Source organism: Tinamus guttatus, unplaced genomic scaffold, assembly GCF_059628265.1.
Source record: "Tinamus guttatus ecotype Peru unplaced genomic scaffold, ASM5962826v1 Tinamus_guttatus_pri_ptg000208l, whole genome shotgun sequence".
Lineage (NCBI taxonomy): Eukaryota > Metazoa > Chordata > Aves > Tinamiformes > Tinamidae > Tinamus > Tinamus guttatus.
The window spans coordinates 70,862-323,551 of record NW_028288742.1 but is presented as its reverse complement, the minus strand read 5'-3'; the positions used below and the strand labels follow the sequence as shown (position 1 = coordinate 323,551).

The window sequence follows — 252,690 nt, the reverse complement described above, 5'->3', positions numbered from 1 at the left end:
TACTAATTTGCATCAAGATAGCTTTTTTTGTGCCTTTCCTTCCTAACCTGTATTTTCATCTCTCCATAACATGGAAGTCATCGTTGCCTAAATACTCCATAGATGATCATAGTTTCTTGAATTATTGAACAAATAGCATTTGGAAACATATCATTTGCTCTTCATTGTATCTTGCTTGGCAATGCATATTGCTGTAGTGCATAAGGGATTTTAAAATTCAGGTACTTCCCGCTGTTCAGCTTATAAGCCTCAAGTCTCTGTATAACTTTGCAGCTGTGAAATACCATTTTGTTCTAAGGGCTGTAAAGAAAATCGCTCCCTTCTCCATCGCTCAGGCAGCACCACCAAGCAGAGGCGAGAAAGGCTCCTGCTGGGCCCGGTGCTGGCTGCACCTGAGGTCGGCGCGGAGCAAAGGGAGCCGCTGTGATTCGTGTAAACACGGCGTTTGCTCAGAACGTGTTTGTGTCTGGGAGCACAGGAGCTGATAGCGTGTGCCAGGGACAGACACAGCTCCCTCAGCTTACCTCACACTTGTGTCCTTGTCACCCAGACCTGTTATTCAGCCACCCAAGTACCAGGCTGTCTACCAGGCCTGTCCTTAGCTGAGAAAGAAAATTATGCCAATGAAAGTGATTATTATTTTTTTTTTTGATAGGGAGAAACGTCAGAAGGGGCTAGGATAAGATTAGCAAAACAATTTCCATTCCTGACCAAACACAAATTTAAACCTGGGTCACCAAAACGGCACTAGACCAAGCCATGTAGTTTTGAGTTTCCTGTTAATCCTTATTTCAAGGTAATGAAACTCAACTGTCAGCAAGAATACTGTGGCCAGCCCCAGTATCCACACCTTCAAAAGGATTTTGAGAAATTGGAAAGCATTCAGGAAACTGCTTGAGGAATGCTTTGAGAGCTCTTTAATCCAGCAGACAAAGGCATAACAAGATCCAGTACCACAAAGTTGTGTTTGAAATATTCAGAGTAGCAATAAGCGTTATGAGAATTACAAAGGCAGGGACATGTTAGCTTCTCCATTATCTCAAACTTTGGAATATAATTGTGTCATTTTGTAAAAAGATAAACCTCTGCTTAACCTAATTTATGGATTTAAGGCTGAAATTAGTAAAAATTCATCAGATTCCTTTTGGGCCTTTACAGTCTTTGAGTCAATGAAAGGGAAGTACTTAACTGTAAGCTTTATGTCTCATGTCTTCTCTTGTCCAATGTGCACACAACAGTTGGTACCATAATTTCATACCCAAAGGAAAACCTGAGTCAAGCTTTGGATGAATTATGAGAATTGTTTATTTCAAAATACATTTTGGGGTTCTTATCTATAGAAATCTATATTTTCTCATTTATTCTTGTAGTAGGAATATAATATATGATCAAAACTTTGTACTCATGACTTTGGAGTCATGAGATCAATATAATGTGCATTAGGAAGAAATTATGATGAGGGATTTTTTTTTTTTTTTGAGAAAGACACTCAAGAGTTTTTTTTTTCCTATGCTTATGTTGTATTCTTTTGCAGACCAGAAACTTATGGATTTTGTCTATATTTTGATTTGCTCAGCTATGTTTTCATTCAAGGACCTTATCATGAAGTACATTTGCAAATATTCCTTTTTTAATATATCTGATATTCTAATACAATGATTACACAACATTGTTTATGCTATCTGAGTGGATAAGTGGTCTGACATATTCGATGAAAAATCTTGCATGTTCAAATTCAGTGATGTTTGCTTGAGTAAAACATAATTGCTTAACAGGAAATGAATATGGAACAGTGCTTGAGCAAGAATGAAATTATTTAAAATCTTTAAAATATTTTCTCAGTATTTTGTAGCAATATAATGAATACACAGAGGATATGATACATCAGAGACTTCCAAAGTCCTATTATATGTAATTTTCCTGAAGGTATCTTGCCTATCTCCTATTTTTCCCTGTTGTTCCTGCTTCTGGTCTCTCAAATTAATCTTGTAATTGCCAAACCTTTCTATTACCTTTCCATTCCCAGAGCTTTCTTGGATTTTTCATGTGTCTCTTCATGCCTATTTCCCTCCCATGCTGACCACTACAGCTCCAGCTTATTTCATTCCAACAGACATTAGATTTATAAAAGCATATTTTTTGCGAAAAAGAAGAGGCATTGGTGCAAGTCACCTTGCTCTAGTTACGCTATGCAGTTCTGCTCATTGGCAGTACATTCCTCCAGAAAGCCAGGGCATCTGAATGGAGCAACAAAAAATTTGCTTCTTATACAATTTTAAGGAGGTAGAGATGGTATTGAAAACAGATCTGAAGATATGTTTATATACTCAGAAGATACACACACATACACACATATATATATATATATATACTGGTTTTTGTTGTTTATTTTTCTAATTATGTTATGTAGATCAATGCAAGTCAACAGTATGAATTATACCATTCCACTGCATACACTCATTTACAACAAGGAAGAGTCTCATATGATTGTTCAAGGAGAAAAATAGACCTAGGACTAGAAGAAGGGTAGCTATGGAGGTCTTGCCTTCGGACTATTAGCATGATTTTAGTGCTCTTCATTATCAAGAAAATTTCTCCCTATTGCTACCCAGGCTTATTTTCATATGGAAAGATGGATTGTTCAGATCCAGTATAGCATGGTATCAAAAGAAGAGAGAGTTGTGCACAGAAATGTTGCCATTTTTGATGTGCTAAATATCCCTGAATGTTTTGGAATTGAAAACCTTTGTGGTAAAAATACATGCACTGGAGAAAGGATGATGCTTTTCCACTTGTACTATAGAGCACTCATGACACCTGTAGACTCTGTAAAATAATAAATTATTCATCATAGAGCTGACTGCTTTGCTTCTGTATGGACAATTCCCTTCTTGTTCCCACATAATTTAAAATGGACTAAAATATATAGCATATTTTATGAATTATGGATATCGCAATGGACTTATTGCTGACTTAGGCTTGTGCATTCATTATGTCCTGATGAGCATCAGTTAGCCATACCATTATCTATAAATTCAGTATTTACTATCTGTTAGATATAGCTATGTGGAGCACGACAGCATCCCACCCTTTAATGTTTAATAGTCCGGCAATAATCCCATTCTGCCACTGATAAACTCTCTGCATAGTTTGCTTGAGAACTCATAAAGGTGACTTGCTCTTTGAAGGTAAATACATGTTTTCATTGATTCAGGTTCCAGTTCAGACTCATGAAGTGGCAAGTGGTGAGCAGTTCTCGTGGAAGCCAGGCCAGCTGAACCACTAACTACAGCTCATTGCAGCTCACTCCTGCAGTTCCATGTTCTTAGCATCTGTGACTTTAATCCAAAGTAAATAAGATTTTACCCCGCATGAAAGTGAAGTGACAGAGGAAGGGAAAGTGACAGAGCCCTTCAGGTGGAAGATTTTCTCTTAAGACTTATTTCATAGTTCTGCTCCCTTATCAATTTAAACTTTAAATTCAAACCGTTTGGGGAAAAGATATAATCAGATCAAAATCAAGAAACAGCTAGCTTCTCCGAAAAAGGAAAAGTCAAATCTCTATTTCTTCTTATTTGAAATCACGGTGTGTAAATATTCTCTCTATATATAGAAAGTAAATCATTGTCATTACGTACAATGCAGGATGTGGAATCATTTTGCTATGATTGACTAAACCAACTCATAGCTGGAAAAGATCTGTTATCTGAACTGAATAATAAAAAATAAAGAAGCTGAAAGAATGAAGAAAAAATGCATATAAATATATATATGTGTATATATATATATACACATCATATATGTATATATATCTTTCTAAAAGTTTAACTGGATAATTTAGTCAGAACTGGGCAGACATTATGTGACATCAGGAACAGAGTAAAGGCAAAAAATATCATCATATTCATGCAGTTGATGAATGATGTATTAACTGTGCACAAATTGTATAAAGCATGCCAGGCAGATTGACAAAATTTGGCAAAAATAATTCAATCCACAGAGTCAAATTATGCAATAAAAACAAACTAGTGCTACTCAAACTGGTACATTTCACTTAAAAATAAAGCGGAAATCTTCCTAGATTTCCAACCAATCATAGATTCCACTTGTTTTGGCCAAATTTTGGTCCCTTTCTAGCGCATGCAATACATGAGAATGTTTTCACAGTGATACAAATTTTGTTGTTATTCAGTTTTTCTGGGCACCCATCACATCCATTTATTTCCCAGGACTGTGATAAAAATATATTTTAAAAAAAATACCACAGAGGATGTAGACCAGCCATTATCTTTAAGATAAATAAATCTTTTTTTAAAAAAAAAAGATTTTCAATGATACTAACTTGTGTAGGAAACACATGATATTTTACAGGATATTGTGTGCACTGTCACCTCATTGCCTTCTTCAGTAGCAGTCTGATATTATTTCTCCATAACACTCAGCTGCTATGCTCATAATATGTTTGAAATATTGAAAGAGGACACTTCCTTTTTATTTAAACCAATGATTTCAGTGAAATGCTTGTGTATTTCCCAAAACATTCACTGTCAACTCTCAAAGTCCCCCAAAAGTCCCCAAACACTCATTATCAGTGAAATTATTCAAGTGTAATTCAAATATCTAATTCAGTTGCACCATGTGATGTTAATATACTTTTCCTTGTGTGCTGTATATATTAAATTGTTATCATATGTATTCCATACTAAACAAATCCCTCACAGAATTCTTGCCACTTAAAATCTGCTCTGTCATCAGATTGAACAGATTAGCATTATATTGATTTGTTTTGAGCATCTCTCACTTTTTTTTTTTTTGTTGTTGGGAGGAGTGTTTTTTTTTTTCAGTTTGCTTTGTGTTACTCATACATTTCCCACAGCCTGCTCACTCTAGTAGCAAACAGAAAATACCAGTTAGGTTTGAAGAAGATGTGGTCTCAATCATGGACAAATATGGGCTTCCTCAGCAGCAATAAGAACAGAAAACCCTAAACAGCACACACACAAAAAAACAGAACAAACAAAAAAAACCATAAAGCTTAGTTCATGAGATACACCAGCATGTTGTTTACTATATTTTTCTCTTCTTCATAGCTGTTATGACTTGAAGTCCACAAATGGGGTAAAAAAATATACATATTGATATGATATGATATTTTGGATGAGTATTTCCTCCTTTGGGACAGGTCGCAAGTAACTAGATTTCTTCCTCCTTCCATCCTAGGAAACTTCTGAACAATTTTGGAGATTTGAAACACCTCAAACTAAAGCAAGAAGTTGCAGCATAAGCTGTACGAGAATACAGTATGCTTAGCCAGGTTATAGAACAGGTTTTGAGAAAACCGCAAGGAACTGAAAAACTAAGGAGGGGCAAGGAAATGTTAGAACCGATGCAGCTGGGGAAAAAAAAATATTCCCAAGATTTTTAAACTTTGTGTTTTACTTTTTCAATTGCATAAATTTGTTTAGGAGTAGAGGGAGCCGTCGCACAAAGAACACCACTTGTAAGGATCTCACTCAACACATTTCGTGAAGGAAATTAAGCAGGGACCTAGCTAATTACTCACAGTTCTTGGAAGAAGCGATATTGGCTCACTTCCTGGCTCCACACATATTGCCTTTATTAGTCGTTATACAGCAAGTGAATCATACATGACAGAGCCGGTCTGGCTCTAATATTCTGAGGTTATCTGGTCCTATTTAGTGAAGTTCCCTAGAGATCCAGATGTCCCCACAGCCTCTGTGACAGTGAAAAAGAAGCAGAACTAGTCTCAAATGGACTTCTGTTCTCCGCCACGCATCTCTCCTCTCTGGTTAGGTTGCCCCAGCGCAAGGAGAGGAAATGGATCTAGGTGGACTTTGACAAGTCACCTCATTTGTTCACTTCCTCCTGGATTTAGGCATGATCATGTGCACTTAAATCATTACAGCATCCTCAAAACAGGGTTAAAAAAAGCAGCCTCTGAGGTTAATATGGAGAAGTGAAATGAGACACTTCGTATAACTTGAGATTTGTTTATTCTTTTCATTGTTCCAAGGAAAAATCCAGATCCTCCCAATGTCAGAGATTGCATCAAACAAAAAACACAGGCCTGGCCATGTGTAACGCTCTGGCACTTTAGATCACTACTCTCACTAGAGATAAGCAAGTTCCAAAGCATTCTAGATGTCCATCTATTTTTGAGAATTCAAAGATTTTGTTAAATGTTCATGACTTAAGAAATCACAGCTTTAAAACTGGTAGTGAGAGGCTCAGTTTGTTTTTTTTGTCATGCCTTACTACTGTCACTTGCCAGTGAATGTTTACAGACTCACTCTGTCTCTGAAGACAGTGTCAGCATTAACGTCTCATACCTCTCCTCCCCTCAGTTTCTTTCTGTTCTTTGCTAGCTATGCCAAAAGCAATATGGCAACCTGTATCATTAAGGCCAAGTGGAAATCATCCTTCAGCTAGGAAAATATTCCAGTTAGGAGAAGTTCTGTGGAAACTCATCTTTTTCAGTCTGGTAAGCTGAATTTGTGAGCTTTCTGGAGAGTTTTCAAAGACAGGTGTGTGAGGAGAAAAACTCTGCTCCAAAAAAGCATACAGAAAAGAGGAGAGGAGGCTTTTAGATGTATAAAGTCTAAGTTAACGGAATATGTAGATTGACTCTGGGGGTCTGGATAGAGCTTAGCTCAAGTGAAATTGCACTGGGAAAGAAGTGGCAGAAGGTAATGACAGAGAAAGAAGCTAGCCGCTTATTTTCCTTTTATCTGTTAGCTTAAAGAAATGAATGTGAGTACACAAAGTAATTAATAATTGAGGTCATAATCAGGCAAGATTGGGAAAGATTCATTCACATGTGCTGTGAAATACAAAAATAGTATTGCTGATGGGAATAGTTTTACTAATATTAAAGAAGTTCATTACTTAGGGTTGGATGAAGTATTTACTGATGTCCAGGCCAGGATGTTGCCCTGTCTCAGCTAGAGACATATTTTAGAGCTGCTTTCGACAGCAGAGGTAAAACAGTGAAGAAACAGAATGCAAATTGCTACTTTCTGGAGCACTTTTCTGGCTTGAATCCACAATGTTAGAAAGAAGTACAAATTAAAAAACAGGTGCAGTATGTCTAAAGGCATTTAGGTGCCTAACTGTCTCTACAAACAGTATGAGCTTCTGAGGAACTTGGCAAGTGCAATAAATCTTAAAAGGACATGACATTCTTATGCATACCAGCTCTTAAACCACCACCAAATATTAAAGGATATGGTTAAAATAGCTGCTCTGATCTATTCCAGAGGTGGCTGAATTATCATGCAGATAAGCTATATGCCAAACTCCCTGCGTCAGCAGTGTGAGATTACATATTATAACTCACATTTAGCAAGGTGGTTTTAAGGAGTGTTATTCAGGGACCCGCAGCTGGGAATGTTTACACACAGGGACGATAGCTGGGGTGGGGGCAGCCACCGAGACCGAGGAAACTCAAAGTCAGGAGCCAGTCAGTCAGTCAGTCGGTCAGTCACCAGAGTCAGACCAGCCAAAGGCTCCAGATGAGAGTGTGATCATGAAAAAGCTGAAATGAAGGCTACCCCAAACCAAAGGGCAAAGCAAGAAGAGCATCCAGAAATCCGTCTGTGCTACAAGGCAACGCCCTGGATAAAGACAAGCCAAGACTACTAAAAGATAAAGCAGGTTAGTCAAGAGGTAGGAGCAAGGTAAGGGATTTAGACCAAATGGGATGCAAGGCAATGAAAACAATTTGTGGAGTTGCTTCCTGTACCTGAAATCAGAAAAAAAAAGAGCAGCCTCAGCTAGCCCTCAGCTAGCCAGGCTTATCAGGACACAGGCCTCACGGGTAGCATTTCAGCTCAGTTCCTGTCGACAGTGCCTTGATAGCTTAGTCAGGATCTGAGAGAGGATGTGACGTGTCTAAATTGAAGCATGTGATCAGTTTTATTCATTTGGTGTATATATATATAATTATTTATTTATTATATTATATTTATATGATTTGCATGTTATATTTATATAAATTACATGAAGGAAAAATGTGCATAGTGGAATCAATAGACTCTCAAGTTTCTTTTACTCCATCTTATGAAATGTATGAGGTTCTGGGAGAGGAAAGTGGTCGGGGTATGTGATGAAGAAAGGCAGCATCTCACAGCACTCCTTGGCTGCAGCACTAGGTTACAGTCCTTGCTCTCCAAGCTCTCCTGCCAGATGTGCTCACAGATCCAGCCAATCTCTGTTCAGGGCCACAAAGCTTACTCTTTCTGTAAGAGCGGTGACAGAGAGCTAGACCTTGCTGTGAAGGAGATGGGCAGCAGTTGCTTGAGTTTCATCTCAGCATGAGACATAACAGGTCTGTAAATATGGATAACATTCATTCCTGAAATGTGGCCACATCAGAAGCAGACTGTAGCTATGAAACTGTGCACAGATTAAAAGTAGGTGTATGCTTCAACAGCTTGCTGATTTGCAGGCTTCGTAATTGTCAGGGGACGTTAGAAGGCTACGCCATTAGCTTAACTCAGGCATACAGTAGAAGTCAGGCAATCACACTGTAGGAATGTGTGGGAATATCAGTATAAATGTGCTTTACTCAGATGTCTCTAGTCCATTATAGGTGCAGGAGTAAGGAAGTCTGCTTCAGGACACTTTACACAAGCTGCTGCTATCCGCAGTGTGAAACGCTTTGCTTTTAAAAATCCAAACAAACTCCACACAGCTATGTAAAGTAATTATTATGGCTTAAAATCATGGTGTAGACCAGTGCAAAGAATAACAGGCTATATATTTTCAATGTCAGTTCAACATCTTTGGCAGTTCTCAGTAATTAAACTGTAAAGAAATAAAAGTGATTTTGGATCCAAAATGTTATAATTAGCCCAACTACTAGAAACGTGAGAGGAATACATGTGAACAAGAAGCATTGATAATTGATCAAATGCAAAATAAAAGTTTTCTCTTTTAAAAATAAGACATGTGATGAGAAAACAAAAAATATTTATGAAGTCAAACGACTTTTAAATCTTTAAATTCCCCACATACCTTCTAGGATTATAGTAACCTGTGGAAGGTCATTATAGTTATAAAAGAAAAGATTAAATAAGCACTTAAGCAGACATAAATAAAACAGACAGGTTAAAAGCTATTAAATTGAACAAGACTAGAGGGAAACCTAATCAGCGCTATAAAGGAATCCAAACTAAAGCAGAAGGAAGCCAACACAATGTTGGGAATGGATAAGAGGATGTAGCAGTTTTGGAAGTAAAATGTTGTGTGAAGTCCCAAGTCATTTTACTGCACTGAGAGTTCTTGGCTTCTGAGGAAAAGCGCACAAAATTCACTGCGGTAAAACTGTTATAGGAAGCTCAAAATTTTTCCCTCAATTCCTGCTCCCCTTTCCCCTCCCCCATCCCACACCCACACACAAAGCAGGGAATAAAAGTTGCGTGGAGCTGATAAGGTAGGGAGTATGGATGAAAACTAGTAACTTGAAGGACGCCTAAGGGAACAACCTGCCACCTGGCTTGATTCAACAACTGCTCAACTGAAGAGTGGGACACAGCGAGGGCATGGCTAGGCTCCGTGGATTACGAACGCGCAGAAAGAAATAGTGTCTGGAATGGAGTCAGGGAGGTCATGGAGATGCACTTGTTGTTGTGTCTGTGCTAGAAGTGCAGCTTGGTTTCCAAGCTTAAAGGTTCACTTCTCTGAGGGAAAAACAAGTAGACAGTATGTGAAGGAAAAATAAATAATAAAAGGAAACATGGTTATATTTTGTCAGTTTTGTGTTCCAGGGATGCAGCTCCTCTGAATTCACCAAGGGACAAAATCAGTGATAAAGCTGGTAAAATGAAGGATGGATTACACCCCAAGTGTGGATATTTCTAAATAACTCTGCTTTATCATTATTATTATTTAATTTTATTTCTCAATGAACAAAAAATAAACAGGAACATTTTGTTAAAGGGATCTCTATGCTCAAAAGACACGAAAAAGTACACATGCTTTCTACAAAATGAAAAAATACTGTCTGATTGTATGAACGAAAGTAAAATGTTATGGAGGTTAGCATTTAAAAATGTACATGCTGGTACCATGCAAAGGTATCTCAGCAACTCTATTCTCCGTGTTTCAAGTACTGCAACCTCCAAAATTTGTGTAAGTGTTGTCTTTTAATGACAACTGATGTACCTGCCATTAGGGAGGCATAGACAACACCTAATTCAACAGCATCAATCAAACGCAGGTCACCACATTCATTAAGGGTGCATCTGTCACAACCGATCATTTTGTTCTCCCCGATTTTAATATGCAATTTTGCCAACATGTTTACTGGAAGTATTATAACATCTTCCTGCACTGAGAAAACCCAAAAGGCCTATTTATCTGGTTCAACTGTATGCTTGTTCAAACACAGTGTTACATGAAAAGCAGAAGATTGACATTTCCCCCAGAAGACAGGTCTAGGATTTGACTTCTGAGTGGAGCAAATCCGTGGGTGAGGAAGAGTGCTTTTCTACAAGCCCCCTAAGTCATCCTGAGCAAAATGCCTTGCATCTGCAAGGATGCACCAAGGGGAACCATCAGTCACAATTGCTGTGCTTTAATAACACTAGACTCAGGAAAAGCAGGCTTAGCATCCTGATCTTATTTTCTGTGCACGCTGGGATTTGATGTGCGTTTAGGAAAAGTAGGCTAGGAACCCAAACAGCGCGAGGAAATCAAAGCAGCCTTGGGCAAAGAGCGCTTCGTCCAGCCCCAGACTGAGCCCTCAGGTGATCGGGCTCCGCGTGCATTCAGCATTAAAGAAACCGCCCGGGGGACGAGCGCACCCGGGGGACGAGCGCACCCGGGGGACGAGCGCACCCGCACGCCGGGCGCGCCAGGCTGCGGCTCCCGCGGCCGCGGCGGCTGCGCGGGGGGTGCGCGCGGCGCCCGGGCCAGGACGAGGAGGACGAGGACGAGGAGGACGAGGGTGCCCCGCGGGCGCCTCGGGATTGGCCGCGTGGCCGCGCGGGGGGCCGGGCCCACGCTGCCCCCCGGCCCGTACATCTGCGGCGGCGGCGGCGGGCGCGGGAGGCGGCCGGGGCGCCTCTCCGTGCAGCGGAGCCGCCCGCTCTGCCGCCCGCTGCCCGCGGCTGCTGCGCCGCTCTCGCCGCCGGGCCCGGCGCTGCCGCCGCCGCCGCCACCGCCGCCTATGGGCACCCGCCGGGCCGAGCACGGGCTCCGCGCGGCCGCCCCCAGCAGCCGCCCGCGGCCCCGCGCCGCCCCCGCGCAGCGCTGAGCGCACGGCCGGAGCGGGCTGAGGCTGCCCCGACTCGCAGGTACGCGGCGCGGCTCGGCTCGGGAAGGGACGGGAAGGGAAGGGAGCATCCCGCGGCACTGACAGCCCCGGCCGCCCCTCCACGTGCGGGCGGCGGCTCCCGGGCGGCTGCCCCGCGACGGGGGGACGGCAGGGGAAGGGGGGAAAAAGGGAAAGCGCACCCGCAAACGCCGTGTCTGGGAGCTGTGCCCCTTTGTACCTTTCTTTCTTTGCTTTGGGTTAATGATGGCTCGTGATTATGAAAGCGCGCGAGGGAGCCGCTCCAAGAGCAAAGAGCGTTGCTTTAAGTCACGAATTGGGGATGTGTGTATCTACATGTGCATATATATGTACACATACACTGTTCTCCCCCAGGTAAGGATTGTAGTGCTACAGACATGTCTTCCTCCAAGGCGCTCCCGCTTGGCTTTCCGCTGCAGCTAGCGTAATGTTGTTTGCACTTTCGCAGATCTTGCGGAATTGGAGTCACAGGTCTTCTGAAAAAAAAAAAAAAAAAAAAAAAACTGCAGTGGCATTTGTTGGCTGAGCAGATCTTATTTTTAGCATGCTATTGTGAAAGCGGTTATATAACTTTCGGTGGATTTTTGAGGGCAAAATTAGCAGCTCGTAACAAGTTAAACCTCTCATTTTCAGAGAGAGGAGGAATAAGGAAAGCCCAGTGAGAAGAGGCGGGTGAACTTCAGCCCTCAGAAATTCCTCTGGCAGGCATCCCCACAAGGGAAAGCTGCAGGTTAAGGATCCGCACGGTCCTCGTGAGAACCGTGTAGCAGCAGGTGCAGGAGCGAGCAGCGCCTGCCCAGAGCCCTAATTAGCAGGGTGTTTATCAGGCCGCTTCAAGGCTATTTCTTACTAAACCAACATCACTTTGGGCTTTTTGCTTCTCACCACTGCGGATACAATACAGGTACTGTGTTTCCTTAGGGGATTTATTTCTTGCTTCAACTCCAACAAGTACATACCATCTGAAAGATTTATTTAGAATACCTGTTTTATTTTACTGTTTTATCACTTGCTAAGCTTGGTGCATGGTTTTCAGCCTGGCTTTTCCTCATCTCTTTTCCAAATGTTAAAATTAAGGAGAAATAACAACGCTCTAAGATTGTAAAGCAGAGCTCGGAGAGAATGATTTAATAGCAGGAAGGTGCAGCAATCTGCTCATTACTGAGAGTTCGGGCATCAGGGTTCTCTCTCAGTGCTCAAGGCTTTAAGAAAGTGGCCTGCTTTTCTTGCATGACCCTCATGAAGCAAAGTGCCACTGTCCAAGAGGTGCAGTTAAATCCTAAATCCTAAAAGTCTGTGCATGGTGAGGCTGAAGCGAGTGGAGGTGTTTGTTAAACTTCTGTCAGTGAAATCCGCCTGCCCAGTTTCTCGCTCATCCCTGCATGTCTTGCAAAGCTTGGTCACCTGGAGAGAAGGTATGTTTGATAACAGTCTTCTGTTGCAGGATGCCAGGTATGTGACATGGGCTCGTACTCGCGTCTGTAGGATCTCTAAAAGGGTGGCACATTAAGATCCATTAACCTCGTTGTTTTAATGGATTCATTTAGTGATATGTTTGCCTTTCATTTGTCTTCTAAATAGACTATGGTCATGAAACTTTACTTTTAATGTGGAATAGAACAAAGGCATGTCATGCTGCAGATTTAAGTAGGGGGGATTTTTTTGTTGCTCTTTCCATGATGTCAGATGAAGGTAAACGTTAATCTGAAATGCTAGCTGTATCTATATAAAATCCATCCTTTTGAAACTGTTTGGTTTCTGTCACCATTTGCCAATGCCTATGACAGTATAAATCAGGTAGATCTAGATCATCTTCTTCTGTAATAAATAGTTTGTCCTATTTCGGTTTTATTTGATAGATTTATTAGTGGGCAAATTCCAATTTACCATTGTCTGATGCTCGAATTAGAATCATTCTGATGTAAATTAGTAGGTAATTGTATAGTACTATGAACTTGAGGAGTCACTGTAGATCTAAAGAGTTTCTTCAAGAACAACACAAAAAGCTCTTTCGCTTTACTGTCATAGATGCTCTTTGGACTGCTTATCCGTTTATATTAATGTTGTGATTCATATCGGTAGTGCATTTTTAAAGTCCCTGTTATTCCAGCTTATTGTCCATCTTGCATATATCTCATAGTGGTCCAGCTGGATTCCTTTAGGATGAATCTGACCTGGAAGATGTACTTGAGTCATTGCTAGAAATTCAATGGACTAGAACTAGTCTGAAGTAAAACCCTGTAAATTGCATTTAGCATTGACATAGTCTTCAGTACTTAATATTTTGCTCTATTTGCTTTGATTGGGTTCTGCTACTTTCTAGCATAGACATAGCCAATTTGCAGTTTGCCAATTTGCCCCGTGCAGTTTGAAGCTGATTCTTTTTGTCTTTTCAAGGGGTCATGGCAGTTCCCTGCTCCTTGCTCCATTGCTTCTATGTTTTCTGGTGAAGATGTATAAGCCTTCTGATTAAGATGTATAAGCTTCTAGCTCAGCAAGAGCACGGCTCTGCAGCAAACTGCAGCCGGGCTAGTTTTGCATGCACACCCTGAGCTCTCCCCAGTTCTAAAGATGACCTCCAATCATCAGTTTTTTATTTCCTTATTGCCTGGCATGATATGACAGACTACTTTTTGAGCAAGAACTTTGAGTAGCGGAGCCTGGTGCTTGACTGGTGAACGTGAGCACGGCAGCTGCGTTTAGAAACAGGCGACTGATGTTTCTCTGTTTCTGTTTGTGTGTCATTGGCTGCAGCCCTGGTGTGTAGAAGGTTCACAAGGCTCTGTTTATGCTCCTCATTTCATTTGGGAGTGGTGAAAAATGTTGGCTTGAGACGCAGAAGCTGTCATTTGGAAATGTGTATTCTGGCTGCCTACATTTCCCAGGCTGCACCGTTAGTCGCCCTTTGCGCAAGGTGCCGGGTGCTGCTGCTCCCTGGGTCCCAAAATGCCATGGGAAAGAGCCTGGCCAGAGTCCAGCTGCCACAGGCAAGTGGTCATGTGTGGTGTCCAAGCAGATGTTTGAAAACATCCACTCAAAATATATATAAAAAATGCCAAAACAATGCTCAATAGTTTTGGGTGGGTTTTCTTTTTCTCTGCTTTTTTTTTTTTTCTCCAGTTTTTACTGCAAGTTGGAAAATCTTCACTTCTATGAGTGTTTGGTGATTTCACTGATTTTCTGAGCTTTTTTCCCCCTTTGTTTGCTTTGTGACAATTATTTTAAATAGAAAAAGATTTTGTTATTTATAAACATTCTCTTTTGTATGAAAACATTTCCAACTAGAAAATGCATTTTTGGAGTAAACGTGGATCCAATTCTTCCTACTCAGTGACAGAAGATGGTTGTCATTGCTGCAAAAAAGAGACTATAGTGTCTGAAGTGTCAACATTTCAGTTTTACACACATGTCCCTAGGAAATATGATGGAAATCATAGAGTTGTTTGTGTGAATAATACAAAGGTACTCCGTGTTCTGGATCACCGGGAATGCTTCAAGGCTGCTTGGAGAATGTAGGAAAAAAATAGTACTGGTCAAAACAATAGGAACTGAATATAATGGAGCTTCTCCCTCACAGATGACTGTTTCTGTGACAAGAGATTGTCCGCTCCAAACTTCATTCCCGTGCGCAGCCACCTTGTGGCATGAAGTTTATCCACTTTATAAGATCATTTTTGCAGCTCAGTTAGGAAAGGAGATGAGACCATAAGAATCTGTCCTGCGCCAGGACTTCGAAGAGTAGAACCATCTATGTTGCAGTATCACATGTGATAAAATCATGGAAACTGCAGTTGTAAACTGCCTTTGTAAAAAAGCAGGGTTTTTTTTTCCCCCCTGGGCATAGCTATGATTTTTTTTTTTAATAGATTTTTTTTTCTTTTTTTTTTTCCCTGCTGTTGTTGCAGTCTACATAACGCCTGTCAGAGTGGCACATTTTAGGTTAGTTAGGAAACAAAGAGAGATTTACTCAGGTCAGTGTTTCATAGAGGCCACATACTTCTATATAGTATTAGTTACTCTGAATATACTTGTGCATAGGAATATGAATGTTACTGTCTTTACTACAAGCTTCTTCATAGAAACAAAAGAGTATTTTTTTTTCTCTCATTCCAGACATTTTTTGACGTCATTGTTGTACGGAAATAAGGATTTGAAGAACCTGTCATTTGCAATGAAAATAAGAGGAAATTAAAATCATGATACATCCAAGTACAAAAAGTCTCATAAATATTACATTTCTGCTTATGTTGTGTTAAGGGAGCAGGAGAACTGAAATGCACTATGAAAGGAAAATATGTTATTTACTCTCCAAATTTCACTTTGGAAACAATTTTTATTGAGTGCGATGGAGAATGCACAAATATAACATCAGACTATAGATTTAACAGCAGTAAATCCTAAAAATTGCTTACATTTTTAACTTTTTCTAAAACTTTAATATAGCTTTTGTACAAGTCATGCAGAATGGATCATTTACTCTGTCTTGTGCAAACACTTGTTAGAGTTGGAAAGGCACATTGAGCTGGTGCTACAAGTGGACTAGATGCCTTTCTTCATTTGTATGTAGCTGTATTACATATTACAGCAATGTGTAGTCTCTATTATTATGCTTAAGTGTTATTATGATAGCACTTAATAACCTGCTATTCTAAAATAATGCTAATAGAACAATAAACAGCATTGTTTTGTTTTGTTTTTTTTTTGAAAAAAGCATGATCATTTATGGCAAGAAACAGCATTTTTATCCTAGTGCAAATCCTTGGACCTAATCTCATTTTCAGCAAGACCAGGGCACTAGTCTGGTTTAGAGTCGAGCAAAATCCTGCCCATAAATCTGGCCATTCTCCAGACTGATAAAATCTGGGAAGTAGTCTTTTAAAGAATTGTGGGAATGATTGGAATAGAGGTGTTATTAGGCCTCCTATCCAAAGAGAAAACATCCCAGCTCTCAAGCATGAGACATCCTTGTTGTAAGCAAACCATCCATCTGTGGTTTGTTGTTTTCTGTTCCAACAGCATTTGGAGCAAGTTCCTCAGAGAAATAAGAGGTTGACAGGAAAGGAAATACATGAACTGGTGCTGTGTTGCTTTTGCACGTACTGGGTACATCAAGTAAAGTTCCCTGATGAAGGAGTGATGGCTACTGCTTATGTTTAGGTTTTAACTTGCACCCTGTCTTTCAGATTCCTACGCACAACAGCCTTATAGTAAGCACATTTCTTGATTTTGCTCTATATTCTTCATTAATAGAGTCAATAGAAATTTTCCCCAAGACTTCAGTAAGAACAGCTCTCGTTCAGATCAAGAGTGAACACTGAAAAGCAAAGCAAACTCTATGCACCTTAGATTCGGTGTAGGCAGGAAAAGCCTGTTATCTATGTCGCTGATGTTTCTGTTCCTTACTAATGCTGATCCTTGACTGAAGTCATAGTACAGAACTATGTGTAACTGAAGATGCAAATATCACTTAAACTGATTATTGGAAAAAATATTATTTTATTCAAAAATCATAGAAAAAAAGATCAGAATAGCAATGACATATGTTACTTTGCTGTATGTAATGATTCTTTCTCTGCAGGATCCCTGAAACAGCTATGTGCAATGCATAGAGGTGGAAGCTGAATTAGTTTCTGTGACCTTAAGCTTTGAGGTTTCCAAAGTCCCCTGTGCCAGTTATATGAAGTTATTCAACTAATAATGCACAATCTAGGTTATTAATTTGTGTAATAGCAAAATAAATCTCACCTTTGTAAACTAGAAATTCCTTCCAAGTGAAGAGAGGCTTTAAGTACAGATTGTACTACAATAAATCTAATTTGGTTTTCTTTATCTGCTTTTGTTTATTTTTTTCAAGTCCTCTGCACTTGATGTTCTTTCTTCTTGAAGGAGCTCTGAAAAAAAAAATATTGCAAGCCGCAGCCTATTGTTTTCAGAATATTATGTCCAAAATGCCAGTTACTTTATCCTTCAACTCAGGTAGACTGCTTCCAACTATAAAAAAAAATTAATATCAGTATTTCAATAGCTGCCTTTAAAAGTATAATGCATGCAAACACTATTTTGAGTACTTATCAGAAATTGCCAGTCTCTTCATAAAAATAACCTTTTTTTCCTTTAGTTTATACTCTAAAAAATTAAAGTTCCTTTGGAAACAAGTTTGTTGTGCCATTCCAACTTGAGCCTAGTTCTTTTCTGGACATCTCTAAGGTTTCCTTAAATGAAGAATATGATATTACATGAAGAATGTTATTTTTGTTAGCCAGAGAGCTGTACTATGTTTACTATAATAGGATTAAGGGAAATTTGAAAGTCAATGCTAGCTTAGTGGGAAATTGATAAATACATGTTGTACTTGCAGGAACATTCTGCCCAGTAGTATTAGGAAATTTATCACACTATTTATTTAGCAGTTCAGGCTTTATCTGACAAAAACAGATTTGTTGTCCATTTAAAACTATGCCAGACTTTTTAAAGGCTTTACAATATAGATGTGATTTGCAGAATCTGAACTATTATCCTGGCATAGACATCTTGTCCCATAGAATTGTGACTCTAATACCATAGATTCTCAAAATAATGGCTCTGCAGCTTATGGATCCTGTTGCTTTCCAAAGTCTGTGGTTTGATTCTTGGCACTTTTGGTTAGATAAAGTATTATAGCCACAGTCATAAAGAGTGATTTTTCAGAATCAGTGCAACCTAGACTAGGGTGTAGCTCCTTGGAAGACTTATTCTGGAAGAGGCTGAAACAGCAATATCTCTGGATCCATATCTGGTATTGGCAGGCTCTTCGTTAGAAGTGATGGCAGTCCAGTCTTGTAGTTACTAATGTTTGTTTATTTGTGCCACAGCCAATGTCTGAGCTAGAGAGTGAATGCTAGAGAAAGAAAAGGCCACAGGCATAATTTTCCATTCCTAAATGCATGTTAAAAGATCATCAGATATCTGCCTTTTTACATGGACAGAAATGCTGCACATGAGTAAAACGGACCAAAGTAACTTTCCGATGAGCTGTGTACAGGCAGTTATTTGGAAAATATTGGAGTACATAATTGCAGTGCACTATTGTAAATGTTTTCGCTGCCTTCACAATGGCAAACGTCCTGCAAAAGTGTGCAGCTTCTTGCAGCGTACTACTGAAAACCAGAAGAGGCCAGTAGCCAATTCCCAAAATGCAGGATGGAGCCACTACTGATTATAGAAACTACTACTGTGAGCTGTTCATGCTGGGTATACTAATAAAATTATCTGATGGAGACAATCAATCAGGCAAATTCGTTGACTTTCACCCTGCTAACCTACTCCTGATATCTAAATCTAAAGGAATCTTTCTAATCCCGTACAATAAATTTGTGCAGAGGAGGAGGACTAGTTTTAATAGTATCTTTCTTAATCTCTTAATAATATCTCTCCTGAGTTCCTTTTCTACCCAAACTAATGTTAAAATGTGTAGAATGTGTCACTGGAAATGACCTTTCTTGGGTACCTGAGTTGTCTTTTCATTATGGTCCATGACTCCCTATCACAATGGCCATAGTATGGTCCAGGGTGTGGTGGAGTTCTGGAACTACCAATCAGGATGGAAATTTTTGCTTAGGTTTTGCAGGTCTGCTCTGGTGATGACTGAACTGAAGGTGCATGGCTCAGAAGTCCTTAAAATATATATTTCTTTTCCTCAGGAGAGACTGTTGTGTACCCAACTACATCGGCAATCTGGACTTAAGGTCTCGGGAAACCTTAGTTCCACCAATCTGTGCTGGGCAACTTCATGTGCTCATTAAAGAAAGCTGTATCTCACCTTATCATTAGTTAAAACGGAATGCTGCCGATTTGAACTCTTCTGCTTAGCCTCATCCCCGAAGATAGGCTATAACCAAAGTGCTTGCGGTTTGTTCCCTTATATACAAATTGTAACTCAAGGCTGTGGCAAGTTGCCAGTTCATCTACTCTACTCGGATGCCAGCGTCATTTACTCATATAAATAACTGTATAGCAGTCAAACACGATTGACTTAAGCTGTTACTTTTTTGGAATGTGTAAAATATGGGCAGATTCTGAGGTGTTAATACAGTGGGTGATGCTTTTTTCCCCACGGTGAAATTTAGGTGTCTATGCTGAGAATATTAAAATGTATTTGTCACTACAGTTATCATGGATTTAGATTGATCTTTACTGTTTGTAGGAAAACACAAAATAATTCATAAAAAACCTAGCTTTTTAATTGTTATATTAGCATATGAATGACTAAATTTGTCGCAGTCAAAGGGAGACAATTTTTCAGTAAAAGTGAACTGTAATTTAGGATACTTGAGTTATTAAATTCCCAAAATCAGATTTTTTTCTCATTTTTTTCCTGAAAAATGCTACATTTGAAAAGAAGCTTGCTTTGCTATGTATCAGAGCATCAAAATCCACTGTAGCTTTTGAGCAAATAGATGCACAATATTAGTTGCTAACATATTGCTTCAGTCAAATAATAATGGTGGAATTTTGCGGTTGACAGTCATGTTTTGATTTTGCTTGTAAAAAAGACTTTGACTTCTGCCAAATTATAAGCTTTTCCTAAAGCTTCTGCAATGGCAGAATCATCTGATCACCAATTTCTCTAGCGTTTTAAAAGAACCATTCCAAACTCTTACAAGCAAGTGCTGCTCTTGAAAGTGAGTAGTGTTACTTGCTTGTGGTGCCGCTGGCTATGCCCACTGCTGACACCATGAAGATAAGTCTACACCTGCATTGAATGGATCATCCTGTGCTTGGCTCTCCTCATAGCGTACTAAGAGAAGACCAAGTTGCTTTCCTTGTGATAACGGGAAAGTCACCTGGCATGTCTAAAATTTTGCCCTCAAAACTGACTTGGACTGGCACAGACATTCCGTTGTGAATGTTGATATAAGTTTTCAAAACTCTGTTTGTTCTGTAATTGGCAATCCTTTCAAATACAGGACCTTGGTAAGGTATCTTGAAAACCCTGGTGTTGCTGGGTGGCATCTAGTAGTCTGGCTCATAAAATAGCCCAGTGTGGAATATGTTTGCATAAGATTGCTAGAGAAGAGACAGCTCAAAGTCTGGCATTCCCAAATTTCCTGACACTATAATTATTTAAATGCCACATTATGGGTTTTAAGACCTCTGCAGTTTGCAAATGCTGTTATTGCCATTTCATCTGTTAAGGGCTAAGGTGTTTCTATTGTATATAGACTTCTTATTAAATTGTGTTTTATATATATATATATATATTTATATTTATATGGATATATATGTTCTACATACTACTCATAGTTGTCCACAAACACATATACATATGAGTAGTATGTAAAATGATCCTACATATAGATGCAAAAAAAAAAGATGATTTATTTTACTCCAAAGCCTCTCAGCATGTGAATTCTATTGAAGATTTGCATGCACTGGATTAAATTAGTTCTTGTAGAGGGGAATACAACAGTGCATTACTTCAAGGCAGTGCATAAAATATTACGCTTTTTTAAAAGGGCACTGTTAATGGTGCCTACTACATAATACAGTCCTGCCCTTCATGTTTTGCCCTATTTTCATTATTACGTATTTCTGAACTAGTACATGCAAATCTCCTCCTTATGGTTTACATAAGGTCATGCTTATCTGTAAAGTGTATTTTTTTTTTATCTGAGTAAAAGAAGAGGACAACAGCTAATTGCATGTGCTCTTTTCTCAGTGCACTTTTCTCTTTTGAAGTAGCTTGTCTAACTCTCAGTACATGTATCCTGGGGAACTTTTGGTTGACATATGTTAATAGGTAACTTTCAAAACAGCTATGTAAATATTTAATACTTATAAATTACATGAGTTTTTAATTCTGTAATTATTCCATAGGGCTTCTAGGCTTTCTTGTAAATTTGTGTACGTAGAAAAATCAGATTTCATTGCAAGTTTAAGTGAAATAACCAGGGTACTTTGGGGTAGGGAGTTGCCCTATTAAAACTATCTTCACTAGAGATGGTTTAAAGAGTTGAAATTAACACTTCTGAACTTCATTCTTTAAGAGTCACCTTATTTATAGCAAGATAAATGCACTTTCAGCTTTAACTGCACAGAGCAGCAAAAACATTCTTTGGATAGCCTAAGTAATTTGAAATATATCCTCTCTTGAAAATCTCAGAGTATCTGTTCAAGAAGATTGGAAAATTAGGGGGTGTATACTTACAGCCTAAATTGCAGAATATACAACTACTACTTGCATATTTTTTCAGGACTCTTAATTCCCTTTAATTACATGGATTTTTGGAAACATTATAAACAATGTTTTCACAAAGTTTGTAGAAGAAATATCATGTCATACTAGAAATATATATGAGAACTTGGTAAGTGTATTCAATAGGAAATTTAAATCATTTAATGTTTTTACATAACAGGAAAAGAGGGAAATGCAAAAAGTGACAGATATGAAAAATCAGTTGAAATTTTCACTTAGCTTTACATACGGGGAAATATAAGTAAATACAAGTAATAAACAGTTTGGAATTTTACTTAAGCATGCTTTTTTTTTTAACTTGAGCATTTCTTTACCTTTTAAGAAACCTTTAGCTTTTAAAAGCTCTTTTTTTTTTTGTTATGTACTATTTACTTGCTCACTGGTTAAACATTTTTTTAAATGGAAAATGAACACACTTCCTAAGAAGCACTTACAAAATGTGTCTTTATAATGGGGTCTGTCTGTAAGCATAAAATCCCTAAGGACGTGACCCTTTTCTAGGGGCTTGCTACTGTTAGAACCATTCAGAAAATCAACTGGAATCTATTCCGAATCTATTCCTCCATCGGCGTGTGTGAGGGATCTTGCTTCTAACTGTTAATAGTTTTGAGTAACCTTTTCAAGTATTCCTTGCATGTCAGTTCTTGGCAGATAAACTTACTTACTTATTCCCTATTGGCTTATCTCTGAGGGATGATTTAGCTTTATCACTATTTAGTCATCTTCATCCTCACGCTATGTAGCCATGTCTGACCAAATCATTTTGTGGCATACAGCTATGTCTCCAGTGCAAAGTTGTAGCTGGAAATGTACACAGAAGGAATGTGCAACAGAAGACTGAGAGACAAAATTTGACGTATATTTTAGGCCATTTTCTTGTTCGCTGTGTTTGTTCATAGGATTAAGTTGTTTTGCACTACGCAAAAACTCACAAAGCAAACTCATCAAGAATCATTGCAAGACTGACGCTCTGTCTGGATCACTTTCTCGTATCAGCTTCTCAGTTACTTAAAATATGCCCATTAGTTCAATCATTAGTTCAATCTTGCATGTCTTTAACTTGAAGTAAAACCTTTACCATACATAACTTGACCAAAGTAGCCTTTTGCTTTTATTCTGGATATTGCAGCACCATCTCAGAGTAACTCATGAAGAATCTGAATGTATCTGGCACCTGGGGTGCTGCACAGGTTCGTTGAGGTATCCTTTGTGTTCTTTACTTCCACTGATTTTACTGTGAGGAAGATTGTTATATTCCTATATAAATAATCTAAATAATTCAATAGAGGTATTGCCATGGAGAATATTGATAATCCTAAAAGCGAAGTGACAAGTATAATGAATCCACAGAGGTGAGGCAAACATTTGCTGCCTTTGTGCTGTGAATGGAGAGAGTTTGGGAATTTTGTTTATGATGTATATTAATCAATATGCTGAGGTAAGGAATTATTAAACTTCAGAAAATATGGACAAAGTGTTTCTGCAATTCCACTTTTCATGAGTAGAAGCTGCCATAGAAGTGCTGAAAATAAAAAGACAGTTGAAAGTTTGAGAAGTGCTGCAGAATGCTTCTTAATACTCCCCTCTTCAGCACTGAGATATTCCTTCTGACAGGAAAAAAAGATGTGACTGATCATAGGGGATCACTAGTGGATGAGGGCTGAATGCATAGATTAAATTACTTTCTGGAACTAAAGGTGATAAAATCCTCAGAGCTATAAGAAGATGTAATTAGATCCAAAGTACAGCTAGACACATTTTACCCTCTCCCCACACCTGCTGCCAAATGGTCCCTGGTGCTGGTGGCCAGAATGTCACCGTTCGGAGCTGGTGAGCCTTTCAGGAGCCCTTGGGATTTCCCAGGTACTTCAAAGCTTTATACAAATTATAGTAAATCACTGAACCTGATTTTAGTACAAGATGGGAAACTACTGTATAGTGTCTTATTTTACAAGGCCAAAGTTTAATTGGGAACTGTGCACGCTAAGCAACACAGACACTGAGTTCTTCATTGATACTGCATTAGCATTGCATGAGGAGAGATTAGGATCAGACTGTCTTTGCTTAAATGATTTGTCTGGTACAGCCAACTGGCAGTAACTGGGTTCCTCCAGCCAAGGAATTATACCAAAAAAGACAGTGGTGTTATGAACCCTACAATTAATTCACACATTCTGGGAAAAATTCCATTAGCTTCAGAAAAACAGCTGCCAAAATTGCACCTACTGACTTCAGAAGGTCTGACATCTCTGAGCATAAATATTATAGGTCAGATCACAATTTTTTCAGACAAGTAGTATAAATCAATGGGGTATGTGGTGATTCTGATTACACTTCCATATTTTTGCTTTAGAAGATTTTGCAATCATGCAATAACAAAAATTACAGCATTTTAAGTTAGCTTCTTCCAATAACACTCATAGCCATTGAACTAATGACCAGTACAGAACATATCTGAGTTCTGGTGGGAGATTACAGTGAGAGAGATGTTAGTGCTGATGCTTTTAGCATAGTTTATTTTATATATATATAATATAAATTATATATATATATAATATGTCTTGAGGAATCCCAATTCTCATGTTCTAGTGTAGCACTGGGGTGGGGGAGGGAATGGAGTAGACCAAAAATGCCCAGCGCATATACATGTAGTTTTACAGAATCCATCTGAATTTCCTGAGTAATGAAGTGCTCAACTGATGATATTTTTGTGTATTTTTTTTTAAATAAGTGAAGCTTGTGATTTTATCAATGATATTTGTCTCAGAAGTAGCAAAGAGGAGGTAAAATGCCATGAACATTTTGGGGCACAGGGAATTTAGTGGTTGCAGATTATGTAGAGGGAAGTCCTTGTTTCTTTGCATCTTCTGTGCCCACAGAAAGTTTTATTACAAATCCTTCTTCCTCATAGCTCATTCTTCTACTCACAGTGGTCTTCAGTTAAGTTTTTATTACATCCAAATATCTAAGGTTTTTTGATAGCGCTGATGTCTAATTATTGAAGTCTCAGATTTCTTAGAAAGGCATGTAATAGGAGGTTCAACCAGTCTTGGATATAGGCTTGAGCCTGCTTAGCAGCTCTCCTAAATCACAAAACCAAGGCAGCAACAGAGACAGAGCAGTTGGGATTATGATTGGAACATATAACAGGACTCCCCAAAGTTTGCCCATGTTCAAAGGGGGACACTTGTTTGCTTCAGCGGCAGTTTTGGGGAGATACCTTCTAGTCACTGTTCAAGTATCTGCGCTGTTGGGATCTCAGGATTTCTGGAGCTCAGATTAGGACTAACTAGGCTTGATTTATTTTTCTTTATTTTCTATTTAGTTTTACATATTTTCTAACTGTTTGTGTATTTTTAATGACAGTACTTTTCTTGTCAACTTGACCGGTGCAAAATGTCAGTACCTCTGCCTGAAGACACATCCTGCATTGCGTGGTTTAAATTATTACACATTATTAAACTGCAAAGCTGTGTTCTAGGGAGTATCATGGAGTAAAATTGTTGGCTCCATTGAAGTAAAAGATTATTTTTGTGCTTACTTTAATGACCAGTATTTGTGAATATAAATACTTTGAAATCAAGTTTAATGAATATTAACCACAAAAGTCTTGTAGGTCTGCAGGACATTATACCATTTAAGGGAAGGTATACGCTTGAAGACCAAAAAAAGATATATAGAGAGATATATTTATATAGAGAGAGATATAATTCAGGAGAATATTTGCAGAAAGTCTACCCTCTCTCTCTTTTTTTTCTGTGTTACTGGACAGAAAAAGATGTCTGGGACAGAGCTATGCAGTACTGCCTGGTGCATAAAGCATTGCAGGTTCTTTTATCCATTAAAATCTTCACTGTGCTGAACTATTTCAGGATTATGTCTTGTCTTAAATGTTTCCTTTAGGTTTGATCCTGCTGTAATTTCTTGGTAATGAGTGACACAAATTTTTATTAAATCTGAACATATATATTGACTTGTTTGTTGCTTTGCCTTAGGTTACAAGAAAGCATAGCACAGCATTGCCTTAAAACATGACATACCAAAGCGATTGGCTTCTCACAGGAATAGGAGGAATTGCTTAGAGGAGTTATGTGATAGTTACCAAATAACAACTTTTACTGGCGCTGGAAGTTGCACGAAGATGAATGAGCTTTCTGGCTTTTAGGTAATCATGCAGTCCAGTATCACTCCACCTTTTAATGTAATCAGAATTATTAGGCTATATCTAGATAAAGGAGAAGTTCCTTGCAGGAAAAAAACATTAATATAGAGATGCCTTCAGTCTGTAGTTGTATTAAATTTTGAAAATTATCTCAATTTTGGGAGGGTAAAGGAGGCAGAAGGGAAACTTGGATTTGAATCCAGCATGTGTTTTGTTTCCATGCAAGGATATTTTCATTTATTTATTCGCTCGACTTCGTGGGAAAGGGAGGGCTGAACAGTGCCTGTATCTTCTAAGAGTATTGTATTTTGATTATAGGGCAAGTACCATCGCTTTGTGATGACGACTGTTGACAAACTATTCCACACCTGTTAATTAGGGGAGTTGCAAGGAAGGAGGAATTTGGGTGTTTGCTATCATGAGGGCAGCACGAGTGTTTCAGTGTGTGTTTGCCCCAGCCCTCTCCGGACGCGGTGGCTTGGAAGCTTGGGGCTGGCACCCAACTATCCATGCTGGCACGCCACAGTACCTACATGTGTCTCTCTCACTTGCCTTGAGGAGACGGGATAAATGAAATGCTGCTAAAACCCCTCGGACAGCGAGGAGGAGGAAAGTCCTCCTGCATCTCAATGGCTGGCTGATTTGTGCACGACTGCTTCTAACTCACATTACATACATTTCTATTGCTGTATTTCCCTTGCTTCTAGTAAGGCACCCAAACGCTTTAACAGGAACGAAACATCAGGGGAATTATTAGGTATTTTTAATTATTCTATATCAACCTGATAATATCTGCCTACACTGCAGCACTTCTCTTCTTGGGGATCAATCCTCCGAGAAACTTTACTTTGAGGTGCCTGAAGCAGTCTTATGTAGAAAAAAGTGTGTGTGCTTTAGAGGAATTTAAATATGCTTTAGGAACTAAACTCATTTTCTAATGACTTAATGTTTACTCTAAATAACATAGATTTTGGAAATCCCAAGGCTTTCTCCAGAATCCTGTGTCTTAGTGTTTTCTTGTCAACAGAGAAACATTGAACAAACATCATGTTTTCTGCCTATGGCAAAAGAAATCAGATTAAGTATGTAATCCTGAAGGCATCTGCTAAGATCTGCCCTATGGGTCTGGTAGGTTCACAATTAGAAGATGCAGCAGAAGTTCAGCTTTTAGAACGGTTTGGCAACCCTATTGCAAGTGTAGCTTATGCTGTACTACAGGAAAAAATGCTATGTTCCTCCTCTCATTGCTACCAAGAAAGCCTAGATAGATATGAGAACAGAAATGCTAGGAAACTGGGGGAAAAAAAATGCTTATTAAAACACTGGTTCTTTGGACCGCAGGAATTACTGTGTATAATGTGTGCTTGTTTGTGTTTGTTTGTGTATGATAGAATTCAGTGGACTTTGAGAAGTTATCTGTCTTTTCTCTTGCTTATGTTAGGATCCATTTTATCTTGTGTAATTCCTGGCAGAATTTCTCCTTTTTTTTTCCCTCTTTTTCCTCCTTTTTTTTTTTTAATAATGCTTTCTTCTTAATAATTCCAGTGATAAGATTCTGCAAGATTCTTAGGCAGATCTACTCAAGTTTCCATATCAGGAATTTTGTTAATAGATTTATTTTCTAAAAAAAAGTTGCTGATGTTATTACTTTTTCATCCATGAAAGAAGAAAAAAAAGGATTCTTCCACTGTTTCATGCACTTTTTTATGCATTTGAAAGCCGTTAACATCAGTCTTTTAGTCTTTGTTTCTTTGCATTAAAGATTCCCAGTTTCTACATTCTTTTCTCAAAGGCATAGCTTCTTTATAGTTAAGTGCTGTTCTTTCTCTTCCTTGGATGCCCTAGAAATCTTCAAGACTTTCCTGAAGCATAGTGCCCACAAATAGCACATAACCTGTTGCTTTCCATTCTGCACTTGTGCAGCCAGGTTTTTGTGTCTAAAAGTAGAACGTTGCATTTGCCCTTAGTACTCCAGTAATACTGTCATGGAAGTATGGTGGGCATATGTCTAACCCTCCCGCCCCCACCTTTTGTGAGATTTGCATATGCATCTGGTTTAAAGTCTGCATTCACATTTTAGATGTAAAAGGTATGTCCCACAAAATATAAATTGGAATATTGTAAAATAAATTCCAGCTTGAGCTAGAGTCTGATCTTGGAATTTCAGCAGTAGTATTACTCCTTTAGACCCATCTATGATGTCAATTATATAAGACACATAACTGAACCAAGTTGGAGTTCCCCGAGTTTGGAGGTGAGACTGTGTTCTAGCGCATTTAGGGCATAGGTTCTGACTAGCAACATTTAGAATATATATGTATATATATAGAAAATATATATGTGTGTGTATATATGTATGTATATGTAAGTATACACACACACAAACACCTATGTGTATGTATGTATATATACGTGTATATATATACACACACACATATATATATATAAGGCTGTTTACGAGTGCAAGAGCCTGTCCTAATATGAGGCATGGATAGACAGATTACTGATTGCTGGTATGACCCTTGTAGGAGAAATCAACGCACTTAGTAACAGTGTTCAATTTGTTTTGTGTATATGAAAGCAGACTTATTAATGTCACAACAAGCTGCCAGTGAAGTATAGAGCCCAAGGCTTCTTTTAAGAAGAGTAAGTATTTCTCGAGGCAAATGATTAATTTTCATGCTTGTTCTTCCATCTTTAACAATTACTTTTGCATTTCTGTTGCAGAACACATTTTCAAGATCCTCTTTTAAAGGAACCTTAGTATTGAAGAAAGCAAAATAAGTAGTGCTCTTTTGGAAATCAAGTCATAAGTAGGAGGCATTGCATTTAAGATAGGTGAAAAACCCAGCCACGTGGGAGGCCCTTGGAGCTTTATGGCAGGATGAGGTTCCATGTGACTTGGGTGTTTCAGCCAAGGAGTTAGTGCATTTCAATATCCCCTTTTCCTACCCGACTCCCAAGTACCACTCTGGAGGAGTGTGCATCTGACCTACGGTCCTATGTGTGGCATGGCAGCTCAGTGCAAACATCTTGGATATCCTTGGGCATCTAAAATGGCACTGGGCATCTCTCATAAGACAGCTGGAGCCTGTTCTGGCATAGAGGCGATGACGTGACCCTCACTTTCCGTGGTTATTTTTTATTCCCTCTCTGTGCTTTGGTACAGAGCGTAGTCCCAACAGGTACCTCTGAAGTGCCATGTAGCTCTGAGGCGGCCGTGCGCCGCGCAGATGCAGAGCAGCAGTCCTGTCAGTCAGCGCCACCTCTATCAGCCCGGCCCGCCCGTGACATTAGCCTCCTCCGCCCCGAAACGGGTAAACTGGGTGATGGCGGTTCCCAGGCCCGGCTGGGACAAGTATCAGGGTGGGGCTTGGTGAAGGTCCCTGCCCGCAGGCTGGTGCTGATGGTGCCGAGCGGCCCCGCTCCGGCCTCAGCAGCTCCGGACCCTGCAGGGGCCAGGCAGCCAGCCCACAAAACAAAACAAAACAAAAAGTGGTTTCGGCTGGATCAGTGAGCTCATCTTGCTGACCGTGTGGGGCACGGTTGCCCTCGGCACAGGGTGGCGATGGCATGAATGTGGGGCAAGATGGGGTGTAGGGAAAGGAGTGCACATCTGGGGCTAGGAACAGAGAGGCTACAGTTTGTAGCCCAACTGTACCCTCGCTGGACCAGATGACACCGTGAGAGGCCTTAAACTTTATCATGGAAGAATGTGGGTGACAATTAGGAATATATCTAGCTGACATTCATTGCTTTTTTCCCAGTTATTTCTCAATTATAGGGACTTTCCCCTGTGCCATTACTTTAAATGAAAGCGGAATATCAAATAGAGTTTTTATGGATCTGCTAACTCCTGCAGCAAGTGTGTGTTACTGGAATATGTGTTGGGGCCCACATGCTGCAGTTGGCTTATTAGAAGGAATAGTGAGAAAAGAATAGAAGGATTTGGGTTATTTTGGTCTGAGATTATTTCCATTTGGATTAAAACCTAGAGAAAATTATTATTTTTTTTTTATATTGGGGCTGATGATAAAAATCAGGGATCCTAGGGACCTCACATTCCATTTCATGGAGCCTAACTGGAGAAATAGTTAATATCTTATTCCCTTCACATCCACAAATTCTCAGCCCAATAATCCAGCATTAGCAACAAAGATGGGTAGCGCACTCTGTGTTCTCCTCTTTCCCTTTATCCTTAACAAATACCACTGTTAAGGTGTCTTTCTGCAATATGTGAGAATGTGAGCCATGGTAATGTAGGAACTGAAAACCTAGGTTTGTGTTCAAAAAACAAGGGGAAGTTGTCACAAGGCTGCTTATGAGAAAGGTAAGAAGCCATGTCCCATCTGGCAGGATTTTTGGGTGACTGATAGCTAGCACTATTGGCCTTCTATTCAGTGGTGTTGGCTGGGCATGTGTGAAATGTGCTCAGAAAGGCAGAACAATCTTGGAGCTTGAGAGTGTCTCCTCAGCTTTGTCTGCTTCCTATGTGATTCATAACAGACTGGGCTTTATGGCCTGCCTAGTTGTACAACTGTGCACCCTCTATACAGGTATGTTAGCAATGTCGTGGTCCAAAATGAAACTAGAGCCTTTGTAGGTGTGGGAACTGAAGACTTCTGGATTGCTTGTGTTGATTCAAGTGACATGTACGTCCCTGTCACCTATTTCTAAAGAGTCTCCAAATCTCATCTCTGGTTTCTGTTAGTGGCTATGCCATGGATTTGATAAACACCTTTAAACAATTTTTTTTGGAGGGGTTGGTGAATGTTCCTTTAGAGGACCTTGTGAAAGCCATGGTATCTAGAAGAACTCTTCATGACTTCTGTATACTTGCACTGTTAATTCACGTGGCAACTTGTCTTCTCAATCTTTTTTTCTGTTAACTAACATGTTGTCTTGCTTCCTTTCCTGTTGTAGTCTGTAGTGCCACTACATATCCTGCTTAAGCCATCCAGTATAATGAATTAATTCTCTCTCTTTTCTTCTTTTTAAATAAGACTATCCCTTCAGTCTATAGCAAGTATATAAATATGAAATCGTGTACTTGCTCTGATGTAACATTTCTTTATCACTCATATTGAAAAGCAAGAATTTGATTGATGAAGAGAGGTGGGGGGGAAGGGGTAAATGTTTGCTCTTGTTTTTAGTGAGCAGAGTTTTGCTAAGTGATAATTACTATTCCTCAGTCTCTTGTGCAGATTAGGAGCTTCTTAGGGTCCTCTAAGAAAAATGCTTTCGGCCTAGTTAGCAGATCTTCAGACAGGTGAGCATTATAATGTCTTTGGTAAGTGCATTCTTTTTGTAGTGTTTTTCCTTATTGTTACTCCCTTCTCTTTGGTACTCTGGCATTATCCATGTCTTACTAAAACATTTGTGTAATCTGTATGGAGCTTCTCTGCAATTCTGGGCTGCAGAAGAGTTACGGAAGCTGAAAAAATTACACAAAGCAAAAGCAGTTGATCTGAAATTATGGGAAAAGAAACAACATGGTCTTGTTTTGTTTAGCAAATTTATTTACTGAGCCTCCTTTCAAAACATAGGCATAAAAGATCCAGTGTGGCTAAGATTATTCTTGGCCCACTTGAGGACAGTCGTGCCATAGAAATCACGCTACCTGAAAGGGTTCAAAATTTAAACTTTTTCTCTCTTTATACTGTGGGATTGAAAGGCTTCAGGACAGAGATTTGTCAAAACTCTTTAGTTATGTATCTTCAAAAAATGTTTCAGGAAAAGATGCAAGTATCTTAAAACTGAAAACAACTGATTTGAAGGACCTAGTTTAATTGGTATGTATATTTAGGGCCTCACCATGATAGATATAAAAGGTGCTTCAAATTAATAACTTGAAACAGCTTTTTAATTTTTGAGTACATTAAAACAAACAAGTTATTGCTCAGTTCTCCTTCTTTAAAAGGAGAAATAGAAGGAACTTAGAATCTAGCAGTTCACCTGTTCTCACTGAAAAAGTGAATCAATTGTCAAGACATAACTTCTTCAATTTGGAGATACCATGAGAAAAGGGAATGTCAACATGTCTATTTCTATTAGTGTTAGAAAGCATTTTTCAGTCCACCCTATCTGTGGTTCCAATCTTTTTAATCTCACGTTGCATGTAGCTTGGTTAATAAATTGTTTGTTTAGCCAATATGTAGGAGAAAGTCTGGAAAGAGCTATATTCAGGTGTGAGAAAGTAATTTTGATATTAGTCTGTGATATAAATTGCTAGTTTTGGTGATGTAGATGATCACACAGTAGGAACCAAAGCAAGGTTCCTTTGGGTAGTTTTACTTGGTCTAGTCAACTAAAATGCATCTAAGCAAGTGGTGCAGACTGAATTCCCCGTTTCTTTCATTGGTATAAAAAGCCAAAGTCTTTACAATTTTATGAACATTTTTCAGACTCTGCCCTCTAGTAATGGCACTACCCTGCCCTCTAGTAACAGGCTGGCATGGCTTTGTGTTAGTAGTAGGAGAACATTTGTAAATAGTTTGCCAAACCCTTCAGCTCATAATTCTCTTACTGCTTCACTGAGAAACAGTGAAGCACGATGAGTAAAATGGTGTGAAATGTAGTGGACAGTGTGTTCTTTGACTGATTTGGAATAAGGAAAAACCACAAACCCTAAGTGATTAGGTTTTCTGATCACTTCCTTACAAGAGTATGATCCATCTTGCAATCACTTGTCACAGGTGGAAATGTTAGCTAGTATCATAACACTGTCAAAATGTCACATGGGACCTGTGTTGACTAGTTCTTTTAGACAACTCATTACACTCAATCAAATCAAGCGCTGACATGAAAAGGCGTCTTGATATCTTAGTCTTGCTGTAGTAGCGTCAGGTCATCAGAAATGATAAGAGGTGTCATCTCTCTCTTTTGGACTTGAAGTGCTGCCTAATTTAGCATCAGGGTAAAGGCCTTGTATAGGCAGGGAAGAGACATGAAGCTTGCCATCTTATTCTGAACTTTGTAACTATATGTGGGCTGACTGAGATATACCTACCTCACCTTGCTGAGAGTAACTTTCTAAAAGAAGTAAAGAAAAGAATCTTTAGATTTCCTTTTATTTATTTACTACTTATGTACTACTGAACATGAAGTGTGAGCAATGGAAAAAATGTTCAAACCTTAACTGACTGTGGTGTCACAATATAAGTGGGTTATGGCCAAACCCTGTTCAAAACAAGGTCACATTAAGTTAATAAAGAGCCCGTAGGTGCTGTTTATCTTTTGCTTGTGTCTATGTAAAGAGGGTCCTCTGTTACTATAAGCCAAAAAAAAAAAAAAAAATCCTGAGCCAGTAAATTATAGGGTTGAAATTCTTCTGCTCCGGTGCTGCAAAATGGTAATGCTACTGGGGTTGCAAGGGCAGAAATGACCTTGAAATACCTGTGAAAGTGGAGCTCTGACCTGCCCTGTGGGATTGTGAAAAAGCCATGATTGCCCCAATAGGCATCCTCCTCACCTCACCCCTCCCTGCCATTTTTACGCTTATGTGTACTTATTCTGCTCCACTTTATACCTCTATAATGTTATGTGATTTCCCTGGCAGTTTTCTTTCAGGGTATTAAAACTGGATCTGCCCACCTAACAAAGAAGACTGACCTTTTAAATACAAGCGGGTTCATCTGTTTGTCATAATTACCCCACTTTTGAAGTCTCGTATTTGACTGACAGATCAACTTTCAAACTCTTTTCTACTTCTAAGTTTCTCTCCTTCCAAAAATGGAATGCCAGCTCATTAATCTCTCAGTACTAGCTCTGCCTCTGCTTTACTTGTCCAACGGCATGCTGCTGAATACCCTTCCATTCTGCGAATGGAGTCTAAAGAAACCAACTTGTATATGTTTTTAATTATATGTTTGCTCAGCCTTCTGAGGATGTCGGGAGCTGTGAACTGTAGATGCCAAGTGATTGCCAGAAAGAAAGCTGCTGATTGCAGTACATAGTAGACAGAACGTTCTGTGGGACTGTCACTGCTTTGCCATGCACATACCGACAATATTTTAGCCTCTCCTCTGATGATAGTACTGTCTCAGGTTCTCCTGGAGACAAAGTCTTGGTCAAGGGAAAACATAAGCAGTGGTGTAGTCAAGGACAAAGTCAGTCTCCCCCAGATTCCAGTCAACTGACTATTCTTTTTTCCTCATTTGGAAGGAACTGATGAAAGGCTAACAATGTTTCTTAAAATGAGCATAACTTGCTGTATTATGTTAGTCTAGACAAAGAAAATCAAATTAATTAGCAGAAAGACTGCGAATGTGCTGTGTAGGAGGAGCTGTCATTAGAGTACCTCATCCAGGCTCCTGTGGCTTGGTATGTGTTCAGAATATCTCTGGTCTTCCTATCAACAGCAGAGGAGAAATAGAATAATAGTAGGCTTCAATTAGAGACAGAACTATAATTCAACCATGGGCAAAGAGAGGGGGAGGTGAGTAGGAAGATGGTTGCTCTGCAAAGCCTAGGTCATAAAACACAAAATCTCAGTTTATGCATGGCAACAGATCTTCCTATGATTGAATTACAGCCCTCGTATTCAATAATGGGCCAAGCCGGTAAACCAGGATACAGGCAGAACAAACATTTACATTCTTAGGGAAATGACGGCAGGAGAATCACTGAGCAGTGCATGAATCAAAGCCACGAGAGCATAGATGTAGGACAGCCAAGTGTTGCCATCAGTGTGAAGTGAGAGGGATGGAGTAAGTTTCCAGTACTGGGGATGTAAAATTTCCTGCAGTAGAGGTCATCCTGCAGTACTTCATCTTTTGGAAAATCATCTTTTGGTTAGTGGCACACACTGACAATAACAATGAATAAATTATAGTTTGTCCTTTCATTCTGTGTGGTGTGGCATTTACCATGATATCTAAAAATACTTGATATATTGAAAAATTTAGGTATTAGAAATGTTTAAATTAACACTGCATATCTAATTACATTTTTTTTTCCTATTTCTGGCTTTAAATTATAACACCTCATAACTTCTGTACACTTGACAGTTGTTGGACATCAGCTCATGTGATTTATTTTGGTCCAGCTGACAGCTATGACAGTAATAAACATTACTGTCAATTTGGAAATATCAACAGACATGCAGCAAAACAAATGAATATTCCTCTAGTTATCTTACAAAATAATTTGAAAATAAGGCTCAGAATGGTTCCAAACTGAAGAACTTGGACTGTACTAGGGTAGCCAAGAAGCTGTATAAGTCTGGAGGTTTTTAACTCCGAATTTCATCTTTATGCTTACAAAATGATTATCAGAGCTTGCTCCTGCTGTGCTTCTCATAGATTTGAACTGTATTTCAATCTTTTAGCTGAATTGGTGTGGTCATGTGGTATTTTCTCTCATGCAGAGGGAACAGGCTTTTTACTAGAACGAACACCTGTAGCTCAGTTAAACACTTGAAACAATAGTTAAGTAAGGATTCTGCTGAACCATTCATTAAACCCATGAAGAGCAACTGTGAAAGCCAAGCAGAGGTCTGGTGTTCTTAGGGAAACAAACAAAAATCTTGTAACTCTCCAAGTGAGTTTGTGAACAAGAGATTATGCAAAATAGAACAGGATCTACCCAAGGGTAATCCCAAGGACAGTGACCAGCAGCGTCTCGTTATTGCATAGTGCAAGTGGTTCGTTTATTTATTTCTTTTTATTTTAAATTATTAGGCCAGCTTGTGCTTTGCAGTAGAATATGTTAAAAGTTTTGAGGTGACCTACTGTTGTTTCCAGGTGTCTACACATGAAAAGCAGAGTTCATGGATTCTGATTTTCTGTTGATGTATTCAGTGTACCAGCAATCCTAGGCTTCTTTTCATCACTTATGCTTACGAGGATACCAAACCGTTACATCTTTGTCTTGCCTCTCTCTGCTTCCCTAAAATGCTCTTCACTCCTTTCTATATTCCCCAGCAGCACAGCATGAGGCAACCAAAGTTAATCGGCCGAGTAATGGAGAAAACACACTTAGTATAATGCAATAGGAGCTTAATGACTGCCCTGCTGTCAAAATTAGTTGAAATTGGTTAGTGGATTAAAAAAAAAAAAAAAAAAAAAAAAACGTAATTGTGAGGAGTAGTCAAATGCGTTACTGCATGTTCCTCATTAACCAAAGGAAAACAAGACTGAAGTAGGATGAGAGGTTTCTCTAGATTTAGCACCATTGAAGAGAAAAATGTTGACATGTAACACCAGTCCTTCCAGTAAGGCACTTGGTTGCATGTTTGGCTGGCACAGACCTGGTTACTGCTATCAAGTTGAATTAGTATATTAGTTTGTTTTATTTGTTAGCCTCCAGTGTAGAGAAGCAGCAGTCCTGCAAACTAAAATGTTTTAGTTTGCAGGACTGCTGCTTTCTTAATGGAGGTAACCAATAACTGTACACACTTCTGCTTTAAGCTGTGGATCTATGCCATTTTTAGGAGAATTTGATGAACATGCTGCTATAGTAGTTCTTGCAAGTGGCATAATGGAAAATAGTAGGATACATAGCTGAAATTTTGTGTGTAAGGGAAATTACATGCTACCTAATAGGAAGGCTAGCCTGTAGGATATTTAAGTAAAAAGCAATACTTATTGAACCATCTGTATCTGAGCTCTATAAATACTATATTGGGACCCTAAAATTTGTAATATAAATTCTAGACCATAAAAAATACTTGAGATTTTTCAAAATTCATTATATTAACCATGCCTATTTAATAGTCTTATAGAGATAACTCAGGATAATGCTTTGAATGGTGAGCCTGAAAGAATACAGGCATATGAAACTATCAGAAAATATGGTAAAATTAGAATTAATTAACTCCAGATTAATCTAGAGTTTGTCATGTACAAGATTACATGTCATTTTTCTTTTTTTTTTTCAGAAGGAATTGCATTTTCTGTCTATTTAGACAAGCAGGCAGTATGTTGTGTTTTGTTTTCTTTTGTTTTTGAGCAGTTTTTTTGATGCTTTAATATGCAAGACTGTTTCCTTCTAAAACAGATTGTATCCAAATGCCCTCCTCTGGAAATGATACAAGTGCAATAATGTGTGTGTATTGAAGATTCATGTTTTTCTTCCTTATCATGAACTAGAAAATGAGCTGCATACACTGGATGCAGGGCATTTTTTTGAAGTTGAAAAGTAGTAAAACATGTAACTCCATGTCTATTCCAGCAAAACTCAGGGAACCTGTACTGGACATTTTCACATAAAACCATTTCAATATGGATTCTTTTTTTAAAGGAAAGCTTGCCTAAGGATTATGAATCTGGATTGGTCGGCAAAAAGAAGAGTATTGGTGAAACGTAGTGAGCCTGAAGGACGTTAGAAACCTTCCATTTTGAGTGAATTTTTGATCTCTGGTAACTCGCTTCCATTCTGTGCTGTGCTCTGGCCCAGCCATATGTTGCTCACCAAGTCAGTCTACAAACATCTTGACGTTATGTCACTTAGTCAGACTCTGCTCTTGGATGAGATTTCTGTGTTCTGTTGTAATGCAAAGAACAAAAATGTAATGGAGACTACTCATTGCAAAATAGCCTTTTGTAGTATTGATTCTCCAGTGGGGAAGCAATGAAGCAAGCTATTGTATTTCAGTGCTGTACTTTCCCCATTTTTATGTTGACTGTCCTCCTTTACGACATGCTGAGGGATGATCACAAATGAAGACATTTGCTCAGGCAACTGTTTCCCTTCAGATTTAGTTTCCCAAGGGCAGAAGTCTGTTTTCCTCTGATGGGAGTGTACCAGCTGCCTTCTACACAGGAGAACAGTTCAATGATGTAGTCTGTTATTGTTTGCTGGACAAAATGTTCATTTGCAAACATAGCTTGCCTACTTGGGGCTCTTTTATTTCGTGCTGAAAAGCTGAGGAAAGCTAAAGAAAGAGAACAAGGTTGTTTTTGACCTGGTTCACTCTTGCAAAGACACATTTTTATATTCATAGGAGAAGCAGGTTCCAGTCCTTTCCAGAAAGCTATCCTCCATGTATCCTAGGAATCATCTTTTATTTATTCCTCCCACTCCCTCACTGTCACATTCTCCAAAACCAGGTTGGGAGAAAGCAAATCAACTCTCATGGACAGCAAACAGAAATCTGGTTTTATTTTGTGGGTTTTTTCCCTCCTCCTACTTACTCCCCCTTTCTTCCCCAGTACTGCTGCCAGTACTGATGACTACTCAGACACTTCTGAGTAGGACATCTCACTCTGCTTAGGACAATTCACATGTGTTCACCAGGCAGACATTTGTCTGTGGCTGACTCTAAAACCACAAGTTCCTAAAGCTGAGATTGCAACAAAATTTAGGAGTTTTAATCATAACAATATTCCAAAAAATCTTTGTACAATTACCTGATAATATTCAGTCTCAATGCTGTACACTCAATTTCCCCCACAAGTGACATTTCCGCATGCTCCTATAGGATAGCTTAGCTTTTACATTTCTTCCTCCTATTAATTTTACTTTTTCCCATCTAAAACTGACAAATGATGATGCAATTGCAGAATTGAGTAGTAAATCTTTATTGCTGTTAAATATAGGGCAGCATGATAGTCTTGTTTGGCTATAATATGACTTTGTAAACTTCTGGCTAAAAAAATAAAAAATAAAGGAAGAATATTTTCCTTCACTGTTTTCTTCTAGATTGCTTTAGTAATTGTGTTTAATATCTGTTTATATTTCTTTGATATTTGGAAGCACTGGTATTTATAGTGTTAGTGTATGTATCTCAAGGAATACCAGGACTGACTTCTCCAATACTTTTTTTTCACCTCTTTCTGCTCTACTGAAACTCTGATTCAGGCCATGGATATATTAGGCAGAACCAGAATTCTAAAAGCTTTCAACTGTTCTCCTCACAATTTTCCTGTCCCAGATTTGTAAAAAGAACTTCTCCAAGTTCCTCTGATACTACTTTGAAAAATAAAGTGAATCTCAGGTTTAGGAGCTATGCAAGATAAGAAGGATTCAGCCTGTGGAAAGCCTAATCCTCTAGATCAGAAATACAATGTTTAAATCAGTATACTTTTTGGCAGGATTTCAGTGCAAAGAGGAGCATAGGAGTAATGTGATCTCTTAATTAGGATGAACTCAGCAGCTGCATTCAAACCTGTTTCAAACGAGCTTGAGTTCCTTAAAGAAGGAAAACATGGTTATAAACATTATTTTCTAGTGGCAGTAGAGAGAGTCAGAGAGCAAACTGTGAAGAAATAACTAACATTCTAGCTAGTTGGGTTTGGTGCCAATGGAGAGTTTATCCGAAATTGTCTTCATAATTACTCCTGTCCTAAAAATAACATACCTGGCAAATTACACATTGCTGGATGGGATGGGAGCAATCAGTTGATTACTTGATTCTCATGCTTGTGCACATTGTCCAATGATTCTAAACTCCCAGCCCCTTTGGCTAAGAGACTATCTAAATCGAGATAAAGCTCTTGGTTGTAGAAAATTTATAGTGAGGTCTGAAATTTGCATGAAGTAACATCCTCTGAGTTGTTTTTAAGCTAGCTTTATCTTCAAATGGACTGACCCTATCAGTGTCTATGTACTCTTTTTTTCATAGTCTTCAATTCCGTGTCTCTCTCTTCAGGAGAACCTCCAAGTTATGGTGAAGTGATACTCTCTTCTGAGTGATACAGACTTGCATGGCTGAAATCTTTTCTCCATCTTCCCCTGTCAGAAAACAGAACAAGAGATTGGACAGAGGAGTAGATTTCCTGAAGTATCCAAATTGCAGCATACTTTAGTATTTTGTTCACTGCTTGCTGGCAAACTTTGTAAGTTTGAGCCTCTCTGGGGTAGAGGTGTCGCTGTGGCCTGAGGAAAAGAGAAGGATGGAGAAGTTAACTTTCTTTGCCCACTTTCATCTCCATGCAGGCCAGAATGCCAGAAGTTTTATTAAGTATGAAATAAATGTTTTCTCTGCATGCAACTTACTGCTAGAGCTGTGAAGCAGTAAAATGGCTTTCTCGCAAATCGCTACAGAAGGTTCTTTCTTAGAAGACAAGAGTGGAAAAAGTCTTTTGCTTATAATGGCAGTAAGTGTTGCTTTTTAGCAACATTCTCTTTGGTGTTTGCTGTGTACAGTAGTACATGATATCTCTAATGCTAAGATGGAGCAGTTTTGCATCTGAGTAAGACATTGTAGTTTCAGTACTGAATTTTCAGGTGTTTTACATTTTTCATTTTTTTTTATGCTGCCTCGTGCATGTTCTGTTGTTGTGGTTGGATTCTGTTGGCAATTTAATCATGAAAATCTGTTAATGGTGGAATAATTTGCTAAGAGGTCCATGCCTCTGTGCCATGAAAGATACAGCGCCGTGTTCAGTTATAGCTAGTGTTGAAACACAGGAGCAATAGTTTCCAGAGGATACTTAAAACTGAGAAGCTAATTCTGCATGCTTTCCTTGCATAAAGATGCCTGTTTTGTATAGTCTTCAGTTGAACATTGTACCATTAGAATCAAGCCTAACCATTAATAAATTAAATAAATAGCATTTTTGGCTTCTTGGTAGAGAATCTGATATTTCCTGGCTTCCCACATATGTTCTTCAAGCCAAGTTTTAGCTCTTTGAAAAGTTACTGCCTGGCTTGTCTTCAAGGAACACTTCTTGTGTCCCATCTTAAATACTGAGAACTGACCATGTACACCATGTCCTTACTTTACTATTCATAGGCCTTTTTTAATATAAATTATTTTTGACTTGTTTTAATATGAAAGGAAGCTGGGAATAGAAAGCATGTTGGTTGTCAGAGATGCCCATGGTCAGCTGATCCCAGAGGAAAGCGCCAGTGTCCGCAGTTTGCAGGATGAAAACTGAAAAGAACAATGCACATGGTCAAAGGTGATGGTGTGGATACCATGCCACAAAACTATATCTACTATATCTATTTTAATCCAGCCTCTAATGCATGTCTTTAATCAATAATTGAAGAGAAACCATAATTTTCCAAGGCAAACTCTTCCAATGGCAAATTTAATTCTTTTTTTTTTTAATTTTCATTTGTCTGACCTTGTGTTTTTCACATTCCCATCCAATGGCTCTTACTGACAGAAGACTTTTGATTGTCACACGACAGGTTGTAGTGCTAAATCTTCTTCTAGTATGTAGTAAACTAAAAAAGTAAGTTATTGAGTTCCACAGTAGGGCAGGTTTTGCATATTTTTTTTCTTTGAACCACTCTGCGGCATTTTCCTGACACCATTCGAGATCGTTTCAAAAACGAGAGATGTAAGTGTAAGATTATGTGTCAAAACTGTATCAGAAATTTAGATGTTTCCAGGAATGCAGATAATGCTGAGTGCTTTGTAGGTGTTAAATGCTAACATAAACAAATGGAGTTCATACTTGCTGATTTCCTGAGCAGCTAACATAATACCACTGCCATATTTCTTGTTCATTCCTCTGTTTTTCTGTCAACCTGTAATCCTAAAGTAGGTTGATCTATGAAACTGGCATTCATAGTCAGAAGTCAGAAACCACATCCTAAGTTTAAAAGCTTGTCATTTTTTTTTCTTCCTAAAAAGTAAAGAGTGAAACAGTCAGCATAGATGGATACTCCTGTTAACTCCTTCCCTGTTCTTCAGTTCTGTGTTGGAGGACTTCTCCAAAAATGATGGTCTTAATATCTGAAGTCAAATCCATTGCTCCCAAATCCCTAACCACAAAGCTATAGGCTATTTATGGGGTTACACTGCCTGTCCCGCTCTGGAGCTGGATTGCTTTCAGGAATGCATGAGTTATAGGGCCAGAAGGTCAGTATGTAAGAGGGAGCCTGACTTGGTAGATATTTTATGTTATACGGTAATTGGATACAAACAAGAAATAAAGCTAAGGGCAGATACAGCAGGCCTAGGTCTTCCCCCTCCTGGCTCAGTGCCCTGACCTCTCTGCATTAAAGAGCTGGATCTTGGCATGCCTGCTTCCTTGACCATGGATTTTACACTCCAGGATACCCAGTAGTCCAACCCGAATGTGACAAGTTTGATGAGTTTATGAAGTCATCCTTGATACTGGTTTCCTTATCTCAGAGATAAAAACTGAGCATGCAGAATGTCAGTGCAGCTAAGCCTTATGTGGTGCTTAGTGTAAGGGTGCTTCCTGCACCAGCCCACACACTGAAAAAAGGGATGCAGGGGAGCTCTCGGCAGCTGGCAGTAGCTCCTGGCGAGGCCGGTCACGGTTGCACAGGAGCGTCCATTGGATCTGCCCAGGGAGCCCCTCATCGAGTGGGAACACTGGGCAGAGGGAGGCTCCCTGGCACTGATGCAAGTTTGAGAGGTTTTTGTTTCTTGGGGCAGTTCTCACTTGTTTGGTCTCAGCCAAATGCTGGCTTATTCTGTGCTATCTAAGTAGGGCAGAACTGGCCTGTTCCTGCCAGAAGCCAGATTCTTCTCAAATACATTTTGAGTTTGTTCCCATGCTCTGTTTGCAGACAGACAGCATTCACCATGCTGCCTTGCAGTCAGGCTGAGTTTACCAAAATGGTCTGTGAGAATAGTAAAGTTCCTTTTCTGTTTGTATCTCATTACCCCAAGTACACGTTGTCCATGGCATGTTGCTGGCACCCAGTGACCTTGTTTGCACCCTTTACTTGCTTGTCTGTATGCCAGGGCTTGGAAGGGGGTGATTTGCAGGCTGCTGAGGGGCAACCCTGTCATTAGAAATTTCCTGATAGGATGCACAACATTTGACCTGCTAGTTTATAATAGAACAATATATTCTCTGTAAACATCTTTTGGTCCGTGTTTGATAGGGATATGTGGGAGAAAGAGGTGGCACATTCCTATCTGACTCCACAAGTACTTGCTAATATGTGCACGCACTGTTTGATTTATAACATTACAATAGTGGCTTTGATTAATAATGCTTTATTAATTATAAGCATAGACTTACTAAATAAATCCTACTTATTCTATCAAATGGCTCTCCATGCCTAGGTAAAACTATTTCAGTAATTATAAAGCTACTATAATATTTTTCTACATTACAGACACTGTGTTGTTAGCTCTGCCAGTTTCCCTCAAGTCCAGCATATGATCTCTACTTGACCCTATCTTCGACATGAAACAAGGCAAAGTTGAACTTCAAGCTATGCATTTTTTGGTGAGAAAGGGTGGTTGTGATAAGTCTCTCCCCCAAAAAAGAGAAAGGGGTAAAGGAAAGGGCATCTCCTCATGTGACTCTGAAGCTATATGCCTCTCTTTTCTGTCAAGATCAGAGAAATGAAAGCAGAGAGATGATGTCTGGGCTGAAAAGGGACAAGAGACAGCAGAGTTGTCACTCTCTTTTACACTGGTGGATTGCTCCAATTAAAGAGGAAAGGAGAAGAGTATGTGTGAGGAGGGCTGGTGCCAGGCATCTAGTGGGGAGCAATCCTCTTGCTGTTTCTAGCTGTAGACTGATAACTCAATTTTTTTTTCCTTCCCTTTTATATATAAAAGCACATGCATTTTGGGATCAGTTATTTTATCTACTACTGAAATGCAGCCATCAGTGCAGAATAATATGAGAACAATTTGAAGGGAAGCATGGAACACTATATTCAACTGAAACTAATTACCTGATTAGATTTTGGCCAGTCTGTGTGGGTTGACATCCAATGGTCTTGGCGATGATACCTGTGAACAAAGCCAAGTCTGGTCTTGCTTCGGTTAAAGACTCTAGACAAAACCTTTGGACTTGAGCACCGAATGCTAAGCACTGAGAAAATAGGCCACTGATTTAAAGTACCCATGGCTACAATGCTTGTCAGTGGGCTCCTGGGTTATCTGTGCTTGTATGGGTTTTAGAAACGCTGTTTATATCTAAAGGTGATTCTTTTTCAAGCCCAGAAGCCGGTGAATTTAAGTCTTCATCAGCCTTCTGCTCACAGCTTTAAGATTAGCATTTCCTTCAGTGCGTCCAACCTCTCCCCTTAGAAATCTAGTCCAAGCCTGACCTTGAGGTCTCATAGACTTACTTAAAGTTAACTTACTTAAAGAGTTGTTATCTCGCCTAGTCGGCTCGAGTACTCCTGTTTAGCTCCAAAGTGTTAAGTTATCTTTGTTAGATGAGAAGTATTTGTTACTGCCATTGCAGTTCTGTCTTGCACTGTCTCCATTTTTGATCTTTGGAAAACATTTGGCATTTTTCTTCAGCGCCAAGCATGCCATGGCATGTTTTCATTGGTATGTTGGGAGTACTTATGTTATAGTTATAGAGGTAGGGTACCAATGTTTATTGGTGTGACAGTGTTTTTTACCTTGGCATCACTCGAATGGAAGAAAGGCTTGAAGGAAACATTTGAAGCTTTCCTGGGAAGAAAGGGGCTCTTCACAGTATTACTAAAAATGCAGTCCTCAAAGTGAGTAGAGCACTTTTAGAAAGACTTGAAGGGTCCTTATCACTGGCCTGGAAGCTCTGGGGTGCATTTTCTTTCAACATCCTCGAGGGAGGCCTCTCTCCCTTCCCAGGAAGAACAAAATAACCTCTCATCTGAGTTATGACAGTTCATGGTGACCATTGTAAAATAAATCTAGTATTTCTGTGATGATCTCCTGGCAGTCTATTTTCATACATTACTAATATAAACTGGGTAAGTGGTTGATGAAAATCCAGGTAAGAGATGTTCCACAGGAGAAGGAATTCCACTAGACATCCACAGAAAAAAAGTATTTTTGCTAAAGGGCCGACTATTTTAGTTTAGGAGCTGAATTATGCTCTAACCGCTTCCTTAGCAAGAAAGCCACATCTAAACTAAATATTGAATTTTGTTCTGTTTAAAAAAATTCTTAAATTATTTGCCTAAGAGGCCATGTAGTAATGAAGTCTTTGAGGTTGTGTTTAAGCATTTCTTACTGCAAGAATAAATCTGTCGAAATTTCAGCCTCCCACAAAGACAACGAATGCAAAACTGCAAGTGTCATAAACCCTAAGAAACTTCAGAAGCAATTTATAATAATAAAAATACAGTTTTGGACACCTTCTGGTACTTACTTATGTGTGGAACTAGACTAGATAGGAGTTCCAAGGCCAAGCAGGGAAGTGAGGATTCACCCTATGTAACCTGCTATTCCCTTCCCTTCTCTCTAGCCATCCACAAATCAGCTGTCGCAGTGTGGGCAGGAGTTTTCTGAGACTTAGTTAGAGTTAGCCAGGAGTTTGCCCATCTGTTTGGCCCAGGATTTCACAAAAATAAAACAAAACCGGAAAACCTTTCTGACTGAAACTTCTGCAAAATAACTGGTTCAATCATGAAAGCAGCAGTTTCCCCATGTTGAGGAAAAGCATAGTTGGAAGGCTTGGATGGGAGGTGATGTGACTCTCAGTGGGGTCTGACTTTCTTTCTGATGAATTATCACTCTAGAAAATAGCTCTTCTCCTAGGAAAAGTGTTGGGATTACAAAGGTGGTGACATCTCCATTCTTCAAAAAGAAGGTGTGAAGTTAAACTTCAGTACAATTTTGTGGTTTAAATGCGTGTGCCTTCTAACAGCTCCTTCTTCTGCCATTGCAGGATGGTTGGGAAATTCGCCTTGTCCGTTTTCCTGATGGCAGCGGTGGTCAGAGTATCAGACAGCAGGAAAAACCGTCCAGCGGGAGCAATCCCATCCCCTTACAAAGAGGGCAACAGCAACAACTCGGAGCGGAGGCAGCACCTCAACAAGGAGGTGCTGGCCTCCAGCCAGGAGGCCCTCGTGGTCACCGAGAGGAAGTACCTGAAGAGTGACTGGTGCAAGACGCAGCCCCTGCGGCAGACTGTTAGCGAGGAGGGCTGCGTAAGCCGCACTATCATCAACCGCTTTTGCTATGGGCAGTGTAACTCCTTCTACATACCGCGGCATGTGAAAAAGGAGGAGGAATCCTTCCAGTCGTGTGCCTTCTGCAAGCCACATAAGGTCACCTCGTCGACCGTGCAGCTGGAGTGCCCGGAGCTGGACCCCCCTTTCCGACTCAAGAAGATCCAGAAGGTGAAGCAGTGCCGCTGCATGTCTGTGAACCTCAACAATTCAGGCAAACTGTGAGAGCAGCGGGTACCCACTGCGTGGTGTGGGCCTCATCACACTCACTGCTGCCTCTCCTTTCCCACTGAGCAGACTTGCTGTCTATCATGTTGGTTTGTTTTTTTCTTCCTTTCTTTCTTTTTTCTTTTTTCCTTTCTTTCTTTCAGGAGGCATCTCTCCACCAAGGAAAGGCTCCTTGTCACTTGCCTACTGGAATAAAGCTTTCTAATGGGCTATGTTAGGCACTTTGCCATAAAGCTTCATTGCATTTTCAGTTTCATCAGATGGTTGAATCTTCCGGAATGGAGCAGGCTCCCAGAAGTTGGGATTGATCATCCAAGTGACCAGTTGGCTGTATCCAGCATTAAATGTTTCCACTGTGTGGAGTAAAGCCCTCTGCCCTACACTCCAGTCCCCTCGACAAGAAGAGAAGGCCTTGCTGGTGATTCGGTCCGGGGCTCTCACGACCAAGTGCTGGGCGGCCTGCCCGGAGCGGGGCGGCGCGGACAGAGGAGGCCGGAGCAACACGCTGAAGGAGCGCGAGGCCCTGCTGAGCAAGAGGAGCCTCAGCAAGCCCCGGTTGTGCAACGACAAACTGTTCTGGGCTGCTGGTCTGAACCGCAGATAAGAACCGACGGGAAGAGGGGGAAGTGTTAGGTCAGCCACCAGGATCGCATCCGCAGACTGACGATGGATTCTTACGCTGTTGTGGTTAGAATATATCAAACACATGGTCTCTGCTGCAGTGTTTATTTTGTAACCTAGCTATAGTAAACAGCTGTTTAAAGTATTATAGGCCTAGCCATGTATATTTTTATTGTGGCGGAATATGCCAGAGATTAAAATGTGTTGAGTAAGAGACTTGCTAGCTAGGTCAGTCGCCTGGCTTAAAATGGATATGTTTTAACTTGGCTTACCAGTAGGTTTTGTGTGTTAGGTATGGTGTGTGTGTTTCTTATCCTAAAAAAAGGACAATGTGCATTTATTGCCTTGTATTTATGCCTGCTCAGACTGGGGTAAGTGAGAGAAGAGCTGAAAACACTTAAGGAAACCATGTTTCACTTAAGGTATTAAAGCACTGTAGCACGAGAAACAAAGTTTGGTCTTTGTGGGACTGAATGCAAAAGCTGCCTTATGCACGGATGTGTTGGGAGCGGCAGCTCTCCCGTGCAGTGGTTGGAAACCAGGTAATGTGTTAGTGGTAAAGGGCAAAACCGCCGGTACGCACTGCTGGAGTGGGTCACAGCTGGAGGTGCAGGGAGAGGCCAAGCTGCAGGTACCGGTGGTCTGCTGAAACTGTCAGTTCTGACTTACCAGTGATGGTGGATACTTGAAGTTCACTGAAACTCGTACTGAGTTTTTGCTCTCTTAGTGGAGTTTAGCACGTCTGCGTATGCCGTTTGTTCCAGCTCTGATCTGTATTAGTACCAGCTGTATTAAAGTCTTAGTTTAAAAACAAACCAGCTCCTTCCCACAGCCCAAAGCCCGCGCGTGCTACATTATCTGAGGCACACAAATGAAAAACGACGAGCTGACTCCCTGGTGCGCGCCTTACTCGGCGCCTGCATCCCGTGGAAGCAGCTGGCCCTGGGAGCCGCTCCGTGGCAGCCTCTGCCCACGGGGTTAATGCCCAACGGGTTAACGCGCTTGCCGGGCAGCCGCGCCGCGCCACACAGGCGCCTCTAAGAGGCTTTGCCCACCGAGCCCCCGTGGAGCCCCCCAAGCGGTTTACGGGGATTGGCATGGGCAGGATGAGGTCGGCCACGTTAGCCCTGGTGCGTGGGCGCCTGTGCCTGCGCTTTCTGCTGTGATCTTCGAGTCGGAAAGGACCGCTCGTCCAAGGCCGCTGCCACTCGATGGGCAATGGTCAGTCCCAGCTTGGGAGCCTGGGAAGGGTGGGAAGGTGGTGGTAGTTACAATCTGTTAAGATGCCAGGGATCTTGGTCTCCCTTTGAAAGAGAACTGAAAGCCGGCCCTACCAGCATTTTGGCCTAGAGAGGGAAAAAACACCTTAGTAAATTCAGTTAGGAATGATGTGCAAGAATCTTTAAGCTATGCCCTGCCTGGGTCTCTCACCAGTTTGCAATATGAATATGCTGCAGCTTAAAGCTCCTTCTAGGAGCTGTGTTTATGTAAAAACCGAGTTGAGCTTGTAATGGTTAAAACTGTATTTAATTCTTGTTTTATAAATGAAAACAAAAAATGAAGAAATGCTTTAAGTATAATGTAATTATTTTATAGGTCTACTATTAAATTATAGAATAAATAATAAAGCTACCCTAGGGTTATATGGTATCCAGGTGTATGGGCTTTGCTTCAACACCCAGTGTCCAACCAGTCTCAAATCAATGGTTTTTTTCAGCTTTCTTCTGGCTCTACAAGTCTCAGGTAAATGATGGCTCACTGCAACAGCTTGGAAAAGCCTAACAACTACCCTCCTCTGCCAAGCCCCAAGGTGGAGAAAAGGAAGAAATAAGCTGTGCTAACCATAGAATTTGGGCTTGACTCTCCACTACACACAAATCCTGGCTTTTTTTGGTTAACTGACAAGACAACAGTTGAAGCTCCAACAGCATCTAAACTGATGGCATCACTTGCAGTAAAAGAAATAGCCGTTATCCAGACTTAGGTGGTTTTCGTTTAAAATATAGCTAGATCGTTATGTGGCAGGGATCGGCCACCTCATGTAACAAATTTTTATATGTAGTTGAATTCCGACACTTCCTATCAGCTCTTGAGTAAGTTCTCTCTATGGCTCTCAAACCTTACAGTGGTTTGTTTTGTTTTGATTTCTTACCAAACCTGAGAAAAGATAGTTAAAAAGAAATTTTGAAGGTAAAGTTCAGTCTGGCATGTGAGTTCCCTCTCTGAGGTGTGACTCTCCATGCGACCAGAACAGATGCTTTTTCTGCAGCTTAAAAAGAGCGGGAGCATCCAGCCCACAGCTAGCGAGGGAGGCTTGTGTCTCCCTTGACACAGTGATCAATGACATTTGCAAGAAGCCCCTTTTTTAGTAGCCGTTTGGAGAATTACTGCTCTCCTGTGCATTATCTAGGTGTGCACCTTGTGAGTACATTTCTCGGTTGGCTCCAGAAGAGACCTGCTGCCCTCTCCAGTGGCCCTCTCTGATGTGCCCCCTCCGTGAGAGACTCTCCCGTGTTGCAGGTAGTGACATTGCCCGGCCTCGGCCTGGCCGTTTGTGCTACACACAGCCAGGACAGCAGCTCTGGCTTTCCCAGCCTCCTGACTGCCATCAGCACCAGAAGCATGTGATGTAATCCCATAAACTCCCCTTCGTGGAATCAATCCAAGAGCAAGGCAAGTCTCTGGGGAGATGAAATAGGCTTTACTCGGATGGATCCAGCATTTATTAGACTAGCTTGCAGCGTACTCTGTGATGCTGTGGGACACGGAAATGGAGGGAACACAGCAAATACTAATTTCTACCATGACAGAATAGCCAGATTGGCAGGCCCCTTCTCTCCCCACACTTTTTAACAGAATAAAATTGAACTCTAGCTGGGAATACGTGAGAAAATATTGCTGAACAATCTAATGCACACAGAAAAATGTTATGCTTTTGAGACAACGGGCTTGACTTTGGATGCTTCTGCAACTAGGCTGAATGAGTCCCTGGTACAGATGAGTCTGAGCAAGGAGCAGACTGGTTTGGAGCACCTATTCTGTAGCTTAAATCTCTTACCATTGAGGGTTAGTGGAAGTGGAGATGAATGTTAATCGAGAGTTTTTTTTTGTCTTCTGCCTTTGCTGATCAGTTCCCCTTATCTTCAGAAAAAATCAACTCTATGTTCTGTTTGCAGCACCTTGAAATTGCTTTAAGTAACTGATATATAGAACTTGGCATAAAAGTAGCTCTGCTTTTTTATTTAGAATAGGCAACAAAATAATTATAACGCTAAGACTTGCTTGCTGTATTTTCTGCTCAGTGAAATTAATAGCTATGTTGATCAGCAACTATAAGTTGATCACCAAAAAATTAGAGACAAAAAATCAGAGCAGACAGGGACAATGATGTTAGTAACTGCATTGCCACTCTTGGTTAATACTACACTGGCTTTTGGGAAGATCTTTGGCATGATGAAAAGTGCCCCAAAAAAAGCCAACATATGCCAAATATCATATAACCTGTGACAATTAAAATACCATGCTTCCCAAAAGCTTTAATTTGCAAAGCTGGACAACACAAATCATCTTTCTCTAGCTCTTTATAAGAGACTGATGCCTCAGAATTCTCAATGAGTCACACCTGCTGATCGGGTATAAAAATCCTCATGTAGCTGCTACAAGAAGTGATGAGCAAAACATGGTATTGATGGTCAACAAGAGCCCAACATTTTTGTCCACTACAGCTCTTGCAGGAGAAAGACCTGCCCTAAAAGCATAGCATGCTTGGTGCTGCAGGAGACTGGAGGAAGAGGGGACTTCAGTGGGTGTTCCATCCCTTAAAAAGCAACAAAACAAAAATAAATCCCCAAAATAAAAAATCGTCAATGAAACTCACACTGTGCTTCCTCTCTGGAAGCGAGGTGGGTTAACATCTGTGCGGCAAATAACCAACTGCGTAACTTTGCATAGAACTGAAAAGGCTGAAGAGCAGCTATTTAATGGAGGCTTTTTAAATGGATTGAGTCTGAGGAAAATGAAACAGGAAAGCGTGGAAGACAGACTGATAAAATCCTAACGGTGCCACCAGCCGCAGCCAACCTTTGACACTGTTCTTGGAGACACATTTGCGAATCACTAGTAGTATCCATTCTGCAGACCCAATAGAAAGTGTAGTGACCAAGTTGCTTGACAACCCAATGATTAAAAATCTCTAATTATATCATTATAATATGCAGATTATAAGTTCCATGCATATTTTTGTCTCAACAGCAATTTAATTAGAATTTATGTAGATAGTGTTAGAGTAGACACAGGTTGTGTAGCAAATCAGCTCCAAAGGTGCAAAGGAAGAGTCCAGCTCAAATTACTTAAGACATTAGCAACTGCCCTACTGGAAGGCTCGTCCAAGCTACAGAAATGAGTAACGTGCAGCCTGCTAGGGTAGAGAAGAACCCTAAAGTCCCCCCCTACCACCATCTGGGAAAGGAATACGTATCCACAGAGCTAGGACTTAAGTCTTCATTCTAAAGGGCAAGGTGAGAGAAGCCTCATTCTGATGGATCCCCTCACAGTGGTTTTACCTTGAGCACTAGAGGCTTAATGGGATGTGGTTTTTAGGCAGCAAATGGTAGCCAAACACAGCATAGCCTGACAGTGAAGAGAGAAAGCAACTATTTCATTTATTCCTTTTATTTTCATATAAATTAACATTCTAAAAAAATTGAAATAGAAACACTAAATACAATATTGCACATAGTGATCTTTGTTAGATGTCCTATTATTTCATTTAGTATGGTAATATACATACAGTAGGTACTGAAGGGAACAGGAAGGCTACAAACCAAAACATGCTACTGTATCCTTTCAATTAAGAGCAAAGTTAAAAGGAAAAGACTATTGTTTACATAAATACAAACATGGATTTGAATCAGTGCCATTAAAATAGCTTTATTTTTTTAAAGTTTTTTTTTTTTTCCATAAGTTAGTCTTAACAGCAAATAATCTCTTCTTTTCACTTCCCCAAACAGCAATGTTATTCCCCATCAACACAAATTTTTAGAACTCCTCTCTTGGTAATTTATATCCCTGTCAGAAATAATTATGAGTACAGAACTTCACAAAGGTCTGTCAAGCAACAGGAGACTTGCTTTTCACATAGTGAAAAACCCCCCATCTTTTCTAGTGCTTGGTATATGTGAATAACAACAGATTCCTGAGGTCATTTGCACTTCCCCTTACGACACCTTGTAGAGCATGTTAGCCTCTCGACATCCAGGAGCATCTTCTGATGTGCTAGATTAGAAAGAGAACTACCTAGCCCAGCAGGTTGATCTCATCTGCTTTATGCCAGTGTCTTCAAGGCTCCACAGGGGTGAGCACGTGCACCCAGTTCAGCTGACGCACTGACTGCTCTGGGGGAAGTGCACTTTGAAAGCAAAACGTTATCAATCGGGCGGGTAGCGCTGGGGCTTCTTAATCGGGACTGGAGGAAGGTGGTGCTACTGGTTGAGCAGATCAAGATTGATACAGTAAACCCTGGTTTGCAAATAGGAATTAAGCGTATGGTCTGAAGTGGAAGCCCTAAGTCCTAGATTTCTATCATTCGTTCTATCGTTAACCTCCTAGAACAGTGAAAGCCTGGAGGAAAAATCTGCAATTCTGTTAAGTGTGAAATAGATGCGGATTTCTTAGTAGTCTATGTTCTGTCACTAGAATTGGCTAGTGTTTTCCAGAAATGTCAACTGCCATGTGCATCTTTTAAATATATCTCTAAAGGAGTTTTAAATTAACAGTACAGCTAGCTCCAAAAGGGAAGTCATGTACATATGGCCAAAAGACTGTCTGATTTAAATAATCAGGAGTTAAAAACTGTACTATACCTTCTAAAGCTCATGTAAAAGTATTAACTGCTTTATATATTAACAAACTATAATAGCCAAACCTCTCTCATACTCTCTAGAATACTTCTGTGCTTTTCTGTATTTTCCTAGAATTTTTTTTTATGTTGGATTTCTGACCCCTATACCAGCTGGCATTCACTATCTGGCAAAAGATGAAGTAAAAGTATGCTGCCTTATCGATTTTAAAGATAGTTACGGTAAACATCTTGTTCCACAAATATTTAGTCATGGAGGGCAACCAAACAAGTTGGGAAAGCATTGATTATACTGTATAAACAGCACTTAACGATTCAAAATACAAACTACAAATGCCAACATGAAACGGATACAAACAATTCACTAGGAGTAACATTTCTTTCCCTAACCTAAGTGCAGTGCCATGAAGTATTTGTGTTAGACAGATGTTGCCAGTAGGAATGGAGATGTTTTACTGCATCAAGTAGCATTCTTATGAAGTTCAACTTAATGCAATTTTCAGCATGTTCAGAACTGATGCAGATGCTGAGTTTTACGCATGCTGATTTGGCCTATTTGTAATATACCATAAACTTTACAAAATGTTATTTTTGACTGGCAAAGGAGATACAGTACAGGGAAGGTGTTTCAAGTCCATACCTAGTCTATTGCTGGGCACTCCATTAAAGTGATTACATTCATTCATGAATGTTCAATAACACATCCATCGGTGGAAAACTCTAGCGAACAAAACAGAAATTCAGAAAGGTCAAGCGAGCAATGATGAGGATGATGCAGTTTCCTTCCCCCTCATCCCCCACCCAGGGACGTGTTGAGTTTTGGTAAGCAGGTTGCAACGGCTTTTGCTTTTCTTCTCTCAGATCTTCATACTTATCTTTGCTTTCTGAAAAAACAGAAGACATGCAGAGGATTGAGTATAGATAGAAGCACATCTGTAAGGCACAAATCCACAAATTTGTACAGCACAGAAATATGTAGGCCAGCATTCAATTATCCAGACTTAGGGCTGACTTCACAAATAAATTCCCTTTGAAACTAGAATTGAAATGGACTGCAGCTAAAAAATGTGCTTGTGAAATATTTTTGTTTACTTTCCCTTTTGTTTTATCAAGTATTTAGTAACACTAGGAATGCCTCCAGTGGTAAACAAACAGAGATCCTGATATTCAGCTCTACCTGGAAGTCCCAGTTTCAGTACAAGTGAAAATGGTAGTAATACACGAGTAATTATGTCTATAGGTATTAAAAAAAAAAAAATCCATCAGTGGCTTTATGTGTAGGGAGATAGAGGCAAGGGGAAAAAAAATCCAAATCAGCATTCTTTTTCTTAACATCATCTTGATCTGGCTACAAATTAAACTGATAAAATAAAATCTATCATTCCTAACCACATGGTTACCCTGTGTACAATTCGCGTGTCACTGACCATAGCCACTTCTCCCTAAACACTCAGAGTGAAGAACAACAAAAAACACTTCTCTCTCCTTGTGTTAGATTATGCGAGTTGAATTACTGACAGTGACAGCCTGCTTCCTTTCAAGGACGTGTCACATTAATTTAGCAAAGAATATAAAGCATAAAAGAAGTGAAGCATGCTTCTGGGGGAAAAAAATATGAAAAAATCTTCCATTTTCAGATGTGACAAAAATAATTGATGGTCAGTTGCTACAGATATAATTGTAATGTGAGGTGCCAGATTCATTTTCCACTAGAGGAAAATTCATCCATTGCAAAATACATCATGACTCTACTAGTGTTTAGGCAATCATACTGGAACATTTTTGTTGAAATGATTGGTATTAATCCTCTACTACCATTACACATATGTATCTGATTTCAGGAGAAAAGTTAGAGGAAAAACACCCAGATTGAGTGTCCTTATCACATAATATCTACTACATTTTGCAGCTTTTAGTAAACAGAACAGTTGCAGACTGAATAACCCTGAAGCCTGGAATAGGCTTTCTTCGGTTTAGGTGCATCCCATGCTAGGACCTGATACAGCAGATGTGCTCGTGGAATACCCTTCTCTTGCTCATGCACTTCTGTTTTGTCAGGTGACATTCACAAGCAGCATTTGAGTTTTAATTTAACTCCTCTCTTGAAAATGTCAAATATTTTTTTTAAGAAGAGTGTATCAGGAATAACCTACCTATAAAATGCAAAGAGAAAAAAGTAGAAAGACTAATGACAATAGGAGCATGATTATATTTTTTACTTACAATTCCAGAGTCATGTTTTGGTCTTATATTGTAAAGTGATTTCCCCTTTTTCTGCCTGCAGACTTCCTCTGCTTCTTTAACTCTGAAAAGAGACATAATTTATAAATATTTCCTTAGACCATTTGCAAAGGCAGCAGAGTACAGAACTTAAAAATTTAGGCTTGAGGATACAAGTGGGTAACCTTACCCCCACCATACGTTCATTAGCCTGCTCCATGAAATAACATCTGTACTAAGGCAGCTATTGCTGCCACACCGCCCAAATGTGGCACTTGCAAAGGCAGACATGATCAATGCTGGAATCAGTTGTAGTTACCAGAAGGAATCAGCAGTTATTTGTGGTTATTTGAAGATTCAAATGTATTTAATTTAAATTCATTTAAGTTAAAAATGTATTTTTTTTTAAATTTAAATTTAATATACACTGGTTGACATGAAGATTAGCCTCTGGAAAATTCAGCCAAACCCTGCTAAGCTCCCTTACTTGTTCCATCTTGTTACAACCTATTATTATTATTATTATTATTCCCTCTCCTCAAACATTCTTCAGCCATTCCTGAGCGGACTTTTAAAAAGGATCTAAGCAACCTATCTTTTCTTTCACTCATATTTGTTTGTATTTAAAACTGCAAAATGGCTTACCCTAAGTTCCGAGTCTTCGCTCTCTAAACTAAAACAAATTAATAGACTAGCTGTGAAAAACTCCAGAATGATTGTAAGGAATGAGGCGTTTGCGACCAGAATGGTGCGTGTTACCCTGCTTGTCCCTTTCTTTTGAAAAGGGAGGGTAAGCAGCAAGGTTTGCAATGTAATCTGGACATAAACACACTGGGGCTGCCTGGGTCTAAAGAGAGGAACAGGTTCCAGAACTAAAGTTCTCTCTTAATAACATTTCCTGACCAGAAAATGGTACCAAGTAAGGGCCTTGGGAAAGGATACCAGATGACACATTTTTTTGGACATCGACATAGGGAACAAACTCCCGGAATAAGAGGACTGTACTGAGACTGGGTTCTGTTGAAATCAGTCTGGTAGGTTTACTCATTTTGTAAATCAGTCTTAAACTCACATGGCTATTGAAACACTGGTATTGCAGATTTAAATCATTAAATCTCTGAGCTTTAGACTTTTATATAAGCTTTCCCTACAAGATGGCATTAAGTGGCATATGTGCTAGTTTTTTGATGAGGGATGACAGAATCATTTACAAATAAGAAAATAAAATAAAAATGTAAATCCTCTATTGGCTGTATTGCACACTCTTGCCAGCAATATAGACTTTGGATGCTGCTTGCTTTGCCCTTTCATCATTATCCAACAGTGAAAAAGACTAGTAAAATGATATTGAAGAAATGATATATCTTTGGCTGGTTCTTTGTGGTTTATCTCCAGACCACTTGCATGTCTGCTATTTCACTGAGGCTACACAGGGCAACATAAGAATCAGACTTTATGTTACTATTATTTTAAAATAATTCTTGTGTGTGTGGTCAGGGCCAGATTTTTGATAGTATGACTCCAGCTGAGTCTGCTAAGCACATTAGAAATTCATCTCTCTGTTATCCAGCTTCGCCAGACACACCTCATTCTTTTCATAAGTTTCAAATTTATACTTCTAAAAATTAATTTAAACTGGGGTTCTTTCCCAGCACTTCTAACAAGCTGCACTCTTAATTTGATAGCCTTGTATTTTATTAATATAGAAACACCTTTACTGGCACATCTGGGTGAATAAAGGCTTTGAAACCTGTTACTTTCAAGCTGTAATGCTTTCTTTTATCTGACTGCAAATCAAACAGATCGCTGCAGCATAACAGAGAACAAAGATGTCAAAGAGCCAAGTAATTCACCTCTAAAAATGTACGTAAATAGATTCAGCAAAAGTGACAGCCAAAATGCTGTGATAGCTTTGAACAGAAGCTTCTGGGAATGGTAGAGAATGCAGTAAAATTCTAAGACATTTTCCTTAAATGTCACCTTTTCCTCTGCTTAGCTTCTACTTATATTCGAAGGAAGAAAATTATCTGTGGCATTGATCTTCCCATGATTTCCTCCAAGCGGTCAGGCACATTCTAAAGCATCAAAAGCCACTCTTACAAAGGCAGTTATAAAATAGCGTATCTATCATATAATTTCCTCTTTAAAATACAACGATAGCTGGTAGACATAATTTAAATCAGAGAATGAAATGTTACTTGGGAGTAGATTAGCATCAGATCTGGGGGACTTTACAATAATCCTGAAGGTAGCAAGATGTCTGCTTTATAGAAGCAATTTAATATATGCAGGTATTCAGACTACTGATCATGCGAATGGCAGCGTATGTAACATTAGAAAATATTTTCTAAACCACTTCACACAGATCCAGATGTTTTTCTCAGGAAATGCCAGGGAATCTGTAGCTCTACTCTTTGTCCCATCTAAACATCCCCTCCAAGGACAGTTTGCCCACCGCTTGACTAACAGATTGGGTCATAAGAGAGCACAGCTTCCTGGTCATTCAAAACACAAACTCTCACACACAATGGAACATCGGATAAGAGTGATTCTCTAAACTACAGCTCCTGTTAAGTTATCATTGTCAGCGTAACATTTTCAACATTCTGCTTCTGTTAGAGAAATCACTGCATGAGGAAAAGCGGCCTTGACCTGATAGAGCACAAAACACGATCCACACCACTTGGTGAGGGAAAGAGTCAGAACTTCTGTGCTGCTTAAACTGCAATTGGAAACGCAATCCTCAGCTTCTGGACTGATGAACTGTCAGCCTTCAGCTTGTGCTATCCATTTCTCTGAGATTATGTAAGAGGTTCTGCTCTCACAAGCACAGCTACAGTCCTTGGGAGCTTTTGTGGAATTCTTTGGAGTTTGGGCCTGTTTATTCACGGCCCTGGGAACGGAGCCGATGAGAAGGGTCATTCTCTGATGCACGGAAGAAAAAGCTGAGAGCGAACAGCTCCTCCACTCTAATTCCAACCGTATCACTGACTCACTGTGTGGGTTTGGGACATTTCACCGTCTCCTGGCCCATATCCTGCTCTCCATGCAGGAAGATTCACGCAGTTATACAGAGTACCACTGAAGTCAATACAACCTATAATCATGCTTCTCCAAGGTTAAATCTCTTTTGTAATGTAAAGATAGCACACTGACTAGGAGACTTAGGTTATGACCCTGTAAAAAGGAGAAACACAGAAAACTATGAAAAACTACAGCTCCATCTGTAAAAAGTCTCTGTACCTGTGCAAATTGATAATAGCAGCCATCAGCCTTCTGCTGTGCTAAATCCCAAACCAGTTGAAATGCAGTTGAAATTCCTGCATGTATTTTCTGATGATTGACCTCTTCAAGTAAATAAGGATTTTAGTAATTTTAAAATTTAAATATCCTAACCTCTTTTTTTTAAAAAAAAAAAAAAAAAAAAAAAAAAAAAAGCTAAACTTCGTGTTTTGATAAGGTTGTCACTACCACTTAAACTGTAAAATCTAGAAGAACAGAAAGAGAGTACCCTTTGAGGTAAGGGCAATAGTCTCAAGTTAGTTGGCAAAAAACTTTTAATTACCACTGGCAACTTCTTCCCAACTTTCCCCCCAACTCGTTCTTGCCCTGGCTGTCTCTCTCAATGATTCCTCATCCTCCCATCCATGAAACCTACTTTTAGTATATCATAATGAGATATGCAAAGACACCTCATTACTGCTAGCGCATGCCTGGTTCAAGTCATATTCTTCACTCTGGCAAATTCCTGTACCACTTTGTCCCACTAACTTCAGTGGGATACAAAAGTTAATAACTTAAGACCAAAAAGATGTAAAAGTTACACGAAAACTGGTGGCTGTATCAGGGAGACTGCATTCAACAGTGGTCAGCTGTTAAAGAGTGCCATGAATATTCATGGATCTTATTCAATACTGGGAGGAGGGAAGGGGATGTCTGGGGAGAACACCACCACAGCACTGAACCCACGAGCCTCCTCGCAGGCCCAAGAGGAGAAGCAGTTGCAGACAATGACACACTTGCAGGCTCCAGGCCAACGTGACACTGCCGTTATGACAGTGCAGAGAACACAGAGCTCCAAAGAACACTAAACTGTTAAAAAGACATTCCTAGGAAAGGAGTGGGGACTCAATTGTCAAGGCCTGTGTGGAAAAACAGGCTGCCACCAAGGGAAGCAGTGGAAAAAGAGTCGGAAGATGATGGGCGTTTCCCAGCTACACAGAATTATGACCCTTAGGCAGAGGCAGGCGTGTGTATAGATTGATTTATTGTTTTTAAGATCTGTTTTTACTTAAGCTACTTACTTCTATGCAACTAATACTTTCTGTTATAAGGGGACCAAACAGCCTCTACTCTGTTACTCTTAAGTGCAGTACTCAGTTAAAGGTGTGACAGCAGCTCAAGGAATGATGTAAGAGCAGCATGAGGTGGGTGACAGGAGGACCTGCTAGGTCCTCTTGAAGAAGCTCTTGAAGAAACCAGTTGGTACAGTTAAGTTGCTAAGCCTGACACGAATTACTCATAAGCTTACAGTGTGCTAAGACACTTTGCTAGACTGATGCTCAAATTATCTCACTACATACACTTCAACTGCTTCTCAAATTCTTTCAGTTAACTTTGATTCACTTGCTTTCTACTCTTGTCCCATCCCATCCCATATAAATTTGGCCTCAAAACAGAGCAAATCAGTTGGTAGGAAAGACAGCATCACCTGCGTTATGTTTAATAACTTTTGCCTGTTACTTTTTAACCCAAGTAATTTTTTCCTTTTGTCTTAGGACATAATCCTACAAAAAATAGTTGTCTTCTGTAATCTGAAGAATAGAGGTATTCAGAGCAGTATATCCAGCAACAGGCCCAGGGTAGATTCTATAAATACTGAATCAGAGAGTTGAATCTGGATAAACACATGTCCTTAAATATTAATTAAACTTAGCTAAAGTAGCTTTTATTACTGTACAGAGAATATCCTTCCAAGCAGTCCTTATGATAGAAAACACTTAAGAAATATGTAACAGTATCCAAAACCTGGATCAGGTTAAAAATAAAATAAAATAAAAAAACCTCACAATCCTACAAGTCCTTAAACAGTTAATCACTCACAGGGCCCAAGAATTAGGGTTTCAAATGCTGGCGCTTCGGAGGGTCTAATAAACATTACCCTAAACTATCCAAAAGTAGTAGTTTCTTATTTCCATCATAATAAAAACACTTTTCTTCAGCACTTTCACCTCCTTTTACCTCCTATGTATTGAGACATGTATACAGTGTTCGTTACGATTAAGTTTAAAGACAGTCCGCAAGATCAATAAAAGAGTTACACTTTGTCACGCATACAGGAAAAAAAACCCGACATCCCTCCTAACCCAAAGACAGAGCAGCCTTATGTACCTTCTAGACCGAAAGCCAGCCTGGCCACAGCCTTATCAAGGCTTAGAGAATTTCTCTCATCATTCAAGCCACTGAGAAGGGCGGCCACTTTCCTGCCGCTGAACATTAATAATGTTGTCTGAAGTATCTGTGGCAGACAGATTCATTTCCTACTGGCTCCATCTAGGCTTGGTAGCCTTACACTTCACTAGAGAGCACTACGACATGACAAATGTAATCACAGTGAGAAGGCTGGAATGTTATATGCCCTAGATAGCTACAGCTGCTCACAGAAACAGCCACGATAAATTCAGACAGACATTACTTTTATACTTTGACATGAAACCCAAATAATTTTTTCTGCATGCATTCTGTATTTTGTAACATAAACCAAAGCTTAGACCAATACTCTTCAGAGGACTAAGCACTTATCATCAGATAAAATATTTTAGCATGCAACACCCTCTCTTCTATTTATATAAGTTAGTCTGGGCTGGAGATAAATTGTTTATAATAATAATAGTACCTTGAAAAATAAAAACAAACAAAAAGTCCTAAGCAAAATATCCAATGCTGAAAAGTTCCTACGACCTCAAGAGCAGAACATATTAAAATAGTTTCTTGAAAAACTGTTCCAGAGTAATGGGTCTAAATTTTATTTTTTGATCCAGTTATGAAAACTTAATTTTTTTTGCTAATAGGTTAAAAAAACAAACAAAAAAACAAAATTACAATTCCCCCACCCCCCACTCTTCCCCAGAAAAAAGTACAGTAAAAAATAGAGAGCTCTTACTTCCATGCCAACAGGCTCAAAGTGATGACACAGATATGATTCAGTATCTGACTGTACAAACTTTATACAGCTAAGCAGCACACTGCAATGTCCCGTCAAACTTACTGAGGAAAGCTAACCTCTGCCTACCAAGAGAAGTTGTGTATTGGAGTACCCTGACATCGCTGCCAGCTCCTTGCACGGCTGCTGTGAAGACCACGAAGCACGCAAGGGCTGGCTGAGACACAGCCACTAGTCATATTTCGGCCCATAGGATCAAGGACAGAAAGATTAAAACGCTTTAATCTGGCCACTTAACATAGGCACTAACCTGTAGCAGGACTCTGAATGCGACCTCTTTGTCAGCAGTGCAAAACAGACTGTGCTGAATATGTTTTAAATTTTCTTCAGAGTATGCACCAAACTGACATAAAAATGAAGCTTCCAGGCCAACTGAAATGAAAGTGAGACCTTCCAATTTTCAGAGCATTTCTGCAATCCACAAGACACCAAAATATTCTGAAATAATTTCTATTCACAATTATCAGTCTGTGCAACTGCAATCTTCATAATTTGGGTTAAGAGGGAGGGAAAAAAAAAGAAATGGAAAGTGTTAAAATATATTTCTCTTAATTTCTCTGTGGAAAAGAAATACCAGTTTTACCCAGTTTAGCGGTTTTTGATGGCCTGGGGATTCTTCTCTTACCTGCGTAAGGATATGCAGGTAAATGCACACACAAAATAATGTATTAAAATACATGTTTTAACATGGCCTTAGCTTATTAAAGAAAATTTTACCTTGTAAGTGTAAGAACATGAAATATTAAGCAGCTAAAGGTGGCTATCATTCTAGTAAAATGTATATGTCCACTTAAACATACTTCCTGACTTCTGCCATCAAATTTATAGATTTTATTGCTGTCAATGTGGCCAATATTTTGGATTATACATCATTACCTTCTGGTAAGATGGCAATCATTTTTCTACAGACTTTGCATATGAAAATTGAGGTGACCCTCGGAAAAGACAGTCATCACCTTCTACTGTTTTTCTTGGGACAGAAGCCAGCTTGCTCTCAAAGCAGTTGGCTGCCTTCTAGCCTTTTTGGCTAGGACATTCAACAGGAAATGATAAGGCAAAAGGAATAAGACTAGAGGTGAGGCAAAGCTGGTTACATAATGACTAAGGAAAAGAAAGAAAACTCAGGAGTGAACAGAATTGTGAAACTACATATGTGCTCTGAAACATTTTGAAGAAGCAAGTGGGATAAAGGAAGGAAAAAGTGCAATGTGTAAAAAAAGAATGAGAAAAGTCTTTAGTTAACAGATGAAGCATAGAAGGAGACTTAAGAGGGTATCTTAGGAAGGTATGAAGACACAGCTTGGGCAGATGGTAGCTAACATTTTGACAGCACAAGAGAACTGAATGAGGAGAGGAGAGCACTGGAAAGTAAAGAAACAAATTTAGAAGTCAGCTGAAGAGTCACAGAAGTAGAGGTAGCCAGTACAGGAAGTAGGAAAATAAGAGGTCCCAAACTTTGCATCATCAGGTGAGAACACACGTATCAGAAGCTGCCCATTTGTAGCCATGTTCTGATGTCAGAACGACCGCGAATACAGCAAGGCTCTCTCAAAACATACAAACCCCTAACATTTGATCTCCTGTACTCATGCCACACGGCATGTAAGGTGCCACACATCTGCATTTAAAGGATGTTGTTTGTCACTGGTAGGCTAACTCTATGCACTGGTATGGCATATTGCCTCAGAGATGAAGGAATACAACATCTTCAGGAACAGGCTGAGTTGCAGTAGGTTTTAAGTCTTTGTGAGAATTTCAAAATGTGAAGGGCTAACATTTTAATGACCAATAGTGTTCATCTGCAAAATATTATATTTTATTGAATCTCAAATGCCTCTCTGCCTGGGAATGAAAACATCTCGCAAGTAAAGAAAATGCAAAACCATAGTATAACAAAGCGTCACAGGCATGAAAACAGAAGGCAAATTTCACTGTGAAATTACGAAATCTGGAATCTGGCCTTGTGTAAGTCATAAAAGTCAGGAGAGGTCAGATTGGAATTTTTGTAACAGATTCTTCACTGTGTTCTTGTTTAGAATTCATACACAGCAGTTGCCTTACATTTGCATGCAGAAATACTTGTTCCTGTCTTATAAAACATAGTATTATTTATATAAAGCTAAACTAGATATTAAAATCTGAGGTCTAGACTGACTTACCTCCAAATATTTTTTATTTTTCACAAACTTTTCCCCAAAGAGTAATGCTACAAATGAAAGTCACTGCTCTCCTCCCTTAACCAAAACCCCTGGTGTTTTCATTGAAAAAAAGGACTAATTACAGAAAGTGCACAAGGAAGGAACAAAAGTACTGAAATATTGAGCAACTTCTCTCTCAGTTGGACAACAAATTGCCTCTTTGTTAGGCCCTGCCTCAAAAGACCATTCCTAGCTTCTGAATCTTTGGTGCAAGTATTCTTTCAATGTTTTTAATTAGCCCAGTATGTTCTGATCAGAAAGTTCTTTTATTTAAGATGAAATCTTGAAAAGCAATAAAAAAAAACCTTTTAATTATTCAATTCAAAGCCGCATCAGCTGCATTCTGATTTGAAATGTCACCATTATACCTGTGCCTTGTACATTTTAAAATGAAACCTATCAGCATCAAACTCAAATTCTTAGAGAGCAGTAAGCTTAACATACATAAGTAAATGCATCTATTGTAATAAATGGGTGACTATTAACATAATATTAGGGGCTTTTGGTCAACATACAATAACACACCAGCAGTTTCATGATCATTTGGGAATGTACCCCACTAAAAATACTCCACATTTTCATCATTTTCCTCACATGCTGCCATTCCCTATACATCCTTCTCTATTCTTCCACCTCAGCATATTCCCATGTCCCCAGATATCTCACTCTCAGGTCTGACTCACTGGTTTCCATTATGAGCGTTAACAAAATATCCCTTAAATTACTCTGAGAGGACATTGCTCGTGCTATGGGATTTAATGCCCTCCTCTGCAAGCAGAAGTGGCAGCTTACCAATATGCTCCTCACTGTGCAACGTACAGATATCCAATGCCAGACTTTAAATTGCTCAACAGCAAGTTTTAAATCATCCTGCCGAGCAGTCTGTAGGGAGACATACCAGTCTTTCTGCAGAGAGAGATCAATGAGCTGTGGAGACATGCTGGCCAGGAATCTCCCTTTCATCTAGATATACACAGTGTGACACACCAGGTGCCAGCTTAACTGCTATTCTTACGGGAATGGGCAACTTGTACATTTGAGAGACGAGTACATTTTTTTGAGTTTATAGATTATTTTTAATGTGTCAAAGATTTATCGTTAGAGTTGAAGGGTGAGTAAAGTCAGCCAAAAGAAATTCTCAAACTTAGTATGATGCAAGATATCAGAGACTTACAGAACTTTACCATAATGTTGATTCTGCTTATGAACTCTCCTCTCCTGGCATCCCTGAACTCAGTTATTTTCTGCTCAGTGACATGCCTTTTCTTAAAGGCAAGGGCCAGACAAATCCCATGAGAAATCTTTCTTATGCACAGAATTAGGGTATCTATTTCCTACTCCCCTTTTTCTTTTCTTTCTTTTTTTTTTTTCTTCCCACCTAGGAATATAACTCTCTCTCCCCTATTTAGTAAAACTTTTGCAAGGTTCGTAGCCTGTCTGGAACAGCAACTGCAACTGAAACACCCAGAAGAGAATTAGACAAAGGAGTGTCAATATCTCACTTGCACCCAGAGAAAGGGAAGGTTGAACTGTGGCCCTGCAAGAATGCTTCCCCCTGCTTATTGGCCTGTTTCTAGAAATATCTGAAGCTGTGCCTCAGGTCTAATGATAATCACCTTTGACATAAATTAAGATTTCCTTATTCCCTCTTCTTTTAAAATTCTGAAAATATTGACTTCTTCCTCGTTACTGTAGTAAGCCAGAGTGTATTTCACACCATTTAAGAAAGGATGAAGTTACAGACCATCTAAGTGCATCCTAAAGATTGATGTGCTTGCCAATATGAGATCTTCTGATAATGATTTGCATTTCTAGCACCAAGGATTTGCAAACCCTGTATTTGTCTTCCATAAACTGTAGCTGCTTAACTCCTTTTATTTTTTTCTCTCTAATTGGCAATAACTTTTCAAGATTTTCTTCTGAAAGGATTTAGTAAGTGTTGCCTCTCTAGCTCCTTTTTCTCTTCAGGTCCTAATACAGGAGATCTTTTCCTGGATCCTAGGAAAGCAGCAGTGCTCTGGGCAACTGTTCTGTAGCTCTCTCTGTAGAGCAGAAGTGAAACCACTCCTTCCTCTCAAAGAAGTGCTAGACCAGAAAAATGAATTTAATATTGAACATATCTACCTCAATGATTCAAAGAAACCAGAAAAGAAAAGATGCAGGGGGAAATATAGCCAGGGGTAAATACATTAACTCTTTTCCCGTAAATATATCGGTTTGCATGAGGCAACTGCTCTGTCTACAGGAGATATAAAAAGATACATTTGAAAATTTCTTGGGTGATCTTTTAGGGTAAAATTTTCCCCATAAGGTAAAACTTTTGTTCTAACAATCTGCAGTTGCAGTTGTGCATAATCTGACAATATATATTCAGAGGACAATTTGCATTTCAGAGCATGCAACTGGAATAAATCATGTAACGAGGCAGCTGAACTTGCTTGAACAGAGCTTGCAAGGTTCAAAACGTTATTCTTCTTGCAAACAATACTGAAATGAAATTGATGAAGATAATGCCAGCTTCGCTGGGCCTTCTTGCTGATCACATGTAAAGGACAACATACACGAGCAGATACCATTCCAGAGCTTTGATGGTATGAACACAATGTCTAACCCACTAATGACACATTAAAATACACAGATGTGAAACAACATGGTCCTGAAAATGCAGATATGCCTTGTTTAGGGTTTTATTATTATTAATTGCTTAATCAATAAGAAGTTATATTATTTTGAAGATTTTCACTTAAAAGTGAAAGCTTTAGGTTAGATCTTTAGGTTAAACATAGCATGAGAAATTTCAACCTAAACAAAACATTTGCGAGAATATTACAAATAACCCAGTTAACAATTTTGCTTGGAATGCTCCACTTAGCCTCAACTGCAGCATAACCACAAAAATAGCACTGTTAAGAAAACTGCAATAGACCTTTTGGCAGAACTACGCTTTCAGTTTAATTTTCAGGTGCCTTTTTCTTTTTATTGCTACTGTATTTAACAGTTTATCATGCATAATTCTCTCTACAGCTGGTATTTTCCACTTCTGCTTTATTTCATTTGACAGAACTGAGCAAAAGCAGTAGAAAAGTTGAGAAAAAATTAATTTGTTCTTAACCTTGTACCATTTTTCTTATTTTTTTTTTCCTCTCATCTTCTTATAAAAAAATACGTAGTGTGACACTTCAGTGTTTATCTTGTGCATATAAATGCCAGACAGACCAATAAACAAGTTGAAATGCTGACTGAGAAGTATTTAAAATAAAAGCTGTCTGACTGCTTTCTGTAAAACACATACATTTTAAATGTATCAGTAACAAAAAGTAATACCACCCTAGGAAATACCATCTATGAAAAGCCTTTGGGTAAATTATTGTAAAACAGTGTGACTCATATCTGCAGAGACTAAATAAGGAACAGCCACTATTAACAAGCAATTCCTTTTTCTACACAGTCCATATGGAACCTGGGATATAAAATAACCCAGAAATGTTGCCCATAGCATAAACATTTATTAAACAAAATACTAGAGTGGAGGGAGAAGAGAAAGGAAAGGGAGGGAAAGAAAGATGATCAAACTAAAGAAAGGAAAAGGGAATAAAGTTGTACGTTTTATAAATAATGATCAAAATTAAAGTGCTTTATGTCAGCTAACACCCTGGCAAATAATCCTCCAACAATGGTGGCATACTATAATATTTAAAGTCTCACCACATCTGTCACTTAAACATTTTACTGCCAATGAAAACCTACAGAAAGTTGTCTTGACCATTAACATGCTAGTCAACTTTAGCAGCAGAGAGTAACACAACTTATGCACCTTATGCACCTAGAAACATTAAAAACTGTTTGTTGACAAAACATACAACAGGAAATTCTAGAATTCCTTTGGGTTTCTGATAATTCTGTGACCAACTCCAATGGATTTGGAATTTTACCCCTCAACTATTACTGCTGAGACCTTCATAGAATCCAGGCGCTACTCACGTGGTAAAAATAACATCACTAGAATTTGGCGGACATAAATCATCACAAAGTAGATAGAAAGCACTCATTCAACAACATCACTAACATCAATGAGGATTATAAGTCAGTCTCTGGAACAAATAATTTTTATTTCAAAGGCGCAAGTGGTTGTCCATCATCTGTGGATCTGCCCATACAAGCTGAGATTTTGAAAAATATCATTGTGTGCATTCTTACACCTTTTTGCAGTACTTATTTTTCTGTCAAGATGCTTTGTCCTCTCTCAGTACTCAGGAGGGCCTCGCATCAAAGCATCCTTTCTTTCACAAAGAACGCTTAAAATGGCAAGTCCAGCGAACAGCCTAAAGAACAAATTTAGGCATCAAGTTGAACTACGATGGCAGTCGAAATATTTTTCATGGAAAGGCTTTGATAAAACAGCCACTTTAGTAATGAAGATTCTTTGCTTCTGGGTAAAAAAAACATAAAAATAATAATAAAAAGCTTTCCTTGAAAAATTTTTATTCTTACTGCTAATTCTGCCAAAATATTTGAATTCCTAAAAGGCAACAAAGAGACCTTGAGTTGGCCAGTCCTGAAATGGCACCATGCCAGACTTTTTTGAGAGGTGAGTACAAGCCAAGACATCAAAGGTTTCCAAACTCTAAACTCAGCCTCATTGGAACAAATGAAATCTATAAAGAGTAAGATTTAAACTGGATAAGACAAGCCAAAATTACAATTCTATGCAAAAAAAAAAAAGGGGGGCAAAACGAAAAAAAAAAAACAAAAAAAACCCACTATCTATAATTTTTAGACTTTCAGTGACTTCTGAGATTTCAGCTAATTCCAGATAGTCCATTTTGGCCCGCTGAGGATTTTTTCTCCTTCCCATCACCTCCAAGCTTCACCTTGGCTCGACTTGCTGCTTCCCAGGAACCTCTCAGCTTTCTTGCCCACTGCAGGCTTCTTGATTTGAATCCCTCTCCCTCCTTCCCTATCTCATCTTGTCTCTGAAGCCAACGTCTAGACAACACGCTAAGTTCCTTGCAGGATAATGACACCTTTGCCCTAAAAGGGCTCACGGGCAGCCACTTTTCGTTCTGCTGCTTCAACACATAGCATAATATACACTATTCATGCAGCGAACTGAAAGAGATGTGAATGAATGTACTACATTCCTATTCTGCTTTCAAGCCTTAGAAAGAGGGTTTTGGGCTTTTGGGCATTAATTTTAAAGAAAAAATATATTGCAGTGAAAATTTTGAGGGGAGAAGGTTTGCTTGTTTCTAGAAAACAAATACTGTATTTCACAATGGAAAATAGTTTTTTAATTAGCATTCTTTAAAAAAAAAAGCACAAAAATACAAATTGAAATTATCTTGCATCTAGTTGGCTGTTAAATCCGTGCATAGGAAACTAGAGATAGTATTTAACTGTCAGCTCAACTTAATTGTGAAGAGAGATACTTAATTACATAAAATTAAGACAGTCAGTAAAGTGAAACACATCCCCAGGGAGCTGCTGCACTGTGTTAATATCTGCACCTCACACTTTCAACAGGAGTGAAACCCACTTTAACTGTGAGATTACTCATTCCTACATGTATCCACATACACTACCCATACTATTTGACTTACTAATCATATAGCTGTTTACATTATTGATGACTTCCAACACCAGTAATTTGATGTACAGGCCAATTAAGTTAGATGAGCACTTTTGAAAATCAGGTGTTTTCTTGTTGTGTTACCTAAAGGGGACCGATATCACTCACTCACAGGACCTGAAGCTTGAGTCCTGTTAATAAGGCATAGGCACAGCATCACGAACCTTCTCCTGAGGTCACCCAAGTTGCTAACATGTGTAGAATTATGTAACCGTGCTTACTATCTTCATGTTTGTATTTTTTTTTTTAAATCTGCCTTTATATGACACTTATTATTTATGAAACTGCTGATTAAATCTTGGCATTGTTTCTATATACACAGAATGACCACAATAGCCACATGCAAATGAAAGCAAGCTTCATAGCTCCTTTGCTATACAACATAGACAGCGCGGCTGATAATTTGTAAGTACCATCTCAGTTCTTTACACCATATACAACACATCTGCATGTGATTTGTGCTATGACTTGGTTTGATTCTTTTCTTAAGATGGGATCAACTGAGTTTTTACTCTCTCTTCCTCTTCCCTGTCCTTTTTTTCTCAGCTTCATAGGACAAGTATTTACATGCCATGTCTTAATGCCTTGTTTTCAGTAAATATGTAAATAGAAAAACTTTTCTTAACTTTCAGACCTGAATCAAGTCTCCCATTGATTGTATTTATAGCAACATAGTAGTTACATGCTTTACCAAAAATATCACTGGGAGTATGGACCTGAAAAAAATCAGCACAAAATGATGTTTGTGTCTCATTCACAGAGCATAACTACTAGTGAAAAAAAAAATCAAAAAAAAAAAAAAATCAAAAGATGTTCTCTTGTAGTTTGTGTGCTAATGAAGTGAGACTGACTGGTTTCTGTGTGATTGCTCCCAGTAACAGTCTCTGACAGAAGCCTTTGAACAAACAAACAAACGTACCTTTCTTGCAGAATAAGTTTGTTTTCCTTCTTCCAGAACTCTTTGAAGTCAGAGCTGAATTCGTGCCAAATACTGAAGAAAGAATGTGGGGACACCTCTTTCTCTCCCATTTTTGGTTTCATGCAGAAATAAGCTGCAGTTTCCAAAAAGCTGTTAAAGAAAAAAAAAAAGTGGCAAATATTTAAGCATCCACAGATTTTTTTTTTCTTCTGACTTTATACTGACATGGTATTATTTTTGATAACAACGCTAAAATATAGGAATATAAAAACATACAGTTGTGATCTCTATGGATACAGATAGATACACAATATGATTCTCCTGTAAAGGTTTGGGTCTGGCATTTATCATTTGTTCTGTTTTTGAAGCAGTATTTTCCATTTTAAAGGCTAAAATGAGCACACTGTAAATCCAAATACACCTGCACATACACTGACTTTCTGTTGTGTTTAAAACAATTTTTAAAACACACAGTCAAAGCCTATAAAGATTGCAAATAAGGTTCTTCAAATTCTGTTAAGTCTGTGCACGCAAGGGGATAAACATCTTAGAAGCCACAGAAAGGTTGTTAAAACTCAAGCCTGCTGTACACTAAACCAAAAATGATGCAATGGAAAAATGGGCCAGGAACAACTGTGTTAGAAAACAGCTATCCCTCATGATTCTTCCATAACTCTGACATTCATTTCTGAGTGGAGGGGTTCAGCATATGTAAAGCAGCACATGGAGCATAAAGCCAGAGCTCGCTGGAATTCCTGCTGAGGGGCCCAGAGCGCCACACTAACAATAAGATTACGTTTGCAATTAAACTTATTTCTAAATTTGAATTGCTTGTATTTTATTTCAAATTTAAGATTAGAGATATTATATTGAATTATGTAGGAAACCATGGAAGAATGAAAGAAAGAACTAATTGCTTGATTATATATTAATCCATTTCATTTTTTGACTTCTTGTTTGTAAGTACTAGAAGCTTAAAGTACAAACCTCTGGAAAAATGGTTATGATATGAGAAATTCTACAAAGGTTGTCTCCTGAAATACAATCCTACACACTTAGCTTATTCTTAGTAACTAATGATCTACGTGATCACTTTCTATGAAACACAGATCACTGCTTACAACAGCGTAATAATTAATTAATTCTCTTCTCAATCCCACAGCAAGTATTGTTTAATTCACAGAGGACTTATCTTTATCCATGGGCTACTATAATTGCAGAGAGAGTGCTTTGACAGTTGTCATAATTTAAAGTACTTAATGGACACAATAATATACAAAGATTCAGTCATGTGAAATGATGGGTGTCTCAATCTCTCAAGAATTGTTTTTCTTGTCTCTCAAAATTCAATACTCTGATCATTTTCCCCAACATGGACAATAAATGTATAGCCAAATTGAATATGATTTTCCGCAGCTTAAAAATAATACAGTTGAATACAGATCAGGTTTTATACATTCATTTTTCTCTTAATTTATAGTTCATTATTTCCATATGCTGAAGCAACATGAGAAAAGATGGACAATGTAAATATAAGAGACAAAGAAACATGCTCACCTTTAAAGTTATTGCACTGATACCTTAAAGCCACCTCTCCTCAGCATACCATTTCCTCAGCTCTCACATTTAGCCTATTACTTCAAATCAAAGTGTCAAAACAAAGAAGATTCAAGAAGTTAAAGGAACTTATGACTTTAGCCATGACAGCCTGTTCTGCAAGTCAGTATTGGGTTAATCTGTAGAACCTTAAATATGCCTACAGCTGTGGTTAATAGCTGTAAGTTACTTTTCTAAGTATATGGACAGCAGAGAAATGCTCAGCCAGGTTGCTTACCTTGCTGGCATGCAGCAGTAAATGCCTGTGAAATGTGAAAGATCAGCAGCTGTAGCAGGTTATCACTGCTAATATGTCACACCTTTGTAGTGTCTCCTAAGAAAACATGGGGTACCAGCCACAACACAGTAAGGCGACAGAGCACAACTCTCCACCAAATACTTTTCCTATTCATGCAGAGGAAACCAAACCAAGACAGTTAACCATATTTTCTTCAGCCCATGAGGTCTCCCTGTTTTTAGCATCTAGCAATCTCTCAGAGCACATTTAGAAGACACATGCAAGCCTGCCTGCTCTACATTTGTTGCCATAATTCTTGTACTACAGGACAAAGTGGCATGATTCACACAATGCAAATAAAGTAACTTCAAATACATCAAATAACAAAACACGGACAGGAATAAATCATCTGTATTACTACGTTCTGTAAATATCCAATTTGGAAATGTTTACATATGTCAGACCAACATATCTCAAAGCTGACTGCAGGAGCGGGAAGAGATTTCAGACACAAAGAGGAATCTGGATGATATTACCATAGCCCTAAGAATAGGTACCATGCTTTCAAATTTCTGCCCGGCAACAAAGACCTTCTCTGGTGCACTTCAGAGGAATAGTCCATACAAATGTCCTTGTGATCCTTCAACAAATTCTCAAACAATACATCTGCAAATGACATCTCTATTGTTCCGGTCTAAATATGCGGGCACACACGTATTTCGAATGAAAATAAAGGGGTGGCATTGAGAACGCTTACATTCGTATATACAAATGAATTTCTGCAACATATAACTTTGGGAAACTCATCTGAGCTCTCTATCTCATTTCACCTATTTGGCAAGTCAAACATTTATTATACAAATATGCATTGCAAAGCTTGTTTAGTGTTCACTAAGCATTGGGAGATACTCAAGGTTCTTATGTTTCCACAGTCTTAGAGAATGACTTAAAAGAAAAGAATGTGCATTAGAGAAGAGGTAGCTGTCATGGAAGAGGGAAGGAATAGCATGTGAGTTATTTCCAGGGATTAAGAGAGGTAAAGGAGGTCAGTAACTTTGCTCCAAACAGCATGACTTTTCAAGCCTGATTAAAAATAAGCCAGTGATGCTCACACCATCTTATCCTGACATGGCAAAAGCAAGACTTTTTAAAAGAGATTTCAAAGTGGTTTTCATATCCCACATACTGTTCTCAAAAGAAAATTAAATAACATTAAGTGTCCTGAAATAGCGAAAAGAAGACTTCATCCATGACAAGTTAGTTGGGAAATAAGATTATAAGATGCTTAGTTCCTTTTTTCATCTCTTTTTCATCTTCTCATTTCCTTTTTTCAGTTGTTGGTGTAATTCAGAAAAATCACTGCAGACTAAGATGACTGAACTCACTGCTTACTCAAATATGGAAATTGGATGAATGAATCACTGGACTTTTCTGTGTGCTCCCTTGTTTGCAACTACATAAACAATTCTTCTGCTTGGAGGGAAGGAAGGAATGGACACATCGACAGCCATCCAAGTTTAATCATATATGAAAAAAAGAAGTCATGCACTTTGCAAATGGCTCATTGACAACATTTCTAGCTAATCAGTCTAATCCATTAGGAATATTTTAAGAGCAGCTATGGATTACTCTATTTTTTTCCATTTCATTCTGAAGCCAGCTAGAAAGTTAGTTGCAGACAATGATTCAGACTCAAGTCTGCTGCTTGTGATGCATTGGCTGACTGGTTTTTCCATTCACCTGGCCAGTTTATAAATATCCACAAGATATGTGTGTGCACATGCGCACACGTATGCGAATGCGTGCACCGGGTCAAGCTAAAGCAGGGGGAGAGGAGACAGCAGTTGGCAACTAGCACAAATACTTTGCTCAAAAAGGCAGTAAGGAGACAAGTCAGCAACACTAAGCAATGGACAGCAGTAGCTTCACCTCAGCATCAGCTGATTAGGCTTCAGTGGCCAAAAAAACAGCGAAATAACTGTAGGTCCAGACATGTCTTGAATTTCCCTGGTAATGACACTATTCCTGGCTGACCTTTCTGAGAAATGGTGAACACACACACGGACAGGTGGGTGTCTGCACACTCACACACATCATCAGCTTTCCAATACAGTATACAAAAATACCTGCGAGAGTTTCAAAGCACATCTAAAAACAGGAAATTTGCTCCACAGGGCCACAACAGATATCCTGTATTGTTTAATGTACCAAGTATTTTGGTTGAAGTTAACATTTGGATATGCTTGACAACTTGGGTGTTGTTGTCTATCAGATGCAGTTTTGATTGAGGTAGTAGCTGCTAAGCTATATCCTAACATTCAGAATTAAGCATAGATTATTAAAGGAAACAAGAAAGGGAAAAAAGATGATGCTGGCCTTTTACTACTTTGAATCTGTCACTAATTATTTTTAAAAGCCAAACTAAGTTTGGCAGAAAGTGCAAAATGTTTTCTTTGAATCTAAGGCTAGGCAGGGTGCAGGGGTACTGTAGCCAGGCTACAGTAGCTGCTTCCTGGAAAAGCTGGTCATGGGAGTTAGCAAATTCATCCTCATTTTGTTTTATAATAACATTTTTTTAACGTATTTTCTTTGTGCTTTAAATAACTGAAAGCATTACTGAAAGTTAATCTTTTAACTTTTGTTCAAAGTAACACAAAATTATCTGATGAAGCAAAACAGAAACCAGCATGCTGGTTACTGACACAGCACAGGGATGTGAAGAAACTTGACATGCACAGCACACGAAGAAGCCTCTCATCATCTATTTGATATATTTTGCTGAGAGTTCTCCCCGTTTCAGATATACCCACTACTTAAATGTTGGTGAGAAACTTTTGGACTTTTTCCCCAACTTTTCTAAAGGAGAAAAGGGGTATCGTTTAATATTAAAAACCAAGTTGAGATAACATGCCAATTTAAGTCAGCTGCCAGAATAATCAATCCCTTCTTTCTTTAGCCAAATTATATTGTGTAACTTAACTATGGATTTTGTAATATTGTTCCTTAGAAAACAAAGGTCTCAAGAGATTTTTTCCTTTCCTCTTAAAAACAAAAAATCCTGCCAAATGTATGCAAACATATCCTAAGGCATCTCCCTCATGCCTAATCCATTGACTCCTATAAATCTATATTAAACAGGGAAGTGTTTTATTAATCCAACAAGATGAAAATTAGCAACTTCAACAACAACAACAAAAGCCCTCTGTCTTTAAGGTACAGCAAAACCCAACATAAAGCACATAATGAGCACAGAAAATTACGTTCTAGCAGGCCAGGTTTCTTTGTAGGTAGTTTGATCTTTTGTCCCCCGATATAGCTATGAATGCTTTACAAGCTCAACACTTATCAATTTTCAAGAACATTATTGACAACTGATTATTAGCAGTTATTTAACATTATCAGTAACACAAATACACAGCTTGAATACTTCATGCCATACAGTGAATGTAGCAGACCATAGCAGAATGTTACTGGAGGACAGTCTATGCTGTAAACAGCACATTATTAAATTCAAAAGATATTGAGAATATCGTCCTTTACTTAGACCAAATACTTTAGAAAAACTAAAATTAAGAGGAGCGATCCCCTAAATTCATTACACATGGAGTGCACAATGAATATTTCAACCATAGCTCAAACTCAAATACCAGGCCCTGGTATACACATCATTCAAATCTGTTCTATTTCTCAGAAAATAAAAAAAAAAGTTCTATAAAATTAGGGCTAAAACTGACTCACATGACGATTTTGTTGGAAAACAGATTTGGACACGAAGATTTTTTTTGGAGAGAAGGCAGAACAGAATTAATTTTACAAAGTCAAGAGTCAAGATTAAGATCTATGATCTCTTCGTTGACCATGATAAAGAAATTTGCAAAGTCAAAAAAAAAAAAAAAAAAGCTTAAAAAGCTATTCTAGATTACTGAAGAGACTGAGTCAGCCTCTAGCCATTTAAAAAGCAAAGGTGAGAAAAAATAGGTTAGAGGCATCTTTATACCTTATTTTTATCCTGTACACAGCATTGATTGATGGCACCTAACCCAAGAATTGGCCCACCCTAATTTTGCAAATCCCAGTAAACTCAAATTATATAATGCTTATTGAAAAGGTAAGTTTCCATTCAAGAATATTAGACAAAAATTAAATTTACATCATACATTAAGAAAAAAAACAGTTGAACTTGGGTACATTTTGTCCCTGATGATCATATTCTGCCAGGCCACTCAGAGAAGACAAAGCAAACATATTCTAACACAATTCTTCTAATGCATTCAAATGGCATGTGCTTCTTTCTCCTGTAAGATGATGCTTTATAACAGGTTTCACACTTTCTCTCTCAAAAGCACAGCTCAAACACTTTCCTAGGGACATTAGTCTAAGTCCACTGTAATCAGTATACTTTGCACAAATGAGTAGATTTTCTTTCACAGAGTTTAAGGGTTTTAACTTTATGTTATCCGGAATACTCTGGCCATGCATGCCACCTGATTTATTATATAGATACAAAGCTCTTTGCTTAATTGGGCACTTACAGCCTGAGCATCTGGAAAGCAAACTCATGTAATTGTGTGCCCTGGAAAGTAAGAATTAGAAAAACATCCAAAAGAAAACTCTTTTCTTCTTTTAAGAAACATATGAGCTTCAAATATATTGAATAAGCTGTGGATGACTGAACTTGACCAAATAATAAGTTGCCAGTAGACACAGAATACAGAGGTAAAATGAATTTCAGCATCAGTGAGCTGACAAAATTTGCTGGCTTCCCTCTGGTAAGAAACAGCTAAATGCTTCATGTTAAAGCCCAACTTGTCTCCAGATTTTTCTATTAACACACCTCATCTTCATTACCTTGTGCAAGGAGGGCTTTCTGAGCAATTGTTATGATTTAAGAAGTTTATAATTATATATGGAGGCAATATAACCATTATGTACTACATATTTTTGTAAGAAAAGTTTTATTATATTAAATACTAAATTATTAATAAATTTATTGATGCCAACCTCAGTCTTATTAGTGTCTGCCTGCTCCATGGTATGGTTTTGCTTTTGTAGTGGTAAACTTCATGTAGCGTCAAGGTCAAAATTATCTGACCAAATAAGGGCCAATTTGCTTTAAATCTAGAGCAGATTATTTAGATAGAAACCACACATATGTTTTAACAGAGTCCAAATACATGTAACATTGTCACACTCAGAATGTATAGTCCAGCATAGATTAAATTTTGCACACATGCATTTAGCAGAATGTATATTAAAAACAACTGAAATGAATTTACAGGTCTGACTGGGAGAATTGGCATATGCTTTTTCTGAAGTAGACATAACTTTATTAAAAAAAAAAAAAAAAAAAAAAAAAAAGTCGAACTAGATTTCCAATACATTGATACATTGTCCCAAACAATACGAGGTCAGGGGAGAGAGGGAGAAAAAAACAAAAGTTATTTTTGCTCAATGTGTAACCTAGAATATCACTTATACAGCCTATTCTAATCAAAATTTTTGCATACTACCTATATCCCACTTAAAATAGCCTGTTTATAGCTAGTAGCATCAGTCTTCACTGACCTATCTTGGTTTGCACTCATAAAGGAAGTCAAATTTGATTAAAATTTCTTGGTGTAGCTAAGGCTGTAAGAGTTACAGTCAGCATTTTTGTGCTCAAAAAAAATAATAGATTAAAGATGCTCCAAAATACTTTGACATTTCAGAACCTTCTAATATTTTAAATGCTTTTTAAGGCTGGTTCAACTTAGCCCTTTTGGATTGTTTAGGTCTATATAAGAGCTCCCTCCTTAAGAAATGAGGATACTAATGCTCCCCTACTATCCTAACAGCATTGCACAAGTCTGAATGGAAGGAATGTAGCTTTTGGAGAAGATGGAAATTTTCAAAGGATTTTTGTATTCTTAGAGTGAGTTACTCCCATTTTATCCTAATCCATTCGCTTCACTGCAGTCAGAGCATCTTCATCTAGATGACGGGAAAGAGAAGTAGCATTTTCTACATGGATCAAGTTTGGAAAAAGAAAAAAAAAAAAAAAAAAAAGTGGAAGCCTTTGCATCGATGGACTGATTAAACAACCATGTAGATCACACAACATATGAACCACTGATATTCACATATGCAAGCAAAGATAGATTATCCATACTCGTTTGGTGTAAGAATGCTCTCTCAGGTTTGGGGTAGCTGATTTCATGCCTTTCAAGGACTACACTAGGGTTTCGTGATGTTTCTGGTCTGCAGTGATCATCACACTAGTTGCTTTCTTTGGGATACAGAAGGTTCTATATCATCAGACCGATTAAGGTGGAAACATCCACCACAGACCAGTTGAGAAAGGAAGTGGGTGAACATTATTCCATGACACATGTCTACTTAAGACACAGTGCAGGAGAGACCTAGCTCACTAAAGCAGTTTCTGAATCTAATTTATCAAGGAAAAGATCTCTTTGAGAGAAAGCAAGACAAAAAAGCACATACGCACACAAATACACAAGACTAGAGAGCAAGGCTGAGGAATAAACTGAGGAACAGTAGAGATAATACTCTTGTTCCTAAATACCTACCCTACACGTACAAGAGAGCTGATGGGGCTGCAGCAGCCAGCTAGGACAAGCTCTACACCACGGAGGGGCTGATGGCTGTCTTCCACCGGCTGGAAATTATTAGGGAAGGAATGACCTATATTCTTCAAGTTATTACTGGATAGTTCCCAGATGAGTTAATAGTTGTGACCACATCCCTTAAATTGTGCTTTTCCATTTGCATGTGCACAACAAGAGCAATATAATAATCTTTAAAGTGAATCTTAAAATACACCAAGGAAGAAAGTAACAATCGCAATGGCAAAGAAACAGAAGAGAGTAAAAACAGAAAAGAGAGCATTTGCAATAACTATTTGACTCAGATGCAGATGACACTAAAATACGAAGGTCTTAGGAAACAGTCTAACTAAACAACTCAGTTGGACAATATAATGAAAGGAAAAAACTGCTGAACATAATCATGGCCTGATGTATAACAGAGAGGCACTGGAGCTAATCTCTCTCTCTCTCTCTCTCTCACACACACACACACACACACACAGTTGCTCTGTGTTAATAAATTGTCACTCATGGTGAGTTTAACTTTTGGAACCATTGGACCCAGTTAACTTATACATTGTTACCAGTGCTACTTAGCTATGTAATTACATTTGCATCTTAATCCAATTTATTAATCTTTTACTGTAATATATAAAAATAGAGCCTCTATGTAAACATCAGGAAGGTGCTTAATATTAGCTCTCTGAATTTGAAATAGCTATTCTAGATTAGCATGATAGTTAAATCATACTAGCATTCAATGGCATTAACAGGAAATTAATTTAAAACCAATAAAATTATTTTTAAGCAAGACACCTGACATAAATAAAAGGAAATACAATGGTGTTCTTGTCAGAATAAACAAAAGCAACTGCAAACATGAATAAAAATTCATTCACTCCTTTGGCAAATCGTTTCAGAAAAGGACAAATATCTCTCAGGAAAAGATAATTACAGCATTTCAGAAGCAACTTTCTGACATAGCTAAACTGCTGGCTAATTTTCCATTACTGCACATTTATGGGCCCTGATATTTTGTCAGAGATGGGATACTAAACAAGAATGATCCAATCTGTTTAACAGTCTGTAAGCTTCTTCTATACATATTTCCTTTGTCCTCTGAGTATTTACTTTTTGCTCATGCAACTAATGCATCCCTACAGTCTGAAATGTATTACTGTGAGCAGTACAGGCCTGCACACCAGGAGCCACACAGCAAGAAAAGAGAACTAACAGGAAAGGAAGTAACAAAGGATAAATGGCAAGCGAGCAGGGAGACACGGGGCCCAACAACACAGCCTTGCCTTTCATTTTTTTTCCAATATTTTTTTTCTACTAAATACCTTTCTATTCTAAGCTTTTCACCACTTTATTTCAATCATGACCTCAATTCTCACTTCAACTTTACAGTCCTGTTTTCAAAAAAAAAAATCCAAACCATTGTGCGGAGGGGAGCGAGGCGGGAGAAACATTCCCTGTTTTAGCGGATTACCAGACCTAGGTGCTACATTTCTAGGTGTTGCTGTCAGCAGTGCCATTGTACCATACTGTCTGCTCTTTCTCTGCGTGTCAGCAGCCTGTCAGCGCGAGCGCAGGTGTAGGGCTTTGCTCCTCTCCAAATGCTCCTCTGAATGTGCACAGGAGGCAATGGGAGTCTGCACAGTGTTGTGGCAGGGGCACTTGTTTCTTTTCTTCTTTTTTTTTTCCTTCCTTCTTTTCCAGGGAACTTAAAAGTAAACATTCCTGTCCAAAAATTAATGTCATTTGTTGCTACAGCAAAGAAAGCTACAAAACATTGCTAAATGGATTATTAGAAGTTTTCAAAACAGAAGAGGTGCCTGAGAGACAGCACTCAGGAAGCACTTAAAAGCCTAAAAATCACTGGAATGTAATGTGAGCAAATTATAAGATAAACCAAATAAAAAACATCCCGACTGAGAAGGTGTTCTATACTCAGCCACACACACCTCAAACGCCAAAGCTGATAGTTATGTCAGAAGGCAGAAAGTTTGACTTTTTATAAAACAAGTATATACTATCAGAGTGCACTAAGATTTTATGAGAGAGTAGATTAAATTATCAGATTCATTAAATTCAATGATAAAGTTAAAGCCAGGCAATATTTCTGCACTCATTATGAATCACATTAGGAAAAAAAAAAAGTGAATAGCTTCATCCAAAAGCAAGCCACCATTAAAAGGAGTGTTGTGCCCTAATGGCCTAGGTTATTGCTTCCTAAAGCAGGAATTCCTAATTGCAGGGTTATGCTACCTAAAAAGAATCTGCCACATTTAAGAGATTTTCAACATCATCTTAAATAATTGCTTTATGAGTAAATGAAAACCAAGAACATTTCAGAGCAATTAATTGTTCTTGACAAATATCAGGTCCTCTGAATGTGGTACAGTTCTGTTTTGATTTGGCTACATCCAAAGCTTATTAGATGAGCCTAGTAGCTACTGTACCCAACTTGGGAACTGATTTTTTTTTTTTTTTTCCTAAGAGAGAGGAAGAAGAATTGAAAATGGTCTGAATGTTTCAAAGAATCAGTGTTACAATTTGGATTTTGTTTTATCCTAAAAAACACACAAAGTCTTAATCTGGAAATTTTCCATGGAAGTCAGAATTAAATATTGTGCACGGTATTATAAGGAAGTAATAAAGTTATGCTATTCCTTCCCAGCTATCCAGCTGAATAAAGGTAGCAAAGCCTACAGTCATGAGCTTCTGCTTCACCAAATGCTGTTTCTGGTAGATCTATGATGCTGATTAGCTCTTGCTTCTTCACCAAGTGCATGAGGAGTGCCAAGCTCATTTCTGATGATATGCTGCCAAGATGACCCGGCTACTGCGACCTGTCTTCTGTCCTAGCATGGTAAGAAGGACATCAGCTGTGGTACAACTTTTGCAGTAGATATTGTGATCAAAATGTATCTCCTCCTAGAAGTGCACTCCTAAGATAGTGCCTGAAAACACTCCTAAAAGTGTGCCTGAAAACAACAGTACTCCTAATATTTTCCCCTGCTTACAGAAAACGCCTCATTGAAAGATCAGAGGTTTTTAAAACTAAGTATCTGAAAATACATAAAAGAGGAATATATATTTGTTGCTTGGCGAAAAGGGCTCTGTGTTTTCCAGTTTTCAAAAAGGGTGAACTTTATCTGTGAAGTTGTTTAGCTGATATTTGCAGCTAAACTTTACGGCATTTTAGCCTTATGTCTTGGGATAAAGGGCAAATCATCTAGTATGATATAAAGTGAAAAAAAAATCCCAAAACACAGACTCCTTAAATATAGATTTTTTTTTTTTTTGCTCCTTCCCTCAAGTCTTTCAATTCCTTCATAGTGGTTTCTACTTTACCTTGTCAAGTATTTGACAGTTTCTCAAGTATTTAGGAAGGAGGATCTAATTGGAAAGTGCCAGGTTCTTTTTATTGCACTTTATCAATATTGTTAAGGGAATGATGTAATTGTTTGGGGTTTGGTGAAGACATTCCATGTCACTTCAGTGTTAATACCAGGCTGGAGCCTTCCTTGTCTGCCTGCGTAAGCTAGATAAACACAGACCTGTGTGCTTTCTTCTCATCTCGGGATACTTACTCAGAGAGATCTTGGAACATATGCCCATTGCAAGCTAAACATTTCACTTTTCATTTTATCCATGCGCCAGAAATCCATTCCTTGGATAAACACTTTACATACTGACACTCTTAAAGTCACTAAACACGATAAATAACGAGAGAATACATCATCTCATAACCGATTAAACATTTTCGCACTTGTGACAAATGAACAGCTATACACTGTATGGAGTCTCTGGAGCAGACATTCCATTTTCTTTGTCTTTATTTTGTGTGGAAGATTAACTTTCCATTTCAGCTCATCTATTGCATAACTGAGCTTTTCTAAAATACACATTGCTGCATTTTCCCCAAATCATTATTCATTTTAGAAACATTTTTGTTGTTATTGCTGCAAGAGCTTTTCTCTTGGACTTCTGCATTTTTATGGAGATAACAGCTTTAATACTCCATGCTCAAGCTAAAAGAAAAGATTTGCAGCTCTTATGGAAAGCTGAAGAAATGCATCCATGGGGTAGCAGTGAACTTGCACATGGGCTGAAGTTATCTACTTCAAAAGGAAAAATCCAAGCACATTAATCACATTAATTTTGCTCCATCTAATCCATCACTTTTCCTTGCACTGCTTGCTTGTCTAGTCATCCTATGCATTGCTATTCTACCTATGATTAGCCAAATGTAACTAATCTTTTATTTAGCTTTTTAAGCTATCTTCCCTTTCACACCCCCCTTCCTCCCCCCCGCTCCAAATAAGAGATCACAACCTTTGGAAATCTTAGTGTAATAAACAGTTTTAACCTAATTTAACACAGACACTAAAGATACATCATGAAGCTTCAAAATGTTAACGAATACCACTGACTGGATTAATAATAATTCAAAAGAGAGAGCAAGAGAGAAAGAAATCTGGCCTGGCTAATAATAAAAATATCTTTGTTCCTAAATAGTATTCTTTAGGTCCCAGCATAATTCCTCACATTTTCCATGAAAGCTTTCATACCTACAGCTATCCTTTTGAGACATTCCCTGTGGATCTTAGCTATGCCACTAGGAAGTTTTTGATATTGTGGTTTCAGTGCTTTCAGGGAAAAAATCAGGATAGAGAATAAACTAGACACCAGAAGACAAGAGCAAGCCACAAGCTTTCTGAACACGTTGTGGATTCATTCCCCTTGCTCTTAGGAATCTCTCAGCTTTGGACATAAAAGCAAATCCTTTTTCCATTAACAAAAACAAATTCCTTCACAGAGCAGTTTGACAGAGATCAACAAAAACATCTTATTAACAGCTTCCTCTCTCTAAATTTTACTGCGAAGGAGATCTTGAAGGATAAGAATTATGTAATTCAGCAGTTAAACAAGTTGAAGGAATTTCAGGAATGCCTTTCATATACTGGAGTAAGAGGTATGATACTAAGCCAAAGCAATATTCCCTCTGTTCCACTTCAATGTGAGGACCCCACATCACGGACATACTACACACGGTAATGCCATCTCCTTGTAAGAAAGGAGAGAGTTTCCTCTAACAGAGGAACCTCCTCTTTCCCTTTTGCTCTGTGGGTGCTGCCTTTGGTGCATGGAACAAGAGAATAAAAGGAAGCTGGGTGGGGAGAATCACCTGTGCTGGGACAGGAGAGCAGGTGACTAACATCAGAGCCTTACACTGGCTAACACAGCCCAGAAATGCAAAACCAGCACCTTTTCTAGCAGCACGCTTTACTTGCATCCTACTGAGAGCTGTAGTCATTAGCATATATTCAGTGGCAGTTGTTATAACAAGAAGTTATTTTTAGTGAAAGGAAAACAAATGCAGACTGCCAGTTTCACTAAATCTGGACTATAAATGGTGTGTGTCCTATTTTGGTCTTTTGCTGGGATAGATAAAAATCTGTCCCACTTAAACACTACTCCTGGAGAACGTTGAAAAAAATCAGAAGAAACCACAAGTTGTGCAACAGAGTGACATTCCCAGTTTTGGAAATGCTCTCAAGTGATCACATCTGTAATGAGATTTAATAAACTATTTTGTTTTCTTCTTCCCCACAAAAATTATTTGAAGATCTATTAACATGTCTACAAATGCAGTCACATTTGATTATACATATCATTGCTATTTTAGAAGCAGATTTCCATTCCTTGTTTTACAGCAGATATTTCATAAGCGCAGGAAGTGGTACTCAGTGAATAATACTGTCTGGTGAGTGCTGTGCATCTGTCAAATGAATAGGAATGAACAGTTTTCTCTCAATCCAACTGTCATACTCGCGATTCATTTTTACATAAGGAATATGCATTTTCAGATAGAGCTGCATACAAGGTTTTTCTAAAGGCAGACTGCTTGCTTATATTCCTTCAGTTTTTCTTTTCTAATGATCAAAATAAAGTTGACAAGAAAGATTTCACTTGGTTTTCTTAATGTAGCCTTTTCACTATTCAAAAAAATGACTCTGCTTCGAAAATAGCAACTTCTAAAAAAACATTTTTCAGAGAAAGGAAGGAAAGATTTTATTCCATTATTTTTTCTTACCTTTTATGTGCTTCTGTCAATGACTTCTCCTCATTTTCTTGGTCTACTTTAGCTGTAAAAATACAGGAAAATAATTTGCTATAACATGGAAGATATAGATCCTGTTTTGTGATAATATTCACTGTAAATATGCCATACATCTTATATCTATTATTACATTAAAAACACCTGAAGACGTATTCATTTACATCAAATCTGAGAAAACTATCTGAATTACATCCCCATGAAAATATCTCAAAGCAAATTTTAAGAAAAATAAAATTAAAAAAAACCCAGTAATATCAACAACAGCAACCAATGCATGAAAATAAGTCTGAAGACTTAATATAGGAATTTATCTACCAAGAGAAGGAAAAAAAATCTGAGTGAAAAGTAGAAAGGTTCAGCCTCCCACCTTGAAGTTAAAGTTGAAAGTTAAAAACAAAACTCAGCCCAGATTCTTTCTTCCCCAGAATAATCTAGTATAGGAATGGGCATTCCTAAACAAGAAAGGTTGTATTAAATACTCAAGTATTAGAACCACTGTGCATATAGATTGATGTTTTTATATGGTCAAAGAAAGTTACCATTGCACTAAGAAAATTCAAAATACTCAACTGTTTATTGTTGCATATTCATTAAAATGACCTATTTTCATATATTTTCTTACATTTTGTTTTGTACACATTTCATTTAATTCATATGGGAATTTTGATATACAAAATCTACAAGAAAGCACAAACTCAGATGTTATCAACGTGCAAAGTGGTAGTGCAAACTGGCTATGCACGTGGGCTTAGATAAGATTTGTATATACACTGTATACGTTCATGTGGCATACCTTATGCAGATCATAAATCGGACTTTTTTTAGTCAAAAACTTTTTAGCTTGGAACTTGATTCCTCTCTTTGTTCCGTTAGAGTAACGCCCTGTTAACTTTCAAGGAAAAGCTTAGGATTCATTTCCAGGGAGTCAGTGAGCTTCAGGGTAAGCGGCTCTGAATTTTCCTGAAGACAATTGTCAGTTCCACAGAATTTATATGAAAAACTGAAAAAACAGGCATAAACTTCTACACTATGTTTTCATCTTTCTACTTTCCCACACAGCTCTACAGCATTAATTATTTCTCCATATTGCAGATGTACCTCCTTTGAAATAAGAAACCCTGGATTCAAATTTGGCACAAGTGAGAACATAATTATTAGGGAACAAAAATAATCACTATTTTTCTGTTATAATGTTTTAATTGAAAGCACTTTACAAACATACCCTAAAACTAAAATAGGCGCAGGAAACCTGTAGCAAAGATTCACAAATGGAGTTTTCTATTTTTTTCCTCACAGTCAGAATAAGGATCAGAACCACAGATCTGACCCTGCAAAATGCTTGCATATAACCCTCCGAGTCAGGTGAGCAGGGCCTGGATTACCACAACAGCCAATACTGTATCTATTAATGATTATTTGAAGACTTAGACTCCATCACTGTTTTGCTTAAAACAAAAAACAAAAACCAAACAAATAAAATCTCAGCAAACCCCAGGACATGTGAGGGAGAGCTGGGTAAGAGCTCTCAAGGCAACTCAAGAGCACATGCAGCCCGCCTGATTACGGGTTTCATTACCCGTTTGAAACTCGGCCCAGATTCTTCAAAAGGTCTGCGAGGACTCACAGCCCTTTTGAGTGAACCTGGGCCCAGTGTTGAGTGAATCTGGGCTGACTTATAGCTTTGCATGAAAGCCTTGCCTTGCTTTGTATATGAAAACTGGTGAAAACTGGCAGCTTTGACAGGTTTTTTTTTTTTTTTTTCCCCCCCCTCCTCCATACATTGATCCTGGAAGGCAAGGTATTATTTGTTGTAAAACTGCACGGTGTGAAAGAGAAGCTGCACGCAAATCCTGGATGCAAGAAGCTCCGATATCTTGTTCTGGGCTAACATTATAAGTATCTTCAGATACAATTCCTAAATGAAATAATTCTACTACTGAACCAATTAACTCGCAGCTAAACAATTTTTGGAAATAGAAGATAGTGTGCTCTAGTTTAGGACATTCCTTTAGTATGTGTACTGTCATTTTTGCAGGACAAAATAATTTCTATCATTTCAAAAACTGATGGGTTATAGCAGCAGTATATGAACTGGCTATTTTTTTTTCCCTCCTTTTCTCCCGCACCATTCTATACATGCTTACAAATATTGTTTACCAGACACCAATGGGGAAAACACTCCATGATCCATTTTTAAAAAGAGGACAAGCACAAAAAATTACACCTGGCTCCCCCAAGCAGGGTCTAAAATGCTCCATTTGGGAGCAACTTTTGTTTCAATTCTAATTCAAAAAGGAAAGTTACTATTGATGGTACAGAGATGAAATAAAAAGATATTTCAAATATTTCTACTTTTAATCATTTCCTAGAGAAGGAAATATTACATGAAGAAAGAATCTTGAGAATCTCTGAAAGATGCAGATGCATCTAATAGCATTTTTTTACAGTAATAAATGCATGTGTGGCTGCTAGTATGTTCACATAGAGAGATTTCATCCTGTATCAAATCATCTCTTGGCGTTAGCAATAGTTTTTTCAGGCAAGAATTTACTCTAAATGAGAATTCCCTTTTAGACTGTTCCAAAAATACGCTGACACTTCTAAACCTTTTGCACATTATCAAAAAGTTATTATTCAGGTGAGAATCTGACTTGCAATCCATTTATTTTCTCATTTTTCTGGACGTGAAAGCATTAAAATGATTCTACTGTAATAAGATGACAGGTGAAAGAGAAGGAAATAGAGTGCTCTTGGGGAGCTGCATCTAAAGCAAGTATTCAGAAGACTACTTTTGCACTAGCACTACAGTAAAAGTCTCAAAATTGTACATAGTGGCTAGTCAAAGACAGACATTAGCAATTATCCAGTAAGGGAAGGAATTATCTTTCTACGAAAAGCACAAAATATCACTGTCATCTGAATACAATGAAATAAACATAGATAAGATTGCTATATTTTCTAGAAAAGAGCACCAATATGATCATAGAAATATCAATACGGAACTATCAATATTCACTCTGTACTAATCTCCCTCTGGTGGCCCTCAACCATATTTCTGTTGGAGTAGGGAAATATAAATCAGAATTAAGAATCCAGTGCAAAGATAGAGCTTCAAAAAAATCCAAATATTTAAGAATATTTGGATTATGAGGATAATTCAATTGAAGAGTCTCACAGTGCACTAGAAATTACAATTTCATGCAATATAATGTATCTTAACTCTCATTTCTGCCTCTAAAGAGTTTCATCACAGTATGTAAGAATGCCTGAAGAGCATTCTTTCTTCTTCTTAAGTCCTGAATATGAAATTTAGAAAGGCGCCCATGAGGAGACAAGAGTGCTGAGAGAAAACTGTATTTCTTTTTAGAGAAGACAACTCCTCCAACAGGTAAAGCAAACTAGAGAAAATTCTTAGCTGAATCTGCAGAATTATGGCAACAGCCAGGGCAGGAAAATTGGTCATTTGCAGGTGTAGTGAGGTACCTGAACACAGTTGGGCCCCTGACTCTACCCCTAAGTTCTCTATCCTCAGGAAGCAAGATTAGTTCAGAAAATCTTAGTACTTTGATCTGAAATGGATTAAAAATGATCTTGTAGTGATCCAGTAGCCGCATCTGCTTGTATAGATGCAGAACCCTTCAGGTGACCGTAACAGTGATTGTCTGTAGGCTCACAGCAGATACAGCAGTTTCTATTCTTGGGTCAACATATATTCCAAATGAAAATATTCCATATTTTCTTGACTGATCAACTTCTCTCCAATCTCCTGCTTGGAAAGTTTTTCTTGATCATTGACACTAATTTACTAAACAGCCTCCAAAGACACTGTTCCAAATGCATTAAAGAATATACAATGCCAGGAAATAGTAGCCCCTATATTTTATGCAATGCAGCAGGGAGTAGAATAGAACGTAGTTTTATATCTCTGCTAGCATACTTTCAATATCTTGTAGGGCTTTATATGCAGCTCTCATAATCCTGAAAGCATATATATCCTGTAAAATATATGAAAAAGGATATATTTGAAAAATGACTCCAGGGCATTTCAGAAAACATCACCATATTACACAAAGAGTATTTTAGAGTAAAAGTGACATGTTGGAGCAAGCTAGAGTTGCTGCTGTAATCTAGTATCTATTATGTACACCAAGTTAGTTATCTAATTTCCTTTTCAATGCTTCTTTTGAAATGTTTTAAGGTCTTAATATCTTGTGCAATGATGCTGCACTGTTTGCCTGCTTTTTCCATTAAGATACCTCCCGATTAACGTTTGTCTCTCTTTAGAGTAAGGCCTATACTTCCTAAATACTTCATATATTTGGTCAAAATTCAAGTACATTCCTTCCTCCCTATGTTATTCTTTCCCAAGAACTAAGATTGCACTGTATCCCAGGCTCCTCAGCCAGTTTTCTAACTACAGGGTAGATGTATTCCATTAAAATTACTCTCAAAACTTTTAAATGTCTATCTCATTGTCTTTTTTAAAAAAAATAAAAAATAAATAAAATCTACTGATTGATGCTTTATAAATGGGGCATAAAACTTGTCTCCAAGAAATTCAAGACGATCTTTCAAATTAGGCCTTACAAACACATTAATTTAAATTAATTAATTTAATTCACAAAAGCTCTGTTGTTATCAATGTATATCTGCATTCCAGAATGACATATGACTTTGTTCTATGTTTGCTTTGCCAATTCCTTTAGATTCCAATCCTGCAAAGATAACCTATAAACTTCTGCAAAGGCACACATACGAATAGCCATACTGAAACCATATCAGCGTTTAAGAAAATCTGCAGCATCTCCAGTAACTGAACGTGAGAAGCATACAAAGCAATCCTAGGAAATTACTGTGCTTAGACAGACAGTATAATTTACTTCTTTGCAAGCAGTTTTATTTTATTATTTTGTTAAAGAAGCCTAAGATGAAATTAAATGTAGAGGGATTCAAAAACAAATACTATGTCACCATGAAGTGTCCCAACTCAACTTCCCAACAGCAGTACTTCAGACATATCATACTAAATTCTTCAGAGGAATCAAGCCACTTTGTGAACTAAGAACATTTTTCAAGTATTTTTCATTTCTGTCCAGCAAAACTTTTATGGTATTTTCCTCCAAATTCGAAATCATTCCTTCAACTTTAAGTTTCATTAAAGGGTGATTTCCATTAATATAAAGAGACTATTTCCTAAATATACAGATGTTGCATATAACTTCTCTTGCCTTCATTTTCTCAATTCTCGATGTTTCTTGTTTGAAAATGCAGCACTTTCAGACAATTTAATCAAAGAAATACTTGACCTAAGACTAACTGGGAGATCAAAAACTTCGGATAGCTTTTTTAATCTGAGACTGTTTTGTCCTTTTGCTATACATATTTTATTGAAAGCAGTGGCATTCTTAGAAATCTTTTTACTGAAAATAGAAATATATTTATAATTCTTTAAAACATCTTTTCCATGATCTTTATAGAGAACCTATCATTTTCCCCACTGGTGTCAAGAGAATATTAGCTGAGGCTAGTGAAAATAAACCAAACATCTCCCTGAGTAGGGTTAGCAACTTAAAACCAAAACCAACCAACAAAAAGGCCATAAAACCCAAAGTTAAAGGACAAATTTTCTTAAGTATGTGAAATGTAGGACAGTCATCCCTCTGCTGACCAAGACCTTGAGATGGCCATCAGAGGCCTTAAGTATACCCTCTGCAAAGTATCTCATGTTTGTAACCAGCTCAGAAAGAAAGCAAAGAGAGAAAACAGAGGACAAACCACCACCGCAAACAATCTAATGTTCACACCTACAAAAACTTTCCCAAAGCTCCCAATCTTAAAATGCTCCATTCATCTCGGTGCTAGATGAGATTTTCAAATGCCCTAAGAAAAAAATAATTAATACTTATAGCTATTTTACTGGGACATCAGCTTTCTATTTAACACCATAATATTGTCAGAAAAATCAAAAATAACTATCAAAGGCATGAGGATCAATAGAAGGGTCTTTAAAATCCTTCTTTCTTCCCCTCTTGGTTCTTGCTGATGTGCTTGTTTTCTTTTCTTTTTTTTTTTTTTTTTTTTTAAATTGGTTGATTTTTCTCTTGCATGTTTTACTTTTAACATTATAAACTCTAACATGGTGGGGAATGTAGTGGCACTGGGAAGAACTAAGCAGTCATTAATGATTGAAAATGCCTAAAAAAGAACTTGGTAAGATTGTAAAGAAGTAGTAGTTGATCATTAATGTCTAAGTGATGACAGTGCTGGTAGTCAGTGGCTTTGTGAAAAAGACATTAAAATTAAATGTTAAAACTAAATACTCACTAACACCAGAAATTTAACAAAAAAAAAAAAAATCAAGATAACAATGAATAAGGAATATCCATGCCTGTGCACGCCATCATATTAGGTGAGTAAAACTTTTAAAAAAGATATACCCTTTGGTTCAAATTCTGAAATGATTCTGAGTAGACCTTGTCATAAGAAGAGAAGGTCTATCCTAGATTCAAACACCAATCTAAGAACTTTTGTTCCGCCACCACATTTTGTTATTGGCCTGTGTTATGATCTCGACCCAGTGGTTACTGTCTGTAGTCACTGTCTGGTCCCAAGCCCTGTTGCAATTTAAGTTATTTCTGCTGAACCATTTCCAAAGGACTATGAGTAAGGAGATGCACGAAACTGCCATCCCTTCTGATCTCTCTCAAGGGAATATCACATCTTTGCAGGTAATTGAATACAGGAATGCATCCGACTAACCTAAGATGGAAGACAAAAAAAAATCCTTTCATCTGCTTCTCTATGTTCTTTTCTATTTTATTTTATTTTTGGTTTGTTTTTTCCCTTTTTATTTAAAGTGTTAACTAGTATTTGTTTATAATTATCTATGAATGTGCTTTCCAGTAACTTTCAAGTGAAGCCAGAATTTTTTTTGACAGATACAATGCCTTTACAATGAGTCATTACAGCTATGTTGCCACAGTTTTGAGAATTTCTATTTATGCTGAAGAAAGATCCAAGAACATTTGGATGTTTTGTTATTATTATCTGGTTTATGCATCCTAAGAAAGTTTTGCAGTGGAAGAAAGGATTTCTTCTGGGAATTCCAGCAGGATTCCCATGTCCTTCCAGATTTTCTACGACAAATCACAGAAAGTTGTGAGCAGAGAGACCTTCCACTCCCTCTCCCCCATTTTCTCATACATACATGAAACAAAATACTAAATACTTCACTTAGGCTTCAAGATAGTTGCTGATGGAGTATCTAATATACTGTGCATTTTTCTAAGTATGTTGTTTCAGTGTATTTTTTCAAAAGCTGTAAGATAAAACACATGCACATCTGTATTTATTCCAGTCAATGGCACTTCACAGTGACTTTACAATGTCACACAACAGGAAAAATTCAAATTATATGGTATCGCCACAGACTACGAGTAAGGAGGCCTGTGGCCAGGGGGATCCCGCAGGGATTAGTACTGGGTCCAGTGCTGTTCAACTTGTACATCAACGACTTGGATGAGTGCAGAGAGCACACCTCACCAAGCCTGCAGATGCTACCAAAGCTGGTGGAGTGGCCAACACTCTACAGGGCTGTGCTGCCATTCACAGGGACCTGGATAGACTGGGGAGTTGGGCAGAGAGGAACCTCATGAGGTTCAGCAAGAACAAGTGCAGGGTCCTGCACTTGGGGAGGAATAAGTCCAGGCATCAGTACAGATTAGGGGCTGATCTGCAGGAAAGCAGCTCTGTGGAGAGGGATTTGGGGAGTTCTGCTTGACAAGTCAGCCATGAGTCAAGGAGCAATGTGCTCTTGTGGCAAGAAGGCCAGTGGGATCCTGGCCTGCATTAGGAGGAGTGTTGCCAGCAGGTCGAGGGAGGTGATCCTACCCCTCTACTCAGCTCGAGCATTTATCTTATGATGGCATGAGGAAAAACTAAGTGAGCTGGGCCTGTTTAGTCTGGAGAAGAGAAGATTGAGAGGGAATCTGATCAATATGTATAAGTAACTTAGGGGAGAATGTAGGGAGGATGGGGCCAAACTCTTCTTGGTGGCAGCCAGTGACAGGACAAGGGGAAATGTGTACAAGTTGAAACACTGGAAGTTCCATCTCCATGTGAGAAAGAACTTCTTTACTGTGGGGGGTGACGGAGTCCTGGAACAGGCTGCCCAAAGAGGTTGTGGAGTCTCCTTCTCTGGATACCTTCCAAACCTGCCTTGATGACACCCTGTGCCATGTGCTTCAGGTGTCCCTGCTGAAGCAAGGAGGTTCGACTAGATGATCTCTAGAGGTCCCTTCCAACCTCAAGCATTCTGCGATTCTGTGAACTGCAGTGTAAGCGGTTAATCACTAGGTAATTACTGAATCTGGAGCCACGCTACCATCTGCATTTGCTGTTCAAAACTCCAGCAAAGTAGTCTCAGGTCAGAACTAGGTAGCAAGCAGACTATTAGTTACCATACCTAGGGCTGAATGTATGTTATTACAAACAGTGAAGGCACCACAAGATTTTTCAGGCCTGATCTAAAAGGAAGACTGTCCAGCTGTAAGCCTGCATCCTGCAGTGCTCGAGAATGTGCTGTGCCATGCTGACTAGCGCCAATGCTGAAGGTCAGTAGTCTTGCTTAAACTCTGCTGTCTCCCTTTTTCCTTCCACATCCCAAGAACTAAATGACAAAATCAAAGTTATCTAAGAAGATCTTAGATGTTGCTGGAGAAAGGCTGAAAAACATACATTAATCTTTTTTTCCTATCCACAAGGCTCTCATTAACTTCTAGTAATGCTTGAATTTTGGAGGGTAGATGATCTGTGTCAGTTTCCTGTTAGTCTGAGGCTCACAGCACTGCCCTTTTCCCAATTAAAGCCAATACACATTTTTTTACTCTACTACATCTGTGCTGTCCACACTGGACAACCTATAAACATGTACGTGGATGCGCATACAAATGCTTAAGTGGGATCAGAGATAGCTGCCATGCCCAGTCTAAAAGTTCAACCTTTCATGTCTTGGCTTTGTCTAAGAGACAGGTGAGACTAATTCATTGAAGCCTGTTTAGGGTTGCAAGTACAAAACAACATGAATTAGGATTATTATGGAATAAAGCACAATAGTGGAGGTGCTAACAATGGAGGTAAGGGCAAGTTTATACAATCGTGACATTAAACTATTTATATGTCACTGTGAGATTAAAAAAAAAAACCAACCCTTTCAGCACTCAAAGAGCAACTTTTAAAAGCTCTTTCAATAATCCAATGAAAAGAATTCTAACACAAAAATGGGAACATTTACAGAATTTATTTGCTTTAGTGTAAATTCCTCTGTTCTTTTTTTGTTCTCGTGTTTCTATGCTGTTCCTTCTTCATATTCCTCCAACAATCTCTTTTAAAATGACAAACCTTGATTTTTTGAAATCTAACAAATATATTTTGTTAATAGAAATATTTAAAATGAATATCTCCACATAATTAACCTCCACCAATACTTAAACATTTTAAACAAAAAAAGTAGCCAGACCATTAAGGAAAGCAAAAATCTCTCTTAGAATATATTCCTAGTAATATATTTAGTAATAGATTTTTTTAAAAAATAGAATGTAATGTTATGTTCTCTATTAATCAAATCATAAAAGCAACATTTAACAAATGTGGAATCTGCAAAATCAATCATTCTGGACTTAGACAACACCAAAATTAAGACTGCCCTAGCAACATTCATTTGGCAATCATCTGCACTACTCCTGGAGCCAGGGACTGAACTCAGCCATCCAAGATTCAGCCTGATGCTTTAGTCTCATTCACAATCCATCATCTGTTGATGCACAACCTTTTGCTGCTTGGCCTAAAAGAGCACGTCATGGCCAACTATCTGGTTGCAACCACAGAGATAAATACAACACACTTTGTGATTTATATGCCCATTTACTGAAGGTTTGGAAACTGGATTCCTGAATGCTGTTCCTGGCAAAGAGAGTGACTGTTACAGACAGCTCGCCTCAGAGGACAAGTTTAGCATCTTTATTTTGCAGGGCTACAAGGATGTGGCTAGAATTTTGGTCTGAAGAGCAGTTTTTATTCCTAGGTACAGCTAACTGAAGCCTGTGGCTGGCATTCCTGACAAGTAGAATTAGGGAATTTTTTAAAAAGAAAACTAGAAGAGAGTTAAGATCAAATGATGACCTTGCTCACTCTAACTTATGAGCATATACGAATTATTATATTTTTTGATGAACTAGCTAAACAACTGAAAATTATTTACTTCATTTATAAGCAGTCCATTCTAGTGCTTTACTAATCCAGAAAGAAATTCTTAAATTAAATAATCCAAATTATAATGGCTTTTTTTTTTTCTTTCCTGAATTCTAAAATAAATATTATTGGGTTGGCTTCTGAATATGATATCAGATGACTTCCTCAGCTTTCAGGTCTGTGACATCAACACAGTTTTTAGGATCTAAGCGAAAAAGTTGCGATTCAAACACACTGCCCATACCCAGGTGCCAAACCAGAGCTACTTTTCTAAGAGGTGACAGCAGCTGCCTCTTATCAGGAGTTCCCTGCCTCATCAGGCAAATAAGTAGCCCGTGTCCCACCAGCCAGCACCCAAAGGCTGCTTTTCACCACCAAGCAGCAATAGGCTCAGCTCTCTGAGCTAGTGGATGTGATTGCACAGTTTTGGCATCCCTATAGCTTCCACTCCTCTAATCTTCAGGGACAGAATTCTCAAATAGGATTTTCCACTGTAATTTATCTTTTTCAGACTATGGGAGCTTGTATGGAGCAACTTACTGACACAAAGCTTCACTGATGGTATACCCTATATTGAGCCTGTGCAAACAGTACTTTTCAGATACTGGTAATTTGGCCAAAAAAGCTTTTCTTTGGAACAGGACCATATATCTACTAAATGTCAGGCTTATGTTTCATATCACTCAAATACTGGAAACCTTCAAGGAGATGGTTAGAAATATGTAGCAAACAAAACAACATGCCTTTAAAAACTCTTATGCACTTTGACAAATTTTCCCACAAGCTCCCTTTGGAAGTAGCTTAATCTAAAAAACAACAACAAAATCCCCTGCAGCTATAGAGAGTTTCAGCACAAATGATTAACTTTTTAGTAAAGGTAACAACACGTGTTACATAATTTTTGACAGATGGTTTGAACATGTGGTCCCCGCAAAAAGAAGGGGAGAAAACAGGGGAGAACAGAGGGTTGCTGTGGAGGTCCCATGGTGCACAGGCCCTCCACAATGCATAGGCTGGAGCATGCTTGCAAACAGCCTCTGATATAAGGAATATACCACAGATAGTTTATCTTCTGTTAAGTAGAGTGATCAAATTTAAAAAGACTCTGAAGTCCATCAGAAAAGGGACCAGGACCCTTTCATTATTTGATGAATCATTTTAATGAATATGCTGATCCGTTTCACTAGGCAAGGTAAGAGCTGGACTGCCGCAAATATACACACACACACACACATCTATCACTAGCACTTTCATTTAAAAACGTTAGGATCCTGAACACATTCCTCACTTCTCCTTATTCATCTTCAGCTAAAAAATCTCTAATGTATGGCCTTTTGCATCTCTGATGAACCTAATAAGTATGTTAACATAAAAAAGAACAAATTTTTATTAGTAACAATCATCTAGACTAGTAACAATAACTTAATCCAAAGTTACATAACAGTGCCAGACAGTAACTATTCTTATAAAGCGGTGTCTTTCTAACTACTTGCCAGTGATATTTAATGTGATGTCCAAATTTTTTGCCTATGGGAAAACCATTTTCCATTTTAGCTGCTAGCAACAAGTACAAGCGAATATGTTGTAAATAACTAGCAACTTTGAACTTTTGGGTCCCATTATGCACACAAGTTATCTACTCTAAAAAAGCATCATATAAACATGCCAAATTATTCAACCCTATGAAAAATGCTTTTTATCTGAATTGTAAGCTAAAACTTTTTCTGACTTTAGAGAAACTGGAACTTGGAAAGATAAAAACTTAAAGCTTGATTTTTCTTTGCCCAGAGCATATGTTATATAAACACCAATCCCCAAAAGGTGCCAAGAATTGTCCTTCTGTTTTTCTAAATGATCATGTGTGCAGTCTAGCTGAAAAGACTCATCGATTATGTCTACATAAACAACAAAAGCCCTTAGAAAAAATATCTAGATCAAAAGCCTGTCAAACACTGAACAGGAAAGAGAAATCCTGCTTTAAACATGGCCTCTTTCAAGTCTGAATTCAATCCCACGAAGTAAAAACAAAGGATTTCATAATGAAAGGTATTTAAAATTACTTTATTTTTGGAACTTTACCAGGGATTCTTTTTTCCTATGTGCTAACCTTTGTGTTTCTTATATTGCAATGAATTCTGAAAAATAGTCCTTGAAGCTTTAAGTAAATATAGAAATTGTTTATTCACAATTGTTGGTCACAATTCTCAATTCCAATAATTTCTATTAAAATATGACAATAACAACTTACATTATGGGTTTCTTTTTTGTCAGTGACCTGACAATATCCACTGCTAAGATGGGAACATAGTCTAGCACTTTGGGTGAGATGAATCTGTTTATCTTTTTTTCATACTTTCCCAAAATACAGACATAGAAGCAAGGGAGGAAATCACACATCCTTGCAAAAATAGAACAGATTACTATTGCTTATCCTCTGTAAATACCCTCTGGAATTCATAGTTAAAACCTGTAAGCAGGCTAAAATACAGAGTCAGAAAGTTTGAAGACTGTTAAAATTTTCTAAAAGAAACCTAACAGATATATGAAAAATGTAAAAGATAATAAAATCCCCCTATTTGATTTGCTACTGTTATTAATTGTTAATGTGCAATGGCATGATTTGTAGTACACCGTTAGCAACTTGCATGAGACTTACAAGTGATTTGCTTGTCTTTTGTTCATATATATCAATAATAATACAAATGTAAAATACTAGCTACATACTTCACCATGCCACTAATTCATCTGCCTCATACAGTGCAGGAAACAGCATCCTGCTTGCTGAACTTTGGGAACTGTCTTTTGTCTTGGGAAACATCAATTAGCATTTTATCATTCCAAGCAGTGGTTTTGCAATAGTCACACATACAAATTGCTAATTGAATTTATTGACTGATATCAGTCCATAGTGTGGATCAGTTTATATTAGAACATGCATATTCTATTTTTAAACTGTTCAGTTAGATGCTCATCTTGAATACCAAGAAAAAACAAACCAAGAAAAGATAAATGTACCTGACCTCTCAAACAACAGGCAGTCAGTCAACAATAATTTCTGTAAACAAAGGTCTAGACTAAAGAATTAATCAGAATCATGTTGAATAAGCAGAGAAAACTGACTTTTCACACAACTTACCTGACAGGAGACAACAAATCTATCTTCCATTATAAAATGCAGTATCAAAGTAGAAAGCGTGGCAATGTGGCCAAGAAAGTTAAAAGTAAATAGTATACTCAGCAGGCCATTGTCACCCTCATATTTTGAACTCCAAATTCTACTAGAAGAAAATCAATTGGTTGATAGAGTATATACTCAGAGCAGTATTTAAAAGATGCTCCAATATACCTCTTATTCTGCTAGTCAGCCATTAAAGCTATGCACTCAAAAAAAGTAAAAGAAAAAAAAATAAAGAAAAAGAGTCTCTCTCAAGCATAATCTCTTCACTGTTAATGTGCTTTTCTTCTAGCACTCAAGATGCCAGTTAATCATGGACACTCCTAATACATTTTCTCTTGTAGTATTTTCCACTAATCACATCCAAGTATTTCATATGGATTTGCCTTATATCTGGAAAACCTGCAACTAGTTTTGTTACACATACACCATGTTTCTGGAACATACAAAAGAATTATCACTTTGGAAAGAAGTTAATGAAACAGATCCAGCTTCAATAATTTTTCAAGGAACAAAGGTTGTAAAATTGTTTTCTACTGGAATGTTGAACTTATCAGAAGATCACACACTCAAGCCAATAGCATTTGTCTTTGCTGTCACACAGAAGAGAATGAGTCACCTACAGTCCAATGGAGTCATCCTGCAAATCTTTTAGAACTGTGTGGCATCTGATTAAACTAATCCACATCTTTCTATGACACCAAAATAAACAATCCCTTTCTCACAAAGTATAAACATTGTTCCTATAGCTTTCCTTTGAAATGTCATGAAGAGGTTAAATGACAATTCATTACTTACCTTGACTAATGAATTGCTCCATGCTGTCTTTGAAAGGCTGGAGGTGCTCTTCTAGTGATAGCTGATAAACTTTTGCTGCTTCTGTCTCGCATGCTGAAATTGAAGTAATAGATTAGTTTAGAATGACACATTATAGTATAGTTATGCATCCTGTATTTGAATGAGTGCTTCTTCAATGACATAGCTAGAATATAGGCTTCAAACGTAAAATTTCAAGGATAAACACTATAATAATATATTCAGAAGCGATTATGTCCAAAGTCAAATGTTTTTGACTACAATATAAAGAGAAGATGGCAATAGTAAATTTTAGGTTAAATGACCATTACTGGAAGTAAACAAAAAAATGACTGTTTTGAAGGAGAAAGACCATTTTAAGAGTATGAAAGTTTTGTGAAGAAAATTATAAACTCAGATCACTGGCCACGGTGATGCACCTGGACTCAGGTGAGGCTACCTGAGTCCAGAAAAAAAGAAATTCAGGTGCAAAATATGCACCAAAGAGCAGGAAGGATCTTAGTTTTGTCAGTAAAACATTTACGAGATGTGCTGAAGCATGTTGCATCATTTAAGGGTAATTGTGCAACATGTTTAAAGTACAATAATATAGTAGTTAGCATAGCCTGAACTCCATGACAGACCTTGGACAGACTGGTTCTTACTGTTCTGGCATCTAGGGCAAAGAAGCTGGAGCCTGAAGTAGTCTTGACACAGACTACTCAAAGACAAGTTGATACGATCATGCCCCCACCAACTACCCAAACTTACTCAGTTTGGGGCAACAGAAGACATGACACTACTCTGGGAGACTGCTAAGCTCTTTACAGTGCAGATCTCTCCAGACTGTCATAAATTCCCATCACCTTTCAATACAAATGAATCCTGCTCGACTCTGCCTCAAAAATTCCAATAAAATCGTACACATACAAAAATGCATTATCCTCATTTACTATCAAGGATTTGTTTCAGGTGAATATTTTTTTTCTCTATGTTTACATGCAGAAGAATAGTTAGGCATACAAAAATAATGTAGATATTTAGCTAGAAGAATGTATTATAATGATCTCCTTTAAATATAAAGGTAAGAGATGTCTACAATGGCATCAACCCAAATATCTACAAATGAGAATTGCAGTCTGTTTTTGATCAGCTCCTGATATCTTAGCTAATTCAAAGGAAGTATAGATCTTACAAGGATATATGCCCAACCAAGGATCTTGGCCTGCCCCCGTGTCAAAAGCTTGCAACTGCCCCTTTTCAGAGTCTGTAAAGAAACGCAGATATGCCAACTTTTATATTCACTTTCCCATGGAAAAGGGGAACACTGGTAATACTGTTGTAATTAAATGACTAATCTTTCCTTCTTCACCCGTTCACATATTGGAAATTCTCCCATGGTTTACGTGTGCATGTGGGTGAAGAGGAAATGGTTATCATGGTTAATGATATCTTTGTTCCTTCTGATCTTCTTTTCCCCCCCACCCAAGGAAAGACTAAAATTGCTGGTGCTCAGAAGAGTTCAGATCCATTCCAAGTACTGATGAGATTCTTTGTTAAAACACTTATATAGAGGATGAAAATAAACTCACACATCCATTTTCAGGATATTCTACAAATTATACAGAACTAAGAAGTACTGAGCAGCAGCAGGAGTGAATGGGATGGTCATGGTATATTTTGTTCCTACGCAGCTACCAATCTACCAAGAAATGGAGCCTAAAAAAAAATAACTTCAATAAGCAATTTATGAGAATTACATTTAAAGCTCATGTCTGCCCTTTTATATATCCCTTATATATATATATATGTCTATACACACACAAATAAATATCAGTACCTTCACTGACATACAGGGTAAAGAACTACAAATGATTATTTTCCTTATAATATGCATCTGTGCAAAATGTTAGATTTCCCAGGGGGCTGGGAGTAGCCTTGTGTTTACAGTGAGTATCAGAATAGCTAATGTTCACCTACTGTATCAGGAATTTACAGAGGGAGCATATGGTTCAATTCAATTGATCTGAACGAAACTTCAGGCAAATGGTCTTACTTCAACAAAACTTAACTCATCCTGTTCCTGGGTTGCACATGACCCATAATTCATTTAAAAACCAAAAGAAAGCACAGAATATTCCTTTTTGCTTTCTGCATAGAAAGTGAGGTATCATATGTAACATCCAACTTTTAAAAGTTGTTGTTACCACACTGCTATTAGTACTATAATCTGCCAGTTTTGATAAAGCTCATGCTTAATACAGACTAGTTCTTGGATGCTTTCTTCGTTAAAGAATTAACAGGCTTATAATCAATTCCTAATTTCCCAGTTCTGCAGAGCAATGAGCTAATCATGGACTCCTTGTCCAACTTGGTAGATATGACACTTATTGGTGATTTTTTTTTTAATTATTATTTTTCACTGTGTCTGAATTCCCTCCATTTGGATGAGATATTGTTATTCCTCCCTGTAACTGAAGAAAGCCAAGTGCTTTTCATATGGAAGGAACACAAAGGAACACTAGATAGTTACTAGTATTTCTATCCAAGTGAAGGAAAAAGAAAAACAAAACAAAACAAAACAAGGAATAAGCATCTATTTCAAATGTATACTTAATAGCTTAATAGCTTGAGTGATGTAGAGGTAAAACACGCTATTAAAGTGTATGAGAATGCCAAACTAATTGTCTATACTTGATTATTTTTTTCCTCAGTTCCATAATCCAATTCATTTATCTACATATAACAGCCCAGCTAAACATCCCAGATATCAAAGGACTAGGTTTGGCAAAGGGGGCCTGATATGAGGAACTTTCAAAAGTTTTGTCTGAAACAAAAACTCAATGTCTTTTCTGATTTCCATCAAGTTACAGACTCAAAACATCCTCTGCTATCACATCTCTGTTCTCAGGATCTGTTATTCTCGCACACTGGGAAATGCACAAGAAAAACTTAGGCAAAGTAACCCACGTAAGGCAGCTCAACTTATTTTAAGCTGGTTTTAAATTCTCATATAATAAAAGAATTGAAAGGTGTTCAAGAATCCACAGGTGAGAGCCATAAAGACACTAACAAAACCCACTGTTTAAAATCTTATTGCACAGCCTGACATTGCCAAAACAGAAATCAAGAAGAGAAGTAACTTCTGCACAAGGCTTTGCAGGGTGAATATCTCAAGTCCCTGTAGCCCCACTACCCAATCCACATGCACTGACCTTATATTTTTCAAAGACATCAAGTCCTAAGCAAGGGGTGGGAGGGACACGTTCTTCTCCCTCTATATCAAAGGCACCAACCCTCTCTATTGTTAACAATATATGGGCACTACCACAACAGTAGAAATGATCAGCAGTCACACACAATCACAGAATGGCTGAGGTTGGAAGATCTGGAGATCATCTAGTCCAAATCCCCTGCTCAAACAGGAACACGTAGAGCACATGGCACAGGGTGGCACACGGGCGGCTTTTGAAGATCTCCAAAGAAGACTCTACAGCCTCCCTGGGCAGCCTGTTCCAAAACAGACACTTTAAGATACATATATTCTCCAAAAAAATAGTCTAGTCTCTAACACCATGTGCTCCAGAGGACTGTACGTGATGCTCCTGAGAAGCAATACCAAGGCATCCTTGTGAGAGAAGCTCCCAATCTTGAACAATCCAAACTTGTAGCTTTTTGACTATACATACACAAACCTTTCTGATGCTCCTTATATGCAAATCAATATAAAAATCTTTATTATTCAAAACCAGTCTAAAAGTTTTAAAAGAAAAGATCCCATTCCAGATGTATCTAATGCCTCAAAAATAGTTTCACATCATTTCATGTGAACAGATGATCAGCTGTGCCTTAGGCTTAAAATCATTGTCTCTGTTCAGAATAATAATGGGCAATATGATTTTTGTTTCAACACCCCAAAAACATACAAGCACCATGTCACACCCAAAAGCAACAATAAGAAAGCAAACAGAACTCTGAGCTATCCTGGGAGGGATAATTAACTGAAGACCATTCGGGTGTTCTGGTTAACCACATATAAAACCACATACTTATCTATAAAAGTCCTATAGAATTTGGGAGGACTTTCAAGACTGTTTTAAGATACTTAGGGGCATGTGTTACATTGACAACTAAAGGACTATGTCTTTAGAGATTTTAAAAGAAGTTTTTAAATTATGTCCCTAATTTTCAGGAGTTCTGAGCATTTAGACTCCTAGAGGGGATGTTCAACTTGCCTGCAAAACAGGCCACTGTTTTCACAACTTCCTCAGTGCTTTCAGTATTCCCTACAGCTACAACCTGTGACTTGAAAAGAAACTTAGGCTTTACCAACAGGGAACAAAACTGGCCTCATCAAAAGGCAAACTCTGATGAACTCAGCCACAAGTACAGAAAGAGCTCTTAATTTTCTTTTATTTATTTTTTTGGAATTGTAAAGACTTGTACTAAGAATTGCTGAGTCTTCAAGGGCGTCCATAGACAGCTCCTTGTTTGGAGTTTTAAGGACAGTAAAATATGACTCACAGATTGACTGAAAGCCTGGCTTTAGTTTACATCTGGTTTAGGTTTAGGAGCCTGCATACAGCATAGCTGCAGCAATTAACCCTTTCGATGACAGCTGAAAAAACAGCTGAAACTTGTAGATGTACAGCTGATGAGTAGCCAAAGACTTAATTTGGTTAGGACAAGAACTGCTCCTATGAAGGTGACTCTGGAGGTAACTATAGAATTGACTAAATCCCAAATTTGTTTCTGTATCATTTTGTTACTGTTTACCTTGAGAAATTTGGCATTTTATCATTAAAAAAAAAATGAAAGCATCAACAGAATATAGATCTCCACATCATACCGCAGATAATATTTTCACATAAAATATTTAACTCTTATTTGTGAAAATCTTCATTCTGATATACATCAAAATTACTGACAGACACTTCAAAGTATCTTAAGATAGTAAGTTACTAAAGAGGATGTGAATCCAAACTCTCAAACTATATTATGATTATTTTCGCCATTTTAGTTCTCTCTCTTCTCTCTCCTGGATTGAGATCCAGCTCCCTGCCCTTTTCTCTTCAAACACATCAGAATATAAATTCAGTCAGACATTCATAGAAATACAAGGTTTGTGGAAAACCTCTTCAGATGGACATCATTTCATCTACCATCCATGGTGAGGAGGCAAGGAGAAGGGAGAAATCTCACCCCCAAAGTACAGCTTCCAGGGTTGGTGCCTCTTCCTAGCTTTTAGTGATAGTATTTACTGAGGCAAGAGGATTTTTCTTTTCTCTTTTGGTCAGAATTTAAACAGTTAATAGTTACCCAGGTGAACAAGAAAAGGACCATCCTGCTATTCCTTCTCTATCCACTATACCTAGTCCCACATGGATGTGAGTCCAAATTCAATTTTCAAAAGGTTTTACTGCACAATACCATGCTTCCAATGCTCGGATTTAAACAGCTTGTATTTAACCTGAGAATGCATACCAGCCCTACAACTAGCATATCCGAGCTGAAGAGATTATTTTAGGTGATAGCAAGAAGCACAGAAAGATTCAGGGAAATAAAGGTCTTTTTCCAAGTCATCGAGAGTTGTTTTCTTTCTTTAAACATATTTTTTAAAATACAAAGTGTTCTCCACATGCCTAACATTTTATGAGCATTTGCAATCAGGGCTATTCCAAACCAGAGATCTCTGCGCCATGCAACACGGCCTATTATCAAGACAGATTTTTCAATGTGTCTTAAGTATTCACAGCTGAAAAAAACATTACACAAATATTTTTTAAGTTATCATAATTATTTCTTGTAATTAGTTGGCAACAAAAGACAATAAAGTATGGCAACATTACGATATACAGACAAGTACTGACATTCTTCATTCTTGATCAGTCTGTACTATATGGCAAAATTCATCTCATACCATTTTCTGTCTACCGTTGTTTCTGATTCATTTTACCTGAGTTTCAGTGAAAGATTTGCAACAAAAGACAACTGGTGAATTAGTCTTTCAACTGATTTGCAAGATTAAGCATACTATTGTAAAGCTAAAATGTTAATGTGTAGGCAAAGAATGGTTCTAAACAGTTGAAATTGCTCTGCTTCATAAATACCATAACTCTCACTGCCATTTTAGTGTCTTACTTCTTTACTAAATCCCTGTACTGAAGAATGTAATGGGCTACAAATCCAGTATTTTCCTAAACCACCACTGTACCTCTAGTAAGAGTTAGAGTATTAAGGGGATTAACACATTAATTGATTCCAAACATGTTTTTATATTACTGTGTAAAGAGTCCATCAGACACTGTTGCACAGGCTTGACAGTTATTTTTAATATTTGTGCAAATCTCTGACCAATGCAGGTGCTTTATAGACCATTGAAAATCCTACCTATTTTAATTACAAAATAATAGAAATGAAGACATCTTTTTAAGTCTGGAATCATCATATACCAATAATAATAAATACACAACATGGGACCTAATCACTATGAGCCATGCATCACTTGTGACCCTGAATGTCCAGTTTTCTTTACATGGTGAGTTGATTTAAGTCATGTGGCAAGTGCTAAAGTTTCTACTGCGGAATGACATAAGGACAGAAGTCATCACTTGGCATGATTGCATCAAGGAAGGTTGCTGACAGCGAGGAGAGATCAAAAGCAGATCAAGTTGCTTAACAAACTATATGTCACTGAAGTCGAAAAGGCTAAACTGAGAATCCTGGAGAGCTGTGAAATCTGAGGGCAACAGACGGAGCCAAACTCACTTGGTTCGGTAATCAAAAGCTTTATCTGTTCTTTGGTCTTCTACTTCTTTAAACGACTTTTATATAAACTTTATCCACAGAGTGTTAAAAAAGCAAAAGCAAAATTGAGAAATCTGGAAATTTTGTATGCAATTTGCAAGTTTGGTTAGTGTATCTTCCATTATAATATTAGGTGAGGTGGGTTTTCTTCTTCAATTAAAATAAATAAATAAATAATATATCTGCCTGATTAGTCTCTGAAAGCCTTTTGGACCTAAGCTTTTAATCTGACATCTTAAGAGACTTTATTTTCTATAATTTACAAATGAAAGGTATGCAGTTCCTAAAACTTAAAAATGGACAAAAGCCTCTACACTCACAAAGGAAAATAGCAAAGAAGTTTTAATTTGAAGCACTTTTTTAAGCAAATCAACACAACTACTCCTCTAACACAAATATGAGTCCAAGCTTAGAGCTGTAAAACACCATCACAATTATTTTACAGAACCTTAAAGGTGATTTACATCTGCAAGTCTGCATGTGCTACTGACTTATTTAAATGGAAAATACAGTGTTGCTACTGTTATGCTTACAAAGCAGCTTTTTATAATAATCTTCCTGCCTTTTTTTTTGTTGTTGTTGTTGTTGTTGATTTTAAGCTTTCTCGTAAATTTATGAAAGCATTCTTTTGGATTGATGTCTATCTTTGAGAAAAGCGATTATGAAAAAGTACTTAAACAGAAATAAAGTATCTTCAGAAGCTTTTGCTCTTGGGTGAACACACAACTTCTTTCTCTCATTTTACTAAATATGATCCCATTCTGCATGGCTTCCAGTACATTTGAAGCCAACCAGGGCAAAATCTTATACTAGTGACTCCAGTTGTAACAAAGTTAAGTGTTATTTTAAGTTTTTCACTAACAATTCAAAGTGAGAACCAACCAACTAAACCAAGAGAGTGAAATCCTCTTATGAAATCCTCCATTGTATTACTGATAAAAATGGAGCCAAGTTTACACTCCAGATCCACAAAAATGCATCTCAGTGTCAAACCACAGTACATTTCACAGACATTTATATCTGGGACTTATGGGAATGACTAGTATTTCCCAGGAATATTCAACTTGTTTACTCTCATTGATTTCAGAAAGAGAGGATCATAATTAAGTTTTTGTCAGAATTCGCTCAGCAACTTACATGACCATTCTTTCTCAGTTATTTAATGAGGGAATTCCTCTAATGAGTCATAAGTTTCAGAAGCAAATTAGCAAATCCAGTGACATTCTTAAATGCAGAGGTAAACAAACTTTGAAGTTACTTCATTCACTCCATTAAAATTGTATTCCAAATTTGCTTAATTAGTCTTAATGAAAGAATTAAATTTAAACTCCTAGGACAATCTGGCCATTCAAATTGCCAGAATTTCTCAACCATAAGTTATTTTTTAATAAAAATATTTTGAATTTTCCTTTGGAATGAAGTATCAACATAAAGCATTTTACATCATCCAAGGCTCATGATAAAGCAGTAGAATCGCAATTATGGAAAGAATCATGTCATATCCAGGCCCGGACACCCAAGGGGACCCATGCCATTTCCAGACAGGTTAGGACTAAAGGGAATGGGGAAGTCATGGCATCTCCAGTTACAGTTCACTTTCGCTAACTAGAGAACAGAGTGACAAGCACCGATAATCCACCCTAAGGGCTGGAATTGGAAGTACAGAAATAATTCAACTGCATTCTCATGTCTGAACAATGCATGTCATTTCTATTTTTGCAGACCCCCTACTTTGATCACTGCAAATTTTAGATTTATTCAATAAAATATTTACATCTGTGCAAAAAACTTCAACTCTAATCTAAAAACATTTCTGGTGAATTTATTGGCAATAATTTTGTAGCAAGTGATCTTGATAAAACTTTAAATATTAACTTTAAATATTTAATATAAATTTCAAAACATCCAAACAAACAAAAAAAATGATAGAGAAGAAGGGATGGTTATGTACTTTTTTTTTTTAAAAAAAAAAAAACATTATATTTTGTTTTGTTTAGAAAGCCTTCCATTGTAGTTTGCTCAGGGACTAACGATTTACCAAACCATTCCTTGTTCCCTAGAAATTTCACTTCCAAAGCCAACTAGAAAACAGAAATATTAAGATCCTATTATTGTTTGTCTTGAATCCTTTTCTATACGATTTAGTATAATGCTACATACCTGGATATTCTGTCAGAGAGCTGCAAAAGTAAATATTAGTAAAGATAGTGAGGAAGATTTTTCAGCTCTTCCACAAACTGTACCTTTACTTAAGCTTAGTGCTTAGTTCCCAATGTTGTGTGCAACAAATTTACTTTAAGAAGTCAGAGAAAGGTATCTTATTTTAAAATACAAAGTTTATTTAAATAAATACCATTTCACAAGCATAAGAAATACAACTTCCTTTGTATATTATATTTTATGAAAGTTAGTTATTTCAATTGTCTTAAACCATATGCCATATACTTTATTTTTTCCTTAACTTTTAAATAGCATTTGGACCTATCTTTTTTGTCCTGAAATGACCTAAGATTTCACCATTTTTCTCTACGGTGAAAGACTTGCTGAATTCAGTTTTTAGTTTCATATATGCATATGAAAACAAAAGGGAGAGGTCGTTTATTTTAATGATACTTTCTTAATTTATTTACACAAAATAGAGGAGTGTTGACACAATGATCACAAATAATCAAATCAAGGAAACAAAATCCTAATAGAGGAGTCAAATGTAGGCAACTTTTTATATCATCATCTAATCTCTAAAACCGAAGAGAGGCATATAGTAATATATAGGTAGTATGTAAACTATATTCAGTACCTCGCAAATCTTTCTTCATTTTGCGAAGTTCCTTTTGAAAATCTTCAAACTTCATTTGAGAAGCCTGGAAGAGATCTTGTGGCTCAGGAAGAGGGAAACTGCATTGCTCTTTTCCAGCATCCTGACAAAAACATAAACATTTAAGTGATGCTCGTTACATTTTTTTATATATTTGTAAATAATTAAAAGCACAAAGAATATTTGTGCACAGCATGTGGGCACATTTCCTCATCTTGACTGCAGATGAAAACATTTCATACATTGAACTTTTTGTCCTTGTGTCCAAAAAGGCAAAATTAATTCTCACTCACCTCATCAAAATTACGCAAATAGTATGAGACCATGTAAGATAGAAGACTTCCACTGTTGTCCTGTATAGGATAAAATAAAGTTTGTTATATCACGGAAATCAGCAGATACATATTTCTGTAAGAAAAAGAAATAAATTCAGAAAGGATAAACCAAGCATAATCCTTGACACATACAATATTTAGGGTAAAATACTAAATAAAAATACTCTTCCTGAGTTGTTTTCTTCAGTAGAAATTCCAAAAAAATCATTTAGCCAAACACAGTAGGAGAAAGTTATGTTATTATAATCATGCAAGTCAATTCTGTTTTTTGAATTTTACCCAGTTCTGAACTGAATTTTTATATTTCAAAATTTCTTCAGGAAATACAGGCAAAAAGAAGTCAATTTTGGGTTGATCTATGCAACTTTTTGGCAAATCTCCAATCTCTTTTACATTCACAGGATGAGTAAGGAACAATAAACAAACACAGAAAATTATTTTACTACATGAAAAAAGTTAATGGGCCTTATTTCATCACTGTTGTTTTTTTTCTCCATTTTTTACTTCTCTAATGAAGCTTCAGCAGAAAATATTTAATTGAAAGAATATTTTAGATGGAATTATGCTTTCAGATGAAAAAGTATTTTATATGAACTTTTCTCACTGATCAGAGACAAATAAACTGGAGCACAATATTGGAATTACTATGTTAGTGGGCACAATATTTCCAGCAAATTACATCTTAAAGTCACTAAACCAAATTTAGTGTGCATAAATGTTCTACTGAGCCCAATTTGAAAACTGGTCATTTATCTAGTCTCAATCTCATGAGAATCTCATGATTCACCTGAAGTAAGGTGGAGTGAAGACACTGTACCATGTCTTCATTCAAAACATCACCTCCTTGGTTTACCAAAGAAACAATCACGCCAGCATGAAGACCCTCCACACCTTTTAAAGGCAAACAGATGACAAGGTCTCTCATCTCAGGGTAAACAACAGTCTCCTCATGTTACCCAACACAGCAGCTAGAGCATGTGCCTTTAGTGAGCGAGCAAGCAGGGACACAAGACTTTTCCTTTTCTGCCACTTTCAGAACAACGGATCTTGACAGTGAGTCAACGCACGTAGGGGCTAACATGCATGTAGGGGCCAATTCAAATTCTTAAGGTTACTGCTATAACCTTTCTCATACCCCTGTCCACATTCAGAAGACTCTTTCCATCATAGCTATAGAAACACAAAAATTATTGTTTTCCTGTAAACAAAAGCAGATTTGAACACAAGCCCAAACTGAAACACAGAAGCCAAAAAAGTGCTGGTAAGAGGCATTTTCAGCTTAGCGCTGTGCAAGAAAAGACTACTTATCATCCCCTTAACCCAGATGAGTCTACCAGAGAAATCCTCCCTCAACAACTACTTGTGCTCATTCTTTACCCAGACTGTTCCATGGTCTGATGCGAAAATGCATACTCTCTAATCATTGCATATGTAAATGATAAATTTTAGTGTATCCAAATGCTATTCAATCATTTGGAGACTGCCTATTTCTCTCTGAAGTATTTTAAGTCCATATTGAATCATACTGTTAACTTTTCTTTTAAAAGAAAGTCTTTCTGAAATAAACCCTTTATATATAAGGATCATAGCACTGCCTTTGAAAGGATTAAAAGTTAGATCTATTCAGTATACCAAATGTCAAATATGTATCAGATTAAGAAGACAGACATAGTTGAGGCCATTTTTGTTTTCACATTTATGAAAGGAGACAGTTCATTTTCATGTTTCTACACAAATACAACTCTAGAGATGTGATCAGTTATATACAGTAAAAAAAATAATAAAAACAAAACCCTTGATTGCACCTTTATAAAACCTGAAGTTTTACACCATATATTCAAAATGGAGACAAATTTTCTGAAAGAATTAAACATTCCAAGCTTTACACCAACTTCAAAATCAACTTACACTGCTCTTGACATCTTTCAGCTTTGGCAGGATATCTAGTCCAAACCCATCTGCCTGTCCTCGTGTCCTGTTTCCACCATTCATATAATTTCCAAACGCAAGAACCAAGCCCAAGACCTGCATAACTCCTGACCCATTTTTCAGTGTCTAAAAAAGAGAAGGGAATTGCTTTGTTCAAGCTCTCAATAACATTTACTATCAACAACATTACTGACAATATTTCAGTCAATTGGGTGATATTGTGTTTAGAAATAATTTTTATATTGAAGTTAAAATATAGGGAAATATCAAATTTGTAATGTAACATATATAGATACATTAATGCCCATATGTGATTTGTTGTGAATGGAAAAATAATAGGAAAGTGTGAATTTCTAATCACACAAGATTACTTGGTATTAAGAGAGGTGAAGAAAAAAATGTAGTTGTTACCGAACTGATACTGATACTTTGAATGATATATTGAATTTAGGAACAGCTTCTACTATATGTTCTTCAGAAACCCACATGAATCAAATAAAAACTTTAATCAATACACTTTAAATGGTAAAACAATAAAGCAAAATACTTCAGTATTTTCACAACAGAGCTGTTTGATGAAATTTTCGTTTAAAAGCCATATACATTTTGCATGGGACTAACTGAACTGGAATCTGTATCAGCTAGAGAGAGCAGTGCTGTCTCTAACTCATTTAATTATTGGAGATTACTAAATTAGACTCTTCAAGAATCCAAGCAAAGACAAAGTGAAGTAAAAGAGCATTAATTTGGAAATAAGTCACATGATGACTATGAAGAAAGAAGATTTTACTTTGCCAAAAAGACAAGATTTTCCAGAGACTGATATACACTGACTACAAAAACATGATGTTATAGTTCAGTACCAAAAGCCAATCTTAAATTTACTTTGATGTTGAAGTACAATCATAAAATGTTCCATTCTGCAGGACTGCTATCCTTCAGATTTAATGAGTACTTAAAATAAATAAGGAGAAACTTTTGAAATATGAGTACAACTTAATAAGATTAAATATCAGAAATTTAGCTCTACCTTTATTCAGAGCACAGCCTACCTCACACAGTTTCTGTAACAATTCAAGTTTGCGACGAATTGAAGAAATGCTTTCTGAAAACGTTGATTGGAACAGGATGCAAAATACACGTTCTGAAAAGTTGGGAATTAGCGAGAGTTCATAGAGGAACCTGCAGAAGTATTTAAAGAAAATGATTTAGTTTGCTCTCAGTAGGCATATACTTTCTTTCCACATACCCTCCATCCTTATAACATTTCTAGTTAGTCTAGTGTAGTGTGGAAAGGTTTCTGAAGGGAGCAAAATTGCTCTTTCATAAATTTGTTCTTACTGTTCAGGCTTATCCAAAGACTTGGCATTTTCTTTTTCCTTCGATGCCTTGCTATGCTTTTCTATTTTTTCTAATTCATCTGATTGTGCTCTCTGGAATAAAGAAAACAAAGTAATTAAAAAGTGTTAAATCAAAACCTAGCGAAACATAAGGGATAAAAATGCCTTTGTAACAAATCTACAGACTTTTATTTTCCTTCAGGCATCTGCTTATGGTAAAACCACTTAGTTCGTGGAGTGATTTTAAGAATAAATACATCTGATGGGAAACAGAATATCTTCCAAATAATATTACTGATAAATAGTAATCTGCAAAAAGTTTATTTATTGAACCATGCATTGAGACAATAATCTTCATCCCCACTTCATTTTCCTTGGCTGTTTATAGCCTAGGATCAAAGAACTGCCTTCTTGCTTACACCACTCTTTCCAAATCTGTTGGGTTGGATTTAAACGCAATCTAATCTTTAAACATACATATTTTATGCCTTTTTAACTAAATCAAAATGGATCTGTACTGAAATTTAAATTTTATTTGGTATTTAGAAAAAGTTGATTTTTAAGGAACTACTGTGCACACTCTAATTCATGAGAAGTATTGCAGACTACTATTTCTCTCGAGTAAAGTGATTTTTTACTTTTATCTTAATAAGCCAAAACAATGATATGTAAATTGCTTAGTATTTTGGAGAACCCTGTGGTACACTGTGCAGTCTTTTCTTCAGTATTCCAATCAGGAGAAACAGTCTTGCTTCTGTGCTCCATGTTACTATTGTTCCATGTTGCATGTTTCAGCTATGATAGTGGAAAATGGATGGCATGGAAAGGAATGAAAATGGAATAGAGATTTCTCATTCTTGCTGTGTTTTTGTTGTTGTTGTTGTTTCTCCCCCTCTCACATCCATGGTAGTTTTCAAAATAGATTGTGGATAGATTCAAAGCAAAAGACAGGCTGCACGTGCATTCTTACTTACAGGCTTTTACAAGTTTAGCAGAAGAGGCACAGAACTGTCTAAAATCCTACTGCCCTGGCTTAATCAGGGATCTGAAACTGGAAAGTCAGATCGGGAGAGTCATTTTGACGTTGTTGAGGATATATTCTAACGTGAAAAGGGGGAACATGATGATGTGGCCAGAAAGGTGAAGAGATTGAAAATTCACTTAGAGCAAAACTGCTTCAGAGCTTCTTTGATCATTTCAAGAAGCGTGGAAGTGACCGTGGGCCATCTGCCTCCTCTATTTTTAGTTGGGGTTGTTGTGGATATACTTTCAGGGTCTCTGCCTCTAAAATAGTCTGATCTTGGCTATAAAATACTCTGACAGATAGAAAATACTGTAAACAATTGCATTCTTCACTTTTCAGCAAAAAAAAACCTTGCTCCTGACAATAAGATGCACCAGTTGTATCTGTATCAGAATCACAGAATGGTCAACCTGGAATCTTCTAGTCAAGCATCCAACTCAAAGCTGGGTCACTCAGAACCATGTGCAATTGGGTTTTTAATATTTCCAATGAGAGAGATCACTCCAAGTGCAGTGAGTTTGGACTCAACTCTGTTTGTAAGATACACTTAAAAGAAAGCCAGGTTCCCTTAACTATGTTAACTCTACTATTCTTTTAACCATGGCAAAGAAAAAGAAAAGTTACTAGATATGTCAAATCACAAAAAACCTTGAAGAATCAAAGAAACAAAAGAAAAACAATCAAAGAAAAGCATGCTTAATGGAAAAAAAATACATTTGATTATGTATTAAAATAGCTTTTGTTTTATGATTTCAACTATGTTACTTTTTATCACTTAAGCTACTTAAATTATTTACTTTGAGTCTTTCTCTAAATTTATATTAAATACTTAGCTGCCAAATTATTTAAATTAAATCATTATTTTCACAGAAACATCCAAAAACATATTGAATATTTTTTGTATTAAAATCCCAACATACTCTTTGATTATGAATACCTTTGATTAAAATCAAATATAAAGAACAGCATTATTAGCTATTATAGTCATAAAATAATTTTTAACAATAATCTAAATTGGTGGATTCTCCTAAAAAGTTATTTCAATTACAAAATGTTGCATTTTAAAAATAGTATTATAAGGATAATATATTTTTAACCCGTGAGGTCAACTCACACATCATAAATTTGTTACAGTATCACCCAGTCTGTCTTCTTGCCCAAGCAAAATCAGAACTCTACTCTGTTCAAAGCTTTTAGTGGAAGAACCCACAAGCTCTCCAGCAGTCTATTGCAGCTCTTCACTATCCTCAGTATTGGATTTCTTTTTTTCCTAATAGCTTATGAAATTTTCACATGCTGCATGCAATTCACTGTCCAACTGCTTTCTCTGATGCAATCTATTTTCTCAGGCAAACATCCCTGCTTCACTATGGACAAATCCACTCCATTCACTTCTCCTTAGTAAATCTGGCTTCCTAGGCCTCTGTCCAAACACAGTGTTGATCTCTCTCCTTTCTTCCAACAGTCCACACCTTTCTCAGAGTACTACTCAAAACAGGGAATTCCTCCCATCCTACTTAATGGTGTCTAGTATGGAAACATTTTTAATATAGTATATATGTATATAGTACATTTTTAAATAAAATACTGCCTGGTTCCAAACTTCTACCAGAAAGCTGAGAAGCCACAGTCACTATAATCTTTCATATAATTGTAGATCCCTATGATTGACAGGGCACTCTTTTCTAAGCAGCTTGCTTTTTATTTTATTTTATTTTTTAATTTATAGATTATTTTTAATGTGTGAAAAATTTATTGTGAGAGTTGAAGGGTGAATAAAGTCAGCCAAAAGAAATTCTCAAACTTATCACATAGCTTTTCATAGAGCTATTTAGCTTATCTTCCCTAGGCTTTTTTTTTTTCTTTTTTATGAGAACATTGTGTGAATCAGCGTCAAAGGCCTTTCTAAAGTCAAGATACATGTCATCTTCAGCCTTTTTTGTTGTTATTACTCCTTTCAAAGCCTCTAATTCTGATATATTATGAAATGAGATTGGTTTGGCACAAGTTGTTCTTGGCAAAGCCATAATGGCTGTTACTCATCCCATCTAATTGACTGAAGATAAGTACTAGGAACTAATTATATGAGCTGCTATTTTTCTAGAAATTAGGTTGACAGAAACAAAATTAAAATACAACATGAATATCTACGTTACCATACAATGAAGAAAATACTAATTTTAAAGGTTTTTTTCAGTGTTTCTAACTTTCCGACTTAGACTGCAGAAGCTTGCAGGTTCTGTTAGGAAGAAAAGCCTAAAACCTTTTAAATTTTGTTAAAAAAAATCTGAAAGGATAGCACTTAGAAATATTTCAAAACAGTAGTTAAAGAGAAACATTGCGGCAAGGAACATACAGCTAAACAGTTATTTGCCAGTTCTTTAGAAATACTAAAATGTTAGACTATCTCCTCTTCTGGCCTTCCACACATAGTGAACTATTAGAGTGCTTATCGAAACAATCTATTACACACATAAATGATACACTGATCAAGTTTAATGTTTCTCTACCAAATCCCAGGGGCAAAGGTTAGGCAGACTCACTGTTCCTTATTCTAACATTGTATATGTGAAGAAATAACAAATAGTAGAAGAACAAAGGCTAAGTATGGGAAACCCAAGTAAAGCTCAAGAGTTATGGCTTACAGTCTTCACCATGCTAAGAGGACAAGTATACGATACATGTTCAATGTTCAGAATCCAAACTGTATTTCAATCCATAAATTTGGCTCTGTTATCAAGAAATGTGATGTGTATTTTCAATTATGATAGAGGAGAAGCAACGACACTTCTGCACAAGTATTACAGGAGATTGTTGCTCAAATGGTTTCCTGCTAGCTTATTTTTGTCTGATTAATGTTTCTATTCCCTGATTTGCAGATGGGTATTATTAAATAAATACAAACTTTTCTAATACCTGCCTATGTTTGTACCAAAAGGGAACACACTCAATAATTATTTCTCATAAAATTCGTTAATCTAGTTACACCTAGCACCTCTCTGAAAGTCAGTGCTATTTATCTTGGATTTCATCTATTATATGATATCATAAATAGAACAAAAGCGTGTAATATGCTTGACTTTTATACTAAGCACATCTAAAGAACAGCCAACATACAGACAGAAGTGCTTCAAAAGTACTTTACATTAGACTAGTAGAGTATACTTATGAGCATAGGTAGGATGAAGTTTAGGGCAGTGTTGAATCTTTCATTTTACAACATAAATCTTACACTTTTTGTTTTTGCCCACATTATAGCCTTAACTCAGAACATGAAGCAGTTAGTGGGTTGCATGTGTGTTGTGTGTACACACATGCATGCAAGTGCGTGAGTGCACATGTATGATTTGGAAGTTAATGTAGCATTTCAAAAGCAAAGTGACTTGGAAGTTCTAAAGAATATTTTCAAAAATAATTGAAAGATCAGGGATATGCAGAGATGTCTAGGTTTATGGTAACTACAAAACTCCTTAAAAGCTGAGTCACATAGAAGAAGTCAGAATGTGCAATCAACTGCCTTTGAGGAAAAACAATAAAAGTCTTTGAGGAAAAACAATAAAAGATGTTTTTTTTTTTTGAAAGCAATGACTAAAACCATTTAAAGATACTGATAGAGCAGAGGCTACTCATTTTCCCCATAAAAATGTTTACTTGCCTGTAACCACACAAGGCCCAATGACATATCCTGAATTTATAAAACTATATTAAATTTTGTTTACCTTCTTCCTCTTTAGTGCTGCTATGTGTGCTATGTGTGCAGATCTTAAGAAATTTGTAGAGACAACTTTTACATTGTAGCAAAATTAACAAAACTCAAAAACTTTTGAGTGCACAGGATAAAATATTTTAAAATATCATATAGCATGACAAATATAAATGGTTCTTTCATCCCCAGAGTCCATAAAGGAAGTTAGAACAAATGAAAATTTAAAAACTACTGTAATGCTAAATTAGCAAAATGAAATAAAGCTACTGAAAGGTAAAATATTGTCAGATTGTCAATGCATATTTAAACCACTTTATGAACAAAACTATATAATAATATGTAAAAACTATGTGAGCGTGGCAGATAATGCCAAGCCTCTCAATAACAGCTAATATTACTAAACTATTGAGAACCTGGGTCTTTGGTGGCGTGTGGGTTTCTTCATTTATAAAAAGTCACTAAGATGTATACATTAACTATGTGGTTTAACAAGACTTTAATTCCACAGCAAACAGGAATTGACCCCTTGGGATTGTGGCTTTTGAAATTAGGGTGTGTTTAGGCTTGGAGACTGCCCAAATTTCATTCACATTTAAGGCGGCAAAGAACCATGCCAGACATAGGCAATCAGGAAAAATGATTACTTTTTGACAGACGACTGTAAAACAAATGCTCCCATATGTTCCATAGAGATCAAATAGAAAGGCTGAGTACTACTGATATTTAAATTTCTAACAACAACAACAACAAAAATGAATAAATGCTAAGAACTAAAAATTGAATTAATGGCTAGAAAGTAGGGGAATGAGGCAGCAGTTATCCACATTAAACAATGCAGAATGAGGTTGAGAAATAAGGGAGGAGTCAAACATGCCAATCCCTCTGGTACCACCCGCTACTTTATTTATTTATTTTTTTAATTGAACAGCATTGTGAAGCTTCCAGGGGATGCCAAAAGCCTGGAGTGCAAGGTCTGAGGCATTCTAACCAAATGCCATCCCACCCAAAAGAAAAGACAACAAGAGAAGAGATTGAAAGGAAAAAAATAAAAAGGGTGGAGTGTAGGGAATTAATGGTTTTACAAAAAATGGCTTTGTAAATAGCTTTACAAAACAGATGAACCAGGATTAAAATAAAACCCAGCTATCCTGAAAAAGTTTTTGTTTGTTTGTTTTTTGTTTTTGCATTCTTGTGCCTAAATTAATGCAGTAATAAAGTTGTGCTGATACGTCTTCCCATCCAAACTAAGAAATATATCAGAGTCATTCAAACATTTCAAGCATTGCCTGAGATTACCATACGTATTTTCTCAATTATCAGGACTATATTTCCTAAACATTTTATGCAATTAGTTAAAATAAGAACACAAGGAACAACAGTATTCTATGACCCTGTGTGTGCAGGGGGATTGGACTAGATGACCTCCAGAGGTCCCTTCCAACCTTAAGCATTCTATGGTTCTATGATTATTTCAGTGAATTGCAAAGTAATGCATTACAGCAGCATTTAGAAGTATATCAGAGGCAAGATGGAGAAACTATCTGGAAAGCTTCCTATTAGGACAAATATAATGTGAAAAAGTAAAAGTCTGCAAAAAATGATCATAACAAGAGTATCTACACTGAACTTTTCAGGACACAACCTCTCACACACATGCATATGCAATATATAAAATGACTTAAGTGTTTTGCATTCCACATTTGCAGAATAGAATATAGGTATGCTATGTAAGGAACAGGGTGAAATTAATGCAAAATGAAAATCACACAGGTCCATACAGCAGTTCTAGGACATAAGGATGTGAAATGTTTAAAGCATAAAGATTTCAGGCAGTTAGGATCAGTTTGCTGGTTGGCCATTATCTTCTTGAGCAGTGTCAAGTGAGTTTTGTCAAGAATAGAATGTGTAATACTGTTTCCTAGTACTTATTAGATAGTTAAAATACCTTTTCAGTATTTTCTGTAAAGACGACTCGGTCTTACAATCTCTCTTCATGCCCCGAAGTGGATTATTTATGAGAAATTTCATAAATTATTAAATCGTTCCAGAATTGGGCATAAAAAGACACAGTCCAAAAACCAAAGATGTGAAAGGTATAAAAGTGATGACTATATTATCAAAATGATAATGTGAGGGAAAATAAGAAAAAGGGGGAAAAAAGGGAACAAAATAAAAAACCCATATACTGGTCTTCAATGCAATTCTGCTCCTCACAGCTTTGTTTAAGACTTTCAGATTCTTTGAAAGTGAAGTCTTTTCACTCTCTTTGGAGATACCTTTTCTCCTGAACAGGGAATGTACTCTGAGGGGGAACGATGCCCAGTGACCTCAGCTGGAGACTGAAACACACACTTTTTGACACATTTGTGACATGTACCTTTTTCAGTTTTGTAAGTGACTAATTTCATGGAGTTTTGGAATATGCCCTAGTATATACCTTAGGATTCTTTATTATGTATACCTACTAATCAGATGTTCTCTGATGTAGCTGAGGTTCATGAGGCCCCTAGAGCTTGCTATACTATTTTTATTAAATCAACCTAGAGTAAGTCTTTAAACAAGTTGAAATTAGTTTGGATGAGGTCATGAAATAACAGCATTTGAAAGCTTCACTTCCCCAAATGGAATGATTACTTTTATTAAAACAAATGCTTTTTACTGTTATATTAATGAGGCTACCATGGGAAGCCAATGGTCTGAAGTGCAAGGTCTGATTTATACTGATCAAGGACTGCCGCATCCAGAAAGAAATGACAAAAAAGGAGACAGAGACTGAGAGTACAACTAACCTCTATTCATTTAGAAGCTGCTTAGGTTACTTATATTAAAATGTATGCACTTTCATAGATTCTGAGTCTTGTAAAAATAAAGCAGGCTATATAAAGTGCACAACTAGTACAATTCAGTTGCTTATCACTATGTTTTTGCCTAAAGCAATGAAAAATTTGCTTCAGAGCAGGACATATTCTTCACCTTTGTTACTATTACTGATGCAATCTCAAATACCTTCACATGGAGCTACAGTATTCCTACACTAGGTAGGAAACTTCCTCTGATTACTCACATTCTCATAGAGGGCTTGAAGGGTCTCTAGGTCAACTACAGAGTTGTCCAAGTTCACAACAGCTATAAAAAAGACAAAAGTAAAAAAAGAATTAGTTGTCAAGATGATAATCCAGCTGTGAAAGAAGCACAATACTCAGCAACAGTTTTTATGACCTACTGGTCATACAGCTTAAGGGTTTTAACTTTATTAATGCCTTGAACAGTGCTGTTCCTAGGACTATGGCTAGAAACCTGGTGGAGCCAGGTGTCAAGTGTTAAAGAATTCACCCTCCTCCCCCAAACACACATACACGATCCCATGAGCACAGCCAAAACCAGAGATCAGAGATAAGCTTTACATCAGACTTTCACGGTCCAACTGAAAGTATTATAAAAATTTGTAAATCTGCACCACAGCCACACACACACATAACAAAGCCCATTCCTGTCACTGGTTGGCTTCAGTCTTAAACTGATTAATCCGCAAGTCAGCCAGTTAACTTCAAGACACCCGACAAGGGTCAAGTCTTCTATGCACTAAGCCGACAGGTTTAGTACAGATACAAAATATACCTTTCCTGTTCCCAACCAATTCTGGTGCCACACACATACTGTACTTTTTCAGTGTCAAAATCTGGTTCTGAAGCATGGAAAGGGTAACTTATATCTTAAAAAAAAAAAAAAAAAAAAAAAAAGCATGGGGAGGAGTGGGGTAAGGGAAGTAACTGGTAGGAACACAACTTACCTCCCCACTCACCTCCCCACTCATATTAGGACTGTTACATGAAACACAGAAAGGTTTATGCAAACTGATGAAAATATTCTCATGTAATAAAAAAATATTTTAATTATTTTTTGAATCATTCTTAACATATTAGTGCAGTTTTCAGTCTTCCATATATATATATATATATATATATATATATATATATATTTACAAGCACATTGATAATTTCCTTTAATGGCTGGATAAATCTAGTTTTGCTTATCCAGATTTTGAGTCTTGAAGAAAATTTAGAATTCTGCTTTAGAAAACACATGCTGGTTCTGACTATTTCCACCACACTCCACCAGTTTTTCCTATCTTATCCTTCATTCAATTGCATCGTGGATGGGGTATGCTTGAGCTTGTACATGTGCAAACCAGAATAACCCCCTAGACAAGATTAATCTAGAAATTGCAATGTTGATAATTCGTGGAAACTCAGTGTTGGGTTTCTTTATCTCCTTATAAATCCATGTCCTTAACTGTCACAGAGAAATTCTGTGTATACACCTAAAGATTACAGACAATATAATTCAAGCTCATTTGTTTCTGATTGCTTTAAAACATTCAGAGATACCACTCTGAGTCTGGGACTCATCACATTTCCTCTTTCCAGGCCTGAGGCATAGTTTTGGTTACTGCATAAGAACATTATAAACAAAGAAGTGTTGATCCTGATTAAACTAAAAAGGATACACTATAAGCAGGACAAGAAACTAATTTTTAGGCCTAAAATCAAAATAATTTGGAAGTAACAGAATTTCCTGAAGTAATAATAAAAATATTTTTCCATTTTTCCTTTACTCCAAAGCAAGGGAATCTGAAAGATAATAGCAGCTAAACAGTTTTAGGAAGCACCACGCTTGATTTTATTTCAGAGAAGAGGGTCTGTGCAAGAATCTGCTACTATTTGCTATATTTTAAATTTTTATTGTTGTTTTTCCAGAGTGACAATTGTAATAACAGAAACAAAGATACTATTCAGTAAGTTATGCTAGTATACGTTCTATTCCCTTATTAAATAGGGCTGTTAGCATGCTTAAAATATGTTAAATTTACACTGTGTAACCGGAAACTAAACAACATGTAAAGAAAAACTGGATCTACATCAGTGCGAGTTCTCTTCTTTAAGAAGACATATACATAGAAGCACATATAAGAACAATGTTATTAAAATCAGGCTATATTATGAAACCCAGTTTGTATTACCTCTCTCTTTCAGCATTTTAATCTGATGCAATAATTTTATATATGAACACAACCACCAAAGTTTCAACCCTCCGGCTCTTTATTTTGACTTCCTGGCTGCGTTCTCCATGCAAGTACCTTCCCCCGCCCCGAGACTGCCTACCGCTGCACTAAGAAATACGGCATAGGCTCCTGGCCTGACTTGTTCCCAATGTTAAGATCACCCATGGATTACTTAGGGAGCAATAGAACACTTTTGTTTGAATGCTTGCACGAGATAAGAGCATGCCTGGCAAACACGATGGTGCCAGGTCTGTGTACTTTCAACAAAACAGGTATGCAGAAGAGTGTGCAGACTTCAGGGAGCTGCTTGAAACAAATCAGCCTGAGACAAGGACTTAAAGAAATTAGATATTAGTATACACATGTTTTGAGATTTAAAAAAAAAAAATTAAAAAGAGAGATAAATGTATTTCTACAGAGAGATGCATATGCTCATAAATAACACTAACATCCCACTAGGATTTTAAAATGTAGGCAATTTTCCTGGGAAAAATCAATAATTGAAAAGAGAAAAAAAAAAAAAAAAATCAAGTCACTTCTGTCCCTTGGCAGTACTGCAGCACTGCAATGCAGAACACAATGTGGGCAAAATAAATCTCCACTATTACATACTTATATTTCATTACCTAGACAATTAGAACTGATAAAAGCCAATAACGCTTTCTTACTAACCGGCTAAGCACATATATGCTTGCGTCCATCAGTGTGACGACACAAAACAGACTTAAATATCTAACCAAAGGATTCCATGTGCACTGGCAAAATAATAATGAAATATATAGACATTAATTTCCCCCATATCCAAACCTACCCAAATCCACACACAAATCTGCACAGATTTAAAACCACAAATGAACAACCTGATTGTTCTTAATCACTGTCTTAATTTTTTTATATATATGTTTATATGATATCTACTTATTACAAAGAGGGCGTGAAGGGAATAGCAACAGGGTGTTTGAGACTCTAAAGGTCAGAGGAAAGACAGGGGCACTTTTCAGCAGACTTGTGGGAAATATAAAACCTTGCTGCCTAGTTACAAGAATTTTTTGACTTGTTTAAGCTTTTCCTGACAGTCTCATTATTTTTGTCACAATCAACATGGAAATGAAACCTACTATCTTTGAAGAAGAACTTACATCTTTCTTATGTAATTACAGAAGAACGTACAAATTTTAGCAAAATGGAAAACTTTCCAGTTCTGTATTTCTAAAATACATGCTGTAAAATAAATTTGGCTAGTCAAAACTTAGGAGTTCCAAGAATAATTATTCCAAACATTTGGATTCAACTTTAATGTCATAGAACTCCCATCAGCTGAAACTCCCTTATGCAAGGATTTCAGAAGGCTGGTACTTTTCTGTACATACCTTTGTCCTCTCATGTCTTATCTTTTTTCTTTTTCCCCAGTGCAGGCTTCAAATTACTATACTATCCATTCCTCTGGCCTTTCCAAGAACACTTCTTATGCTTTTGTCTCTTAGGACTCTATCCAGAAGTGAGTGTCCTCTTCTTGAGGCCTTCCAAAAGCACCACTGTCTTTCCAAACTGACTGAGAACATTTCCAAATCCTACTTGACTGACAAGCATTTGCTGAAGCAAAAACACCTTGATTTTCCAAAAAGGGTTCTGTACTAGTCTGCCGTACTCAGATCCATGCTTTGATAATGGAGAACTGGGGGGAAGGGATGGAGAACTCCTCCCTGCTCCAGGATCTTCACGCTATTTTCCACCACAACTGTCTTCCTCCTCCATGGCTCGCCAGAAACTAACTGGTATCCAAGAGGCCATTGCTTTTTTCCTCCTGCACAATTTTGCCTCTTAGCTTTCACCTCTGCTCCATTTCTCCAGCAGAGCCACCTGCGCATTTTCTTCCCCCAAAGCTTCAACTCTCCTATGTCAAATGGCAGCAAATGTCACAGGGGCAGACTGATTCTTCGGTTCTAAATGAAAAGTTCCCCACTTGTACAGTAGAGACTCTAGTAGAGATGTTTAGTTTATTTAGATGCTTAGATGTCTAGTAGAGAGTCAGTCACATGTGTGGCCCAGATGTGGAGGTTTCCACTGTTCTGCCATCATGTGACTCATATCAAAGAAAACTACAGGATACTAAAAGTTTACGACTTCTAAGTTGAGGAACCTTTCCTCATTCCCATCCACAGATAATCCTGGTCCATATATTACTACCGATCATTTATTAATTAAACCATTTCTCCCCCATGAATATTACACCAAGCTGAAAACTGAAAAAAACAGAAAAGGCATCAGCCAACTTTACAACAAAAATGAGCTTGCTATTAACAATTTGTATCTATATCATATAGAAACCACAAGGTCTAATAAACTGACTCTGCAAATCAGCATATTGTTTTGAGGCAGAACTACAGCACTAAATGTCATTCAACCTCCTAAAGCATTTTACTAACTATACCTAAAGATTTGGTGCACTATTTTCTAAATGTTCTAAAAATGATATCTGAAGTGATGTCCAAAAATGATATCTTGAAGACTAAAGCATTGATAGCCAACTTCAAATGGTCAAAACCAACAGTGATAGAAAACAAATGTACTGGCAAAACTTTAAGCAAGAGAAAATTTGGAGACAACAATTTAGAGAAAAGGGACACAAGGCAACATATAGCCTATGCAACATATAATATGTTTCTGAGCGACATGTTAGAGAAAAAGTTTGAGTAAACGTGTTTCTTTGTTCAATTGAAGAAGGAATGGGGGCCCTCCTTGACAGACATCTTTGGACTACAAGAGCACTGTGTATTATAAATGCAAGCAATACACAGACAAAAGTCTCAGCATGCACAATCTCATCGTGGAGTGACTGACAGATTGTTTAATTCAGAAGTAGCAGAGAGCCATCTTCCTCAAGGCTCTTAACAAAAGAGACAAGACAGCTTTAAGAGAAGGTCAGAGTGCAATGCCTTCCTTTGGTGCTATAAAAATTACAGCATGATGTAGTATCAAGCTATACAAAAAAAAAAAAAAAAAAAAAAAAAACCACACACTAAACCAAACTAAATGTTAAGTTTTAAAATTCTGCAAAATGCCAGAAGCATTTAAGTCTTTTCATTGGTTACACAAAAAGGACACAGCTTCAAAAATTGCTATTTGCTACCATACTTTTCCACGCAAAGTTGCCTGTATCACATATCTAATATGGTCCTACTGCAAAAGATCATGTTTTCCTCTGTGAGGTTTTCAACAACTTAACAACTAGTCTTACTCCGTTGCAATTCTTCAGCATAAATAATGGAAATATGAATCTCCTAATGCTGAAGACTAAATCCCAAATGAATGTTTGTGAAGTGTAACATTTACATAAACATGGAGTAAACAGTAGTTAAGCTAAACAACACTCTGCTAACATGAGAATGTGATAGTAATTAGCATATGATAGTAATTTTTAAAGAATTTGAGAAAATCAGCCACATACAAAAATATTTAGCAGAGACATATGTACCTGCACAAATTGTATAAAAACCCACTAATAACAGGCAGGTAGGTGACGGCTAGCTATACTGGGCAGAGTTAGCCTAAACATAAACACTTTCAAATTATTACCTGTCTACCTGCTCGAAGTACCTTTGTGATATGTTTATCTATTAGCAAATACTCTCACCTTCTCAGGATGAAAACTTCAAATGCACATAGCACAATGGAGATTGGTTCTTCAACACAAGTACATAAGACAAGGAAATCAGAGGCAAGAAACTGCCTAGAATTGTATGTGTACAGTTTTACTGCGGCAGTAATTCACCCTGATCTAAAGCTTGTGTAAGAAACCAGAACAGCACAGAAAATTTCCAAGGAGAAGTCATGGACCAGTCTTAGCTGCTGGCTTCAGATTATTTTAAAAGCAACTAAAAAATTTAAATACATTCCAGAACATACATTCATTAACTTTTTGGGGAAGTAATTAAAAAGGAATCAAACAAGAATTTGTATTTTCAATGTCTGGGATGACAGGAATAGGAGAGCTCATGAAGAAAGTGATGTTTAGTATCAATTTGCATTGTTTCTTCTCCTATGAACAGCATTCTATATTTTTAGACATTTGTCTTTAGCATTTCTATTCACAAATGTTATTACACAGGCATAACATTGTACCAACAGAGCTTTTTTTACGTACATATAAATATATATAGCTATATATAAGCCAGTTATATATTACGGTTACATTGCATACATTTTAAACAGTTACATTGCATACATTTTAAACAACTGCTTATACAATATTAAGGATAGCAGTTACTGATTATGTGAAGTCTAACTTTGTACACCTATATAGTTTGTTTATAAAATATCTGCAAGTTCAGTTTTAAAGAACAAATATATTTTGTTTGACTCAGTACGTCGCCTTCTTGTCTAGGCAGGAAAAAAAAATGGAGACCAATGCTGTAATCCTTTCAGAATAAAATGTTTAAATACAAACATGATTGCCATTGTAGACTGTTTAATTTAGAGAGATTGTATTTCAGTTCTGTTTTTGAGAGGTTTGCTGATTTGACTATAGAGAGTACTTCAGTGCTTATCTTAATTGTTTAGATAAGATTTGTTTGAATTTGGCAGGTGAAAAAAACATGGGTGTGGGATATAGGAAGGTTGAGAAAAGGCTGGCAATTTACCAGATTATGCTTATTTTAAATCATAGTGCATAAAGGAGCAGTCTAAATGAACTTGCCAGAATCTGTTAGCACTAGACTGGAAGGATTCAAGATTTTGAACAAACTGGGAAAGCATTGCCATGATAGCTCCCCAAAAACTACTTAAGGCATCATAGCATGTACAGATGCAAATGATGAAAAACAAATTATTATAAAGTATTTTTAGAAATTACTGCTTTGCTCTTATAATACGATTTCATTGTTTTCTAGATAAACTTCCTACCCCTTAAAATATTTTCTGTTTCATGAACAAATTTTTTCTATAAAATTAATCATTGGCATATGAATATATTTTACATGCAAGAAATCCTGCTGCAGTAAATAAAACTACTGCTATACAGAAACCATATTAATTACTATGTATTTCAGTATCAGCTTGTACCAAATTTCTGTACTTTCTGAAAGTGCCACCAACATTTCTGTTGCACCATTGGTGGCACCATTTCTGTGCCACCAACAATCTGTTCAGAGGATATCTAAGGGAAACTGCTTATTAACTATGCTACTCTTAGTAGTAAGAGTATTAGAACATATCTGAGGAACGTATTTCTGGGACATTTATGTGACAGGATATATTTACAGTGCATGCACTATAAAGTCAAACTACACAGGCAGATCAGCTGCAAAGCACACATGCATGGATATAACTTGTGCATTAGCGTGTCTTCAAGCAGGTACAACTTATAGCTTTGTATTTGTGAACAAAGTGAAATAAAGTCTGGATTCCTCATGTGTTAGTGTTTCACTTTTCAATGCACCTACATTTTAATGCTTTACCATTCCTATTCCTATTGCATCAGTGAGTTTCAGTGAGTTCCATAGACTAACTGCAGCTCTAGCATGCTAGTTCACAAGACGGTGCAACTGTCATGGTCAAAGCATGTAAGCAAATCAAACTTTGCAGATTCAAGTAGCATATCTTAGTGAATATAGCTGGAAAAAGTTAGCAATTTCTGTATCACAAGCAAGTCTTAGGGCCTCAAACTATTTCAGACTTTTAATGACGCATTTTCTTTTAGAATTTGAACATTCTGTCTTTTGGTTTAATTTCATTTAATCTACTTGCATTAGAGTAATTCAAAGTAAAGAAAGCAAGGGCTTATGCTGAGAAGACTCCATTTTAAGCATCTAACAAACAAGCTTAGCTTCTGGGCTCTGAATTTACCCACGTTTAGCCTATTATTTATAGCTGGCACTACAGGTGTTGGGTAGAGCAACTAAGAATAATTGCATAAAATAATTTTAAGTATCAAAATTGAGTGGTAAACTGCTTAACTCATGGAACTGAAAATTAACAGCTCATGAAACCTTACCACAAATAAAAGTATCCTAAATTTCCATACGAATCGGTGCTCAGCTTACTCCAACTAAGTATCTTTACCAACACTGAAAAGATATTAAAAATGATTATTAATTCTCACTGAAGTCCATGTAGTGATGTTAGTAAGAAGGCTGATTTTTTCATAGAAGGCCAACTCACACAAAGAACTGTCTTGATTAGCCTCTTAATAATTGTCAATATGAACAACCACTAATTTAACATGCACTGTCTGTCAAGGAGAGTCTAGAAAACAGGACAATCTTTGAATTAGAAGGTATAGCTAATGGACTATCACAGAGACCATCAAAAGAAAGATCAGAACAACCTGAGTCTCAAGAATTTGCCCTACTGCTAAGTTACTTAATCTACTTAGCTTATACAGAAGAAAGTTAAGAGGCAACCTGATTACAGTTTATGAGTACCTGCATGAGATGATGTTTGGAAGTAGATGGTTCTGTAATTTAGCAGATCAAAACCAGAAAAGAATGTAAGTTAATCTGAAAAATTCCCTATGGAAAAAATACTGTTAGAAGAGAGGGAAATTAACCTTTAGAACAACATTTCAAGGGATACATTGACTTTTCCATCACTTAAAGTATTTGTATGAAATCCTAGACTCACCAAAGTCAACGGCAAAACTATCAGGGACTTCAAAGGAAGCAAAAGGTTGAAGGGTCAGAATTTCAGCTGGAACTCAAACTCATTTATATTGCTAAAATGCTCATATTTATACAGACTAATGGCTTGAGCCAGAAATTAGTGGGCAGAATTACATGACTCAAACATTCCTTTAGTCTGGCTACTGAATACAGCTTTCTAACTTCCAAAATCTAGAGCTGAGCTATGCCTGATATTTTGATTATTTTGCTAATCTCTCAGAACTCTACTGTCTTCTTTAACACCAACAAACCTAAACCATTTACACAAACTGTACAGAACATTGTTACCCTTTAATATTTTTTAGTATAATTTACTGGAAGTTCTTTTTAGCTCTGTGGACATCCAAAGTCATTTCCAGGCAGAAGTAAGCTTTCCTTGCTTAGGGTCCAAGCTAATCAAATGTATGTGATATTAGAATATTATCAGTATCATATTAATAATTACTAACATACTATTAATTGTACTAACAATTAGCAATTATTTTAGATGTACATATGCTTAAATGCTTTTCCTTTTCTATTTCAATAATGTTACTTCGGTGAGTTCCACAAGCTAACTGTGGTATTAGCATACTAGTATACTAGACAGTGTAATTGTGATGGTCAAAGGACAGAATTACTAATATATTAGTAATTATACTAGTATACCTAATTACAGTAGTAATTAATAACATATTAATAGAACTGTATTAGTAGAACTAGTTGGAAAATACTACATGGAAGCTTACAATGATTCAAGGAACAGACAGAGTAAGACCATATTTATCTACATATGTCTATGTGGCAACTCTTTCAATCCACAAGTCCAAATACAAATATGCTTGCTCAAGAACTATAATGCAAAATATTTGGGAGATTTCTTTTTTTCTTTACACACAAAAAAGCTGCCATTTCCTTCTGTCAGATGGGTAATATCTCACTACAATGAAGTTATATTCTCCCAATTCCTTCTCCTAATCTAACCAAAATTTTACTCTTGGCACAGTAGAGAGCAGTTTAGATGTAGCATAGTATTCTACATGTCTGTCCTCTCTGAAGACTGAGTAAACCGTGCATATTTCATCATATTAACACACATTAAGCCTTTCACCAAATATTCTGAAATTACGGCATTAAAGAGATACAGAGGCTTTAAAAAAAAATGAAGTAATGCTCTTGTGATACTTGGTGCATTTTCTAAGTGTCAGGACTATGAAAACAATACAATAAGATTTTTGGCTAGGCAAATGACATGACTCAGCTTTACTAATTCAAATCACAATACCGTGATAACAAAGGGCAGAAGACTGCATATTTGCACTTTAAGGTCTGTTATTTTTTATGCTGTAGAGTGTTTCTCAAAAAGCTAGCATTAGTAGCTCAAGGAAATAGGGCCTGTTACAGAAGCAAAACCAAAAGCGTCATGAACATATTTTGCATGGCAAGATTTCCTATGGAATTGCAGAACAAGCAAAATGTCGCATCTACAGATTCTGTATAAAGTGATAAACCACACAAGTGACAGGTACAGAAACACTGCTACTATGCCACTGGCGTGAGAAAAAGCTTGCTCTCAAACTGAATACTTTAGCATTTTTACAGTAGAAAAGATTTTCTCACATGTAACCATAGTCTCCCTTGCTGCAATGTAAGTGTGTGGCTTCTTACTGTCTACTACGGATGCAGCAGCAAACCACTCCTCAAAGCTTGCCGCATCCCTTCCCTTCCTTATACCTGGAACCTTTAAAGAGCGCATTCCCCAAGTGACCAGCACGTTGAGAAGCAGTACCCCTGCCAAATTTGGAAAGCAACAAGAAGCCACGAGATGGCATAGGCCCTGGGGCACTGGCAAAGAGGCCGGGGCAGCTCTGTGGGAGGTGCCACCGTCACCAGGCCGGAGTACAGGCCGCAGCAGCGGCACGGGGAGCAGCGGCCCAGCCGTGGGCACTCGGCAGCCCGTGGGCAGTGCGGTCCACGGCTGCCCTCTGCTGCGGGGACTGCGGAGCCGGGAGCTCAGGGCTAGGAGCTACAAAGGCCTTAATGTGGAAGGACCCTCCTCAACTAACGCTTGGAGGGACAGGGAACAGTGGGGGACAGCAGGGCATGATGCCCACTAGGGGCATAGATAAAAATTCTGTAGAAAATTCTGCAGAAGGAAAACCAGGGATAAAGTAAAGGCGATGAGTGAGTGGAGAGAAAAAGTCCCAAATAGCTTACTTATTTCTTCAGCTGTGCTCAAGTCAAAGCTGTGTATGTGATATGCTTCTATACTGTTGACAGACTCTTAATTAAAACCCTCTCTGCAGTGCGTAAATGCATAATAATCAATTGATTTAGTGGCCATTTCAAATGTGATGAGAGAAGGTAATGGGTGTCCTGCCCATGAAAACACATGGAGCCTAAGTGGTTACTGCAGAAAAATGGCAATGGGTATGGAAGGAAATATGAGTCAGTTTAGATCAAAACAATACATTGCAACTGTTCTTCCACAATCCCTGCTGAGGGACTTTATCCCAAAACAGGAAAACAGAACAAAAAGAAAACACAACCCCCCATCCCTTAAAATCCCACACAGCTAGTACCCTATTACAGATCATTCAACCAAGATATTGATAATGGCGATGAAGACATAAGATAATAAACAACATCAAAATCACAATAACCCAAGATTTTTAGCTGCTAAATATGTTGTTGAGACAAAAGATTCAGAGACCAAAACTTTGGATATTGTAAGCACTACTTCTCAAAGCATGTAGGCAGAAATATCAAAAGAGAAGAAATCCTTGATCTGCTTCCAAATAGTGTACAAGTCATTCGAAGAGGCCATTGTGGTCGTAAATGAAATCTCTACTGGCAAGAGAAAAAGATTTCGAAAAAACACCACCACAAAATTTAAACATCAGAAGGAGGAATTATATAAAAATGAGAAGCCAGTCAAAAGGATAAAAAGTTTGTGGGTGGCAAGGAAGCTTACAGACACCATATCAGACATTCAGAGGAAAAAAAATCAAGAAAGAATATCAAAAGCACATGGTCTTTTCCTAATCTTTTCACATCCTTTGGAGAGGTATTGGGACATACAGAGTAAGTAAAAAATAATGACAACAAAAACAAAACAACAACAACAAAGTTGTTGCAAGTTAATTGTAGAGCCTTTATAGGGCAAGATAAGTAAGGACTAAAAACAAAAACAAAGTTAATAATAAAATCATTTTCAGGAACATCCAATGTAAGAATCCTGACAGGAGACAGTTGGGCACACAGATAATCTAGGTGTAACTGTAGCATGAAAGAGACTCAGAAAAATTAAACTTGCTTTAGGATTCACTACTACAGAAAACGATCAAAGAGAATCCTATACCAGAACTATACTTTCCAAGTGCTGCACTTTAGGCTCTGTCTCAAACTGAACAGGCTTTAGAACATACAAATGCAACTTTTAAGAGGATTTTAGAGATGATTCTGTAAATTACATACCAGTTAGTCTCACCTCTGTGCCTGGAAAATTTCAATGTATTATGTGGAAGAACAGCTTTAAAAAAAAAAGAAAAATAAATGTGATGCAATTTAAGAGATACACAGAATATCATTTTGTAGTTGATACTCGTGCAATAAATTGACTAAAACTCCTCAACAAAGTCATAAGAGTGATCACAGTGATGTTGGATTTACAAAGGAGTCTTACAATCCTTATCTAAGATTTAAAAAAATATATATATTATCTTGGAATGAGTGCAAAGATCTACCCTGATTAAAAATAACTACTTTAAAAATTAAGAAACAACTATAAAGTAAATAGTTTTCAAGTAGCTGTGGAGTCTTAATTAGTACTTCACCATTTCCTTTACTGCTTGATGAATATAAGGTAATAATGTTGGCAAATGATGAAAGTTGGACAGTCTAAAAGTTGCCTGCAAACATCTTCTCTCTCAAATATTCAGTATTTAATACATGTAAAGTAAAGTTCCTAGCCAAAAACAACCTAACCTATACATACACAGTAATGGATACAAAATGAGCAACTCTGCAATAAATTATGCTTTTTCACAGTTCTTTGCAAATATAAACTCAATAATCGGCCATAGTTAAAAGGAAAACAATGTCAGTAATACTAAGGAAAAAAAAGGAGAATGAAAGCAAAGATAGATACTATGGCATAGGCATATCGTATACAAAGAGCTTGAAAATTCAGCTCTAGTCACCTCATTTGAGCTACCAAGATGATTAAGGGATCTATCTTATAACGAAACACTAAGCGAGCCGGGCCTGTTTAGCCTAGAAAAGGGAAGACTGAGAGGAGATCTGATCAATAAGCATAAGTACCTGAGAGGAGAATGTAGTGAGGATGGGGCCAAACTCATCTCCGTGGTGGCCAGTAACAGGACAAGGGGTAGCGGGTACAAGTTGAAACACAGGAAGTTCCATCTCCATGTGAGGAAGAACTTCTTTACTGTGAGGGCAACAGAGCCCTGGAACAGGCTGCCCAGAGAGGCTGTGGAGTCTCCTTCTCTGGAGATCTTCCAAACCCGCCTGGATGCCACCCTGTGCCACGTGCTCTAGGTGTCCCTGCTGGAGCAGAGGGGTTGGACTCTAGAGGTCCCTTCCAACCTCAACCATTCTGTGATTCTGTGATTTATTTGAAATAAGAAGCAAAACAAATACGGATGGTAGACGAGTGATGAGAACAATCAAAAAATAGAATCTGCATATGAAAGTCATTCCAAAAACGTTTCATTTTGTAAAGACAACTACTGTAAGAAGATGAAACAGAGATCTATAAAATTACATAATGAGTGGTCAATTGCCATCCACACAGGAAATCAGGTGCTAAGTTAGATGGATCATCATTTGATCAAGTATAGCACACACTTTTAATAATATCCTTTAAATGAGGAATGGTAAGGAAAAAAATAATAAAAATAAAGTGATATACTGAATGCGCAAAAACTATGGATTTGCCTTCCGACCTTTCAACTTTTAAACTTCATTACTTTGGATTTACTTTAGATTTGAACTGTTATACATATATATATATATATATATATATATATCTTAGAGTGCATATTAAAGCATTTAATCTTAGCAAATACACGAATAAATCACAAAATGAATTGTGGTGAGCATCTTTTTCTTCAAAATCTTTCAACTTAATAAAAAGGAAGATGTGCAACTGCAGCTATTTGAAAGTCTTAATTAATAAACTGCAATAAGCTGTTCAATTTTTGTAATGTTAAAATCCCTGCAATTTCAGCAACAATGTTAACTGTGGCCACTGAAACATATTCCTGCTGTGAAAAGGAGAGCAGGTGCTCCTAAACTTCTCCCTCCCATTTTCTGCGTGTTACTGTTACTTACAGCAAGCTTTTTGTTACAGCTCTTATACTTCAGATTTCCTAATCATCCATCTTATCAGAAACTGCACAGTATGAAAGAAATGGCACTGAAGTTTTATTTTGCAAGAGCAGAACTTTCGTAAAACTTTTCTCTCAATGTTTTAATCAGACTTCCAAGAAAAAAAAAAAAAGCTGAAACAGCAGACAATGATATTAGAGCTCTTACATTTCTTACAAAACTTCTCTATTAAATTATATTCATATGTTCTTTACAACAAGGAAAATCTTTAATTACCCCGACTATCCAATGTGGCAACAATTAGTCACTGCTGATTCAAATATTGTGAAAAAACTCAATATAATTTTCCCCATTCAAAAATCCCTAATTTCTTAAAAATGTATTTTTCATTATACTAAATTAATATTTGTCTCTATAAAAGTTGTATTTCAGTTATAAATTTTGAATAAGCATCAGATAAAACATACAGTTCCCTTTTTGGTGATAATGAAGGACAGAAATACTGACGTGATGTTTCCCATGAATGCTCAGAGGACACAACACCAGAGATTATATTTTCCCTTAACAATTGCTGCTACTACCTTGCTGGCCTTTGCTCACTGAACTAGAATTCAGGTACAGCAAGTGGACTTGAGGTACACTTTTAGCATTCAGGACTGCTTCATCCCCAGCCCAGGAGCCTATGCCATCCTCACGACCTGTCCCCCATGACAGCAGCCTTAGCTGTCCTTCCTCCCTCCCTGCCCCAAGTACCAGGGACCAGATGAGGACTCGAATTGCTTGGCCTACTGGGCAGCACAAAGTACAGCATGGCCATGGCATCCAGGCAATACAAACATTTATGGCAGCACGCACAACCAGTGTCAGCATGTTACCCACCTACCCACACTTGTTTCGCAAAAGTCATTTTGCATATGCCATTGCTTCCTTTATTGATAATTTAATGGTAGGTGCATGTAAAATAAATCAGAGGCAAATAAAAGGTGAAATCAGCAAACTAATAGTGGCCATTATATCATACAGTAGTAGAAAGCTGGACAGAACTAGAGAAGAAAGAGCAAAGGTTATGATGTAAAGATCAAGGCAAGTGCACAGCATTGAGAAAAATACCACACAACAGATCTTTTCTTGGTCTTCAGATCTCAGAAGAATTTAGATATAGGCTGGGGGGCAGGCATTAGAGTGGGGACCAAAGCCCTAATCTTACAGAATTTTAAGTGTTTGTATAAAACACGATTTGATAAATAAAAAATTCAGACTAGTGATTAACCTGCAATTAATACAATTATAATAATTTTATGGATCAGTGTCTCAGTGTGGGCAGTCAAATAATGAAATGAAACAAGTATTTGCCCCTGTTTCTCTGTCACTAATAGCTACATATTAAAGAATAAAGACTTATTTTTCTCACTAACGACATCAGCATTTTCACTCTCTGCACACCAGTCTTTCCTATTGAAGACACAGCACATTCCTGTTGTGCAAAGTAATATTTCTCTTACATGGTCTGCCACAAATACAGTTTTCAAACATGTAATCTCAAATCCTGATAAAAAAAGTTGTGCTTTATCTACTGTTAGATGAACCTCCTTGCCTCTCCATAACTACTTTTCCTATTATGTTCTTTGCTATAATATTCTTTCTTAGTAGTGTATCAAATTCTGCACACTGTGCTGCCTCACAGAGGAAAAATCACCACTAACTAAAACTTCCCCCTGGTTCTTGCCCCTCACACAAAAGAGGTTCTCTCTCTCTTGCTGTGGTTACTGCACGTGTAATATCCACAATAGCTTAAAAACAAAAGGAAGATCTTTACAACACCAGTTGGCACCTTCCATCCATCTAGTAGCTAGAAACTGAAAGGGGGCACATTTAGAGTAGTAAGAAGGCAGATTCATGTTTTATTTCTCTCTTCATCAGTGAGCAACCAGCTAGTCACTCAAATATTTATCTATGTTAATCACTAGAAAACCTAATTTAAATAAAATCCATTACTATATGCTGGTAACAGAAATCTTGATTTAGCTCCAATTTTGACACAAGCTGTATCTGTGAAGTTTTATAAAATTAATTAAAAAGATGAGCTAAGGTTACAATAAAAGCCTTCTGCCTTGAAAGAAAATCTAAGACAAAAAAAAAAAAAAAAAGCCAGAAGTGTTTGGTCTTTCCCAAGCTTTGGCTGTATCAACAGCCTGTTGCAACTATATTGCAACCAGAAATGGATTACTGGATAGGATGAATGAGGAATATGAGTGGTATAGTGAAAATTAAAAAGCATGCAGAAGTCCTGGATAAACCACTTCACAAAGCTGCTAGATTTAAGAAACAGGCACCAGTAAGAACTTGTGTGAGACCAGGGAAATGCTGAGAAGAGGACTTAGGTTTGTACTGAAGCAACTAATAATGCAGAGTAATTGCACAGGGATTAAAGACACTATTTCTTAAAATTCTAGCCTAGACTGGAAAAAATAGTTGAAATCCTGTTAGGAATTAGAATCTACTAAAGCACCCGATTAACAACAAAAAACAGCCTACCCAACTTTAAAGCACTACTAGAAAGCCGTAACAGGATTCGGTAGAAATATGGTCTGCTCATTAAAGCTGCTCCTTCCACCTTTTAGGATATGGGAGCTGTCTTACCAAATCTATTTCAAAGCAAGGAGTAAATAAATAAATAATAAAAATAAACATAGCTCTACCAGAAGCCACTTAACAATGCTATCATCAACAGGAACAAACAACAGCAATAGTCAATCTGGCATATATTTGTACATTCTGAAACCTTTCACAAAATGCCATCACACTCATAAGATCATAAACATAAAAGAAGATGACAAAGTCAACAATATATCATAAATTATCCAAAGTTTTGAGATTCCAAAACAGCTTTTCAAAGAGTATATTTTGTAGACAATATTTCAGTGGTTTGTATTTTAAAAGAAAAAAAAAATCCAGTAAATTAAATACAGCATTTACCCAGGTTTCAAGTTATTTTAAGTACTTCAGTTAAATATTGATTAAATCTTGCAATCCTAATTTCAGTGAATTCATACCCAACACAGTTGTTCTCCCTTCTGTTCCTGTAACATTTTGAAATTCATCTAATTCATCAGAAAAATAAAACACAATAGCATGCGAATGAAGAAATGGACCCAATACAGCACTCCATTGAAAGCTTCTCTCTCTGGGTTTTTTCCTAAGGCCAGTCAAAAATCCATTTACAATTCTTCTGCAATTTACATTACCACTGCATTCCGCAGATATGCCTTTTATGTAATATGAGGAATATTTACAAGAATGACTATAAAAGAAGTGGCCTATTACCACAAGTTGACAGAAGAGAGGAAAAAAAAAAAAAAAGTTTGAATGCCTTTTAAATTCACAAAAGAAATCTCTTGTATTGTGAGATGAGTAAATATACATTTTATTGTGTATGAAACAGCAAAAACTCATGAAGCACATTGACAGGACAGAGAACATTGATCACATTTTTGTGTCACAACTGTCACACCTCCTAAATCTTTATGTAACGTAGTAAGCATATCCAGCCATTTATTTTAGTATCGTTTCAATTTTCCAATAGTACTTTCTCATTAGAACATTCAATACCGCAGCAGAAAAACTAGTGAACAATCAAACTTAACGAAATAGATAAAATCCTTACTTGTCTAAAAAGCAAGTAAAAATAGTGCATGCATTGAATGTGTGAAGCTAAATTCTTAGGCTTGCTATTTTACGTTTTCTTCCACATGTTCTATGGTCACTCTCAGTGTCCTGCATGGAGTTACGGATGTCAGAAATGTTCTTGTGAGACCTCAAAATCATGCAAATTTATTTGCATTCCACCATTGCTTCCACCATGCAAATTTGTTTGCTACTGCACACCTCTTTTCCTCTATTCCTACTTTATGTTCTAAATAATTTTTAACACTGTGGTCTTCCAACCATTTCCACAAGCTGCCCCATCAGATAAGAGTTTTTTACATGCTCGTTACATCAGTGACTTCTGAACTGTGTGGAACTATGAGCACTAAAAGCTACTAAAGGAATACACAGAATCTGTACATAGCTCTTACACATGATCATGTGTGCTTAATATTGTAACAGGATAAAGGTTAAGCATAATATTGTTTGACCCCTTCAACTACTGACATTCATGCCATGTTATTGTTAGTGTTGCATGTTAAGCAAGCAAATTTTCAATGAACTTGTGTTGGCTTTACCACAGACACAGATGTTAGGCGGACTCCTTTGTTCATAAGGTTCTCATTATTAACTGAAACCAAGTTGAATATTTGACTGAAGGAAAGGACCATATCATTGTTTTCAGATTTTGCTCTATGACTTAACTGAACTACATCTGCCAGCTTTGGAAATACCGAGTACTTCTTGGCGCCAGTACTGGCGCCTTGCTCTATGACTACCATCTTAAGTGCTTCAGATTGAGGAAGTCTACTAACCATCAAAACAATTTAATAAAAAACTTAAAATTATGATTAAGGATTACTCACTAGCTGCTATAGTGCACTAAGGATTTTTTTTTAAATGAATAATTCCACAGAAAAAAGAAAATCATAGTAAACTGAATCCACAGCTGTAAATACGTAGCCTAGAAAGTTCACAAGATGTTTCAGTGATTTATGAAGTCTGTGTTTTACTTAAAACCACATTTCTTTAATAGATAGGCTGGCACTTCACAAGATAATTCAATCTGCTTCAAATCTATCCAAATCCATTGGGAAACATAACGGATGCTCCGAATATAAAGGCAGTTCCACTTTTCACCTTCTTGCACTACTGTCTCTTAGCATAAATGCAAAAACTACTGCACTCCCTCCAAAATATCTCCCCCTAAGAAAAGCTGCTGAAGATGAAAGAACTACACAGTTTGTGCTAAACCACATATAGGAACTACTTTACACAGCAAATCAATTAACTCTTATAATTCACATTTCTGGATATCTCCTGGCAATACTTGAATTACAACACCCAGTGCATCAAACTTTCTTCCTCAGAAAGACCAAAATCAAAGACTCTAAGTCTCACATGATTTATCTAATCGATGCCAAGAACTATAAGTGGCACTTCTGCAAATAAACAGCTAATATTCAACTGATTCATCTTCTATACTCTATAAGGATATACAATATTACAAAGAGCAAGATTAATGTCAGAATAAACTGTTTTCAGAAAAATAAAGCTTAAAAATGCTCTCATATTATTCAAATTTATTTTGCAATCAAATGAAAAGATGGAAATAATTGAAATTTCCAGATTATCAACAATCCAATCTGAACTAAAATCAACAATACTTATTTCACTTACCATGCTGAATGTCCTTCATGTCTAGATGAAGGCTAGACATTAGTATTCCAACAGCTTGAGATCTTTTGTTACTTAACAACTTGACAACCTGCCAAAAGAAACCCATCCATTAGTATTCACCTGCATGAAAACATTATGAGATATTTTGCATTATTAGTAACAAATTCAAGAAACAGTACCTTGTAATATGTATATCTCTATGCCTCAAAATGCTTAATTTTATTATTTGCCAAGGGTGCTTCTGCTGCATGAAACCATCAGAAAGTGTAGATAACCACGTCATCTAGCTGAATCTTAATTCTAACGGAATCACTACAAGACTCCCCCAAGCCTTCATCCTTCATTAGGATGCACACTTTCAACTTCACATGGGTGTTACTGAGCATATGAAACGGGCTGCCACATAAAAAATTTCCAAATGCGTCTATCTGGGAGTTGCTTTAGTTTCCACAAACCACACAATAATTTTCATCTTTGATGTAAGCTAAAACTGTGAGAATTTGTATTTTATTAAATGCTTGAAGTATTAGGCACCAATATCAATTTTATTTAAAAAACAAAATAACCATGTACATATTGGCATTTGCTTTGATCACTTTTAGGCAATACAAAACTACTCTAAGCTTTTTCATTTTAAAATAAGAAAGAAATGCTCTCAAAACATTTTGCTCCAGTGGGTTAAAATTAGCCACTAAAACATAATTTTGTACATATTTATTTTGCAAACACAAAAGCAACAAGTAATTCATAGACTATATTTCATACATCTCTAAGCTATTTAAATCCAGCTTACTGTAAATATTATACCACTGCAAAGAGAAACAAGTAATGATTTTATCTGGAAAACTACAGTAAGTTTACTGTATAGGGCTACAGCTGTTATGTGGATAAGAGGCTATATTTAATCTACTCACATTGCTGTGTTTTACCTTGTACTAAGCACCCTGAAGAAAACCTTTGTTATTTGTGAGCATTTGGAAAAAACAACTCAGACAGTTAGAACAGCAAGTGACAATTCTTTTCAAGTTTCAGCCAGGTAGTGTGCATTTTTTTCACATGGCTTATATCTTATCATCAAGATGCTCTATCACCTACTCTCCGACTGGAAAAAATAGTTTCACAAATCATTAGAAAATGTAGAATAAATTTAGCCAGAATAAATAATCTGAATCTAATTCACATCTTAATTCCATAGAAGTACCCACAAGACATTTTCCATGTGGTATCACCACTTTGGATTCATTAAGTCTTCACATGAGCCCATACCTGTTGGTAGGCTGAAGTTTGAGCGGTAGTTGGAAAGAAGTGAAGGCTTGGCCCAGTACTCTGCCACTAGGACTGCTCAGTAATAGGAACTCGAGAAATTCTAGGTGCTTGCAGTATAGGTTTTGTGAGGTTAGCATAGTGGCTAGGTATGCACTTAGTCATTTCATTTATTAATACTATTTTTTTTTTCCTTAAGCTGTCATAAATATCAGTGTGTCAGGTAATTCATCATGCTTTTCTCATAGTACAGCATTCTGCTCAAGAACTGAACAAGCTGGAACTCAGAAACAAAACAGGCCGTAACTATTGCTCACAAGGGTAAAGTCTTAAATTCAAGCCACAGCTACTGATGCAATCAGTACAAATAAGCAAGAAATCCCTACACGGCTGTCTAACCCATATAATATACTGCTAGAAATTTAAAAATTGAAGTCAAATGAACTGAAAACAAAAACAGTTTACAGATCAAGGATATGATAGTCAGACTTTTTAACTTCAAAGGGAAAACCATCACAATTAAGAAAAAGAAAATTAGGATATCCCACACTTTCCTTCCAATATGCTATCACTCCACATGAATTTTAAATGGAACATCTAAATCTTATGTAAGCCTAAACTCTGAGATGAGGCTGTTGTGGAAACTGTTGATTCCAATCTCCACCATTAATACTTTTGCTCAAGTCCAAAACATCTCAGAAACAATGATAAAACAACTTAAGCTTGCTGTCATCTAGAGAGTCTTTTATAGCATTTATTTTGAACCAGAAAAATATTTCAAAGTGACAAAAAAGAAAGTTAAAAGGAATTCAGAAATATTCCAAAAGACATATAAGAAAATAGCAGTATGTACAAAGCACTGGCAAGAACTCCTCTGGAATTAGTTTGTACCATTCTTGTCATTCAAGAGAACTGAATTAAAAATACAACTTTTTTTTCCCCTGACTACTACTTCGGCCAGGGAAAAGAAAAATTAAAAAGCTCCTAGAGAGTAAAATTTGCCTTTCCCCAAAGAATATTGCACACGTACTCGGATGTGAATGTAACTGGCATCAAGTGAGAGACCACAACCTTGACCTTTCCAAACGCGACAGAACTATTGCCCTTTTGGACACCCAGGGAGCAAGGGTCAGCTGGAGCCTTTCCTGAATCTACTTGGATGATTGAATCTGAATCCAGAGGAACCTATGGAATCTCTTAATCTCTTCTACTTTTACTGATCTCACTGATCCATATACCAGTACCTTACAAAGTTGTGAAAGCACTTTATATGAAACCACTGTTTCTTCCACCCATCACCGGCATACTCAAACCTATAGCTCAGAGGACTAACTGAGATCATGTCAGCAGATATGGGGACCAACAGAGAAGAAAAGATTTAGTGGCTTATTAAATCCCTTTGAATCCTACATTCCAAAGGACTACAGTCTAAAAGTTAAAAGGAAAAAGAAAAAAGTTGCCTTCCCCCTCGCCCCCCCTGCCGAAAGTGAATTGATGGAATAAGAATAATTATTTGCTGAGAGTCATATCTTGCACAGTAATCAGGGAATAAAAGCATTATCCCTGACAAGGAGAGATTGCCTTTGCTGCCACAATTATGAAGAACAGACATAGTAAAAAGCAAGACTGTCAGGTGAATGGGCTGCAGAACAGCAAGAAAGTGTTTTTATATAGCAAATACCATTTTTTTTCTGGCAGTATTTAAAAAGGAGATTTTATGTTAGCTTTTTATCCTCATCTTTATGCATTCATTCTCATCTCAGAAAATTGCATGAATACTATAGTTTCCTCCAATAGAACGGTCGTAATAACACAATACTAATTCAGAAAATATGAATATTACCATAAATGCCTAAAGCAATTCCCACATTTAAAAATAAAACAATAAAATAAATCAGCTGCACAGTCTAGGCCTACAGGCTACAGACTAGTGACGCCATTTAAAGGCGGAACAACAAAAGGTTGATAAATTCAATCTCCACAAGATCTAACAGTCTCAGTCACAATACACAGCTCCTTTTTACTTTGGACTCTGGAACTCTATTTAAAACAAATTTTAAAAAAATAAATAAAAAGGAAGCTAGAGATATTATCTGCAGCCTAAAGTCTAGGACAAACTTTCTAATTGTTGAGTGGTCCTCACTGTTAAGCAGTAAACAAACTACATGCCAAATTTGTTCCTGATTGTTTAACACAAGCAAAACAGTCAAAAAGATATTTAGCAAAAGGTAATGCAAGACACATGTTTGATGAGAACCCTGAAGCAAAAATACAAAGATTCTCTTTCCCCAGAATAATATTTAGTTAATGCATGGAATTTTGCAATGACGCTCTCTTTCTGGTTCTGATTTTCACTGCTAGCATTAAGCAAAATTATCCCATGGTTCTCACTTGTTAGGAAAACTACTGTACATTATAAAAAGGTCATAGCTGGAAACTTCACTGTAAAAATATAACTTTTGCAGAGAGAATGTAGAAACCTCAACTTCCCACCATGACCTTAAGAGCCTAGATCAAGGCAACAATGAAGTAATCTTTTGGCTAGGCCTTGTGACAACAGTTCTTTCCTACTGAATGTGAAAAATGCAAACAAAGTACAGGACCCAGCAAATCATTTACATGTAAATATGTCCATCTCTACAAACGTAACAGAAAAATACTGTGCTCTCAAAGTTATTTTTAAGTATATCCAGAAATAACTTTCAGCTGATAATAGCAACTGTGATAGGGAAAACAGGAACTATTTCAAATAGTAAGGACATTTTGGTACAAGAGGAGATCAAATATTTAGAATTAACACTTAAAAAGGAAGAATGGGTGATAGGTGGGTTTATGACACCCACCTATCAGCATACCCCTGTCAATTGTACACACTGATTTAACTGAACTCAGCTTTTACCACAGAACATCAGCTACAAAGTGCAACTTGCAGCACCACCTCACCTCCTTCCTTAAACCTGCCAAAGCTGAAATCAATGCTGTAAACTAATTGGCTACTTTCACAATTAAGGATTCGCACAGTATAGAGAAAGACACTTAATGTATCAAAGAAAAAAAAAAGCCACTCTTCACCAAACACTTCTAAATGCAACTTGGTGTCATGCAATGCAATTAGTACAGCCACAGACATATCTGCCAGTTTATGGATGCTACATTTTCATGCTTATGCAAGATTAAACTTCTCATTCGTCCTTCATTCTTTCCATCTATCCCCCTACACTAGTCTCATAAAGAATGCTTTCAACTCCGTGGATAATAAATAGTTCATGTCCTTTTATGTTGTTTTATCACTAAAATACCATAAAACTGTTACCATAGAAGGAATCCTTTACTACTAGATTGTTGCCTTAGTTAATATTCCTGTTATGACATTAGATGAAAAATTATTCAGATTGCTTAGATTCAGATATACAGTAATAAGTAAAATAAGCATTGTGTTCCTCAGCAGGAGACTGATCAACAGAGTAGAATGATCCTCTCTTTAAAAATAATCAGAGTCTCCTAATATCAACGACTTGAGTGGGGATGAATAGCAAGTTTAAATTCCTTAATAACTGTAGTTATTCCTCTTTTTCCCTAAACCAGGACCAGGTTACCTTCAGGTTAGTTTCTATATTTAAAGCCCTCATGCTGGCAATTGTCAGAACGTAACGCAAATGTGGGTTCAAGTACTACTATTCTTCAAAAATAAAATCCCGACAAGCCAAAATTTCCATAAAAATGGACATGAATCACAATTTTCATGCACAGCATGCAATGCACTCAGCAGTTAATTTTTACAGGTGGTCAGCCAAGCTGCTTTCAACAATCTTGTCACTGTGCACTCAAATTAGGTAAGCCATTGCACACATTTTTTCAAACTCTTGCCAGATATATTCCATGCCCCAAAATATTTGAAATTAATATTCTTAAATAGTTTTATAAAAGGTAGCACATCAAGATGAGAGTGAAATGGAAGAATGGGCGGGGGGAAACAAACAAAACAAAATCTGATATCTAGTGGGAAACATGCTATGTTCTTGAAAACAACCTCCCCCAAAAAGTTTTTTTAAAAAAAAGACTAAAACAATGAGTAAAAGCTTTAGTGTTCTCACTTTTAAAGGAAGACATACAGTTATAGCCAAAAGTACATCATTGATGGTATACACTCCCAATGAATCTTTTCAGTTATAGCCTTTTTTTTTTTTTTTCATGTTGTTGTTTGTACTGAAGTCAGTACTAAGAGTCCAAACATGACCACCAGGAAAAGTCAGTTCTGTATTCTAACCTATCATCAGCAAAAATGAATATTTCTCTCATTTAAAAGATTTTTATGTCTCACTACAAATAAAATAAGCTGATATGAGCAGCTTGATTTGCACACTCATGCTAAAAATCTATTTTGCTCATAAACCAGCTAGAATATGATAGAAATACAATTACATTAAAAAAAAAAAAAAAACCTACATTGCGTTTTTACTAACCCATCATGATCACTGCATTAAGTTCTAATTTTTAACTGATATCCATTGTACTAAGTTCTACTTTTAAGGTGAAAACCATTCTTCCCATTTAATTCTGAAGTCTGGGCTTGTTTGTTTGAGCAAATGTTAAAGATTATTTTAAATATTTACTTCTCTTCTCCTCAGCAGAATCAGGGCAGAGAAACTGGAGAAGACATATATATTGCTACCTCCACATCTTCTGCCTGCCTTTTTCCCTTGATGGCATCTACTGATACAACGCACTGAGCCACCGCACTGCGAAAGAGGATTAGATAATCAGCTCAGTCCTCCCATCTATCCAGGGCAAGAAGGAGGGGGAGGAAAGTATTTGAAAGATGTAGAACTACAGCCTATGGAAGTGTGATGCTGTGGCTAGGAGGCTCCACTGGAGAGTTTCAGGTACAGTAAGAACAGAAAATCTTACTGCTTACAGCTCAAGATGGCAGCTAGCTTTCCGATGCAATTCAAGATTTGGCTTATGCTTTTTAGATATGCAGCTTTCAAGCTCACAGAGCAGCTGCAGCCCACTCACGTTAATCCCAAGTCCATTTTGAGAAGACTTTCAATAAAGCTGAAATTAGACTGAAAACAAAGTTTTTCAGTGTATATGGAAACATAATGAAGCCATTATCAAACACTTTGCATGGCCCCTGTGTTAAGGAAAGGGCATAATCTTTCCTGTTGTTACAGTATCTGTTAGCTTTTAAACTGCAGCAGCTGATACAGGCCACAAGAGTATGGTTAGCAGAATCTTTCAGTATTAGTAAGGATACGTATGAAATAGAGAAACTCAAACAGCTTCTTAGAGCACAAGATGAATTTGCATGATTGCATGATGCCAAGCACATACTTATGCATTTCCACTTACAAATATATAATCCAAAGAAAAGAGAGCAGTAAGAAAAAACAAGAATGAGAAAGGCATGTGGTTAATTGAAGACATCAACCTTGGAAGCTTGACCACATCAAGATATTTTGTGCATAGATGCAGTCAGGTAAAAGTGTGTTTGTAGCAAAGAGAACTTTACAGATAATACAAAAAATGCAATAATTCATGTAAAGAAGAGAATGAGAGAAAGAGGTTGCATGCATACTGCATCACATAAAATCAATTATCCTTACAAACTGAGCAGGAACTGTTATTTAATTTTATAAATTAAATTAACTTTGTTAATTGCTTGCTGGTATAAATAATAATAGATCATACAAATCTTTCCAAGATTCCTACATTTGGTGGCAGTAGAACCCCAGAGGTATCTCTGGAGAGGGCATAAAATCCCCACAAATGGTGGTGCCATTGACAGAGTTATTAAATCAATAAATGGGGATAGAAAAAGCTGCTTAAGACAGTACCTCAACTATTTGCAGAGGCAACTAATCCTTCTTTTCAGAAAATTGTTTTTCTCTTGATGTCATTCCTTTTTAATATATAGACATGACTAATCTTTTATCTGCTAACTCAATATGGCATTTATCTTATTTACCAATTTATCCTTTTTTTGTGTGGCATTTTATTTCTGGGGGTATTCTATTACTACGGCTTCTTCGTGTTCAACTTAAAAATTCAGAAATGCTGAAATCATTAATGAAATACTCTTATTGATACATCTTGTTTGCATCTAAAGCTTTTGAAACAGAGTGAAACTTAAGTAACTTATTATTTTCTGGGGTGGAAGGGGAAGATTAAAATCTTAATGTCAACAGATTAATAGTGGACTTTCCATATGAGAATACCTGTAACATTTTTCTTGCGTTTACAGGATAGATTATAAACACATGCTCTGCTCTTGAAAAGTTCATTGCAGTTGCATCTATATTCTCTTCCAAAAATAGGTTCAGATGATCATCAGTAATGCATCCAAGATGACTATTGAGAAGAAATCAATCTATGCAACTCATTTCAATCCCTTCTATATACCTGTCCCTATTAGACTGATGACAATATCAAGATTTTCTGATTACATACAATATTTTTCCACTGAACATGTTCACTGTACCTTGGCCAGTAATCGCCATGCTGAGAAAATTTTTAATGTTGCATTTACCATTATTATTTAGTGCATGGCCTTAATTATCTATCATTTTTCTTCCTGCTTCACTATATGTTTTTAACTGCTGCAGCAAATGATAAAATTTTACTCACATTAACAGGTTAATTTAAGTAACCAAAGTTCATCATTCTCAATTAATTTTTTTGCTCATTTCACACAGTCCATGATGGGTAGGAAAGGGACCCTACTGAAAACACTATCCAGCCACGTAAATAAAAATCAGTGTTGTAACTATATGGCATGGTTGAATTGGATGCTTCAAATCAAGGTGTCATCCTTTGCTCGGATTAAACTCTGGAAGTGTGATGAAATACACTATTTGCTCACAAATCCCCAAGTCAGGAGTTCCCCCAGGTTACAACCAGGACCTAAGAGGAATTGCTTCATATGGAGAGGCAAAAAGGAATCAGATCTCTTAGGTTCTATATTCCCACTTCTCAGATCTCCTCAGTTCTTCACTCCCTCCTCAGTCATTCATCTTAGTCTTCCTTTGCCTCTCTCCTCTTGCTCTTTATTTTCCAACCTGCCAGGACAAGCTTAGGAAAAATCTTCAGAATTACATCTGAAGTTCCTCCCAAGCAACATGAACTAAGTTTTAAAATAGAGTGGCCAAATTTAAGGAACTATTTTTTACAACTAATAAAAGACGTATCAGATACTTTTTTCCATATTTCAAATACCTGCAACTATGTGTACATGAGAAACAGACTTTTAGTTTCTTAACATTAGCAAAATGAGGCAGACACCCAACGTGTCTGCCCAATGGGCCGGGGGGGAAAGGCAGGCTAGAGGACCAACCGGCAAAATGATTGGAACAGTGACTTATAATAAAAGCCAGACAACTTTAATAGGTAGCAATGGCTGCACCACCTATAATATAGCCTGTAAAGGTCTTTGAAGATTGAGTGAGCCTGCACACATTTACAGCAGCTGAGAATTTGACATATATATATTACCAGAGTAAAATAAATCACATCTTTTTGTTATAGTACTAAACATGAGAATATATATATTTTATATATATATATATTCTTTAAAAAGTTGCATTCACAAATAAACATTGTTTTCCTCTTCCTTTAAAATTCTGTACTGTGGCCTTCATTCAATGCTAGCTATAACATTCACCTTTTTTGGAAGGATTACTTATTTAATATTGTCAGCCTCCGAATTTGTAGATATACATTCTTAAGTTATTTGCAGATGATCATATCAAGAAAAAAAAAAACCCAGAGGCAATATGTGCATAGGGTGAAATTAACATAATAAAGCAACTTTACAGATAATATTATGACCTGAAAACAGGTACCACTTACAAAAAAGGTCATAAACATATTTATATATACACACATAAAAGAAAATATATTGCATATAGCATAATGTAATGTGTGCAGCACAGCACTTTAGTTAAAAATGAACTTTTACCAACTACAACACCCCCAAGATTATTGAATCTTTGTACAAATTAGCATGAGCATTTGTCTCCTGCTGTGGCCTCCTTTGGAAATATATTTTTTATTTCGGCTTCCAACAACAACAACAAAAAAACATTGTTTTATTAAAGTCAGATGTCTACCATAGTGCACCAAATATTTTATGCATTTGAAAGTTATCGGGGCAATTTTTATTCACAACTATTTCCAGTTTATCTAGTATTTTGCATCCAGCACATTATCAACAGATTCACTTAAAACACACACACCTCAAAGTTAAGAGGAAAAGCAACGGCCAAGCTAGGACTTTTCTGGAAGGGAGTACAGTAAGCTTTGCACATCCTCATTTTTCTCTATGTAATACTCTTCTGAAGCTCAACAGGTGACAGCACATCTGCTTTGCATAACACATCCTCATAAAAATCACAACAGAAACAGCATTTGTAAGATCTTTACAACACCCGTAACTATCGTAGGATCCACGTAAGTCAGTAACCACTTAAACAGCACTTCAGTACTTCCTATAAAAACATACTTGTGGAATTACAGCCATACTTTCTCAAAATAACTGTTTCTTCTTCTAAACATGGATGGACTTCATTAGCAAAGTGTTTACTGCAGTATAAATGAAGAGAATTACAGAAATGAGGGCCTACATTCCAATGCTGCGGACAGTGTGTATGTAGAATGTATTTTTGAAGCTCTTCTGCATCAATTTTCTCACACTAATGCTACAAAGAGTCCATACTCTACTCATACATGTGAGAACTCAACATCTGGAAAAAAAAAAAAAAAAACAAAAAAAAAAACACCACTACCAAACCACCACAACCAGCTAGCTCAACCTGCAAGCCTGTGCCACCTCTCTGTACTATAAACACCACATTTGGTTATCTGTTTGGCTGGTCTTTTTCCCACCACATCCTAACAAGTTTGACTCTCCACTAGACAATTTCTCTCTCTTTTAGAGGGCAGCACACTTACCCAATAAAGCGCACAAGGGAAGCACACACTCATATCAATTTAGGTGACCCGCAGGAATGTTTGTTCTAAAGCACGGCACCTACTGCTTTAAGACTCTGTGTGGCAATTTCTGTGACAAATAACTTGTTCTTTCCAAAATAAAAAAAAAAGTTAGTCAGCCATTTTCATTTACTTTTATCTAGTTTTATTTATTTGTTGACAATAAATCATATTTTGTCATTAAAAAACACTGCTAATATTAAAATCTGCCCCTAATGTTTATTCAGAATTGCTAACTGGTTTTAGTTAGTCACTGTTTATGCCACAAAATTAAACAGCCAATTTCTATCATGTCAGGAAATTTGTATCAACAAACCTCATAAAATGCAAATGGGCTGACAGTTCACAAGCAAAACAGCATACCTGCTTGCCCTCTCTTGTATATTTAAAGACAAGGTACTTGTCCTCTCTTGTTTATTTAAAGAGCTATCATATTATTTTAGTGAAGAATAACCATAAAATCAACTTTTTTTTTTTTTTGTAGGAGTGAAGAGAAGCAAGATCTTATATTTTACAGATCTAGCAGTACACTGCTGCCTTTCCCCCTATCTCTGGTAGTACAGTTTGGTACTGCATATAGGGATCCAGCACACACACCTATAAGCCCAACTTCACTACCAGCTCTGTTGCCTGTACCTGGCTGCCAACACATCCAACCAAAAGATAAGTCAAATGGGACAAAATATTTCTCCACAACTACTGGGTAAAAGCTCATCTCAAACATCAGATCTACTGTGTAGAGATTCTGAAGTGTCTCAGTATATTTGTGAGTCAGGAGTAAATTTGTGTTGTGTTATCTCGTATATTAGAAAATGATAGGAAGAATACCCTGATCCTGAATAGAGTGCAAGAAAATCAAGAAAAAATATTAGACAAAAAGAAGAATTTTAACTACTGGTTAGGATTCTACATATAAACATTCTCCTCTCTAGCCTGGAGGTTAAATAATGAAGACTCTACCATTTATCATAGCACCACAGTTATAATCTGGTTTCCACGTGGATACCAAGAAGATTAGAGTTCTCTACCCAGTCCCATTAGTATTCAGATTCATTTCTTTTCTTCCAAGGGTTTACATTCAACATTAAAAAAAAAGCTTCCTATTTTTATTTTATTATACAGCCTCCCATTTCAAAACACTTGATTGTTTCATCTAAGGTTTTTGCAGCTATGCCTTTCTTTTTTTGTGTACATAATTTATATTCACTATACATAAACATAAAACAAACACAGAACTGTTATGATTGACATAACATTTAGAGATAGATCCTTAACACCTTTTTTCTTCTCTTCTGTGAAATCATAGTAATTTATATCCACCTCTTTCATTCTTTACTTTACAAAATTCCTCACAATAATTTGTATGCCACTTATTGCACACCTGCAATAATTTTGTTTTTCTTTTAGCAAAATTTAAGGTGGACAAAGGAAAAATTTTAGAAGAATTAGTACACAACTTGAAAAACAATTAATAATAATAATAATAAAATCTTTAACACATCTCTCTTTGAAACCCACAATACATTCTGTTTTTCTTGCAGCTCTACATTGTGTGCATAGATATGGTAACAATTTCATACCAGACAAAATTCATCTCAGCTGCATGCAAAAAAAAAGTCTTTATGTAAATGCTAGCCTATAAAAGATCTGAAAGTAAATGAGTACTCACTTGTTTAGTCTTTGTTTTTGTAATGGTGTCCGAAATGGGTTTCTTCCTCTCTTTAACAGCTGTTTTAGAAAACAGTTCTTCAAACTCATGATAATCTATGGAAGGTTCTTCAATTTTTTCCCACACAAGTGAAGCACTAGAATCTCTAAAGTTAAGCAAAAGACCTATGTAGGGCAATGTCAAACTAAATAGTCAAACGGTGGAATAAAGAAAATAAGACAGCAGCAATTTACAAGTGGTTGCCTAACTTCTACTAGCAGTATTCCGATAAAACTACTGATTTTCTCCCATACTTTCTTGCTTGCTTGTTCACGTATACTAATTATCAGAATAATTTATAGTCACCCCCTTTACACAGAGGAATATAAGCAGGTTAGTCTACAAAACATACAACATGCACACAAAAAGGCGTAGAAATGGACAGTTATCTGCAGAGCACTCATGTGACAGTGGCAAGAAGAACTTGAAAGAAATAATCCATCATTAAATAACAAAGCAAAAGGATTGGACAACCAGTGCTCAAAAACATAAGCATACAGAAACATCTTCCTATGAGCAACAGTGATACTTTACAAACAAAAAAACAGCATCAACAACCAAACCCAAGTTATTTCAGAAATAGGTCAACCAGTAAGTGCCAAAGGGACAGCTTGAAGCTATCATGCAGATAAATCCCAGTTTCGGTAGAGAGAGAGACAGAGCGCGAGCCAACCTACCTTGAAAGTGAGGTTGGAAGTACAAGTGTCACATTAAAAACAAAATTGAAAGTACTTTGTGGCAAAAAGTCACACCAGAATTTCTGATTACCACATGATATGTAGCCTCTAAAGGCAGTTACAAACATATCTCCAAAGAGCTTTCATATGTAAATAAGGTTACTCAGTTTGTGTTGTAAATATAGCAGACACCTTATTTAAATACACACCTATAAATAAAATTGTGTGCACTTAATTTCAGAGGTCCGTGTGATAGGAAATAAATCCGTGTTCTAGTAACACACCGAAAGCCACAAAGTGAAAGCAATGCTCACTCTGCAATTATATAATTTACCTTTTACTGTGCAGCTGAATTCTTGTCCAATAAAGAGGCTTCATTGGTCGAGAAGGCTCTATCACTTGTTTCCTGCTCCCTTTCTCCTGACTCACACCCATCCCAAATAAACCAGATGGTAACAGAGGAGGAAGAAACCCAGAGACTTGTGGGACTGCTGGGTAGGCGCTGCTCGGAGCTGGTGGTGGAGGAGGTGGCACAGCTCCAGGCAAAGGTGGTGGGGCCAGGGGTGGCATTCCCAGGCCAGGCAGAGGAGGTGGTGGTGGAGGGACACCTGCACCAGGCAGAGGGGGTGGTGGTGGTGGTGGAGGAGGGACACCTGCACCAGGCAGAGGGGGTGGTGGAGGCGGTGGGACACCTGCACCAGGCAGAGGGGGTGGAGGAGGAATAAGGACAGTTGCACCAGGCAGAGGTGGAGGAGGAGGAATAAGGACAGTTGCACCAGGCAGAGGTGGAGGAGGAGGAATAAGGACAGTTGCACCAGGCAGAGGTGGTGGAGGAGGAATAAGGACAGTTGCACCAGGCAGAGGGTGGTGGAGGAGGAATAAGGACAGTTGCACCAGGCAGAGGTGGTGGAGGAGGTGGTGGTGGGAAACCTGCACCTGGCAGAGGAGGAGGAGGAGGTGGTGGCGGGGGTGGTGGAGGAGGGAACCCTGCACCTGGCAGAGGCGGAGGAGGGGGAGGAGGGAAACTTGCACCAGGCAGGGGAGGCGGTGGGGGAGGGGGTGGGGGAAAGCCCCCTCCTGGTGGAGGTGGGGGAGGTGGTGGCGCTCCTGCCCCAGGCAGAGGTGGTGCTGGGGGTGGTGGCACTCCCAGGCCAGGCAGAGAAGGGGCTGGGGGAGGGATACCGGCCCCAGGTAGAGGCGGTGGCGGGGGAGGAGGGGGGGATACCTCCACTGGGCAGAGGTAGTTGTGGAGGTGGCAGTGGGACTCCAGCATCTGGAAGAGAAGGGGCTGGAGGTGGCATTGGTATCTCCCCACTTGGCAAAGGTGGAGGAGGTGGTGGTGGAGGTGGCATCACGATGCCTGGCAAAGAATGGTCCGGGTGCGGCATTGCTGGGCCAGAGAGATGCAGAGGGAGTCCTGCATCAGGCAGGGATGGTGAGGGTGGTCCTCCTGCCAGAGGTGCAGATGCAGCCAGGGTAGATCCTGGCAGTGATGGGAGAGTGCTACAAGAGGGCTCGGGTGGCACAGAGGGGGCATGTTCACTACAAGTCTCATTTCCAGTACTTAGAGGCTGATGGGGAGCTGGCAATCCAGGCTCTCCTTCAAATGCAAGGGACAAATTAACTTTGGGTTCTGGAAGAGGTGACTGCGGCGTGCTTTGTACTGATTGGCTTGTATCCAGCGGCACCGAGATTAGTTTCGGTGACAGAATTAAGGAGATTTCAGAACAAAATGTGGGCTGTAGTTCCAGAGTTGGCAATTGCTCGGTTGGCCCTTCACTTTTGCCCCCTTTCAAGTGCAGTGGTGAGGGTGGCTGTGGCAGTGCATTGGCTGAAGGCATTTTGTGTGGTAGATAATCTTCTGTTGGTGATGTCTGTACAGATCTTGCTTGTGACACAGTTCTGAATGCAACCTCCTCTCCGTTTGTTTGAAGAGTTATGCTACTGAGTTCCCTGCAGACTGGATGTCTGTGCTCATTTTCCTGCTCCCTTATAGCAGTCTGTACTTCTCTGGCAGGGTATTGTTTCTCTAGTTCTGCAATTTTGGTCCTCAAATCCTCAATAGTTTGTTCAAGTTGTTGGATGACACTGGCACGCTCCTCGGATTTCACTTCAAAAACATCCTTAAAATAATAATAATTAAAAAAATTATAATAAGCACAACAACAGATAACATTTGTCACTATACTAAAAAATGAAACTTAGACCATGAATATTGGTATTCCATAGGTTCAGAAAAAAAAGGCGGTTATGACAAGCGTTTAAAAACAGAGATATCATTTTGTCTAGGTGTATCTTACAATGGAAGATGAGAGTTTAGAAAAGTGACTTGCCCCAGCATTGAACTGCTGTCGCCAGTGTTAGCACTCACTGGATTATGATAATCTTTTCTCAAAACCAAAAATTAGCAACAATTCCTCTCTCCTTCCAAACATACCAATCAAGAAAACAATCAACCACTGAATAAAAGTACCACGCAAGAGTGTGTGCGCACACATGGATATGCTGATACAAAGGCAAGAAGGGCACTTCATTCATTCAGTTTTGTTAACTGATTTTTTTTTTTTTACCCTCCCAGAACAATACATTATGCATGAGAGCTCGACAAAAACTTTTGAAAGATAGATTTCAAAATATAGTTTAGGAATACAATACAGATTACAAAGGCAGGACATGATAAATGTTCACTTTTTGAAATCAGCTAGCCTCAGAGTAAAGCATGCTCTTCTCCAGGAAACACTCCTGAGAATGAAAGAAGACGATGCTAAGAGAACTTTCCTCCCACCTATGACCTTCCTGTCTAGTGATGAAGCATTGGCGAGTGAGTAACATTAGAAAAGCTTTCTTTGTGGGATGGTTATTCTGTATAATAGACAGTTTTCATATTTTTTTTTATATCTTTTTCTGAAACATCTGATCCCGCCTACTGTAGAATGTATAAAGAAACTATTAGTTTTAGCACAGGAATTCCTACATTCTTAAATAAATATTAGTACCAAACTCAATATAATGGCTATGTGGCTTATCAAAAAGTACCAAGGGAAACCACATAGTCCAAAAATAGCCATTTGTACTTATTCAGGAGAGCAGAGCAGGAGGTAGAGCAGACATGACCCTATAGCACCAAGTCTTTCAATAAAGATCTTGCTAACATAGAACTTCTTTGGAAATTCTTCCCTCCCCCTCCCCCTTTTAAACATGCATTTAGCTTTAATTTTTTTTTTTTTTAATTTGGAATTTTGGTCACCAATATCACCACTTCCAGTCATAAGAATTTTTCAGCGTGAAATAGGTTTCCCAAGTGGTTATGACAAATAAGTGCCCTAACCACTGTGCTTTTTTGTCTCCTCTTATAAACTTCATGGATGAGATTGTAGACTTTTTTCATCTGGAATCTTTCAAATATTCAGATTTTACAAGCTTAGTAAAGAAGCCTCCAAAGACATATACAATACCTAACTAATGCTAATTGCCTTGGTTTGTTTCATGAAGGTAGTATTTTTTTGTCTCTTCCTTTGGCACACGAAACACTTAGAACTTTTTTCCTTTTTCCTGGAAAAATGAACATATAACTTCCAGCTGTAGACTATTAATAAATTATATCTTCATTAAAGCTTACTTTATTTATTTTGGCTGCACAGAGCTGGTTTTCAGAAATAAAATTTCAATTTAATCTTTATTTTTTTTTTCAAAATAAAAGATTTTCCAGCTTTCCTAATCAATTCCATAATTAAACTACTTCCATATGCAAAACCAGTTGATTGATTTGAAACACCCTCATCAAAATTTACAGTCCTCTGCATTGTCTGATCCTGTGGAACAGTGATCTGAAACCAAAGCTGTGGATTATAGTCATGTGTATAAACATGTGTATAAACATCTACATCTCTGTACCAAACTTTGAAGAGCACTTAGAAGAAAGAATCTTAAAAAAGGGTTTGAATGAGTGATGAAGGACTGAAAGCACACTTATTAACAACATTACCTTATAAAATTACCTTATAAAAAGTAAATAAAGACTAAAAAAGGTGTTTCAATTAAAGGTTATTCATGCTACTTTAATTCAATGCACTCAGTTTCCTGTAATAATTCAGTACTTTGTAGCAGCAAAGTTTTTCCTGAAGAAGTTGAGTAAAAGGGCAAACATTTAATACTTAGCATAAAGTCTCTTACAAAGAGAAGTGACTATTCTATTACCCTTAGAGTGCAGCTCCTCCACCAGTCTTCTGCAAATACAATAAGGCCTATCAATACTTCAAAAGGCAATGATATCAAAGGAAACGTCCTCCTAAGATTAAGCCCACAAGTCAGTCTTCAGTTACTTGACAACAAACAGTTTTACCTGACTGTAAGTCTCCTATACTTCCATTTTACATTAAGAGAACAATTTACCAAGGGCTTTATGAAAATTACAGCTTCCCAATTCTATCTGAATTGGAAAGTTAATTCCTGCCACAAACAAACTGAAGTCAATGGAATTAGACAGAATATTAAACGGCTCCAAAGAGATTTACCTTCATGATGGCTGATCTCAGAAGAACAGTTCACTGCTTTAAAAATTCGTTTATTCAGGAGATTGGATTCAATTTTACACAAGAACAAAAGGTAATCCTTGAATCTTGAAATTCTACCTGAACTATGGGAAAAACCTAGAATTCAATGTTATACATGAGAATTCACCCTGCAGACCATTAAACTTTTTATAAGAAGTATTTTTAAAATTCAAATAAATGGGCAAACAAGTGACATGGTTAGGAAATTGTAGAGAATAAATAAAAATGTCCTGATGGATGAAAGTGACCTTTTGCTCCATGCCCTAAGAGACTATTTCTGCTGTCCTTGAGACACGGCATTGTATAATTTCAAACAAGGTAGTAAATTTGCTGTTGTGTTGTTACATAAGAATCTCCAATCTATCTTTTTTTTTTCTCCTCTCTCTTCTCCACAGTAAGAACATTATGAACAAATGAGGCTTTGCTATGAATGTTGAGCTATTTATCCAGAGAAATTTATATGCTTTAAATTTATTAGGAGGAAGGAGCATTCATATGTTTCAATAGTTATTTCAGATAAATTGAGATATTTTTAATTTTGCCTTTTAAGGTGCCCTCAGCCTAAAGTCTCATTAGATTTCTACCTTTTCCCCAGACAGAAGTTTGAATTCTTTCCCTAGAAATCAGAAAGGTTTTCATCAAGCAAACATAAGTTTGTTTTCACTACCCTTTAGCAAGGAAGGAAGGATGGATGGAAGGATAGATGGATGGAAGGATGGATGAAGAAAGGAATATGGCTGATCAGACATGAAAAATCAGACTGTTTGCTCTTAAAAGTAAGCAAAGGAAGACAATTTTTTCCATACATGTTAAAAATGGTCAAAAGCTGTTCCCAAGAACCAGAAGACCCTCTTAGATGGGAAAAGAATGTTCATTTTTAAGCTAAAGGACAATTCCACAGCAGAAGCCTGCAAGGTTTAAGAGAGATGTGAGGGAACTCTGTCTTGACTAGAGTTCTTACCCAGGACCCAGGTACTGTGGGACAGTCTTCTTTCTGTAAAGAAAGAAAGAAATGTGGAAGCTTAACCCTTGCTTTGTCTGGGAGACTTGAGTTTCAGAGTTGCTGATAGGAAAAAAAAAAGATCCAAAGGTGTATGTATGATTATAGAAAGGTGATCAGCATTTCCTCAACCCAGTTGCACGTGTTCCATGTGTAGTAAGTTGAATGCATCTGAGACTGCTGGCTGTGTTTGTGTTTCACTGACAGGACTTCGTACCTACAGTATCATACATCCAGGAATACTTGCTTTAGCACATGGAAGCCTGTACAGTACATTCAAACCTTGCCATGTTTACCACATATGCACATCAGATATCCATCATACTGCTGATCTGTATAGGTAGAACATGTCCAGGATCTTCAAATACCTGAAAGTTCAGACCACAGCTACCTCCTCTAATGAGTCTGTCTGAAGATCTGGTTTCTAGACAAGAGACTGAACCCTACAGACCCTACCATGACTAAATTTCTATGTACAAAAACAGCATATATTTGTGAAAGTTAGCACTAGCCAATATACTTAACTTGCATTTACTTATATATTTTACAAACAGCAGTAATATGTTTTTATTTTCCAAAAATAAATAGAATGATAGTTCTTAAAGATAATTTTGGAATAAAGACACACAATAGTTCAGTTTTAAACTGAACTTACTATTATAAGCCAGAAGCATCAGTAATTTGATAATTTCCAGCAGTTTGTCATGAAATTTCCTCCTGGAGTAGAATCCATATTGAGATGACAGAACTATATTTTGTTTTTCCCCTCAAAACAGCAACCTATGGGTTCCGGTACAGTATAACACATAAATGACAGCCTGTGCTGCTACCTGACTGCAAATATGCACATAAAATAGTTTTGTTTAAGGATGTGCTTCTAAGATGGAAAATAAAGACCCCTCAAGTTTTCCAGTGCAGCTGCACCTGCTACCAGCAGTATCCAGTTACTCAGTGGGGTACCCTTTCCAACCAGTCTATTAATAAAGACTTATTTTCCCATAAAAACAAACACCCTTGAGAGTTCTCTCTTCAGATTCCTCTCTCTCAAATTAACCCACTTGCAAAGCTATTTCTTATGACTGAAAATCAAGCTTAAGAAAAGGAAATATTTTAAAAAGCATTTCCAATCTATAGGTACTGTCATATAAGAAGTTGATTTTCATTAAAAACTTAACAAAACCATCTGATTAATTTTCATATTTCACTTAAACTGCAAAACTCATCAGAGCATTTCAGTTTTACAGAAGTAGAGATTGAGTCAGAAGCTGGCCAGCTTGGCTAGAGCTTCAGGGAAAATTCACTGAAGGTGTAGGATTAGTTTTGGAAACTGGCTTCTTCCTCAAACTACTAGGTCAATTCTCTTTTGAGAAGCTTTTGTTATACCAAAGCTATAACAAACAGCTTATGCGCTTTGAATACATCCTTTTCCCTATAAACAGAAAAAAAGAAGTTCCATGTGTTTTCCTACACCCACAAGAAAATACAATGCACATTGCCACAAAGCTAACGCTAAACAAGCAAGCCCTGGAATAGAAGCAGTGTAATACTCTGCTTTGCCTGAATTCATAAACTTGATTTGGTGGTTATGAGCTAATCTCTTGCACAGTGACACTGCCACGTACAGATTACACCAACCAATGCTGTACTAGCACTGGGATCTTTAGCTGCTCATATGCCAAAGCTTTCTTGCAGTGGAGGAGTGTTGTGAGCCTTGTTTATCACCTGCAGTTCAAACCTGAAATCTCTATTTACTTTTCTGCTGCATTCTGTCTGGGGTAGCAATGAAAATGTGAATAAACTGTGGCTAAAACATGCCTTATCAGCTAAAAGGCTTCATCATAGCTACCACACATGACAAAAAGCATTGCATCCAGAAATCAGTCATTATTACAATTCCATTCAACTAAGCAAACATTCAATCAGCAGCGAACATGACCATTTTGAACGAGGATGAATACATCATGAGTACCAACTTCTAAAGCTGGAAGTCAGAAGAAAACATTTTTGTTCAGACTCAACTTCTTAAAGTTTTTGTTTCATAACTGTTGCTTGAATTCCATATTGCTGGGCTAAGGACATTTCAGAAGATAAGATCCCAGTTCATTACAATTCCCATTTTAGTCAGAAAAGTGGGGATGCCCATCAAAGGCTAAAAACTTACATAGAGTATTTTCCTTAAAATTATAAAGGCTCTTAACCAAGGTGAAACATTATCAAATATAATACAACAGGAACCTCAAAGGTTTTTGTATACTAGAGTCAATACAAAAGAAAACTTCATACCATCAAACTACTAGTCCTAGGAGCTACACGGAAGTATAACCACCATCTGCTTACATAGTATTACTTTTAGATTGTACAAATAATATTTTGGCAGTCATATTGGTGAAAAAGTGTGTTTAGACCTGCTTTATATAAAAGAAAATAAAAACTTAAATCTTGAATGCTTCCCTTCTAGCATATTTAAAAAGTCAGTATTTCAGAAACATGTAGTGGTACAGCAGTAATCAATAACAACTTCAAAAAGAGCTTACCTTTCCATAGTCCATAGCCCAGGCATACCCTTTATTGAGCCCAGAAACTGATTTAACTTTTCTGTCAGTCACCACAGCATAAAGCAAGCACATAAAGGAGTGGAGGAAAAAAAAAGTCTCTGCTGTAAATCACAACTGCTACACTCAAGTCTTTCAGCAGATGAAGATTTAATTGAAACTTGACTACCTATGCAAGGAGACAGATAAGCAACAGAGTCCAGGATTTCCTTAAAAGTTGTGATAAAAAAAAGTTCTGAATTTACTTGCTGCTTGATATTTCAATTATTATTGGAATGCCTGTCATGTGACGTTATCACTCCCTATCTTCTATTCCCCAAGTTTGGTCCAAAGCATTTGAACTAAAAGTCTAAAAGGATTGGGTAGGTTTTTCTTTCAGGCCAAGGAGATGACCTTCTTTCATTCTGTTAAAATATGAAAAAAAAAAAAAAAAATCTGCCATACCTTGAGCATTACTGCACTAGCATACTACAGAAAGAAGCTACCTTATTTCAGACCAGGGCTGCTCTTGATTTTTGATTCAGCTTGCAGGGGACCAGCATCCTGAGTAGTTGTTGGTAGGTAAACTCCCTCGTTCTATTGTTATTTCTATATGTTTTGCCCACAGAAGTTTTACTAATGTTTTTTATGTTTGAAATAACAGGATTTTATTGTCCCAATCTAAATTTGAAGCATTCTGAACAGCCTGCGTTTTTCCCCACCTCCTAATACTCCTGGATAGGAGAAAAGACAGTGATTTTCCAGGTGAGCTTCCCTACATCCTGATAAGCAACTAACTTCTACAGAATACTTGCCTTTTTCATCCAAGAGTTCAGCCAGACCACAAAATGGAAGGTTTCACATGTTGCTTTTGTTTCAGGGCTTCCAGCAGGGAACAAGCAGCAAAAAGTACCCACAATAAGATTAAAACTTTGTAAAGAGGGATAAATAGTCTTCACTGCCCTGAAATATGAGCCTTCTACTCACAGCAGAAGTTTGGGAAAATTGATTTTTTTTTTTTTTTTTTTTTGAGAGAGAGAGTCTATTGAATAAAATCAATGACAAATCAATGACAAATCAAATCATTGAAGATAACAGCTGGTATGTTTTGGAATGTTAAGTGAAAATGGGCATTGGATTTTTTTTTCCTAGGGAGAAGATGAATACTGAAAATGTAGAAAGTAATTTGATATGCAGTAATCTGCAAGTTAGTTTTTATCTGTGCCTTAGGGCTTTCAATATAGCCACTGGTTCTGGAAAAAAATAATAAAAAAAAGGAGACCAATATGTATTTAAAATATTTAGAAAAAAAAACAACATGATCTCGTCATAAGCTTTGTCTTGTCACTAGTCTTGTCATAGTTGGTGTTACTTACGACAGTTTAAAAGAAATTAATGAAAAATATTTTCTGATCTGATCTAGTCCATTTTCATATCCTTCATATCCAAAGATTAGGCATGCATCATATTATTCTTACTGACTTTGCTTTTCAATTCTCCTTCCCCTACAGCAACTTACCATGATCATGTTTTATTTCAAAATATTTCAGTTTGGATATTTCTAATTTAAGTAGTTCAGATCAATAAAAATGACTCTTTTTTTCTAATCTCTTTTCTATACACAGGTCCAGGGGAATTCTCACCATCTGCACCGCTGTAAAGTAGCATCTGATTTTTAATAAGGAAAGTTGTAACAGAAGGATTTCATTTTTAGATCATGACCCATTTTTGACAGGGTGAGATCTCTGACTGATTAAGCCAACTTGACAGAACAGATTGTCCTGCAAGAAATATCACAAGAAACTTTCCTTCAATGACCAGAATTGAATCCAAGTTTTACAGAGTTTATATTTTTATATATACATACGTATATGTGTGCACACACACACTTTTTAATGCTGCCCTTTTGTATCTCTTAAGATTTCTCCATTTGTTCAGTTCAAATACTGCTTCATTTTTAAGTAGTTTCGAAGCAGGTATATACTATAGTATTTAGATAGTGCTATAGTATTTTAAATATTTTATTTAGTCTGAATAGTATAACAACATTGAATATTAAAAAGCTTTCTTTTTATTTCCTTCCAACAAAGGAAAGAAACTCCACAGGCAAATAACCAAATTTCTGCTTTAAAGCATTTGGGGCAACAGGGGAGGCAAGGAAGAATAGTTATAGATTTTCATCTGCAACAGAATTTCAGTTTTAGAAACTTTAAGAAAGCAATTCTTATTTTAACAATTAATAAACTACAGCATGTATTTTGCTCTGACCAGAAATGCATAAATGATAGGAACACATGCTCAAATTACTCATTTTGAGGAATTTCTTTTTTTTTTTTAAAAAAAAAAAAAGTAAGGAGGAGTAAAGAAAAAAGTTGTATTCTGAATTCTACTGGCAAAAGCCTATGCATATCCTGCATTTCTATTTGCTCAAAGAAATGACAGTTTGCTGTAAAAGAGCAAGAGTGTGCCCAGAATAACAAGCACAAGATCTAGCCCATGTAATATACAATGGCTTTTGAGAAGTTCTGCTGCACTGTGAGAGACTTTATCCTCAGAGTAATTCCAATTAAAAGAATTAAGATGCTCTCAGTTTTACTCTCTTGTTTCTCCTTATTTTCAAATCAAATGCAAATTGCTTATTATCATTACTATATTAAACTTATAATCTGTTCTGCCATATTAATGTGAAAATCTCACGTAGAGAAGTCTGGAAACTCATTTAATTGCTCAGTTAAACGAGAAGTTTCTTTTCTTCATTTTAATCAATGCCTAAAGGTACTCTCTATTTGAACCAGAATTAATTTACAGGACACACATGCTCTAAGAGTAGGTGTCTGTCCCTCTTAAGCTGCTATGAAACTATCACATCTGAAAAATAAATAAATAAATAAATAATATGACTTTATGGCTATATGCTCTACTGCATATGCATCCTTGGAGATAACCGGACAAGTCCTGTGGAACTTGACCAATTGTCAACTCAGCCCTACAGTATTCTATAATTTTCAGTTATTTCAGAGTTGTAGTTGAGCTAAACATGCTACGTATCAGAGAGGAAAAGAACAAAGATTTTCAAATTCAAAACAACATGCAAGTAAGGCTTCATCTTGAGGGTAACATCAAAAAACATTAAAACATAACAAAAACTGTAGGCATATCATGGCTAAGATGAAGAGTGCAAAAATGTGCTATTGTCATCTTCACTGGAAATTATACTGATATTTTGCTCCTTTTGAAAACAAAACAAAATAACAGCAGCAACAAAACAAAACATTGCCTTGAAACAAAACAATGGAAGTTAATCCAAGTATCATGGAATTTGGAAACAGTACAAAATGCTAATATTTGTCCAGAGGATTAAATGGTTTTTTTTTTTTTTTTTTTTTTTTTTTTTTTAACCACCATGCAAGATTGATATATTAAGCTATTTTATTTACTTATTTGTAATGTATTCCATTGTATGTCTTCTAATTGACTAAAAGTTATGACAAATGCATCTCCCACACCTTAAGAAAAAAGAAAGGGAAAGAATTGTTTTGCTGTTTTATCAGAACTAAATGGAAGACATTTGGGAATTATGATGAAAGAAATGCATTTTATATCCAATGAGTAATCAAGCTCCCTACTAAAAGATGGTAATACAACAGTAAAACTTTTAAATCACCACTATAGAAGTGGTCATCTAGATCTCTCCAATTTATTCCCTTTGATGACTTTACAGACTCAGCAGTGACAGAACAGAACTTTCTAAAAAATTAATATTTTAGGATATTTGTTGTTACTCTCTTTTGAGAGAGGATCCAGTTATTCAACCTTGATCAGATTAACCATAATGAATGCTTTTCACAGATTAATACATTTCACTACACACCGCTTGGACAAAAAAAGAAAAAGTTAGTATTTTCACTGGAAGGCATCTTCAGGAATGAGTTAGAAGTGCCAACCAAAATGCATTCAAAAATACTTAACTGCCATCTAGTGGCTGAGTAGGCATCCTTTATGATGGCATTCAGGCTCTCTAATTAAACACTTCAGCAATCATTTTTTTTTTTATCATTTATGTTTGTGTTCTCATTCTTCTTTCAAGGCCCAGAAATTCTGATATTATCAGAAGTCAGTATACCACTTCAAACTTCTATTTCTGGGGATACTGGAGGAAGAGCAGACAAGATCTCTAAGTTATATTGGGTCTTATCTTGAAGGACAGCCTACTAAATCATTTTCATGCAAAATAAATTTAGTTCACTTACATACTAGAGTTGTGAACATGAAAAATAATATTAGTGGTTATTAGACCTTCTAAATCAAAAATAAATTCCAGAAGACTGTATCATGTTTAGTCTGACAGATATTCATCAATCAAGTTGGAAACTTCTGCATAGAAATTTTGTTTATTCAACATATAAAGATGGAATATATCTGATTTGCATTAGTCATGCCCTGGATTTATGTTTGACAAAACTTACAACTTTGCCTAGCATATGTTCTGTACTTCAGCAGTTCCTATAACCCAAGCAATAGAGACTGTGTTGGGTTGTTATCATCTTTTGCATTACACAACTTTTGTTTCCTTTCTATACATTGTTGGTATATCATATTTTATTTTCAAGGTTAACAAGAAAACACAATTTAACTATACATGATTCCCGATATTCACCTGTTTTAGAGGTAAGATAACACAATCCTAACATTACATACAGGATATTCAATTAGATCCTAAGTTCCTGCCTCATATATTGCAAGCATGCTTTTATTTTGTGCAATATTAGAGGGAAAAAAATGTTTATAGCTCTAGGTTTTTCTAAGTTTTTAATTTCCTGAGATAAGCTACTGCAGAAAGTTTATATTGATGGAGTGTTTCTGCTTGATATATCCAATTCTATTTGCAAGGACAGAGATTGCAGGTAGCTACAGGATCTTTGCAAAAATGTTCTGACTTCACCATCATTTAATCCAAGTGGTAGACTTGCAGAAAGTTCACTTCTTTCGGATACCTTTTTTTTTTTTCCCCCCCCCCCTCAATATGAGACAGTTGTATCTAGCAGATCCTACTGAACATAACATATGCCTTTACTCAAATGTGATTTTTTTAAAATTCAGAAATCTAAGACTTTAGCGATCATACTTCTATGGGAAAATGACTGTCTCGGAAGACATGTTCATTGCCTCTGCAGCCTTCTGTTCCCCTTTACAAAAGAATCCTGGCAAGTAGCGAAGGGACGGAAGAGGAGTGGTTTGTATTCCCAGGATAACTGTGTCCTTCTGAATGACTATTTCAAGAAAGAACATGCGAAGGAATGAAGCAGTTTAAAAAGAGCCATAGCCACAGATTGGGAGCTTTTCCTCTATGAGTTCCAAAACCAATTCTTCTCCGATTTCTGTTGAACACAACTGCTAATCAGTGTCATCTACAGTTTGCTTCTAGCCTGATGAGAGTCACATCACACAAAAATAACATACGTTTAAAAAAATCTCCCTGTTTTTCTTCTTTTCATCTTATCTCTTTTCAAGAGGTAGTGGCATCATTTCACACAAATTTTGACATATACCTACCAGAAGGCATGTCTTATATTTTCAGGCGTATTTTCCTATAGCATGAATCTATACAAAATGAAATTTTAGCTCTTACTGAAAGTTTATTTAAGAGACAGATTTAAGCAGCATGCAGGTTTCCAGGAAAAAGTCACAGAGAAACATTTTATAGAAATGAAAAATAAAGCCTTAATCCCCAGTGCTTTATGACTATTTTCTAAATAGACTTATGATGCATTTACTCTAAGAATATCACAACCTTTCTTGATTGCATTACCAAGTGTCAAAATTGAAATGTTTTGAATATCACCAAGTTATTTCCTTAAATAGTTACCACATTTGTAATTAAAGTCTACACTGAGAAAAAAAATTAAAGTTCCCTCAGAATGATAGTGAGAGGAAACATCAATAAAATATAGTTAGGAATATTCTGAAGAGATAGTCCAAGAAGCAGAGTTATAATGTTTTTAAAGTAAAAACTGTATATTCAACATGGCAAAATATGTTCTATAATTTAAGGTTTTCAAAGCTAGAATTTTTTCCCCATGATATTGTTGGAAAGTGCACCAAAAGATAGATCATGCAGCATAAATCTCCCTTTATTGCCTAAGAACTGCCAAAATTTTATGTCTGATTGTTTTTGAAGTACATGGTGTTCCAAGAGGGCATATAATTTTGGTTGAGGGATTATTTGATGGTTGAAATAGGGTGACCCAAAACAAAGCAAACAACTGACCCTGCGAAGTTAAGGCATAAAAATATTTTCATGGTATTTTTTTGTGGCAAATATAGATTAAATACAAACTATTAAATGCAAATTTATCAAACTATCATATAACCAAAGTGCTAAAACTTAGATCAACCTGGTAAAACCTCATCTCCTGAGACAAGATTACAGAGACGAGTCATCTTTAATGAAATGAAGAATTTGTTCAAACTGGATGCTAACCAGAAAAGTTAGCATCAATTTCAATTTCTATGGTACTCCGGGTTAGCACATATGACCAAAAATTAAAAAGATAATGAGCAGAATAGAGAATATTGAACTTGAGCGCCTGGCAAACAAATAGCAAGTTTTTGGCTCTATGATGACCCCACTACTAACCAAAGCATAGTTTACGCATGCTCATTTTACAATTCAAAAATATTTTTTCCTTTCAGCTAAGAATAGATTTTTGCCGAGCATGCCAGCCAATTAAAACAAAACAAAAGAATGAATTAGATGTAGGAAAAATTTGCAACGATACTGCAAAGATCAGAAGCATGAAGTAGAAAGTAAGGAACTATACTCTTGCACAAGAGTACAGTTGCTAAAAACTGAAAATCAGAGTTGAGTCTGGAGTCTCCAAATCAGACCATTCACTTTTTCTCTTCTTCCTTAATTAAACAAGCTTGGCCAAACTAAGTTTTCTCTGTTCATATTGGGACATACAGAATCTATTGTTGTTCTTGGATGTTTCAGATCTGGGACTTCATGAGGCTGCCAGTTTCTCTTATCTTTTCCCCCATTTACCAGATCCAGTGATAAAAGCACCAAACAAGCACCCTGACTACATCTAGTTTTTAATTCTTATTTTAAAAGGTAGGCTCTTTTGGACTGAACAAGAGCAGTTTTAGAAACTTTTGGTAATTATTCAAGACAACATAAGGTTATATGCAACTGAAGTAGTAAGGAGGGAGAGGATAAATAGAAAAGGTGCCTTCAGTTGCTAGCTAATGCAGTATCTATGCTTTGTGTGTGTCAAGCTTTTAGTCAACTATTTATTAAAAAGGGCATGAATTATCAGCCACATATTACACTTGCATTTGTTTCTATGCCAATATCAACCATTGCCAATTATTTTTATTCCATTGGGAAAATATCTTTTCCCAGGGCAGGGACAGGACAGAGAAGGAAATTGCAAGTTGATTTGCTGAAAGCTTCATATTCATGTTTTCCACTAATACTCCTTTCCTTTAAGCATTAAAACAAACAAACAAACAAACAAACAAACAAACAAAAAAAAAAAAACAAAGTCACCTGCTTGGCACCAATGTTTGCTTTCTTCTCTTCTGAAAGGAAAACTAGCCAGAAATCATTTAAAGAATAAAAGGAGTCCAATTTCTTGAAGAAATATTCCATAGTATTTCATCACATCAGAAAAATATATATATTAAAATGATAAGTAATACTGAAAATCATTCAATTTCAGCAAAGGAGTTACCTGTAAACATGGTGATAGAAAGATAGTTCGACCATTCTACTTTCCGAATCTTAAAATATTTTATACTCAACTGCTTGGGGACTGTAAAAAATGGTTTGGATCCTTAACAGATTTTTTTTTCTATGGACAGTTTCTCATATCAAACAACTTCCACTCTAATTTTTAAAAGAAACTTTAACAACCACATAGAGCAAGAACTCAAGATCATTTTCTGTCAATGAGGTGATCATGTATACAAAGTCCTTATTTCTGCTCTCCATTGATAAGTAATAGTAGCAAATGGAAGAAACTAACATTATTGCCGTAAGAAGCTAACACTGAACAAGAAGAATCAGGATGTCTAACCCTAACAAATGCAATTCAGTAATTAGAAAACACAATATGCTGGTTTTACAAGTCAGTTTAGAGAATTTAATCAAAACTGTGCAATCTGCTTCAGTGGAACTATATAGCTAGACATCTCCAGTTTACTTTATGGCATTCTCAGTAAATTTTATGACCTCAATCCACAACCCTTTTTCATTGCTGAGTCTACCCAATAAAAAGACATTAGATCAAGCCAAATTAAAATAATAATAATAATAATTCATTCACAACGAACCATGGGAACACAAATATTGTGTAAGATACAATGAGAAGCTAAAACAAGGAGAGAGAGATTTAATTATAGAAGAAATACAGATTTATGTATCAGATTTATGTACAGGTTTATCCACTGGTTTCTGTTTATCATTTGTTACAATACCAAATTGTTTATTTGGAATAAAATTGTACTCCAATTTTCTAAAAATAAAATGAAAAGCTCAAGTAAATGCTATTTGTGCAGGCAACCAAACGGCACTCCACTGGTCTTTGTTAAATTTCATTCTAATGGCAAGAGAATCTGTTTTTTTTTAGGCAAAGTATTTAAGCAGTAAAACGCATTCCCATTAAGTATGTTTCCCCCCAAATTTTTTTTTATATAAATCATTTCTTATAATGAATTATAATTTTAGATATAAAGTATGTTTCTAAGTACAATAAATTACTGAGAATACAGTAATAGCTTATTTTTTCCACAAGAAACATTAAAAACTACTGCTACTGAAAAACTGCATGACTAAAACTTTGAAAATATTCTTTATAATTTAAACTTAAAATATTGCAACTTCTGGTGTTTTTTGATATTATTTTACCTAATGAGCCCTGGCTGTTAAATGTTCTTAATTATGGCAATTGAAGAACTTGCAAAATTGTCTAGAAGAATTCCTTGAATGTTGTTTGGTAAGAAAAACACACACAACACCTCTTTGCCCCATCCATATTTGTGGTATTGACTGAAAATAGATCACATAATTTTAATTTTGAGAACGGTGGTGATCAGCAGCATTCATTTCACAGGGCTTTTCTTAATTTCTCTCTCAAAAGAAATTGATAAACATTTTCACAACAGGTAGTGCTGGATGCAGTCATGCTTGAGTCATATCAAAAAGAGGCGGGGGGGCAGGTGGAAGAAAAGAGAGAAATCAAGAGCTACCACCTGTTCCATACCAAGCTTTAACGAAACCAAAAGTTTGGTTGGGAATGCATGAAGAGGATGGGAATTAGTCTTATTTAACAGTAAGTTAAGTCCGGGACCTGTGATCAGACAGCTTCCATAGAAAATAGGCAGTTCTTCTGGGGAACTGGAACTGGAAATTCCTCCTTTCCACCAAATCACACTATATTTAATGAAAAATATCACACAAATGCTGAGATGTTTACATTTAGACTATATTTATGTTGAACATCTCTCTGATTTCCAGCATGTCAGCCTAAATCAGGTCACCTAATACCACTGATACAGACTTGAGTGGAGGGAAAAAAAATCAAATAAAATAAAAGAGTAGGTCAGCTTCAACTCTTTCTGAAAATCTCTGATCCTGTTACTGCTTGAAGTTGGTAAATTAAACTAATATAGTCTAATCTTCTATTGCTATCCTTATGAATACCATCGGATATCTGAAGTAAAGTGTTATTTCTGAGGGAACTGAACAATAATATTTTACTATAATGATCACAGACAGGGAAGAACCTTGAATATCTTTATCTAAAAACAAAGCACTATGAATCTTCTCACTATTTTGAAATTAGAGTTGAACTCAGAATATTGAAAGTGAAAGGCACGTCTGACTGCTTTCTGAACATTCATTACACACAAAAACACTATTGTAAAACTGTCCAAATTATGTTTTTTTTTTCCTCGAGTCTTTTTACAAAATATTAGATAAAACACTTCTGCCAAAGCCTTACCTGTGACCGCTGGACATCCTCTATGCATTGTTTCTCTACTTCTGGGATTGCAGATTTCAACTCTGAATTTGGAAAGAAAATACAGATTTTATGAAGAGATACTTGTACATGTGATAGACTTAAAATGTTAGCTGTTCACTCTCTAAGTTATCCATTTAAAATTAATCAAACAGGCTGTACACATAAATAAAACTTTTTCTCAATTTTCAGTTTGTGTTTAATATGATTCATTTTGCAATGTGTATTTAATACAATCCAGAATTAAATGGTATTATAAAAGAATATAAAACTTGAAAGAAGTCCGTTGCCATTGTCAAAATTTCCAGTTTGTAAGAAGTAGCTCCTCTGTTGTTATTATTCCACAGAAGGTCTAGGGAAAGTGTTCATGCATGTTCTTCCCAAACAGCCCCATCAAAAAGTGTTCTGTCCCTAAACTGTACAGACCATATCTGTTTATGAAAGGCCAAGGAAACCCTTATGGCAACTATTAGTAGCTCTGGTGTTTATTCGTGTCCTCCACCAGCCATTATTTGCTCTAATACAAAACTTTGAATATCCACTATGAAATAGACAGACAAGTAGAGATGGAAACTCACAGTGAGGTTGAAGGAGAATTTGGCTTACTAGTGGAAGCACATCTTATAAAACCTCCATTTCATCCTTGTGCAGCCTGTCTCAAATATCTCAGCTTCACAAAGGGATGATTTGGGAAAGAGAAGGGACCATATTTATAAGCATACAGTCACGGCTTCTCAGAACCTGGGGCATTGAAATTGAAGACATAAAACTAATCCTTCACCTATGGAGTGAATTGCACCACTCATTTTTGGGGGGGGGGGGGAAATCAAACATAGATTTGACTTTAGTTTTGACCACATGATACTCCTTTAGAATGAAAAATAAACAGAAAGTGTCCATTACTAAGAATAGTTTCTTTTTTTTTCTTCTAAAGACAATAAATAAGTAAAAGAATGCTTAAATAATCATTAGGGTTCTCAGTTATTTTTGAAGTAACAATTTGTCCCAGATTAATAGGTGCAAACAGAACCAGAGATCACCAAAGATCACTGTCGCAATAAAAAATAAAATAGCAGTAATTAAGGACTTTAATCTGTACGTTTTCCCTGGCAAATGGCAAGACAAAAAAAAAATCCCTAACTGTATTCCCTTTCTCATTTTAAAAACTGAAAAACTGGAAAACAATCACACTTTCTTCCAATATTTATTTTGGGAACCTGCATTTTTCTAAGGGGAGAAAAAAATAAATCAAATCTAACCACCAGCATTTGAAGTTAAAAAAAGAAATACATAAATATGATCAGAATCAAGGTTTTCATTTGAAGGAGAAATACCTACTGCACATTCCTATTTTGTTTCTGCAGTGGAATATTTTGATTGCCTGCTAGACAAAAAAAATTACAGATTTTATACGGGCTATGACAGAAGCATGCAATAACTCAGCACACATTCAATACTCCTTCAGTAAGTCCTTGCAGAGAATAAGAGACGTCTTGAATTTAAGAGAAAAAAAAATCTTATGGTTAAAACACAGGGCTGTGAATTAAAAGCTCTGTTTTTCATTCTGTTCTTTCCACAAATTTCTCTTTAAAAAGCCTCTCTGTGCTTCAGTTTCCTTGCTTAATAGGATGATACTTGGTAAGAAAAAAATACACACCAGTTACAAAGTGCAAAGTTCTCCAACAGTCTTACTGGCTATTGCTAATGAAGTGGCTATACCTTGTTAACTAGGATAGCCTACCTCTGTACACAGTTCAAGAACAGAAATATTTCCTTAACCTGTTCAGAGAACACAGGTCACCCTCATTCTTATATCTTTTAGGAGCATTGCTACACAGTGGGCAAATCCGTAAGACTGCTTGCAGGATGAGGAGAATTTTATAGTTGATGGTGCATGATCATCAGCTTAAACCACCTGGACCTTACATTTTACTGACAATCTCAGCTGCTGGAGGCAGGACGGGCAAGGGGGAAGTTTCATTGCCAGTGGCAGATATCCTGCAAGGCTCCTGCTTGAATACTGCCATGTGAGGATAGACTGCCATGTGAGAAACAGCTCATTGTCTCTCACAAATACACAGAATAATTACTTTCTAGCAAAAAACCTCCCCTGAAAGAACCAAAGAATATTAGCATTCTTAAAATAGGTAACTGTTCAATATATGGTTTACAAATTATGTGAAAGAAGAGAGCTTCTTTGACTACCCAACCAGACTGTGTATTTCCCTAGGGGCTATGCATGCAGTTTTAGATTTCTGTATGGTAAAGACAAAATTTAGATTAATGTCATTTTTGTTCACACTAAGCTTGTCCTGCGTTCTAGTGCTGGACAAGACATGCACATGTGCATGACTAATTTTATTGCTATCTACAGTCATTTGACACCAGTAACTCTAAGTTTTCTGAACTAATCTCCTCACTATAGCTCTTAGAAGAGCATTTGAGATAGCTGTTCTCAGGCCAGAAAGGTTTTTTTTTTTAAAAAAAAAAAAAAAAGCGAAGGATGAGTGAGGAGCATCAAAAATTCATGAGAGTAGAGTAATCGAGAAGAAAATATGCATCCGGATGCCATATGGTAGCATGGATAAACTAGCTCAAGCACAGGTGCACTCTACTGTGGCTGCACTACTTATACCCAAGCCAGTTAAATTACAGTCAGTATTGCCACATTTTTTTTGTCCCGTTTCAGATGTTAAAAAAAAAAAAAAAAATGGATAAGTATGTAACAATTAAAAGCACTGGGGCCAGACCTGCCCTCTGCTTCTGTGCACTTCCTGAATAGCTGTTATCCCACTGCTGCCCTGACTATGCCCAAGTACTCGCATCTTCCTTCTCTTGCTTTTTAATTCTTGTAGCAACCCTTTAAATTGGCACAATGCAATTGTAATTGCAACAGACTGCTATACAAGTCCCAAGGGAGAGATGATATTTATATATCAGCATTACACAAATACACTACTCTCTTCATTCCTATCAAACGTGTTTGTTTAGATATTAGCCTGCCAAATGCAAAACTTCTCTCTGAGTAGAATTAGCAATTTACTTAAATTCTGAGAGGTCAAGTTCCCCAGTGCTTTCGGTTATTACATATTTATCCAGAGATTTTTTTAATCTGAAACCGTACAAAGAAATGAGCCAGGAGGAGGGAGGAAGGGAGAAGATACTGCATTACACCTCAGAGAACTCAAAGTATTAGCCTGAATTATTTTGAATTAATTTCCTATAGGCTGGCTGACTCTCCGCTTACTGCAATGCCCCAAGATTCTTGGTAGTCAGCTCCAGCCAAACCACAGTTAACCAGTATCTTTCCTGTTTGCTAATGTTTCCTGCTCTGCAAATCAGGCAAATTGTGCCCTTTACTGCAAAACTTCTGTCGAAGTACTGAAAGAAAGGAAATATGAATGATATGGGAAAAGACAGTGTCAATACATTTATCAATATTTAATAGCGATACAAATCTCTAGGTTATTTTTCAGTTTAGGCGAGCTTTGTTATAAATATAAGCTCAATCCAGGGCAATATGAACAGTTAATTTTAAGCTTAGGCTACCAAAACTTGCAAAATTAAACCCATTTATCCTCAAACTACTTTTTTTTTTTTTAATTATTATTCTTTGCTAAGCAAAACCCCCCAAAAAAGAAAGAAAAGTGAAAGTGTTATTCAATAAAAGACATGTTTGCTTTAGCCCAAGACCATATTTGCTTTGTTCATTTTGTATAAAGCAAAGGAAATATGTGTCTGGACAAGGCTAGTTTTGGTAAAGACACTAACTTGTATCTCAGAAATTTAGCATGTTGGGGCTGTTTCAGTTTCGTTAATCACAAGCCCAAGTGGTTAGGACAAACTACAGGGGCAAAGGATGCCTGGGTTCCAGTACCCAGGTGTCGTTGCCTCTTCCTGTACGTTAAGTGGAACGGCATCAACAGCAAAGAATGAAAACAATCAAATATCTAATGCCCTGTTATATCTAGATTTGGACAATGTGCTACAGCATGAAGTTAGCAGGGTTTAGTTCCAAAAGAAGGGAAGAAACAGATTTAGATTCTGCATACATATATATATATACACACACACATCCATGCCATAATCACTGAACTTATTGCCACATTAGTCGCCAAACCTATCTGAATTCAGAATGGAAATGGGAATCTGAGTTGTTGGTAAAAGGATCTAAAGTCTTGAACGGAAATTTATATTAGATATTTCCAAACTTCATTTTTTTTTAAAACAAAATACAAAATAGCCAAGGTAACCTTCCTTAAACAACAACAAATAGTGAAAAATCCAAACCTCTAATTTCTGTAATAATTCTCTTCCTACACTCAACAACATTCCTTCTCTTTGTCCCCACAGAGCACACAGCAAATTTATTTAATATATACCACATTAAACTGATGATTACATGCTTTGCTATTTTAGGGATGGATTACCTAACTCTTGCAGAATTCACTTTTGCCTTACTTAAAGCCTGAAAGTAATGTATAAGAGTACTGTACACAAAAAAAAAATCCTGCCACATTCCCCGCTGAATCAATAGCTCACCTAAAATTCAAGTTTTTGTTTAGAAGTTATTATCTCCAATTTGAATACTGTATCTTTAGCTAATACAACAATAAATGAATTTAATGCAGAAATACAGCTTCTGTATACACAGTAGTTTCAATCTTCAGAAAAATGCTTTGCCCCTCCAGCTCGAAAAGACACGTACACATAAAACAATTTTGTCATGTATCTTGGGTCCTCTACCTTTCAGTGTTCACCTGAAAGGTCACTCACCTCCAGGATCTTCCACACGGCAAGCATGCAAATAATAAAACAAAAAATGACATTCTACATCTGCCTGAATAGTATTCAGGAAAAGTCACTTTTTAGCTCTTCCTTCCATGTCTTATGCTTCAAATTCACACCAACAAGCAAAGAAAAGAAGAACTGAATACACGTGTAAAGTTGACACGTCAGGTGATTTTTGAGAACTCTTTATATTCCATTTAGAACTGGTCACAATACACAATTTTCCATTTTACTTTAATTCTATTTTCTTAATATTTTTGCACATCGACAGGGGTACTCGTAAAATGCTTGTGTCATGCACAAAATGATGATTTTCAGTTGCATTTGTTTGACAAGGCTGCAACTGACAAAAGGAGCAGAGAAAATCTCTAAACATTATGCCTATAGAAGAGGAATATTAGACAGAACATTATATAAAGGAAATAAACCATGCAGAAGATGAACATGTTTAAAAATTATTGATATTATCCTAATGGTAAAAACTCTTCTTAATCAGGAAACACCCAAAATTCACATATTTATAAATAATTTAATCAGCTGTCTTCTATAAATATTAGAGCATACAAACCTGGAGGTAAGCAAACAAAAGAAAAAAAAGAAAGAAAGAAAAGAAACCACACACCACAAACACATTGTTTATTTGCATCAGCCTTTGCTGGGCTAAAGTAGATAAGTAAAATAAAAAGCAGTTTTCAGCCTTATGCCTTTCTAGTCCAGTGTCTGTCCCTAAAAATTCCGAATGCTTGTCCACTAGCTTAATCTCCATGTCAAAAGATGAGTGACTTTTCAAGAACCCAACAGCGAATTCAGCCATCACATGTGGCAGCCCCTCATTGCAGCTAACATAAAACAGTGGCTTGTTAGTCTAAAAGTGGCTAGTCCAATATTCAAGTATTGTCATGTTTCACTTTCTGAGCTACATCAGTGAGACGGGTGCAGCATTCCCTTGATGACTAATAGAGCTGCCTTGCTAAAAGCCACGGCACAAACGGCACTGCAGAATTATAATGCAATGCTGCATTTCAGTCGGCATCGCTTATTTTTCTTGTGAACACTGGAATAAATGATACCAGAAAAAGTAAAGTGTTGCTATGATCTATGATGTTCATTTATATACTTTGCTTGTGTTTCAGAGGAAGCCGTAAAAGAAATCCCAAAGAGAAACAAAACTGGAGTTAACTCCACCCAAAGCCTACAAGCAATACAAACAGCTCTGTTGAAATAATGACTTAATTCTTCAAATTTGAGCAATGAAAAAAAGGAGTGGTAGGAAACGGAAAATTTGAGAATAGCCAGTGGCTCACCATGGAGGTCACGGGGATGCATGCAGCCTGACAGTGTTGAGACTTGTTGAATAGTAATGCAAAACCTGTCCTCCAAGAACCTGTGGTATTTGCCCACATTAATAGAAAACATGTTTTAAATTCTCTTTTGTATTTCTTTCTAAGCTATAAAACTTTTTTTTTTTAAAAAAAATCTAGCTTTATTTAATTGTCAGCTTAAAATAAAGTTTTTAATGAAAGCACAGAAGCTTTAAAAATAAATTGGCAGGCTGGTATAGCAACTGAATGACTTTTAAGATAAACAGACTTCTTAAGAAAGACCTCAATTTATTTTTCAGATAAACTGCTTTTCTGTCAGCAGGAAACTGCTGAATCCACAAAGGAATACCTCACACCACTCTAATAACATTCAGTGTATCACTAGTGGCCTTCTGAAGTTTTCCTTTCCTTAAGGAGAGAAAAGTATTTCTATTTCATGGCTCTGAGGAAACATAAACTGGAGAAGAACAAAGATCACAACACCTGGCAAAATCCATTAGTCAGCCAATGCCAGCTGCACATCTTGACGGTTAAAAAAGTATGGATTTTGCTGACTATTTTTGATCAGATTCATGCTAGCTAGTAGTATTTCTAGTCCTAGATCTTCAAAATCACATATTTGTTAGAAGTTAATATCTTACATTATGCCTCAGGTTCCCAAACACAGCAGCTCTGCCCTCCCTCTCTGTGCCATGTATCACATTTGGATCCAAGAACTCTACCTCCTTCCGTAGTTTTGAGTCTTTTTTCCTCATCTGGAGGTTTGGGTGGGGGCCACGCAGATGGAATTCTCCTTGGAAAGCTTCCTTCAATGTAATCCGATGAATGTGTGGGTTGGCTAACTGCAGCCCAAGTATAAAGCTGGTCTTGCTGTGGTTATTAAAAAAAAAAAAAAAAAAGTTGAGAAGTTCATTGTATAAGAAATACAAGCTCAAAATATCAAACTGTTTGCTTCCAACACAAACAGTTTGTTATCCACTCCTGTATCAATTCAGATTAGGTTTTATGCTCTTCATTCCCTATGAAGATTTAACACAAATCTACCTTAAAAGAAATGAATGTAGTGGTTTTAAAAAGATCTCTACTAACAATTAAAAAAAAATTCAATCTTATATTTATCTGCAGCATCAATCTGCATCATCAGGAACAGTGCTTTGAGATGCGTTCAGCATTTTTTTGAGCATATGAGGAATTTGCTTCCATTTCTCCTGCCCTTAAAGAGATAATATATTCTGTGCATTCTGAAAAAAGCTCTTTACATGGGGACAAGTTCATGGGTCAGAGAAGGAAATATATTTTGGTTCATACTAACACTTTTAAATCAACTGTGCAAATAAGGAAGTCTGAATATTCCCCAGATCAGGTCAAGCTGAACTTTTTTTTTTTTTTTTTTTCTTTGCAATCCTGCTAAACTGTTATCCTCTTTTACATTTCTATATTCATAGAAAGGCAGATAGAAAACTGACTTGGCTTTTAGAATTAAAAATATATTTAATACACACACATACACATATATAACTACACACACCCCCAATCTTCTGACCTCAAGTTAAAATATATATTTATTACTTGATAGCTTTGAGGAAATTCATTCATTAACAGTAGAATAAATCCAAATAATGTGACAAAAGGTACAGTAAACAGGTACTTATGTTTAAAAACAAAACAAAATTTAGCTGACCACAGTTCAATTTGTTATTGACTCTCAGTATGCACTAACACGCACAAGTTGTGATAAAATCTTTATATACTCTACAACACTATAAAGATCAGTGACAGTAAGAGTATTAGCATCCCAGTAATTGACCTGGAAATATGCAAAATTTTATAATACAAAGCTGAGGGAAAAAAATATCAAACCACAGAATCAAAACACAGTCATATCGCACAGCAATATCTTCTCACGGAGATCACATTTATTACCCTTTACATTGCAAAAGATACAGTCACTTGGTAAGATATATTTGTCTTGCTGCATGCTTAATTTTTAGATTAAAGTGTTTAAAGTAAAAATAGGTGGACAAAAATGATACAAAAACAAATCACATTAGGTTCATTAGCTAGCTCTGGACTGCATGGTCTTTGAAAAGCCTTTTTCTCATCTGCTATGCTACTGCATTTAAGCACACAATCAGGCAAGACTAGTGCAATTCTTTTAGTAAATATTCCAGCTTCATCCAATTAATACCAATTATATTTTTTTCCCCCATGCAGATATATATTACGTTGTTTTTTTTCCCTATTTCTAGATTCCTGTGGGAGGGACATAATAATACCCATATACAACGTGGTTAATAAAGAAGAGAAAAAAAAAATGGTGCTGCATACTACTACTAATCTCATTATCTGTATTATCCAAGGTGCAAAACCAGAGGGAAATACAATGAAAAGAAGTCAGAGACAAACCAGAAGAAAATATTGTCATCCAGTCCACTACTTAGAGCTGCAAAATGCTGGCAATACAAGGAACGATGGGGAGAACAACGACTATGGGGGCTGAGCACAGTGGGGTTTCACTGAAAATAGTTAGTAGGATTATATGGCCATAAAACAGAAGGTACGCTGTAGATGATAGTGATAGTGTAGGGGATAATGTACACGAGGAAGACAAACAGTTAAACTTTTTCTAGACATGATATTTCAGCCATGCCAGCTCTTAGAGGATACAGAACAATCATTTAACGAGGAATTTTTGGAACATGAAGAGTCTGCATGCATTAAGATATACTAACAAATCGCAGCGCGTCTCAGACTATGGTACAGATGGGACACATTATCAGAGGATTTGAACACAACATATCGCTGTACTTGCTGATAGAATTTAGAGCATATAAACTATAAATAGTTATAAACTAAGGGATCACATCATTCTGACCCCTAACTCAGCATGGGAGATTTGTTTGTGGGTGTAAAGATCATGTATTTTCTAGACATTTTTTTTTCTATCTTTTCATTCAATATTCAGCGTAGAAGAGGATAAGAGAAGAGGCTTGTCACTCAAGGTGATAAATATAAACTTGCTGCCTCAAATGAACTTGCGTTATAATTATACCACATCAGAGTTCAATGTACATACAAGATACCTAATAATAGCTCAGATAAAATGATTTGGAAAAAAAAAAAAACATGACCAAAGCAAGGTAATTTTGAATGTCTGGATTTTCTTTTGTCAATAGTCCTTAGATGACATGTAAACTGGAAAAAGGATTAACCCCATCTCCACCTCCACGCCCTTCAAAAAGGGATGACTGTCTTCCCAATCACTGTAGACACTGTCAAAAATTTTATCCTCTTGGCCGTTTGTCTTTTTCTCCACAAGTTGGGCTAATATATTAACCCATCTCACCTCCTCTTCTCGCAGGCTGGTAACACCATGAATTTACATTCTTACTCTGAAGAAATCCACATGCATCCAATTCTTACATTGAATTACTTTTCAGGTAAAATAAACTGAATAAAACAAGGCAAATAAATATGCTGTTTTGCATTCACCATTAATAAATTTACTACATTTACATTACATAGCATTCACGAACCTACAGACTTCCATATCCAAATTTCTGTCCTTTAATCTTTTCATTTCTGAGGCAATCTTTATTACATCTTGTAAGTGCAGACAGTAAATTCTCTTACCATGCTCAAACTTTGAATATATCTGGAATTTCCATTTCATCTTGCTCAAACTCCACATTTAGAAGGAGGAAGAAAATAAAAATAAAAATAAACAGACCACTCCTTTAGGGGGGGAAAAAAAACCCCACACAAATTATCCCAGTCTTATTTATTCCAACTTGCTTCTCTGGGGATTTCAAAAGCTTAAAGCAGCGAGATCCCAGCATACTAAATGTAACATCTAGAGAAGTTCTTGCTTCCACGCACCCTTACATAGCACTTTCCACTGGTTCTTAAAACTGCAGAGCACTCACACATGGGCAAGGCAAACTGCATGATGGTACCTAATCAATAAATATTTTACCGCTTATAGATGCTACTGCATCAGAGCGTCAGATCTGTAGTTTAACTCACTCTCTTCCCAGACAGCTCTCACTGGACACAAAATGCAGCTTTTCAGAGATAACTTCAATTCTCAGGTATCGATACACACTGCTCTTTCAGGAGGAGCCTTGCTCTTCAGCTGAACATCACATCGCACAGGGGAAGCACATTAACCGTCACTCCGATCTTTCTTATACAGTGTTGAATTGGTACTACCCTCCATGATACTCCAGGGCTAAGGCACAGTCCTATCATTCAGACCATCTTAGTTCAAATGAGCCCAGAAACTTGGGCTATTTTTCAGTAGAACCTCAAATTCTACTCAACCCAAAGTTATCCTGAAGAGTGGAGGTCAGAAAGGACTAGTATGTCTGCAGAGAGGTCTAGATGGGCTGGGAGTTACCACGGCTGGTAGATACCAAAATGCTCCTGATCACTAAATCAACTTGTATTAGGACAGCCTTTCACTGGATGGAGCTGAGGGAGTAGGGAGAAAGGAAGAGCATAACTGCACTTAAGGACGAACTGGATAAACTCACAGAGGAATTCCATTTTATGGAACTTGGGATAACCAGGGCCATAACCCCATAACTCAGACCTCATTTTACAGGCCTAGGTTTCTAAGTGCTCTTAAGAGCTTGTGCCACATTTGTACACAACTACTTGTAATTTAGTAATTTAGACTTGCTACCTTCTGTTTCATGTGCACAGGATTTCCCCCCCCCCCCCCCCAAAATTTTGTTTTGTTTTTAAACATAAGTACCTGTTTACTGTACCTTTTGTCACTCTTTGATACTCTTGTATCCAGTTTTTTTTCCTAAACTATTCAGGAAGTTTAATCATTCCGATGTATTAGGCATATATGCTCTGAAAGGACAGAAAGCTTTTGCATGTGCCCTGACATATAAATAGTTAACAGGACAAGTAAAGCTTAGTTCCAGAAATTAGAACCAGACTACCTCTGAATGCTCTTATCAGCAGGAGACTGCTTTATTTTAAGCAGCTTTTAAAATAAAGAAATCAATACAATCAAGAATGGGAAAAGCGGTTTACTTTTTGAGGACAGGTTCAGTAACAAGGCTCTGATCATTGACAGAACCAGAGCAGTGACTAAAAATGGTTCTCAGCTTGTACTACCTCTGGCCATACTAGAGAGTAAAGATGCTTTATAAGACTGAAAAACATCAATCTGGTCATAATGCTGTCGGGCTGAAACAGCATTTTATCCTTGGGAACTAAGTTTCATTCACTTGCTCATCCAGTTTTCATAAAATTGAAGTGCCTGAACAAAATCTTCAAAAACACTTTTCATGTGCCAAAAGTTCATGCTGCATGATCACTCAGAAATGGCTTCTTCTTCTTCTACAAAGTAGGACTATGTGCATTTGATCCTCACAAACTTTTCTAAGATTTCAATACCAAGTCCTGAGGATAAGAGAGTGCAATGGAGCCAGTAGCCCAGTGCTTTGAACTATCACAGGGAAAGGAAATCAGGAAACGATCTCAGATTCCCACATCTATATTCACTCAGTTCCAGAATTATCCTCTTGCTCTTCCTGTGCCCCCATAACTTTTCAATTAATATAGCAGAAGAGGTTGAGCTGGAGAGCATAAGACCAATTTGCTTTGAAAGAGGAAACAGCCTCGTAACTGGCATTCTAGTGCACAATGAAACAGGAGAACCTCAAGATCTACATCCTGCCTTTTCACGCATGGGACTTGAAGTTCCATCTGAGAGGCCACATCCTAGGAATGCTGGGTTATCAACTCTTATGTAGACCAACTGACAGTCTTCTCTCTTTTGCTATCTCCATAATTTATAAGCCGAGTCAAGATGCTCGCCCATCAGACATTGTTTCCACCTACACTGACACACTTCTGCCATAAGTTTTGGTCTTGACAAATCTGAACTTTCAAAGGAAACAGTTTCATCAGAAGATTCTTTTCATCTCTGTTTCACCTGAAAAGTAAATTAGTATTACTGTAAAACTTTGCTTTTGAAATCCTAGTGATGTGCTGTATGCAAAAACTCTGCTACCTGTCACTATATTTTCGATTCCAAGCTAGAAAAAAAAGACATTGTATCATTGTCATTCCTAGGTCAATGCACAGAGAACCATTAAATATCACAATCACTTGAGGTGACGAGGTGACCAGCATCTTAATCCTGCATACAACTATTTTGAAATTTCTTTCTTAAAGAGAAAAAAAATAAATAAAAGAGATGCTAGAAAATTGCAGGGTCACATGTAAGCGATAAAATAAATATGCAATTAAATTTAAAAAGAAGCTGGGAAGCAGCATAACAGGAACACTTCAGCCGGTGATCATCCAACTGTTTCCATTTTAGCACTCTAAGGAACATTCAGAATTGCTTACCACAAAAGACAAAGTGTCAGTGATTGGGCAATGGAAAAGGAAGAGCAGAGATGAGGGCTTTAATTTAGCCAAACTCAACTGCCATGGTAACTACATGACAAACAAAGATTAAGGGAGCAGAGGAACAAACCATTTTGTGCGTTCCGTTTAACAATTTTTACTTGTTTACTTTGAAAGTCTTATTCATAAGCGACCCTAACATATTGCCATGCCAAATGTCATAAGATCTGACTATATAAAATCTTATATGTTTTATTCCTTAGGATTGCACGTATGTGTGAAGAAATGCTGTGCTGTTGCCAATGGTGTGATGCAGTTTGTTTGAAAGAAAAGCTCTCATAACTGAAGTCAATTCTTGGGACAGTTGCTCCTTGGAAACCACTCACTAGCTCAGAGAGCTCTGGCTCTGATTCCCGAGAGCAAAGGGGGTGTCTGCAGTCTGTGCAACTACCAATTTTCAGACTGGTCTAAGCAGTGCAAATAGAAGCTAACACTCAATGCTGCTAACTCCTCCTCCAGCTGCTGCTCCTCAGCAGAAAGCAAGCAACATCTTTACTTCCTTGAAAAGCATCTTTGCTACCACAGGTGGCCAAGAGATAATAGGAAAGAAGCCATTTCTACAGCATTCCTCATTTATGCTGTCTGGCCCTTTGCTTCCTTGAGGAAGCATTATTTCAGAAGCAGATGACAGCCTAGACAGGCATCATAATAAATCAACCAAAGTACAGTTCCTATCCTAAATTGTGAACTAAGCCTATGTATAAGCTATAACATAACACAGCATGAGAAAAAGAAGAAAAAAAAAAAACTTCAGAAAATACCTATTTATCTCTTTCATTATAGAATATGACAAAATCATTTATACATTATTAATACCTTTATGCACTTAATATACGTAGCCATTTCTAGCTCACTAACATCTTCATTCAGCATACTAACAGCATAGAACAGAATAATTAAAAACAAGGTGATTGCACAATTAGAACGACACCAGAAATAAGGAGAGATCACAGCTTAGTATGTAAGGCAGAAATATCTTAAAACCACATTTCAGATGCATATGGAAAACCATAGCGCAGGTTTGCATCACCTGACAAAATAGTTGTGAGGAAGTTGTGAAGTTGAACACCTACTGTGCAACAGAGATTAAGTTTTCAAAAAAAGGGATTTAGTAGATTGCTTTACTCTTGTATCCAGAGCACCACTCAGTTTTTTTCCCAAGAGTCTATACAAAATCAGCATAAAAAGCCTCTATCAGAAAATTTAGTCATTCATAGAGAATTAAAGCATTTTAAAATTAATATTCAGGAACAAAACACAAGACTGCTAGAAAGCATATTAGGGGAGAAAAAAAAAAAAAAAAAAAGGAAAAGATCCACAAGGTCTTCCCACAAGGGAAAAATGCCCACAACTTAAGACTGTTGCCATGAACAGACAATGTGAACTGGAAAATCTGAAATGGGAGGACTTAATTAAGAGACTACAAAATTACAATTGTATGAATTTTAACTAGCAGATAAAATGCAGACAAATGCTGGGTCAGTCAATGTTTCTTAATAGCTACATAAATAAGCCAGTAAGTAAAGTTGCTTTGCATTGAAAGCAAAGTGTCAGCTTTTAACTGGTATCTGACCAGTTTCAGCTCTAGCCCAGATGTCCGTATTTTATACACATGACTAATGGCTTTCAAAAGAGGACCAGTTTCCAACTCCTGTGATACATGACTAAGAAAGCGGCTAACCAGGAGATGAGATCTTTATTTTTTGGAGGTTATGATCCTACTAGCAGGTACTTGTAAAACTTGTGGTATACATTCTAGCCAAAGATGAATTGCTTAGCCAGCTCAACTTTGCATTGGTTTTACTCTAATAGGATCACACAATGAGGTAATGTGCTAAAAAGCTTAGGACTACAACGGTGCTATAATAAGATTATTTAGTAACATACCACAGCCACTAGGGATGGACAGAAAATGTTTCTTTCTTTTACATACCCTTCAGCCAGAGGATATTTCATTTGTTTGATGGTGGGGGAGGCAGAGGTCCCACACCAAAGAATTTAATGTCTGAACAGAAAGAAAAGGAGAGGTCTTGTGAAGTGTTACTGAGGGGAGAGAAAAAAAAAAAACACACACACACACACACACACGAAAATTGGATAGATAGTGGTAAGAGAGGGAATTAGATGTGACCATGGAGAATGAGGAGTATGGAAGATGAGAATATAGTCAGATGTGTGACTGCAAACATTTCAAGACAGCAGAAAGGGTTCAGCATTAGCCACGTTAAATTAAATTCACTGGAGGGCATCCAGAAAAGGAGATCAGAGTGAGAGAATACAACTTTTAAATAATCTGTTTATATTCATTTCAGGTCATGAGAAATAGATCATAGGCTGAACAAAACTTACTGAATTACTTTTATAAACATCTAACCTAACATCGTCAAAAAAAAAAAAAACACTCCTAATATATCTGTGGCACCACACTTAAATAAAAGGGGCGAGAGGATCAGATTCAGAAGAATAAAATAATAATGGAAACCTCAGAAATATACGGGGCCATTCACAGAGGAAGAAAAGGAGGGGTCCAAGGAAAGATTTCAGTGGAAAGAAAGTTGGCAATCCTGAAAAAGAAACATGCTGAAGGAGTGACCTAAGAGGCTTGATAAGAACCAGACTAAGACAGAATCAAAGCAGCCAAATGAGTAACTTTAAGGAATAAGTGATCCCCAGAGTGAGAAGCAGCAGGGATCAAGGACAACAAGGTGGGAGACAAACCTGTCTCCGAGCGGGGCAGATTTGCCGGAGCTCTGTTGACAGCAGTTTCAGCTGAGTGAAAAGGACTCCAGCCAAACTGGAGCAGATCCAGGATGAAGCTGGAGGCAGTAACTGTTAAGCATCACATCTGATGAACTCAGAGATGAAGGGGGAATATAGGACTGGCTGCGCTTCAGTTTTTGGATGTTAAGGGCAAAGATTATGTGTCTCCAAATTCCAAATGGGCAAAAGTTTGGATATTGTTTAATACTAGTCTACTTCCTCTATCTTTAAAATCAATGGAAGCATGATTAGATCAACATTAAAATACTGTATTAAGCTAATTAAAAAAGAAAAAGGAAAGAGAAAAGGAAAACCTAACAAAGTAAACAAAGTAAACAAAGTACAGATATCAAGAGAGATACAAGAGGATACACGGGAATCACAGATTGTACATGTCCTGTTGTAAGTAATAAACTGTCAATATTTTTTTTCCTGTTATCTACTTGTGGTCTCATTGCCTTACATAACCATCTGCACTTATTTTTGTGAGATATTTTGACCCTATGAAGCAAAAGCATGTAGGAGTAGCCCAATTTTGAAGAAATTCTCCACTATATGATTTTATACCTCAACTTCTAAACATTGTCTAAACATTACAGGGCTTGTACAATAAGTCTGTGGAAGAACCTGTGCTACGGTCACCACGACTGAAGCACAAACATATTTGCCAACTCAATAACAGCAGCCCCCACCTTTGTATCGTGTGAGACACCCATGCAGGTGTTGGGATTCCTCTGCTCGAGGCAGGAGATGCCCGTTCTTTTGAAGGAGGCTGTGCTGCTTGCACACACAAGTCTTTATGCCACTTCTGACTTTTTTTTTTTTTTTTTTTTTTTTTTTTTTTTACAGAAGCTTGATCTGTTTAGAGGTTTTACTGAGAAAAAATAGCTGGGAATTTGTGGCTTTCTGGTATCTCAGTTCAAACTAAAACTGTTAGTAAGATGGCAACATCTTAAACTGCCAGCTCTGAAACCATGTTCATGCAGCTCTGGGCTAGAACTTGCTTCCTTCTCAGGCAGTCTGTCTTGCTGGTTTTGTTCAATGAAAGATAACTAGAATAAGTCTCTTACGCAGAAAAGCGAGGTACATCAATAAACAACAAAATATTCTCCCCTGCTTCTTTGCAAACTTTGTTTTTTTTACATATATAGACCTTGCCAAATTAAAAGTTTTTTTTTCCTCTCCTAATTTTGTATTCTAAACTAATGAAGGAATAGATTAATTGAATATACAATAAAACCAGAATACAGTCCTAACAAAAATAGTCCTAACCAAATCATACAACAACTCTGTGGATCAGCTTCTTCATGTGTAGAAGAGGGAAAATCTTTACCAGAAAAGCACTAAGAAGATTAGTTGTGTACATTATTCTGAATTACTCAAAAAGAGTAAACACACCAACTATTTTCGGTTATGTCAACCAGTACAAAAAAACAAAGAAGCAAGCAAGCAAACTGGTATTAAAGATAACATTTTGGTGACAAGGACCAGGAAAAACTTCCAGTGTAAAATTTCCATGATCACACAGTATCATGATAGAATCACATAATACTGAATTCGTCATCCGGGGGAAGGAATAGCACGTTAGGCCCTGTCTGCATCACAGTATTTTAAGTATATCAAGTTTTATAACTGCACATAGACATCACTAACATCATGGTGCTCTAGCTGGCCAGAAGACCCTCCAGTCAGATAAGCCTCTAGCTAGAGTGCCAGCAGTCGACTTGCGCTGACCCTGCGCTACTTAATGTCAAATGGCAGAATTTGAGGGAGAAGAGGCAAATCTAGCATACATATCCTACTTAGTTTCTGTACTTTCATGACACCTGGTATTCTGCCATTTTCTTAATTTATATTTTTGTTGAACCAGCTGTTGCAACTGAAATGCTGCTAGACCTGTGCAGCACTTGCATTCAAAGAGAAAAGCTTCAGGAAAGCATCAGCTACAGAACAACAGTGCAACCGAATATGATACAAGTTAAAATGCTGGGAAATAAAGTTATGGGAGAATCTTTTAGAACTAAACTTACCTACAAAAGTGTACATGCCTGAACTCAGAAGATACAGTTGGCCACATTTTTAAGAGCAATTTTGATTAATATAAATAGCAGGACTCTCTTAGGATTGACTTAGGAATTGCAAACATTTGATAATTCATGTCCCTCATGGACAGACGGACGGTAACTTTTTTAGTACTTACATCAAAGGTGGGTGTGCTTTGCTGGGCACTCTGATTACACGGTTCTCTGAAGCAATCGGTGAAAGGAAGCAAAAGACCCATTGCAATAATACGAGAACATAGTTTTTCTGCTTCTTCTTGTGGCGCATTCTCCTGCTGACTGAAAAGCTTTTCCAGCAGAGTTCTCCCTGCCAAGGTGATAACATAGAATAGTAAGAATTTCTATGTCTATAGGATATAAAGCTTAAGACATTGCAACACATATTAAAAAAATCAAGAAGTATTTCAAGTACAATATAGGTTTCCAAAATTCTTGAAAGAAAACATCCAATAAGTCTTTAATATAAAATGTTTCTATAAAATCATTTGAACTGACCTCCAGCATGATTGAGAGAGAGAGAGAGAGAGAGAGATAGACAAAGTGATGCTAGTGCAGCATCAATTGCCTATTTATTTTTTATACAGTTGTCCTGATGAGAAAATTGAGATATTACCAAGATATTAAATAACTTTTTCCAAGGGTGCCACACAGCTGTAGAACTCTCCTAGCTCTTGGAATGAGCCTTTGTTTTCTGAATCACAAAGCAACCAGAGTCTTTAAGAAATTGTGCACAACTTTGGTAGAGAAACTCTCAATAGAATAACGATAATAGACCCCCTCCAATATCTCTTCTGCTTACAAGGATATTTAATGCAATTCCAGAGCAGGACAGTGCTCCAGTCTAAAATGCAGTACTATAAGGACAGAATTCAGGGAAATCTTTTACGGAGTCAGAAAAACAACCTATTTCTATTACAGGGCCAGTTTTTGTGATCCCAATGTGTTATCTCAGCACAGCATTAAAGGAGGGCAAGTCTCAGAGTATATTACAGAATAACAATGCTAGAGGTCTGAAATAACTTTGTGCTGTGTGAAGTTAGCCAGAAAGAGGCTTAAAAAAATTTGATTAGTTTTATACGCGTGCTGCACTAAAATCTACACTCTAAGAATATTAAATTGCTTGATTAAGCTCTAAAATGTAAAAAGATGCCAAAGTTGGGATTTACAAGAAGAGATAAAATAGATCTACTGGAAGAGAAAAAGGCAGAGGGAGTACTAAAGTTAATTGAATGTTTTAGTATGAACTAAGTGAGAATACAATTTGTACCTAAATCAGTTTCTGATTTTTTTCCACAAAGTGCAAGCCAAAGGTATTTTCCAGGAAAAAAAAAAGTACTATATTAAAAGGAAGCATTTCAGTGTCAGTTAAAGTAATAACAAAATACTGCTTTTCACATTCAAATGCAAGCTATATAAAGCATTTCTATTCAAATGCTAATCTTTTTCAAATTGTAAAATTTCATGGCATTTTTTAATGATATTAAGATATTTTCTAAAACATCTGGTTCTGATTTAGATAGAATATTTTAAGTGTCATTTAGTCCAAAGTTTCCATATTATTTTAACTTCATATAGCAATTTAGTTGTGTAAAACTAAGAAAAAAGGCAATAAATCATTAAAGTGTAGAGAATTAGCACTAGGATTTTATCTCCATATCTAAAGACTTGATAGTTTTGAATTATTATTCAGAGTTTCCTAACTTTTTGTTAGAAACAATGGAATATATCCAGGAAACAGGCTTGTCATATGTATGTCAATTTTTGTCATATGTTGATCAATTTGCAGAACAGTTCCTTGGTTTCACAACCCATAAAATAAAGATAACCTTACTGCTTATTCAACACTTTCCCTCTTTTGTCTTATGCAAGTATAGTGTTGTGTGGTAAATAGTCTTCAAATGTATTCATTGATTGTATACAGGCATTCTTGGAGTGTGACTTTACTAAAGCTTCACACACAGTTGCAGCAATATGCAGCAATCTCACAGGAACTCAAAGGCAGGCAAGATTACAAAAATGTACAAGTGAAGCACAAGTAGGGAGCTATCTGCCAATATACGTTTTCGTAATTTATTTTAGGAATCTTTCTTCAGCGCTTAGCTGCTGATGCTAGAGATGCTGTAAAATAAATGCAAAGAGCACTTCTGCAGACTTCAATACTAGCTAGCATCACTCTTACTGAAACAAACACCTAGCTAAAAATACTGGCTTTTAGCCCTAGAACTGTTAGAAAACAAATAAGCAAACAAGTAAAAGCACAGCACTGCCATCAGAACATCAATCACTACCATTTCTGCTAGCACTGTGCTTTGCCCACTGAAGTCATATTATCATAGTATCATCTTATATCACTGAGTAAGGGTGGAACCCATGGAAAAAGCATCTAGTCAAAATACGATAGGTGAAGAGGATGAATAGGGAAGTTAAGGAGTCCAGGCTTTATATTAACTTATCCTACCCATTCTTACATATTTTACATCAACATTAGCCATGAAAGAATAAATAAAAAGATCCCTCTGCACAAAATAGAGTGAAAGAATATTCCACGTTAAATATTCAGTTGTCCACTACTTTTGAAAAATCCAGAAAACAAAAAAGTAATAGCTTTAAAATAATTTGGTCACTTCTAAAGAATCTTCTCATAGACACATAAAAGAACCCATTACTGCTTTAAAGAAATGAAAGTAAATAACATCTGTAAATGACATGAGAGTTTTTTAATCTGTCCATTCATTCCTTATTTTTATAGCGGCACCTTTTTAAACACTCTTAAGATCAAATATTTTATTGTTTGTTCAAAATCTTAGTTGCCATTTACTCAGTTTAATCTTTATAGCAGTTAAATATTACTATTTGTTAAATTCACTTAAGCACATTTTAGGACTCAGACAATGCAAAATAAGCATACACTTCTGCAGTATAATTAAATAGTATCCTTTTTGGCATTGTACTCTTGTACTATTTATGCCATCCATCTGTACTGAAGTGTTCTCGAGTGTATTATCAATCCTTGAATAAACTGAGGAATAAAAGTTATGTAATCATGAGAAGTTAATCAAAAAGAAGTTAACACATCTTAATTTAAAATAATCAAAAATTTAATGTCATTGCTCCAGCTAACTTAAGTAGTGTTAAGCTGTGCTTTGTATCAGATGCAGGCAGATGCAAGAAAATAATCGATCAGTTAATAACATCAACTATCAACACAAAGGTAGTGTTTGGATTAAGCTGTGCTCTCCTACTGTACAATTGTTCTTTACAATTGCTGCAGACACCTGAAACAGACCCCCATGCAGATATACAGACACATACAGAAACTAAAATTTGAGTTGAAGAAATGTATTTTGTAAGTTTTGTTAACACATTTTACCAGAAGCAAGCTGAAACTGGTTCAGTCTGCAGTACCCACAGACTTGACTTCCCAGTGAACAGCTAGAACAAATCTATATATCACTAATAAATGGATTATACGTTCAAAAGCACTTACCAAGCAATATATTTAAAATGGAATGTTATTCCAAAAGCTTTTTTTTTTTTTTTTTTTTTTTTTAATCTAATTGACTAGGGCTTACTAGCAAATCGAATGGATGTCACAAATGGCAAAACAAAAGACAAAAACTACCCAAATTTACAAAAAGGCCTTTCCTTTTCGGAGTAGAGTGGGGGGACAGAGGAAAAGGCAATGTCCTGCGGGATGCTTGCGAAGCAGAGGAAAGCATTACATTTATTATTTTCAACTCAGGGCAAGCTGAAGATTTTTTTTTTCCCCACAGGTATACAAAATATCTTCTAATTCTGGATTCCACAGGTATATAACTACTAATGTTTTGAGTTAAAATGGATTGCCTTTACCCTATCTACATTATACACTTGTCTGAAACTAATTCAAATTGAATTGACATATGTCTATAGACATGAAGTGGAAAACACAGATTTTACAATGTTAATACCTAAATCTATTCCTTAAGTAACAAAAGCAAAAATCACAGACATTTTGGAGGCAAATGCTAAATTCCTATCAACTTCAACACAGCAAGATTTTCAGCTGAAGTTGTTCCTTTTTTGAGTTGCAAATAAAATGATAAAATGCAACTCCAGCCTTTTTTTTTTTTTTTTTTTTACCTCAGACTCATTAATCATCGCAGACTTATTACTTTCATGAGACAATATCTGAATGTGTTGAGCATGGTTGCTCACATACAACGTGAAATTATTAAATGAATAACGATTTCATAATTAAAATGATTAACTGATTTCTGGTGAAGGGATTTAGGGGAAAAAATAAGACAACTTCTCTTGATTGCCATAAACATATTAAAGGATCAGGATCTCTCAGCATTCTTTTTGAAAAGTTTTTTTTTTTTTTTAAATACTTTATAAATTACTCTGCTTCACAGAGATCTCAGATCATGACATGGAGGCTATTCTTTTCTTATCCCAAAAAACAGAAGGTTGGCGTCAGAAGGGGGACAATAATTTTTGTATTGGAAAAGACCTGTGGCTAAGTTTCAGTGGTCTGAGGATGTTACCATGATCCTTCAGCAAATAAAAAATAACTTACAAGATCATATTCTTAGGACAAAAAGACTTTGTATTTTTTGCTTACAAAGAATTGCACAATAACTTAAAAAAATAATTTTGGAAGAATCAGGTACACATAATTGATACTTATGCTGCCACAGCTCGGTCTAACTCGTCTGGCTCAGCTTCCAAATTCTACCTGCTCTCTCCCTCCATGTCTTTTTGCTTCTTCCTCTCCTTTCCGTTAGGATGAAGTACTACTGTCTTGTGATCTCCTTGTGATTACATTATAGGCATCTGTCCTCTTGCGATTACCAAAACTTCAGTAACACTACTCATCAAAACCACCTCCGGCTACAATTCTACAAGCAAGTTTTCATGGGAGAATGAAAATTCACAAGTCCCTGAATAGTTTCCATTTACACTACCTCCCTTGTTGAAAAGTGTGGGCTTATACTGTTTAGCATGGTTGTTGTTAATACTCCATCTTGTGAAAGCAGATTAGTCAGATATAGCATGAAGAGGAAAGGGAAGCTTGCCCCAGGAGTCGTTCTACAAATATAATATTTCATTATGACATGAAATAAGCTATGTATTATATGACATAATATTCATATAATATCAATATTGTATGAAATATACTTATTTCACATAATAATACCCCACAATACTGGCCACAGCTTCTTTCCTGCCATGAAAAAATTGCCTGTGTGTGTGTTTGGCTTCTGCCTATATGGAAGCAATGTCTAGACTTTGACCATTACTTCTGATGATTTGAATCACCTTGTCTGTCATGAGTCAGTTTTATGGGAAAGAGTGTCCATTGCGGAAGGAAAAGCATTTGATCTTTCTATTGCAACAGCTTTACATTTGAGCACAACTTTATCTCCTCAAACTGAGGCTGAAAGTAAGAGTCTGTGCTCTTCTGAGGAAGAAATATGCCTCACACTTAATTTATAAGTATTAAACATTGAAACATGTTGAGTGCTATCCACAGAGAAATGCAGACAAATCCTGAGTCAAAGAGCTCACGTTATAGCTTATTTCCTGTCCAGCTTATTTAGTAGACCCCAACCTTTCGAAGAGCAACAAGGAGAGTAAGCAAATCCCAAGAACTAGCAATACCATAAGCATGCTGTTTGTAGCTTTGGATTTACTTATTTATTGAGGGGATGGAGAGGAATAAATGGAAGAGATAAAGAAGAGAAAGAATTATATTAGTCATAAGCATACCAAAAAACATACATGCATGCATCCTCAAAGTACAGGTACAACATACTTGGCTATAATGTTCATCTAAAGCATATGTTGCTACCAACTCCTGTTAATCCAAAAAAAAAAAAAAAAAAAAAAAAAAAAAAAAAAAGTGTCTCCTGTCCACCTTAAACTGAATTTGGAAAAGACAGAGCCCAGCCGTCAGTAAGCCCAAGTTGACAGTGATGATTAAAATGACTCATATTCCTAAGATGCCCCCCTGGTCTTGTCCCCTGTGAATCTTTTCCAAAATGTCCACATACAGTACACTTGCACCATGGAGAGAGCGGCTGCATTGGCAAGTCTTCACCTATGCAGCATGGAGGTGCACTTTCCCTTTTAATTTTACCCAATGCACAGAGAGAACCACTTCAGCATAACACAAATCCTGAATAATCCATAATTCAAAGTCTCATCAAGGATTAATGATGACTCATGTATTGCTTACATCTTAAAAAAAAATAGAATGAAATCAGTATCACTTTTTTTTTTTCCTCCTTTTTTTTTTTTTGCACTTCAGGGAGCTCAGAAATGCTCACACAGCAAAGTTATTTTATAAGCTCTGAATCCAAAATTACCACAGGCTCTGCTTGATTGTTGGCACTTAGGATGGGGGGAAAAAGGAAAAGAAAGAAAGACACAAAATGGTTGTGTATGTTTTATACCGTTACACTTCTGTTTTCTGTGTTAGAGAATATAATAGTCTCCTTATGCCTTTTTTTTTTTTTTTTGACTCCCATAAAGAAAACCAGGCATAAACACACATACAGAGAGATAGAAATAGAGAAAAAAGCTATTTTCTACCACATTCAAGGGTTAGGAAATACTATAAGTTAGATATCTGCTGCCTTATATATCTCCATATTCTCTATTATCATATTCATCATTTATTTAAGTTTCACTTTTTTTTTCCTGACTCCTTTTCTGTGTAAACTATTGTCCAGCTCATAAGTAAGGCCCAAATCATCTGGCAAGCCACTTGTACTGTGCAATATCAAATGTTTCCCAACATGCTGGAAGAGAAGGCAAAGATGCCTGGCAGACAAAAACACTGCAAAGCTTACATATACATTTACTTGTACGAGAGCTAGTCACTATACTATTTATACTATTTTCTAATGATTCAGATTTTTTAAATTAGAAACTAATACAAGCACAACATATTACTTTAGCTATCTGATGTTCCTTTACAGTACTATTGAATACAACCTCATGTTACTTCAAGTACTTTGTAGCACCAGTTTTACTCATCTATTTTTCCCCAAACTGCACAACAAATCTGACAGAGTAATTTCCTAGAGGCAAAACAATCACACTTTATTTTCATGTTTCTAAATTTCTGCTCTTTAACGTACATCCACAGCTCTCCAATATACAGGACAATGAGTGACTAATATTGACAATTAACTTTTCAAGACCTGAGCACTCTACACCTTTTTAGTTTCATTTCCTTGTCTTTTCAAGCTTCAAAACAGTTTTCAGCTAGTCTGTACCAGTCGATCTAAATACAACATAAAAGCTTGTGACTGCTGAGAAAGGAGAGGCTTTGGAAAGTGCACCCAGAAGTTTGCCAAATAGTCATCTCCTCTTCGTGTGAAGAGTGCAGGCCTTAGGCCTGCACAAATACATAAGTACATCCTCTTGCTTTTAAGAACATAGCAAATTAATTTAGTCTCTTGCTTTCTGGAAACCTGACCTGAAAGACCACGCTTCTGGATTAAAGAACTCATTTATTGTACTTTTTCATTGCAGTTTCTAATCTTCTGATGATTTAGATTAGGATATTGTTCCAAATCGCTCATTCTTCAAGGTTTATCTATTTATTTCTTTTAAGCAAGGGATGGAATTTTCATTGACAGATACCGTCCTAAAACTGCATGACAGTTTTCACACACTCTGGTTGCATAAAACATGGAAAATACACCAAACAACAGGTCTACACAAACCACATGATTACATAACAAATGGAAAAAATTAATCCTCCCACTAGGATAAATATAATACACTACATCATAAATCTAATTTCCAGACAACTTACCTTAAACATGCCAGACCTTGTCAAGGACTAATGTTATGTCATCTATTCATATAATCCTGTTATATGGATTTTTTTTTAATCAACATAATAGCCAATACCTGCATTAATTGCCTGTAAACACACACGTTTCTAAGGGGAAAAACAACCAGAGGGACTATACTGATTTACACTTTATTTTACAGTAGACTGTTTGGAATATTATAGTAAAGTTAGGGATGAGCGGCAATGTCTGAGAAGACTCAGTTCCTTCTCCTCCACTTTGAGCCTTCCTGGTTCTGTTGACATGGGTAGTATGAACTGAACCCACAAAATATCTTAATTTCAAGAGCCAAGAGTTTGTCTAAACAGGAGAATTAAGGAAAGAAATATCTCTGCATTAGTCACCTTTCATGGCTTTCTGTACCTCCCTACATACAGTTCAGTGCACTTTCAAGGTCAGAAATACATATTTATTAAATTCCACTGAGTACTGTATTGATTGGTGGTCCATCATGTTCATGGATACTCGAAAAGTAATTAAACAAGAACTACCAATCATTAATTTCACGTCTCTCACTCCTGCATCCAATTACCACTGAGCCTCTCTGCTTTTATCATGTTTCCTTTCCTTAAGGCCCTCTCAGTTGTTCACAGGCCCTCTCCATGAGGACTCTTGACTAACTCCAGGCTAAAAAGAAAGCACATCAACCCCTGTGCAAAAGCATCAGCTTCTTGGTGTGCTTGTTCCAACCTTCAACACTGTGGTGTTAAAATTATTAGGCAAATTAGGTAGAATTATTACTAATAAACCACCCCCAGAAGATATAGCATAGCGATTCAAGCGAGCAAGGTTGTTCTTTATCCCCAAAATTACTGCTACTCATTTCAACAGGTTGGGGACTATACAAGAGAGCTTGAGTAAGCACAGCTTACTCAACTAAAGCAAGCAGCATTTAGCCCACTGCGCAGTTACAGTAAGAGAAGCATATAATAGCAACCAAAAAACACTCAAAACATCCAAAAAGAGGCAGGGCACACAAGCACATGCTCTTCTTTGGAAGTAAGGGTGGGAGCTACAGTAGCAACATGGGTAACCTGTGGGCAAGGTTGCCAAAAGGCTATCATACCATAGGAGGCACCAAAAGAGGCACGTCGGACAAACCTCCACACAGCCTTCTAGGACTGGAAAAAATCGATGTCTGGCAGCATTTGAAAACAGGATTCCACAAAAAGAGATGGAAAATATATTAAGACCATGGATTCAGTCAAATAAAAGGCCACCAAGATAGGCTGTTACAAGTCAAAAGATGCTTCAAAAAACATCTCTATTCATCCACAGTTCTGCGATAGACAGAACTCAGTACATGTATGTTAAATTACCTTCTTCGCTTGCGCTATGAGACATGGCAACAACAACAATTTCAAATTGTCTGTTAAAGGATGACTAAATCATGTGCCAGGCCTGCACAGATCACACTGCAAAAAGGTGAAAGGACTATTAAGCTGAAAACTAGTTAATGCAGACCTTAGACCTGCCTAACCTGAGCACTGAGCTACTTGAGTTTTTGCCTTGACAGTGTCTGAAATATATTTTGTACCTGCTTCCACCTTGAGTTTTGTAATATGTGATGTACACATAACAGTATAACTAAGGCAAAGTATCAATCCATGGTTTTGTCCTTCATTTCCACTTGGAGATTTATAAACACCTTTCAGAATCTGAAGTTTTTAAGCACCAAATAATTGCCAAACTATGATGCAACCATAATACAGTGAATTTTTTTTAAAGACACTTAATTCCACAACATTTTATCTTTTTAAGATAAGAGTTTAATGCAATTTTACTGAATATGACAGAAGCCTATTACTAAAGCTTTGCCAATTTTAAAGCAATTTATTATAGAGTAGAATCTATATGTCTATCTGTCACATCCTTAGGCACCATATGCATCTTTGGCAACTTCCAGATCATATTTTCCAAGTGCTTAGGTTCCTCTCAGCAAGTATCTAATTCTGTCCCCTTTTTACCTTTTAGTTTCTGTGGTGATTTGTGATGTGGAGGCGTTATTCTGTGCCAGGTACTCACAGGCTGCCAGCAAGCCACAATTCCTTCTGTAAAGCAAGGAGTTCCTCTGATATCTTTTTTTTTTTTTTTAAAAAAAAAAAAAAAAAAAAAAAAAAAAAGGAAGCCATTGCTACTGCCTTCTTTTGTCAGCCCTCACCGATACACACTGTTCTTTACATCCCAGTTTGGTAGAGCATCTTTTCCCAGTTGTTCCACATTTCGTTTGACAAAACAGCCTATCCCTACATTAGAAGTAAATTCAAGTCTTTGCACAGGCAGCCATAAGTCACCAGCTAAAACTGAACAAATTTCACTATGTTTCATTCTAGCAAGAAGTGGGACATGGATGGCATTTCTTTAAATGCTACTCTTTCCTAGTTTGCTTTAGCTTTTCTTCCCTCTGCAGGGCCTAAGCACTCAAGATCTGAACATCTCCTTCCACTTTACTAATTGGTGATTTTTTTATACCCTTTACCATAAAATACAAAAGTTCTTTTTCTTTATATCCATAAACAAAAGCTGATATGAGGTAGAAAGGGGAAAGCAAAAAATGAGAACATTATTCCATCAAAAAAATATTACTATGCATCACTATGAAACAGTAGGCATTTTTTTTTCTTTAAATACATTCAAAGTCTCCTTCCCGACCGAGTATATTTTAAGTTTATATACGCAAACATTACTTATTTGGAAGCTTAGTCAACTTCCCAGCACACCTACACACGAGATAAAAATATCACCTACTTGAATATCTTGATTCCAGACAGCACAATCTTAAACACACGCAGTAAGCTTTCCAGGGAACAGCAGGGAATTTTGACTGTCTGTGTACTAGTCTTCAAACATGGCATTGCTAATACAGGCAACTGTGTTCTTTTGAGTTCAAAAGGTTATTTTCGTTGAAGTTTTGAGCATTCTCTCTGTATTGATGCATTTAAGAGGCCCTTTCCACATGGTAATTTTTCATTCCCAACTGCTCATACATATGGCTTAGCCGCTGGTCTCAACAAATTAGGGAGAGCGCCAAAATATCTGTTTAATTACTCCTACTCAGAGCATCAGTCCAGGATAGGCTACACTAGATCAACAGTAAGTTTCTACTATTCAAACATCCTATATTTTATCTTTCAGTTCTTATGATTTTGTTGCCTAAACATTCCCAGAGGCACTTCAGAGCATTTTCTCCCCTCTTTTATTGGTTTACAGGGGAAAAGAACAAAAAGAATGATGAATAATGACAATATTCATCTTGAAACTGTTTTGGTCCATGACACTCTACCTTTGAAACTCACCAAAATATTTGGAGAAATACCAAGGTAATATAAAATAACAAATAGTAGTTTTTTTAGTGATTTTGCTGTTTTTAAATGAACTCAAGTTACACACCAGAGAAGTTGAAAAAAAATCTCCTTAAGAAAAAAAGTATCGTTTTGATCTCTAATATAAACAGTGATGCTCACAAAACCACTAATATCTGAAACTTAAGTGGACTTTCAGCTACCTTCTTACCATGGGTTGCTAAGTATTTCCATCAAGAATTGTGACATTTGAATCTGAACAAAAATTAATGCTTTCTTTTTATGAGATTATACAGCTAAAGATAACATTTGTGCAGTTATATTCTTCTAGAATTTCTCTAAGTCTTCCTTGCTGTAACTGGATCTTCATGTTCTAACATGGATGTAATTAAGAATTTCTCTCAACTATTTCTCAGTGTACTATATTGTCTTGATTCTTTGCATGACAAAATAGTATTCAGATACACACCCGCTATTATTTGGGCGTATTTTTTTTAAATGAAAACCACTTTTTCTTACATGACTGTTAGCAGATGTTAACATGTCTAATTATAGTGTTACTGCAGCATCGATTTCCCTTGTGCAGCGTTCTTTTCTTAACCGTGCATGGAAGTGGGAAAGATACGCTAGCTATTTCTTCCCCGTACCCTACCATTAAGCATGTTCAGGGGATAAACGAGATCTAATGGAGACCTCAGCATCAAATGAACTCTAGAATCAAAGCTGCTCCTTGTAATCAGATCCGCAATCACATTATCTCTGCCTCTGCCCAGCTCAAATTCACACCAGTCCTGGCGGTCTTGATAAACGTCATATAAATCCCGAGACTGAACAATCTCTATCTTTACTGACAAACAGGAACCTGCCAATGACAAATCTGATTTGTGACTAGGCATTCTTTATGCTATTCCACTATATAGAACAAAATAGCCAAATCATTAATTCTCAAGCATATTTCTTCATTTATGTATATTTCATTGTTCTACCTATATGATGGTTTATTATTATGTCTGGGATGGGACACATGTACTCCCATAACCACTGCTTCCAGCTGACTGGAATCTACGGGCTTTACATCCATGAATAATATAAACCATGTTCTATTTTTACTTAAGGATAATGCAAAGTTTTGCATCAGAAAACATAATCCCATCGCCTATTCATGGTCATAGAGTCTTTCTATTCCATTCAGATGGCTCAGAACATGGAGGTAGCTTATTCTGGGTAGCAGCAATATGGAAATAAAATGAGCAACATTTACTTTGTACTCAATGTACCACAGCCCATTCATTTTCCATAGCGTCCTCTTCGTGAACTGCAAGGTAGGAATGCAGGATGGAGAAAGAAATTCAGTTCCTTTTCTCTAGTGTGACAGAGATCCTGAACCCGCATTGCTGCCTTTTCTAAAGAACTTCAAATTCAAGGGCCCTGGATTATTGCATGCTGAGGCAGGAATGAGGTGATGCAGAGCACCAAGTTCTCACATCCTTCCATCACCTTCCTGCACAGCTTCCCATTGCTTCTACCCTGTGCCCCTTTATATCAGCTCACCTCATCCTCCTTAGAGAGAAGTTGCACGTATAAAGATGATTTTCCAGAAACCTCCAAATTCCACCTCATTGCAAAAGGATAATGTTTTTTAGACGTACTTCAATCAAAGCTACAGACGCAGAAACACCTATGCTTACGTGCCTTATCACCAACACTCCTTATAAATGCAGATTTTGGTAAGGGTGGTCTAGAAGGAATACACTTTACCTTATCCTGAGCATAACTAAACTAGAGTGCAAAAAAGCATAATTCAGATTAGAATTTGACCCTTCATATGGGAATATGTTAGGTTGCCTGCACAATTTTCTATGTCCCCCCCCCCCCCTTTTTTTTTTTTTTTTTTGGAAGATAATGCACTGTGGAGAAAATGGTGAAACTTATTTGGGAATGGGCTTGTTTTCTGGAAGAAAAGTCCAGGCACATGACTACTATTAAACAATTATACTATTAACACTATTAAACAATTTATAAATACTTTAGAAATATTAAAGCACAACCAAGTCCAATAAATATATTCAGATTTAAATTCCTTATAGCTAGTCACACTGGAATAATCAGTTGCTGTCTTAAAAATATATCATGTGCTTCTATGTGCTCTACCTCAAATGGATTGAAATAGAGACTTGTGGACATCCAGCTATAGAATGTTCCCATTCTTTTCACCCTTTTCAGCCCGAGAGCTCGGCAGGCAGTGAGGAAACCACAATTCTAGGTCAGCTGTGAAGCAGGCTGCAAGCCCATTCTGCAAGTGGCTGTGCTGCTCCTAGAGAAGTGGCCACGAGAGGCCATCACTCCCAGAGCCCCGTGACCAGAGCCCGCTGCTCCCAGTGACGCTGCAGGAAGAGATCAAAGTGCGAATCATGGGACCCCGATAAGGGCACGGGGCAGCCCCGCATTCCAGGGACACAGCTTGGGCTGCTCTCATTCCTACCTTGCCGGGCTGCCGCTTTAAAGCCGCTTATCAAAGCGCAGCAGTTTCCTGATAACTTATCACAGCACACTTTCAACATATCCCGCTGCAGTTGCAGTGCCTGAGGTTTGGTATTTTCCACCCTCTGCAGCCAGGTGTAGGTTTACTAGGCAAAGAGATGGGCATCTTCGCCCTCAGGTGCTTGTTGGCTGCAGCCAGTGTTTTGGGTGACACTGAGTCAGGCACGGTTGGCCCAGCCTGTGTGGCCCCATCCCTATGGCAAAAGCACCTTGGAGTTACTGCTAACATACACCAGCAGCTGGGTAGTCCTAAGGGGGAGTAGCATGATAAACATTTCCTCATGGGGCCAAAAGATACAAATCCATATTGCATACAGGACTACACAAATCAAAATTAGGGAAAAAAAAAAAAGAAAAAAAAAAGCAAGCAGATGTGCCCCAAAACACTTACTATACAACTACTGAAGCAAACTGCAAACTTTGACCCTGTTTTTTCCACTTTTCATACACTTCGTGCTAAGCCCTTTCCACAAAGCTGCAGGCAAAGCAGCAGACCTGCACGTGGGCGTCGAGGACATTAGTGACACTGTAGGAGGGAAACAGAGTGCTCTCTGTGGGATGCAGGCCTGCATGCCACAGGGACCAGGGGCAGCCCCGAGGGCACGAGCACGGGATTGGTTCGACGTTCCCTTTTCTGGCAACTTGCACTGTTTGCTTTTGGTTTCCTACTGAAAGCTAGAACAAAACAAAAATAAGTCTCTGAGAAGTTTAAAGAAAACCTTAATTTAAAGACCTGATTGAGATCAATTCACAAACATCTTGCAGTTGAGCAAAAGAGCTTAGAAGGGCATGGGTTTCTTTTGGTAGAGTTTAATTACAATCTGGGATCTGGTGTAACTTGCATTTTCAGCATACATAAGAGAAACCCTCAGCAACTCCTTTGCTATCACTGTGACTCAAATTAATGCAAGGCTAAAGCCCTTTTTATCAACTCCTAGCTCTTCTATGCCAGTTATGTTCACGTCCAGCAACATCAGTTCCACTTTTTCCACCAAAACATCCTCTTAGCATTAGTAAAAGTCATTCATTGATGCAAACTGCAGAGAAAGAGCCAACCCTCTCCATCCAGGTTGAGCTCCTGCCCTCCTGAGAGCACAGCATCAAAGCCCTGGCCCTGCTCCGCATCAGGCTGAGATCTAGAACTTGTAATTACCGCCACTGCAATTTCAAACAGAGCTGTGCTCATCCTACAAGGAATGGATCTTCTGTCTTAATTACAAAGCACCCATAAAATTGTCCCACCACATCCTTAGCCAATGAATCAAATTCTAAATCATATTTTGCTAATTTCTCATATAAATCAGAATACAAATATGCAAAACACGCAAAGTGGAAAGAGCCTTTTTGGCAGGCTCAATTGTTCTTTCTCCTACCAAGAACTCAGATAGCATTTTTAAACCATCCTTTGATATACTTTAAAATGGGTATTTTTTCAATCTATCAACATTTATGGACAAAAATACAAATACAATCAATACAAGTCCAATGCTATTGGACATTATGCATTCAAACAGCCTTAGAAGAGCACATATAGATCACTGTGAAAACAAATGGCACACTGCCAAACTACAGCACAGAGCAGAAGTAGGCCAGTCATCTGCTTAGAAACTGCTGTCATTAAAATCAATGATTAACATGTTGTGGAATATTTTACTTGATTCTAGTTTGAAATATAGAATAACACTGCAGTCCCTGCACAACAAGATGGGATTTAACGCTCCAGGCAAGAAGCTGGTTTGTGCTTTTGTTTTCTTTTGAAAATAGAAATAAGCCACTAAATAACATGCTTTTTAAAAACCTGATAGTAATTCTCACATGGATGCATGTGGTGCATGATTAAAATACAAATTTTAATAACAATAGTTAAGTTTCAAGGAAATTATTTCTGTAATTGTTGCTGTGTGGGCTGGCTTAAGTAGAAAGGTTTTCCTGCTAGTGATGCCATGAAAGACATGGATAAAAATGTAGATTTCATTTCCCCTTTTCATTCAAACTAGTCATTATTTATGCATTCTTAATAACTTTCAGCTTGTCACTACATTTTAAAAAGACACGAGAAAGATCAAAAAGAGAAAATGATGAAGCCTTATGTCACTTCCAGCTCCCTCATTGCCAGCTATTCTGCAAGACCTGAAAGGTGGAATCGTGCTCTGCCTGTAGAGACAGCTGCCATAGAGATGCAAATGAGGGTCACAGGAATTTCCATAAGAGACCAAATTCTTGCTTTGGGCACTGCCCCCCTCACAATAACATCTGAATCGTTGGTGGGAAAACATGATAAAACAAGCAAGTATTTTATACTTACATAAACAAATAAGTATAAAACTCATGAGGAAATGTGAAGAAGTCTGTTCCAGGCAAACTGGACTTCAAAAGGTAACTCCCAGCTCTTCAAGTTTGCCACATAAAATTTATTTTCAGACAGAAAATATAGAAATAGATAAGAAACATAGAAAAGGAAATCTAACCACCAACAATGCATTACATTTTAATATTTTACTTTCGTTTTAGGATGCTGTCAAGCATCCATAGCAAAAGATTATATATACGTTACAAATCTGAAAGTAGTGGCCACCACAAACTGTAAAACTTAGGAGAAAAAACGTTTGGATAATGGGTGAAAGGGATTTAAAAATACAAAAAAAAAAAAATCAGCTCATTGCTGGAAGTGGCTCAACTCTCCTCTTTCATGTAATTTTTAAAACTTGTTGTGCCCTGCATACAACATACTATTTTAGTCTTTATAAAAAGAACATACACATACACAAAAAAAACTCACTGCATTTTTGTAAAGAGTCCTGAAACATATGTTTCTGTACTCTTAGTTGTACAATTTACACGAAGAATTAATGGAATGTCAGTGTGTTTTCTGTATGTATACACCTCCTAAAGTGACATAGGTCTTCTCTCTTTGTACAAACCTTAATTTATTATGGAAACTCGTAGTAAGGGGAAGAGAGAAGAAAACAGAAAACCCAAAGTGCAATAAAGTATAACCTTCCATTCACATATTTTATCTTTAAACACTGTATCTCTATACCTTTGTGACAGGACATAAGCTGCCTACCAACCCAGGCAAAAGAACCTTTGCCCTAAGGAGTTATGTTAGGTAGCCTGAACTGCAGCCTATCAAAACTACCAAATTGTACTACATGAAGTTTCTTCTCTTCCCCATTTTATTGCGCCTTTTGAAGGCCACCCCCCCCCCCTTTTTTTTTTGTTCCTCCTCCTTCCTTGTCCTTCTGAAGGATAAAGCAGTATCTTCTGCAGTGTTGCCCATCTGTGCTTGCCTGCCAGGTGCTGCTCCCAACTCTTTACACTGCATCAGGAGAGTGCCCAGCACAGGAAAACCCCAGACAGGAGTAATGGCAGTTACTTCATCTCTGAAAGACCTACTTATGCAGAGCGCTAGTTTGCTTCCAGGGGAGCAGTGCTGAACATTTGTCATCAGGACATTATATAAAGCATTCCACAGGACTTAGACAAAGGAAGGAAAAAGAAAGAAAAGCTTCAAAGAGCAATGCACTTGCTTTACTAGCACTGTGGCCAGGCTGACACGAATACAGAGGGGCTATTCTCATTAACTAAAAGGTTAATGTGTCTGAAAGAATAGCTTTAAAATTGTCTGCATAAGCAAAGACATCAGTACATGCAACAGCAAAGGACTGAATTAAAGCACCTCAACTGCACTTTCGGAGGGTTTGGAGTGGGGGGAAGCCTTAATACATGTCACTCACCTGAAAAGACATTAGGAAATGTCTCTGTAGAAGCCTGCACCCCTGAGGACTTTCTTGAGTGAGTCAAAGGCACTCTTTCCGGTTGAAACTTCTCTCTGAAGCCCCTGTGCTCCAGGTAGCCGGCAGAGCCCACCTTCTGCGCTAGCTCGCTTTTGTGATCAGATATCTCGTCGGTCCAGTCTGCCGAGCGGCTAAATAAACCCGCCAAACTAGCTGACCTCTGCTTTTTGATTGAGACCTTTTCCTTTTTGTGACAGGACTCCTGCCTCCTTGTGAAAAGCGGGCTCTGGGATGGGGAGGGAGAAGGTGAATGGTTGGGAGAACTCAGTTGCCTAGTTGTGGTTTTGATGTAACAAGGATTAATTAGGTAGGGTTTAAAGCAGCGGGAACCAAGCACCGGGCTGCCTGTTGTCCCCTCCGAGAAGGAAATGCCATTTTTTGTTTCAGTGGATAAGCCATTAAGCAGGTCATCTTGGCTGGCTGATATTGCATGTTTATCTTCCTGAGTCTCAGCAGCATGATTGCGGCCTGCATCCCAAGCACCATCCTCCGTGACCGAACCTTGCAGATCAGTCTGCACATCACTACTTTTAGCCTCAGAAACTGCTCCCGAGGCTGGAAAATGTAGTGCCAAGCCATCTATCTGAGGCCCGTTTTCTACTGCGGCTCCATTTAAATCCTCCTTTAGCTCGCTAGCTACAGCATCCACGCCGTCAGTGAGCTGTTCCTGCTCCTCAATCAATAGCTTGCGCTCCTGGGTTTTAAATAAGCCGTTTCCAGGAGAGGCTGTTCCATTTACCGCCTCTTTCAGTTCACTCTCTTTTGCACAGGAGCCCGGAATGCTTTCCGCAATTTCAGATCCCGCTGGAAGCGCCTCCTCGGTGCCTGGGCTGCTCGCTTTGTCAGCGGGAGCTCCTGAAAGGAACCGTTCAAAATCCAAGGGTGCTGCTTGGGAATTAGCCGTGTGTCGGCCCATTGTTTTGGTGACAAAGTCCTCGGTGCCAATGCTAATTGCCCCCTGCTGCTGCTGCAGCCTAATGGCTTGCTGGATATTGGAAAGCAAATCCTCTTGTTCAGTGGCTGAATGGAAACTGTATATATCTGTGTCGGAGCCAGAGCTGGTCCTTTGTCCATCCTGTGTCTCTGCAGCAACTGGGACGGTTTCATTCCGGATTTCAAAATGTTCAACGTCTGTGTCCGAGAGACCCCCTTCATCTGCAGAGATGCTTATATCGGGAGTTTTGGTCACGATTGAGTGAGTGCTGTCCAGCTCCCCCGGCGGCAAGGCCTGGCTTTCCAAAACATCCTCCCTCGAACTGCTATTCCCATCTTTAGCCTTGGACAGATTTTTTCTGATTCTTAAATTTGAAAATACTGAGGCCCTCGAGTCCGACTTACCTTTCTTCTTACCAGATTCACTTCCTTTTGCATGCTTCCCCAATCCCCTCCTGCTTCCCGTTACCTTCTTTGTGCCATCTGTATCCTTGGGCCCAGAGACATCCTCTCCTCCATCATGCACATCACCTGCGTTCTTCTTTAGCTTCCCATCTTGATTCCCCATGATTTTCCGCAGCACACCACCTTCGGAAATCAAGCCATGCTCCCAGATTTCCTCCTCTCGGCCTGCCGGCGAGATCCCCCCTAGCGATGGTGCGGGTTTGTTTTCAGGCGGTGGTGATGCAGGCGCAGCGAACGCTCGCCGAGCCTCTCTCCCATCTGCTAGAGCCGCCTTTTTGCATAATGTGCAGCTTGCGCCGGGCTCCGCTGGGACATGCTCAGTGCAGCACTGCGAGCTGCAGACAGCTCCTTCCAATGGCTGCTCCGCGCCGAGCCGCCGGCTTGCGGGGCTCCGGCTGCGCTCCTGCTTCTTCAGGAAAGACTCCGTGAAGAGCGTTTCCTTTATAAAAGTGACTTCTTTCTCCACGGTTTTAATTGCCTGCATGGCAAGCTCAGTTTGCTGACCTATTCATTTATAATTTCAGGACTTCAGTGTTTGAGTTCCTGGAAGAGAGAGTGGGTGGGGGGGTGGAAAAAAAGTTAAAGAAAGGTACCATAATTATGCTGCAGTTGTTCGCATACATAAACTAGTAACTTTGGAAAGAAAAATATTATGCTGCTTTAATAGTTTACAAGGTGCTTAAGGACATGTTGCTTTGACAGATTACACTGTACCTCAGGCGTTTCGTGTGTTTGCTTTCTAAAGGCCACCAAGACATGATACATAATTTTAAAAGGCAAATCATTCAGCAAGTAGATAGAAGAGGGATAAAAAACAAAGACCTTTCTCCACAGTTTTAAAGTCATACTCAAAATTCAATGCATTATGGTAATTATACTACAAAAAAAAAAAAAAAAAAACCCTCCCACAATTTGTATTCTGAGAAGGTACCTCTGCTATTATTCCCAGGAGATTCAACTCATCAATATTAAAACACATCGCCATTGTTTTCATTGATAGGAACATCTGGCATGAAACAAGACGAAACAAAAACACACAAAAATAGCACTATTCAAATGCAGCTAAAGAATAGGATGTGAGTAAAGTACTCCTCTGCCTCACTCAAAATATTTAATAATGGATGTAAACTCTGCTGCTTGATAACTGTCTTGGAAACTTATGAAACAGTTTTAATCAGTTACTTATTTTCCTTCATTTTTGATTTATAGGTATGAACACCCGTATTTCATAAAATACTTTTCCTGAACTTCCAAAAAAGTATCCCCTTCTCCCTCTAAAATTCAAATTTAAAATATTTGAAATAACTGGGAACACCTGCATAAGAATATTGATTTGCCAAATGGGATCATTTCACTGGTCCCATATCTTATTTTTGACTCCAACCCGAAAAAGTATCTGAGTAGATTTCTGTTTATGAGTTATAATACTTAAAGATCATCTGGTCTATCTGCTTCAACTCCTGTGAAGGTGTTTAGGTGAGGTTCTTTAGCAGCTTCCCTTTCATCAAAGATCACTTAGAAAAACACACCAATCCAGGAAATACAGCTTGTTCGTCTACCTAGTTATTAATTTTGGTATCTCTTTCTTCCTATCAGCAATTTCATTTTAATTCCCTCTACCTTCATTTACATTAAAATAGGAGGGGAAAAAAAAAATCAACCATTCAAACTTTAAAAAATACCCAGAGACACCACCTCCCCTTTCCACTCCTTACACACACTGTTTAGCATTTTTACAAATCTGGGCTGCAGTCACTATTGAATAGTTGCCATTAAGTGAGAGGGAAAAAAACCCCACCAGCGGTAGCCTTGGTTCAGTGATTGCTCCAAGGTAAGCCATGTCCCGAGCAGGCTGTGGCTCAGCCACCAGAGGCTTCCCACCTGCTAGAGTTCCATGTGTTCAACAGACCAAGTTACTTGATGCAGGTATATATTCAGTGTTTTTTCCAGTTCTAACTAGAATCTTATGAAGGGTTCAACTGCATTTTGTTTTCATTTTATAAATAATTTATAAAAATACTAGCACAAAAACTGCAAGAGCATGTTATACTATTTTGCTTCTCGACTCCTTTCCTACTCTTGCAGATTATTACTGAACTACCTGTAGCTCCCAACAAAGTGTAAAGGTAAAATCTACCAGCAAATTAATATAGTGCTGACGTAATGTAAAGGTTCTGTTGACTGAATATATAAGAAAAATGTGGAAATGGTGTGACTTCCTAAAACATTCTCCCTTCCTTCCTTTTCTGTAAACACTTTCACAGTGCAGCATTTGTACTGCAAAACAAAAACCAAGTCAACTGCAAAGCTGGGGTAATAAGAGAGAAAAATTAAAGAACAATTTGCCTTTTTTTAAAATTACAAATTACAAAATTATAGTGATTTAAATTATTTACCTATAATGTATATTTCCTAGAAGTTTTATACAATATATCCCAATTAATGAATTCTTCAATATGCTATGCAAATGGATAAGCATGGCAATTCACTGAATAAGCTACTCAGATAGCTATTCAGTTTCTCACTCTTCAATACTAAAATAAAAAACCACCACAACAACAAATATATATATATATATATAAAAGAAAAAAAAAAAAACATTTTCTGGGGAATCCCTCTGAATGTGGTATCCTAAGAAAGCAGAGATTCTGGCTACTAATTTTTCATCTTTAGAGGGAAGTAGTGTCATTGTAACAGCACTACTTATATAAGAATAGTTATACATGAGGACAGAAGATCAAATAATTTACTGTTTCTTCCACATAAGGCACAGAAAATGTGTTAAAAGTGGGCATGGGACATCAGTTACTCCCAAGACTCCAAAGCAGGTATTAGAGGACAATACTCTCAAACAACACTTGCTGATAAGTTCATAGCGTAATATTAATCACACAACATTTTTTTAAAAAAATCTTAATTGTACTTGTACTTTTAATTATTTAAAATATATTTTTTAAAATTACTTTTAATTACTTTTAAAGAGTAAATGCTTAAAAATACTTGTACTTTTAATTATTTTTAAAAGTTCATTGTACCTCATTCATTCTTAAGTTCATTCTTAATGGTCTTTTAGATTCTGAAGAAAAACATGATGTTACAAGACAGCAGAACCCAGAAGATTTTTTTCAGCAGTATAAACTGCATTTGAAAAACTCAGGACCACTTTAACATTCTATACCCCAAAAATAATAATAAAAAACTCATAGAAATTATTTATGAAGAAGAAGTACTTTCAGTGCTAAGAAGGATATTTCATTTTAAGCAGAGCCATAACTTGTTATTGCAGACCACCAACAAGCTCAAGTCAGTCACAGATCCTCCCTCCCTCCCTTCCTCCCCTAAGATTTTAAGCAGCTGCTCACAAGTACAGAGAAGAGATTATAAGCTCCATTCTGGGACATGCCTCATTTCCAAGGCTCTTGCAAAGTTTAGGTGACATTAGTAGCAAAATGCAGCTTAAAACTCACTTTTGGAGATGCCCTTTTCCTTGCCCTCTGAGTTTAACTTTCACTCAATGGTCCCTCTTTCAGGAGGGCAAACCATTGCCACATTCAGCCAGCACCCAACCCTGCCTCTCAGGGAGGCCGTGCTCCTGCTGGGAAGAGGAAGGGCTGTGGCAGCCTCATTTCCCCCACCTGAAGGCACCAGCTGAGCCAAGACCAGGTAAACCTTGAGAAGGAGAAGGAAAGGAACAGTGTTTCTCCTGTCCTTCACACTCTGGTCCAAAGGATTGCCCAAATTTTGGCACTTCTGACCTGGGCAAAGCTGGGAGAGCCCATGGTGGGAGTGCTGCATTTCCTTAGGATACAAACCCAGCCACCTTGGCAGCTTTCAGGCTTTACCACAGGTTATTCACTGCCACATTCCATTTGATTAACTTTTACAATGGTTATCCCAGTGAGGCAATGGTAATCATGTATATGGTGGCTCGAGCACTTGCTGCTATTGCAGGCCCAGCATGGTGCACCTGCGTTTGTTGGGCTCTGATCTACAGTAACATTGGGGCAAGGTTAAGGAAAAATTCCCAGAGGAGAGAAACCGTGGAAGGCTGGGGCACCGGGTGGCCATGAGGAGAAGGAGAGCAGGACGCCCCTGCTGCAGGCACCCTGCAACGAGTCCTGTGTGGCTCAGAGGCTCCCCACACATAGGTTTGGGCGGGAGGGTAAAGGCATGTTGATTAACAGCGTATTTGAAGGTATAGTGGTGGTACCTTAGTGACTGGGCACTGTAATCCAGACGGTGTAAGGAGCAGCTGTTCAAGCAGACACTCCCTGCCAGCCACATGTCACCAAGGCTGCACTTTCAACAGCATGTTAAGCTTGCATTTTACTGGGCATGAGAGAGGCCACACTCTCTGTTACTCTAGTTGAATTTCTATCCAGAGGCCCTGGGAAGCTTCACCAGGCCACCAACCTAACTTAAGATAATCTCCAACCCAGCTTTGCATTTCAATCCCCTCAGAAGCAGCAGGAGCTGTGTGGCAGTGATGCTGCTTGTCCCCCCTACTCAGGCCTGGGCAGCCTCTACCACATCTGACTGTGGCAGCAGCAGGAGACAGGTCCACCAGGGAGATCTTGTCCCACCTTGAAGCCTTCTGGAGCAGTCATAGCCCCAGAAGGTCTTAACTTCCTGCTAAAGATGCTCTTACATTTCCAGAGCAGCATTCAGTACTAGGGCAGGTGAAAACCATTGCCTCCTCTCATGTTCTATAGACTTGTCTCTTATGACATGATGAGCTCTAGTGGTCTCCCTTTTCCTATTGTCATAGAGAAAGCTAAAAAGAACCCAATGATTAGGGGGAAAAAAAAACAAACAAAACAAAACAAAAAACACAGCTCCAGCAGTATGCAGTTGGTCCTGTGTTGGCAGGAATGTAACTTAGTTTCTAGTGGATATGAGATTCTGCTATTTTTTTATTGCTTATCTGAGGAGTATGAGATCATGCCTCATTATACTGTGTTTATTTTGCCCAGGGGCCATCCAGCTTCTGAGAAACGTTTTTTTTTTAACCTATTGAAAGACAGTTCCTCCTATAAGACTTTTGAACCTAACCAGCAGTGATCAAATAAGAAGAGTTTGGCTTGCTAAGGTGATTTAATTAAGTATAAGAGAAAATGACAACTAGGTTTTTCAGATGCCTGTGTTCCACAGTTCTTAACTCCTCCTGCATTTCCCCATCTAGTGAGAACTAACATTTGAAGTTAACATATCCGAAGAGGCAGGTTCTCCAGCAATGCAATCTTTGCCAACTAATATGCTGCAGCATCCCCCCATGGTTACAAGCTGTGGTTATAAGCCAAAAATCTTTGTGAAGCATTTAACCTCCTGAATTTCTCACCTAAATGCAGCAATACATTTATTCATTATGAAACAGTGCTTTTTTGTTTAAAAACATGATCATGAACATAACAAAACAACCCCAATTTTTTTTCGTTTCCTCCCGTTTTTTCCCCATATCCCTACTGCGGGTTTATTGCAAAATAGACTTTTCAGTATAAGAGCTGCAAATATACAAGAGCTTCCATAGTTAGCAATACAGAATGGGTTTGCTAAACAGCTGCACACAAAACCCTGCCAGCATTCCAGAGATGTATGCATTGTAGGTCAGGGTCAGGCCACAGAAACGCTCTCTGAAAATACAGGCTTTTTCAGCTACTGCAGCCTGAGACTCCTGTACTTGAAGCACAGGTTGCTATGCTAGTATGGCAACCAGCGTAGTACAATAATGAACTGTGAGAGTCTGCATTGTTCCCTCATGTTGCAGTGTAAAATATAAGTGATCTTATGCCACAGGCCACAGATTTCCTTGCAGAAAGTTAATTTCATACAAATTTTATTTCAAATACAGTTACCAAGCAGTTGTTCGCTAATATCTGTTCTTGTTTGATAACATAATCTGCAGATATGTAACCAATATTTTTTTTCCATGGTGCAGTTTATGCTGGGTTGCATTTAGTTAGCTTTGCGTAGAAGACAGTTTCTGCAATTTAAACCACTGTACAATACAATAAAAAAATGAGGGTAAGAATCCGAGTTACAAATCTGTTCTTCTTTTTTTTTTTTTTTTCCATGGGAGCGAAATCTGTGCCCTAGCAGTGTTTCTTCAGTCCTCTTTGTAACTTTTGAACACAGTAGAAAACTTCAAATTTTTAAGAAGATCATTAAATTACTGCAGAATTCACAAGCATACAGAATCAGTATTAGGTAGAAGAGAAGAAAGATAAGCAGAACTAACTGTCTCAGTTTGTTGATGAAACAGGATTCACGTAGTTTAAGACTACCCACCACCACAAGCATTTCATAGGGAAGAATGAGTAGAGCAGAAGAGAAAGAGATTTGTTGTACTAGAGTGTAGAGAAGGGAACAAAGAATACAAATCTGTAGGAAACCAGGCCTCCTCATTTTCATTCCTTAGAGGAGAACATACATTCTCTGTTACATCAAGCAGAAAATTAAGTATTGTCTTTTTGGTTTTGTTGGACTACTCCCATGGCACTTAAATGGCAGGGTTGAAAAATGTGGACTTTGATCATATCAGTGGACCTTTCTGCCTGCAGAGAATCCAAAATGCTATGAAACAATGGTAAAATCTGAGCCTTGTCCTCTTCTGCAGGATACCAGGGATTGATTTAAGCACTTAGGACTGTTCTATCTTTTCTTTAATAAGTATCTACTAATCTGAAATAAAAGTACACAGTCTTTTTTTTCTTTTTTTCCTCCTGAGATTCTTCTTTGTATTTTTAAATATTTCAATCAATGACATGGTTTATTCTAAAATTATGGGTTTATCATGTATTGTTCTAAAATGATTTATTTCATAAATGTTTTTACCCTCTTCTTTATGCATCAGCCCTTATTCTATGGCACACACATGCGTTTATGCATGCACATGTACTTATGGAATTTGGGTCAAATAAAAAGGGAAATTATTGATCAGCGTTCAGCTATGTTTCAAATACCAAAACTCTGTCTACTGTCACAAAGTCTTTCCTCTAGAAAAAAACAATAATTGGGTAAGAATGCTTTGTAATCCATCTGGGGAAGTTTACAAAATGGGGTGGTTTTGAAGATAAGAGCTTCAGTGAAGATCTTACCTGTTTGAAGATAAGACAGTTTTGTTCAAATTCGTGGCAGTTGCTCACATATATTTAGTAAATAGAATGCTTTTTTTCCATAATAAGAATTTGGAAATCTCTTCCGTAGTTCTTGGTTTCCATCAGTATGTAACATTAGCAAGCTAAATAGCACTTATACCAGTGCATTGAAGTGAACAGGAAAATGCAAATGTCCCCATCTGTTTAAGAGTCTTAGGATAAAGGCCTTTGTAGCTGGAGTGAAAAAAACGGTGCTAAAACTAAAATTGTAAACCAGCTTCCAATGCAGTGAAAGATAAGCTCTAAGAAGGAGAAAAAAGACAGCTGCTCCAAAAAAAAACATAAATAAAGCTTAAGCAGTATATATCACATATAACAATGTCTGTTTTTACTTCCTCTTATTGTGATTCTGTGCTGTTGTAACATGTTGAACAGCATAACTGATCCGTACAAGGATTCATGACTTGCTTTCAGATATCTGCATTTATTTTGCTCGGTAGTACAGCTAAAAGCAAGAGTAACAACAGTTCATCTCTTAAACAGAGATCAGCAGAAGCTGCTTCAGAGAAGAGCATAGATAGTTGCACAGTAAAGAGTATTGTCCACTTCAGGGATTAGTTGGTTGAGTTGTTGCCCCTCCTCGGCAAAATCTTGGCTTGTATATACAAGCCCCAATACTTTTGTTTTAGGACTTCATGTTTTTTTTTTTTTTTTTTTTTTTTTTTTGTAATAGAGGACCAGGGAAGCACAAGGAATTTATGTAAGAATTCTAGGCCTTGAAGTCTATTCTTTCTGGATTTCCTATATACTTTTCAGAGAAAAAAAATGGCTGTAAAGCTATTTAGAGCACCTAAAAATAATTTCCTGTATTGAATCATTTCTACAACGACTAGTTCTTTCCACTGAGTTCCCATACATAGGACCCAGACAACTTTATAAACATCCCTCTAGGTATCCCAGAGCTGTATTTTGTGATTGGTGCAGTTCATTTTATCTGTGTTCAACTAGTCTGATATTTGCCTGCTCTGTTAACTGCAGTGTAGTAAAACAGCTGGATTGAGGGCCAGCAGTATTTAGTCAGCCACAGCATCACAGAGCTTAGGCTGAGCTACAAATCCGTCCAAGAGTTATGGTAAATGCAGTACTTGCTAATGTGCAAAAAGTCCTGGCTGCCTGATTAGATTGAGGCACTTCAGATAGCGCTTGTCTACACTAAGTGTGACTGCTGTGTGCATGTAAACTACAAGGAGTTCAACGCATAACTTATATTTTATGTGCTTGGCTAGTGCTTAGTACTGCAGACCCAAAGCTTTATTAGCACAGTGAGTTTCCACTGGTTTTGCAGTTAACTTGGCTTTCCTGTCGTCAGCCAGATATCTCTCATAATAAGCTGAGTTCTGAAGCTGATTGTCCTCTATAAAGCAAATACACTGCAGAGAACAGCTGGCAGTCAATTTGATCAGAGAATGACAAAACAATAATAGTGCAGTTGATTTATCTGGCTGTCCAGGTAAGATTCAGGAAATACAACTAGGACAGTGATGTTTTAGTATTTAAAATATATATATATATATGCCATACATAAAGGCCACCACTCAAGTATAGCTTTTACACGGTTAAATGTTGCAGCTAGCATCATCCACTTGGGGAATGAAAATCCCTTCTCAAGAATAATAGCAATTTAAATTTTGCCAGATGACTGTTCCTGCTCAATATATCCACTGCCAATCTCTCCTATTCTTAGTGCTCAGCTTCTCAGCTTCTTTCTCAGGTTCGAAATATCAAAAGGTACAGATTGGATGGACATCAACTGTGCTACCACATTTCTTGTTCTGAACAACTCTTATTCAAATATACCTATATATTTATCTCCCTCATTGCATCTAAGAACCTTCGGTATGATATCTCTCATACGTGATTTCTTCAAGGTCATCTGCAGCCCAGAAACGTTCTCAGAATGAGAATTGCTTTTAGCTGCAAAAGGGCACATCTTCTGCTGTGTCTGTTTTTCTTCATTCAGTTGTTTGAGCCTGCTGATGGTTTGTCACCACATCACTCCCAAGACTTTTTGCTTTCCATCCAAGATCATCTTCACTGTAATGAGATTCATATCTGTGACTATGGTGGAAGATGGTTATTTCCAGTGATGAGCAAGAACACACAGGTGTACACATCGCTTTTTCTCACCAAACACTGTTCTCAAGGCATACAGTGACATTACAGGTTTTTAACTTGGAATTTATCATTTCTCTTGCTTCTCACTCTTGTATCCTCGTGAATCTTTAATGACAATGTCTTTCAAACACTGCCAAGATGTCTGTGAGAAAGACACTATATAAATAATTATATAGAATGCATAATTGTATAAAGGACATTTTATCTGTAATTCTCACACAACTTGTTTTAGCAACTGATTGCTTTCACTTTTGCAGGAACCCAGATTTAGGTTCTGTTCTGGGTTACAATCCAAACAGCGCTGATCAAAAACAGAAAGGAAAGAATTAAATATTTGTCTTCCTACCTTTTTCCAGACAGTTTCCACTGAGAAAACATGTAGAAATGAGATTAAAAACAAGTGCATTTAACTACCAGCTTCCATTCTGAGAAAGAATGGCAAACACTTTGGAGAGTTACAATTCAGACAGCGCTTGCCTCATGTCTCAAGGTCTTAATTTCTCCTAAAACATTTTAGTTTAAAATGTCACAGCATACAGCACTTTAGGAAATTAGTTATGGAACCTGAAGCAATACCAAAGCATTGATTTATGCAACAGTTGGCAAGAAAACTTTCCAGCAAATGTTTTATTATGCTCTGTCCCCACCCTTGCCAATGTTATCATATTAAGAGCTTACATAAAGTTATTTAGAAAATAGGGCCCTTTCAAACATCCAAGCTGGTTAGCCTCTCATTTATCAAATGACATGAGATGTGTCATTCTTATTTCCAGTAAACAGGATTGGGATCCTCAGCAGCAGTCTCAGCTTGTCTTGGTCTTCTATGAACTGGCAAGACAGCAACACATCTTTTTTGTATATGTGTACAAAGCCCTGTGAGGAGTTACCTTTCTGTTTTGTCCAATCTGTACTCAGCACGAAGGAAGAAACATCACCAAGGTGGAACAAGGGAAATAAGATTAAATGTTCAATTAAAAAAATTATTAATGTCTTCTCTGAGCCATCTTAGTCTTACATAGGACCTTATGCCTAAGTGTTATGGCAGTCTAAAGTAACAGAAAATGTGCTTTAAACAGGGTATTCACACTATCATCTGGCACTTTGTTATTTGTTTTTGTACCAAGAATCCAGATTAATGCATGTCCTAGTCCTTTAAAAACAAAAACAAAACCCTGCACTTTGACTTATGGTTCCTTAAGCATTCTGGTGCTGAATTTTGGGGTGTTCTAGATATCATGTTAGCAGCATTTTGCATGTTAGCAGCATTTTGCACACTTAATGACATGTCAACGAAACCTCAAACATGTTATACCAAACACTGAGCAAAATGCTACAAGCCTAGTGTCCCTACCCCAGAACAATTACAGTGTGAGTAGACTCACATGAATAACCTCATTAACTCAATTACATCCGTTCACTTATCCCTGCCATTCATTGCTTTTGTTTTTGCACCGCAGTACAGCAAAGGGGCATTTGATGGATGAGTATCAGTAATTATTAGCCTTCCAGAAATGATAAGTTTGAGAAAGACTTTTGACTTGGAAAGGACAGCCTGGTTTTGTAAAATGTGGTGGTCAGTTCATGCATGAAGAAATGCACAAGTACCTATAAAGGAAAGAGTACTAAATCTAGCAGAACTGCTAAAACAAAGGGCAGTAAGGAACAGAAAGGTTCAGGAGGGCGTATGTTTCATTGGCATGGATGGATCAATCATAATGTAGTGTTACAAAGGAGCAAAGGAAAGTATAGGACGAATTAGGGAAGGAAGATGAAAAGCAGCAGTCATTAAGCAGACATTAAGCCTTGATCTATAGCAAGGTGTCAATATGCACTAAACACTCTACAAACACTGCAGAAGAGAAAGTTTTTTTTTTTACCCTGGGAATTGTGTAATAAAGCTTACAGATGAGCAATGATAAGCAATATTAGAAGATGCACTTGTTTTTGTTTTGTCAGAAAAATATCTCATATGAGATCAAGAAACTAGGAGGAAAAGGTCTGATAGAATGGGTACACACAATTCATCCTGCTTTTATCCATTCTAGTTCACAGAATTTGCCATTACTCACTCTATTGCAGACTGTTCGCGATGTTATTTTTTTTTTCTTCCAGCATCATATGCACATTTAAACACAGGCAGACTTCTTTCATCCTCTTCAACTCAAAGCTAAACTGCAATACCACAGGTGCCATAGCAGGGTTCTAGGCAGCCCAGTGTTTCTGTGTGAAGTACTGCATTATTGCCAGCCTGGCATTTCTGCTCTGAGGTGAAAGAACAGCTGTATCCCAGGCAGGAAATCCAAGGGCTTTGCACTAAACCATGATTCTCAAGGTGGTTCCCACAGGCAGGAATAGGTCAATTGGAAATAGCTATGAGTAAACATCTGTTTGGTACTTTGCAGGGTCTAAGATTCTCCTGAAAACCCAAGTGCCAGATGATTCAGCTTTCCATAGCACTTTTTAAATACATATTTTTATTCCAACAGAAATTGAGGGATTCTTGAGCTTTCCAGCTGTTCCAAAAATCCTTCTAGGCACAGTTACTGTTCCTTAAATTGACATCATCTCGAATCATTTTTTTTTTAATAATGCTGTTTTTGTTATTAGCTAAACCCCCAAATTGCCCGGAAGATTTCAGAGAGCCCTTAAGGAAAATCTACACAAATGTTTCCTTTATTACAAATATACTCGCATTTTCACATAGCTGGTTTGTTCCTACCAATAGGGTCTGCTCCAGCTGTGTCCTAGAACTCTTGATACTCCAGTTGGTGCAGCTTGAGATGAATAGCTCATGCCCCCTGATTTCAGAGGAAGATATAAGGAGAAGAGACAGAATACCTTGTTTGTGACCTAAAAAACTGTTCTTTACACAAAAAAAAAAGAAAAAAAAGCTTGTCTTTGAAAGACGATATTACTTTAAAATTCCTTTAGTTATTGTGTATATTGTGTACTATTCATACTCTTAGAGGATTATTCTTCATTCCATATTCTGTTTTGGTCCTAAGATGAAAACAGGTGCAAAGTAAAGAGTTCCTTGAAATATAATGATAAAGGCAATTTTTAGACAACATTGTTTTAAACTCTTCATGAGAAGCCTTGTCTGTGTAAACTATAGTACTACAGAGTATAACATTTAAGAAATAATTACAGTGGCAAAGGCTCTGGTTGTTGCACAAAGCACAGAAGTTTCCAGTTCAGAATTTAATAAAGTACTGGAGACAAACTGCTTCCGCACAATGAAACCCAGGGTTCAGATGTGCAGACATCATTGCGGGGAATTTAGCTTTAGAAAGAATTGAAATTCTGAGCACATACACATTTGTTGATTTCAAGTGGAACAAAGAATTCTCTTATGCTGCAAAATGCAATAAATACTTGACCCAGGTCGGTAGGAGGTATATGTACAAACTTTCTACAAAAATTATAATGGGGGTCCCAGTTCAATATAGCGTCAAAAGCTGCTGATTTTAAGGGAATTTTTAAATTGTTATTTAATGACTAAAACAGAGATAGAGATATAACAGAAGGCACATAGACACCGAAAAATTAAGCAACTAGTCACAAGACTTTCAGAAACATCTACAGTGATTTCTCACTATTCAATTGTATTAGTTATCTATGACATCCTGATTTCTGCTTTAAAGAAGTATTTGTTTAATGACTACGTGGAACTGCATTCAAGCTAACTTTCTTCTGTTATAATGATTTCTTAGTAAAACCTCAAATATAGGATGCTTCTGAGTTCTTTTGCCTTCCTGAGCAACGCTAGTTTCTACGGGCACACAGACATAACTGGACTATCGCATACTAGCTATATCAACAGTTTATGGGTTTTGCACACACTTCAGACTGTTTCTGCTGCAAGAAGATGTATCTACAGAAATTGGGTTCATATTGTTACCTCATTTGTCATCCCAAGCCAGATAAGATGACTTGACATAATAAACCACCTACTTTGCTGGATATTTTTACATGCTAAGGGTTAGTTTCTTGTCTTGAGTAAGATTACCCCCATCGACATCATTAGGCAACTCATAACTCAGGGAGATCAGTTGCAGATCTTGGAAGATTGAGTATGAGCTGCCCTAACACCTCATTACCCACTATTTATTTAAAAAAATCATTAGTGTTCCCTCCCTCCCCACTGAGGATCTGTATTTAAAATCAAAATCCACACTAAACCATGCTAGAACAAACACAAATTGTTTGACACTGTATCAAGTGTATTTTTGGAAACGTAATACAACTCTCCTTTGTTGGATGAACTGAACATGTAATGTGCTTGGTTTGCCCCTACCATCTCTTCTTAAGACATGCAGAGTGCCTTACTTCCTAAAGAAAACAAAACAACAACAAAACACAGAACACCACCAACAAAACAAGAACAAGAACAGGAGTGCCTCCACTCAGGCAGGTAGCCTGTTAGTCAAGGGCTATGTAGGCAGCCTGGTGCCCCTGCCCTGTAGTGGCACAGGAACAACACAAACGCTGCCTTGCAACTACAATGGTGCCACAGCACAGCTAGTTCCCTGTTCTGCCCCTCTCTCCTACAGGAAAAGCCCATATTGTAAGCATAAATGGAAGAAAAAGGAAGGAGAATAAAGTATACAGAACTGCAGTTCTCTCTCTCTCTCTTTTTTTTTTCTTTTTCAACAAAAACAAGTAGGAAAGAGCTTTCTTTTGTGGACTGGGAACTTCACAGGCAGCTAGGGATTTGGTTTTGCATTTCCTGGTATGTTTTAAAACCTTGCAATTTCTCTGAAAGTGTGCGCATGTGTCAACGTGTTATGTCTGAAATATATTTAGCTACACTAACACATTTGGAGGTGAAATACAGGCGTGTGTCTGCCACTGCTACTAGTACAGACATCCCTGACTAGTACAGATCTCTGATGCCATCCCTACGACATGCCAAACAAGGCCTATTCACATATAGGTAAATTTCAATTAATCTCTTTCTTCCTTGCTATAAATACTCCATTGCTGTATCAATACCTTATGCACAGCTGTTTACTGCATGGCATTCATTTTACTTAGAGAGTGGAAAACTCTTGAAAAATATAAAGGCATTCAGAATTGCTCTCTAGGGTGGCTATAAGCTAAAGCCCCAAATTTAACCTTCTTTCCTGTGAGATAATTCCAATATAAACCCAGGAGAATTTCAATACTGCCAGCAATTTGCGAGTTAGCCTTATGTCCAAAATCGTCATTTAGCAGCACATCCTGTTTTTCCTCAGCCATTAGAGCATTTCTAAAACATATACTTTTAATAAAAATAATTATAGTAAAAATCTCTTTTTCCTCAGCTGTTAGAGCATTTCTAAAATGGATACTTTTAATAAAAATAATTATAATAAAAAAGTTATAATAAAATCTTACCTTATTTTCTACCAACTGCTCTGAAGTGTGCTCAGCAACTTTTACTTGTGTTGAATAGTTAATTTTCATACAGACTACAATTATATGAGAGTCAGTGTGTCTGTTTTTTTTTTTTTTTCTTTTTTTTTTTGTGCTCTGGGCATCATTTTCAGTCACATGAACTGGGAACAGCTTGATTCAGATGTTACCAACCACTGACATTTGCAGGAACGTTGTTTAAATAGTATCAAACATGCCTTGAGGAATTTCAGCACAGAAAAGGCTTCTCACAAAAGTTATTGAAAATAAGGTATGCATGTTATTTGGTAGCATGCATGGTAATATGATATGTAGCTTTATGGTACACTACAGAGCAACCCAGATAGATAGAACTAAATTCAATCCTGACTTTCATGTCTTTGCAACTTCACTGCAGTAAGATTTGTGTGCCAGTCAAGGAAGAATCTTACTTTTTATATTTTCAATGAATGCAGGAATTTGTGAAATTAAGTGGAAAGAATTTTGCCTTTTGGATACAAAAATGATAAATTAGAATAAATCTGCAACTGGCACCTAAAGTTACAGTAAATTCCATTCTCTTTTATAATTTATTTATTTATTTTTTCAATATCATATGAGAATTTGTTTTTGCTGTCCTTATTCCAGAATATATATATGTAAGCGGTTTACATTTCACAAGACTGCAGTAATGGAGAAGATACATCCCTAATCTACTACAGGAGAAGAATCCTGCCAGATATTTAACTCTTCTCTGTGTAAAGTGAAATTGCATGAACTATTTTAACCTTTCCACATTCATTTGTGCATTCTGAGACCTTTTAAAACAGGAAAAAAAAAAAAAAAAAAAAAAAAAAAGACAACCTCATGAAACCTATTTAAAAGCATCCAAATTATTTGCCTCCTGAGGCAAGCGAAAGACAAAAATGTGACAATTCAAACCAAATTAACCCAACTAAACCTGGATAGATTGAAGCAATCCATGCACATACCTTTTAAACCTCTGCACTATCCTGGGAGCAGAACACTGTGGGTACAGGGAAGGGGCTTTGCTGAGGTGAGACAGGAAAAAAGGAAGGAGTATGTTTCTTTCTTCTTTCCCCATTAAAGCATGGTTCCCACAGGACTTTCATCTTCAGTTAGGGAGGTGACCAAAGGACAAGCAGGCCAAATTTGTGTGCTGCGCACGAGATACAGAGCTTGGTAGATATGCAGTGGCAATGAGCAGTCATTCTAACACAGTTATTGAGTATTTGCAGTCTAATGAATGCTTTGTAAGCATGCATCCACATTTTGTGAATGTTTTATTCCATGATTATGGAAAGGTCATCTATACACATTAAGTCCATCCAACATTTTTCAGAAAATCCAAAACAAGAGTGTGATTTATCCAAATAAATTAGAACAAGACACAGGCTTCCCATATGCTGCTTATAGGAAACCTGCCAAAGTGTTGAGTGATAGAAGAAACTTCAGTAAACTCAGAAGTTTAGTTAGGTTTACCCTGATAAAGAGGAAAAAAAAAATCCAAAGACCATTCACCCTGAATGGATCATTAAAACTGATCATGAGGACACCACTTGAGATTACTTCCTGAGGTCAACTTGGGACATAATACATGAGACAAAGATGTTTTTCTGAGGAAGAAAGATGGTATAAGATGCCTTTTTTTTTTTTCTTTGAGGTGGGAAGGTGGTAGGGAAGAGACATGCACAGCAGTAACTTAAGCAGAGACTAAATATGCTCTAGGCTCACCAGCCTACAGAGCTCATTCCACTTCAGCTATCAAACTCTGTGGGATCTTCCTGAATTTAGGATCCACACTTCAGTTCTCAGTAGATGGCTACTTGTTATTGACCGAGTCACGTATGTGGGTAGACTTTATTTGCTTGGCGCTACCTGAAATAATTTAACTGCAGCTGCAAGTCAGAGTGATTGCTCCTGAACCTACCCATTTTCTTCTAATCATCAAATTATTTTATCTACTGATTGCTTTATTGTGGCAATGTTGCAACCTTGCAAGATTTCTGATCAAAATAGATGCCCTATTAGGAAAGCCCAACCTCATGCAAATGTTTTGTTGCAAATATATTTCCCCAGTCTTCAGTAAGTCAAGAGAGGAAGGGCATTTCAATTTATGTTTCTATCTGTCAGTAAAAAATAAAAGGCAAAAAATCTTAGGCAATGTTGTTTGAAAAGTTACAGCGATAGAAGAGTCAGAGGGCATCTTTGTGTTTATGTATTTGTTTATTGTGCAGGATACAAATACAATCCCACTGTGATTTTGTGAAATATATATATATATGTAAAGAAGACAGTGTGCGTAAAAATTATTTCCATGAAGAAATTCATGCCTAGGTTGGAAGTATTTTTTTCCCACTTTCTAAAGTAGTATTTATATATAGATTAATTAATATAGCTGCTTCTTTTATGAGTTGTTGAAGACAAGCTAGAAAATATATTTTGTAGAAACTGAGTCACAAGGTAGAAAAGCATTTGTAAAGAATAATCTTTTAAAGTTTTGTGATATTAAGAAGTCAGAACTATGTTTTTTTTATCTAACATAATCTTCTCAGAAAAGAAGCTTGTTGCAGCTAAGTACCTTGTTGTTATTGCTGCAAAAGAAAAGTTACAGTAGGATTTAAAGGAACTCTTAACTGCCTGTGTGATTCTAGTTCTATTTCAATTAATTAAATGGGATTTTAGGATGGAAAGTCACATAGATGTATGGTTTAAGAAATATAACCTGGTGCATGTCGCTGATTCAAGGATTGCCATGTAGCAAAGAGAATAGTTTGATTATAATGAAATCTGGCCAATAAGAACTTTCGTTTTTACTTGAAAGTTCAGCTTATAGAAAGCTGTTTCACTCTTTCCTGATCCTGTGATATAATTGATTTGATTTCCCAGTTCTGCCAGATATGCCGGTATGTGTGATGATGATTCAGACACTGAAATTCTCACGAAACCAAAAATCAATAATTTTAAACAGAGTTGCGGATCAAGATGGAGGAAAATCATACCTCAGCAGAAGGTATGAGAGCAGAAGCTCTCAATGGAGGCAGGCAAAAGCCAAACTGTAGAGTAACAAGAAGGCCTGTTATTACTCAGAAGAGATTCTCTCTGTGTTTACAAAGTAAAGACAATTTATAATCCTTTTGTGGGCCTTCTGTCAGGTGAATCATCCATCTGGCACTGAAATCCATGACAAGTCAAGTGATACATTTCAATATATTTTTTCTTTGATATTTAGCCTTTGTTTTGCTTCTGACCATTATTTCAAGACAACTTACTGAAATCATGCTGAAAGTACTCCTTTGCCAGAGCTCCTGCGTACAGTAAGTTAAGGTAGACATTTTGCATGAGTGGTATTTTATATGATTTAAGAAGTCCTCAGAACCCTGACTGGATGTGATTAAATTTTATGGTATCCTGTACAGAGATAGCACTCATTGTACAGAGAGACAGAGTCATAAAGCAATTAGAACATCAGTTTGGCTTTTACATCATATTCCACATTTTAAACATTGAAGAAGAATTCCCGGAAAAAAAATCTCAAGTTTTGGGGACAGACAGAACTACTGTTGAAAGTATATGTTACCACCTTAAAAGAAATTATGAAATCCCATCAGCCAGCAGAAGTGGACAGAAATAATGACGATTATATGTGCTATAATTCTATACTATTGGGAAAATAGTCTTGCCCTCGGGATTAACTTGAAACAGCAACTTCTCTTTGTTGCCTGGCTAGCTGGTGTCTGCTGCAGCAAGAACATGCTAGAAAGAATATCCTGTGCTTTTGTACACACACCAGCTGAGGAGGTGCATAATCTCAATTTATGACCTCAGAAGTTAAGCATGTCTCAGTAAATCTACTTCCAGTTTTAACACTCTGCTTAGTGAGTCTATCAGGCAGCTTCTAAAAGAGAAGAAAATACTTAAAAATCTACTGGAGAAAAAAGATATCCTGATCATTAAAGAAATAATGTTGCCAACTGTCTTTATAGAAAACTTCAGAGTTGTTTTCTAGCTGTTGTAAGAAATAAGAGATCATTTCGCAGTTCAAATCGAAAATGAATTCTAACATCTGTCATAATTTTCTCGACAGATACTTGGAAATTCACATAGCTGAATTTACAAGCAACACTCTGTACACTCGTTAAACTGATGGTTCAGGAGGAGTCCAGCAATAAGATCAGAAAACTCTCCAATACCCCAGTGTCATCATGTCTATTTTACAAATGTGGAAGTACAGAACAATGAAGAAACTTGCCAGAAGTTTCTCAGTTGTCGAGTGTCAGAACTGCCTGGAGTCCGAGTCCTAGTTCAGGTCACCGAAGACCACTGTCCTTAAAAGAAATTTATCATTTTTACTGAGGTTTTATTCCTGTTTTGAAGTCTCTAGTTAGACATGATACTGCATTTGTCTTCTCAGGAAGGTCTAAAACCATACCTATTTCATGGTGCCAGCTCCACCGAATAAGTCAGACCCTTCCTTTTAAGGATGAAAAGCCATTTTAAGGTTTTGCTGTTGGACATGCTTCTCTGTCTGCACCACTTAGCACTATCTTTAATCTTGCAAAGCTCCACAGACTAGAGGTCTTCCTTTACCTAAGTCTGCCTGCTGGATAAATACAGTGGTTTCATTGCAAAACACCTCACCTAGGGGGGTGTACCAGGTCAGATCTCATAGGAGCTTCCAGGGATGAGGCAGTGGCTGTGGCTAAACTCGACATCCAACCCACCCAAAACAGCCATAGCTACCACCACGGGCTGCTGTTGACAACTGCACTTATAGCATTTCCCTCCCAAAGGGAGGTTGCCTTAGCTCTAGGCCTTCAAATTGAACGCAAGTTGACACAGAAACAACAGGATTTTGGTGTGTCTGAAGCGTGGAAGATCTAACAGTATGTATTATTGTTCCATTTTAACTATTTTACGTAAGATAGATAGAGAATGAAAACTCTGTATACAGAGTACTCTTGTATACACAGAGCATACCTCTGTATACAGAGATATTTTCTAACACTTGGTTACCTTGCCTTTCAGATATCCGGCCTCAGTCTGTAGCTGCAAGTAATTTGACAGACTTCCTCACATTACCTTTCAACTAAACCAACCTGCAGGTTTGCTATCGATAAAACCATGTTGTTTTGAGGCACAATTTGCATGCTTGTTTTGTCTGTTTAATATCATGTTTTGTCTGTTTAATTCCGGCAGTTCTTCATTTAATTAATGTAAGTAATCAGTTTCATATTGAAGAAAAAAAGTTATTTTTATGAACATTTTCCTCAGCAATCTAAATATATTTTAAGATATTTGGATGAATGCAGTGCTTCCACAAATTTGTCCTGAACTCAGTGATCTCTCTGTATTTTAGTTTGAATTAACGCAAATTGCTTTTTGCTTCCAGTTAAAAGCTATAAAATATCAGCTGGAGATGCAGAATAAGCAGCATGGTTCAAGAAAATTTACTTCTGTTTATAGATGGCTTCCTGTAAGAAGTCTCTGCTGAGTGAATAACTATAATTTGTAACAGAGAAAATACCAGCTAAAAATATTCTATTCAAAAAAATCTGATTTAAATGAATATGTAAATACATATTTCTTAAGTATTTATCTTAGCCCCATTAGAATGATTTACCAAAATGATGGAAGACTTACCTTCAGAATAATAACATGGAGCCTGTTGTTTTTCCTTGAACCGGATCAAATGCTTAGAGCAAGACTTAGTTCAGTCCCGAGTCCTTGACTCCTTCCATCTTTGTAGTGGTCAAGAAAAAAAAAAAAAAGAAAGAAAGAAAAAGGAAAAAAAAAAAAGGTCCAAGCTCTCCAATAGGCTGGGCAAACTGAATAGCAATAACATCTGGCATTTTGCCTGAAATTAATTGGAGAAATGTATTACAGGCTGTGCTCTTATCATCAGCTGCCAAGATGCATTTGGATAATAATTCCTTACGAGAGGAAAAAGGAAGATTTTTCTTTTTCCTTCCAGGGCATTGCATGAATTAGGCAATACTGTCGAGCAGATAACAATTAAGAATAGACTGGTGAATATCAATAGAAAAAAAAAGATATAGCATACAGCTCTTCCTTAAAATTGCTGTTGTGGATGTAGGGGGACACAGACATGTTTTTCTACTGAGTTCAGCATGAAGGAATCAAACGAAGAGTTTCAGTCTTGAGATGCTTTGCCTAGATATGTTGTTTGAGCACTAAAAGTCAGATGTACTTCTCTTTTTACCAACCACCAGTACAAATGAAGGTTTCTGTAGGGCTGTGAAGCTGCACCAGCGAGACACGAGCGCCAGGGCCATGTTGTGCGGATGTCACTGTGCAAGTGCCCCGAGCTGCGTCAAGGCTGTCGGGGACAGCGCAGGCTTCACTCCCTCCCTTGGCCCTGGAGGAACTCTGCAATGGGAAAAGATGGAGATTTAAGTAGAGGGAAGAGGGTAGTGGGAAATGCTCTCTGAAACACATCAGTTCAAACCTTATACTCTGCTTATGGCTATCAGCATAACAACTTATAAGGGTGCATAGACCTCAGACTAATACTGTTTATACCTTGATGGGTGCAGTTATGACTGGACATACATGCTGTTACATTTGAATGGAAGGGGATGAGTGCTGAGGAACGGACTATAGCAGGACAACAGAGAAGTGGCGGAGCAGAAGGCTTTTGTGCCTCGTAGTCTTTCATCAGCAGCATAACCTCACCTAACAAGCAATATGAGTTCTTCCCTGTACAGATGAAGGCTTTTAAGCCATCGGTGCAGAGTTCACCTTGGGCTGGCCTGATGTCACTGGCCAGTAAAGATTTCTCTTGCACAGAACAACATCTGCCAATATTTGACAGTACTAGCGCTATACTTGGTCAGGCCGAGTTAAATGGTGTGGGGCTAGAAAGCTGGGATAATGAAGACAGGGACCGTCTCTGACACAGCAGAATAATTAGGGTGTGAATTGAGAGCAACACCCCACTCCCTCCTCAGAAACTCTTTGTTTTCAGTAATTTACAAAAACTTAATTGCAATCAAAAACAATACCTCAAAATGTTCATTTTTGGAACACTTCACTGTACACATCTAATAATTTCAGACTTTTGTCCCATACTGCACTATCAACAAACATGCAAATGGCAGACTTTTCCATGAATTCCATTTTCATATCAGCTGATACTAGATAAATACAAAAGTACTTAAGTCTTCCATAAAAATAAGAGTGCTGCACCAGAATAAGACTCTATATCAGCTCCTAGATTTATGGCTTAATGAAATAAGGTTTAAACATACAGATGAAAGTAAGCATTCAGAAGAGTGACTGAACAGAAAAAAAAATAGGTTGTATACCACCACTTAGGGCTCTATCAACTAATCTTTAATAAGAGAGTGGTTATTATTCAGTTGTAAAAACCTTTGTGAAGATTTGTGCATTTTTGCTTATAAAATAAATAAATACTTTTTTTCCACTCTTTATTTTTCTGGTTTTCTGTATAGTTTGTTTAGCAGCTTAGCATCTTAGAAAAATAAGTAGTTCCCAGTCATGTTTTTTTCATTCATGTTTACTGATTGTGCAGATTAATTAAGTGGACCTAGGCTTGTATACCAAATTACAAATCTAATGTGGAAATTGGGAATCAATTGTCCTATTAGTATTTCCAGTCAGATGTCAGCAGGACTGCACTTAGGAACAATCAATCACATGTGCCCTTATTTGCAGTTCAACGTTATAGACTTTTATTCTGCATCTGAATAAATGTGTCCAGGTTGGTCCTTAGAATAAGTTATAATGAATGGGGACAATAACTGTTTATTATGTAACTACTTTATAGGCTTTGTCTATAGTCTTTCTTCCCAAATCCCCCCACAAGTATGAAATCATCCAGAAAGTAGAGCATTATGAAAAATACCATAATGCAACACTAACCCACAAAAGCTGTCAGTGCTGCACCTTTTTATATCATCTTATTTCTCTTTCTGTTCCTAAGCTTTTCCTTCCTAGCTTGCTTGTCTCATGTATATTTTTCTATATTTTGAAATTGCTCTCTCTCCCCAAACCTGTGTTATTTGTTTTTCCATTTCTCAGCTTTTTATCTTACAATGCATACTTGGAAATGAATTTGACAAATGCAAAATATGATGGTGGGACTGTTCTGAAGTTGTAGGGTTTCCATCTGTCATTTGAGCTTGGGAAAAAAAATAGATCAAAAGAAGACATGATAATCCTTTACTACCAGAAAAGAAAGAAATGTTATATTGGTTAGAGGTTATTAGTTTTCGTATTAGTGGAACTGAAGCACAGTATTAAAATAAATATTATTGAAATTAAAATGGTCTTACTAGAGGAAATGAGTCAGCTTACTTGATATCAGTGGCCATCATTAGTGTTACAAAACATTGGCAACCAGACACGCGCACAGAGACGGTGGAGGGAGGCCGGCTTCTGCAAACGGTGACTTGTATCTCCTTAGTGCTGAACCACAGGCTGCCTGCAGCTCATAGGTAGGAAGCCCAAAGCCTGAGACAGCTTCTGGTGATATAGCGATATAGTAATATATCTAGTATAATTCACTGTAAAAGACTAGAAAGAAGTTAGCACAGGGGAATAAACAGTGTTACAATCTAAATTTTGAATTGGATGCATCAGTATATTGATAAAAATTTAGAATTTCCTATAGGATATCTTTTATAATTCCACCATCAACGTGAGGATTAGAGAGGACTTACTCCACCTGCAGTTGGAAGAACGGTAACATATCTAGTGAGCACAAATTGGCGTTTCCCACTGAAATCCCCCCAAAATGATCATGCAGTGCCACCTACCTGTTGCTATTGAGTTTTACAGATCGATCACCGTAGAACTGAGGCATGCCACTTCTCAAAGAAGTGTTTTCCTGTTTTTTTTTTTTTTCTTTTTCACAAGAAATATTTAAATACTCTTTTTTTTATACAATAACTCAAAATTCTAACTGGCATATTTTAAATATAGATGGCTCACATGTATTCCTATGGCACATGAGACATTGTCTGAATAAAATACAACATTACCCACCTTTTTCTAATAGACTTAGAGAAATCTTTCCCTCTACGCAAGACAAGGCCTTATGGAAATGAAAGCAAGAGGTAGCTTGCATTGCAGCTGCAGATGAATGAGATGTACTTGAAAACTGTGGCAGTAACACTGGGCTCTTCCTTGGGGTTGCTCCTGCAGATAAGTAGAAGCTCACATAAGTCCATAACTGGATTGGGGCACATTACAAATATGTTCAGTGTTCATGTAACTATATAGTTATAATGTGACCATAAAAGTAGCTTGATCAGTTGCTTTTGATTCTTAAAATCATGATGTAGTATCTCATGGCTGTATGAGGAGTCCAATGACATTTTCTGTCTCCCTAGGTCTGTCCCTCAGGTGTTTCAAAACCTCTGCTTTTAGAATAATAAAACTAAAGCAAAAGCAAACTAATACTAAAACTAAACACCCTTCTCATACTTCTAAATACACAACATGATTTGAAAACACAATGCTAAAGGCTTAAACAAGGAAGCGTTATGTAAATAGAAACTTCTCCCACCTTAACTAATTGTTAAAATAAAGAAAAAATCATCTATAAATCTGCATGTCCTTTCCTTTTGCCATGTGGAAGCTGATTTTATATTCTGGATCAAAATCCCTTCCCCTCAGGGTGCAGTGTGTATATTTACAGAATTGGGCAGACAAGTGTCTGTGCGCAGGTTCATACATGCCCCTAGCTTCCCTCTGTGGAATGCGATAGATTGAAGCAGTGATGTCAGCACAATTCAGGTCCTTTGATAAATGAACATGAGTTAATATTTTGTGACTACAATCTTCACTTCCATCCTATACTTAGATTTTTATTTGATATTGGAATTTTTGGCAGGTAGGGAAGAAATGGGGTCTAACTAACACAGATTCCTGAAAAGGTAAAGAAATGTCAGGATCAAATCCATTAAAACCTGCAACAGGCTATAAAATAGTTTTCTCTTATTTGTGGATTTGTTCAAAAAGATTCTGATCATTTACGCATACAGGCATCCTGAAAAATGCTTTTAGAATCACAAATTGTTTTAGAAAATCTTGAAAGTTATCTGTGGACAAATATATAAAAAGTCAGTGGATGGCACTGTTGGCTTGCAGGTGGAGAATCATCTCTTTTATTGTAAAATACATGGCACAGATTTTAGGGATAGTTCTAGACTGATTCATTTTTGCCTATCATTTTGCAGAAATTGTTATATTTAAGCAAATATATTTCTTAAAGTCTACATATTTTTTATGCTGCAAACATCAAAATTGACTTGCAGTAGAAAGTGTTTTGAGACAAATATTAGAGTGAAAAAACATCCCTACAAGGAGCCCAAGGAACTTGTTACCTCTTGAAATAGCAATAAATATTGCATTTTTATCTCATTGGAAGAGTTGGTTTACTGATTTTTTTAAAAAAGTGAACTATTTTTCCATTTCTAGTGTACATTTGAGATTTACTTGCTCTCTAATCCGGCTCTGAGGACTCTGTCATCTCAGTTAATCATGAGTACCTGTGAGAGTCCTTGAGTGCTCAGAGCCTGCTGAGACAGGGAGAACAGCATTGGTAGAAAAATTTCTTGCAGTATGGTATGCAGAGATCATGAAAATGCAATGATTCGTGACTCCTGGAGCACAGGGTGCCTGGCTAGCTTAATGCCTGAATGCATTTATTCTGATCTGCATTTAAAGTACTACACGCATGAGAAATAGGGGATCCCAGCACTAGTTCTTTTTGCAGATTGTATGCATGGACATAGGGAAAAGCAATTGCCAGATGTGTATTTTTATTCCAATAAAAATAAAAAATATCTAGATCATGAATATCTGGCTAGAGGCGACTACAGATCTCCCTTATTTTCTTCAGATCTTCACATGAGCATTTCTGCAAAGACATTTTATTAAACTGTTGTTTTAGAAATAATTTCTATTTTAAAATAGAAGGAAATCACCCTTGTATATTAAAATAATTTGAGTTAAAACACCCTCTAAGGAACTTTGTTACTGTGAATCACACGTCTTGAAGCAATCTTTTATTCTGGCAGACAGTGTATCTCACATCTCATATCTTCACACTCTTCTTCTAGGCACTATACTGTTGTCATGGTGACAATATCCATACTCTGAAAAAATAACAAAAATTTTAAAACCTCTTTTAATATAAAAGAAAATTATTTTTTGTTCTGTGGGTACAAAATGTAATTTTCTGTGCCAGGCTGAAATATTTAATGTTAAAAATATTTTTAAAATTACTAGCTAGTATGTACTGAATATGTCCAGTTGCGGTCAACAACATAGCTCCTAGCTAAATCCTGCAGGCATAAAAGGCAATATTGAAACAAGTTATGAATCAGAGTCTCTCCTCACTATATTGAAAGGAGAAAATCCCCCAGAAAATTAGTACCTTTTTATACAAAAAACACCAAGATTCACTGGCCCATGAAAATCATGTAGTTCAAGATGTAGGTAGCAAATGATTTCTTTAGTGCAAGTAACATTAGAATTTGGGAACCAGTTATGTGGAGATATCCAGCTTCAGGCATATAAACAAGTAACATATTTCTATGTCAAATTTTGGATTAATCCTGCTTTCTAGTGGATATGTCCAGATTTTTTCACTGGATGCTTCTCTATCACATTAGATGCACTATGATGGCAGAAAAATCAAGGTGATGTCAGTTACAATAATGACACTAAAGAAAGGAAAAGAAAAAGAAGGATTTACAAAACAAAATACAAAGGTATTTTGAACCTGGCATTTGTTAACTAATTTGTTGTAAATTTTCACAGGTGATGAAATACCTGATAATATTCCTCACGGAAGCTCATAATTTTTAACTGGATTGACATTTTTATAACATGACAGTTTTTTGTTATAGATAATAACATTATTAAGGGGTAATGACGAAATTTTTCATTTTCTGGAATGATACATAAAACTTTGATCAAACCTCTCTGTGAAATGGTCAAAGAAATGTGTCTTTACCAAAACACACAATTCTTTTGAAAGCTAAACTTTTGTTGAACAAAGACAGAAAAATTTGCAGCAATAGTATTGACAAAAAAAAAAAAAAGGAAATTAATTAGCTTTAGAACTTTGTTTTTCAAGTCTATGGAAAAAAGGATAGAAAATCTGACTCATTTAAAATGAGCTGCTACTTTCATATTCTTACTTCTAAATAAGGAAGATTTATTTGAACATTTTCTTTTCTTTGAACATTTTGAAAGGTTAAGACATAATTAGGGGCCTCATGTTAAGTTTTTCTAAAGAGGACATATATTCAGTTTCATAGACAAAACTTGCTTTCCTAAAGTTGCTACATGCTTTGTGCCGCTTGTTTCTTCTATTATTTTTTACATCACAGTATATAACTCAGGAGACGTGCTATACTTGGAGACAATTCTGTGAAAATACCCAGCACAAATTTTTAATTCTCTCACTACCGAGTTCTATATGGCAAGTGCAGCTACGGATGGACAAAAATTATTACTTTTATTTAAGCATAATTAGATGAGGCGTTCTGACTTTTTACACAAAGTTGACAATTTCTGCAGCTATGGGGAACCTCAGGACACTTCCTCCTGTCATGCCATCATTCTCAATGCCTCTTTCCCTTGGTCTTCACCAAGCTCCCACAGCCCGGTTCTGATCTCAGTCGTGTTGTCACAAATAAAATACCTTTCCTAAGGTGCACAAGCTGTAAGTTCAACCTAAGACAGCTTTTACTTGCTGCTGTTCACCCCTAAACCGCGCAGAGGAGTTCTACTTAAAGTACCTCTTGGTGGAGTACTTCTGTACGGTAAGATATTGTCTTTTACAACACTTGCATAGATTTCTTCTTTTTGCAAGCACAATAGCTTCTCTGCCCAGATCACACATAAACACTGTTGCTCTGGATAGCGTCACAGGACTGACTCTCTGAAAGAGATTTCATCTCTTTTTGGCAGTAGCAAACTTACTTGCTAATACAATTTTGCAGAGTTTTAATCAGTGCCACCAGGCTGCTCACAGAGCAACTCCCGGACATCTGTCATACATTTCCCAAATCTGATGTGACTTTTCCCAAGGCACATGCTATTTATCCAGGAAGACATGTGGTGTTCCCTGGTATCAAAAACCTGTTCTGTTAATGCATGTGTAATGAGGTGGATAATGTTTTGTGGGTAGGAGTTTCTAGCCTTAATAAACTCAGATATGCATTAAATGATACTATTGGCTTCTGAGCTACCCTGATGGAAAAATATGGATATTTTTATTTGCATACAGTAATAACTTTTCAAACTTATTAAATATGATCTGAAAGAAAAAATCTTGTATTCATTCTTTTTCACTTCCTTTGAAGCTCCAGGAAAAAAACACTATTATTATTATTATGGTAAACTTAGCACTAAGAAGTCCAATATCTAGGCCCAAAGAATGCATTATAGATAAACATCATAAAATTCAAAATAAAAGGCACATCTGCAGAGAAAATGGAATTCTTAAAAATGATGTAAAAGTTCATGGGGAAGATCATAATGCTTATTTGCCCAGTAGCCTTTTTGGTCTCACCTCTGGAGACAGCACTTCCAAATCATTGAGGGTGATTTTTGGTTTTCTCTGGGTGAGCTAAAAGTTCTTGTCTTGTTGTACAATCACAGAATCACAGAATGGTTGAGGTTGGAAGGGGCCTCTAGAGATCATCTAGTGGAATTCTCCTGATCAAGCACTTAGAGCACATGGCACAGGGTCACATTCAGGTGGGTTTTGAATATCTCCAAAGGAGACTCCACGACCTCTCTGGGCAGCCTGTTCCAGGCTCTGTCGACCTCACAGTAAAGAAGTTCTTCCTCATACAGAGATGGAACTTCCTGTGTTTTAATTTGTACCCATTTTGTACAAGCAATGGTCCAAGCTCTATGGCCTTTCTTAAAGGCGTTCTTTCACCCTCCTTGCCAACGTCAGTATTGATATTCTCTTGCTATCTTTTTTTTCTTAGAAGGTCGCAGCACTAACAACTTCTTTGCTTTTGCGATGTGGGAATTCTGCTGGCTGTGCTACCTTCTCCATTTGAAGAAAACACCAGCTTCTTATTTGTCCCAAACTATGTCCTTTGATTTCCTATTTCTTTCCTGGACTTTTTTTCCACAGGTATTCAGTTCAGACTGTTTGGCATAGACTGAGACATCACTGCTCAATGATTTTTCTAATGGAAACCCTGAGATAGCCTTGCTCAGTATATTTCCCCCTGGCAGTACCTCACCATCCCTACATTTGTTCCCCCAGCTAGCGGAGCCATTTCCAAATGCAGACCAACAGGTAGAAATTCTTACTGTAGAGTTTAAATAATAAACAGACACTTATTATTTACTTGCATGACAACATAATGTCCACTTACCTCTATTTTTTCAGTAATGCACATTATTTCTCCCTTTCAGATAAGTAGTGTATTGATCACTTCTACCCCATCTGTTGCTCCATAAGGGAAGTTTAGGAAATGAACACTGCTTCATTAGATCTGCCTCTATCTGCACACCAAGTTAGCTAGATGTGAGCGAGCTCTGATTTGAAAGCAAGTATGTCATCAGCAAGGCTTATGGATTTGCTTGAGCACAGTGATACATTAATGAAGATATCCAGATTTCAAAACAGACTTTGCTTGGAAGCAAAAGCAGTTTGACCACTGATAGGCTTACCATCAAGTGCCAGACATATTTGTGTCTACTGAATGCCAGCAGCTGTAGTGTAAGAACACAAACTGAGGGGAAAATACTCATATTTTGTGTATGGAGTGATTTTTTTTTTTCTAGAACAGATGGTCAGATGAATCCTGACTTTTAACTTGATGCATCTGCAATAGATATTAATCTGAGCTAGTTGTGAAAATTCCTTTTATAGTCAATTGAGACAAACAGCCTCTTTCACAGAGGGAATCTATTGGTCTGCATTAGATGTCCAACATAAATGAATCATTCCCTAAGACTCCAGACAAAGCTCACCTAAAGTGTACAAAAAACGAACTTCCACTTTTATCAGCAAATCATGCATAATACATCACTGAAGATTAAAGACAGTGCTTAAAGCACCCTAGTGGATTTTAATTAGTGTTGCAATTGACTCATCTGCACTCAGAAGAATCAAAGTCTACATCATAATCTCAAACAGCATCTTCTGTAGTGTGATCCAAACTGTTTGATTCCGTGATCTGCAAGCTTTGCTTGGTGCTGCAAACATCCATGGCTGCTGTTGCTCTCTTCAAACACCAGCTGGAGTTCTAAAACCCTGTTGAAATTCTCTCAGAATGTGAAAAGATGGCCTTGAATGATTTATTAATTACCTCTGCTTTTTGAGTGCTGCTTAACTTCGGTACTGCACGTCCCCAGAAGTTAGTAAACAGAAGCAACAAGCTCTTTACCAACAACAATCTTTCCAAAACAGGCAAGAGAGAGAGCTCTCTCTCTTGCTTTGTCCTCCCTCTCAGCATAAGGTCTGTCATGATTAATTTTTTAAGAAGCTTTTCTACTCCTTATATATGGCAATAACTTGCACTCATCTGATGTGTCAGCTAATATAGTGATATCTCTGCTATTTTGCTGGTTCATTACAATTGTTTCCCTTTTTACTGGATTGCCTGTGGCATTTCCTGAGACACCAAACTACCTAGCTATCCAGACATGTCATATTTGTGAGAGTAGGCAATTGCATGCAGCTGTGGCATTTCAGTTCCTATCACTATGTTCTTCAGGGGAACTGTGACTTGTTATTGACAAGATGTTTCTTCTCAGAAACCTTGGACCTGCAGCTACCTTCGAATTGTTCTATTCTTGACTTGCTGGAGCTTATTTTAATATGGCTGTCTTCAGGGTTTACGCTAGACTTTTGGCAACACCTCATACTGCAAAACTTCAAGTTCAGGATCTGTATACAACTCGTCCCAGTATTTTTTTTTTTTCTCGATCTACAACATCCACTTTCATTTTGCAGTTTTTTATATCTTTTCTACAAACCCAGTGCCCATCCCTGCCTGCCCAGCCAGAAGAGGTAGAACTTGTGCTATACTGTGAATAGGGAGTGCTAATACAGTGTCCTCTCTCATCGGAGTTTGCACACAGATTTACCAGACATGTGGGGATTATCTTTGCAACCATGGTGCCTTGTGACAGAGTAATAGTCTAAATTTTGCTGACACAAGGATGAGGGTTAGTAGGAGAAGACTTAGGAGCTGCGGAAAAAAGCTTTCAAGAAAGTCCTAGAGAATCTGCTCTTCATTTTCATTAACAATGAAAATCAGAGGCTTAAAATATATGTAGGCAAATGACCTATCTATGCAATCCTCTAAACTTCTTTGTATAAAAGAAGTAAATAAAGCCTGAAAACAGATTATTCTCCCAGTCAGCAGGAATATGCAGATGTAATAAAAAAATCACTAGTATCCAGAAACTTCTGTAGTTTCAATTTACAATTACGTTGAGTAATATTTCATGTTGAGTAAGTGTGAATGTATCTGTGAACACCAACGATAAAATTTGACATCTGCAGACTGAGATGGGCTGTATCTATTTCCCTTTTTCTCTTGAAACTGTCAAAGTCATTATTATCATATGAAGATAGGTGCTCTAAGAGTTAAATTTTGCCTTTCCTGTCCATGGAAAGTCAATTTTAAAATTCCCTAGAGCATTATCTGAATTAAAGATCAAACACTAGATACGAATTGCTATCAGGTCATACAGATATAACTAAATATTGAAAAGCTGTTATCCACAGTTTTGGCATTTACACAGTCTTTTTCTCTTAAACTTGGGTCTGGGCTATTTGAAAAGCTAAAAGCAGCACCTCTACACAGACTGCTAGTTTCTTGTATGTCAGAGCAAACTCTGAAACATTTAATATATCATACATAGTTACAGATAACTCCTTTTCATATCATCTAATCTAACATCACCTAATCAGGTGATGTTAAAGAGCATAATAACTCAGCGGACGGTATGTACTAAAATGGGGAGCTACTACCATCTTTGCAAAGCAGGATTACAACAGGAGAAAGTATCTTCCTCCAGTCATGCCCACCTGTTGGCAATGATGATTGATTCCCACCTAACACAGTCTCCTTGCTATGGAAGGAGATATAGCAGAAGAGCCTGATCTTTCTGCATGCATTGTGTACTGCCTGACCTGGGATGTCTGGATGGGGCAAGATGTCATGTCTTCTGATTCCTGAGCTGTAATTTTACCTTGCAATTTGGAGTCATTGTTCTACCGAGAAAACAGCTTCGTATTCCCTTGAGAGTTTCCCTCAGCTTTTTTTTTTTTTTTTTTTTTTTTAGAAAGTAAAAAGGAAATTAAAACTTTTCAGGATTACTCATTCTCAGTGAAGTTTTATTTTTTCCCCCCTCTTCTGACTGTCTTGCCTTCAGCTCAGTCAGTGCATGACATGCCAGCTTTGTAAAAGATTTTTGTGAAGGAGCAGAAGGAGAGCAAGAATAGTAGGTAAGTTGATAGCAACTTGCTCATTGTTTGTCATCCACTTATCCATTCTATTGTCTGTAGAGTCTTGCTTTGGACTGTTCTTAATGACATGTTTGCTAGAAGCCAGGATCTTTATTTTTTCTTATTTTATTTATCCTCAGAAAGGAAAGTTTTGACGAAAAGCACAGAATATCAAAAAAAAACTCGAACAGCATTACAGTCAGGTATTACATACCCACAATCACAAATCTCCATATTTAACCAGAATTATGCATAAAAATACATATGCCCTTCTGTCTTGTCCACGGTCAGTGGCTCTATCTTGTTCACAGATATTATCTACTTCTCATCTAGCTCATCTTTCTAATGCCAAGTTTCTGAATGGCTGCTCCTGTGGTCAGAGCCATGTACAGAGCTTTGGCCTGTGTAGATCTGTGACCAGGAACTCCTTTTAGTGTCCACTTATGTTAAAAAAAAAAAAAAAATGTATTTGACAAAAAACTTGACAGTATTTGCAAATGGACATCTGCGTGTAGCAAAAACATTGTCTCTGGCCTTTTATTGTTAAAAATGGGAGAGGAAAGAGACAAATTTTTCTTTATTTGCTCTCTAAGATCTGTCATCTGTACTAAGCAGATAAAATAATTCATAAATCCATCGGATGCTTGCAACTGTTCTCATAGTCTGGTATTAAAACAGTTCAAAGCCAAGCAGCTTTCATTTTGTATGGGATCTCCCACAGCCATCTCATGCTTAAAGGTTAATAGATTTCCAGTTGGGTACAAATGGTACAATGATTCCCGAAAAGTCCGCAAAGCAGGAGAAAGTGAAGGTGAATTTTCTGATTGTACCATGCTTTTGGAGATTTGATGTTGCTCTTGCCTGCTATCCTTCATGAGCATTTTTGAGGGGGGGAAAAAAAAAAAAAAAGAACATCTTTTCCTTCTCAGAGATAAATCTATTTTAGTTTAAACCAATTAAAAAGAAATCTATCTACTAACAATACTTTATAGATAAAAATACTGTCTATCATGCCTCAGAACCACAGGACTAAAATTTAAGCAACAGTGCAAATCCTTGCTAAGATAACTGAAGTGGATAGAAAACATGCTTGAGAAATACTTGGTTATAGACCAACAACCTCAGCATTAGAACTCTGCATAATTTTTATTGTGACCCCAACTGGATAGGAAAAGCACAGAAAATTGCTGGGAAACATTTTCTGTAAGCCAGCAATCTCCCATGCTTACTTACTAAGAAGGAATCATCTGTCTGGCAGAAGTGCTGAAGATGCTGCATATGGTAATATTTACAATGAAGCAGAAGCAAATTACCATTCTGAAAGTAGCATCAGAAAATTTTTACTAGCTGAAAAAAAAAAAAAGGATTTGTGCTTGTGCATTTTCTGCTTGTATCATAGAGCTGTATTTACCACAGACATGCTAGCTGAAGCAGTATAAAGTAACAGGTCTTATTCTGGTTAATAGTTATAAAGAAAGCTTATTGCTTTACTTTATAAATCATTAATTATTTTAAAAAAGAGTAACACAAAGCCCTTTTCATTAAGGAGCAGGTAGAAGGTGCTCAGAGAAATGAATTATTTTTGTAATTAATTTTGTTTTTTTATGTGAAAGAATTACTTTTAAGAAGTTAGGTCTTCTGATCTTGATCTAAACTATACAGTCTGGAGATGTCTGTACTTGGAATTTGTTTTAATCCCAACCCAGAGTTACTTAAAATCATCTTTAAAATCCAGGATTTTAATCCATACCTATCACTAGTATAACCTTATCTAAAGCAAATCCTGTTTGAATATGGCACCAATAAATCTTAAGAGTTTTCAGCACACACACTCTTCACTACTAGATCCCCAACATCCTTGGCTAAGATGCCGACATTCATTTGAACCAAGCAAATCTTCTGGCCTACTCAGCCATGCAAGATGATGGGAAGGGATACCAGGCTCCTCCAAGAAACATCAGCCTCTGCAAGTCAGAAGTTACTGCTACTGAAGACTTTTCTCTCCTCTGGTGCAAAGTAAAAACAAGCTGCTACCACCTGAGAACAGCTTTCCCTATTTTAATTAGAAGGTGAGTGGAAAATCACTGCTGCCACCTGGATAAGAACAGCTGTGGAGCTCAGGGCTTGTGCAGCCTGTATTTTGTGTATTGCTTCTAGTACTTGACTGTGGAGGTCACTCAGAAAAAAACATTTGTATAAAGCACAATGTCTTGTTTCTAGCTCTCAATACTATCAAAGTTACATTTACATATGTGTCCATGGGACATCAGCAAATTGGAAAAGAATCACTGTATTAACCTCCTCTAGCTACAGCTACTTTTCTCAGGCTTTCTGGTTTACAGCAGCATTAACTATGGCACCAACAAGTGCTGCTAGACATGTATAAGACAGACGAACAAACTTCTGTTATACATCTAGTCTTTGGAAAGAAGAGGGAGGCTGGCTTGCTGCAATGATTATCATGGGTTGTGAATCAAGGAAAATCAAGGGAAAAGCTGCTCACATGTAGCCCCTCCATAGGATTGGGAATGTGCTGGTGCATCCCACAGTGCACGCGGGGGAACAAAGTACTGCGAGCCCCTTAGTTGCCACTGTTGGCAGTTGGTGCTCATGAAGGTACGTTTTAAAGCATTTCCTCCAAGGGAAACTGTGAACTGAATCAAGTCTAGATATCTGAAGTGATTTTCTAAGGCATTCCATATCACTAACCCACCATTTTCAAAAGAACTGTGGATGACCAGCACTTCACAGAACTTACAAAGACTCCTTCGAATGATGTGGAAGGCTTTCAATTAAAAATGAAAACCAAAATTCATAGGAAGAGAAAGGAATTCAGATTTTTTTTTCTACTTACTTTATGATGTCCTTTTGGGGTGATGCACTAAAGTGCTCCTTAGATCTCTACAGCATTTAATTTTATCAATGGAGCAGAGGAAGACATGCAGTTAAAAACTCAGTGCACTCTGTTTCTTTCTTTTCTTTCTTTCTTTCTTTCTTTTTCTTTTTTTTTTTTTTTTGCTAAAGAAAGTAAAGAAATATCAAAAATATACTCAATATTATAAATGACATTTATGACAGAAAAATGAGAACAACTTTCATGTTTTTATTGCTGCCTTAAAAGCAATTGATAAACAGTACACTTCATATATAAATGAGCATGTGTCAATAAATGACAACAAAAATAAATTACAGTGACATAGTATTTAACTTTACAAGGTTGTACAAAATTTCCAAATATGAATAGATTTCTCAACTTAAAAATTTGAAATAAGTTAAAACTTCAACTATTCTGAAGACTTGAAAAATATACATACAATTTCACTCAATCACATCATTTACAGTATGATTTTTTTTGTAGCTGTTTAGTCTTATACACCCATATATTTTCAACTGTGTTAGTGGAATATATCCTGCCATATGCAGCTTTACTGCACTGGGATAGTGAAAGGGGTTCCCTGAGGGCACAAAACAGGCTTTGAGCGTTATTTTTTAAGTATTTTGATTACATTATTAACTAGAAATACAAAACCAAAGCATATCTATCCTATAAGGAGACTGATTTGTCTGCTCTTGCTAGAACTCCCATTGATGCTAATGAGAATTATGAGGAAAGATTAACAGCAGGATTGAGCTAAATTAAGTCTCTTCAGCCAGGATGAATTAGGTCACATTATTTAATGAAATATTTGAAGAATATCTGTTTTGTATTAGATCTCATTACAGGCTACATAGATAGCCATGGCTACCCATTGTGTATTTTCTCTTATAACTAATAGGGAAATACATTTGACATGGTACTTTAAAACAATAGGATTGATTATAAACTGGTATTTTTAACATCTCAATTATATGCTTGTGATTAATTTATTAAATTCCATGAAGTTTAAAAACACGGGACAAAAACTCTTGTCTGGGACTGCGTGATAATTCAGAAAGTCTAATTAAAGCTGTAAAATAAGGCAAAATAGCTCCAGAGTAGATTCATACTGTAGTTAGACCGCTCCTGATACCTCAGGCAATATGGTTTAAAGTTAATGTAATGCTGGCACAAAAATACTCAGAAAGACTGTGCCCTACAAAAAAGGCAAAACCTTACTAATTCAAAAATAGCTATTGTGGAAACAAATAAAGGAAGGAATTTGAACAAATTGGCACATGTGAGAAAATTGCTCAATTGTCAAAAATACAGGAAGACACTTGCGCAGGCAGAGTCGAGTCTTAAATTGCCTGTCATGAACTGCGTAAAAAAGGAGAAAAAAAAAAAAAAAAAAAAAAAAACAAGATAGCTATTTCTATGTGACTGTTCTCTTCTTTGGAAATGTTAAATATCTGTCAGAGTACTGCATCTGTAACCTGCGATCTTTCCTAGAAATGAATAAATGTTACATGTACCTCATTTAAATGGAAAAAAAAGTCATCACCGGAGCAGAGATGAGCAATTCCTCGCTCCTGTGGTTCTCCAGCGTTATTGGGATTAAAGGACAGTGCAGCTGGCAAGTGGGAAAAGATTTTAGGAGCTGCAGTTTTTGTTGTGTGAATATATCGTCACCCAGCAGCAGTAGGAAGGAAGAGGTCTGGGAGGAGGTATTTCTGTTGATGCTCCTGCAGACGGCTCTTCTCATCCATGTGCCAGGTTTAGCACAGGGTTCAGCACACATTGGGAGACATCCCAGGAGACACCCCACGCAATCCAATGCAAGGCAATTTTTCCAATGCCACGGCCCTATGCTGGTTAAAAATGTGCACTCCGGAAGTCTGGTGGGAGCTGGGAGGAGGCTTGGGTTGTGCCCCAGCCCAGGTTGGCACTTGTGGCCACAACGAGGACACGGATTTCTCCATCCTCAGTTTCTCTGAGCAACCAGCAGTTCCCACAAGAGACTCCCTTGCAGCCAAGGAGCCTTGCAGCCTTTCGGCAGGTTCGAAATTTCCCCATGAATCTACATCTGCAAAGAGATGCCTCCCAACCTGGGCGGATCAGTTTCCCCAGAGGAAAGGATCAGAATGATGAAGAGTTTGAAAACTATCTAGAAAAAACTATCAACTCTTGCATCTTCTAATCTCCAACTACTTTAATACCAAATATTTTTCCTAATTACTTGTTCTGTGTTCTGCCCCTGCATTGGATTCCGTGAGGAAAAAGAACACGGAAATATATTTCAAAAGTTCAAGGAACATCTAGTGGTTATGTAAACCTTACCTCACCAGCTCTTTGGCACACAATGCATTCTACAATCAGATATGACTTTTATATCACATCGTTTATTTTTTATCTTAACTAGCAAGGCATTTTACGAGCAGCAACTAAAGAAATGAGATTATCGTCTTATATTAATGCAATTGTTATCAGGGGCATACAGGGTAAAAGTGGTTTTTAGATTACAATAATATATTTGCAAGGGAAGTTCCACAAGGGAAGGTGCCACCTAATTAGGTTTATATGGAGGATTAAAAAAAATACAGTTTGGCAGGAGAAAGTCTTTTAAGAGCACAATGTTCCCCAGTGACAGTACAGCGGACAACAAGTTTCTACAGCATGCTTGGGGCTGATACCTGTGTATTTAAAGTAGAAATGTGAGGGCTTGCGGGACAACTGATCTGGGCTGTTTCGTGAATTTTTCTACCAGCACACAATTGTCCAGCCTTTGCCCTTGGTACTGCAGGACCACATAAGTATTTAATATGTCTCAATTTGCCTCTCTGGTCTTGCTTTCATCTGAAAATGAAGGCAAAGCTACTTGAAAGACACAGAGGAAAATTGCTTCCATCATTATCCACCTCTCCTCTTTCTATTAGACATGCTACGTTTTTACAAAATGCATTCAACACGAGCTAGGTCTTGCTATTCATTCTGACCATTTGCTGAGACATAGAATTTTAGACACAGAAATTAGTCAGCAGATGAATTGTTAGTCAACAAAGCAACCATAAGCAAGCAAGAAGATTTAATAACTAAGCAAAGGCCAATGTTTCGCTTATCATATGAAAAGACCAGACTTTGAGTGAATGCTCAAACACTGGTAGTTTTATGCAGCAGCAGGAGATGGTCCCTTCTGACTCTTCCTAATTATTTCATCTTGTTCACCAGTTGATATTAAGTTCAGCATCACTGCCTGTGGCTGAAGATCTCCATTCATTAAGTAAAATGACAAACCCTTTTTTTATGAAAGAGGTTTCTGAGGTACTTAATTACTGAAATCAAGCTGCCCAGAAATTTCAATTTCAGAAAGAACCAGCAGCGTGTAAATGTATTTTAAATATTCAAACCTTAAAATATATATTCAGAGGATTGTCTCCAGCACTTACTTTGATCCCTAAACAGAAGAACAGAATAGAAAGCTTTCAACTAACAAGAACAGAAAAAATACATCAGGAAACACACATTATATGCTCATCAAATTTCTGTACTGTTATCTCTATTTCTATTACCAAAATAGTTGTTATCTCCAAATAGAAGCAGGAAGCTTATGACTGTTTTTCATAATAACTTCTCTTGACTTCTGTGGCCCACGCTGTTCCCACAGTAGGAAAATAACAGAAACAAATTAACATTAGACAAAAATCCCATGACAGAAGGGGGTAAAACCACTGCAACTAAGACTGAAACACCAGTATGTGGCTAAGAGTAAAATGGGTGGATGGAAATCTCTACAGACCCCAGGGGAAATGTGTGTGAAAAAATGATCATGTATCCTTCACTGACCTCTCATAACTTCTACAGCCTACACCTGCAATCATCACATTTAGTGTTTTCTCATTAGTTCTTTCAGAAAGCAGCAAGTAATAACTCGTGCTCTTTGAGCTGTGACTCTGACACGTCTGTGCATTGTGTACACTGGTTTCTATACTCTTTCCCTGTGCACTGTGCTTCGGAGAGCAGCTGTGACCACGCTGCCTTACTCTGTGTGTCCCCTCTGTGTCAGGCAGTACGTTCCAAATTCCTCTTGCAGTCAATCATGGGGCAGCTCTCCACATTATTTAATTCCTGCCTTTCAGTGCTGAGCAAAACGCATCAACATCAGTTTTCTCAGATACTACCAGTGGCTGTGGGAAAGCATGCAAGGAACTATGTAACTAGCATTTTGAAAGCACATCTGAATGATAATACTCTCAGTGCAAGGAAATGTCAACAACAAAGCATCTTAAATTCTGTTAACAAAAAATAGAGGAAAACCTCCACTGTAGTAGCTACATTAAAGGATTTCAGATTTCAAGAATTGTTTGGTTTATACCTAGTGGACCCACAAAAAAAATCAGGATATTGAGTCCATAATGAAACAGATTATCTGACCATTCTTCATATTAAATAACATTTTTTGCAGTGATTAAAAAACATGGGTCAATCATACCAAGATGTTTAAATTATTAGCTTATTTAACTTTTATTTTCAGTGAAATTTTTAAAGAAACAAGGTCATTTCGAGGATTTTTAAGTGAAAAAAGAAACATTTTGGTATTTACAAAATAAAACATTTAGTTTGGAAATGCAAAATAAAATACTTTATGTTTTTTGAAAACAGGTTCCCTACTTTTTTTTCTTTTTTTTTTTTTTTTTTTTTTTTTGTCAAAACCATTCCGTGAACTTAACCTAAAACCCTTCCCTGAACTTGATCTAAATTTTGGAGTAGTTTTGTTTTATGCATCCATGCTCTCGCATTTTGGACACAAAGGAGAAGAAAGTAGAGATTTTCTTCTCTAAAAGCCGCTTAGCTCTAGTTACATAGGATTTTATACAATTTTGCAGATTCTAAAAAAATAGAACATTTATATGCTGACAGAAGAGGATGAATAGGAACATGCAGTTGGAGGGGGACCGAATCCTTATGAAAAGTAGAAGTATGGAGTGGAGAACAAAAACATGCTGAGCACCAGGAAATACTATGTAAGTCTTTTGCTTGTGATGTAGCCAAGCAAAGCTGAGTGCAGCACTGTGAAGGGTTCAAAGTAAATTCAGTATCATGATATCTTTTATCCTGACACCGTTAACTGGTCTTTTGCAGTGTAGCTGATGGTGCTGCGTAGCACTTCTGGCTTACACAGCCATTCATTTGCTGCACTTATTTGGGCACTGTTTACATGTATTTATGCACCCTTATGCAGGGAGGATGTGCACATCTATAAAAACTTCACATCTTGTTTTTTTTCCAAGCTTTCTGCCAAGTTTAATAAATTGTATAGCTTCACTGACTTGGAAGCAAGTTAGTTCTCCTTACCACAAAAGAGCTGAATGGTTTTATCACCATTTTTGTAAGACTTTCCCCGAGGCCTGCATCATACATCCCAGCTATACTCAGTCAAGGTTTTACTGTTTACAAAAACAGGAAAGGATGAATGATCTGGATACATTTACACTGCACATTTCTCAGTCCTTTACAGCTTGCACAATTCCACCAGTGGGTCTGGCAAATGAAAAAAAAAAAATACTGCATACAACAGAAATGAGAGAGCAATAGCATGAGGTGGCCTTTTTTTTTTTTACCCTTTTGTTTGTAATGAAGGAGGGCTGCTCTTGTTTTCTTAAATAATCTGTGGCCATGGCTAGCTTTTTTTTCTCTATGCATTTTTGCCACCTCTGCTCCAAACTCTCCTAGCAGCAGGTGCATCTCTGCACCCACTTTGAGAAACTGACATGAATATAGGAATTTGGTACCCCTACTTCTCTTATGTCAGTTGAGATAGAATCTACTCTTAGAAAAACAGTGTGATTCTGGTTAAGCCAATGGTGTTAAACCTAGTGCAGGATTGATGATGAACTAGCTCAATGTGTGATATCTGGTCACGCATTTCTAAATTTTGTGTTATGATCAAAAAGCACTGAAAACAATACATTCAGCAATAAAGACTGTGTATGCTGAAAAATATTCCTGAAGGAAAGATGGCGAACCTTTCCTTGCAGCTAAGCAAAACAGAAGTAAACCTAGTCCCACTGTCCATGCACGAGTTATCGAAAGCAGCATTTACTGTGGCGGGCAATTTCGGCATCATTTTGTACATGAATCCCTATACATTGCTCTACTTCTCTCTTATACACAGTACTATGTCACCCATACATTATCCTTCTAAGATATACACAGTGCATAGAGTTATGTAGGCACAATATGCATACCACATACATGCTCGAATAAGCCATGAAATAAATAGCATTTATCTTAACGCTTTACTCTGTTACCTATAGTCCTTCTATTAAATGACCTCTCTTAGGGTTTATTATACTTCTTCTAAGCCATTTTAGTATTTGATATTATTAAAAAAAACACACCTCAGAGAGTGTCTAAAAATAATAACAATCTGTCTTGAGGGAAAAAGAGTCATGATCTATATAAAAATACAATGTCATATTTTTAATGTACAATACAGATGGCGAAAGGCAGACAAAGTCCTGAACTACTATGAAGACCTGCTAATGACATGAAATACTATGTTACTCTTCCTTAGCCAAACGTGCCACAGTGGGTGAAATGGAATAAACATAACATAAAGTCCCAAGCACCCCTGTTCATCCCCAAATTGTTTCCAGCAAATAGCTTGACTGAGTTAGCTCCACTAGGTCTGCTTACTTCAAAAGCAGAAATACAAAAATGCCTAGGTACCAGACATTACAAATTTGTATTTTCCCATATGTATCCGGCAGATCCTAAGAGTGGAAAAGTGCACAAAAGCCCACAAAAACAAACAAACAAACAAACAAAAAAACAAACAAAAAAAACATGCCCAGTAAAAGAAAGCAAGCCCTAGTCAAATAAGTTTTTTAATTCTACCAAAACCTGAGCATGACCTAAGTCATATTCGACTTTGCCAAGCTTCCAGACAGAAACACTTGGATGTCTTCAGAGTCCAGTCTAACACAGAAGAGACACCCATCACTACAGACAGCTGGAATAGAAGGGACATTTGTACATAACCCTGTGGTTAACAGAAAGCAGGCTGCAAATGCATATCACTTCAACCTTCTGCTTCCAGAAACAAGTATTTAGATATTTAGATGGGCAAATGCATAACTGATAAAAGAAATACGCAGTTAAGCCATATAGTTCATCACCACATAGCAAATCATTGGGCTAGAAGGCAATTTTGAATAGGAACAGTGGATTTATATGCGTCAAAGAATATTCAGTGTTCTCCCACTGAATATGAATGCTTTTGGAAACTTTCAAACACATAAAAATACCTTGTGATTCATGAGCTGGTGAAGCTTGAGCTACTGAGTCTTGGCAGAACCTGCTCTGAGGTGCCCAGGTGGACGGGAGGTTGTGGCCTCTCTCCCCGCCTGGGACACACTGTTGCTGGACATGAGCACCTGCATTAGATGGAAACCTGCTCAAATTCCTTATGGAATTCCCATTTCCTTGGAAAAGAAAGAATTAGACCTCAGCACTACAACTGTTGGGGCTAGCAATGTGATTTCTTGCAGTTTAAGGCAGTTTACTTTGTCCAGGAATTTTATGGAAGGAAAGAGAGAGACTGATACCAGGACAAGCTTGTAAAACACATTTTGCAGAACGAATCTGGGAGCCATTTGAGGTCTCAAATATTATCTTGAAGAGGGATGCATATGTGGTCAGATTTTTAAGGGTGTAAGTGAGATGCAATTTATGAATAGCTCAGCACTATACTCCGTGACTGTCCCTACTGTACATGTGGCAGCATGATGATGTGGATGCATACAAAATTACAGACATTGCAGGTCATGCCAAAAAGATAAAACTAATTTTCCTTTCACCTTGATGTTTGAACTCTCTACAGGCAAAGAGAGCATATTTTGAGACTTGCATTCACTTCTTACATACACAGATTGACAACGAGCCAGTACTTTTTAGGATATTCTTACAAGAATAGGAAGAAAATACAAGAACTGAGACAATAAAACAAGAAAGAAAAGCTATACAGAATCGAGGAAGGCCACCAACCTTCTCAGAATGTGTGTGGGCATCCTCACAAACTGCCAGATGCCTTCAGTTTGTTTATTGTTCAGAATAGTTAAAACCACCAGTCCTTGGGAGCTGCTCAGGCCTTTCATATATTTGTTTAGCTTAGGAATAGTGACAAATAGATGGGCAATTTACATTTGGAAGAAGTGTGTTATGTTGTAGCAGAATAAAATACTTCATGCACTGTGATACTTGTCCCTGCATCACTGGATCGGACTTTTTTTTCGCAGCCTCTACTTGTACAGAAGCAATAAATTTCTATCATACAATATTACAACACTGGGAAAAGCAAGCAACTATAATACAAAATATTTTCCTGTGGTCAGGGGCTGACAATGATTGGGGGCTATTCCACAATGCTTTCTCTGGGCAATCCCACGGCTCCTGTCTGGCTACAGCCTCTCTGATTTCTTGATCCTCTTCAGATGGAGTCTAATCTTGTATTACTGCAATTAATGGGGATAGGACCTGGCCTCTGAAAAGCCAGCTGTCCATTTGAGGAAAGGTTATGGGTCTGAGCTGTTTGTCTGCCCTCAAAATTATGCTTTTTATTATGTTTCTGACTTACTTTTCTTCACATAGGTGAACTGTTGAACTATGCTTGTACTGTTAAAAGTAGTGCTGTGTCAGATTATACCTTCTGGTTTTGCCTTGTTCTCCTTCTGCAACCTGTTATGTGCGCCTATGTTCACAAATAATATATCCACTCGTGCATATAGTTACACTCTTTGTGTGTGCATGGGCTTAATGCAAACACATAGAAATATAAAGTACAAATTAATTTGATCCCCACAGTATTTGTAACAATGCCAAATTCTTAGTATTTTATAGTGCATACTCCATTAAATAAATAATATCTAAATTGATCTATGCTACAATATGTGTATATATAATTTATGAGGCCTGTAAATAACATTTTAAAACCTGTTCACACATCAAAAAACAGATTGTTTATTTTTCTCCTAAAACAATCAAAGGGCTTAATTCTTCCTACTATGTAAACAGTGGTGACTGCCGCTTTCAAAGAAGCTTAACTTCATTAAAAAATAATAGTTTCTTACTGTAAAATCAATACTAATATGCCATAAATCCCCATGATGAACTCTGGCTTTCTTGTTTACTCTCACATTTTTTGTCTTAGGGGCACAGCACTACTCTACATATCAGAAGATAATAATATGGCAATATATATAGATATAGATATATATTTAAATGTTAAAACATGAGTTAGGTCAACTTGAGTAATGAATGTACTTCACATATGTGCTTCATTCTGTAACTAAAGGTCTTAAATTTTCTTTGCAACATAAGAGAAGACTCTGTGGGTACCTTACAAGTCTTTGGTTGTATGTGGCTACCAAACCTGTAAGCCAATTCTGGGTTTCTTTGGCTCAAAATGTACTTCTGGCAAATAGATCAAGCTGTAACTTATTTTCTTGTTTTATACTAAACTCATACTTGCACTACACTTGCAATATCATTTGCAAGCTTACTTTTAGGTAGGCATTTTAAACAACTCATACAAAAGAAAGATTTGTATGTCAAGAGTATTTGTTTTAGTGACACGAAAGCTAGGTATACTATATTCACTTCTCAAGCAGACCTTCATGAATCACTTTAAAAGGACACTACGGCTGAAGACTGAAGAGCAATATTCATCAACATTAAATAAAACATTTGGTGAAGTATGTATAAATATTTCTTCATATGAACATAACACAAAATTAAATAGTTCAGATACACAGACACCATTTAATATATTTCCACTGTTGTCAAAATCATCTGTAAACACCATCTCACACTGAATACAAAAGCAGCTTTTACATCAGTTCTGTGTTCACAACACTGATGCCCCTTTGTAAAAGAAAATTTTTGTTTTGTTTTATTTTCAGCAAAATAAGAGTTTAAGCAGTAATAATAATAAAAAAAGTTTTGGTCAGTTCAAAGGAGAATACAAAATTATCCTTCAACATGTAAGTAAATCAGATTTAGAACAATACTTTAAAGTACAATCTTTTCCCCAGGGGATCTCTGACTTTTATAAAATCACACTATGTTTGGTGCAGACCACATCACAAATACCAGGAAAGGCTGGTCATGTCTAAGCTATAAATAGTAAAGCCCTTTTATATATATATATATATATATATTTTACATTATAAAAAATTGCCAGGTTAGAAATTGGTAATATCCACATTTTTCGAAGTGCTGAATAATTTGGAATTAAACAGATGTGGATGCTTTTTTGCTGGTTATTTTTAGAACAGATTCTGGAAAAAAAAATCTTCAGGACTTCCCAGTGAGCACCCTTCACCTGCAGAGCAGGAATGGGTTTCTCTGCACGGATCTTTTGCATCGGGAGATCACCCAGGCAGACACGCCTGGGGTATCCCCCAAGTCTGCCCATGGAAAACCACAAGATGACCTTCAATCTGCCAGCCCCGTGCGCCACTGCTAAGCACAGGCTTGGGCTCTTGCCAGCCCACGGTGACACCGACACCATGCCCCAAGGGTGGAGTTTGGCTCCTGCAGCTCTTTTGAAGAGGCACCATCAGTTTGGGGACAGATGCTCTGCTCAACGCTAAGGTTTTAGTGGCCGCGTGCCCCATTTTAACGCTCTGCAGACTGTTGGGTTTATGGGCTGTGTTTTGGTTAGCTCCATTTAAAATCTGTGCACACTCTTTTAGTTTCAAAGATAAATTCCAATTTGAGGCAGCAAGGAAGGAGAAATATATTAAGAAAACAATTCTCTGAGTTTTACTCTTTTTTTTTTCATTGCATTCACATGCAACTGTGATAGGTGGCCCTGTAAAAAAAACACCTAGACCAATAGTTCACCTCTTTCCTGGTATGTGTGTATTGCAGAGATGTGAATGTATGTTATGCATACATACACACTCACACATACACTTATATATAACATGAGCTGCACACATAAATACTCTGTAATCAGGAGTCAGGGATACAGTTAACAATACACCGAAAGAGTAGTAGACAGGAAGCTCTACTTGGATAACAACAAGCAATTCTGCAACCTATACAGTGTCTCAAATAATTTCATAATCCTGTTTTGCTAGCTTGCTACATCCATACATGACTTGAATTGAAAGTTGTTGGATTCCTTGGAAACAGAAGAGTTGGGCTAGCTAGATGTGCTTACCTGAGATCCCAGAGTTGATTACAATCAAAGAGCTGGGCAGATCAGTAATGGGTTTATAATTGCTATACAGCTTCTTGCAATTTTGTAGGAAAACTTTATTAAGTCTTTCATTCCTTAGTAAAAACGTTGAAGTTTGCTAGTTTTTGATGAATGCGAATTTGATTTTTATATTAAACTGGATTTATTAAAAGGATACATAAGCCTGACAGCTGCTTTCACGTCTTGATGTTTAAATGTTTGAATCAGCACCCTGGAACCACCCTCCCTCCCTATCCCATCCCATCTCATCCCATCCCATTGCATCCCATTCTGTCCCGTCCCATCCTCCCCCATTATTGTTTTATTTGTTTAAAAAACACTACTCTAGGAAGCCTCCCTCGGGATCCGCTTATGAAAAAGGACAGACTGCCTTTGCTGATACTGCTGTTTGCGTCGTTTCCGTTTGTCACACTGGCACAGCAGTAACATCTTGAAAGTGGTTCTGAAAGTTTTGTTACACAGTGCATAGCAAACGGGGTTCACCGTGCTATTGATGTAGCAAAGCCAGTACCCCAGGTCCCAGACAGGTTTGGGGATACAGCTTTTGCAAAAGGTGTTCACCAGAACCATGATGTTATAGGGGGTCCAGGTAACGATGAAGGCCAACAAAATGGCACTGAGCGTTTGTGCCGCTTTCTTTTCTTTGATAAGTGACATCCGTTTTCGCTTGGTGATCTGACTTCTGGTCTTCACGGCAAACTTTTTTGCCAGGGTTGCTTCCTTGAAGGACAAAGGCAAGGCTGAAGATGTCTTGGCCACTGGTGAAATGCCGTCAGATGCTGTGGCCGATTCTACTGCTGACCCTGGCTGAATAGGAAGCTTTGAAAAGCTCTTTTGGAAACTTCCACCATCCTGAAAACTTTTTGGAGGGTGCATTTTTTTAACTTTCATTTCCTTGGAATCTGTGTCAGATT

General features: G+C 37.3%; 3 protein-coding genes across 4 annotated transcripts in view; 1 reads left to right on the top strand and 2 right to left on the bottom strand.

Annotated features, from left to right (window-relative positions):
* Positions 1 to 11,275: 11,275 nt before the first annotated feature.
* On the top strand, positions 11,276 to 45,739 carry GREM2 (gremlin 2, DAN family BMP antagonist). Of its 2 annotated transcripts, none has more exons than XM_088524163.1 (2): positions 11,276 to 11,318; positions 45,213 to 45,739. In XM_088524163.1, the coding sequence occupies exon 2, from the start codon at positions 45,214 to 45,216 to the stop codon at positions 45,718 to 45,720; it is 507 nt and encodes a 168-aa protein (XP_088380289.1). In that variant the 5' UTR covers positions 11,276 to 11,318; position 45,213; the 3' UTR covers positions 45,721 to 45,739. The 2 variants fall into 2 exon arrangements, with proteins under 2 accessions (XP_088380289.1, XP_088380290.1); XM_088524164.1 differs by lacking the exon at positions 11,276 to 11,318 and adding an exon at positions 12,053 to 12,221.
* Positions 45,740 to 51,964: 6,225 nt separating this feature from the next.
* FMN2 (formin 2) lies at positions 51,965 to 205,686 on the bottom strand. Its single transcript, XM_088524283.1, has 20 exons — positions 204,039 to 205,686; positions 186,746 to 186,912; positions 176,073 to 176,220; positions 169,220 to 169,281; positions 152,240 to 153,251; positions 152,041 to 152,121; positions 151,463 to 151,838; positions 150,413 to 150,557; positions 138,493 to 138,580; positions 119,180 to 119,241; positions 111,387 to 111,478; positions 111,098 to 111,227; positions 110,025 to 110,171; positions 108,075 to 108,134; positions 107,764 to 107,884; positions 98,163 to 98,255; positions 83,915 to 83,966; positions 69,391 to 69,540; positions 54,425 to 54,506; positions 51,965 to 53,085 (listed from the first exon to the last, which is right to left on the bottom strand). Exons 1-20 carry the CDS (start codon positions 205,597 to 205,599, stop codon positions 53,059 to 53,061), a joined length of 4,656 nt encoding a protein of 1,551 aa, XP_088380409.1. The 5' UTR covers positions 205,600 to 205,686; the 3' UTR covers positions 51,965 to 53,058.
* A 46,376-nt stretch (positions 205,687 to 252,062) lies between these two features.
* Positions 252,063 to 252,690, bottom strand: part of CHRM3 (cholinergic receptor muscarinic 3) — a 1,886-nt gene continuing 1,258 nt past the window's right edge. The window contains exon 1 of the mRNA XM_010224205.2: positions 252,063 to 252,690. This exon is cut by the window's right edge and continues 1,258 nt beyond it. Coding sequence (XP_010222507.2) covers positions 252,101 to 252,690 — 590 coding nt within the window. The 3' untranslated portion in view covers positions 252,063 to 252,100.

Bases quoted from the DNA above. Each gene is read 5' to 3' on its own strand.
- GREM2 (XM_088524163.1), top strand. From the start codon at position 45,214: ATGGTTGGGAAATTCGCCTTGTCCGTTTTCCTGATGGCAGCGGTGGTC.
- FMN2 (XM_088524283.1), bottom strand. From the start codon at position 205,599: ATGGGGAATCAAGATGGGAAGCTAAAGAAGAACGCAGGTGATGTGCAT. The intron at 186,913-204,038 runs GTGAGTGACATG...TCACCTTGGCAG, and splicing joins ATTTCCTAATGTCTTTTCAG to GGAGAACTCTGCTGGAAAAG. The intron at 98,256-107,763 runs GTACTGAATATA...CTTCAATTTCAG, and splicing joins AATGAAGAAAGATTTGCGAG to CATGCGAGACAGAAGCAGCA.